Consider the following 256370-nt stretch of genomic DNA (forward strand, 5'->3'; position numbering starts at 1 on the left):
CCATGATGGTATTTTACGGGATTTTTCCCCGGTCCCATTATTCAATTTGATAAAAAAAAATAAAGGTAATTTCTAATATTGCATTATTCGCATTCAAAACTGTCAGTGTGGTTGGCCCATTAAGTAATTAACTTTTCCTGGCTGTCAGTGGAATCACACAAGTTTTTTTCAGCGTAACTCCGATTAGGTGACCAACTGAAGATCACCATTTGCATTCTATTCTTATAAGTATTTTTTTATGGAGGGAAGTAACAATGGGTTATTTTCTACATCGCCATTTGTTTGCAAAGGTCAATTCCGTCCCGAGTGTGAAGCACAAGTAGGGATTGCAAAATTAGTGCCTACTTTCACTGCGGCCATTTATGGCTTGTTGTCTGACATCGTCCATCGAAATCTGTAAATAGTTTGGTAGTTTTTTTGTCGAAATTAAAATATCTTTGAGAAGTATATCAAATGAACAGCTTAATAATACTTCCAGCTAAATTTTGGCGCTAAAATGTATTTGTGATACTAATTTATTTTTAGAAAATGGAAGACGACGACGGGACAGTGGCACGCACGACCATCTCGCGCCAGCCTCCATGTAGTGGCCTCGTCTCCATAAATACTGTGTGTACATCTTGTACTCTTCCTTCCTTTCTGCTGCCGACATCGTCATCCTAACAACATATATTTCAGTACTCATGGAGTGAGCTGTACACCCCCGAGCGAGCCTTACACTCCCAAAACAAAACTCTAAAAGTCATAAAACTCGAAGACAAGAAACATTTATTTACATACAATACATGTAGTACCAAATACTAATTATTTCAAATACTGAAATTTCAAAAGAAGAACGAATGGCTAAAATCAGCCGAACCATCCCCATTTCGGCACCGGTCTTTTTCAAAAAGAATTTACTTTGGACTACTTGCCATAATACAAAGATGGGCTCGAGGGCTCTAAATTTTATATTATTTATTTAGCTAGAAACTGGTTTGTCCTCAAAAAGTTACCTGGCGAGGCTCGGGTGCCCGAATTTCAAAAGATGAACGAATGCCAAAAATCAACCTAACGATCCCTACTTTGAAACCGGTTTTTTCAAAGGGAATTTACTTTGGAGCACTTGCCATAGTAGCAAGATCGGCTAGTGGGCTCTAGATTGTAATATACAACCTTTAGCTGGAAACTGGGTTAGAGTCAAAATTGTTCCCTGGCGAGGCGCGGCAACCCAAATTTCAAATGGTGAACGAATGCCTAAAAACCACGGAACCGTCCCCACTGTGGGACCGGTTTTCTTAAAAAAAAAGAAGAATCGTTTTTGACTATTGGACACTGGCTGAGTTTACATGGATGCGATCGTAGCGAATCGAATCGAGATTAACCGCCTATGATTGGGTAGACGAGGAAGGGAAAGGAGGATCGCGGGCCCGTGACTGGTCACATCTCGATTCGATGCGCCATGGTCGCATCCATGGAAACGTAGCCATAGTGCCAGGGTGAGCTCAAGGGCTCAACATTTTATATTCTGTCCTTAGCTAGGAAGTGGGTTGTCCTGATAATGTTCCCTGGAGAGGCGCGTGTGCCAAAATTTCGAAAGATGAACGAATGCCTAAACGAGTCGAACCATCCCCACTTTAAATCCAGTTTTCTAAAAAGAAAAATTCGCTTTGGACTGTTTGTCACAGTCCCACGCTGGGCTGGAGTACTCTAAAGTTGATATTCCGCCCTTACTTGGGAATTTAGTTGTCCTCAAAAAGTTCCCTGGCAAAGAGAAACTGCTGAAATTAAAAAAAAAAAAAAGAAATGAACGAATCCGTAAAAACGGCCATACATCCCCACTCTGAGACGATGAGTTCTGATAATTTGGCATAATGGAGGCGGAACATAAGATTATTACTGTCGTTTTTGTATCGCCATCCTTGAGACTTTTGCACGACTGGTAAAGTTAGCGCATTTTGCAATTATTTCTTAATTTTAGGGTTTTATTGGTTTTCTTTGACGCGAATTGAACAATGTGTTTATTTTTCCTAACTAAAATTGTTCAAAAAATGTTAATTTGTGGCGATTTGCCCCTTATAATTGTATCCCTGGTCGTATAACTTAACGGATTAAAAAAAGACATTGCGATAGGCTCAAAATAAGCACCTTATACACATGATATTAATCTTATGAATTATATATATTATCGAAGTACATTCGGAAGGGGTGTAAATGCCGCATAAGCAATGGTTTTTAATCTTCGTTTCAGCTTAAATCCAGACGCATCCGACGCTACGGGCTAATGGGTCCCATCAAGCAGCGTCAAAAGCACGTCACGGGGCCTTTCCGTTTTAAGCTATTCTCACAGATGATAGAGCACGTCCAGAAACATGACGAATGCCATGATGGTGCTCCTTCGTGGTTGTCTGATTGGTGCCATCAGCTCGAGGCGTCGGCTGCGTCCGAACTAAATGGTGTAACAAACTATAGGCGATATTTCCACGTGCGAGGCGGGCACGGCCGTGTATAGAGAGAGTTTGGTCCATGGGAGGCGCGGGAAGAGCCAGGGCGTGCACCAGACTCGGAAAGAGGGCTTGGCATGCTCTCTTGACCAACCAGAAGCCGAAAAGAAACCCCTAGCGGTGGTAGCGAGAAACAGTTCTGAGCCGGTCGATCATCGAAGGTCTATGTTCGTATATGGTTTTAATAAGTGCGTAAGAGTGAAGTGTAGTAACTCTTTGTGGTTGAAAATAGGGTGCACGTGTTGTTTTCATCATGATCATGCAGAAAGATGTAAGAAACGAATGCGCCGCTCAACACTGTTTTGCTCAGACAGAGTTTGACCGCTCGGACGGCGGATTCCCGGCCCTCGGCCCTTGGCGAAAAGATTATGTCGATCGGAACGATCGACATAATCCTTTCGCCAAGCGCCGAGTCGCACTCTTCCACCGTCATTTTGGATGAGCGTGATTGAAACATCACGTGTACCATATTTTCACTCACCAAGAGTTACTCCGATGCATTTATTAGGTTTGTTTCTCGCAAACACCGCCAGGACATTATTTCCGGCTTCTGGTTGGCCGCATTCGAATTTCTGAAGACGCCCTGGAACACGCCCAGCCCGCTATCGGCCAATGGCGTCTCCTGATTTGTCTCCTATACTTCCCAACGAATGGCCAAACTCTCTACATATACGGCTCTGGTGGGGGGGGAGATGTGTCTATTTGCTCGTTTCCGCGCAAGTTGAAATGTGGTGGCGCCAGTGGGCAAATAGCCCTTAACCACTTCTGGTTTAGAACCAGATGGCGGGTTTCGCAGTATTTGTGACATCAAATTACAAGCTATTTCTTGAAAAGGGCTACTTATAACCCTGTCTGACATAATTAACTCACATAATAAAAAATGAGGAGTAAAATATTAAGAAATATACCTGAACAGGACGTGTGTCGTGCCTACCCAATAGATAGCGGGCCACTAAGTTTGTTGCAAAAAAAAATGGACAAATACGCACCTACTAAGGCGGAAGAATGATTAATAACAGTTGAGCAAATAGAAAAAGTACGTTCAAACTGATCGCCTTCTTATTTTCTGGGTTATTTTAACTGTTATCTTATAGGGCATGATTGAGCCAATGGCGCCCGCTATAAATACGCTACGAGCGAGTTTCTGAATAATATGGTCGAACGCAGTGACTAGAAGATGTTGTACTTTGCGTGTTAAGTGGACGAGGTGTACAGTACGCGCATTTTCAAGGCGCAAGCAACGCCCCAACCGATCCTAAACAAAAAAGACCCAATGACTTGCACTTTTGACGCCGCTTGACTGGCCTCATTAGTTTGTAGCTTCGGCTGCGTATGAACTTAAGCTTAAGCTGAGACGAAATATGGAATCTAGAAGATTCGAGCACACTCTTACCCCAAGTGTAAAAAATATGGAGGCCTACAAGACCTTGCCGAATCAGATTCGAACTATATGTCACTCCCGAACATTCTAGGTCGAATATTCGATATACCGAGTGCAGTAGATAAGGTGCCGAGGGTAGCCTTACAGACTAACTTTCTCTGGCAGTCTCGTTCCTGCCAGCTGTCCCAGCTAAATTCCCTAGATAAGAGCTTCCTACAAGTAGCGACATTCCTTGTAGCGCCGACTGCGTGGCGGTGCAAGTTATAGGAAGCGAATGGCGGCGTACAGCAGAGGTTTAAACTGAATGCTGTCATTTTGTTCCAGCTGATTGTGTTTTGTCATTTCTATTGGTTGTTGTTACTTGTAAATGATGTAGGAAGGGGCGTTAGTCTCAGAGACGCCGCGAAATTCGCCGCCGCTGTTGCGACGCTCATTCTTAACTTGTTTCTAGCAATAGTTTCTAGCAATCCCCGTAGTGCCGTGAGACTTGTACATAACGCGTTACTTGTATCTGATTACTTTTCTTTAGTAATGAACTTAACACTTATTTACTTTTTAAGAGAGAGAGAAGCGCCCATGTTCGTTATTTTTGGTGAAGTAACGAGAAATATTTTTGGTTAGTACAGGAGGGAAACATGCACAGCATAGGTTATCCGATTTGGTTTTCATCCCAGCTCGTGGCTGTGACTTCCACGGCAAAAAAAGCGTCCGATAAACAAGAAAAAATATACGCAATGAATTACACACAGTTTTTGGTGAACAGATTCATTCATCTCTATTTTGGTGAATGGTCCTTCCCCTCCTTCCCGATACACCTTTACCAAACAAACACAACGGGTTCGTCTGAGTAACCCCTTGGAACGTTCACTTTTATTATTTTGGTATCTACTAGTAATAAGCTAGTAATATGGAATTCTAATAGATTTGATCACGTCATATTTTTGCACTCCTTGAGATTCCAGAGCACGATACTCCTTGCCCTTTGAGATGCATCAAAAAGCGAAATCAATATATTCATAACAGTGAATTTTATTACGAATCGGGGTTTAACACGGAAGTAGCTATCGAAATTGCATATTTCGGTTGACTAAGTAAAAAAAAAAAGAATGAATTAGCCGCCACATGCCGCTAGAGTTTGCTCAACTTTCAAATATGTCTTTTTCACGTTTATAAAACGAACCGTAGACGGTGCACCTGGTGCATTCGTATTTTTTTTTTGCACTTGAAAACCTTCCGGTTACATATTTGTTTTTGTTTTTTAAAGAAGAATTAAACACTCAAAAAACTTAAGTATACGAAAATATTTTCAATTAGCTTGGCAACTCCCTCTTCAGAGGCCTCACGCTGTCGAAAAAGGCAAAATGTATTTTTTTAATGTTATAATTAAACTACAATCTAGGTACGTATTAAGTTCTGATTCTACTGTTTTAATAGACCATGTGAATGTTTTATATATTTAAATCAATGAACATACGTTTGCAATGTTAGTGTCTGATTCCAAACCATTGCGGTTACGAGCCTCTTACTTGAAATAGCCGACAAGAAAGATCACACTCCAAAACTAATCTGAAATAAAAGTGCCGAAAGTACAACCGTGTAACGCTGAAATTATTTCAGTCATTCTGCTCATGAGTAGAAATATGCTGTTTTTTTAAAACCAATAATTTGGAAATATATTTTACATATAAGGCAAATTTTATTTCGCTCTTTACGTTTAAGCAACTAGTACCATTTAGTCCGTCTCAATACTCCTAGTTTCGAGCTGGAGACATGACAGGCACTGGAAATGTTGGCGTGTCGTCGTCTCCGGTTGAATCACTGTCGTTCTAGAAGAATCAAAAGTGTAGCACGTATCACGGCACAGTTAACGTTTTACTCAGGACCATAAAGCGCGAAACACATGTACGACGAAACCGTCCGATCCGACGTCCGACCGCGCAATACGACGGTCGGAGGCGAGGGTTTTCAACGCTCTCCGATGCTACGAAAACCCTCTCCCCCCCAAGGTCATTCCGGCAGTCCGCACGTCGGATCGGAAGGTTTCGTCGTACATGTGTCTCCCGCTTAAGAACTGTTGCCGGTATATAGAATTCCGAACTATACTGTATTTACGGTTGCCTCTGTATCTTCGGGCCTTATATTCATTTGTCGCATTTAAAACTTTTTTTGGGATGCACGGTTTAGTAAGAAATCCTTGCCAATGCGACGAAACGTCACCGGAATTGTAATTCTCCAGTGATGCTAAAGCATGTTTAAAGTTTCAAGCATATGTGATGGAAAAACACATTATATAACTGCGGACTCAATATAGTTGTGTGCGCCTTCGTGCAATTTTGTTAATTGTTACTCTTTCACATCTTAACCAAAATTACATTGGCAATAAAAAATACACGTTATTTTAAATATATTCCTCCACACGTAAATGTTCTTAGAGTTTTATCTTCAATCTTAGAGATGAGCATAATAAATTCGCATAATTAAAACCAGCCGTTTCAGTAATCGTTTCGCTAAAATATTTCAGACGACTTCGGGACTAATTCACAGCAGGGAACTGTCTGCGAAAAACTGATACACGAAAATAAATATATATTGCACACTTGGATAGCGCAGACGATTGAGCAACTTCTTTCATTCTTAAAAGTGCGAACAGTACAACGACAAAGACAGAATAAAAGAATACGAAAAACAAAGGCGCTGGATCTTATCTACTTGCTTTATAAGATACAACCATATATTCCTTCCCAATAATCAAGAACTAATTAATGTGACACCCATAATCAGAACCAGCTTAGTTATTGTACAGGGACTAGGAAATGTACGGCCACCATGGTGAGCTCTATTTGTAAAATTTTAACATCTGTCACTGAGCTCTGAACAACAAAATGCCATAAAACTTCCGTAAAACTACGTTCGCGTATCCACTTTTAGGTAAGTATGATTTGAATTAAAATTTTGCAAGGCGTGCCAAATGTGTTAGTCCTTACGGTCGCACCCTGCTATAATGACGACGCAACTGAGCTAAAACAATAATACTTTCAAAATGTCATGAAATTTTTAAGACAAGCCCTTTGAATCTTTTATGAAAACACTGAGCGGCGATCACAATGCTTGTATTCCTGACCAACGTTTTTTACTCTCAGCACCGTGATGTGGGCGAAGCATCATGCAGAAAGGAGTGATCCAATTCTTCGCACTAATTTATAAGAACCTTCGTACTCAAACCAAATCTGGCCAAAAACAGAGGGTACCAACGTGGAAAGTTTTCTTACACGGGATAAACTGGCATAGCCTGACTGTTGAGGTTTGTTCTTGACAAGGTGCCGGTCAATTCAATTTGCAAATAAGCATCACCCTTGCTGATTAATGGTTTTTGTTTATATTGTCACGGGTGGTGACCAAAAAAACGGGAAATAAACAGGAAGAAATAAACGTTTAATGTGGCGAACTTGTGCCAAAAATAAAAGGGTACAAAGATAATAACACAGCGTCGCGGGCGTCAAAGTCGGTGTAGCAGTGCAGTCGAACGCTGGGGCGAAACTGACTCCGCTCGCCTTGGGGAATTCCTTATGTACCCTCGCGGGTTTCTGGATCGTTCGGCGTATATGGTTCGGCGCGTAAAACATTATGACCTCGAACAAGCCCAACATGGTTCTCAAATTTACCAGAACATTACTTTACAGAGTCAACAAAAATGCGCCTCCCCGGCGAGGAATCGCACCCTGGCTTTCAGCGTGGAAAGCACGCGCGATAACCGTTAGACCACGAGCGCGCTGCCTTCTTGGTCAGCTGCGCTCGCGGCAATATTAAAAATATAATGTTTCATGCTCTTCTCGGCATTGAAGCTACTTTAGTGGGCAGTTTCTGACGGGCTGTGTGCGTAATCGTCATAGTTACGCCACGTGTCCCTGTGTATGCTTTGTGTTTGTCGAACCCCCAAACACGTAAACATTATGTTCATTACATAAAAAAGGCAATTACAGGTCTTTATACGGTTGAGGAGTTATATATGTGTCAGGAACACATAGTTGTTTCAGGCTCTCCAAAACCATTTTGAGCCTACCAAGGATAAAATCGCCGAAAAAGATTTGCAGAGAATCTTTCAGATAATTTGTGTGCATTTACTTGTGATGTATAACTTTAAGCGGATCGGCCCCTCATTTATACTGTAAAACCTTCTGTCGTAATAAATATATTTTAAAGCTGTAGTACTCACTGAAACCTGGTTTTCTAAAGAAGACACGCCAGTGTACTTGAAGGGGTATAATTGCGAACATCTGAGCAGAGAAAAAAAGGATAAGCGAGTGCAAAAATATTTATAGGTCATCTCCCTTATTTTTATACATCTGTGTCTTCTCGGCATTAAAGCTACTTTAGTGGGCACTTTCTGACGGGCTGTGTGCACAATCGTCATAGGTACGCCACATATCCCTGTGTATACTTTGTGTTTGTCGAATCCCCAAACACGTAAACATCATGTTCATCGCATAAGAAAGTCAATTACAGATTTTTATATGTTTGAGAAGTCATATATGTGTCAGGAACACATAGTTGATTCAGGCTCTCCAAATCCATTTTGAGCCTACCAGGGATAAAACGCCGAAAAAGATTTGCAGAGAATATTTCTGGTAATTTATGTGCATTTACTTATGTTGTCAACTTTAAGCGGAGTGGCCCCTCATTTATACTGTAAAACATTCTGTTAGTAATGAAAGATATTTTAAAGCCGTAGTAGTGGCTGAGACCTGGTTTTCTAAAGAAGACACGCCACTGTACTTAAAGCGGGATAAGTGCGAGCATCTGAGCAGAGAAAAAAAAAGGATAAACAAGTGCAAAAATATTTATAAGTCATCTACCTTATTTTTATACATCTTGTGTTTACATGTATAGATGAAAACTGTCCTTCGCCTTTTCTATAATTTTATTCAATGACTTGTAATCGTAATGATTGCAATCAGGTTGAATGTCTTCTTTAAAGTAGATTTGCGTTCGCCCGAATAACTTAGGGACCTTGTTTCGTTTGTCATATTTTCAACCTCCACCCGGTTAGCATTGCTCAGAGCGTTTGCCTGCTTTTCCTTTCACGCAAAACATTTTTCAACCCGAGGACCACACAAACTTCCAGCCAGCTGTTGCATACAATAAGACGTTGATCGCGCTTTTCATACAAAAAAGGAAGTGCTCCAGTTAACATTTTGTAGATATTTAGATTTTGAGAAGTGGGGAAATTAAACTACGTACACAAAATGTGAAAGTTGCAAAACAGCCTTACTCCACTATTAAGAGAGTAATATGCGAAACGTTCGCTTGCTTTAAGCTTAGGTGGAGTTCATGTTCCACTTCACCTACACTTAACACCTCTATGTTATAAGCGCTTAAGGGAGAGGTGCAACAATTTTTTTAAACTTCGGTAGATACCGCACGGAATTAAACCTTGGCGTGCATAAACTACGAAACACGTGTTATATGTTCTTATCTCGCAATCGTGCTCGCACACAAAATACCGCGTAACGTGTGCCACAGTAATATCACAGAGTAAAATAATGTACAGAGTGGTCACTCCCATAGGCCCCAGCGGCTCAATTAACTGTCAGCGCAAATAACGGCTGTTGTAAAGTTGGTCTCGGCTTCCTGTTTAGACCCCTTCCGTTCAATACATGGCTAGAGACATAGATGGCTGCCATCTGAATGGGAGGATAACTAATATCATTGATTCCATTCGTATTAGGCGGTTGCTTGTGCCACCAAGTCTGCCGTAACTTACTAGAACTTCGAATATAGGTGAAAATTGGTTGCTTAAATGCACGCGTATATTCTAAATACCAGAGCAGATGCAATAGAAATTAAAACTGCTTCACTCATCATAAAAGCGAAGAGACAAGCGAACAAAAGAATTTGGTAATGCACGAATACTTATTGTGACCACAAAGACAACCATAACACGAATAACTGTACTGCAGAAGCCCGTGGAACTTGGTACTCCATTTCACCATAAGTGCGAGCGAAGGAGGTGCTACCAGAGCGAGCTACATGCTTCAAACGAACGTGTAATGCACACACGCTCGTGAAGTAAAAGAGTCGTTCAAGACAGCACGTTCGTGTTTGTAGTGTAAACTGGCTTGAACTTATGGAAAACAGAAAGGAGCTTTTCGGCGACGCTGCTGACGCTCAAGAGATGCTTCAAACACTCTCCACGTGGTAGTGCTTTAGCCGTCTCACCTTCGCCCCAAAGAAATAACGTCGAGAAATCCACACGATGCCACCAACAGCACGCAATATAAAAAAAAAATAAATAAAAGGATGTATCATTACACTCCTTGTTCCATATGAGACACCCAAACATTTCAGTCTGACGTACGGCGCACAGAGGTCGAACGGACGGTGCAAACTTTAACGAGCGGCTCCATTGCCGAGTGATGAAACGTATTAAAATTGTTAATGTGCGTGTTACTGACTTAAAACAAAGTAATCAGGGTTTTCCTGGCCCTACTGCAAAACCTCAATTTATTTTTTTTGTTTAGACCTTGATACGTACTTTAGCTGCTTAATTAGGTATATCTAGTTGGGGCCGTCTGTTCGACGCCAGTGCGCCATACATCGAGCTAAAGCTTTGGGGTGCATTATCTGGGACAAAAGGGTGTAAGACGACGCCCTTTTTTATAGTGCGCCGCATCCGCCTCCTCCTCCCTTCCCCCCCCCCCCCTTCCCAACTCGGCTGCTGTTATGGCGGCTGCCAAGTCATGCGTCTTGTTGAAGCCCCAGTCGCTGTCGTAATATATTTTTTAAAACGCTCAAAGGTAGTAATAGTTTTAGAAACATGTAAATTAAAGCAGATCAGTTTCTTAAGGATACAAATATAACGAATATATTAATAATTATTTACAACTGCGCCAGCTAGCGGGTGTTGTGAATTCTAACAGCTGGGTCGCGATAGGGCTTTAGTGGTCACTCTTTACGTATCACCATATTTCTCTATGGTGAGAGCAGCTTGGTGTTTGCTAATTCGCTGTCCTCATGGGACCATTGTCGCTTCTGAGCCGCCTCCTCAGCAGGATTCTGAGGTTTTTCACGCAATTGTCGCTCCCGCTCTCGGTTCCGTAACCATGCGTCACCCATATTTCGTTTACGACAAGCCTCCTCAGCGCGCTGTAACTAAGGTTTGCCTTTTTCGGACCCGGTACGGACTTTCCGATGCCACACGCTGTGTAAGTTTGTCTGATCGAATGGTCGTGTTCATGCGCCGGCACAACAAGGTGCTCACTACACCATCAACTCCAACACGCATCTCTCACGTGACATCATTCTATAGAATGATGTCACGTGAGAGCACGGTGCACCGTCCTTCCTTATAGGGAAGGGCGGGGCGCCGTGTCATGCTGGTGCTCGGGGGCCGCCGCTGACCGATCACTGCTCGGGCTCGCGGCACGACATGCTCGCCCACTGTGCAATGAAGCCCCGCATGTGCGCTCAAAGCATGGAAACGGCGCAAGAAAGCGACAAGCAAAGGGCATCCACATCACGAACGGGTAAAGCCTATGCAAAGGCTTCAAGCAACATAAACATTGTTAAGATAGTACCCTCCCTCGCCGAAACGAAAGGCCTTTCTGAAAATCAGTAAAGGTAGGGCCGCAACCATTCTCTGCAACTCGTTTCCATCTTTCTCAAAGGAGTGCTCTGGCGTTTTCTTCATAGTCCAAGTACATTGAAAGTCAAAGGTACAGCCAGGAAGCTGAAATTACAACTGAGCGCTGACAGTTGCAACTGTACCTTGCTAGGATGAGTGAAAGAGATTGAAAGTACTTTGCTTCACACGAAGGACTCGTCCCGGGTATTGGCTGATTTAGTCCTTTCACCGCTAAGCTGACAGGGCCGTAGTAGCTATTCCGAGCAAATCAATAGCCTGGAATTCATCGCTTGACTCCGTCCTGGGCGTGAGTTTGCGTAGAGAACGTTGTCACGTGGAGCAAGACCAACAATTGACAGCCTCAACGAGTGCGTAAATTCCACCGCCCCGTCAGATTAGTGGTAGCTAAGTACAGCATGTCTTTTTTTAGGCCTTAACGCGTGTTTCTTGAAAAAACCGTCAAAGCTACACAAATGCGGTCTTGGCATGTTAGGTATACGAACAGGGGGACAGCAGATAGGCGGTTAATGGTCACAATAAGTTGGTTCATTAACTAAACTTTGTTAATAACTTTTGAAGTGGCGAAGTTAAACATGCGATTTCAATTACAAACTTTCTGAGTGTCATCAAAAACTACTAAATCGGTAAATATTAGAAAAATCTGAAGCACATCGGAAGCGTAATGACGCACCTGATTAACCACTCGTGCAACAAGTGAAAGCTGCAGGAACGAAAATACCCCCACATGGTTCTTTTGTCTCCTATCATTTGCCTTTTCGGACCACCAGCTTTCCACGTGTTGCAGAATTGGTGACTTTAGCAAACGACGGTGCTTTTCACGCGCTCCCGATCTTTTTAAGGTTGATTTATTCAGTGGTTTGGAATTACACTAAGCAAGTTTATAAAATGTTTACTTTCACTTATTAAAAGGTTCATTTTTCAATTTCGGTTAGTTATTTGACTGATAGTGCCAGTTAGCCCCTATACAATGTCCCCCTGTCCGTATAACTCAACTGCACCAACCGATTAGTGCAGCTTTAAGGCACTTCTCATAACAATTCTCTAAAGCCTGAAAAAACTACCCACTATAATGACGCAAAAGGTTCGATGTACACCTAAGCACTTCTTATGAGTCTTAAATGCGAAAGCGTGAATACCGTTCTTGCGCGCGTCCTCGTGAAGTGGCCGCGCTGCGCTGACATCGGCCGCCCCGACGCTCTCCAGAGCGGCGGCACGGCCGATTCCTTTTTTCGCGCGCTGGCGGTCTGCTCGATCGCGCCAGCCGGTTCCTTCTATCGGCGTGGTGGCGGCGCAAGCACGCAGAGCCATCCAGTGGCCCTCCTCGAAACTGACGCGCAGCGGCCAATGGGAGCCTCGTTCCTTGGAATTATGGCGCCCGCCAGCCAATGGGACCGAAGCCGAAATCCATCAGATTTCGGCTTCACTGGGCTCCATTGGGAGCGAGGAAACTAGATGCCGTTTGGCAAGGCTTTTCGCGTGGCTTCAAAGCTGGGAGTTGTCAGATCGCGGCTTCACTTGAGAAGGAAGTTTAGGTGCCATCTGGCGTGGCTTCAAATCTAATGACGTAGGCTCGCTCCATGGGGCAGTTAACGCTTTCGCATTAAAAAGAGAAGAGTCTCAAATGTGCTACTTTTTTCTGCTGACGGTGCCAGTGCGTTTGATACAATTTAGCTCGATTGAGAAATACTGGGCTCAATGGACACTTACTCGGAAAGGATCATCTTGGGCAGATTGAAGAAACTACCTGTCAGTGTCACAATGGATGGGAAAATGTGTATGTTTCGCAAGCTCGTTCCAGACACACGGGAAACGGTGATGTTGAACCCGCGGGGTACTCTTCGAAGTGCCTTTAAGTTAGTTTTGATTCTAGTAACGTATTTGGCCGGGTAAGTAATTTTAAGTCTGTAAGAGGAGGTGCAAAATTCATCAGTATAGCGATGTGAACGTCCATACACCAGTTTTCGAAGTACAGACGACGTCTCCTTTTAGCACTCCGATGTCAAAGCATCAAGACTAGGGGTCGCATGCTCCATTGGCGCAGTTTTCATAAGGAGTTAGTAGAAAGATCAACCACTATAGCACGCACTGAGGCTCCGTGAGGTCGTTTTAATGAGTAACAAGAGGTTTTGCGAATCTGTGTAGTGCCGCCAGACTGGTACAGAACGCGTTACAAGTGACCCGTCAGTTGCATCTAGTTACTTTTTCGATAAAATACTAACAACGTAGTTACTTTTTTAAGAAAAAGAAAGAATAACGTGTTTTACAACTTTCTGGTGGAGTAACGGGCAACGGTATTTAGTTACCTCTGTAGAGGAACAAGTACAGCACAGTTTGTAGGAATTAATTTTGATCCCTGCTTGTTTCCGCTTCCTTCACGGAAAAATAAAAACACCAGCTAAACAGTAAAAAGGTTCACAAAGAATTACAGCATAGTCAAAGTTATCGGTAACATATCAACTCCTCTCTATTTTAGTGAATGATTCCCTTCATGACAAATAAGCCTCTAACAGACAAATACAACGGGATTCGTTCGATTAACCTATTGGTAGGTACCTTTTCATTCTTTGATTATCTGTATAAAAGTAGTGGCTAGCAATATGGAACTCTTAAAGATCTGACCACCTCATCTCAATAAACTCTGCATTTTCAAACGTCCTGAAGAACGCGAAATCAATATACAAGGAAGAAGCTATCTAAATTATATTTTTGACGCAGAACTACGTCTTTCTCCGCGCTGGGAAAGGGGTGCAAAGTTACGAGTCGAAATCCTGAAAACTTGGTCAGAAAGGTGACGTCAAAAACTTGATTTCAGTCAAGTGACGCCAATCAATGTCACGTGTCCTAACGGCACGTGATATGTACGCCGATTCAGTTTCCCCGCCAAATTTGGCGAGGAAATTGATGTAACGTGACCTTACGTCACGCGTATAATACACAAATTTAGCGAGAAGCTAAATTGAGCGGGAAACTTTATGTCATGTGACGTAGATACCGCTTGTGTTTCCCCAATATATTAGACTGGAAAATTAATGTAACATGACCCCACGTTACGTGACTTAAGCACCAATTCGTTTGCCCCACTAAATTTGACAAAAAATTTACGTCATGTGACCTCACGTCACTGATTGACCTATACATCAATTCAGTTAACCGCTAAATTCGGTGGACAAATTGATGTCATCTGAGCTGACGTTACGTAATATATGCACCAATTCAATTTCCCCGCTATATTTGGCACGAGAATTGATGTCACGTCAACTATAATAATCTTTATTTTCCCACGCTAAATTAGCGGATAACGTGACATCAATTTCTTCCACCAAATGTATTGGGGAAACTCAATTAGTGTATAGTTTACGTGACGTGAGGTCACATGACATTAAATTTTTCGTCAAATTTAGCGGGGAAAACGAATTGGTGTATAGATCACGGGGCGCCCGGTAACGTGACATTGACATTAATTTTTCCAGCCAAATTTAACGGGAAAACATAACTGGTGTCCAAGTCACGTGACATCAAATTTCCCGCTTACTTTAGTGGGGAAATTGAATCGGTTTGTAGCTTCCGTGACGTCAGGTCACCGACTTCGCTGATACTCGAGCCACCGGCATCCAAGTCTTGCGCACCCGCTATCGTTATGCGGCACGTGTCTATTGCACGAGCCCGTGAAAGTTTCTCCAGCTGCCACAAAAAACACACCTGGGACCAGTAGACAAAGCAAGGCCTCTCATATAACACTGTCCCTCTTATTTTTTGTGCCACCCACACGTACTTCTAAGGAAATTTATGCAGCATAGTAGACTTATGCACAGACCAATGTTTTAGCTAACTGAATGCAAGCAAATAAATTAAAAATAACGGGCAGATGTCGCTTGAGTTTACCCAACTTTCAATTACCTTCTTCCTCTTTTTAAAACAAAGTGTAGAATTACATCTGATTAATATGTGGTTGTTTGCACTTGGAAAACGTCGTTTTTCGCCGTTGCTTAAAACAAAACATTCAGGCGGTTATTTTTTGGCAGTGTGCAAATATGCTTTGAAGGAGTCTGATATCTCAGTCTCCTAAAGCCTTATGCTTCGAAAAACGCTAAACGGAATTATTGTTTTTCAATTAGAATGGAGAAACAATGGTCCAAGTACGTATCTCTTTCTGGTATTTCTATTATAAAGGTCAATGAAATTTTTTTTAAATAATTAATTCGCTGAGTTTATGTTTACAACATATATTATAACTAACGCAAAGCGAATGCAGTAAGAGCCCTGTATTTTCTTTTTAAATAGGCGACAAAATATGTTATAGAAATGCGAAACTTAATTAACGAACTTCAACTTAGCCAAACGCCGCTCTTATTTGAAACTATAATAGGTCGCACATGCGTGAAGTTATTAGTTCATCAATTTGAGGCTGAACGTACTAAAAGTAGAATAATCTAACTTTGAAGTTTTTCTTAGTCGCACTGCTCAAACGTAGGAAGTTTGTTATTTTATTAAAGCCAATGAGGTGCAAAGATATGTTACACAGTAGGTCAATTTTATTTCGAACTTGATGTATACGTCACTAGTAATATTTAGCCCGTCTCAATACATCTTTTTTCAAGCTTGGGGTATGACAGGCGTTGTGATAGGAAGTGTGTCTCGGATCCGGTTTAATCACTGCCGCCCTAAAAAAAAAGCGAGAACTTGTATTAGACACCGTTAACGTTAATCTTAACCACTATGTAGCACGAACACATTTCAACCATCTTTCATTCCCAAAACGTCTTTGGATTAGAACCGCCTTCCCACCTCCATCGGCATAATCCAGGCGGATTATTTATTTTAAACTGCTGTTTCTAATTTCTATTGTTCATTACTAATATGTGCTTTGTCTTTAAGTTATTTAATGTATAATTTTTTTTGTTGAATACAGCCCACTCGCCTCTGTAATGCCGTTGGCCCTGAGGGTATTGAAATAAACAAAATAAATAAATAAATAAATAGGACCATGCAAATCGTGGCACCTGAATAAAATGCGCAACAACTTTTTTTTCTGTGGCTTTTTTGTGTTTTGGTTTAGTTTTTACTTCCAGCATTTAAACTCCTCCTTTGCGGTGCAATTTTTATTAAGAAATCCCTGCGAAAATGAAATTATACGCGACCAAATTTCTAAATTCGTCAATGATGCTAGAGCTTGTTGGCAGCTTCAAGCATAGGTGTTGAAAAAGCAAATTTAATAGCTACAGACTGATTATAATTGTGTGTGCATTCATACGCTTTTGGTAATTGCTGCCATTTTGCAATTGCATGTAAACGTTCCTTTGCAAAAAAAAGTACACATTGTAAGAAATAGGATTTTACAGACGTTATTGGTCTTATTGTTTTACATCGGAAACTAAAAAAATACCATAATTACTTCGCATAATTGTAACCACCCGTTTTAGTATTCGTATCGCTTAAAATATTTAAAATGATTGAGGTACTAATTCGCAGCATGGAACTGTCGGCGAAAAACACAAATACATAAAAATAAATGTCTATGACAGGCTTAGATAACGTAGACGATTGTCTACGTTATCTAATTGTTAATTTTTTTCTCACATCTTTTCTTTTTTTTTGCTGTTCTGCCGCTGCTGATGTCGTGATGTCGTGTGGGCTTGGAACCAGTCAAGCTGTGCTAACAGCTTTTTTTCCAAGCCGCCCTCCAACCTGTACTTTGTTGGAAAAATAAACTCCTATTATTAATATTATTATTGGTCTAGCTGGTTTATTCTTAAGAATGTAAACAACGCAACCGTAAGAACTGAGTAAAAGAAGCGCTGAAAGTTATTTACATGACTGATAGTGTACAGCCATGAATACCCTTTCTAGTAATCAAGACTTAACTAAATTTACACCTACAACTAGAACCAGCTTAGTTATATTAAATAATGAGAAGGACGAATAATATAAAATATGAAGATATGTTTCCCGCATTGTCTTATTATTTTGCTCTGGCTTTTGTTGCAGCTCAATATTTGATTAGAGGATTGCTTAGTTTCGGTATGACGACTCTCAGTATTGACACGTACCTTCGCAGGTCCTACGAATGACAAAATATAATTTTCAAGGTTAAAATTATATTTTGACATTTTACAGCCTGTTTGGTAAATATATTCGGGAACGCCTAGCAATCCTGCAGCGCACGTTTCTATAAACTATGCTGTTAGATTAGAGCCTATTAAAATGACTGTACTAGAGCAGGTAAGGAGGTGTTTTAAACTAATCTGTCAGAAATTACGTGCTCAAGAAATCGCTAACATATATGAACGACAGGCGAATCCTTTATAATTGAAACATGCCAGATCAGGCGAATATTCATGAAATTAATTAGAGAATCTTAATTCATTCCATTGCCACTCAATACTTGTCATTTGTAACCTAACATCCCCGGAGTTGAGTAGCATATACCTCAAAGGAGTCGTATTTATTTCAGCTATCCATTTATTATACTCAATCTTTGGAGGCTCATTTTTTGTTAGCGTAAACACATTTTCTTTTGTATTTTCATAACAAGACATGTTTTCAGCAAAACAACTAGATGTTCAACACACTTCGAAATTTAAATATAATCGTTTTGTGACATTTCAAAAACCATGTTCAAGGAACCTGAAATTAAACGTTTGCCAGCTGTTGGAATAAAAGACACAAATATTAGATTCAAATAGGAGTGTTATGTTCACCAATATGAACGACATAGTGGGTTTTATTATTGTAGCCTACGTTAAGACGAGTCCAAGACGCAATGATAGATGTCGTTAGGGTGTAAAATATGTGACTCCTGGATAAGGCCATAAAGGCAATGGAAGGCAGGAACAGTTAATTGCTATGTATGTTTAGTCCTTATATAAAACAGTTTATTCTTAGGAGTACCATAACTCATTATTTCTACTATGAATATAAAACTTGAAAATTATATGAACATAAGACTAAAGCAGGACATGGTCCCTTTTTACTCGCACATCGATCTTCACACTCCTTTTCGGAGTAAAACCTATTCAATCAAGGGCATATGTGTTTGTTATCCAAGACGCACTTATTCTGGCACAGATTAAACCGATTATATACCACAACTGTTTCTTTGCAATGGCGCAACTCAGGATCTGGGGCGCATATTTTGTCGACCGGATTTTAAGAATAAATAATAGTTATATTACGAATGAATCTCACTTTCATAAACATAAATCACAGGTCCACCTCGAAACAATTGAACTCTTCAGTCATTGCTGACAATGTGGCTAAGAGAGTTGCGTTGACTACCGCTAGTTTCATTGCAAAATTCCATGTTAGTGTAAAACAATAAAAATTGACACCGGATTTAATGTATCAAAAATTTTCTCAATGAGCTTATAACCTTCTCTGTTGCTGTAGCTAAAAAAGGTATTTGCTGCTTTCAATTGCATAACCTTGCCAACAATTTGTCACACGAAGATATATGTAAAGGTTTGGTAAATGAACCCTGCAGCTGAGATTTGAGAGGTCATCGCATCCTTATATTACGGATTTTGCAGTTTTGTGCTGTGCTCTCAACACCTTTCATTATCATATACATACCATAAGGGGAAGGTTGAAGCGGAAGATCTACCAGATAGTCAAATACGACCAGTCGGAAGGTGAAAGGAGTGTTGGTTTTCTCTAGGCTCTATCAAGCGGCTCTTAGTACAGTCCATGAATGGCCTTGCTCGTTTTAGCATTGACTACCAAGTTCTGTCAGTTCCTCACTCCATTAGTTTATGGTGAATGCACAGGACCACCATTTTAGAGCTATCGTTTGTAGCATCGCGTTGTGGCTTGAAACAAAGCTTCATAGTAGAAAAACCCAGAGACAAAGAGCTAAAAATGACAAGAACCGCACCGCCTCAAAACTAGCGCGACGATCATTTTATTTGACAGTCTTCCTTCTTCTTTTTACATATCACGAACGCGACCCTCGGTCATCGGCAGGCACCACATTTAAAGGTCTCAACCAAAAGACACATGCATGACTGCAGTCCTAAGCGTTCCGTGATTACAACACTAGACCCGCAAAAGCGGCGGTGTCTCATCGTCCAAAACAAACCTTAGCTCCCAAACAACGGTTTGGTACAATTTCGTAATAAACAAAAATAAAGAAAAAATTAAAAGAATTAATTCTGCTAGACATAGAAAATAGACTAGAGAGACAAGAACTTTCGTGTTTCCTCATCCAAAGTCAAAGAGGTCCTGCTAATACAAATTCCGGCGCTTATAATCCTAAGTGTTTCCTTAATAACTCTCTTAAAAGCAACTTCTTCTTTACTAACAACAGTAGTCCCAGCCCAGTCTGGGTAGCAATTATTGCACTCACTGAGATGGTTTACTATTTCAGAATTGGCCGCACAGAAGTTAACCGCTCGACGATGAGACACCACCGCTTTTGCGGGTCTAGTGTTGTAGTAATCACCGAACGCTTAGAACTGCAATCGTGCACGTGTCTTTTGGTTGAGACCTTTAAGCGTGGTGCTTGCCGATGACCAAGGGTTGTGCTCGTGATTTGTAAAAAAATACGAAGGAAGACTGTCAATTGAAATCATTGTTGTGCTGGTTCTGAGACGGTGTTGTTCTTGACCTTTTTAGCTCCTTGTCTCTAGGTTTTTCTACTATGATTCGTCAACAGCTCGATTACGTCTTGACTCTAATTTCTTTAAAACAAAGCTTCGATGTTTGTGTACTCTGATAACGTTCAATGGTTATAAGTGCAAATATCAATAGCTATTTTTGAATCCAAATCGAGCAAGTTTCGCATAAAAACAACCGGTCCAATAAAACATAAACCACTTTGGCTACGAAGTTTTTAATATATCGAATTTGTAATAGAGCACAAGTAAGCATTTATCCTAACTACTTTACCGTCCCTTTAAACTTCATGAAAATTGAAAGCTGATTAGTTGGTGCCAGTAATCAGGCCATTAATGTGTAAGACATACTTATTTCTTTTCGGTTTTTTAATGCACTAAATACGTCACCTAGATTTGCTACACATTCCGTTTTGTATAAAACTATGAGCTTTTTTCGGTTCCCTTGTAAAAAATAAATTCGTTCCTTTATTTCGCCTATACGAGATCCGATTAGTACAACGTTACGTGCCACCGCGCTTGACTTCAGACAGCATACAAAATGTTATATTAGTTCGAAGCTCATTGACCTCCTTTAATATGATTATCCACTCGTAACATTGTTACTAGAGCAACTACATGCAGTCATGTATATGACTTACTTTCGCATGTGTTGTAGCACTCGCTTTGGTTGTAGAATCCGATGCCGTGATAATCGCAACCAAAATAGGTCTTGCACTTTTTTTCCTTTCGGTCGAAAAAATAGCGATTTCCATATTGGCTACACATGCCGAGGTCCTGTATGGGCAGCTTGCATTTGTTCTTTACAAATCCTTGTTGAATGCAACGCAACAAAACAAAGGTATGTATTAACAATAAATTAGGCATTGACAAATCAGAATATCATAGCAGAGATCGCTCAATTGCAATTGAATCTGCAAACGCCGCAAGGGCGTTCTTCATGGGTAGCTTAATGAACAAGCTCTGCGTTAAAATTCTCAGATTTAAGGTTTAGAAGAATAACTTAGGTCTCTTTCATTGTCTTTTCGTGGTTTCTAAAGACGAACTAGTCAAGATATCCAGATAAAATAACAGTTCTAATCTAATGGGATGTTCCTTAGCCACCAAAACACGACTTTTTTTGCAGTGCTCGAAATCTAACGATTTTCAACATCGCCTTAGTATTTGTTTTTCGTTGGTATTGGAACAACTACCCCACCTCACCAGTGCGGTTTATTTATCCGCATAATTCAACTGAGATCACCTTGTAAGCTTGCGATTAACGAGGTATGTGCCATTTCTTTCTACAAGTATGATTCCTTTATTAAAGTAAACATTTCGGCGCTCCCTCTTTCCTAAAAAACATATTTCAGTATATCTACAATTATCAGTCGATAGGAAGGGCACTAATCTGCGTAGAAAAGAAAATTAGTTCCCTGATCTTAGGGGCTAAATAAATTCGTGGATTCAGGTCAGAAGTCTTGCATGAAAAGAACCTGTCTTGGTTATATTCATGGAAGTGCCAGTCGTTTCTTTTACCGCCATTAACAAATGTATTTAAGAAAGCTAAATAATAAAGCTATAGAACTACGCCGCAGACACTTCAGCCTTTAGTAAAATTGTGAAAGACAGAATTATTTCAGGTAAGCAGTTCATAATAACAGTGATTAAGTACTTATCTAAATACCACCATACAAGATTCAGTTGACCTGCACCATTTTCATCGCACGCTTCATGGCAAACTTTAAAATTATTTGTCTTTTTCTCTCACTCCTAGATTTTTTAATTCAGTAGGGAAGTGATGTTTTTAACGCTAACATTAATTAATTCCGCGCTATCTAAAAAAGTTGAGCCATTTCTATCGTACTATAAGAGGGGAAATACAATGTTTAAGGGCACAAAATTAAACATAAAATTTGTAAAGAAATTAACCTCCTTCTAGGTATTACAGCTTATACAATATTATCGTTATTTCGATGCGATAATCTAACAAAAATATATTGATTATTCGATGAAGCGCACGTCAGCACGTGGGAGAAGGTCACACAATATATAAATAATGTATTTTGCGAGAGCAGCAGTTACCGTAAACGGGAACGTCTTTTATATAACTGTTGTAGCAGGATGTACCCGAAACGTTTGATTTAAAAAAGGTGCGTGTATATACTTAAAAAGAATTGATCCTGACTGATTCGTACTTTTCCAAATTTTTTTTCTTTCAAAATGCAGCGTTTATTTTTTGCAAAATGAAAGCCGATATTAGGCTAAGATTTATCCTAATTATACCCCTAGAAAGTTTTCATTTATCCAAATAGATGCTACTTTAAAGATTCGTTTCAAGTGCTGCGTACCAGCTCGGATTGCTCTAGTGATGTGCTTTCACATGCATATATTGGCATAAATTATACACTACCAGAACGGTTCATGACTATTTAAAATGAATAACACACGTTGACTTCAAATATATTAGAAGTAACGCGCAAATAAATAGGGCACGGGGCCTATCTTACTTCCACAGCGTCCGTAGCAGGCATTGAGGGTTAGGAATGCGTTCTTTCCTCCTTCGCATTTTAGTGATTTATCAAGATAGCAACTTTGGGTAGTTCGATTGAATCGATAATAGCTGGTGTCTTTGTGCGTGCATCCATGTTCACTGGGTAGCTGTGCGCAAGGACCGTAGTCGGGATCTGTTAAACAAAACGGTTATGCGATTTGTAAAGTTTGCAATTCAACCGATCACTTTAAAATCAATTTTTGACGACAAAAACAAAACAAAAAAACACTTGAGGTTACACAGGATTCGTGACAGTGTGCACTTCTAAAAATTTTAATAATTTTCAAATTTAAGTATTCATTAGTAATGTTCAATTATGTGTTCTGAGCAACGTAGTGGCAAGCAAAGGTGGAACGTTGGAATATTCGAAGTCCATACCATACACCTTCGGCCTCAAAGAGGCTGTGCAATGAAATTGCGCCAATTTTATTGTCTAAATGTTAGCAACACTCCGGCCGCACCACAGAGAAACCAATGTTTTGCTCCAAAAAACATCAAAACATTAAATAACACGAATAAACCTAATGTCGCTTCGTCATACTAATGCGGGTCCAGTCCTAACTTGGCTGAACTGGATTTCCCTTCTCTCCCGCGCATATTTGACTCCCGCGGGGAACGAGGAGTGGGCATCCCGAACGGCCCAGTGTTAACGCGTTGACGGCACCATGCGGCGAAGCTCACAACCACGCCAGCTTCCCAGTAGCTTTCCCCGTGAAGTAAAATATGACGTCACAAACACCCTGAGGGGCACCGTATCTCCCGAAACGCATTGCTATCTCCAATGGCTGCTCTCAGAGCCGATTCCAGCAAGGGCTCTTAGAGCCCTTGCTGGAATCGGCCGTTTGGAACGAAGAGCCCTTAGCGAAAACATATTTGGGGGGTCACGTGATCTCGCGGTTACGCCGACGGTTACGCCGACGGCGACGCCGACGCCGACGCCGATGCCGCTCAAGCCGGAAACGGGCCCCTAAGAGCTGCGCTCTAAAATATAATGTACGCGAGCTACAAGTGTAGTTACACGCGTTTCTCGTGCTGGCGTTTGCCGTAGCAATTGTTCTAAAGCAAAAAGTCTCTAACAAATGTTGCCTTGCACGCGCGTTTGTCAAAGGCTTATTATGATTATTTACTTCGAATCTTTTATAAGAGGGAGGCCAGCACGCGCGGATTGTAGAATTACACTTCCAGCGTTCTCCCTGATGCTTGGGTTATTTAAAAAAAGGTCTATTGGGACACTGTCTGCTTTTGTGTGCTATCGATACCCAGCCGATTGAGTCAAGGCAATCCGCTTTCCAAAGACGTTGCCATGCCGACAATTATCGCGTTCATCTAGGCTTAGGACTGACCAGAATCGAAAGACTATCTTAACAATGCGGCGAGGTCATTGTTCATGCTTTGCGATTTAAGTGAGTTAAGGCAAAGCGAAAGCCTCCTGCACCATTTGTTGCTGACTAACGCGCCCGATATTGCAGCTACAATGACATATTAGTTCCAAAGCGAGCGGCACTCACTCGCCGGGGCACCGCCATGTTTCCCCGCATCCCTACCGAGCCAGTCACGTGATTTCAAAATCCCTCTCCTAGGTCCTGCGGCTAACTTTAGCCGCGGTTAGCGCTTCGAGCAAACGGGCCCAGGTTCCTGTTCTACATGGCACGCGACAAGGCAGTGGTGGGATCGCTCAACGCAAAGCCGAAGCTCACCAAGATCTTCTCAACAACGATATCTGCACTTAAAAAAGAAGGGAGTAATGCATCCTCCTTTAAAGGAGGAACCTGGCTGCCCCATATACTAGTAAATCAAGGCAGGAAATCTCTTCCTACAAAACGGGGAGACAGTTTGTTTCCCTAAGAATGGAGGAAGGTTGCCACGTATTTTTGCCTAAGGAGGAAAAGGTGATCCCCTGCAAAGGGAGAAAAGTTGCCACCTTTTTTCGCCCAATGGAGGAAACTTTCTCCCCTCGCGTAATTAAAATAGCTTCCACCAGATAGCGATCAAAACGGCAAAACAATGTCGGAGGAGCACCAATTTCTTTTTTAGTTCCCCCGACTGCTGAACGCTACGTGGGAGATGCACACGCCCTTCAAGTACCCACCGCCCTCACGCACTCACGGTCATCACAGCCCTCACGATTTTCACGGTCCTCACTCACCCTCAAACTCATGAATTTTCTTGGTCCTGAAACAAACTCACTCTCACCTCACCTGTGAAGATGAGGGTGAGTGAGGGCCCTTATGAGTGAGGTTTGCCGAGGTATGCCCCAAATAACTGTCTGCGTGCAACCCAACGCGTAGACACCACGCAACTCACCGCGTGCAACGCAACACTACGCAAGCTACCGCACGCACTAAATCACAAGCCAGCAGCCGACGCGGGTCATTCAGCATTACTTAATATTCACTTCGTGCCACCTTTCTCGCTTAGCACTGCTAAAGTGTGTGTGTGTGTGTGGGGGGGGGGGGGGGGGGGGAGGGGCTTTGTGGGGGCTTGTTGATTTGCACGACGCCGCACACGATTAGGACTCCCGCACTTACGAAATTTGACCGCCCACGCACGAGAGATACCCGGGAGTAGAGTAATTATATACGCTCTGCTTGCACCCTACACAATCCCAGAGCCCCAGCTGCGCTGCAAAATAAACATCGGAGCTCCCCACGAGAGGGCCCTACTGAAGAGCGAGGCAGAAGAAAGGACCTGCTCTAAGGCGTCTTCAGAGACGAATCATTCGCCTCGAAGCGACTCACCAAAATCCTTATTCTGTTAGAGTTCTGCACAATTTTAAAGCGCACGTGCAAGAGCGTTGGCGAAGCGTTTGGGTACAAACCGTTGGCACCAAAACGAGTTATTAAATTCGTGAATTAACGAAAATGCGGGCGGTGTGTGTTCCTATAGGGCGGTTTAAATTTAAATTGAACACACGTGTACGGGTTGGTATTTTTATGTGCCCTAAAAATAATATTATATATTATAGACCCATTGCCGTAATAACCAAATTCACTTTTTAATGTTTTTTTAATTATTTTTCTACAGACATTTTTTTTTAAGTGGATCATTGTGAAATGCTACGTTTAGACTGTTTGATTTTTGTACTCGTTTGTGTCGGTTGAAAACACTCGCCATAATTTTTCTTGTACATTTATGGCGCGTAGCCTAATTTTACTTTAAAGTAAATTGCCTTGGCATATTTCATGACAAAATAAAACAAAATTCCAAATATTGCATTCTTGTGCTTTTGTGTCATAACTGGATTGTTGTACCTTAGGGATCATTATACATCTTGCTTATTAAATACTATACGCTTGTAGGCTTATATATATACTATCGACCGCTTCATCTTTAGTTTCGTTTATTTTCATGAAATAAGTTTTATCTATTTATATATCTTATCTCAAATTAAAGTTAGCCTCGATTTGAGCCAGCGTTATTAAAGAAATGTCACTTTTAATTACCTTCTTGGGTTTATATATTATTGTCAATAATGTTAACTTTCTGTGCGCCTAATCAAAGTTCATCCTTTTCTAATTTCTGTGTGACTCCGACGGGCAGGCGAGCTGGTGATAATTAATCTAACATAACGTCTGAGACTGTGGTTCAGACAAATTAAAGAACCTTTAAATAGAAGAAAAAGACAGCAGGAGTAGAATGGCTCGATTTCTTAACGCATCTAAAATGAATCCAAACGTCCTTCTTTCAGACGTTGATTTATTGGCATGTTTTTATTCGACTTGAAAGCTGCCTAATGTTCTTCGAACCACAGTCTCGAGTCTTCAACCGCAATGTGTTTTACTTCTTTCTTTTTGCGTGTGTGCGTGTGTGTGTGTGGGGCGGGGGGGGGGGGGGGGGGGGGAAGGTGTAATTGAGTGGAGCTGTATATTTTTCTTTACCTCAGTTAGTACATAATATTTCTTTATCTTTCACCTCGTCTATATACCTATGCTGTTAAAAACCATTGGAAAAAATCTGCAACCGCCAGGCTTTTTTGTTGGAGCTATCATTCCAGTCCTCTCGGTTTTTACAAAGTTATTTTGTCCTGTTTTATCAATGGCCGTCATTCACAAATTTCATTAAGACTCCTCACGATGGTCGACATAAAATAAAAATGTATTGAAACTAATGTCGTATACCCAAGTGCTCAAGAGAACTCAGGAAGGCCATCCTCGATGTCATGGGGGATCACATAAGAAGATCTGGTACTCATCACCTCATCTAGTCGGCTCAATAACCTACCCCAACCCCTGTAGTTCCAAACTTACAGCCCTAACTTACTCCGTCGCCCCTTCCCCTCCCAAACACGTCCGAATTTTCGGGCCAAAAACCTCCAGAAAGCCGACATGTGAAACTACTCGCCGATTCGGGTGCATGCATGTGTGTTTAAGTACTTCCAGACAAAATACAACAAAAGGGAAAGCACAGAAAGTTATCATGATTGAAAAAAATATATATAAGAAAGAAAGAAGATATTTGCTTGTTAATAACGCGGGCTCAAATATGGCTAAATGTGCATTTTGATGAAGATGAAATTTTATATACTTTATATTGCGAAAATAAATTAAACTGCTACCAGTCATAACACATCTTTAGGCATGTAGACATATGCTCTTTAATTAGCAAAATACTATTTTAATTCTCACATACATGGCCGCAAATATGTTAAGAAAAAACGTAAAAGCGCGATATTTTCCGTTTTTAATTTCTGGCCTAACATACGCCAAAGCAGTTTAAATTAGAGCAAAAATATGCGCTGCGTTATAGATTTAAGAGAATAATTTCTGCGATTGTTTTCAATTTTACCTATTATTAGCCACCTTCAGAACCGGGTTCAAAAGTCAAGCAGCCTAAACGCTGTATTTCACCCTGCTCCACCTAGTGTTTATGACGGCAAAGCATTTTTCTAAAAGATATTAAGTTTTTTTTTATCGAGAGAACTGGGCTATAATATATATATATATATATATATATATTTAGGCAAATCAAAATACCCAACACAAGCCGCGTGTTCCTTTCCAAATAAAACCACCCTATCACGTTCACGTTCATAACTTAAGGTGCAATGTTTAAAGTGTTTGTTTGTTTAAACCATTTCAAATGTTACAGTTCTGTACAAGCAGATGACCGCGTGGACTACAATACCAGGTCAAAATGATAAGATGACTAAGATGAATTTGAGGATATCAAGCGTGGGGGGAGCGATTTTACTATTGCTATACTAATATTGCAGTACATAGCGCTTTCTCTCCATGTAAAATTACAAAAATTAAGTTGTCGCCAGAGTTCAGGCCATTTCTCGGCACAGAGACGAATAAAAAAACAAATAAAACAAATAAAAAACAAAAAACAAATAAATAAAGAACAAATAAAAAAAACACTAACTCGGAACATTTGCGCTCGTTCATATTTTAAGTACACTCTTTGTGTCGCACCTTGGTAGTAGGGAAATTTAACCGCAGTTTGCCACCAATAACACATCCCGAGTAAATTATAATGAATTTACTACAGTGGTTAAGTAATGCAGCACTTAATCTTCTAATCGATCCTAATGTCGAACACTGTTAGATTGAACATTGAGACAACAATTAGACCATGACAAACAATTAAAGCATTGAACAGCATAAGCTAGTTATGAAATGTATAGCTCTAGTCGTGATTGTGTGCTCAGTCACGTACTGCCTAAATACGCACATTTCAATATTATTTTGTCTCACACAACTGAGAGCTTTCAAAATGGTTTAAAAGCATTTGAATAAATTGAAATGCCAAAATTAGAGTGCCTACTTAAACGAACATAAACACTCGCCCTGATAGAAAACGAACATGTGGATTTCCTACAACTATAATGGCATTGAACACCCAAAAGTGACACGCTGATAATAATTAGCATTCCCCTTTTTTTTATTTTGTTCTTCTATTTTTCAAATGAGGAGGTCGTATTTCGAAGCTTTTTTATCCCAAATTGTTCGAAATTTGACGGTAAATTTTGCCATTAATTCAATTAAAATATCTATAAGTAAGTAATATCTGGATGTAAACCTGTGCTATGTTAAAAAACGCACATGTATTAATAATATTTCTTCATCTTGATTTGGTGTCGACGATACCGTAAAATCACCGAACTCTTCAAGGTAGTCGCAGGAAAGCTCGATTTGATCCCATCCTGTTCCATCACTCTACTCTTCGGCAGAGCAGGGTGAAGCGATAAAGAGTAATAAAGAAGCTTAAACTATGGTGCCTGGAACGCGTCTCCGACTGGTGTGTTTAGCGCGCCCAAAAAAGTGGTCCCTCGATTTTTGCCTGATGACGTCATACAAGTGTCATGCTGTTGCCGGTCACAATCCTGGCGGCGTCCCAACAGTAGTGGTGTATATGGCAGACGCCTGTTCTGCTGTAGGTCGCTCTCCACTGTGACAGTCCACGGAAGATAGAGCAGCCGGAAGCTGGGACGCCTGGGACGCCGTGACGACAGCGACACTCGTGTTCGCTTGTGCTTTTCGCCAGCATTTCTACGCCCAACCGCCTGGATCGCGACAGGCAACAGCATGACACTCCGGTTTCTTTTCTGTGACGTCATTTTGTGCCACTTGGGCACAACTATTAATGTATGGGCGGGATAGGACGCTAAACACACCAGTCAGAGACGCGATCCAGGCACCATACTTAAACTGACCCCCCCCCCCCCCCCCCCCCCCCCTCCTTCCGCCTTTTTTGAAATCATGGTGCATGTCTTTCACCGCTACAAAAACACAGCCTTCCTTTATCTAGGAGAAGGAAGTATGCCCCAAACGGCCAACTGGAACTGCGGCTTTTGTCGTAAACCAGAAGTACAATGGCGTGTTGGTCTAGGTGAACCTTGACGAGATAACTTATACGACCCTCTTCGTCAGTATTGCGAAATATTAAAGGAAGATGGGACGGCATTTTCTAAAGCCATTGGAGTTTTTTTTTTTTTTTTTTTTTTCTTGTATCGGGACATTAAAGTGTGGAGTTCATCGAATAAATTTGAGTCGTCGAACATTTTAGCCGTCAGCGTTTTTCGGAGTTCTTTGGATATATCCGAAAATACAAAACCCCAGGTATAATGAACTAATCAAAGTTGAATTTGTAAAGCCATAACAATTGCCGTACTTCAGTTGTGAACTCAATTTATGCCTGTGGAGCAGGTTAATTATGATAAAAGTGTCGAGAGCGATACAGCGATAATTTCAGATTTAACTTATATCTTAATTATTCGCATCTCCGCTAGTCTATACTTGTATTAATCTGGTGTTAAACAAACGATCACTTTTATCCATCCTACTTTTTATTAGTATAAAAAACTCACGTATGCTTTTGGAAATAAAAAAAAAAAGCTCATTACCTCTGCATATATCTAAACAATCGCCTTCCCTCTCAAACACATTTGAATCTTCGGTTCTTTCCGTTTCCCAGTATAACTTGACACATCTCCCTCGATGTGAATTGTAAGTCCACTTGTGATTTTTCGCTTTGACAGCGGTTTCCTTTGGGGTTTCAAAGCAAAAACTTGGAACGTGACCTGTGGGTAAACATTAAACAAAAAATTGCTTTTCGTTTTCCTGTTTACGTATCCATTCGTACATATCATCTGCTTTCATCTGTTGATAATATACACATGAAAAATATGCCTCATAAAGTTAACCATTTTCAATTTCAAGACCTCCAGGTAATAGCTGCTTTAGCCTACGAGGTTCTTTTATTTATTTACTTATATATTAATTTATTGAGTTATTTTACCCCACGCGGGAAAGAAGTGTTAGGCCTCACGCTTATTTCTGGAGCACTTCCTCTGAGATTTCAATTATTTTTCCTAGCCCTCAAAACAAACCGTCAGGAATGACCTTATACTACCTAAATATCTAAAACAATTAAGATTGAGAAAGCCTAACCCAAGCTCCAAATCGGGCTCTAAAATTAGGGCCCACAACGAAGCCCCTCGTGGAGCTCATAGGGGCCTAAGGGCCTCCCTCATGGGACACACAGTGGGCCCACGTGGGCAGCCATTGAGGTATCGCCGTGAATCTTATTTCGTTTGCAGTCGTTTCGTAATTTCCCCGGACAATGTAGGATCTATTATCGACTGCTCGTTTGCCTAGGTAGCACAGATTCATACTGAGGTTCTACGGCGATAAACAGGTGTTTTCAGCGTAAAACGGCAGTATTGGTCTGCCATAAATGCCTCGTTCCCCTATTATGTGGGGTATTGCAGTGCATCAAAAACAGGGCAGGCCTCGCTTTGTCTGTTTGTCTATAAAAAAGTTATCATATTTTTTTTAGTTTTATGAATATGCGTTATTTGATAGATTGACAAAAGGTCTTCAGCAAGAACTTAAAAAATTGGGCATTTCCAGTTTACGAGAACGAACAGAAAGCTTAAAATAAATAACCCTTTTTGGGGATGTAATGAGGATAATCTGCCAGTTGAGCTGAATAGAGACACCGGGTTATGACACCCGATGAACGTGTTTTTAAATTCTTTTATAATTGAATTTTTAAATTATTTTATAATTATAATTCCTTTTTCGTGCCCTAAATTATAATTATGAATGATATGGAATGAAATTAAAACCATGTCGTAGTAAACTTTTCAGGATGTGCAATAAATATGCTCAATAGTTCCGGAAAATGAAATTTCTAGAATTACACAAGGATTTCAAATTGGGCATTCCCAATCTTTTCCCGCTTGGAGCCCATGCGTATGCTAACCTTGCCCCCAAAGCGCCGACGGGGGGCTCACGTAATACTTCGTAGGGCAGCTCGAGCTAGACACGTCTAGGCTCTGCTCCCGTATGTTCCACATCTTCGCTAAATCTCTTAGGGCGTCGACGATGGATCCAAAGAGGTATTGCCTGGGCAATCAAAGTTTGGCACGCCCACATGTTTCCCGGTGGAGCCCTCGTCTGTGGTAACTCTGCACCCGTATAGCCGAGTGAGACCCAAGTGGGCATTGAACGGGCAGCCCGCGTTGGGCACATCCACGCGCTGCCCCGCGAAGCCCTCCTCTGTGCAATTCGAGCCCAGCGGGACATTGCGTGGGCAGGCCAAGGGAAAACATGCTCACGCATAGCCGAAGCGTGGCCCACGGGGGTACTGCATCGGCAGCCAAGGTGGAAGTGCCCTCACCTTTCCCACATCTACGATAACTTTACCTTCGCATAACCGAAATAGTACCTGCAGGAGAATTGCGTGGGCAGTACCAATTTGGCATGCCCACGTTGCAACAAAAAGGGACCCACGGGGATATTGTAGGGGCTGCCATTGCTCAATTTGCCCACGTGGGCCCCGCTTCATGTGCTACCTGGAAATGTCCACCTTTAAGAGACGCGAACGAGGACGGTCTTGAGTTCGGTACTCTAAGCGTAATCAAAATTTGTTTCGGGACAGTTAAAAGGAAAATAAAGCCAAAATAATATAAGATACAATATAATGTGCTAAGAAAAAAACACACACACAAAAAAACCGAAGTTAAATTTTAGCACTTGGCGACGATTGCTAACGCAAGTACTCATGTTGATCTCGAACGGTTATTTACCCGAAAAATTACGATGAACGTTTTCCCAGAAGTTGAAAACCACATGTGATATCTTTATTAAACAAACATGACAAAATTGGACGAAATCTTTCTTAAATATATTTGTACCGGTGTATTCTGGTGCCATTATCATGAACCCGTATTCAAAGCCGTGCTTACCCGCTCCAAGAAAACTCGTGTCACAGAAATTCACTTTCGCACGTTAACCTTCCTCGCGCAAACATTTTAACATATAAAAGACATTTTAAGGCTTTACGGATTTGTTCCAAAAGGGCCGTGAAAGCTACACTAATGCGGTTTAAGCATGCAAGTTAAAGAGCGAGGGGAACATATTATAGTGGGTTAATCGTCATAATAACTGGATTAAAAAATGTTAATTAATATCTTAATAATAGATGATAAATTTATGGTTCTAATCAAAAGCTTTCTGGGCGCCATTGGACGCCACCAGATAAGTAAAGTTTAGGAAGCCTTGAGGCGCGTCGAAAGTGTGGTGGTGCACTGAAGTTACCACTCATGCAGCAAGCAAAAGGCGTTCTTTGACGCGCCAAGAACTCTTTTAGCTAAAAAAAAAAAAAAACAGTTTCGCCTCAAGCAATATCGTTAATGGCCCATTAGATCGGCAACAGTGCGACGAAGAACTCTTTCGCATGAAAAGCTGTACAAGCCGAAAAGTCAATGGGTTCTTCGGTTTGTCCATATTTTGCACCCTAAAAAGTCCTTTAAGCGCTCCCTTAAATGTTTCTTTGTGAAAAACCCATCAGAGGGAAATTTAAGCTTCTTTTGTGATGCGAAAGAGTCCTTCATTGCCCAGTTGCCGTTACATTACACGAGGGGGCAATAGTGCTTGAGCCGAAACAGCTCTTCACGAACTGGTAAAGTTCTTGATGCGTCAAAAACTGTTTCAAAGGCAGATTTTCGGGAGCGTACACAAGAATATGCAGTAAAAAATTCAACAGCGTGTTTACTTAAGAAATGTGTATATAGATGGGAACATTACATTCGGCCACACATAGACGACGGATGTAGCAAAAAATTGAAGTGCGCGCGATAAAGCATTTTTAGATTATTTCCGTTAAATCGGAACTTCCCGTGAAATTGTGCATTGGAACAGTAAGAAAAGCAGTATGTCAACAATCAGAAAATATCGTAAAAAAATTATTGTGAGTTCACTTTTTGAGAACGGTATTACTTCAGTCCCTAATCCTCTAACTTGTAAAAATGGTCAAGCAAGATGCAATAATCACTACTTACTCCTGCACGTTTTGCTGCATTCTGATAAAGACAAAAATCTGTTGGCTTTTCGGTTTTCGGTGCGTCTGCCACCAAACTCATAGTACTGACAGAAGTCAATGCTGTGATTGTAAAACCAACCGGCAATAATTGCACGGCCATTCTCTACTGGGGGTTTCATCTTACAAATATCCGTCTTAGTCTCAGTCGTTCCAGATTCGGAATCACCTGTAATAAAGCACAGCTTCTCATTAATTCACTGGATACAAAATTAAATTCACTGTGGCAAGTTTGAATTTCTACGTTTTATGCATTAAATATGCGTTTCCAGCTTTAACTGAAATCCACTAAAGATAGTTTTCAATGGCAAGCTCGTAACCGCCTTTGATTTTTTATTACAAGCGTAAGCGTAGTCTTGCGAGAAGTAAGAGGAGGTTACAAAGGGCGTCGAAAGTTGAATAATAAGAATAATAGTCTTGATCTTATGTGTCCACAAACAGCGCAGGGCCTTTTGTGTGGTACACAGCAAATGCCCACAAGACAAATAGTATGAGCACTAAGAAAACATAGCTATCCCAAAAAAGCACTCACAAAACAAACATAGAATACATAGCGACATCTGACAAGCAAGATAAGGTAAAAGAAGAAGCGGCACGAAAATACAAATAGAGCTCCCCAAAAGAGATAAAAAAAAAGAAAACGCTCAAAATTGCAAATTACTGGGATCGTGCAAATAAATTCTCTAGATGACGCCGCAAAGTTGACTTGTCACTGAAAATTTCTATAAGCGAACAATCCAACTTATTAAAATTATGCTGCATTTGTATCAGGGGAGACGCGTGAAAAAACGTGGATGGATAGTAATAGTTGCGATTACGGCTCAAACGTGGTGGGGCGTGAAAACATACAGCGCTTAACAAGACAGGACAACCTACAAGCCCACTGACAAGTATGTATAAAAACAAGATATCCCGACAACGCGCCTGTCAAACAGAGTACATAAACCAAGTCTCTTGAGCAGCCGATCGTTGTTATAATAAAACTTACGCCAAAAAAAAAAAACGATCAAAAACGATCGAAAACGATGTGAATAAAACGCTTCTGTTCACATTCGATAGAGCAGGAAGCTGTATCTTTTATACAATTCCAAACTATATATGAAAACTCGAGTTTGGGCGAATTCGACAACAAAATAAACGAACGGTACATGGATACGAAGCATGCATCAATATTATTATTACATTAGTAGGAACCATACATTAATACATGCATTAAAGCATAGGAACATTAGTACATGCATTAATGCATACGAACAATACATTAATACAATTAATAGATGAATAGGAACGATACATGCATAGCAATGAATAATGCATACATGCATAATTGCCGAATGGACTAGGGCAGTAGCCGCTTGGAATTTTCCATGAATTGTACTAATTATCCACTTAATACATTCGTGCAATTTGAACAATTTGGAAATCGAACTCACCAAGTACTGCCCCAATTAATATAAAGATGAGCATTATATTCATGTTAACACCTATTAAAGATTAGAAAACAATCAAATTACGACACTTATTAAGCTGCTGCTACTATCGTCCAGACTAGCTTGTTTATATATGCTTTATCTAAAATATGTATGTTATACAAAGGTGCATATTAAAAAAAAAATAATATTATAGGCTTTAATATCTAACTCTTCCGGCATAGCGTGCGCATGAACTGAAGTTGTGCGTCCTTCTTCCGTGTTGCTGCAGGCTTGCGGTGACGTAGTTTCAGTGTCCATCTGTGCTGCAGTATGAGATCAGCGACCTGCATATTATACAGCGTTTGCAAGCAAAACCTCTTGCCCAAATTAGTTCTAGAAGAGAAAAATGCCGCCGTGAAAAATATTGCTTTTGCAGCTTAGTCAGCAGTCCATGCAGCGTACCAGAGAAATGCCTAAGTTGGCATTGGTTAACTTGGCACATGCTAGGGGCCTAACTTGGGACTAATACGGATTTGCTCCCAGTCGTTAGTTTGCGTCAGAGCACTTTTCTTTGGCGTTTTTGTTGCTTGTTTATGTTTCGCCACATAATTGCTAAAGTGCCAGGCTTTCGCCACACAGGCCACGTATTTACCGAACAACGAGCAGGGAATTTTAAATCTTGCACTTCTTCGGCAGTTTAGGCCTAATCTTGCCACAAAAAATACCAACAACTGGAAGTGAAGCCCAACGATGGCACTTGTTTGGCATTTTAGGCAAAAAGGTACCAGATGACAGCCAAACTGCCATCAATCAAGTCTGACTTTGGCACCTGTGGATGATTGGACGTTGGATGGATGTTAATGGATATATACCCTTTGTAACGCGAGGCAAGATGGACCACCTAGCTCAAGTCAAAAAGACAACCGTGTGATTCTTCCCGCCCTTTTAAAGCCAAGTTCATCCCCCTGACTATCACCAGCGATTGTGGGATATCACCAGGATAAGCTTTGAGGGATCAGATAAAAAACCCCCCCCCCCCCCCCTCCGCCTCTTCCTCTTCCCCCCGGTGAGGATGTCGCCAGTTTTCCTCGGGTCGGACCTTGTCGAAGTCACCCCAGCGCCGGACCCACTGGGGCACAGGGTTTAGATTTTGGGCCGGAGCCACGCCGGGAGGGAGTCCCAATTTTCCTCTCTCCCGCCTGTCCCCAGCTAGTTGTGCGTCATTCAATTTTCCTATACAATTTCCACCGATCTTCTAATCAGCTCTTTGTGATTGTAATCCATTATAAGCAGCCCTTCCATCATAGCCAGCAAACCCCATGGCCCAGGCCAAATTTGTTACCCCTTCAGGGAGGACAGGGCGAAGCCCCGTGCTCTTCAAAACCGAGTGCTCTAATGTCTTGCTCTCATTATGGCAGGTAGCATTTAATGTGTCTGACTCCTGAAATTTTGCCGTATATGTCCTCGTCCTCAAAACTCCCGCTTTATACTCAAACAGTAAAGAACTTCCCAGTGAATCGTCAACCACATTTTCCTTTCTTATTTCCGGTTTTTGTGTACGGTACATTGTTAGAGCTGATTTTTCCGGCATTCCTACCTCCCACATTTTTCTTTCTGCTCTTCAATTCCCTTTCTGCTCTGCCCAATCACTAGAGTGCAGACTTGTTCCCTATCTCAAATACTCTACTCACAATATTGGATTTCAAACACTTTTTGAAGTATCTTGGGATCGTGCAAATATCTTTGATCGAGAGTATTTGATACTCTATTTAATTACATTTCTAAGTACCTTGTACTCATTATTTCAAATACAGTTTTACATTCCGCCATTTTCCGAGTTTTTCTGCATGAAGTGGCGTGGGAAAGGCACGAGCAAACGTGAACATCCCTTTCGAGCAACCAAATCCTGTTCCTAGCTCCGATTAACTACGGTGACTTTGATTGAGCTCGTGAAAAAAAAAATTCGTTGTTTTGCCGATTGTGACTCACATTTCAGCCCAAAGTTTGTACAATTAAGGTTTTCCGCTTACGCCTCCAAAGGTGCCTTTTGTTTCCTAAAGTTTCCCCTGAAAAATCCTTAAACAAGAGGAGTGGTTTTACGGAGGTAAATATTGCTACACTGAGGCGCAACGCAGACCGGGAAGCGACCTACGACAGCAATGCAGACTTGATTGTCAAGAAAATAACAAATAGAAAAAAAAAAGAGAAGTGGGCATACAAAAAGAAGGCTTTTAGTTTAGCTCGTTTTATATTTATTTCCGCTATGGCAAAACTTCGAGGTTTTCTTTTGTTTATTTTCCTTTTGTCGTCAGTTCGTCACGTATTGCTCCCGCGACCACTGTGTGCAAGCGAAGATTGATAAGCAGATAATACGACAGGAAACGAACTAAAAGCTAGATGACCTCTCAAAATCCCAACAAAGCGCCCCCCAACGTTGACTGCCTTTCTGAACGGAGCCTACTTGAAGAAGGGTGCGACCACTGCTGTGTCTATTATGTGGGTTCTCTTTGTTATCCATTCACTCATATCCCTATCCCAAGTTCGTTTATATGAAATCTCCATAATGGGAATATAGATTGGAGCTAACGATGCACGTCTAAGGTGCGCCGCAGGACGTGACATTCAGTGATGTCACTATTGGGCAGGAGATCGAACTATAGGAAGCGCTCTGACCCGTTTGTTTCTAAAGTTCCTCTGTAAATAAGGTACATCTATACAGTATAGAGGTACCTTATTTGCTCCCCCACAACTCGGTGTTGTCTCATATAAGGGCTGTGCGCATGCCCACAGGCCTTATGGCCATGTCCTTGATTTCCTCTACAATAGAGCGCGGGGCACAGTGTAATGTAAAAAATGCTAACAATCGACGAAGTGACGTTAGGTGCTGGATCTGTCCCGAAAGCAGTCGTCAGAGAATGCGAGCTTGACCCACTTCGGCTTTTGTGCAAGGCTGGGCACCGTGCATGCTGCATTTTTTCATGCAGGCCGGAGTTGTAACAAAAGAGCCCCTCCTCCCCCTCACTGGAGAACCCGAACTTCAGCCGAACGCTGACGCCGCGTTCGGTTATGTCGGCCGAGCGCTGAGTCGTTGTATTTGTTGTCCCAATCTGTGTAGTTCTAAAGTTCACTGCTGGGGGCGTCACGGTCTGTCCTCCACCCCAATAGCTAAAGCGACCTTTTTATTTCTGTCCCAAAAATGTTTTGTAACGTGTTTTAGTGATTTTGCCACGCGCGTTGCCGAGCGAGCGCGCGGCCGAATGGTTAAAGCGCTTGGCTCCCGCGCGGAGCCTCCGGGTTTGATTCCAGGGAGCGGACTCCTCTTTTGCTAATTCTTTCAACTTGACATTTTCGTAAGTTTGAGAACCTTGTCTTGTGATCGAGTAGCGAATGTTCTACGCGCCGAACGTTCTACGCCGTATGTTCCAGAAACCTACGCGGGTACAAAAAAAAATGCTCCGCGTTGCGGTCCGGAGTCAGTCTCATCCCAGCGCTCGATTCTGCTGTTTCGCCGACATCGACACCTGCGACGCTAGCCTTTCTCTATTTTGTTTTGGGCACAAGTTCGCCCCATGAAACGTTTAGCTTCTTCAGTTATTCACCGCCTCATCAATTTTCATTCGTGACAATATCCTGCTCCTTATAGTTGGACTAAATAAAATAGCCCTACGAACTTTTTTTTTGCCGTTTTGTGTTGTGACGTGTTAATACACCATTCTGGCAAACCAGATTTGTGCAGCTGTATAATTGTCGTTTTCACTGACGTCAATACAAATCACCCAATGTGTAAGTATCTTCAAAGCAACTGAATTACATTTCTAAGTATTTGTACTCTACTCAATATACTTTTCAGTGAAAGTGACTTGAGCAGTATTTTAAATACTTTATGAAGCAGGTGTTTAGTAACTTAACTTAAATACTTTTATCGAGTATTTTTTCCATCACTGCTAGAGTGTAGGTATTTTATTCATTTATTTATTTATTTATTTACAAATACCCTCAGGGCCCCGAGGGGCATTACAGAGGGGAGTGGTGGTTTAGTGCGAGGCCAAAATTTGTGTTATCTGTGGTGGTGATGATGTGATCGGGAAGGCCATTCCAGTCCACAATAGTTCTGGGTAAGCGTGCACGCTGATGTGCTGTAGATTTGGTTTTCGGTAGGGAAATTTTGCATGCGTGGTCCAGTCTTGAAGAAACATAATTGGTTGGGTTAAGGAGGGACTGATTCAGAGAGGGAGAGTAATACACTTTATGCAGGAGGGAAAGCCTGGACATTTTGCGGTGCAGAGAAAGGTCAGGGAGGGTTAATAGAGATCTCATTTTAGTGAGACTGGAAAAAAGAGAGTGATCGGAAAAAATGAAATGCGCTGCGCGGTTTTGGAAAGCTTCTATTGCATTGGTGAGAGATGAAAGGTGGGGATGCCAGACAGATGAGGCGTATTCTAGTTTAGGGCGAAAAAAAGTAATACAGAGAAGTATTCTGAGGTTAGAAGGACCCGACTTGAGATTACGCCGAATATAACCAAGAAAGCGATTAGCTGAGTATATGATCTTATCAACATGAATATTCCAGAATAAATTATTAGTTAAATAAACACCAAGATATTTACGTTCGGTCGTGGCCTGGAGGACGGTGCCATTTAGTGTTAATGTTGTTACGTGGGGGAGGACGAGCGCGTGAGACATACATGCATGCATTTATTAAATATTTAGGGACATTTGCGAAGTACGGCACCAGTCGGCAATTTTGTTACTGTCGCCCTGGAGTAGCAGGTTGTTGTCGGAAGATTTTATTTGTCTACATATAACGCAGTCATCCGCAAAAAGGCGAATTGAAGAAGAAAGCTGAAGTAGTTGGTCACTAATATAGGTTGGAAAGAGTAAAGGGCCAAGTACAGAGCCCTGCGGGACGCCGGTGGAGACTGGAGCTAAGAAGGAGGAGGAGTCGTTAGCGAAAACAAATTGCGAACGATAGCTAAGAAAAGATTTGATCCATGTTAGAACGAGACGATCTAATTTTAAGGAAGAGAGTTTGAACAAAAGGCGATTGCGAGGGACCTTGTCGAAAGCCTTGGCGAAATCAAGGAAGACAGCATTAGTAGGAAATCCGGAGCCGAGATTTCGAAAAAGGTCATTAGTAAGAAACAGCAGTTGGGTCTCACATGAAAGTTGTTTGCGGAAGCCGTGCTTTGCGTGGTTGAAGTAAATGCAAGAATCCAGGAAACCGATAAGATGCTTGTAGATGACGTGCTCGAGACTTTTGCAGGAAATGCAGGTAGTTGAGTGGAGACGTTTTACTTCCAGATTTGTGCACTGGAATGACCTTGGCGAATTTTCAATCGGAAGGTACCACACGAGTCCCCAGAGACTGCTGAAAATTTTGAATAAGGAAAAGCGCTGCTGATATTTTGGTGTTGGTTAGAAGTTTGGTGTTGATATCATCTATACCGCATGAAGAAGACATTTTAAGGAATTATATAATGCTTACTATACTGTCAAAGTCTATATAAATATGATCCATGGGGAAAACATTTGTTGTTGGAACGAGGGGATCTGAGCGATGGGTGCAGATACAGTGAAAGCGTCGGAAAATACCGTGTTAAGAATATTGGCACAATCACTATTCAATATTTCATCACCAGAACTACTGACAAGGTTAATGTCTAGAGACGGTTTACCATTAAAAATGCTCCAAAACTGACGAGGGTTGTTTGGTAACATAGAAGGTTGGGTGTAGTGCAAGAATGTGTGCTTACGCTCACACAACAAACACTTGTATTGAGACGAGCAAGTGGCATGCTTAAGCCAGGCCTCTGGTGTATTTAGCTGTTTAGCATTCCTAAACAGTCTTTTTGTTTTCTTGAAAGTCGGCGACGAAAATTAGTAAACCATGGCTTAGATGCATTAGATCGGACATTTGTACATGGCACATAACGTTCGACAAGCTCGAGTAATTTGGCCTTATATAAGTTCCAATTTTCATTGGCATTTTAGTTATCAAAGTTGTCGTTAAAAGAGACGAAGCAATCCGAGAGCTGGCGATTAAATGTCGTAGTTGCCCCTGTGATACAAACGATTTTTTGAGGAAAAAACACCGATTTCTGTGGCTTAATATCAATAAAACAGTGTAGCGCTTTGTGGTCACTAATGCCATCAACAGGAGACAATGACTTAACTACTTGTGGATCAGCAGTAAGCACTAAATCAAGCACATTTGAGCTGTTGTCGGTGACTCATGTAGGAAAAGACACTAGTTGGGAGAGATTAAAGGAAAGGCACAAGTCAATAAAATCTCGGCTTACACTTGTTTCGCCAGAGCTAATTGGCGTCAGCACGTTCCAGTCAGTACCCGGAAGGCTAAAATCACCAAAAAGTATTACTATGTGCTGCCAAAAAAAGACAAATAATCACGAAGGCAATCACAAAAGTCACGTGAAGCATTGGGTGAAGAGTGGAAAACATCGAGCAAAGTAGAGCCGTAGCAACATTTTATGGAAACCCAAACTATTTCGAGGACACCTGGATCGACACTATATTACATGGAATAGTTCTGTTAACAGCGATAAGTACGCCTCCTCCTCGACGATTCGCTCTGTCACACCGGTAGATGTTGAAGTTAGGATGATCCGGTAATATTTCATTATCATCAATGTCAGGATTGAGCCACGTTTCTGACAGCAAGATAACATCAGCATCACGTGCACTTATCAGTGAAGACAAATCATCACGATTAGGTAATATGCTACGTGCGTTTGTGTAAAGAACACTTATGACACTGTGCGATTTAGCCGTTTTAGTAGGAACACTTTCCACGTTCCCCTAGCTCATGAGCTCGGTTACGCTGTCTGACTGGGCATCGTATATGAAAGTCTTAGGGCCAATGTGAAGTTTGTTTAATCGAAGTTTAAAAGGCAAAATTGACGTTTGGCAGAAGTGACGAGGTTATGGCGCGCAGCACGTGTATTATCGCAGAAGTTTTCCGATAGTGAAAACAAGCTACCCTTCAGCCGAAAACTGCTCTGTAGTGTTTGGCTTTTGGTTTTAAATGAAGCAAAACAACTTATGATTGGTCGGTTTGTCTTTCTTGAAAGTTGCCAATTCTATGAGCACGTTCAATATCAGAACTCGCTAAAAATATGCCAAACTTTTCTTCTGTGAATTCAAAAACTTTTTGTTCCGACGATGACCATGACCCACCGCGCGTGTCGGAGTACCTTGAAAAAGCAAGTTGCAACGACAGGAACGGTTTTCTAGATAGTCACTCCGAGTGAGAAGCGAGGCTGTTACTGTTGCCTGATTGGCAAGAGCAGCTCGAATGCTACACACTTCGGCTTTAGTTTCGGAAAGTGACTGAAGCTTGTTCTCAATTTCGGCAATCTTAGTGTTGATGGTTGATAAGGAGTTTTCCAACTGGGTTTGTTGATTAAGAAAATATATGACTTGATTGACATCTGACCCTCCCCAAGTCTCTTGGAATTGTCCTCTATTTTCACTAGTACGGCCCACATTTTATCCAACTGAGACTCCTGGACAGTGTCCGGGACAGTCTTGGGGCCAGGGTTAGACTCAACATCACCCGAATGTATAAAGAAAGACAAAATAACTCTGGCGCACTCTCACGCCACGTAATAAAGCACCCTCGGGCACGGGAGCACTACAAGGTACAGGTTGTTAAACCTCTTAGAATGTAAAAAATAGCGTTTACAAACCTGAAACAAGGAAAACATCTTGGTATCAGCCGTGACGGTCGTGACCAAGCTCCCGTGCCCACTGACGCGCCGGCGGTAAGCGCCGGGGTTTTGCACGCAGGAAGAAGGGGGGCGTAACTGCGTAGACCGTTGACGTCATATCTGTTCAAGGACCCGTGAGTGTGCGGAACTGCTGATAGCTTACCCATGTCGGTGGTGGTAGAAACGGCCCCTGTAGATTACTCGCAGACGTCGAAATGACAGTGTAGCAATCTGTGGTGTTGTAAACTGCTGTGGACGGCGATTGGAAGCCGAGAAAGATGCACACAAGAGGGAGCTGTAACAAGGAAAACATCGTGGTATCAGCCGTGACGGTCGTGACTAAGCTCCCGTGCCCACCAAATGCAAGCATTCGGGTTCGGTTTGTCGAAATTGTGTTTAAACTTTTCATGTATAAATACTTGAATACCTTCCGTGCCCACCATGTATCATCCATTTCGGTCAACCTTTGTTTAAATTTAAGCTTACTAATTGCCACCCTGCTCTCAAAAGACGACCAACCTATGTCCCCTGTATTCCCTCATTTGATGTATTTCCATGCTCGCCCAGTGCCAATCTGCCTACGCTTATTTGTCGAATTTGTAATCCCGATTGAAACTTGGATTCCAAGAATGGCCGGAAAACAATCCTGCTACTAGACTCCTTTCCGTATACCTTTGACCACTTCATATATATTATAGTTTCAGAGTGTATTTACTTTATAATAGATTTTTTTAATTTTGTAATTATATTCTTTTCGTGTTCCTCTAGATATTTCGTTTCCTTATTCAACCCGACTCCCCGATATTTATCTTTTTCTACATGGCGAGTACAAAGTCTTGTATCCTCAGGGGTTCCCGCTTTTCGTCGTTGAACACAATTACTCCCGACTTGTCACTACTAAAACACATGCCCAATGTCTCCCCTTCCTTTCCCCATATTCCAGCTAGTTCCTGTAACATATCTACGTCATTTGACATTGGTAATATGTCGTTTGCATACCTCAGTCCTGGTGTCGTATGTGCTACCCCATTCTCCCTCCTTCCATATAACTCACATCAAAACCAAAGGTGTTCTCTGATTTATTTTTTTATATCACTGAGATATATGATGAAGCGCAGAGTTGACAGTGGACATACCTGTCTGAGCCCTCTTTTTATTATTCCGGGTTGTGTAGTTTCTGCTTCACACGCATGGTGTAAATACCTTAATGTCTGTGTACACCTGCTGAAGAAACCTAACCGAATTTGCATCTAGTTGACCCAAGACGTGTTCCTGGCTCACCTTATCGTACCCTTCCTTGACGTCCAAAAAAGGCAACCATAAAGAAGTATGGTTTTTGATTGCTATTTTTGAACATGTGTAGCAAAGAATACGTTATTTTCCAGTTTTCTATCTCTTCGGAATCCATTTTGGAGCTCACCGAGTACTGGCATATATTTTGCGCATTCCTCTATTCTCCGCTTTACTATCTGAATAGCTAATCTGCATATATCTGAAGTTATCATTATTGGACAATATGCCTAATGTTTTCTTCATGTCCTCTTGCCTTTATATATTAATCTAATTTTCCTCAGTTTCCGATCCTTGGGCACCTTCCTCAGTTTCCGATCCTTGGGCACAATTTGATTAACCACATGCCCGAACTTCAAATTGCTTGTTTTTCTCTGTGTCTTGATTTTAAGTATCCCAGGCAAGGACTCAAGCCCGGAGTAGACAAGGGTCCCGACGTTACCTTTAATGGCGCCTTAAATCCCGTATCCTGGCCCAAAGACCATCCACCATTCCCATGCTCCTGAAAGCGCGAAAGTCCGCTCACGCCATATCCCGGCCACTGGCCGGTACATTACACTTCCCACCCACTAAGTTGCGATTTCTAATCTTCCCGGTGTCTTCGCACGCGGTTGCTGGTGCGTTGGGGTGGTTCAACACGCGCGGGCTCCGACCTCGGAGGTGTGTGCGATGTCTGGCTTCGGAGGTACGGATGACGGCTCGTCGGGCTCCAGGATCAAGTCCCACACTGGAGCGGGTGTACTGCTCTTTCCGTACTGCGAGGTGCAATTCCTTGGACGAATATAATCCATCTGCCGTCCTTCCTGCCCCTCCTTGGCGTCGATCATCCATGACCGGGGACCTAGACGGCGTGTAATGACGCCAGCGGTCGAAGTCCTTCCGCTTGGGAACTTCCTGATCCACACGGCCTGACCAACCGAAAAGTCATGCGTGTGTCAAAACCGAGGTTGTCAACGTTGTTGGAGGATCATAACCATGCCCCTGAAGAAGTCTCTGTAGCGGTGATAGGAACTCTCGACCAAGTAGCATTCACGCTGGAGTTTTGCCCGTCGCAGTGTGTACCGTTGTGTGCTGCTTGTATAAAAACCGTGCCAGCGTACATTTCACCGCGTCTTTTTCTCCCTTCGCCAGAGCCTCCTTTAATTTGTGTACCATTCATTCAGGTTGACCGTTCGCTGCAGGGTGACAAGGGGCGCTTGTTATGGCTGTGATGGCCATTGGAGAGATAAAAAAAAAATTTTGTTTATTTCTTGCGGTATAAAAGCGGTTCCATTATCCGACATTACCTTACGTGGTATACCGAACGTGGCAAAAACGCTCCGTAAATCACGAATAACAGTTGATGACATCATTTCTCGCACTGCACGAACTCTAACCATTTACAGTATGTATCTACCACGACACGACAGAGTTGTTTATCTACAGGCCCTGCAAAATCTGAATGGATGGTATCCCATGATGCTGTAGGTCTCTCCGAGGTGGGACTGGTGGCTTTTGGTGGTGCTTTCTGCTGTAGTTGGCACTTCTCACATTGAGCTACGCAGAATTCGATCTTTCTGTTTATACCGGGACACCACACTTAGCTTTGGGCGTAGGCGTTCATGGCTACGATACCTCGGTGTCCTGCATGTAGAAGTCTCATAGCCTCGGGTCTCATTGACGCTGGGATTACCACGCGCACCCCCCAGGTCAAACAACCACGATGGATTGATAATTTAGCTGCCTTGAGCTTGTATGCGTTGAACCGATCGCCCACCAGTCTCTTTACCTTGCCATTCTTGACTGCTCTAAGGACCTCAGCCAGAGTGTAATCATTTGCTGCGTCGTATTCCAGTTCTTTTGCAGTCATGGGAGGCTTCTTCAGTGCGTCCAACATCAAGACACCGTCGGGGGGATCCCCTGCGTCCTGCGTTTCTGACAATGGCAGTCGGCTCAGAGCATCGGCGATTTGATTGCGCTTTCCCGCTCTGTATATAAGGTCATAATCATAGGCCGCGAGCTTGATACACCAGTGTGTCATGCATGGCGGAAGCACATTCGGTACTGGGGATTTCGGGCCCTTGATGCCCAACAATGGTTGGTGACCCGTCGCTATTTTCACGTGACGTCCCGCGACATAGCGATGACAGCGGTCTAGGCGAATATGATAACCAGCCCTTCACGGCCCAATTGCGAGAAGTTCTTTTCAGCCTTGCCGAGCGTTCTTAATGCGAGCACGATCTGAGCGTCATTTTGTATGCATCTAGCTGTGCTAACACTGCGCCGACGCCGCAGAAGGATGCGTCACATGACACGATCAAGGTTTTGTTCTCGTCTTAGTGCGCGAGGACCGTAGGTTGTGCGATGGCCTTTTTCAGCTGAGGAAAGGCTCGCCGATAATTTTATTTTCATTCCCAAGGTATGTCTTTCTCTAGCAGCGCGAAAATATCTTTTGCAATTGTTGCCCGATTTGCCAAAAATCGGTCGTAAAATGCTAGAAGTCCGAGAAACGACTGTAGTGTTGCTCGACAGGTCGGCTTTGGCATCTCGTGGATAGCTTTGAGTTTTTCCTCAGTCGGGTATATCCCGGCAGCATCAATGGTGTGTCCGAAGCAGACTTGGGAAATGATTCGTTACAACAAGTAATCCGTTACTTTTTAAGTAATTTTGTAATTGCCATGTTACGTTTTTTGCGGAAGTAATTTTAATGTAATTTCGCTGCAAAATATAGGTAACGAATTACTTCAATTACTCGTTACTTTCTAAAAATGTGAGCATAATACAGTAACCGGAGCAATACGAGGAGAACGTGCAACAGCATAAAGAATAAACGAAAAGAAAACAGGATTTCGTATGTGAACTTTTGAAAAAGGAAGTGGCTTGATAAAGCTCTAGGTGCAACGCACCCACACATTCATCTTTCTCATCGAAGTAAAAGAGATGGCTCGAGGCAGTACACGCATGCGCCTCGAAAAGCTCGTGAAAAGAATGCTCTGAAGCCGCCATCACAGGCAGACACGTCGTTTGTTGTCTCTTTCTATGTCTCCACTTTAAATAACACGGTAGGACCTCGCGTCCCCCACATATTTGGTGACCCGGTTGAGGACGATGGACAACGGCGAACCCCAAGGAGCAGCAGCTGGATCCCCGGCTTCCATCTCGTCGGTTGCAATCCGACTTTCGCCGCACTCGGACAGAACACGAGGGTTAGATTCCTGCAGGCTGAGTCCCAATTTCATCTCAGTGGTCTGACGAGTCAGAAAAGCAAGTACCATTATGTCGTCTCCGCGCTGTTGCTGGCAGCAGCCGACGAAGTATATACGACATCCTTGCGCAACCCTTGGCCACAGCTTCATACGACCAGCTGAAAGCGGCTCTTCTGCGGAGAACCGAGGCATCAGATCGCTCCCGCCTCCATAAACTTATTTCGGCGGATCAACTCGGCGGCGTTCCCAGTGCTGGAAAAGAAGCCAAGTGGGTTCGTTGTACAGATCAGTGGACGACGAGACACCATCGCTATCGAGCGTCTAAAGCCAACCCACCTGGAGCACGCACCTGTGAACCTCATCACATCTAAGACGCGCGAGGAAAGTCCGAAGTCTTGGAAGAGGTCTGATCAAGTTCACTTGACAAACTCATAACAACAGCAAGCCATTAGCGGCGAGAAGTTATAGTGGCGCCCTCCTACGGTTCCCCCTTGTGACGTCATTACCTTGCAAACAACAAGTTCGATGGTGTTTGTAAATAGCATGGTGGAAGCTTGAAATCATTGCGCTCTCAAAGGAACACTTCCAACACCGTCAAAATTAAAGTTCTTTCATTCCTCTTATTTCCGTCGATGATATACCCTTTCCGACGTCATAAGTCAGCGTTCGGCCAATCGTGGAAGGCCGACCACAGCGACGCTTTCGGTCGCGCTCGTCGCCAATTGAAGGGGAAGGGGGGGGGGGGGGGGGCATATCTGTTGGGTGTAACGCACCAACACAACCATCATTCTCATCAAAATAAAAGAGATGGCTCGAGGCAGTACACCCGCGCGCCTCGGAAAGCTCGTGAAGAGAATGCTTTGAAGCTGCCATCAAAGGCAGACACGTCGTTTCTTGTCTCTTTCTATGTCCTCACTTTAAACATCGTGGTAGGGCCGCGCGGCCCCCACAAAGTGTCTGTTCTTCTTGTTTCTTCACTTTTTAAGAATATTTTTTTTTTCATTTTTGTTGCAAAAATAAATTTCATTTATTGAAAGAATAACTTTAGCTTATATGGCGATACACTTAATTAAGTCTACATAAACAATTCTGACAGTTCTTGCCAACACTTCTTATCACAAGCTGGTTCACCCATTATGTCACCACTGCGCCACCAGCTGCATGTTCTAAAGACAGTGTGGCATCACCAGACGTTGAACTGTTTTCGACTCATTTAATGAAAATATGATGCACGTATATTGTATGGCTACTATTTTCTTTTTTATAAATAGCTCAAACCACAAAATGTTTATTTTAATAACATAAAGATGCACACGCAATATGTCTCGTTTAAGGCTCAGCCACATGCACGAGATTTAGCAACGGACGAGACAAGCAACGGCGACAAGCGAGGAAAGTCAGTGACGAGGTGAGGTGAGGTGAGGCAGACTTTATTGGGTCCAAAACTGTCAGATCCCCGCTTCCAGCTAATCTTTTTTAGGGAAAGATTCTGACGAAGCAATCCCCTCGGTCGACAAATACGCGATGTTCCCGGCGGCGTCCGAGGCCAAATAGACTAGAATCTTCTGGGCCTCGAGGTCAGGATCCCGCAGGAAGGATTCCCAGGCGTCTGGCTTCCTGCCTTGCATGATGAAGTCTTTATTCTTTGAATGAAAAAGCATCTCCGATCACCCCCAGAGTATACGGCGGATTGTGGCGATCTCGCCACAGTTCCTGCAAGACGGGTCGTAGGTATTTGGATACCACGAGTGTAACTGCGCCAGGTTGAGGAAGCTAGGTCTCCGTCTCGACTTGACGGATGATGGTGGATTTTGCCTTGCTGAGAAGGCTGTGAACCTCTGGTTAGGCTCGGCGTTTTGCTCGTTAGTGGTCCAGTACCACTTTAAAGGTGTAGAGGTTGTCGTGGCTCCACGAGGCGAAGGTCGAGTGCACAGTTGGTGTGCTAGCCTGGTATGTAAGAGCGCGGGCTGCACTGTGAACACTCTCGTGGCCATGGAGTGGCGCATGGGCTGGAGACCACAGGATGCGGATTGGGTGGTCGGTCAGGCGATGAACAGTGGCGATCTTGAGGGCTTTGTCAGAGATGTGGCCACGCATGTACTGGCGGATAGCCATCTGGGAGTCACTGACGATGATTTTCGTGGTGCTGAGGGTGAGGGCCAAGGCGATGGCTGCTTCCTTTGCCTCTGCACTGTTGCGGGTATGCATGCTTCCTGCCGTGAGGATTTGGCCGGAGCGATTCGTAACTGCAAGGGTCATTCAACTCCTGTCAGCTAAGGTTGCGTCGACATAGGTTACCTCGGGGTCGTCGTAGCCTTGCTGTAGAGTGTTCTCCAGAGCCTTGACTCTGGCCATGCGTCTGCCTTCGTCGTGCACTGGATGCGTGTGACGAGGTAGAGGCGCCATCTAGCTGCTCGCGTAGCTCCTTTGGAAGCCAGCCTTGCGTACAGTGCCCTGTTGGGTGGTAGCTGATGCCCAAATATGTGAAGATTGTTATCCCCGCTGTGGTGAGATATAGACTTTCTTAGTGGGCTATCCTCTCTGCCTCAATGATCTCCGAGAACGTGTTGAGAAGTCCAAGCTTCTCGAGTCGCTTGGTCTTTGTTGAAGGAGGTAGATGAAGCGCTTTCTTGTATACGCAGCGGATGATGCGATCGATCGCATCCTTCTCCGTGAGTGTCAAGTCCAGGAAGGGTGCGATGTAGACAATCCTGCTAATCACGAAAGCTTTGATAAGGCGGATGACGTTCGGCTCTTTCATCCTGTACGGTTTTCCGGCGATTCCTCCTATAAGTCTTCGAACTTGCAGTGCGTGGTTACGAAGGACTCCGATGCTGTATGTGTTCTTGCCGTTTTCTTGCAACCGCAGACCGAGCATTTGAAGTCGCTGGACCCGAGGGACGTCTTTGCCTCTGACCTGCAGTATGATGATTGAGTCAGTTTTCACCGTGGTTGCGGCCATGAGTAGCAACCTTGACTTTTCTTGAGAGCAGGCTAGTCCGCGCTCCTTTGCATAGGCTTCCATGACGCGTATCGCTTCTTGCAGCGAGGCTTGGATGGCGCCATCGCTTCCTCCTGCCATCCACAGAGTGACATCGTCTGCGGAGATGCTGTGGTGAAGGTTGGGGATACCTTGTAGTTTCGTCGGTAAATCCTTCATGGCGATATTGGTTCATCGACTCCGTTATTTTGACGCAGTGCGGAATAAAATCACTGTAGAAAGCAATCATCCCGAGATATCTTTGTAGGCTCTTTGCGTCGTGGGGTGGTGGGTATTATGTTATTGCACGCAACTAATCCTTGTTCGGGCGCAGCGTGCCGGTGTCAACAACAAATCCAAGAAGGTTATTTACAAACGACGCCATCTGAACTTTACGTGAATGAATCGTAAGGCCGTCCTGACGCATTCGTTCGAGTATAATGCGAAGGTGCACGAGACGCTCATCAAATGTTCATGAAAACACAACTGCGTCATGCGTGTACGCCATCGCAAACTCGTACTTCGCGTCGCCGAGGACAGCATACATTACGCGCTAAAAGCTAGCAGACGCGTTAGATAAAACAAAGGGAAGGCGATTGAATTTAAACAACCCCATGTGGCAAATGAATGCCGTCTTCAGCACGTCCGCAGGAAGATCTTCAATTTTAAGGAATCCACGGCTGCAGGCGAGGGTTGTGAAAATAGTGGCGGTTTCAAGGGGATACATCACTGATGAAATACCTGGGAATGGGTAACTGTCCCTGATTGAAACTGCGTTTAGGCGCCTGTAATCAGCACATCATCTGGCTTTGCCACCTTTTTTGGAGCAAGAGCCACCGGCGAATCTCATGCCTTGCCCCATCAGCCAATCCTGCTAATAAAAGTTGCATGTTTTTCAGTTTGAGCAGAAAATTTGAAATTTTTGGGTTAGTTTTTTTGTATGTATGTCAATTAAAGATACCTACTTCACGCTAGCCCTTAGTTATGTCCATTTAGTAAATCATTATCATGATTAACCTATACCTTTCCTTTCAACTCACCAAAAACACTGTCCTTCATTATTTCCACCGAACTACAAGAGATCGGCGAAACATTAATGATTAAGAACCACTAGCATAGCGCATTTCTTTCAGAAAAAACGAAGAAATATGGAATTGGGATATTACTAATTTGGCCATCGTATGAAACTCAGCAAAACTACCAAAGGAAGGCAAGGAGCCAGAGACGTTGTGAGAGTTCGCAAATAAGAAAAAGCTCTTTTTGGTTTTATTTTGAAATGCCTGAATTTGTCTCGGTAAAATATTTTTGCACTGCGTACGTTTAGACAGCGGGATGTTCCATATCGATGCGAATGAAACACTTGGCCATTGTAGTGCCACTGCTTACCTGGTAACTATAACGTTCATCAGGAAGTGTTGATACATGGCCACACACGAGTACGACGCTCTTTTTGAGTGAAATGAGAAAGGGGCGGGGACTACACGCAGGATTCTTGAGTTCTGCAGCCTGAGCTTTCGCTTCACGTGCGTGCACCGAGATGCAGTGCCTAACATTCTCACCCCACGCGGTGCCGGGTGAATCGTAGACCAATGTGTCAGCCATCGACTCGCGCTTGTGTCGGCAAGTGACTCGCGCTAGATAACAGTGACCCCGCCCGCGAATATTTGTGTTCGAACTTGTCGCGTCGTACTTCTTATAGGGAGACTATAAAACTAGAACGGTGTTCCAAGCACATCATATGTTTTGATCATTGCCAACCCAGGCACTTGATTGTAATGAACGCTATCAACACATGCTTTTGAAAGCACCTGAAGGTTTCACCTGGTCCTCTGCGACATTTCCTGCTACAGCTAGGGCGTCGAGCTAGAAAAATGTCCACCTGCATTAGCACTTAATTTTCACCAAAAAATGATTTTAAAGCACTAAATGTTAGTCAATATTAAACATAAATTTACCGCGCAACGCTCACTCAGCTCTACGACGCCAGTGAACACATGATGGAGTCATCCTGCTGCCGGTGACAACAACCGGGCAGCCCTTATACATTACTTTCTGCTATTATCATGAAGGTCACACGTTACCGGCTTTTGTCAAAATGGACTCGGTAATGTTTAGAGTTGCACGAAATGAAGTTTATTGTTTTCCCGATGTTATGCTACATGATATGCATGTTTGCAAGTTCAATATTACTTTAACTTAATAAGCTTATGATAGAAATTACTATAGAGGTGAAGGTTCATATATAAGACGCTGTATTTAAAAAAAACGGTTTATTAGTCATGATTATTCCGAAACTGTGTCACAGATTTATTTCAAAATCGTTCTAAATTTAGAAATAGAAAGTGTAAATTCTTGGGAAATTATAGTGACATTTCATTCGGACATCTTAGAGATCCTCTTCTTTCGTCGAAGGCTCAGTAGTCGCGTGCACAGCTAGAAAATAGAGCAAACAAATTTAATTGATAGAAGTGTAATAGATATAGGCGAGCTTGTGAAAATTCATCATGTTGATAGCCCGATACTTGAGAACAAAACAAAATGGTCACACACACACACACACACACACACACGTACACACACCCACACACACACGCGCGCACACACGCACACGCGAACGCACGCACACAAACACACACACACACACACACGCAGGCACGCACGCACGCACGCACGCAGCTCGTAGCTTGTTTTCTTTCATTTTCTTAAGCTGTCCACCTGCATCATTTAACCTGTCTTTTTCTAATTTTTGTGTATTATTTTAAAAATAACTATCACGTGCTTACACATCGATAAATCGATTAGTAAAATTAAAGGTTAGTTCGCCTTTGGGGGCAGTCTAATATAGAACCAAATTTAAAGTGGCATCTAAAGCACTTTATCTCTTCACGAAGGTAAATGTAAAATAAGGCTGACCAAAATTATACTTTACTGCTCTCGCCTCTGATGGTTTCTTACATATTTCGTACAGAGCATGCAGGGTGCGCCAAGTAACGTGCACTAAGAATAAAAGAAACGGACCTCTCTATTCAAATGAAACCCACCGTACGTTGTTAGCGATTCCTTTGTAAAACCGCCAGTATTTTTATTGAACTTAATTCGTTATTTATTTATTAAGACTAGTCTGGTAGACTTATAAACATTGATTTAAGGGTCGAGGTGTCAATAGACCCTGTGAGCACGCTGGTGGCCACCCAGCCCAGTTGCCCGACTGCGGGGCACAGGTGGCGAAGTTTTCCCGCGTGGCGGCGACTTCACGCCGGCCACGCGCACATCGCGTGCGCCGCCTTGATAAGGCAGATCAGAGGCGGCGCACAGAAAGTCACTGCCTGGACTCAAGCGCCGTAGGTAACCATGTTAATCGTCTTGTCCATGTCCAATTAAATGTAGTTTCTTGCTGTTGAAACCGTTGGCTCCGTGTTATTCCTCCGGGTCGAGTATGCAGCAAGGCAAACAGACCACAGCCCTTTGCGAAAATCCCAAAAGGCCGCGTGCTTCGCGCGACGAATGGTGGGGCGGCGCATGCGCGCAGGCGTAGGCTACCAAGGCAAGAACGTTCGAGCATCCGAGTCGGATGAGCGCGCGGAAATGGGGGAGAAAGTGTCACATTGGCTAGCTTGCGAGGCTGCCCCTTTTTCATCCCTTTACTTTGCACCGGCCCCGTCGTCTGCTACACCAACGCTTCGTCGAACCTAGTCGAACCCTGCCACGGCTCCGGTGAAAAGCAACTGGATTCGCTGACAGTGCACGATGTGAGGGTCTGTCAAGTTCTGTCCAATGGCACAGCGCAGAAAAGAGTCGACCCGAGTACCACAGGTAGCACAGATACGGTACGCCGGCAACGACGCCGACGTTCCGGCGGTTGGACAGAATGACGGATGACTCCGACGGCTGCTGCGGCTGCTGCGGCCGCGGCGGCATATTTATACATTTCAAATCTATCTCAATATATTTATAACGCCTCAATAACCATGATCACATGTTTTTCCAGCACTTTTTATCTACAGGGGTGTTTGAAATTTCAACCACGGGCTCCAGAAGATGTGTACCATAATAGGCTGTTACCTTGTGTAGAAAAGTTTGTAATTTTTTTTTTTTTGGTGGGGGGGGGGGGGGGGTTGTGCTTAGCTCGGAGGTGTGTCGGTGAGCCTTTGGGGGAGAGGAAGCGTGTTACAAACTATTGTCGACAGTGGGAATTACCTTCACTAATCAATTCAGGTTATGCAAAATGTGTTTCAATTATAACCAGTAACAACGTTGCGTAACATTTATACTGCAGCACGGAACTCATATTTATAATTGTAAATATGCGTAGTGTCGTCTCTATGGTTAATGCTCTTGTCTAACTTCATAATTTTTTGTAATTGTTGCAGATGAATGTTTGGAACCCAGTAGTGTACGCCTAAGTGTTGGAGCTTGCTTTAGCCGTCTTCAATATTGAGTCGTACTCATTTTGTTTTCCTTTTGTTTCTCCTCGTTAAAGGTAAGTTATTTTCAAGGCTTCCTATGAGAGTGTACATTTTACTTATATCAAGACCTTTATCAGGACTAACCTCTATCAAATATCGCTATTTTAGGCTTACTTATTTTTTGCTATGCAGTGTTGATTGATAACTCGTATATACAATGGCTGGTTTAAACGGCGCCTTTGAGGCAGTCGGGGGCAATACTGTGACTGCATAAATCATAACCTGTAAAACGAGCCCGAGAAATTGGCGCCTGCACATAGGAAGCTCGAAATTTCACCGAATGTTCGCTGAGGAACCTTTCTTCCTGAAAAAATTAATGCCTACAAACTTGCATAGTCAACTGCGAACGAGTTCGTAGACGACCGAGTTAGCGATGAATGCCGCCCGTGGCGCCATCTGCCGAAAGTCGAAGCGAGCAGATGACGCAATATCTCAGGTAGTACAGTTCTTTTAGGCCAAAATTTAGTTTTTGTCTGGAAATTTAGGACTTTAAAAATCCCGAAGAAGCAAAAATACATCAACGCTTGTCGTTATTTAGCCACTGTTTCTGTATGTTGGCCCATCTGTCATACAGGAACCAACGTTTGGCTTCGCCGCTGGTAGTTTTGCTGCCATCTGGCATATTTGGGCCTAAATCAGCAAAGACGTGCGAGAGATATGCTTCGCTTTTGGTTGTTCTGTTCTCATGTGAAAACCTGGAACCCAAATTGCTAAAGGTGAAAGGTTTAGGCTTCAATGCTGATCCTTGGGGGTCCTACGTGGCAACATTGGCTTAAGTCCAATACCTTGGTAATTGTGTGGCGAGCCAGAGAAATGCCATAGAACCCCAAGAGGAAGAACTCTGGCATTAACTAACTTCCTAGAGCAAAACCGTATTATGCCCAAGTTAGGTCGTTAGGTTAGCAGTTCTTCTGGCGAGCTACCTGGGCTGTTGTCTGCTCGCAACGCCTATTGAGAGATGGCGCTGCGAGATAAATTCAAAAGTCGGTCATCTGCGAGCACGTCAGTCGTTGTTTTTTGTCTAGCTACTTGGTCCCATATTTACAGGGAGAGAATCACGCCCCGAAAATTCAGCAGGTAGCACTGATCACCTCAAAGCAAATTCGGTGAACATTTTAATTTTCTATCTCCAAACGCCAATCTTTTGCGCAATCGTTTTTTTTTTTTTTTTTTTTTTTTTTTTTGCAGCGTACAATGCGCTGTAGCCAACCTTTATGTTGCCGCCTGCATGTCGCATTTCGCAGCGTACGCGGGCAGTATCAGGGACGGGATTATTCTTGTTCCTTAAATGCGTTACTATTCAGCCGGTCATCCTCACCTGGTTGCTCATGAGCTAAATTCGTTCTCAGAAAAAAAACGTACGTTACAATAAGAAATAGGAGATCGCATGTTTGGAGTTACATCGGTGATCACCGTGAAATATCGCGATGTAGGACTTTAATAATGAATATTTCACCAAGAAGAGGGTTAGCAGTCTTATATATTATTTAGAAGATATTTCCACTCTCTTGTGGTTTGTAGAGACTATGTTGCTTAGCATTAAATCGGAGAAATTTTTGTTTAGGTTAATTATGTTTATTTAGATACACATTTTCAAAAGCGTTATCATAACTGAAGCATGATGCCTTTCACTAACTGTAGTTCCCATGAATACTATATTGAAGTAACAATAATCGGAATAAAGTGTTTCACTTACGCTTGCAATGTCCCTCGCATTCCTCTTTAGTAGCGAATAAGTTCGTAGTGCCGGTGCCTTTCCAGTACGTTGTTTGTTTAGTTAATTCGCACTCATTTTTATCTATATCATAGTACCACCTCGTTTTTCCAAACAACATTCCAAGTCTTCCCTTATCTGGATCCATGAGACATCGGCTACCTGTGTCTCCTGCAAACAAATATAAACATGGCTGTGAATTGCTGCTGCAGCACGGGATCACAACCGGCTGCATTTGGTTAACTGTTTATTAGTTTCTCACTGATGCTGATTGATATATACATCACTTAATTGCGACTTCAATACAAACTGATATTATTGTATTTTACGTGCACATTTCAGAGAGTAATAATTTTTTTACATACAAATGTTTTACGTTAAAGCTAACAAATATTTTTAGGGTGGGTGAAAATTACGCGAGAGCGCGCAGTTTATATTTATTAGATTTGAGGAATATTATACTATAAAATATTCGTCAGGATAATTTAACTAATTAATTCAACTTTTTAGATGCGGAGCATCTCTTGCTCGGGTCTATGTCCCGCGGCGTCGTAGTCCGCACTCACATTACGCATGCGCAACTCTCCTTCTTCCCTCTCTCCAACACCTGCGCGTTACTCTCTCCGCTCTCTCTCTCTACCAGCTGCGTGCACTTCGTGTGCGTTCGCTTCTACTCACACCGCGCGCGCATGCGCAACTCTCCTCCTCTACTCTCCTCTCCTTCAGGTGTGAATATAAGCAGCGGTAGCGCGCTGCGCGCGTTCAAGGGGAGGAAGTGGCCGAGTGGGCTAACCCGTCTCAGCTCGGAGCGTGGAGCGAAAGCTTGGGCTGGGAACCTCCTGGGTTCGATCCCCGCCGCCCCGCCCGTTTCGATCTGGACAAGTTTCGTACCGGCACGCGTTCGTGTGATGACTACTGCGTGATGCACGTTAAGAATCCCAGGTTAACGGTTGTACTGCACAGGCTAAATTTCTCATCTACAGCTAAGAGACCGATTACCCGTTGAGACGCATCTCCATCAAGGCTGTATAAACATAAAGAGCAAACCAATTTCTGCGCGCGTTCAGTTCACCGCTGTTGACTCCACTTCACTCCGTTCTTCCGATGAAGTGTGATGGAAGCAACAGTAACGATCCGCGATGCTCCACATCACCCCATGGCTCCGCATCACCCCATGGTTCCCCTCGGGAAGATGCATGTAATATTTTAATTAACGTTTGAATTTTGGCATTGTAATTGAGATATTCACGGCCATTATCGTTGGAGGACAGATTAATTTAAATAATTTGCGAGAGCGAATAAACTTTAAATATTAAACGATTAATTTTTATGTTTCTTGACCGATTTAAAAATTGCGCGCATAAACAGCGCCGCAAGCATATCGAAAATGAAGCTTAAAAGAGTGACATAGATATTTTTGCAGTCATGTCGTCACTAGTGTTGTTGGCGCATCCACTAAGGACACTCTGTGAAGATAGTGTCCACGTTTTTAAAACGACCAAGTAACTTTTCCAGTCAACATTTTTGGCAGGGCTTGTGGCACTCCTTTTGAGATGAGTTTTCAAGTCGGCCGAAAAAACGCCAAAAATTGATCGGTTGTTATAGGAACCAAGAGAATGCTACAATTTTGCAAATTCCTTAAATCGGTCTGGTCTCTTATAGTAATTTCCGTCCATACTCCTTCCCAACTGACCCCTAAAACCAATAATTAAAAGAGTTAATAACTAACTTACCATACAGATTATTCCTTATCTAATGCTGGCCGAGTCTGATAATTGGATGGTGACAAAATCATCCTAACAATTTTTTTTATAAATATCTTTCCGAATCATAATCAGACGCCTTTTATAAAAAATGTATCTATACTAAACTATCTTTATGCCGATGAGTAATACAATTTTTTATCTAAGTTTCCAACAAACAATATTTGAAATGCATATCAGTCGAACCACAATATATTGAGGAATGAGCACAAAAGAGCGCTAAGTATTTTATGTTAAAAAACATCGAAACATGTAATATTGTCCGGTGCGATTCCATCGCTTCGTTTAACTTCAATTATCACCATTTCAGGTTCTGAGGTCTTACACTGCTGCAGTTGTCAAGAAGAAAACAGTCAATGAACCATACGTTCATAGTGTAGGGACGGGACGCACGGACAAGCGAGTCTAATCTCGGCACTGGAAAAAGAGAAAAAGACGCGCGTGCTAGCTATACGCTCACGCGCTCACGCGCTCACGAAGAGCAGTTCCTGACGAGACACCACAGATATAGAACGTTGTTTTGGAACGTCAGTCTCTTGCCTGTTTCTTTCACCATATATGGTGACCCGGACGTGATCGCCAACTAGAACGGGTGAAATGCAACAAGGAGAGCCTTCGGACCCGCTGCCAGCCACTGTTGCTGCAGCCGTAGTCCACCTTCCACCGTACTGGGACCGCAATCCGCGAGTTTGGTTCCTGCGAGCGGAATCACAATTCCACCTCGCAGGGGTCACCGCACAAGGTCGGAAGTACCACCCCGTCGTCTCGGCTCTTTCACCAGATGCCGCCGACAAAGTCTACGACGTTCTGGCAAATCTCTCTCCAGCAACACCGTATGACCAACTGAAGAATGCTCTGCTCCAGCGCACCGAGGTTTCGGAACGCTCCCGCGTGGAGCAGCTTCTCTCGGCGGAAGAGCTCGGTGACCGGCGGCCAAGCCAGTTGCTGCGACGCATGACCCAGCTTCTTGGAGAGCGCGCTAACAATCTGGACAACGTATTCCTCCGCGAGCTGTTCTTACAAAGGCTACCTTCCAATGTTCAGATGGGTTTGGCGACAGCAACAGTGTTTGACCTCACCGGACTTGCCGCCTACGCCGTGATGGAGGTGACCACTCCTCGGTCGCCGGTGTTACCGTGGCTCCACAGCAACCAACAGCCCGGGACTCTGGATCGGCCGCCAACAGCCAGCCTCCCCAGGCCAGCATCGAGCAGCTCTGCCAACGTTTGGAGGAGATCCTCGCCGCAGCTACACAAGGCCGCACCCCCCACCCTCGTGAGTCACATCGCAGACGTTCGACGTCTCGTCGGGCACGCGGCGAATCGACGTCTCGTTGGACACGTGGCGAAAACACGCGATCGCCGAGCCCTTCCGGAATCTGCTACTACCACCGCCGCTTCGGTGCCAACGTCCAGCATTGCCTCCGCCCCTGTTCATGGCAGGGAAACAGGCCGGCCGACCTCTAGAGGCGACGAGTGGTCAGGGCCTCGACGAAAGTCGCCTTTTCTATGTGTCACTGAGCCACCAAGAACCGGTACCTCGTCGACACCGGAGCCGAGATTAGCGCAGTTCCAGCAACGCGTGCCGACCGTTCCTTGACACCCATCTATTTTCTGCGCGCAGTGAACAACAGCGCCGTCCCAGTCTACCGAGAATGGTCGATCACCCTTAACCTCGGCCTCCGGCGGGTTTTCCGGTGGATCTTCCTGGTGGTCGATGTCAGTCCAGGAATTATCGGCGCGGAATTTCTCAACCACTACAAGCTCCTCGTGGATGTTAGAAGCAGGCGACTGATAGATTCCACCACGCGACTTTCTATCCATGGTATCGCAACGGACGACAATGCAGTGTACACCTGTGCCTGCACGATCCCGGAAGAAGCGTTCAAGACCTCGCTGAGTAAGTTTCCGAGCCTTACTCAGTCACCTGATTGGACAGAACCCATCCCGCACGACGTACAACACCACATCGTGACGACAAGACCACCTGTTTACTGTCGTCCCCGCCGTCTAGCCCCAGGGAAACTCCGCGATGCTCGCCAAGAGTTTGAGCACATGTTATACCTTGGCATCATCCGAACCTCGTATAAAAGCTGGGCGTCTCCATTACACATGGTGTCGAAAAAAATGGAGACTGGCGGCCGTGTGGCGATTATCATGCCCTAAATAAGAACACTGTACCGGACAGGTACCCTCTACATGACATCCAGGATTTCACGGTGAACCTACAAGGCGCGAAGATCTTCTCAAAGACTGATCTGACGCGGGCCTACCACCACATTCCCGTGGCCGAAAAAGACTTCCTGAAAACAGCGATCACTACACCGCTTAGACTTTTTGCATTTCTCCGCATGCCCTTTGGCCTCTGGAATGCGGCTCAGTCATTCCAACGGTTCATCGACGCTGTCACACGAGGGTTACCTTTTGTCTCTGCGTACTTAGACGATTTGCTCATATCCAGCAAGTCACCGGAAGAGCACACGACCCACTTAGACCTCCTCTTCGAACGACTGCGCAGCCAGGGCATCGTGATCAACGCCGCGAAAAGTGTGTTCGGAATTCCGGGATTGTAATTTCTTGGTCATCAGCTTGACTCTTCGGGCATCCGTCCGTTGCCATCAAAGGTACAAGCCATCAAAGATTTCCCGAGGCCGACTTCGACCACCAAACTTCGCCAGTTTCTCGGTTTGGTAAATTTTTACCGGCGTTTCTTTCCGAGCTGCGCCAAACTGCTCGAACATCTTGAGGTTCTCCTAACGAAACAAGAGTGACGTCATCCCATCCTTGGAACGAAGATACGCACTTTCGGCGAGGTAAAGAACTCACTTGCAGAAGCAACAATGCTAGTACATCCTAAGCATGATGCCCCAACATCGCTGATGACTGACGCATCTTCCACACCCGTAGGAGCGGTGTTACAACAAAAAGTCGACGGAGAGTGACGGCCGATTGGTTTCTTTTCTAAGAAGCTCAAGCTAGCCCAAACGCGCTACAGCGTTTTGGGACGTGAGCTATTGGCTGCCTACTTGGCTGTACGACACTTTCGACATTTCGTCGAGGGACGGCCAGTTACCATTTGGACTGACCAGAAGCCCCTAACTTACGCCATCAGCAATTCCGGGTCTCATTACACACCACGTGAGATTCGCCAGCTAGCCATCTTGGCCGAATTCACAACGGACATTCGGCACGTTAAATGACTTAACAACGCCCCGCTGATGTCCTCAGCCGGATCGACGCCGTGAACACCCCAGCCTGTTCTGTTGTAGACTTGGAGTTGCTGCCCGTCTACAGACCACTGACGAAGAATTGCATGCCCTGCGCAGTTCATCCACGTCACTGCAACTGTGGGATGTATGCTTTCCAGAAGGCACCACCGTGGTCTGCGACCTGTCAACGGGAACGCCTAGGCCTTTTGTACCACGTGAACTGCGACGACAGCATTTCGAAGCGATTCACTGCTTGTCGCACCCGGCTGTACGAGCATCCCAGAAGCTCCTGTGCGACCGCTACGTTTGGCCCCCGATAAAATCCGACGTTCGTCAAAGGGTGCGTTCCTGCATCGCATGCCAGTGCGCGAAAGTGCAGCGGCATCCGGTACCACCAACTCGACATTTTGAATCGGCACTCTTTGCCGAGCTCACTCGATTGCTCGGAACAAACCGCTTGAGAACGACTGCACGCCTACTACCCACAGTCAAACGGGATGGTAGAACGATTTCATCGACATTTGATACCGGCCCTTGAAGCTCAGCGTGGTCCCTCGGATTAGGTTCGTCATCTCCCCATTGCGCTTCTTGGAATACGGACAGCCTTGAAGACGGGCATCGGATGCTCCACCGCCGAACTTGTGTACGGCACTGCACTTCGCTTGCCATCAGAATTTTTTTTTAAATGGAACTGCCTCAACAACAATGGCAGTTGGACTATGTAGAAGAACTGAAGAAATTTTTATCAATTTGCGACCGGCGCCTACACGGCAAAAAACTTCAGTCTCCCTACGTAACCCAGGACCTCCAAGAGGCCACTGATGCTTTTGTACGACAGTCGCAAAAGAAGCCACTGCGCCCACATTACATCGGACCTTTTCCAGTGGTCCAAAAGCGAAGCGACACGTTTGTCCTGCGTATCAACGGCAAGAACGTCATCGTTGCATTGGAAAGACTAAAGTCGGCACATATTGAGCAAGCGCATGTGCAGGAAATAGCGCTACCTGACATCGACCAAACAACAGAGAAAAGAAAAAATCGTAAGGGTGCAGGCGAGCTGGCGAATATTAACCATGTTGAATTAACCTGAGACTGGGGTAGAGAAGAAACATCAAAACGTAGAAGGGACAGAAAATAGACAGAACGACGTCTCAAGCTCAGCTAACTCATTTATTTAGTCCACCAACTGGAGAGTGCAGCCAACATAACATGGTCGCGTCTTGCGCACGCGCTCGCGCCCCCTGCCCGAGAGCAACAAGTCTATATGTCACCTAGTTCACGAACTTCTCAACTGGGAACGTCATGTGTTTAGAGCTAATAGAATATTGATATAAGAACATAATCTATAATTTTATTGCGGGTAACAACCATGACTTGCTAATTTCCTATACCACCGTTGGGCGATATTTGCCGGCTAAAATAGGTTTAAATTATATATTCATATTTATAGATTTTATTAGTTTTAATGAACTGCACTACAATATCTCTAGCTTTAGGATTCTGAACGTCAAACTACGCTGTAACAACGAAGCTTTGCGATTTCGCCAGGGCAGAGAGCTCTTATTTTTGTTTCAAGAAGCACGCGATGCAGTATGTCAGGCAGTCGTGGGCGACTCAATTGAAAGGGTGTTTAGAGCGGTGGAGGACATCTTGACTTAGAAACGTGGCAAGGTGTACGCCAAGACTTTTGAGAGCCAGCTGTTGCTTAAGGTTACAGAGGTGGGACTGGTGGAAACAATAAACACTTTCTTAACCCTATTGTTTCGTGTGTTACGCTAGGATAATAAAGTTGAAAGTAACGCCGCGAATGTAACGGATTACTTTTAATGGTAACCGTCACTTACTTTCACGAAAGGCCGATTGTAGCTGCACCTCGTCACAAATTAGCCTTGTGTAATTGTAAATGCATTTTTTTTTTTACTTTTTATGAACCTGTACAAGTCTGAACTGAGGTGCCATTTGTCGGAAGAGCCCTGCGGGGAATTCGTTCAGCGTCCGGCAGATAGCAACTTGGCATCTTGTTACCCGTGTTTAAAAGCCAGGTTAGCGCCGGCATCTCTATTCCAGGATTTGATATCGAGTTTACACACCACGCGTTAAGACAGTCGCCAAACTAACCAATGAAGACCGCCAAGAGCGTGGACGTCAGATGTTTCACGTGTAGCACAATTGTCCAGCAATTTGCGATGCATTTTTTTTAATTCACATATTGTAAATGACAAGAAATAAATTCCAGCCCCGTTTTGCATGTTTTAAATGTTTATATAACTGAATATTTTCACAAATATAAAAAAATGCTATCACAGTTATTGATATTTCAATGAACAGAATAGTGGGTCAATCATGTAACATTGCTTTGGTTCAGTTACCACCTAGTTAACAAGGAAGATGCGGTCGTCGTTCCGGTAGTGTATAGAGAGAGGCTTCAAAAGTATGTACTACAATGAATAAACCTCTCAGTTCTATGACAAAATGCAAATTGGGACCTGGAAAAATGTCTGAGTGAATCTATCCTTTATTTCATTTCGTTTTTGTTTTTTTACGAACATTTTGTATATTTGAAATAAAGGTAGCTTCAAATATTAAATCAAAAACACGAGAAAGCAGAGGCGTGCTTTCTGAAACACCCGCAAAAATGTTCGAGTAAGATCTAGACTATGCACAGGTATAAGATTAGTGCCGTTTTCGGTGGGCCTTTTTGGATACATGATATATAGTTTAGTATAATAATTAAGGTTTTAAATTAGCATTGAATCTTTGGTCATTAATACTTAGTTTCTCATAATGGACATCTTTATTTAGTTTCGTATAAGTAAATTTTCATTCAGTTTGGCATAATTTATCTTTATTTAGTTCCGCATAACTAACGTTTTACTTCCTAAAAATAGACGTAGGATTACAATTAGATATAATTTTAGACATTCCCTCGAGACCAGAAAAAAGACGAAGGGCAACAGAACACACAGAGTTTATGTGCTGTATTGTCCTTCGCCTTTTTTCCCGTCCCGGGGGTTTATCTAAGATTACGTTAACTCTTCACCAGCTCGTTTGCGTCCTAACTTTTTGTTCTACAATTAGACAATTTCAGGAGTTCATTCAAAACCATTAAACCATTCAATTAAATAATGTGGGGCGCATGCTTCATTCCCTGCGTTTCGAATATGCATCCAACTTCGATGAGCCCCTGCGGTATGTGCGTTTTAAAGCATGGAAAGCTTTTTATTTGACATTTAATTCTTTGAACAATGCAATTTCTGTTCAAGCTACGAGATGTTACTTACGAAAGATAGCATAGTGCCTCCTTATTCCTCCATTCCATTCGCCGTATAATTGATTTAACCCATCACTAAGTCGTGCTTACCCATGCCCCGCCCTTCTCCTCTGTCTCCCCCCTCAAACCAGGCCATGTGACACTCTGCAAATGCGCCAATCAGTGCGCCAAAATTGGCTATTTGATTTACTTCATACGCTCTTCTGATTACGCGTATCGGTAATTTTCTTTTTTTTATCTGGTGGAACAAAAATACATTTTGTACATATTTTTGTTTCCCCCCAGGTAAACCTAGTCTTGAAAACTTTTCCCCATATTTAGACTTAATCGGCTTACTCGCGTCCTTGTTTTCGTTCGTTATATTTTCACCGAGCCAAAGCCACCAAACAAGGCTCAAAACCACCAAGAAAAGAAAACGACAAGTAAGCAAAATGGGCATTCACATCTTACCCGAACATGTCACCCAACATGCTTTCGCTGTTTTGAAGTTAAAAATATCGTCTTCACATCCTTCACTTTCTTTGCACTGTTGACTGGTTGCATTGTACCAGTACCTTTTTTCTTTGATGCCGCAATATTTCGACGTAAGTGGAGGCATGTTGCACTTTTTCTCTATATATCCTTTAAAAACACGACAATAAAGACACGCATTAATCCATAAATAAAACGAGAGAGGTGATAGCTTAAATTTTGATACAGACATGGGCTTTAGACGAGAGGTTTACAAGACAGTCGAGCAATATCTCATAAAAATTAAATTGCTCATAAAATTAATTTTAAAAAAAAGTATCTTAGATCGAAAGTGTTTCAACGTGTGCAGGCATGGATTGTCAGAACTCTCTTCGGATTTAACTATGATCATTTGGAAAATTTTGCGAACTGCTTGTAGTCAGAAAACTAGAAGTGCCGCCAGCGTTGGTTTGTAAGCATTTTATATCAGGTAATAGCTTTTCTCTTAATTGATCTTTACGAAAACAGAACCAAACTCTTGTTTTTGCAAGGGGTTAAATTAGCCCTCTCTTTTTTTATTTTCCTGTTGAACAAAATTTACATATTCATTTCTTCATTACAATGCTCGGAAAATTAAACTGTCCGTCAGTGCCCGCAATACACATCGTGGCAATCACTACCAACAGGATATTCAAAGAGCTGCATGGATCACTCTCTAAACTTTACGTGAGTCTTTCCCTCAGTAAGCTCGTCGATCCAGTCATTGTTGTCTACGAGGCAGATAAAAAGAAATACAGATTTCACCGAACGCTGCAAACTGGGCTGTCGCATTCTTGCACCACAAATCCATTTTGATGTGAAAACATTTTCTAGCCTCGTCATTTGCGGCGAACCCTCCGTAGAATGCAGTGACTAAAGCAACGAGTTTATTTAGGGCATGTAGACTCACTTGCGTTTTGAGGAGATGAGTCATTATAATAACATTATGATCAAAATCTTTACAATTAAATGTTTTAATCTAAATGGCGTTTTTCCGCAGCTTCTAGACTGGGTGTTGCCCTACTTCTGAAGTTAAACTTTGTGATCACATACAAAAGCCTACTTTAATGGCGAGACTGCCCAAAGTGTGTCGTAGAAGGGTATGCAATTGGGATTATTTGGTGATCCATATTTCCGACGGTAAAAGCGCGAAAAACAACGGACAATAGGGTTTTTTGGTTTTTTTTTGAAGACCAGTGGCTCCGCTGCAATTCCAGAGGTGTTAAATTTTTTTCTTGTTTTACTTTTTCCTCTGATAAGTTCGCTCTTTGCAAATTTTGTAGGAAAAATGCACCACCTGTGGGCAACACTGCACAAATTTGTAGCGCGATAGGTTAAAAAACCGAATTTTGCGGTCGATTTAAAGAGCCTGACCGCTGTTCGAGACACCCAGTAGAACAATAATATATCAGGCACAATTTATATACAATGTGTTTGGTCCGTTTTTATAGACATTAATGCACTAATCAAAAACGGTTGTACTGAAAAGAAATTTTTATATTTATTCGAAGATAGGACGATTTCTTTAAGAACAATGCCTGCGTGTTCATTTCTCTGCATCGCCCAAGAGCCAATTATTGCGATTCACTGAAGAGGTCTATCCAATGAAGATTCACCAATTTCGCCAGAACGCAGAAATTAAATATCTGTGCATCGCATTCTTTATTCCAAACATTAGCTCTGCTTTGTGATTTGCCAGCTCCTTTCGCATTTCTTAATGTTTGGTGTCTTTGCGTTCTGCGGGAGGGTAGACACGCACGTCTGTTCATAAAGAAAGCTGTACCTATTTTTTAATACATATAGTACATGAATGCAATATGATATACAAATTAAAAACGACCCTAAACACAGTACTTTTCTTCTCAAAATTAACATTGTATTCCGCTTAATTTGAGTGTTATGGCAAAAAGAAAGCAACGAAATGTTTTGCTTACTTCCGCAACGTTCATAACACTTATCCAAACTGCCAAAGGGACCGCATTTGCCACCCACGGCTTTCTCACATGTTTGAGTATCGCCGTTATAAAAATAACTCGCTTCTTGCTCTTGGCTGATGCAATTCGAAACAGCTGATGGCGCACACTTCCCGAGCTCTGCGTCTTGAAGAGAAACACATGACGGCCTGTTAACATTATTCGTGGCGAGAGAAGTTTGACAGAGGTTCAAAATTAATTTCAAAATAGCCTGGCATTATATTCACTTCTGAATTACGCTCATAGTAAACCCGAAACAGAGAAGTATCAAAATAATCTCTGTCTCGGGTTCACTATGGATATCATTCACCAGCTTGCCTGTGTTTTGTTTTCTTATCTCATGAGTCATTAATTATATCAAATTTTCCAATCTTTCATTCTAATGAACCAAATGGGTTGAAAAACACTCTAAACTTTGAAACGAATCAGGTCACTCTTAGTTAGGTACATTCATAATTATTTTCTTACTTTAGAGGTGTGTTTTAAGGATTTGCACTTTTATAGTTATGCTTAAACTACCTATGGCAAGAATACCTTCCCTTAATACTGAGGGATTTTTGTGTTCAACAAAAAGTGTTTCAGATGGGTAACTTAAAATAGATAAATTGAAATATTTGTTAATTCTAAGAAAATGACCTAAGATAGTCTGACGGCTAACCCACAATCATTTATCATAATTATAAGGTATTATTTGTTTATTAATAATTTAAATATTTTTAATATAATTTGTATTAATGTAATTTGTCATTTAATAAAAACACTTTTGGGGCTACATGCAACAGTGGTAAGATTTCAAAAGCGCAGCACTGAAAATATATTCATTTTTTTTTCTGTCTACTGGTCAAACAATTTCTTTTAATTAAAGTCGACGGGGATGAATACCTATAGTATTACATTAGCAAAAAGAATCTGGAGCAATTATTATCTGTACCTAAAGGGAGATAGATATAAGAAATCGTACATGTCAACTTGTACCATTATTGTGTGTAAATCTTTCATTTCTCCGCATCTTTTACACATCTAGCTTGATAGTCATCACACCACCCTGGTGCTATCGTTTCCAGCACAACTTTAACGCTTTACCTTTTTATATCAACCCCCCTTCAATAATTTCTTGTATAAGTGGAAAAAATGCCCTATATAAGCGATGATAATGCAATTATTGCAAAGGTGCAAGCCAGCTGGAAAGGAATTACGATATGATCTCTTTAGAAGGGGAACAAGGGGGACAAAGGACAAGCACAAAGCTCGAAACAAGGCTAGGTGACTGGTGCGCGACCGAAAAAATCCGCCTGGTCCTGGTATCGAACCATGGACCTCACCATTCCCATGAGCGCTCTACGAACTGAGCTAACCAGGAGTAAGATGTCACTAAAGCTAACGGGTTTTATCAGCTGCCATCAGTTTTATCAGTGTCCACCAACAAAAGCATTTTAAGGTTATGATGATAGTGCAGGTAATGGAAAGCTGCAAGCGAGCTGAACAAGCATGACGATATTATATCTCTGGAGAAGGGAACAGAGTTCAATTCTTAACAGCGGTAATTCTTTCTATATTTCTTTAGCTATTCCAGAACCTTCCTGTCCTATCGCACTATTAGTAATCTGTTCTCGTAGCATCCTATGTAGAGGGGCATCTTTTGCACAAGAACCGGCCGTTGAAACTGAGAGAGAGAGAAAGAGCGTAGAGCGAATTTGAGTGACTGTATACGCCTGACGTAGAGTTCTTTTGAGCGCTCTTAACGTTCACGGGCACTCACACAACACATTCCCCCTTTTTTTTTTTTTTGTATCCCTTAACCAAGAACCTGTCTAAGGGCTGGATTTCATGCCAAAAGGGCCGCGCTCCAGCGCAATGAAAAACCGTTACACGCAGACAAATTCAACATGGAGCACAGATGTTCTATAGCAGGCAATTCACCGGCTAAGAAACATTATAAAAGGCTAATTTAGTAAAACTGAAAAACCCTTTATTTTAGCACCCCTGATTTTTCGCGAAAAGGACAGCGGGGTCATATTCGAGACATCTAGGTTTCGCGAATTCTAAAGTCTGGAATTCGCTGTTCTAGGTAATAGAAGTATTCGCAACACCTAAAGTTTGTGAATTTCTCAAGCCGCGAAATTCGCGAAACTTAGCGGCTCGCGAACACTAAAGATTTTACAGTAGTGATCATTCGTACTATTGAAAAGAATATTTAATCGATGTTATAGAATAAGCCCAGCGTATTGTAGCGGCTTCATGAGGTGCTCTCGAACGAAAGCGCAAGCAGCTGGATGAACTATGACTCACGGGAGTTCGGGGTATCAAAAAAACGTCGCCGCCCGCAGCTGGCTTCAATGTGAAGAAGCGCAGCTCTCCACGCGATCCCGCAACGTCATGGGGCAGATCATTACACACCAACGAATAGCGTATGACGTCGCGACTTAGCGCAACAGCCAACTGGGAGATTAGCGGGTACGATATACCTCCTCCACTCGCGATTCATTCCGTTACCAGATGGGGGCTCCTCGCAATCGAAGAGCACCGTGGATTCAAGGCACTGCGAGCATCCTCGGAAGAAGCAGAATCCAAACGCGTTACTAGGGGGATACAGCCTATGTTGCTCAGTTGTATTAGTTAGAGCGCCTTGAGCGCTATATCTCGCCCGTCTGAAAGAACGGATGTGCATTGCGCTGTTCACGCGCTCGCGGCGCGCCGAGGAAGTCAGCTTCCGCCGACCCACCATAATACCGGAATTTACAAGACAGCAGAGACGGCTGTCTCCGGTGTCTTGCTGCTTTGCACGACGGTAGCACCACTTCCTATTCAAAGAGAAAAAAAACCTTTTACGCGCGGGTCCAGCCGTTCCAGCTATGCAAAAGCTTTAGCAGCCATGGCCACTACATTTACACGGAGAAAGGTGTACTCCATAGTAAATAATTTCTAGAACCAGAGGAAACTCCTCTTTTAGCATACCGCTCACACCCCTCACACACTTAAATTCTGAATAAATTTATACCTGTCTTGGTCCTTATAATTAACGCTGTGAACTCAGGGGTGTGTCGAGTGTGCAACGCATCCAAAGACACAATGTGAAATGAAGACTTTGGTTTGAGGTGGTCGGTTCATGATGATTTAAAAGGTTAGAAGCATTAAGACTCTTATGATTTGGGCACGTGTGTAGAATTGGGTCATATATAGTTTTTGATTTGGAGTGAAGGTATGAGTTGCGACTTTTTCCGCGCATGTGAGCTGGTTTGACTGACTGGTATAAAATAGCAGTTGCATGTTAGCGTCAGTCTGTGTCGTGTGCATTTTTGTCTTCGTCCTTGCCACGTTCTGCGCTTTTAGCCTTTTAAATCACCGAATGCTCCCCGTGACCCGGCATAACTTACCAATAGCGAATACATAATGCAATATTGGCAGATCTTTTGTCCCGGGCTCAACAAAATAATCAAGACAAGCTTTTTTTTTACACTTTAGTGCAAACCATTGTGCATAAAATTCAGCCCTAAAAAACAGTCTACGTTAAAGTTATTTAAAACATTTTGGCCAATTAGCCCAATTGTCGCAACAATTATCCCCGCCCCTCCCCCTTCCCGTGACTATCGACCGAGCCGAATAAATGCACGAAGGAAGTGTTCACGTTACGGGCACCGTTTTCGTTTTTTTTATTTGTAAAAGTATGTAGTGGTTAAGAACAATCACCTTTTATATGTACATCATCTGCGGTAGTTGCGGAATAAATTACGAAGTGACATTTTCGCTTGGCATTCGTTAATGTTCCAGGCTGTCGTCCCTAGTTATTTTTTATGATGTCGAATAATGTACCTAATACCGTTCAGAAAAATACAGGAAACTAAAACAAAAATACATGGGGCTGGTGAGAGACACAGAAGTGGTGCCGTCCCTTGGCGAGAAGTGGTCAATTCGGTGCCGAGAATTAAACTGATATCAGTCATGTGTACCACTCTTTTCTCCCCTAAGCTATCGTCAAAACATAGTTACCGATTAAAATTGAGAAACATTTGTTTATGGCACTTCTCTATTAATTAATCTGTTCAAGAAAGTTCATATACAAAACGATAAATTTGTTAGGATATGGACACTCTGTAATTGAATGCCTATTTCAGGCTATTAATAATGTTTTCTAGACAATTGACTATTTATCTTTGAGGTCATCTTCGAGCCGTTAATATTAACTCAAATTTAACTAACTATGTTATTCGTGTTCTTATGGGTGATATTGGCTTCAGGTGGCGCATATTGCTTTTTAAGACCTATTCGTGACCAGATCCGTTTGACTAGGCTATAAATAACTATTAGCAACTATTATTCACACTTCTAAGGGATTGGTATTTCAGGCTTGGAGTTAACTTCAAGTTGATATTATTGGCTTTTGGGATATATTTTTGGTCACATTGGCTTGATATGGCTATACATGACTTTCAGTGGCGATTATTAACATTTTATGCAATTGGTGTGTATATAGATTTGATTGACTTCAACTGACGATTACTGACTACAGCCATCTATCTATTATTGCCTTAGTTGGCTTGAATTGACTATTATGGCCTCCAAGCATTCATTCCTGACCTGCTTGGCTTGTGACCAAAGGAATGCTATTCTGCTACTTATAACTTATGCATGAAAATGGCTTCAAGTAGCTAATGTTGGCAGTTGGCGTTTCTTCGCAACAAAATCACTTTAAATCGCTTCAGAATGAAGATTTTAGTGACTCTTATTGAGATGGTATTCATGACGTTTTGAATATGAATGGATCCAAGTGCCTACTATTGGCTGTGTGCAGTTCTTGGCCCAATGGGCTTGTAATGGCTATAAATTGCTATTAGCCACTATTATTGGCAACTGGAATGTGTATGGATGTGATTGTCTTCAACTGGCTACTATTGTCTATACGCATCTATTCTTGATTGGTTGGCTTGGATTGGCTATTATTAACTATTAGTATCTATTCCTGACCTGGTTGGCTTGCAGTAGCGACAAATGGTTATGCCTAGTATTGATAATTATTAGCTATTTCTGTGTCTACAAACATGAGTCGTATCATCTGGCTATTTTGGCTATTGGCATCTATATTTTACCAGATTGGCTTTCAATGGCTATGAATGGCTATTCGTGAATACACGTAATCGCAAGTAATAAGCTTGTGCATCGCGAAAAAATACGCGGACAAGCAGGTATACACGACGTTTTAGGCGGGCGCCCTTCTTCAAGTGAATATAGTTTACAATTATGGGCTGTTGCGGTGGATGAAAATGACTTTAAATGCTATTATTGGCTATAAGCATAAAGTTTTATTAGATTGGCTTGAAATGGCTATACACTGAAATAAGCAACTTTTATTGACAATTTATCAAATTGGAGCGTGTATAATTTGAATGACTTCAACTGTATATTAATGTCTATATGTATCTTTTCTTGATCTCGTTGGCTTAGGTTGGCAATTTTTGGCTTAAGCATTTGTTCCTGACCTGGTTGAGCTGAATTGGCTTTAAGTGGCTATATGTGACTAGTATTTATAATTTGTAGCTGTTTCTGGGTCTACAAACTGGAATGGCTCACGTGGCTATTTTTGGCTGTTCGAATATATTTCTGTGTATAAACTGGAACTGCTCCATGTGGCTTTTTTTGGCTATTAGCATCTATTTCTTTGCCAGATCGGCTTCAAATGGCTACGGATAGCTAGTCGTGAATATAGTTGACGATTCTGTAATAGTTCGGTGTTTATGAATGAAAATGACTTCAGATGGTTCTATTGGCTACAAGCACATATGTGAATTGGATTGGCTTTATATGGCTGCAAGTGGCTACTAGGAACTATAAATGATAATTATGAGCTCTTTCAATGTTTACTAACTGGAGAGAGTGAAAGCGATGATTATTATATTTTTTTTTGGAAAAAGCGACTGTTGCTTGTGCGCTCAGTGTGCAGATGTGAGCTCGGTGCAGACGCCCATCCCAGCAGCTGGGATGGGCGTCTGTCACCGAGCTCCTCGGTGTTGAGGAGTTGTTGAAGTCTGCTGCGCTCCGACTCGGTCTTGGGGTCAAGGATGGGGGCCTTCAGTTGGTCGAAGGGGTTGACCGGATCCGGAGCGGCGAGAATGTCGGCTAGCTCCACGGCGACGTCAGCTGGTAACGAGGGCACGGTGTGCAGGTATCGCGTCTCCTGACTGGTGATGTGCCGGAGACGGAACTGGGCCTCGACTTGCATGAGCCCTACGATCGGATGTTTCGGCCAAAATGGAGGTAGCCGAAAATTCTGGACCGCTGCCAAGGTTGACTGGAGGGCGTCACCGTCAGGAGCGTTGGACGCGCCAAATTGAGCCATGAAGCACCAGACCTTGAAGGAGCGAGTTCGATTCCGGGTCACCAAATATGTTGGAAGCTGAGACGAAACGAACCAGCTCGGACAGCGTTTGGATTCGACCTGCTTTAATTGCTCGCGCTGCAGAGGCAGCTGAACCTCGTCGTCGTCGTTCATGGCGTAGGCTGGCCTTGAGTGTCGCTACACACCCAGATAGAAGATAATTTCTATTCAACTTGTGGGCCCCCTGGCAGCTCTTCAGCCCAGTTGCCCGACTGCGAGGCAAAGGTGCCGAACTATTCCTGCGTGGCGGCGATGTCACGCCCGCCACGCGCACATCGCGTGCGCCGCCTCGATAAGGCGCATCAGAGGCCACGCACAGGAAGTCGCTGCCTGGACTCAGGCGCCGTGGGTAACAATGTTAATCGTCTCCTCCATGTCCAATTAAATGTAGTTTCTTGTGGTTGAAACCATTGGCTCCGTGTTATTCCCCAGGGTCGGGTATGTGGCAAAGCAAACCGACCACAAACGTACTAATGCCACTAGTAGCCATTTGAAACTAATGGTCAGAAATAGATTCCAATAACCACCTGAAGTTACTTCACCTCAAACTGAAATCGCTCAGTTTTGAATACCCCATTATTAATAGCCATTTGTAGACCATATCTAGAAAATATATATAAAACTGGAGGTTGATAGCCAATAATAGCCAGTTGAAGCCATACTCAAACACCAACACCAAAATAGAAAATTGTTAATTATCTCAGTAATAGCCATTGGCAACCATTTAATCCCTACTGAAAAAAGTATATGAATCTATATAAGAACTGATATGAAATATCCAAAAACTGATATGCGACATATGAAACTGATACGAAATATCCGAAAACTGATATGCGATATAAGAACTGATATGAAATACCCAAAAACTGACACGCTATATATGAAACTGATATCAAATACTTAAAAAACTGATATGCGGTATAAGAACTGATATGAAAAACCCCAAAACTGATATGCGACATATTGAATTGAATTGAATTGAATTGGTTTTATTCAGACACAAGGTCTCCGATGACAAGGCAAAAGGCAGATGGGTTCTGCCTGACTTGGCCCTATCACCAGTTTACATTGCTCAGCGTATAGTACGACACGTTGTAATATAAACACAGAAACCACGGGGAAACAGAACGGCCCACAAATAAAGATCAAAACAACATAACTTATACAGTAGTCATGTCATAACAATTTTCGGGGACATAGGACGCACTAGAATAAATGAAGCTCAACCATTGGATGCAAACACTTTTTAAAAACATTTATTCAATGGGACATGATAGAAGGTACCGTTTTATATTTCTTTTAAAGGTATGCTTTGATCCGCATTCATGAATCATTTCTCTTACGGCCGGATGTTTATTTAAGAAATCAGGAATTAAGTACGCTAATTGAGTATGTCCGTAATTCGTCCTTGACCAAGGTATTCGATAAGAGTCAAACCGAAGATTGTATTGTATATTTCTAGGAAGGAATGCGTCAAAAAAAGTGGACTGGTCACGATTGAACTCATTAAAAATGTGGATTGAAAGTTTAAGCTGGAATAACTGACTAATATTAAGGAAGCTATGTTTTAGAAAAAAACGGCGTTGTGTGGTCGGTGCGCTGAAGATTTTCAATACAACGTACTGCTTTTTTTTGCAAAACAAACAGCCTATCAATATTTGTCTTAGTCGTTGAACCCCAGACTAGTAGACAGTAATGAAGGTGGGAATGAACTAGTGAATAATACAACTGACGTCTTAACCAGCGTGGGACAAGTGTTCTTATTTTGTATAAAATGCCAATAGATCTAGAGATGCTTGCATGAATTTTATTTACATGTGGAGTCCAGCTTAAATTTTCTTCGAAGAGAATTCCCAAAAATTTGTAGATAGTGACACGCTCTATCGGAGAGTCTTGGAATTTTAAAATAATTTCGCAGTCATCCGGTTTACTTTATTTGTTCAACTGATGCTAGTGGTATGCGTAATGTATCTAAATGGTGGCGTGAGTGAATAAATATATTTTGTAGCACATGAATTGGGCGGTACCTAGCGCCACCTAGCCTAGTGTAACTGGTATGCGGCATATAAAACTGATATGAAATAATAAGTTCTGTTATGAAAAAGGTGTCCAATAAACATATCAGAAAAAACTCATATAATTTTTTTCAGTAGGAATGTCGATTGTTAATTATCTCAACAATAGCCATCGGCCGCCATTTAATGACAATCTGATCAAAAAAGGTGGTAATAGCTAACGAATCTACTTGAAGCCGTTCATACGTCTAAGCCAACAAAAAATCACATAATTATAAATAATATTCACTTATAGCACTTCATAGCCATTTGAAGTCGTTTTTATCAAAACTTGGTCCTTAATGCCATATACGGTCACTTGGAATCAATGAGATCGAATAAGACATATCTCGGTAGAAATAAAACAAATAAGCCAACAAGCTCAAAAAGGTAACTAATTATTTAGATTATACGAAATTGCTATGCAAATCCTGGCAGGTCTATATTGCACACAATGAAGTTTGGCAGCAAAATACCAAGATGAGCTTAGGATCCCTAATACTGCCTGTGATCTATCCGACAAAGAAATATTTTATAGATTATCAATTTCTCTACTGAGTCAAACCCACTAGCTGCATTTCCGGGGAAAATATTTAGTTGTGCACTTCCTGACGCCAGAATCGCTTTCTGCTTCCGTCTCCTATTTTACTCCAGTGTTTTCTGTTTTAGTCTCCAAAGTAATTCAATGTATGATGTCATCCAAGTCTTCCGTGTAAACACTGCCCTTTAAGGTTTCTTTATGGGAGGTAATTTCAGAATAATTTATTATTTGTAGCGCATCGTTCCTTTTTGTTAAAATACTATTAGGCAACTGATCCAACATCTAAATATTGTCATATAAAAATTATTTTAAAACTGACAATATTTAAATTAGGCGATACCTAGTACAATGTTAGAATGCTTTCATACATACCTCTACATGTTTTTTTACACGTCTCTTCTCCCCTGAACACATTGTTTGCAGGGTCATCATTTGGAGAGGATATGCCTTCGCATAACCCACGTGTTGAATTATATGTAAACATTGGGGAACTCATTCTCTTATCTGTGGCTTCAGGTGATGTAAAGCAGGAGAGGGGCACCCTACCTTTGATATGAAAAGATATATATAAATATTAGTTGCATGATTCAGATTATTCTTTTTTGCACAAACAACTTTTTAGAAGCAAAAAATGGCCACACTGCGTTTACGTGTGAAGTATCCGTGATGCATGCTCTTCTTAAATAACTTCCGGCAGCTCAGCCGCACAAACACGGGTTTTCGTCGTCTTTCTTGTTAAAAGACGCCTGTAGTCATTGTCAGTGAAGTGTAATTAAAACATCGCCACCGTTTAGCATTTTCTTCGTAAAAGAGGGAAAGGCAAAACTCAGTCAAGACTACTCCGCGTTAGGTTACGACTGATTCGGCTTAAGCGAAACTGGCTCTTTTTAAAACCTCCTCACAAATACAATTGAAATTATGCGCACTTTTAAACAGAAACATGGAAAAAATAAAAATAAAAGAATTCTTCAGTGTCTGTTGAAATTAAGTAGAAGCAACATAAATACCATCACTTACTTCTGCATGCTTGTCTGCATTCTTGAAGTGTTTGAAACTTGTTTTTTTCCTTATTCCATTCACCATCTCCAAAGATAACCTGACGACACTCATCCCTAGTCTGGTCGTAGAAAAATCCAAACACACTCATTCTTCCTAAGGAACTAGCTGGAGGGCCCTTACATCTAGCCTCTTCTTCCATCGCCGGAGAATCATTTCCGCTGTCATCACAGGTATTGTGACACTTGCAGACTCCTAGAAGCAAAATATCGGTTTTCAAGAAGAGAAGTTAAATGGGAACTAGACCACTTTCTGCGATGATCGCTTTATGATATAAGTCATTTTATGGGCTCTAATCATTCTGAAAACATTACGTCCAGCGTGGCCGATTTCTCTATTAATATTCGTTTATCGTAAAATTGGAAGGTTAGGACCACAGTGTGCAAGCGCACCCTACTTGTCTTTGTCGGATAAGAAATGGCATTTTCTTGGATGAGAGGGAGGAGCCAGTGACAATGCTGTAAATGGCACGTGACCTGTAGACGAATTGTAGCCATTTAGTTTTTGTGCTTTCTTTCTTGATGACGACACCGACTATTAAAATGGGAGGGACCATTTTCTAAGTTCCTTCTGTAAGCTTAATATTTTTTTTTTTCATAATCAGCTCATTTTTTGTCATCGAAGATCCCATTGTATGCGACTCGTCAACCAGTGCTCGACAAAAAGAACAGTGCGGCTCCTGTGAAGCTTGTTTCTACCCAAAGTAGCAATACCTTCTCTGTTCCGCTGACTGCGACAGAAAATTTCACTGCAGATGCTTCAACATTGGCCTCGAGGAATACAATATTTTCATGACGCCTGGGACCACCACTTTCAAAGGCACGGGTTGCACTCGGCGCCATAGTAAGTTACCGAAGTCCAGGTTGACATATCAGATGCGCCAAATAACAACATGACGAACGCTTTCACGGGCGAGCCAGCGGCTCACAGGATGGCTTTCACGTCCTCACTGGTTTGCTCCGCGTGATCGACAGCATGGCAAAGAAACTGGTCATCTTGACCGTCGAGTTTAAATGCCTTAGAGCAGAATATCAACACCTTCCCTCCGAGGAGCATCAACTACGCAAGAACCTAGTGGATCGTCTGCCAGTCCCGTCTTCATCGCGTCTACTTTATGCTGCCACAGCAGCCCGGACACCCCGCGCGTCTTCAGCGGCAAGCAAGACTTTGTTTGCACCACCCGCCCTTGAGCACCCGAACAACTGGCCTCCTCTTTAACGTTCGAACTTAACGACTCTCGCAGAACCTGCCCATCCTCCACCATCAACTGGATTTTGTAGTGGGAATGAAGCGCATCCCGCGAGCTTGACGAATGGCGGCTGCACCGATATCATGCGACGTGCACAGCCGTCTATTGACACTGCTAAATCCGACTCTGTGAACGCTATTGCTAGACCCGAGCGCCGAATGTCACTTTTTTTTATCTCGACTGCGACCGAACACGTCGGTTGACAATGTCCAGACGATTGTCGATCCGGTCCTAAACGGAAAGTCAATTGCCTGCTCCAAAATGGTAACTCGATTTCCTCTTATTCTTCCTTTCATTTCTCATGTGACCAGGCCCTGTATGACGCCATTAACTAACCGGAAGTTTGGCCGTAGGGCAGTATTTCCCACCTGTTCTTTGGCCACCTTAACCATGCTCGCACTTATTACCTCAAAACGACATCAGATTAAATGATGGAAGTGCGTAGCATATTTTATCAAGATGTTCGAGGACTGCGCTCAAAGGCTGGCTATTGTATATTCAATCTTATTGCTACCAAATTTGATGTTATATCTTTACCGGAAACATGGCTCTGCCATGGCATTCCGAATTCTAATTGTACACCTAAATACTATGTCTACCGCCGCGAAAGGGACTATATTAGCACGGGCAACAGGTGGTGGCGTAGTAATTGCACATCACACTTCGCTTGAGTTGCATCAAAGGTTCGACCAAGAATCGTATTCAGAATGGTTACGGGTAAAATTATTTAAAAATTGAAGAAAGAATAAAATTGTGAGACAAAGACGACGCAACCACATCTTTAAGCTAGCACCAGACAAATAGAAATTCCAGAAGCAAGCAACCGATTAAATGCGGGAATGTCAAGGAAAGGGAAAGTAACTTGGAGAAAAAGGAGGGAAGACACAAGATAAAATGCAAACTCATGTCGACAGAGCCCATCTGTGATTTAAGAAATTCACTTTCCGGCTTTGTCAGAAACGATGAGGGATTAGAAACGTTGTTTTTGCGCTGTTCATGGTGAGTGACTCAAATATCTCCCGGCTGTACCTGCTGTTATGTGCCTTCAAGATTCTTATCTCTTCAAAACAAGACCTGCAGTTCGTGCAGGAACGGGTGTGCATGACTATGGCAGTCGCGAAATAAACAGTTCCATCCTAATGATGTCGAGAGCGGTCTAAACCACCGCCTCCACATTTTCTGGAAGTTTGCGCAACAGCACACCCGTAACAATTTACACATTAAATTTCACTGCGAGATTGTTCTGATTGAAACACTAAGTGTATCTCTTTCGCGCCAAAGATGGAAGATTGGTTTGCAGACTATTTTAGCTGATGCTACACTGTTGGTCAGCCTATTGACATAGAAGTAAACTGCCAGGATGTTTTATCGTGTTCTAGAGTACAGACGGATGAAGTTTAGGAAGCTACAACAAGCTTTAAACTGAAGTCCTCTACTGGGTATATTGTATTCCGAGCTGTGTAGCCAAAGGTTATTGTGACTTGTCTGCACCAATTTTGGAACACATTTTAAACATATCATTTCACTCCGGTGTGTTCCCATCATAATGGAAGAAAGTGGTCGTCGTGCCATTATTGAAGGGGGGATGATTCATTGGTTGTCAGTAATCACCAGCCTGTTTCTTTACTGTACAGCACTTTTAAAGGGTTTAAGAAAGTTATCTATACCAGTGTAACGTATTACTTTTATACAAAATTAATGACTTCGTAGCACGGGTTTATTACGGGACGGTCAGTTGAAACCAATTTGCGCCTCTCCTTACACTTCGTTGCACCAATTGGTACAAACAGGAGACAGGTACAGGCAATTTATTTCGATATGTCTAAAGCGTTTGACAAAGATGATCCCGAGTTAATGCTTCACAAATTATCGTTATATGATGGTTGTTTTGAGCTGCTTCCCTGTTTTCAAAGTTTTTTATAACATTGTACGAATCATGTTCGAATTTCTAGTGTACATTTTAAACTGTTTTATTCAACTTCGGGTGTCCCCCAAGTATCTATCCTTGGGCCTTTTTTGTTGCTAATATTCGCTAATGATATAGCACCATCTGTCAAAACACATGAAATTATACGGTTTGCGGAGGATATTAAGAGTTTTATGCGCGATGATGCAATGCTCTTGATTGTAATGATCTTCAGCACGACGTGAATAACATGCTGCAGTGGTTTTTGGCAAATAATTTGCTCCTAAATCCCAAAAACTTTTAAGGTTCTCCTTTGAAGCAGACGGCATGCTGTTATGCAATTCACTTATCTTCGGGAGGAACTCCAATCGAGCGCATGACTGTAATAGAAGATCTCGGTGTGTGCCTTGATAGCACGTTGTCATTTAATATTTACGCATTCTTTATTGTTGGCCGTGCAATGAAACGTCTTGGTATTATATATCATATAACTTAAATGTTCAGACACCCTCATTTTATGATTTTTTTGTTTAGTGCTTTAGTTTGTTCACGGCTTGAATTTGCCCAGTGCTTTGGAGTTCTCTAACACGTGCACAGTCGCTATCCATTGAATCGGTGTAAAACATGATACCCATTGTGCATGAAAAACACTTTCAACTTTGCTTTTATTATGATTTTCAATTTATTTTAATTGTGTCTTACTTAGGTCTTTGTCAAATAGAAGATTCGGCCGTGATTTATTTTTTTTTTACAGGGTGGTAAATGGCTGGATTTATGCGAAACTCCTGTGATTTCCTGATTTTTATCATCCCTTTCGCGTTGCCAGAAATGTTTGTCCCTTTACGTTCAATTCATGTCTAAACTCTCACCACTGTCCCGCATGCAAATTTAATTTAATGGGATCGCATCCTCTAGCTTCGACATCATCAGGAATCCCCAAGTTTGTCGCAAGGACTTGGAGAATCTGATTGAAAGTTGAAACTGGTGTATAACATTTGATATGAAGTGTGCCATTATCTTTTAGCCGTGTTAATTTGTACATTTCATGCTGTGCGTATGTTGTTTCTTATATTTATTGTCTTTGTGCGCCAATATGAAGACCTTTGCGGTTGTTCTTGGGGTTCATAAAGTAAACGGTATTATATAATATAATGTGTTATTATTCTACCCTTACTTGTTTTGTTGGAGTCGGTTGTATTTACGCCAGATGACAACACGAAAAAAGCTTCAGTTGTACGTAGCGCCCTTTTGACGTCCCTTTCTTGTCCTCGTCTTTTGCGCTGAATTTGTGTGTCGTGGATTGCTTGTTAGCCCAGTTATCAACCCTAGTCAATTCTATTGAACTCTGACGTTCAAAAGTCAAAAGTCAAATTTGGGGGTTTTACGTGCCAAAACCAACGACGGGCATCTGGCGCACCCCAGCGGAGGACTGAGGATTAATTTAGACCACCTGGGGATCTTTTGACGTGCAACCGAAAGCTCGATTACACGGCGCCTTACTCCCAATAACCCTCCGTCAGATTGCGGGCAGATCGGCCGGGATTCGAACCGGCCACATGGGGGACCTGTAGGCCGGCGCTCTCGCCTCGGAGCCACCGAGGCGGCCAACTCTTTGACGTTACAAGCTTGTGCGTGATTGGCGAATATGCCATGGATCTGCCTGACCGGTTTGATGTACTGAAGTGTTCAAACGGAGGTTAGCGAGGCTTAGAAAAGATTCGAATTTACCGTTTATGGCAGATTAATAAGTTAATATTATTCGTTGGGAATAAATTTTGGACACATCGGTTACTGAATGCTTATGAAATACGGGTAAAAATAGAGAAATAAAAAAGCAGCTAGCGCTCTAAAAGCTTTTCCTTGTAACACTCAGACTATTGTTTGGATTCGCTAAACAAGTTGATCCCCGCACTAGATGCGAATAACACTAAAATTTGGGGGTTTTGCGTGCCAAACCTACGACGGGCATCTGGCACGCCCCAGCGGAGGACTGAGGATTAATTTCGACCACAGGGGGATCTTTTGACGTGCAACCGAAAGCTCGGTTACACGGCGCCTCCTCCGCAATAAGCCTCCGTCATATTGCGGGCACCTCGGTCGGGATTCGAACCCGCCACCTGGGAATCCGTAGGTCGGCGCTCTCGCCTCGGAGCCACCGGGGCGGCGCGTATAACACATAGGGCGGGATAAAAAAGTGATTTGTACATTTTTATATTTAAACTTGTTCATCAAATGTTAATATATTTAATAATTACGCCTGCTATTTGTAAAGCTTGCTACACACATGTGAATATTCTCACGCCAAGACGTGCTATAAGAAAAAAATACAGCAAAATATTTTAAATGATCAATAGCTGGATAATATTAAGACCATATTATAAGGACACCGATAAGTTGAGATCTTCAATGTCATTGATATATTACAGCCTGGCTTTGGCTGTCCTTTATATGAAAAAAGTTGTTTATGACACCATTTTTTTTTACTTTTGAAAGGACAGTATTGGACTAGTATGATAATTCAATACTAACCAAGCGCTGCGGCGACGAAGATCCACAAAATGTTTTTCTGCATTTTGAGCTTCTCCAGGCGTAACTGTAGTTATTTTACTGCGACTGCGTTGTATTTATATCATTTCACCGTTTCTTTGACCTTATATAAAATGAATATAAAAGTAAAAAGAAAGTTAACAATGATATGATTTAAAAAAAAAACAATAGCCAAAGACAAACGTCAGTTACTTGACGTATAATGTACAAACTTCGACATTAAGTATTTTTGACGCAAGAATAAGCTGAAAGTGAAAACGTGCGTCAACAAAAATTTGATATTAGCAGAAAAGCACGTTGTAAGAGAGATTGCTTTATACCCAATAGACCATTTGCACCACCGCCGCCGCGAAAGAAAATCTAATTCATTAGCCGACAAAAGAACTGGCGGGGAGCTGACACACTCTTCCCCACGTGCGCCTCTGCCTCTATAATGTCCCTGGTCAAGGCATTGGCACTTCTTCCAATGACAGTACTTTTTTTTTTTTAATTCCGCATCAAAGCCACAGTCGCGACAATGAATACCCAAGTGGCCTGATACTACCCTGCTTACATTGTAACACTGCTCTCTTGACCTACCATTGAGGCATCTGCCCGTCTGACCTACGTACTGTTTACCACAGGATAGTGGAATGGAGTAAACAACTTTCTCTGTACAAGGAACAAGCCGATTTTGATGCTCCTTTGTGCACTCCAGAGGCCTCCCGGTAGACCGCGGAACACCGACTTCACATAACAGAAAAAAAATTTCATTTGAAGTTTTGCCTCCCCTGAGGCAGGCATATTCAGTAGTTACAAAGCAAATGCAAGGTTCAACCTCAAGTCAAAGCTATTTATCAGGAATGTCCGTATAAGCTTCGTGGAGAGGGCAACGGTTTTTGTTACACACGGAGGTGTCCCTGAGGACAAACCACGATTCTAGTGGTTTGTCCGCTACTATAGCGCCGGTGACAGGCAAAAATGGCGTGCAGAACTCGCAAGAATTCGTTCAGTTGGTCTGCGCCCAAACCCTCCTTCCGAATGGAGGCATGTTTTCTTTCGATGTAGTTTCCCTTTTCATTAATGTTCCTAACGATGTTGCCATTCATGTCGCACGGGAGCGTTTACTTGATGATCAAAGCGTGGTAGCGCGTCACTTCACGTTGACGATATTATTTTGCTTTTGCGTTTTTGCTTGAACCAATAATTTTTCGCCTTTTGTGGAGAGACGTATCATACGGTGAACGGGTGTCCGATGAGACGCCCGGTATCTGTCAGTATTATCAGTCTTTTTATGGAGCATATTGAGGAGAAAGTGCTGAAAAAAGTTGCGTTCCCGGTCAAAGTTTACCGCCGATATGGTGATGACACTTTCGTCATTCTAGATAAAAGCCATGCTAACGATTTTCACCCAGAGTTAAACAGTGTTCGCCCCGCGATACAGTTTTTTTTTTTGCGACGCTGAACAGCAGGGCAAGTTGGCCTTCCTAGAGCTATGTGTAATGAGGACAGGTGAACCGAACCATAGGATTGAAACGAGTGTGTACCGCAAACCATGTGAAACAGATAATATTTTAGATTTTTTCTCCCATCACCCAGTGAAACACAAGAAATCAGTAGTGCGATCGTTTCTGCGCCTATCAAATACTGTGCCATCTAACGAGCTCCATGGCGTAAATGAGTTGATTAATTTACAAGAAGATTTGAAAAAACGTCACCACACAAAGCGCTTTGTTGACGAGGTCAACAACCAAATGAAAGAAAATGTGCAACCGTGCGAAAGGGAAAAAGATAAGAATGTAGTCTGCATCTCCTATGTCAAAAGAGTTTCGAAACTCTCAGTCGCGCTTTGGGGCCCCTTGGCATTCTAACTGCTTACAAGTCATACAGAACTCTTAGAAATTCCGTTTCCAAACCAAAAGACCCGACCCCGGCGAACGTCCAGAGAGGCGTTATCTATAAGATCCCCTGCAGTGACTGCCCAGCCTGTTACATTGGTGAAACCGCACGAAGCAGAGAGGTCACACTCAAAGAACACAAGCGTGACGTCACGTACGCATCCCACGGGACACGACTAAAGACTCAACTTGTGGACAATGCGTGGACAATATGGGGCATTCTTTTGACTTTGCGGCCGCGACAACCTTGGCGAGGAAGGACAGATGGGGGACCGGAAACTCCTAGAGTCCTGGTTTGTCCACAGGGACGCAATCGTCGCCGCGGTTTTTGTTACACACGGATGATCCGTTTGGAACAAAAACCGCGGCCCTCTTTACGAAACGTATACGGACGTTCCTGATAAAAAGCGCTGACTTGAGGTTGAACCTTGTATTCGCTTTGTAACTACTGAAGATACCTCCCGCATTGGAGACAAAACGTCTAATGAAATTGTTTTTTCTGTTGTGTGAAGTCGATGCTCTCATTTTAATTACCATCTGTGCGGCGGCATTTCCATGCGCTGCAAAAATCGCATTTGGAAGGGCATCGCATCTCCACCTGGAAAGCAGCTTGGAGCTTATGAATGACCACGAAATGGCGTCCATGCAGAAATGTTTTCATCACATCGAAAAGGGGATAACAACTGGGGACCATATCAGGCCGTCCATCTGCGCACGTGCGCAGGAGCGCATGTTTCCCATGACTCTTCGGTCGGCCGTTGTCGCGAGCATCTTGCGCCCGTGACCCGCTTGACCACAACGTGACATTTGCGACCCACGTTTCCCAATAAACACTGTTGGATATTCGGATAATCGTCTTTCGAATATCGTTTCCCAACCCCCTCGCGGTAAACGCTCTTGCCGGTAAGCGTGGGCCGCCAGGCAAAACGGTTTTGCCTGTGCATCGGGTTCCCTTTGATCACCGGTGCCGTACGTAATGGTAGGTAAACCCTGCGTAACCCCTTTTATATACTTATATATCCCCACAATATTTATACTAGTTTCCAGGAATTAGCCATTGACCTCTGTGCTAGCACACATTGGTGATGATGATGATGATAATAATAATATTAATACTAACAATATGAATCATAATAATAATAATGAAAATATTAGTAATAATAATAATAAATAATAATGTATTGACCCATCAAAATAGAGGTGTCACCGCGTCTGTCAAAGCCTACAATGGCTTGTGGGACGGGGACCCCGGAAGTCATTGAAACGGAGTAACAACCTGCAGCCTGTGACAGGTCGAGAACGAAGTGGAGGCTTCTCCCAACTTTTTCCACTTCAGTGGAGCGAACGGTGGAGAGGAGGTCGCCTCCTCTCCAGTGTTCTCTCTACTAAAGTGGAAAGAGGTGGGGGGAGCTTCCGCTTTGTTCTTGACCTGTCACCGAGTATAGAAGCTTCGGGGAACATGCTCACATTACCATACGCATACACTCCTACCCACCTACTTATACACACACACCCACGTACACAGATTCCAAACTATAAATTTAAAATCATTCATAATTATATTTTATAAATATATATTATAGAACACACTCAAACACCGAAAGGAAATTACCCCGAGTCCGGCATAACTCAGCGGAGCCATTTTTAAACTTCCGTCTTGGAATCAAGAGAAAAAACTGAGTCCGGAAGACAACTGAAAATATCTGGCCCATAATAAGCTCGCGTTGTCCTCCCGCACCTAGTGAAATAACGCGGCGTTTTGAAACGCTCGGCCTGCCTGAGGGAGCGGGATTGTTTTTTTGGAAGCTTAAAGTTATCAGTCCAAAAATATCGAAGTGTCGCTGTTTGCTAGAACAATGGATAGAAATCGGACATTTCCAGGTCACGGAAAATATTTGCACTATCAGAAAACATAGACTTGAGAGCAACACTTTTCAAAATAGATTTCAAAACACTATACACTTTTGAGTGCCGCTGCCCGAACGAACTATGTGCGAACACGGTCACACAGCACCTCAAAAGGCTATATGCTACGGCGTGAACAAGCATCTTTTCAGCATGAAAGGGCAAAAAATTTTAATGCTATAATATAAGCAAGCTACATTTCGCAACAGAAGGCATAGCTGTTTCATGACAAGCCGGATCGGAAAATGATGCCCCTGTATTTAGTATTGTCAACCCACTCAAATGAAATCATTCATCTATTAATCATATTACTAATAATAATATTAATAATAACAATAATAATAATAAAAATAATAATACTATACGTGATTTTAAGACGTTCACCAGTGCGGCGCATTCTTTCGTTCATCCAAAATTGCCTATACATATTAGAGGGATATGGTCAGTTACAGCCTGCATTCTGAACGACGAACGTTTTATGATATCACGATTTAAAATGCTATTTTTCTTAGAGTTATTTTGCAACGATTAATAATATCAAACCTCATTAGTACCAAGTATTATTTAACTAATATTTGTTTTCACTTTTGACTGTCTATAAGTGCATGCACATGTGCCCTTGTACGTTTAAGAGTAAACTTTATTTAGAAAATGTACTACAAGGCGGCGACCAGATTCAACGAGCCACGCTCACTCTGCGCGTGAACTCAAGGAGATAAACATTGGTTCATTGAATAAACGAAGAGGCTAATTGTAATAAATAATGCAGGGGAGGTGTGGCGATTGCACGACAGAGATACATCTTGTGACAGAAGCCAATATAGCGCAGTATAATCTGTACGCAGGCAGCCAAGTCACGTTGTGTTTGAGTGCTAGAAGGCCGAGAAGGTATTACCAAAACTTGGCGTACTGAGCATTTCATTGCACTCTGTAAGGGTGTTCATCCGTACGAGAAAAGAAGAATTACTGGAGCGCTAGAAAGATGATGCAAACAATAAGTAATATGTGAACTGCTGATAAAGTATTGACTTCCTTGTATTTATAGCTTAACATCCTGTGTCCACTGTCTGACAAACACAAAAAAAAAATAAGAAGTTAGTTTCCCATTACTTTGTTAAAGGGGTCTGTTGATTACGCCATAAACAATGAATAGGTGCGCCGAAAAAACGTAATTGCATAACTGCTCTTTATTTACAAACAAAAATTAGACCTAATGAAACATACAGCCTTTGTCTCAAATTACAGAAAAGACTGCCGCTTTCACTTTTTACTTTCATGAGCACGTAGCGAAAGTGTAATAGTGTAACCAGGCTCAGCGAATTATCTAGAGTAGAATTGCGCTTGCAGTACTTTAATTGACGCTCTTAAGTTCCTCTGTAGTTTATAAAAGACACCTTCTGATTTATTCAAACTCGCATATCTCCGAATCAGTGTGTTTATCTGTGTGTACATGTGTCCGTGCGATACTACACCCCCAACTTTCTTCCTTCTTTTCTTTCTGCTTTCCCCTTTTATGATTTTTCCTTTTGCTCTTTCTATTTATCTGTTTTCTTTTTTTGATGTCACCATCATTGGCGTTACACTCTGAAAAAAGCCCGTGCGTCCGCTTTCCCGCACAACACTCGGAGAACCAATCACCGCGACTTACGGAGGCAGCTCAGCGAATGACAATGCCGAAACGTATGTTTAGACCAAAAAACGCAGTCTGAGTTGTGACATTAAGCAATGCAAGCGTGACATTTTGCATTGCTTAATGTCACAACTCAGACCGCGTTTTTAAGTCTAAACATATGTCTCGGCATCGTCATTCGCTGAGCCGCCTCCGTAAGTTGCGGTGATTGGTTCTCCAAGTGTTTTGCGGGAAAGTGGACGCACAAACTTTTTTTAGAGTGTACGCGGCTGGCGAGTATTCCAAAATGCGCCTTTAGCGCATTAGGAGGCAAAAAGGGGCACGCCGATTAAAAGACAACGTGGAGAACGCTCAGGGAACGCATGGTTACGAAGCAGCCAAAAGCGCGCTCTGTCATTGGTTGAACTCGGGGAAGACAAAAACACGTAGCCCATTTTGGAAAGGTAAACAAACACAAGAGGTGCGCAAGAAGCTGGCAAACTTCCACGCCGCATTCGGCTCTACAAACAATGCCCTCTGCATTTTTTTTTTCTCAAATACATTCTTCTTTTATATACAAAAAGAGGTCGCTTTTTTCACAAACAGACATGGTACGGATACTCCTCCAGCTTCTTTGAAACAAAACTCGAGATCACTCTTACTAACACTAGTATAAAATAAAAAGTGTGGAAAGAGTTATGTGCCGAATTCATGCCCGCACCAACGGAAGGTCGCGTTAGGCGGTGTTATGTTGGCCAAGACCCTTTTCTCGTACCGTACGGCACCTTCAAGAAACGGCTACAGCCCAGCGGAACTCCTCATCGGAAAACGTCTCCGGTCAAAGTAACCTACAGCAAGCAAGATGTTGACTTCCAGTGACACCCGACCTAAGACCAGCTGAAGAGCTTCAAAAAACAAGGTCCGGAACAACACCAAAGGGCGTATAATGGCCGCCACGGTCTTCGTGCCTTGGCATACATCGTGGTTGGTACAGAAGTCTAGGTTGTAGACCTCAAAAAAAAAAAGACAGCAGCCAGCACATGAGCCGAGGCTCTACATCGTCAATACCGCTGCTGACACCGTTCGGAGAAACAGGACTCATCTCGTTCCGTACGCCGATAAAATCCCGGCGACTGACTCGCCATCACATCACATCACTCCGAATAATTCGTACAGAGCCAAGCGCGCACGTGCTGCGTGTGTACATTGGTTTCAGGCCTTCTACTTGGTGCTTGGGTACTTTGGAAAAATGTCGGCACTGTGTGTACGAAGCACATAAGTACACCTGCCACTCGAGGTTGCCGGATTATAACTTGGACGGTATTCGAAAGTTACTCGACCTCCCCCCAGAGAACGTTATATGTACTTCGGCGTTCGAAAATCTACTCGGGTTCCGCGTTGCTCTCCCTGTGTTATTACGCGATATTGCCTTTGAGAGTAACACGCATTTACTCCAACAAGATCTGGAATACGGTCAAATTAACCCAATCAAGAGCTGCTTTGTGAATGGACGCTAACAAGATCGTAGTGTTAGATTGTTTTTGTTACTTTTTCAAGTCCAGCACGGGGAAAATATTTAACACCTTTTTAACATCATTCTCTGGTTGGGAAAAGTGTTCAATCAGTAAGGAGCCGAGTATTACGTCACTGTTGGGATGTGACTCGTATTAAATCAGCGAGGACACAAGTTCGACCGATTGAAGACGCAGCACTCGTCTAAAGGTCTTCGTCACGAGAGTGTGCAACCGGAAAATGCCCACTGCCCACCATATAACATATTTTATGTGAACAATTGTAAATACAAGGATTTAGAGGTTATACACTTGTAGATGGAGAGCGCGCGTCTTTCCCACTTGAGCTGTGAGTTGAGGGGAGGTGATCGCCGTATCGTATGACGCACGCGTGTAGAATACAAGATATATGTTTAAATTGTTGCATATTTATTTAGCATCATTGTCCATATATGAACTTTCAAGAATTCAAATAAAATACGTATAAAAGTCAAAGGAATGACGCACATATCACCGAGAAAACAAAATGTCAACTAACACGTCATAAAATAGCAGATGTGTGCCTTCGAAACAATGCCCTTTACACTGACGCTTCTCAGTGCGAATCTATATTGAAATATTATATAAGATTTGAAATTAATATTATAATATACATCCGCTCCTCCTCTTGTTTTCCGAGCGCCGCAGCCTGGAGGTATTTTTGTTGAATTAGCGCAGGCAAAATATAACTGCTGACAGATTTTCATATATTCATGACTAAAATGTACTGCATTGGGTCAGTCATTGCCGCCACAGTTGCTCAAGTCGTTTCTCATTTCTCGTTACCAACCCGACACTCCAATTTTTATGGAATGTTTTATTCACCCCAAAAATCCAAACTAATTTGAAGTAGAGACCCCACTTTGTAATCTTACTTTTTTTAGTTACGTTCCGGTATTAAGGAGAAATATTTAAACACTAATATGAAGCTAGGATCTCCCATTGGTGTTAGTGTTACCGACGTCGCAGTTTATACCGCCTCCTAGGTGGAGACGAGGAGGCTTCCGGAACGGGACTGTTGTCAGTGCTGTTCTGGTCCTGCGAGAAATCTTCGTCTTCTACTTGGAAAAATCGTTTAAGGTCGGTGACATGAACAGGTTCGGTTTCTTCACCAGGCTCAAAGCGAACTAGTTTGTGAGGGAATAGTGAGCACTTTTCATGGATGCGAAACGAACCTTTCCACCGGTTTGCGAGGGAGGCGACGAAGCCTCGAGTTGCGTCACTCCGTAGGTGAGTACGCCGGTGTATAAACCCCCCCCCCCCCCCCTCGAACTGCAGGTCACGTCGCCCCTGGTTGTACTGTTCCGACTTCTGCACTCGGGTGACATCAAAATTTTCTCGGGTCTCTAGAAGGTTGCAGAGAAGCGCTTTCGTAGGTCTTCTGCGAACTTCACGTAGGGGCGAAGCCTTCCCTGTAGAAAGGAGTCTGTTAAAAAGCGGAAACGCGAGCTCCTTGCCGAAATTCGATTAGGCAGGAGTGAAACCCGTTGACCGGTTAGCGGTTGTCCGGGTTGCGAATGCCAGCCCGGGCAGTTTCGCGTTTCACTCCTTGTGGCACTTTGGTGTGTGTCACAAACATCATCTTCAGGTTCCGATCTACCCTAAACAGGATTTTTGCTTGTGGGTGGTATGGGAAGTACTTTTGGGCTTAATTCCCAGTACCTCGGGTACGTCTACGGACACCTTACTCGTTAGGTAAAAGCCATTATCACTTACAAGCAGTGCTGGAAAGCCGCATTTAGCGAAAGTTTCAAGCAGGCATTCCTAGACTTTTTGCGAATCTAGCTTTCGCAAAGGAAATAACTCACTTAAAACTTGTTGTTGGTCAAGTTGGTTCATGATGCAGTCTACAGGTTCTTTGCGCGACACAAGGAACAATCACAAGCGAGTAGACACGGACAAGCGCAATCCGCTTGTCGGTGTCTACTCGCTTGTGATTGTCCCTTGTGTCGCGCAAAAAAACTCTAGAACTAACTCACGATGGCTCCACGTTGGGCGCTATTATGGTTGGTTTGCCTTGCTGCATACCCCACCCGGAGAATTAACAAGGAGCCAACATTCTGAACAACAAAAAACTGCATTTAATTGGACACGGATGAGAGGATGAAGAATACTAGCATAAAACGTTTGAGACCAGCCAGCGACTGCCCGCGCGCCGACGCTGATTCGCCTTATCTAGGCGGCACACGCCATGTGCGCGTGGCCGGCTTGACTCCGCCTCCACGCGGGAAAGTTCGTCACCTGTGCCCCGTAGTCGGGCAAATAAGCTGGGGAGCCGCCAAGGTGCCCTAACCTCTAAAGACTTATAAAATTAAAAGCGCTAACAAAGACAAGGGCAAAAAGGAAGGCGAAAGGACGATCGCTAACTCTAAACTTAACATTTTTTTTTAAAACAGCTAAAGCAAACAACCTCCGATAAAAAATACACTGAATCACTCAGTGACGTCACTCATCACCACGCGTCAATAAAATCACTTTCTTTTTTATGCAGCAAAACTGACGGCTGGCAGACGCTGCCTTCAGTGCCCTCTTTCTTTACAGAATGCGCTTCAAGCACTCCTCTTGCATCTTTTTCACTGGCCCTCCCCACGGTCGTGGTATTTTGAAAGTTATCTGGCGCAGAGAGTCTCTACAATGAAGAGGCAGGTGCCCTCCAGTTGTTAGTCATGAACCAACTCGCCCGCTTCGCTACTTTAGCTCTTAAGACTGCTTGCGTCGAGCTGTTGCTATGGCGACGCTCGCGACGAGCCAACGGGAAGGCTCTGGGCTGCAAGACGCAACGCAGCGAAACTCAGTCGATGCAACTATGTGAACGAGCGTTTAGACTTGGAACGGGATCCAATTACAAATTCCAGCGGTTTGAAAGCAACGTGTTCCACTTTTAAGATTCTAAGATTAGAACGTGTCGTTACCTTTACGTTACGTTAGCATATGTTGATGAAATATTGCGCTGGATAATCTGTAAGTAAAATAAAGTGAGCGAGGGAAAATATTCACATCGAACTACGTGACGTGTTGCCACGATCACATTCCTACGAGTTTTTTTTTTTTTTTCGACGCTGCAGAACTTGGGATTTTGGGTTCAATCCCCGCCCCTGCCCGTTTCGATCTCGATGAGCATCGTACCGCCGTGTGGTCGTGTATCACGACTGAGTGGTGCACGTTAAAGACCCCAGATAAGCGGTTGTACCGCACTGGCTAAATTGCTCATCTACAGCTGAGACACCAGACGCCCACTGAGGCAGACTAACTTCCGGCTGTATAAATGTAGACACAACAATTTGTTTTGTTTTTTCTACTACCTGTGTAAAACTTCCCCATCCTTTGAAATGGGAAGTTGAGATCGCCGATACCATAAATGCCTATATGCCTACTAAACCGGGGTAAAATTACAGATAACAGATATATATACTAAAGAAAAGAGCCATTCTACTTCACGCGAAGATGGATGGCCAGAGAAGCTGTTATCTTTGCGAAGTCTAGGACGATGCCTAGAGGATGACGTCTAGGACAAGCTCAAGGACGACTTCTAGGACGACCTCAAACACGACCTCGAGGGCGACGGCTAGAACGACCTCAAGGACGACGTCTAGGACTACGCCTAGAGAAATTCAGCCTTTCCACTGGTGAAAACCAGAATAGAAAGGCCGAAAAGATGCCGCCATACATAAGTGACGGCGGCAACCAGACAACAGGCAAGCCGGTTGTCTGTTTCCCGCCGTTGCTTATAAATGCCAGTAGCTGTCCGGAAGTTTGTGTCGACATTTATTTGACCGCGGACACGATACTGAGAAAACTAGCCCTTAACAGCTCCGCTGTAAAAAGAAAAGAACGTCGTTCCTCCTGCTATTCCCTCTAAAACGTAACGAGTCACGTTCCAGTTCCACCGATGCAAGGTAGGCCGGCTGCGTTTATCACTCCCTCTTAAAGTAACGCGCTTCAGGAACGTCGTCTCTTGGAACGCCGTTCCGTACAGCACATTATGAAAATAAAAAGCGCTAAAGACAAGGACAAGCACAACGAAAATAAAAAGCGAAAAAGGCAAGGAAGACTACACAGGAGGCTTGTCCTTTGTAGCCTTCTTCTTATTATTGTCTTGCGCGCTTTTATTTTCGTTATGTTTAACCAGCTAGGCCAATAGATTATTTTGCTACCGTGCAGCACAGGTTAAGTGTTATGCTTTCGCAAAGTCAGGAATTTATTTTTTAATCACTTACGATATATTTTAATTTCGCTAGGACGTAGTAAATGATTTCTAAGATGACGGAGTTGTTAACCGCCAATATAGCGGTCTAAGGTGTTCATTGAAAACAAACGTTTTCTACGTTCAGGTTTATGTATATAATGAACATGAGCACCGAATATTGAAGACGGCGTCTGAGGAAAAATATCTTCCGACCGTTGATGAGCCTTCAATAAGAATCGTGCCGACGAAGTGGTACAAGCAATTAATATCCAGCTAGTGGCCATCTATTCGCTGTAAGTGTTCGTTTACATATATTACATACTCGAGCACGTTTCAACGCAATGAAGTTCAGTTATTCCAAGCTGTTGTTATGTCGGTGTAATTTAGAACTGCGAAACGTATTAGAAATACCGGATTTATTCCTAATTTTCTCAGCACCGTAAACCTTAAAAAAAAAAAAAGACTCGCAAAACCTTTTAGTAACACCTGGACTCATCCCAACTCTTACGTCGCTTCTAAAACGTATCAAATATTTACTTTGGCTTTTGCCATTGGATCAGGCATATGCAGAAGTTGAGTTTGTCTTGCGGTTGCAGCTGTTAGGTGAGCGGTGGTGATCGCCATTTTACACTTCAGACATGTAAAAATACAAGACAGGTTTACTAACTCGTTCTATATTTATTTTTTGTCACTGTTAATTTTTGTATTTTCAAAAATTATACAAAAAGGTTAGATAAAACCGCACAACGGATGACACACGAACCCACAAGAAGACAGATAACGACAAGGACAGAAAGCTATACCGGTGACTGTATAGCGCTACTTTCTCGCCCCGGACGCCAACGCATCGGGGCTGGCAGCCGTCTGCTTCGAATGGACCAACTCTCTGGAGCCGCTGCCTTCATCGGCGCGAGCAACCCCATCATCAACCGCAAGGACTTTGCTATTCTGAACTTACATCGAACAGCCCGTCGAAGGTCACCTTGGCTTGCTGCCCTACTCGCCTGAACCGCCACCGAAACTCCAAGACTCGCGAGACGGTTCAGAAGAGCACGTCGTCCTCATCATGCTTGTCCACCTCATCAACACCAACCCGCCAGGGCTTTCCCGGCCCCAACGCGCGGTGAAGCCTCCGAACACAACCCTGGAGAGCTTGCAAAGACACTTCTCCGGGTTCAGCCAGTGTATCAGAAGGCACCCGTCTCCGCATTTTGTGAGTAGTGAGACCAGTTGGACAGAAAACCGGTGAAGCGAGCAGCCCAATGAAAATGAAAACACATGGGCTCTCATCACCAGCAACATCATGCCGTCACCCTCGCCCCTAAACTCCATTTCATCATCGGCAGCACCTCTCTGTCAGCTTTACACTATCTCATGACATCATGACATATTTGTTTTTCTCCTTTTTTCTCTCCCCCACCCTCTCATGTTTTCCTCTCCTTTTCCCTTTTATGAGGCGCTGTGAACCTTCTAGGTATGTTTCACAGCAACCTTATTCCAATAAGTGTTGGAGCGGGACGTGCTGGAGCGAGAGAACTGCTTCGTGAAGTCAACCGCTGGATCCAGTGTTTATGCACACAGAATGCGAGTAGCATAAACAAGCTGCGGGGGGGACATTTGTTTATCTGGTACGTGTAGCACAAAAAATATGCAGCCTATATTCCTACTATTTTTTATAAAAACATATAAAACATTTGAAACATTATGCTTACTGTCTTAGTATTGTTGTCAAATACTGAGTCTGCTAAAAAAAATTTATGCATAGATGAAGGTTGTATTAAATGTGGGTTTTCGTTTAGAACATACATTTTTCTCTGCCAGTGATGAGGAGAAAGACGTTAAGCTTCGCTGATGAGGATTTTCGGCCGAAGTGTGTAAAAACATAACAAAATCACGCACCATTTCAAACTGCTGCTATGTCTGGAAATATATTAGCCTACTTATTCGTAAAAGTTTGTTCATGATATTAGACTGCAGGGCTTTGAGGCATTTACAACAATAAAAGAACGAAAAAGTGAAACCCTATGTTATTTTTCGTAAAGTGATTACACGACAGTTTTAAGCAACCAGCGACTGAAATAATACGGAAGTTTACACTTGTCATTTTGTTCATTGTATGCATAATTACATGCGAAGAAACATTTTCACGTATTCAATAATGGCCCCTCCTATTAAATATCTCATAAATAGGGTTCGGTGTATTCGGAGTTTATGTGTTTTCTTGAATTTGGGGGGGGGGGGGGGGGGGGGGTTTCCGGTGTTTAATATTTCCTACAGATTCGGTTGTTTGGTGTAAATTGGTTGATATAAACCAATTTATACAAAAAACATCCAATCAGTGGGAAAGATTAAAACCCGGAAAAAAATACCCCCAATTCGAAAAAAAACACTTTAACTCCGAAAACACGGAACCCTAGCCCTTAAAGGGGCAGTGCAATGGTATTAAGGTGGAACTTATAAAACTGCATGTACCTCCACTGGCATCACTGCATCATTGACAATATATTTATGAATACACATTTTTATATAGACGTTAATTGTTGTTTTAATCTCTTTTTAAAATACAGCGTGAATGATGTTAAAACAAACCATTTTCTCTTATGGCGGAGTTGACATGAACTGTGTAAGATTGTTTAGCTTTAAGAAACACAACTTTTAACCTGCAGTTACTTTTTGGACGTTACAATACGTCTATGTTCCTAAATATTTCAATGTGCTTTATTTTATCTAATAAAAGCAAGTGTTCGGTGTGGTAATAATATGAAACATTGCCAATGACTCGCACGGTATTTTTCTCTAAAATATGGAAGTTACCCATGTTAGTTTCTGTTGTGTTACTTCAAACAAATTCAAAATAATACGGATGAGAATATGTCGATCAGTAATAAAATAAAAGCTTAACACAATGTTGTAACAACTATATAAATTTTGTTAGTAACTCCACTGTTTCGGACAACTTGTGCAAAGATTAATCGCCATGCTTAGTCCAGAACATATTATTTGCAAACAAGGCCCTAAAGCTTTAGTAGAAGTACACATTTTATTTCTGCGTTATTTAAATTAAAAAAGCATGTAATTATAACTAGACTACTTTGAATGTTTTATACAATAGTTTTAGTTTTTAGGGAGTTTAACTTCACGCAACTATTTTTGGTGCATTTATTGATTTTTGCATGGAAACTGTTACTTTTTGTTGAATTGAATGAATATCTTGGTCAGAAAAAAAAAAAGATACAAGTGTCAACTTCATATACAAGTAATTTTATATTCGGACCATGATTAACGGTTACAGTGCTGTTTAAAATAATAATAAAAGTAGCGGGGCTACTACACTACCTTAGGCAACAGAATTTGTTATATGTAATATATCCGATTTAAAGCTAGAGGTAAACACAAATCGGGTTCGATGTTGTATTATTTTAGCAAGTTTAATGCATTTCCCCGTATACCTAGTGTAAATTTGCTGGGAAAACGCCGTGGTTTTGTATAAAGAGCTCTCAAGAAGCCCTAAAATGATTCAGTGCGACTAAGCCCAGCATGAGGAAGCAAGGTCCGTGCAGGGTTCCCATATTGGCCGACTGCTTTCGAAAACTTCATCATAGATCGCATTTTAGAGTCGGCAGATTTTGCTGGATTGTTTTATGTGTTCTCATATATCTTGTATGATTCATATGTGTTTATTGGACACAGAAATTTCTCATACAAATGAGAATTTTCAATACGGAACACCATCGTTCGGGCGCTTCTCGGCGCGGCGTGACGTGGCCCAGTGGCCGACGAACTTCGGTCTGCGACGGCGCGCGTTGCATTCGTCGACGTTGGAGTATAAACAACCCTTTGATTGGGACTAATCGACATTTTTGCGAGTCTCTCGATTACTTCCAGTTATTATACAACCAAATAAATATATTGATCTATTATGAGCTCAGGTCAAATTATCATTGCTCTTTTGATTACTTTGAGCTTTGTTTTTTGACACACTAGACTCATTCGGCCTAACTCGCATTCCAATGACTCTTTTGATTACTTTGAGCTTTGTTTTTTGACGCACTAGAATTATTCGGCCTAACTCGCATTCCAATGACTCTTTTGATTACTTTGAGCTAATAGTCACTTATCATACACCAATTGCCTGAATATCAAGTCAAACGTACTTGAGAATCATCACTATGTAGGGCGGATTAAAGTTATCTGGGTCAAAAGTAACTCCAAGTAATCAAAAAAGTAATGATTACGCCAATTTAGCTCATCATACTTCATTTGGTTGGACATTATTCCAAAGTAATCAAGACTCGTCATAATGCCAATAAGGCCAAATTAAAGTTAATTGGGTCAAAACTAACTCGAAGTGGTCAAAAGAGTAATAATAATGTGAATTGAGCTCATAATAGATTAACTGGTTGCATAATAACCGCAGGTAATCAAGATAGACACCACAATGTAAATTAGGAAGACAGTCTATTGAGTAAATAGTAACGCGAAGTAACCAAACTACTAATCATAGCATCAATTAAGTTCATAACAAATCAATTGGTTTAATATTAGCTCAAGTTGATCAAATCATGAAGATGTCAATTAGGGCGATTTAGAGCCAATGGGGTCAACAGTTACTCGATGTAACCAAAGGAATAATCATAATGGGACTCGAGCTCATAATAATCAGTTAGTCTATTATTTGCTCGATGTCAAGAGTAATCATGATACCAATTAGGCTGAATCAAACTCGATCCGGTCAATAGTAAGTCGAAGTAATTAAAAGCTTGATCATAATGGCAACTGAGCTGAAAATAAATTACTTGGTTGCAGACTTGTACCGTACGCATTACAAGTAATCAAATTACTTGTAATCAATTACTTTTTGGAGTAATTTTGTAATCAGTTGATTACTTTTATTAGGCAGTAATCACGAGAGTAATCTGATTACTTTTTGGAGTAATAAAATTACTTGTAACCGTTACAATTTGTCCACGGGACACCCCCCCCCCCCCCCCCCCGGCACACGCCTTTTTTTTATGAAATGACAAAAATAAAATTTGCTCTTTTTTTTCTAACGGAAAAAAGAAAGATTTTTGCGGAGCTGTAGGAAACGAGGTCAATCTCTTTCTATGTACAGTTTCTGTGGAATGTCCGTTTTTTTGTTTTGTTTTTTTTTTTCGAGCTGGCACTGGGAGTGGGAAGCCCCAGGAAAGCTACAGTGCGTGACAAAGGCCATTCAGGGCGACGTCTGAGGAAGCAGAATGTAGCTTTGTGAGTCCCTCGTTCAAACTAGCCCTCTCATGCAGACACACACAGAAATAAAAAAAAAATCCTGCTAAGGGTACCTACTCGCAGCCCGTAGGAGAACCAGAACCGAAGAATGACTAAAGCGGGTGCAAAGTGTAACAAAGGCAGTTGAAATATTTCCCCAATTCCCCTACGTGGTCTTTGTGACAAGCAATGTTTCGAGCTGAGAAGTGGTCAAGGCGATCTCTTCCGCTAATGGATACTACACATGATCCGTTTCAAATCCTGGAGCTGCTGCTCTTTTGAATAACATGCCAGCTCATCCACATGTGAATAATAAAATGACCGATGCAAACTTTGAGCGACAACCCTTGCTCAAGCTTAACAAGATCTAGAACCCCCTCCGCTCCCCCCCCCCCCCCCCCCACACACACACACACACTGGCGAACGCCCAAATCATTAAACGTCTTCAAACGAATTCTATGCTTGTGTCCGCATTGTGAAGGTGCAACGACCACGAAGACCGGGCCAATTTTTCTTCTTCAATACTTGTGCAAATGTGAAATATAGGTTGGAAATAGTTCATTGTTATGAGCGCTAAAGATGTGTCTTCACACAATAAAGTAATCGGAAAAGTAACGATTACTTATTTAAGTAATGTCCAATTACTTTTGCCGTCGAGTAATCAAGTAATCTAATCGAATACCTTTTAGCCAAAAGTAATAGTAATTGTAATCGATTACTTTTTTTAGTAACGTGTACAAGACTGCTTGGTTGTATAAAAGCTGAAAGTAATAATAAACGAGGGTTATGTCAAGTCGGCCAAAGTAAAGTTAAATGGGTCACTAGTCGCTCAAAGTAATCAATATATGTCAATATGTCAATAATGCTGATAAACCCAGTTGTGGGACTAAAATATCAGAGAAAGATAAAAAGTAGCCACTAAGTTAATTTAGTTTTAAAGTCAATTGGGTAAATAGTAATGCGGATTGATCAAACGAGTAACCCAAAGCTTAGCATATGAAGTCGCCTTTGTATATATATTAATTAAAAGTTATCGACTGACTCAGTTAAACGTGAGCGCGTTGGTGAAGTTTAATAAAACAGAAAGAATAAACATAGGAACGTAAAGAACAGCACCTCTTCTGACTTTCAACACAAATAGCTTTTGCGTTGAAAGTCGAAAGAGGTGCTGTTCTGTCCGTCCCTGGGTTTATTATTTCTGTTTTATTTATTGACAGAGTAACTAAACTTTTGCTTCCATAAAATTGTTCGTGGCAATACTACCTATAAAACCAGAATGTCAAAGGAGTTTCTAGGAAGTTATATTTTTGTCAACAATTATGCGGAGAAATCAAGAGATTAATAAAAATGTTTGTTGAACCTTTATTTTCTAAACTGTAAAATTAATAGGCCCAAGTATTTAAGTCAGTTGTGTGAATGATAGCGAGAAGTAATAAAAAGAATGATCACCAATTTCAATTGTACTTACATTATGTGAACTGTTTCAAAAATAAGTCGACGTAATGCGAAAGAGTAAACACAACGTCAATTCAGCTCAAATAAGTCCAGAGCGGCACTAACGACTCAAGTTTACCAAAATAGTAATCAACATATCAATCGCGAGAACACTAACTCCATGTGATCGAAATAGAGATCAAAATATCAGTATTCCAGAACAAAACTGAATTGTATAATCATTTACTCTAATTTATCGAAAGTGTAAGCGAAAGAAGCCACTCAACCAAAAACGTGCATGTATATATAGTAGATTAAATTGACTGACCCCGTGATTAAATTCTTAATAGGGTTAAATTGAATGTCGCTTGAATTAAACTGAATGACACTCGGATTAAATTGACCATAATTTGGAGAAAACCTGTAGCAACTTTGGCCACACCACTGGGAGGTGTTCATGTTTTGACCGCAAGTGTCATTCATCCTTGTTTTCCTTTTCTATATGGTTTTTGAAATCCAGCTTGTAATGTTTGCTGTTTGTTGTTGTTCTTTTTCAGCACACCGGTTAATTATGGTAAATACGGGGCGTGAACGAGATTAAATAAAAAGGGCATATCTTGTCACAAGAAGGAGCGCACAAACATACGGCCATTGCTCAACTCTCAAACTCCCCCCCCCCCCTAAACCCCCCCCTCCCCACCCCCCAAAAGAAGAAAAAAAACACCATAAGTTAAGATTAGTATTTGACTGTGTAACCTTTTTCTCTGAAGGAGCTATGACGCGTATTTCTTGAGGCTGAAGTCGCGAATACGGCCAACAAGCTGCGCTTTCTCTCCCCGAAAATAAATTGTCATTAAAGGTTACAGAAGAAAGGTCTCAGAACATGGCTTGCGCCTGCTGGAAATTTGCTCGATTTTGATTGAAAGCGGTACATATAACAAGCTTTCACCCCGAAACAGCTATGGCGCGTATTTCTTGACGCCGACGTCGCAAATACGGCAAATAAGCTGCGCATTTTCTCCCCTGAAAAGAATGCGCAACCGACACAATTCGTCAGTAGCTGATCCGTTATTTCATTTTATTTTTGTTTCTAGAAAGGTACCCAGGGTAACAGGAAACAAAAGCAGTAACTCACCTTTACCTAGACCGTCTTACATCACCAGACAGCGTCAAGTCGGGTACAATAACAGGCACGAACACAAAAGAGTATCCTCTGGATACGCGATCCATTACCGCTCCCAGGAATCATCTCGCAAATGAACTTTGAAAATACTCGCTCCTAAAACTTGGCTCTTTATCATGATCAGCTTCGTGAAGCTTATGCTTCGGAGCGTGTCTCATACTCCAAACAGCGGCTTATCTACAGGAGCAATTAATAATGTCAGTACGATTGTCCGTATCACGGCCATATACTCTTAGTCGGGTACTCATTAGTAGAGGGTACGTTTTTGCAAATTTGTACGTTTGATTATAAGAATTACAATGTAACCGCCAACGCTGTACCCTCTACGCAGTGGTCACGTGGAAGCTCCTACATAAACATTACAGTAGCGTCGGATGTACACGTGTATATACTTTTTTTTTTATTCTTCAAGGTTTAAAAATGTAGGTGAGCGTTGCGTCGGGGCTTCTTTTTTACAGTTGTTTTTAGAAAAGGCAGTAATTGCTACGTGGGTGCCGTCTTCACCGTAGTTTCGTGTGCTCGGCACACATTATATGAGCGGATAAACGTCACATTATGTTCACTAATTAACCTAAATTTTATAGTTCACCTTTCAATGAATGACTTACTTGATCATAACGGGAGTAATGTTTGCTGCCGAACCCAATTGAGGCCATTCGTGACCAGACAACGATCTTTGAAATATTCATGGTTAAAATGTAGCCTTCGCTCGATTCAAGACCGCAAGCCGATTATAATCCTTCGGTAAGTGACGTAGTGCCGCTTTCTTTATGGAGAGATAACGAAGTAATGTTATGATTACTTGAAGTATTCATGTCCAAATGCCGAGCTCTGATTGGAAGGATTAGTGGGTAGACCCAAAGGCTAGCTGCCCGTTTATCCAACCACTGCCTTTCTTCAATTAGAGTGAACAAGAACGTCGTTTGCTCCTCGCGTACGGTTTGGCGTTCGAGCGCCGGATGCCAGCATCGGGCGTTCGGTCTTCAGACGCCATGACGTGTACGAAGAGGGTGTACGTATTTTTCATTCCATGCAGTTAAGCAGACGACATTTTGCGTTGCATAAAACCATATCGACGCTATTACATATAACTATATATAGTCACTTATTGATGGCTTGCTGCTGATTATCTACTTACTGCTGGCTGCTAACTGTTCTAGTTGGCGTCATTTAAAAAAAAAACACAATTACACGAGGTTTTAATTAGGTGCCCATTTCAGCGACATTTGAAATTCTCTAGTTCACATAGTCACCATTCGGCAGGAATCCAGTTTAACAATTTATTCGCTCTCATTAAATCTGCGATTCCTGGTGTCCCAGTAATGTCGCGAATATTCCTGCTGACGTCTTCGCTGGTTTAAAAAAAGTATGTATTTCATCTTGATAGCTTAAATCGCATGATTCTCTTCGTGTTTTGCTGGAAAAAATTTGCCAAAACTTGAAATTAGTTTATGTAAATTGCATCTGATAGCTATTTATGTACATACACAAAAGAACTTTCTAGGAATATAGCACTTATTTGTTGCTTTCCTACAGTGTTGTCGAACATCGCAAACCTAACGAACTATTTTTTGTAACTTTGACTACTTTCTACAGAGGTGCCTTGAGTTTAAGCTGAAAAAATTGGGTATTATTGAAGGCGTTACTAAGTAAGTTACTCTTAAATCAGCTTTTTTTTAATACAGATACTACAGGCGGAAGCTTTTCCCAATCGGGAGATAAATGCATGAGACATGCAAATATTCAATCCACAATAGGCAAGCAGCGGCCCTGGCAAATTATGCAATCCCAGAACAAAATTTTAGATAGCTTAGTCCTTGAGTTGTACGCGGCGCATTAGTTTGTTGCTCTTCTAGCTTGCTCTCATATACGACGTTGACAAAATCCTAAAAATCACTGACACGGATTTTATCATTCGGCAACCTATAATAAGACACCGATTTCCTTTCAAATCAAATAAACAATCATTTCGGCGCATATCCGTCGCCATTTAAGCATTGATTTTAGCCACCTGTCCGCTCCTCTGGCTCTCATTTCACGAGACCCGAGTATTCATGTGGGGACCTCTAATGTTTAAAAGGGACCAAATCACCGATAGATAGCCTTTATCATCCCAGTTGTATAACGCATAAAATGCAGTATATAAGTAGCGATAGTTTAAATTTGTTTTAGAACACTAAACTTTGTCCCCGCTAAACTTAGCCGCAAAATTGGCGTCACGGTGCCAAGGCGTCCAATCACGTGATACCAAGAAGTCACATGACTTCAGTTTCCACGATAAAATTATTGAAAAAGTTGGAGTCACGTGATCAATGGCCCCATCAAGTAGTCATGCAACGTTACAACACGCTGCTACATAACCTGACGTCAGATCGCGTGAAATCAATTTCCCCGCTCTTTTTAGCCGGAAATGTAACGTCAATGTGTCAAGTCGTGGTGTCAAGTAAGCTAATGTCACCTGACCCCGTCACTTGACGTGACGTCACGGCGTCACATATTACATGACGTCACATAATGCCAGGTAACGTGACATTTCCCCCGATGAGTTTAGCTGAAAAATTGACGCTCCAATCTCATAGCAAGGTCTCACTTGATTTGACGTGACGCCACGTGCTAACATGACATAGCGTAACATAACTACAAAAACACACACCCGGTATTGTTTTTCAGCTTGAACGTTCTAAGATTGTTTTTTTTTAGCATATCCTAATAGTCATTATCGGGTCACCATCGCATTAGATATGGGTGCACACCGCTTTCTTCGGACATCCAGATCACCGAGAGACGCAGAAACAAAACGGCAAGATAGATAAAGGAAGTCTTCAAAATAAAAGCAAGAGGCACACGCCAGTGTGTCAGCGAGCTATCATCGCCATTTCTTGATAAAGAATTTGTATTTTCGCAGAAAGAGTGGGGGCAGGGTAAACGACGTGTTGTTTTCACAAACCCTATTTAAGTTATTGCTTTTCAAGTTAAACTTTCAGTCGCGAGTTACACCTCATGTTGCTTTTTCCTCACTTTTGTCCCTTGTTTTTAAGCGTTCAATTGGAGATGCACAACCAACCAGCCCAACTTACTATTTTGCTCCTAATACTAGTTTTGGCGTTTCACAATTTATGTTAAACATATTACCGAAATAATTTTACTGAATAAAATGCATTTTAAGTGTAACCATAGTTTTGTATCCCAGCTTTATATATATATATATATATATATATAGTGAAGATAATAAAATGAGAAAGTGAGACCTGTCTTTTTGAACGTTCACGAATGATGCAAATGTCTATAAACTTTTACTAACAAAAATTGCGTTTTTCCACAGTTAAAACTGAATATTTTCCTAAATACATATTTCAACAGTTAGCCCCACGTGGTAAAAGGCACATTTTCTTTGAACAGAGTGAAATGAAGACAAAACTCACGTTTGCAATGTTTTTCGCAGTCCTCGGAAGTCAAAAATAGGTTCCTGTCACCAGGAATTGTCTTCCGAGCCTTTTTCGCCTCTTTACATTCGTTGACCTGGATATCATAATAATATCGGGCATACCATCCAACATTTACAAATTTTCCAGTGTCCGGGTGAAGGAAACATCGGTTCAGGGGACCTGTAAAAAATGAAATGCATTGCTTGCATTGAACTTTATTTATAGTGTTCAATGGAACCCATAAAGCGGTTAACATAAGAAGGGGTTCTTAATATAAAGGTACCCTATTGAAAATTCCATCAAGATACGTAATTTGGGACACTGACTGCCAGTCAACAGCCTTGGTGGAACGTGATGTACCATCAGACGTCATCTGATGGTCCATCTGATGACGTCTGACTGCCACTGCCAAGGGAATTTCATCAGCAAGGGCAGCCTTTATATAAGAGTAAAGCTATACGCACTAATAAATATCGCCAAATGCCTCGATAAAACAAAATGTTTGAGAAAAAAAAAAAGGAGGACCACCGCGGTCGAACCCGCGACCACTTAACCCCTACGCTATGCCATCGCTTTGGAGACTCGATTTGACCATTCGTTGTATACAAGATGCTTCGGCTGCAAATGCAATTAAGCCTTCAGCATGTTATGCAAAGCACTCGTACATCACTCGCCGTACTTCAGTTCTACTCACCTGCCATGTAGAGTACTTTCGCGCCGTAGAACGATCCTTTTGTTCGCACGTCTCCGGCCCAGTAGACCTGGTACACCTTGTCGTCTTCAACTACACCTCTAAAGTCCCTTACATCGTCAGAACTCACAACAGGCTGGGTCTTGTCGAGTAGAAATTCTACTAAAACATTAGATATTGTAGAGTCCGGGCAGGATCGACAGTTTGGAGCAAGCGGGCAAACAAAACGAGTAGAGAGCGATAGTTCATGAAAGCTCGGCGAAGCCTTTATGGGCGAAGCGAAGTTAGCGACTGGCGTGTACGGCGGGCTTCTGATCAAGGTTGTCGGTCGGCTGCGTGCCATATCTCTAACATCAGCGGTTTTATGGGCTCACGTCCCGAAATCATTTTCTTGTGCATAGATTATTTTTCGTATTCATAGATTTGACGAAATAGTGGTATCCGAAAGAACTTTACGTCCTTTGACCGTACGTCTGTCTGCACGTCAAAGCTTTTTGACGTACAGTCAGAGCCAATCGATGTACAATCAGAATCGCCATCAAGATATCTTGATGGCATTTCGCGGCGGCCGACTGCCACCAGGAAACCATCAGAAAACCGACAAGTGGAGTCTGACTGGAGTTTGACTGTCGGTCAGAGTAAGTTGTTGGCCAATCAGACATGCTTGACGTACAGTCAGGCACAGTCAGCGGTCCACTAGAAAACATTGACTGCCAAAAAGGGTTACATTGATGGATTTTTCCTTCGGGTATCAGTAAAATGTAATAGAAAAAAAATTTTGAGTATATTTTTGATCTTTGCAGATTTTGTGATTACTATATTTGTCACCAGCTCAACTATTTATTCCTGCTTCTCTGCAATGCGAGGATAATATCCCTCAGTTACGCCAGAATAATTATATTTTCTTGTATCGTATTCTTTATTTCAGACAAAAACGTCCAACGGGTTAGGGCAAAAGAGGGCAATATTGTCTTCTGTCGGGGCCTTATTTAGGACCTGGTTACACCATCAGCAAAAAAAATAAATAAAACCAAACAACACCAAATGATTACTCAGGGGTATCAACGCGATCCTCGATCCATCCTAAATAATACGCGTAGACCAGCAAGTAGAAGTACCAAGTGCAGATCTATAATAGCAGTCCGAAAACCCATACAGGCCTTAAAGTATTACGTCTCGAACTCTCTGTAGACAAGTTCGCATCTTCAACACGGGAGAGAGCCACCTCACCGAGGGAGAGCACGAGTATCGCGCAAGCGGCTTGGGACCGTTGGCCAATGAGAGACACACACGGCAAGCAACGGGACCTGCCATGTCAAGGCAAGCTCGTCGAACTCGAATCCAGTACTCGGTCTTCTTAGTTGTATTAACAAGACAATAAACAGTTCATAACATGGTCTCAGAAGCGGAACACGAAAACGCTCGCAAGTGGAGTCAAGACCGATGTGAGTCGCACGGCGCAAGAGTGAAGGCAAGAGAAGACCGGCAGCGCAGAAAATGGCGGAAGGAAGTGGCACCGCTACTACGCAGCAGTCGGGCGGGGGTCCGAACGTCCAACTTCCCATGCCGGGAGGGATCTTCGCAAGTTTGCTGCCTCCGCCGAAGCCACTCGACATGTCCGGAGACCTGGAGACATCCTGGAGAACATGGTGGGAAGAATTTAACTTGTTCTCAACCGTCACTGCTCTGAAGTCGCAAGACGCCGAAGTACAGGCCGCGACGTTCTTAGTCGTCGTAGGGGAAGACGCCAGGCGCGTCTACAAAACGTTCACGTTCGAAAACCCAGGTGACGAACTGCGCGTTGAGAAGATAGCGGAGCTTTTTGAAAAGCATTGCAAGCCTGCTATCAACGTGAGCTATAGGGACTTTGTATTCGGCACACGGAACCAGAATGACGGCGAACGATTCAATGACTGGCTTACCGAGCTGCGCACGCTGGTGAAGCAGCGCGATTTTGGCGAGCTACACGACCGCATGTTGAGAAGTCGAATCATTCTTGGATTGACCAACAAGCGACTGCAACAACGCCTCATCAACGACGATCCGACTTTAGAACAAGTGATTTAATAAGTGCCGCACGGAGGAACGTGGAGCCCTGCAGTTCAAAGATATCCAAGCTGGAGCATCGCCTGCCGTTGTACATGGACTCAAGTCCGAGACATGCTCTCAATGTGGATACTCTACGCACACAAGCGGAACATGTCCTGCTAAAGGTACGAAGTGTAAAAACTGTGGTCGGAGGGGACATTTCGCTCGAGTGTGTCGCGCGAAGAACGACCCACCGAAAAATAGAGCATCACCACGGAAGAATGTTCGCAATGTTGAACGATGCAAATCTCCCAGTTCCAGCTCCGAAGAAGAGAAGTTGGTTTGTGGTCTATCCAACAGTGTTGGTGATGAACAGTTCTGGAGTGCAGAAGTCAGAGTTGCAGGAAAGGCAGTTGACTGCAGGGTGGATACAGGAGCAAACTGTTCTGTTATGTCTGCAACTCAACTGCGACGAGTCACGAAACAGAAACCGCAAGCAGTCACTACGAAAATAGGTTCGTTCTTTGGCCATGTCAGCAAAGCGGAAGGCCGCATTTTGCTGTCAGTCGCCCATGGCCACCAGAGTACCGACGTACAGTTCTACATCGTGAAACGGGAAGTACCCACAACGATAAGCGGTACCATTGCGGAACGACTGAACCTGATCAAGCGAGTGTCGTCAGCGGAAAAGCACTGCAACCAGACAGTAAAATAATACGAGGACGTCTTCCATGGACTTGGTGAAATCAAGGGTGTCAAGTATCACATGAAGCTCAAGCCAGATGCTCAGGGTGTTACGCAACAGCCACGTACAGTCCCAGTAGCCATCCGTGACCAGCTGAAAAGACACCTAGATGACCTCGTGCAACAGAAGGTGATTACTCAAGTGACAGAACCAACAGAGTGGGTCTGGCAGATTGTTGGAGTGGACTTGTTTCAGCACTCGGGACACCACTACATTATGTTGGTGGACTATTACTCCTTTTTCTATGAAGTGCCCCAGCTTCAAAGGTCCACTGCCAAGACGATAATCAAATGTTTCCTGGCAATGTTTGCCGTGCATGGACTACCTGTCAGGTTGGTTACCGACAATGGACCACCATTCAACAGCGCTGACTTCAAAGAGTGCTTGCAGCACCGAGGAATTTCACATGTGACATGCAGCCCGTATTATCTTCAGTCAAACGGGATGGCAGAGAGAGCGGTGCAGGAGTCGAAAAAACTCGTGACCAAGTGCAGCTACGGAACGCCAGACTACTACGATGGCCTACTCGAATGGCGAAACACTCCCAGGGATGGAGTTCTAGGATCACCATTTGAAAGGCTCATGAACAGACACACCAGGACGGAAATCCCTACACATCCATCTCTACTGCAAGGGACGAGCACAGACCCAAGCAAGGTAAAACAGCGGCTGAGAGACAAACAACGAACTCAGCAATGGTACTACAACAAAGGCGGCAAACCTCTACCTGAATTACACGCGGGAGAAGACGTCTACCTTCAAGATCAAGAACGAGGAACCTGGAAACCGGCTGTCATACTCGCTAGAGCCCCGCAGCCAAGGTCGTACATTGTTCAAGACGACGAGGGCATGCAGCGCAGAAGGAACAGCATCGCTTTTCGCAGGAGCCAGAGAGCGAAACAAAAACCATCCCGCTAGCGGGACACAAATTTTATTTATGACTGAAAAAGGGAGATGTAGACAAGTTCGCATCTTCAACACGGGAGGGAGCCACCTCACCGAGGGAGAGCATGAGTATCGCGCAAGCGGCTTGGGAGCGTTGGCCAATGAGAGACACACACGGCAAGCAACGGGACCTGCCATATTGGCTCTCTCCTTTCCCCCCCCCCCCCCCCAACCTCTATCACAACGCTTCTCTCTCTCTCTCTCGAGGCAAGCTCGTCGAACTCGAACCCAGTACTCGGTCTTGGTTGTATTAACGAGACAATAAACAGTTCATAGCACTCTCGTTCAGAAGCACTATGGTCAAGAGTCCTACAGCGCCCATGAGAATGACGTCGTAGAACCGTGAATAAAAAATACGTTCACATATGGCTTCAGACGAAATAAAGTAAAAATCGTTTGTTTGCTTTTTCAACAAAAAAACTACGCGTAAGCATTGCAAGAAAGAGTCATGTTTGCAGAGAAAGTGCGCCACAATTATTACAACTTGTAAATAATGACATTAATTACGGTGCCTGGAACGCGTCTCCGACTGGTGTGTTTACCGGGTCCAAAAAAGTGGTCCCTCGATTTCCGCCTGATGACGTCATAGAAGTGTCATGCTATCGCTGGTCACGAACCTGGCGGCGTCTCAATAGCTGTGATGTATGTGGCAGACGCCTGTTCTGCTGCAGGTCGCTCTCCAATGCGGCAGTCCACGGAAGCAAAAGCAGCCGGAAGTTGGAACGCCTGGAACGCCGTGACGACAGCGACACTCGCGTTCACCCGTGTTTTTAGTCAGAATTTCTACAAGCAACCGCCAGGATCGCGACATGCAACAGCATTACACTCCGGCTTCTGTGACGTCATTTGTTGCCACGTTGGGACCACTTTTGATGTATGGGCGGGATAGGACGCTAAACACACCAGTCGGAGACGCGCTCCAGGCACTATAATATTAAACGGATGTGTCTTACTAGCGCAGAGTCTCCAACATTCTTTCGCTGTCCCAAAACTGTTTCCGCCATCGTCGCAGCCTAGAAATTCCTCGCATTTGTCGCTGAGTTTGTTGTACCCGTACCTTGTACTAGGTTCTTCGCAGACCCCTATGTTTTGAATTGGAAGCTTGCATTTTTGGTCCACGAGAACTATAAATAAAAACGGGACACAAAAGTTCTTTGAGGAACCCCGCAGAATACTCGATATTAACAAGTTAGACCACCAAAAACGGACCATTATATTAATGTGTCAATAATGTACTAAGATATCCAGGCTATTTTTCGGCGAGCCACTCGGAACCTTACGCCTCAGACAGAGTTGCTTCTTCTCTCAAACGTTGTCAGTCACTCCTAATAGCAAAGTGCGAGCGTAGCGTGATGAAATAAGCAATAACTACGGTTATCTTATTTTTATGTTGTGGTACTTTTAACTGGCATGAGCAAGGCAGAGGCTTCAAAGTAATATTATGCCGTATTACTTCTGATGTTCCGAGGAATATATTACTGCTTCCCCTAATTTTGAAGAAGAGTAAGCTGTCATGTTGCGCCATATACCAACGCCATCTACATAGCAAGGCCTTACCGCTGGGTTGTCTACGTCACGTAAAGAAGGCCAACGCAGGTCAGAGATTGGACACGAGGGCTCCGTCAACACTAAGCTGGAACTCGGGTTGTATCAGTGAGAATGCGAGCCCCAGCCGAACTAATGACTCAGCACTCGTGTCCTGTCTCTGCTCCGTGTTGACATAATACAGGTGGCGAAAAAATGAAGAAGTATGGCATTGCTATCAGGAGCTGTTTGCCATTCCCAGCCTCCAACAAAAAAACGATGCCGAAAAAAAAAAAAAAAATAGACCGAACGTATATGCGTGTGCGCGCCACCCGCCCTTTAACGCGAGCACTTGTTATATAATTATCGTGCCAGGTGGGCTCGGGATCTACAGCTGCCGTAGCCGTATGTGACACGTGTTAGGCAGGCCTTTCGAAGCTTTTTCCACCCGGAAATTTCAGCTTCCCGCGCCACAACAGCCGATTTTCTCGACTGTATCGTGTAACATCTTTCTTTTTTTCAAAATCGAAAAAAAACTGTTGGGGTGTTTTTATGGCAGAATATGAGTTCAAAAGTGTCATGTGCCGCAAAACAGAAACTAAAACTTTAAAGCGAACAATGGAATTTAAATTAGTCATTCTTTAATTATTATGTCACATTATGCCCCGAAGTCCACCAGGGACGAGGATGTCGTCTTACAGCCCTCTGGCGTAACCGTGACCATTCAATAGAGAGTTTTAGGAAACCGTTTTCGAGCATCCAAAACGGTACGGCGAGGCCTTCGGCACGAACTGCATATGCACGAGTCTTATGCGGGAGCACATGCGCAGTGCCGCATCGGATGTACAAAAACGGTTGCCTAAATGTCTTTCATATTTAATCCGATAAGAGTAAGCACTGTGTTAAGTGTTTCATCTAGATCAGTACCTTAAAAATGAAATACGTTAACAAATCCCTGTAATGCAGAATTAGCGCGCAGCTCTTAAGGAGGAGGGGAGGGTACGGAAAGGAGGATATGCCCCTCCTACTCCTCTTCGCTCCCCCACTCCTTTGCCTCCTTCCCTCCTCCTCCTCCTCCCCCTTCTTCCCCCTCCCTTCCTGCACCCTCGTGACGTCACTCGTGAGGGCCTCGTGAAGGTCGTGTGACCTTCGTCGTGACCTTCACGAGTGACCTTCATGACGTCACTCCTGACCCTCGTGACGACACACGTGACATCACGTGTGATTTTATCCTGAGAAACGTCCCATAATGTAACGCGCGGTTACGCCGACGGCGACGGCGACGGTGATGGCGACGCCGATGGCGACGCCGCTCAAGCCGGAAACAGGCCCTAAGAGCTGCGCCCTAGAACATGTTGCAAAACAAGATATTACCTAGATGAGAAGAAAAAAACTAAACGCTATAATCACTAAGAATCGAATGCCCGAGTCCCACTAGAGTGACAAACAGAAACAAATGACGGCGACAAGCCTCAAACCAGACACTTGCACGATTTGACCGGCTTTGTGGAATCAAGGAGGCTCTGCTCAAACACGGGCATCCTGCACGCGAGGGTATCTTTGGCAGGCTTGTAATCACTCGTGCTTACTTCACGAGCAACGAACGACTAAACGCCAGCCAAGCGGACCATTGCGAGCATGCTGCATGTTTTTGGGGCTTCTCACTGTCGTATGTATCTATTTGTCGCTCTAGTGGGACTCGGGCATAATAAACGCCCAACAGGGCCAGTCCCGATAATCTAATTTCAACTTCGCAGCCAAACAGATTGCGGGATTAGTCGACAAGAACGCCGGAGAACCAACCACGAAGCAAGGGGGTATGAACGTGGAAAGCCACGCCTTGATGTTCTTAAGCTGCCGGTTACTATACGTCACTGACACCCGAAGAAACTCAGAGTACGGGTAATTATGTTAACTCTCCTTACTTCGTGATTAGCTCTTTGGGGTTCTTATCGACTAAGTGCGCAATTTTGATTGGCTGCGGAGCGATAATGAGATGCTCGGAACTCGCCACGTCCCACGTTTCATCAGCTGTCAGTGACTAAATAAGGCAGGAGAGATGCAAGTCTCACATAATTAGGCAAATACGGGCACAAGAAGAGCGTTATCGCACGACACCTGTGATTCTCTTTACGCGTCGCAGTTTCTTGTGCGTTATGTTACTCCGAATCGAAGTCAGTTAATCGTTATATTGGATCCGCCAGTTCTTGCAAGGCTAATTTAGTAAACCATTATCTGGAATGAGCCGAAGTCGCCTAGTTAGCTTACGTGCGTTATAGTTCGACCAAAGCGGTATATATGTAGGACCGGTCTTTGAAATTTAAGTCCGGACGGGCAGGTGTAAGGAATAGAAATTATTAAAAAAAAATTTAAGAAAAACTTCTCTAGCAAAAAATGTTATATGTGTAAGAAATATCTTAGTTCAGCAAACGCATGTGATCAAATAGGATCATATAAGAACATATAAGAGCCATAAAGAGTATGTAAGAAGTTCTAAGGAACTGATAAGAAGTTTATTTATAACATCGTATATAATCCTATATTGTTCTTATCAGGTTCTTATATCCTGTTATATGATCTTATTTAATGATAAGCGATTATTCGATCACAACATCTCTCATAGAGATAAGATTTTGTACTAGGGTAACCGAGGTATAGCGTCCATCAATACTTATAGAGTAATCAAAAGTCTGCTACGTTAGGACAGCACATTTCAGGGGATCTGAGGCGTCGCGAGAACTTTGTAGAATTTTTTTTTTGTTAATTGAATAAAAGTTTTGAGACAACATTTGACCTTGGGGGTGCTTGGCATAAATAGGTGATGCAAGATAACGATGTAAAAGTATAAGCAAAAAAAAATAAATGAAGCTACTTTTCCAGATGTGCAGTTTTAGGAGTCTATTTTGCGATTCACCATATCTACTATTGATTGTAAATAAAAGTGCGAAGTTTTCAGTAAATTAACAAAACTCTAACTTACCTCCACAGCGTTTGTAGCAATCCTCGGAAGATTCAAATCCCCTGCAGTACTCACCACTACTTTTCTCGCAGGTTTGTGTCCGGGAATTGTACTCATAAAATGGAGCATCACATTTTTTCGCAGTTGGATTGAGACACAAGCGGAAATCCTCGGCTGAAGATAAATTACGTTGAATTGTCAATATCTGCGCCAATTCAGAGATTTTCTTTTATTGTATGTCATTTAGCGATAATAAATGGAAAGTCGTATTCCAAACTTGGTATTCAAAAGAGTTGCTTGTTTGTTGAGCGAATTCATAACGGCCCAGCTATTGTCTATTATTTAGCTTGCTTTTCACGTTGAAGTACAATGAACAAGTTCACAAATATGATTTTTCATCTGCCAAGGTGTTGATAAAACAACTGAGAATTACATGCAAATCCATAGTCACAGTAACGAAGCTTGTTTATTGAGGAGCGCAGCCTTTAGGTAAAGATAGTATTTAATTTGGTTATATAATTAGCGTCTTAAGCAGCGACAAATAATATAATGTTCGAAATAGAAACTAGCAAAAAATATTAAAAAAAAACTTTCAGCCTTTCTACTTTGGTGAAGAAAGAAGACCTGCGAAGCGGTTTTATGGTGGGAATGAAGTAATGGCCGGCCGCAAGTCGGCAAGCCAGGGTGGAAAGGCTCGAAATTTTGCCGCCATCTAGGAGCGACGGCGGTAACCAGATAGCCGGCAAGCCGGTTGTCTGCTTGCCGCCGTCGCTCATAGATGGCGGTAGCTGTCCGAAGTTCTGTGTCATCAGGTCATTTGAGGACGGACGCGATCCTGGGGAAACTAACCCTTAACAGGCAGTTAAGTGGATGGCTAAATTGCTCATGTACAGCTGAAAGACAAGTCGCCCCTTGAGGCAGCCTAACTTCAGACTGTATAAACATGCACACAACACATTTGTTAGAAAGTCTAAAACACCGTTCGCTTTCCTTGTTGGACACCCCATGAAGTCAGGCTCGTATATGGGGAGAGTTTGGCCAGTGGGTGTGGCGACGAAGGCGCCGGAGCTGAGAAAAGTGAAGGAAAGGGAGGAGAGGGCGCCGAAAGAGCGGGAGACAAAGAAGGGAGCAAAGACGAGACGACTCCCATTTTGACGCAACGCTGTCAGCGCCGAGCACTGTTGAGGCTATGCGTCGTCTGCTACGGGCTTATTTCTTTTTCGCCTGAACGGAAGTTTGCGTTCAAAAGTGGAGAAACTTCATTCGTTAGCTTATTAAGCCACCAAGAATTAACACTATATCATTTTCTTGCCATAGTCTGCGAAATACAAGGAAAGAATCGAAATTTGGATGTCGATCCCATGCATTCCGCCGGGCGAATGAATCGAAAATGGCGGCCTCCCCCGCTCAGCTGGGAGCAGCCGAGAGTTCACGCGCATGCGCTCACGCCTCTCGATCTGCGGCGCGGGCTGTTTGGCTCACTTGGGAGGGGGTCGTTACGGCGGCGAGATCATAGACTGGCCAAACTCTCCCCATATACGCCTCTGTGTGAAGCTAACCAGTGGGGTTACTTTTACGAGGAATAAGAGTGATGCCTTAAAGAAAACTGAAATGAAAAATTAATTTGTTTTTAAAAATCCCTAGGCGGAATCCCTATTTATAAAAAAAAATTACCACGAAAAAGATTTTGTTTAAGCTTATTTACGCCGCTAGACGCAATTTGGTAGCAGAAGGTGGAAGTCGCAGCCCTCTAGGAACGACCCCGTGCTTACATCGTGCTTACATATCTCATTGGCCGGAGAGAACGACCCCGAGCTTACATCGTGCTTACATATCTCATTGGCTGGAGAGATGATTGACGTGTCAAAGGTTGTTTGTAAAATTGTATCTCCTGCCGTAATAGTATTTTAATCCACTTTTCTCATATTTGAAAAAAAGAATTCATTTAGGCAGAGTCATTATTGTTTCCAAAATTATTCCGAGATTGCTTCTTTTGCTTTGGTTTGAAACTATAAGAAACATGACTTCCGGCGTCTTGGGAGTCCTCAACGAGCGTAGCTTCTTGAACTCGTCTGTATTTATGAGTACGGCTCGTTTTGAGTTTACAAAGGTGTTTAAAACAAGATATCAACCGACATAGTTTGCAGTAAACAACTGTCGCAACTACGCGCCTTGAGAAGCGCTGTGCGTGTACTTGTTTTCGTAGCGGCACTGACCTAAGCCTAGCCGTCCCACGTGAACCATTTGGCTTGATGTGGCATGATTTCTTTGTTTGCGCGTGTTGATCCCAAATAAAGATGACGGTTCCCGTAAAAGAAGCAACATATTTTCTGCGTTGTGGATTTTGCAACCGTCGTGATCGCAACCATGCTTTCAATACGGTGAAGATACCTACACAGGTAAGAATTTTCGAGCCTTTTGACTAGAAGCAATCAGGCGTTCGACTAGCATCAAGTTTGTCCAGGTATATTCTCGCCATTTCGCTTCAAAATGCAAGCAACTCTCAAGTTTTTCAGTGCACCTGGTGGGACAAAGCGAACATTTTTATGTTGGTTTTTAATTTGGCATCATGACGCTCACCCACCTTTCTCGCAAATGCCATGCGAAAAAAAAAATATATATATATATGTATATTTAGCTTTTACGGTTGCTTTTGACCGCACATTGACAGACGCTGAAGGATTTGTGTATTGGAGCGTTGATTCTGCATGATGAGACGCCAGAAAAGCTCTTTCATGGTCGCGTCTTGTGAGCGTTGCAGACGTTTTAGACGGGGTCATGGCCTACTCCATACTCACAAGGCCTGGCAGATCACCACGAGGAGCGGACTCCGAAATAGACCTATTGCTATATTACCCAAGCATCAAGGAAAATACAGGGATTGGTGTTCCACGCGTCACACGTGCACGCCTTCCCCATACAAAAAAAAAAAAAAATTGAAGTAAATAACCAAAAGAAAGCATTGAAGATTGCGCGTTCAAGATGCCATTTGTTTTAGGCAATTGCTTTAGAAAAGTTACGACTGCTGACGCCAGCACGTGCGGCGAGTGGATCACCAATCCTTGCATTCTCCTTGATGCTTGGGTAATATAGCCATAGGCATATTGAAAAGGAAGAGCGGCAGACAACGGATGAAAGGAGAGCCACGTGATGGGCGCCCCGCTGCGGCGAGACGCCGAAACACACTTCCCCCGAGCGATGGGGTGTCCGCTCGTGCTCCTCGCGTTCCTCGCGCTACCGCTTCTTTTCTCGTCGGGTTTGAAAACCATGCTTAGGGTCCTCGCCGCTGCAACAGCTGTGCGCTGACGTCAAAGTTCCCTTAGGGTGCCTACATGTCTTTTTGTCTCAGCGTGAAGACATCCATTGTTGCCCTGAATGTGCCAGCGCGTGACGCTCTGGCGCACTCGGTGCGTGACTTGGGCGGTAAAATGGCGTCTATGCATTTATTTATTTATTTATTTATTTATTTATTTACCCTCAGGGTACAGAGTACATTTTAGAGGGGAGTGAGCAAACAATAAAATAAACGTAATTAATCAACCAAGGGTGCTGTTAATAAGTGATTGCTTAAAGAGTGAAATATCATTAATATCTGCAATAGAAGCGGGAAGGTGGTTCCAGTCAGTCGATGTGCGAGGTATGAACGAGGTGCTGAATTTGAAGGTGTTAAAATTAGGTATGCCTACCTTGTGAATATGGTCGAGACGGGATGAACGGTAAGAGGGCTCGAGCATTAGTTTCAAACGGAGAGATGGGATGTGATGATAAATTTTGTGAAACAGGCATAAACGAGCTCTTTTGCGCCGAGACGACAAGCTGGGAAGTGACAAAGTTAATTTCATTGATGTTACACTGGCTGTACGATGATAGTTAGATAAGATGAAACGAACGGCTCGGTTTTGTGTAGCTTCTAATCTGCTGATAAGACCTTGGTGACCAGGGTCCCATATGGATGACGCATATTCTAATTTAGGACGGACTAAGGACTTGTATAAGGTTAGTTTAAGAGAAGAAGGGGCTTGAAAAAAGTTTCGTTTTATGTAACCCAACGTGCGGTTAGCATTTCTTACAACATATTCGACGTGTGTATTCCAGGTAAGGTCAGAGGTTACATGGACTCCAAGGTATTTATAACATGTGACAGACTCAAGGGATTTATTGTTAATGCTATAAGTAGGACATAAACTGTTAGAGCGGGATACTCTCATTGACTTACATTTATTAGTGTTAAGTTCCATTTGCCAAGAGTTGCACCAGAGAGCTATGACGTCAAGATCAGATTGCAAATGAATTACATCAGAATGGTCAGTTATATTGCGGAAAAGGACACAGTCGTCAGCGAACAAGCAGATCGGCGAGGAAATATTAGTTACAAGATCATTAATATAAATTAGAAACAACAGGGGACCAATTACAGAACCTTGCGGTACACCGGAATCGACAGGCACCAAATGAGAATTATTATTATTTACGTTGACGAACTGGACCCGATGAGATAGAAAGGCGATAATCCAATCAAGCACATAAGGATCAATGTTTAGAGTGCGAAGCTTATGGATTAGTACCTTATGGGATACTTTATCGAAGGCTTTTGAAAAATCTAAGAAAACACAGTCAGTGCTAGAGCCGTTATCAAGGAAGGAGTGGAGCTCATGAGTGAAAGACAATAATTGAGTATCGCATGAAAATGGTCTTCTGAAGCCATGTTGAGCGGACGAGAAGAAACTATTTGATTCAAGGAAAGACACTAAATGGGAGCAGATGATATGTTCGAGGACTTTACAAGGAACACTCGTTAGAGAGATGGGACGGTAGTTGAATGGGTCATGGCTGTCACCTGATTTATGAAACGGTACCACCTTCCCTGTCTTCCAATCATCAGGTATGGACCCTGACTCAAGTGATTGGGAGAATAGCTTAGAAAGAATGATGGCCGAATACATTTTAGTGCTTTTTAGAAATTTAGAGTTAATACCGTCAACACCTGCGGCTGATGGACACTTCAACACATCTATTACCTTAGATACTCCTATGACATCAATGAAGATAGGGTCCATTGGTAAAAAATTCCGAGAAGTTAGAGGAGGCACATAAGTGTTACTAAGAGCTGAGAATGATCTAACAAAGACATCATTCAACACAGAAGCACACTGGGCAGGTTCCACAATTATCCCATCAGAAGAAGTAAGAGATATATTTTTGGTTACGCTATTGCTGACAGTATTCCAAAATCGTTTAGGGTTATTAAGAAGCATGGATGGAAGCGTATGGTTAAAGAAAATTTGTTTTGCATTTTTTACTGTTTTGGCATACTCGTCAGCAATATCGTGATAGGCCTGCCAACGCAATTCAGATGAAACGTGTTTAGCGGCACGGAACAATCTTCTCTTTTTGTGGGACAGTCTTTTCAGCTTTCTATTGTACCAGGGTGCGTCAGCATGGTGGCGAATATTAACAGATGGAATATAGTTTACAGTCAAAGAATCTACAATAGTTTTAAACAGACTCCAATTCGTCTCGAGAGAGCGATTCTGAAACCCTTCTAAATATTGCCGCGCCCAGGGCTGAGAAAGCAACGCTCGGTCACGGACCTCCAGAAAGTTCTCGTTTATTCATGTACCGCATGTAACTTCTATCATTTATTCCTGCTTTTGTTTTCTAGAAAGTGCGTGTTCCTTCTCGCCCGATCACGCGACGCTCGAGCCGCTTTCGCCGAATCTTCGAGATAGCGACGCACTCTAGATAAGAGGCCGCCCGCGACCTTGTCGAGTCAGTCTCGCCCCAGCGCTCGATTCTGCTGACACGCCGACTTCGACGCCCGCGACGCTCTGCTTTCTTCTGTTTCCTTCTTTATTTTTGGCACAAGTTCGCCACATTAAACGTTTATTTATTTCTGTTTATTTCTTGTTTATTGGTCACGACTCACCACCCGTGACATTCTGGTGGAGGTGCGGGGTACCGCATGTCCGTGCAGCGCAGCCCTCCGAGTTCCCGCAGTACAAGTCCAAACCCCAGCTCCGGAGGACCCGACGAAGACCAGATCGAGACCTGGTCAAGTCGCCGCATCCGAGGTCTACCCCCGGAACACGGACTTCTGCCACCCACGACCAAGCCGAAGACGACGATGGCCAACCAGGCGCAGACCCCGGCCGCTTCTGCCGTTGTGTACCTGCCGATCGCACCCAGGACTCCAACGCCTTTCCACGGAGACGTCCACGAGGACGTTGAAGACTGGCTGCAACACTACGAACGTGTAGCCCGCCACAACGGATGGACGACTGAACAATACCTCCACAATCTCTACTTCGCGCTTGAAGGAACTGCGAGGCATTGGTTTGAAAACCACGAAGCGTCCTTCACTACGTGGGAGTCCTGCGCCGCGGAGTTGAAGCGAACGTTCCTCAACCACCACCGTCGGCAGCGAGCGGAGGACCTTCTCCAAACAAGGGTGCAGGGCCCCAACGAAAGCGTGACCAGCTTCGTAGAGGATGTCATGCGCCTATGTGCCCGAGCCGATCCGGAGGCAGCCGATGAGAAGAAGCTCCGCGTCCTCATGCGTGGCGTGAAGGCTGAAATTTTTGGGGGCCTTGTCCGCCATCCCCCGACAACCGTCGACGGTTTTGTGGCTGAAGCCACTAACATCGAGCGAGCGCTGTCGGCCCGAGCAAGCCATTACCATCGACTCGCCGGCGTGCCTGCTCCTCGAACCGCCGCATCTTGCCGACTAGACCTGAACGCCACCGGTGTCGACGGCCTTCGGGAAATCGTCCGCGACATCGTCCGGGAGGAGCTCCGGAAGCTGCTGCCTGCTGCCAACCAGCCGGCTGAGCTGTCGATCGCCGAAGTGGTGCGCGAAGAAGTCCAGCGGGCAATTCAACCGGAGGCTCCTGCCTGCGTAGCACCACCCGAAGAGCCCGCCCTGACCTACGCCGCAGTGGCCCGACGGCCACCGCCTCCTCGCCGCACTTATGTCACGCCGCCCCGACGTCAGTCTCCTGCGCCGCAGCACGACCGACGCCACGACGACCAGGTCCAGTACGCCTGCCCGGAGCCTCGCGCACCCCGCAAGACTGACCTGTGGCGAACGCCCGACCGACGCCCTCTGTGCTTCCATTGCGGGGAAGCGGACCACACCTACCGCCGATGCCCATACCGACGACTCGGGCTACGCGGGTTCCACCCGAACGACCCGCGCCCCCGTCATGGTGAACGCCCTATCGAGATCGACGAGTACCTGCGACGACCTCAGTCCCCCGAGCCTGCGACCCCCCGAGAGTTCCGGTCGCCGTCACCGCGACGTCCAGCTTCGCCGATGCACCGACCGCGACGTGAAAGCCTGTCCCCCTCGCTCCTCTCCGGGGAAACTAGGCGCGGCAACCCCTGGAGGTGGAGTTGCCGAAGACGACCGACGCCAAGATCCTCCACGAACGTCGGGGGGCCCCCACTCGAACGCCACCAGAGACCAAAACGACGCCGCTGCAGTGGTGTCCAATACCCTAAACGTCGTCATCGACGGCCACGACGCATCCGCACTCGTGGACACCGGAGCAGACTACTCAGTCTTGAGTGGGAGGCTCTCCCGCCGCCTTCGAAAAGTCATGACGCCGTGGGATGGACCACGAATAAGAACCGCCGGAGGACACCTCATTACACCAGTCGGGAGATGCACCGCTCGCGTCGAGATTCACGGCGAAACATGCCCTGTGAAGTTCGTCGTTCTGCAAGACTGTTCGAGGGACGTCATTCTCGGAATGGACTTCCTGTGTGAATACGGCGCCATCATCGACCTTGCGGAGAACAAGCTGACGCTTCGGAAGCCTGCCCCATCGGTGGAAAATACCAAACCGACGTTAGCTGCAGTGCGAGTCCTCGCCACCCACGTAAACCTGCCACCGCTGTCGAGTGTATTTGTGCCCGTCGGGACCGAAGGAGCCACCTGCGGTGTAGCACTGCTGGAAGGAAGCGTCCAACTTCTCCTCGGACGAGGGATTGGCATTGCAAGAGCCGTAACCGAGCTCCAGGACGGGCGTACAGTAGCCCTTGTCACCAATTTCCGGCAAGAGTCGCAGCACCTTACAAAGGGTACAACTGTGGGCTACGTCGAGGAAATCGAAGACTCAGCCGCGATCGCCGTGATCTCAGAAGACGCCTCTCCGACGCAGGACAAGACAATCACGTCCTCAGAGCTCGACATCGACCCATCCCTCCCAGCCCCACAACGACGACAACTTCGTGACCTTCTCGCCGAGTTCAGTGAGTGCTTCTCCACGTCGTCGAAAGTGCGCCAAACGACGGTTGCGAAACATCGGATAATTACTGATGACGACGCACTCCCTGTGCATCGGCCGCCGTACAGGGTCTCCGTGAAAGAAAGGGAAGCCATCCAGCAGCAGGTACAAGAAATGCTTGACGACGACATTATCCAGCCCTCAAGCAGTCCGTGGGCTTCACCGGTAGTCCTGGTGAAAAAGAAAGACGGGACTCTTCGGTTCTGCGTGGACTATCGCCGACTGAACGCCGTAACAAAAAAGGACGTCTACCCACTGCCACGCATCGACGACACCCTGGACCGACTACGCCACGCCCGATACTTTTCGTCGATGGACTTGAAGAGCGGGTACTGGCAGATTGAGGTCGACGAACGAGATCGTGAGAAGACGGCCTTCGTCACGCCGGACGGACTGTATGAGTTTAAAGTAATGCCATTCGGGCTGTGCACAGCGCCGGCAACCTTCCAGCGCGTTATGGACACCGTCCTTGCCGGCTTGAAATGGCAAAGCTGTCTCGTCTACCTCGACGATGTTGCGGTCTTCGCAAGCGAATTCGACGAGCACCTGAGACGACTGCGAGCCGTTCTACAGGCCTTCAAAGCTGCTGGGCTGACCCTCAAGCATTCCAAGTGTCGGTTCGCCTATGGTGAGCTCAAATTCTTGGGCCACGTCGTGAGTGCTCAGGGTGTAAGCCCTGATCCCGCCAAGACGTCCGCTGTCACCGAGTTCCCGAAGCCATCGGACAAGAAGACCGTTCGAAGATTCCTTGGGCTGTGCGCCTATTACAGACGTTTCGTTCGTGATTTTGCGCAAATTTCTGCACCGCTGACGCATCTGACGAAAGACGACGTGCAGTTCCAGTGGGGAGAGGAGCAAGAGCAAGCGTTCGACGAACTCAAGCGAAGGCTCCAGTCGCCCCCTATCCTCGGACATTTTGACCAGTCGGCGGAGACTGAAATCCACACGGACGCCAGCAATACCGGTCTCGGTGCGGTACTCGTTCAGCGACAAGAAGGGGCAGAGAGAGTAATCGCTTACGCAAGCCGGGCGCTGTCTAAGGCAGAACAAAATTATTCAACGACCGACAAAGAATGTCTTGCTGTCGTCTGGGCGATAACCAAGTTCCGCCCGTACTTGTACGGGATCCCGTTTCGCGTGGTCACAGACCACCACGCCCTCTGCTGGCTCGCAAACCTCAAGGATCCGTCCGGACGCCTCGCCCGCTGGAGCCTTCGACTGCAGGAATTCGACGTAACCATTGTGCATAAGTCCGGCCGCAAGCATAATGACGCTGACTGTTTGTCTAGGGCTCCAGTCGAACCTCCAATCTCTGGCGCGGACGACGATGACGACGCCCGTTTTCTAGGCGCAGTTGACGCTACCGACATGAGGGCACTGCAACGCGACGACGCGGAACTTAGCTCCGTGATCGACAGCCTCGAAGGTCGAGGAGGCTCTGTCCCACGGGTCTTTTCTCGGGACCTACCGAGCTTTGTCCTGCGGCGAGGCGTGCTCTTCAGAAAGAATTTCGGAACCAGCGAAACCCCCTGGCTACTGGTTGTCCCCGCCAGCCTCCGAGAAGAACTTTTTCAAGCGTGCCACGACGACCCAACGGCCGGACATCTCGGCTATAGCAGGACCCTTGCCCGGATTCGTGACAAGTACTACTGGCCAAAGCTTCCGAAGACCGTCCATCTCTACACACGATCGTGCCATGAGTGCCAGCGACGCAAGAAACCACCGTCAAAGCCAGCAGGTCTCCTTCAGCCGATTACCCCGCCAACCAAGCCCTTCCAGCAAATTGGAATGGATTTGCTGGGTCCTTTTCCACCGTCGACGATGGGGAACCGCTGAATAATCGTCGCCACCGATTATCTTACTCGTTACGCCGAGACGAAAGCCCTTCCTTCGGGGACTGCTGTCGAAGTCGCCAAGTTCTTCATCGAGTCCATCGTCCTCCGCCATGGCGCCCCCGAAGTACTGATCACAGACCGAGGGTCATCGTTTATGGCACAGTTGACCCAAGAGATCCTGCGTTTAAGCCACACGGAACACCGTCGAACAACGGCATACCATCCGCAGACCAACGGGTTGACGGAGCGGCTCAACAAAACAATCGCTGACATGGTCTCTATGTACGTCGACGTGGAGCACAAGACCTGGGACGAAGTGCTGCCCTACGTCACGTTCGCCTACAACACAGCAGTGCAAGAGACCACAGGAGTGACGCCCTTCCAGCTGGTGTATGGCCGGGCGGTGACGACTATGCTAGACTCTATGCTGCCGCACGAGTCAGTCAACGACGGGAGCGATGACGCCCAGGTTGTTGCTCAACGGGCAGAAGAGGTCCGCCAGCTAGTCAGACTACGAATTCAAGACCAGCAACATGTCGACGCTCGCCGGTATAATCTTCGTCGCCGCGACGTCCACTTCCAGCCCGGAGACAGAGTTTGGGTGTGGACGCCGATTCGTCGTCGCGGTCTCAGCGAAAAACTCCTGAAGCGCTACTTTGGGCCCTACAAGATCATCCGACGCCTCGGCGATCTGAACTACGAAGTTCTACCCGACGGAACGCGCCCATCTGCAAGACGTCAGCCGCGACCCGAGGTGGTGCATGTCGTCCGGCTGAAGCCGTATTACGAACGATAGGACTCTCCACTCTCGTCGACGAGCGAACTGTGGACTGTGAACTCCGGCTAGCAATTCTGCTGTCCTTTTGTTTTTTGTTTTCCGTTTTTGTGCTGCATCGGGACGATGCACTTTTAAAGGGGGGGATAATGCCGCGCCCAGGGCTGAGAAAGCAACGCTCGGTCACGGACCTCCAGAAAGTTCTCGTTTATTCATGTACCGCATGTAACTTCTATCATTTATTCCTGCTTTTGTTTTCTAGAAAGTGCGTGTTCATTCTCGCCCGATCACGCGACGCTCGAGCCGCTTTCGCCGAATCTTCGAGATAGCGACGCACTCTAGATAAGAGGCCGCCCGCGACCTTGTCGAGTCAGTCTCGCCCCAGCGCTCGATTCTGCTGACACGCCGACTTCGACGCCCGCGACGCTCTGCTTTCTTCTGTTTCCTTCTTTATTTTTGGCACAAGTTCGCCACATTAAACGTTTATTTATTTCTGTTTATTTCTTGTTTATTGGTCACGACTCACCACCCGTGACAATATTCATAAAAAAATTTACACAGCTTTAGGTTAATTGTAGTGAAATCTGCCGCCTTGTAATCTCGAATAGATTTGAATATTGGTAGTGATGGCCCTTTAGGTATGTTAAGAATAAAGTGAAGTACGTGATGGTCACTGATACAAGGCATGCATGATATTGAAGAAACAACGACTGGGTGAGTGGCAAGGATCAGATCTAAAACGGATGACGATGTTGCTGTAACTCTGGTAGGAGCTTTGACAAGTTGAACCAAGTTATAATCAGAACATAATGTAACAAACTCATTAGCATCAGTGCTAAAGGGGTATAAAGAAATGCCGTCATCAGACCATTTAATATTTGGATAATTAAAATCACCCATTAGGATTATGGGTGAACCTGGGAAACGCACATTAATCTGATTGAGACAGTCATGTAATACATTAGAAAATTCAGAGTATTTGGTTGGAGGGCGGTAACAAACACCAAGAATCCACTTCTTGTAATTAATGGAGACACATACCCAAATTATCTCTAGAGAACAGGCTACCGGTATAAGGGCGGAAGAGAGAGTATTAGTTATTGCCAGCAAAACGCCACCACCTGAGGTACCACATCTATCAGCTCTAAAAATATTATAGCCTTTTTGGCTCAGGAAAAGCTCATCGTCACCAATTTTAGCTGAAAGCCAAGTTTCGGTTAACGCCACAATATCAGCATCACAGGAGTCAATAACCAAGCAAAGTCAAAGCCAAAGCTTAGTCAAAGCTTCGCACTCCAGCTGAGTGACCCCGGATAGCGCGCACTTCAAAATGCATAAGAAAACGATTGGGCTCGGAAAAATGGCTGAGATGTCACCACTCAAGCAAAAGCGCACGTGCGCATGAAGGCACACCAAGTTCCCCGAGAAAAGCTCTGTGCTACCAGATAACCGAGTGGACTGTGATTTCGATAGGCGCAGCCTGCGTAGGCGCAGTTTGAAACACTGCTGGCGGCTAAATCCTCGTATTTCCCGGTGTATTTTGTGTTTCATGTTGTATGTATTTTACTGAGGGTATTGAGAAAGCATCGTAGCACATTTGAAAAAAAGAAAAAAAAGAAAAAAAAGCAACTGGAAAATAATTTTGTTGGGTACGCGCAGGACAAATTAGACTGGAATGTTATTTTTATTTATTTTGTTTTACGGTAAGTTTTGATGGCGCTGCCCGTTTAGCCGCGAGTCAAACAACAAAGCGCTTAGCTCTCGAAAATAATTTACAACAGAAGATAGCCGAAAGACATGCATTTTCGGGCTCACAGATAACGTGTTCACCGACGGACAGGAGAGGGACATACAATTTAGCAAGTCTTAAGATTCGAACAATATATTGTACGTACCACACGATGCAGCGTTATCTAAAAATATTTTATTTGAGAAAGATCTCAAATAACACAGTCAGGATCGACGACAGTCACATCTTGCCGATCGGGCGGAATCCAAGATGACTTCGTTTTGGAACACGTTTTGAGGAGAGCTTCCTTTTTACACCACGCCAAGGCAAAGGAACGAACTCGACTGACCCGTTTCCCATCCCAACCCGAAAAACTATTTTTTGGAGATGACTGAGAAGGACTTTACGCGGATTACCTCTGCGAGATGGGAGAGCAGTTTGTTAATAGGGAGTTGTAGTAGATCGTTTTTCTCCTCCCCTGCGGTATCCCCGAAGAAAACGCCGCAGCTGCGCATGCGCGCCGCCAGCCTTGTCTGCATAGTTCAAGGTCTCGTGACGGATTACGGAGCGCTATCCGGATGCTTAGCGAGCTGCGGGAACGGTCTACTACAATTCCCTATTGTTCCCCAAATCGCGTCCAGGACCGCTCGACGTCCTTCCCCTTCTTCGTTTCCCGTGAATATCAAGCAGAAAAGCTTGAATACCAGGCACTTGCCAGCTCAAGTTTCTCACAGTGGAAGATAACACAGAAAGGGTACACAGCATGCCTCAAAAAACGAAGTGGAAAGTTTCAAGTTGGGCCAGAAAACGTCAAATACGAAACCGCCATACATAGGTAGAGAATCGCGCTGAGCGCGTTTTCACAGTCCAAGAGAGTGAAATTAAAATTTCTAGCTGATAGAGGGCGCAATAGTCGCACGTGCCACATCAGCATGAGCAACATGGCGACAGCCTAAGAGCTTTTTTTCTTGAAAGGTGTATAGAGGAGGCAATGACGGGGCGGAATAACAGACTGATGAAGGGTAAACCCGACGCCGACGTGCAGCGTTCATGTTCGCGTCTAAGGGGCACTGCAGCCGACGATAGACTGTGCTGGAATAGCAGACGTTGCACGAGGCTGCCCAGCGTCTGTCTGCTCGCACGACTACCAGGCCGTGTCAGACACCAGACTAGGCGCACCGGATGGCGTGGAAGGGAGACAAAAGGATTGTTAACTTGTTCGGCCGAGTAGCCAAGCCAATCCAATGCGGAGCGCAAATTCGTCCCCTTCTTTTGCAGGGATTGGGGTGACATCAGAATGCCGACGTCCGATTGGCTCGACTGGAAGGACAGTGGGTAGACGCCGAGGCAGCTTGCTTTGAGGTCTACCCACTATCCCTCGAAAAGGAGCCAATCAGAGCTCGGCGTTCTGACGTCACCGGAACCCCTATGAGAGAAGCAGACAAGCTTGCGCTCCGCATAGTTATGAGCGGAGCCACTGATCTGTGGGCTGCGCTTTGAGCGGGCCGTGACCTCCACCTAGATTGCTACCAACAGCAAAAATATCGCACGAAAAAGCAATTCACGGAAAACGTTTTAACATATATGCCTGTCCCATCTAAGCGGTTAAGGAAAAACTTTTTTTTTTCATTTCAGTGTATTTTTAAGGAATGCACTCTTCCACTAAAGCCATTTCTTTTTATATCTTTTTAAGTAAGCACTTGGAAACTTCCAAATATGCTTGTAAACTATGCAAGGTCTAGAAACCTAAAAATAACACTATTGGAGTTGTACAGTAAAAAGGTAGAACTGTGCAAGATAAGCATATATTTCGGTGAACCAAAGACATAAACAACATAACATCCTAGAAAATACAAATATTTCTGTTGACGACAAGCATCTCTAATAAAGGTCAAAGTTATTATGCGAGAACCTTAGAGAAAATTACTACGAAGTACGTACAGCCCCTTCTCTCCCTCGGTTGAAACTTTCCAACGACAACGAAAGATTTCCTCTCTACTACATTGTCCTTCTGCTCTAGGCAATTCTGCGTTCTCGTGTAGTAGTTCATTATAAGTAAGAATATACGTTTTTGGATAAATCTCCAAACAATCCGAAAACCACTCGCCGGTAAAAATATTGCCGATTGAGATTTATTCCAAAAAACTTCGAATTTAGGGCCAGTCAGTTCTAAAAATTTGACCTTTTCCGGAAATCGTAAAACAGCACTTAAAGGTGCACTAAAGACGTTTCTGAGATCGTCTGTTCTCGGTGATAACTTATATTACGGGCTCCAAGCATCCTAGAAATCTAAAAAGAATGCTTGTCCGGCGTCTTTTTAAATACGAAAAATGTGATAGAAATTCTTGCCACGCCCCTTTCTGGGCGGAAACATCTAGAGCGCAGATTCCAGCGGAGGTGCCGCCGGTGGCATGAATTTTTATCACATTTTTAGTAAGGAAATAGACGTCGCACAAGCATATTTTTTTTATTTCTGGGATGCTAAGATCCCGTAGAATGAGTTATCACCAAGAACAGAGGACCTGGGAAACGTCTTTAGTGCACCTTTAAGTGTTTTTTTACCACATTTATGTTACAAAAAATGTATTTTAATTCTTTATAAAAAAAATGGGGGGGGGGGGGGGGGGGAGGGGGCACAGTTGAACATGTCTCACCTAACCTTACGCTCCACTTAAAGTCTTTTTTCCTGACATGTGTCTTTCCCAAACGTTCATTTACATCTCTCTGGCCTCCTTTCATTAAGAACTGGACTTGTCATTTGCATAAATGAGAGTCAACAAATGCCTAAGGTTTGTAGTTGGCAGCAGCAATATTATTGTTAGCAAGTTTTAGCATGTCCAAGTTACCACAGTTAATGAAAAGGGCGATCCAGACCACTTGGTACCGGAATTTCAATTGGCATATACATCTCAAGAGAGCTTGCTTTGTGAGAGATATGTAAATATAACTAATTGTATGCTTGTTTTTTAAAATTAATTTATCACTCAAAAGGCATATTTCTCGTCATTGCCAATAAAAAAGGGCCATTATTAAGCTCGAGAACTGCATTTCTGTGCCTATACCATGACAGAAAACATCCGAAAAAAAAAAAAAAACTCAACATCTTTAGTGTCATAACGCGAAAGCTCCGAAAAACACCGAATTTTCAGTAAAAATAAACTCGGAAAAACGCCCTCCAGTTTTGCTAAAAATTAAACTGCGAAAACGCAGAACCCTAATTATAAGGTATTATGAGAGTCGTGCTTTCTGGCCTCCAGAATGCTGCCCCCAATCCAGGTGTAAAAGACGGCCCGCTGGCGACCACCGATGTCGATTAAGTGATCCCGCTAACAGGTACTGAGAGCAGCAAGTCACACAATTCCTCATCGCCGATGACAAGCGTTGGAAAACATTCTCGTAATCATAGACACGGCAACCCAGCCGTGATGATGTCGCCTAATGTACCACTACTCATGCAGGTTTGCACTTGGTGCCTACTCATCGCTTCGGGCCAAACGTCGTCTTCATCGCCTATCGGATATCGCGCTGACATCGCTCATCTGCAGTTGCTACACGTGGCCAACATCTACAGCGCACCCTTCACGGGCACGATGACGTCAGAAGAACTTCAAGAAGCAGCGCCACCACTGCCTATAAAGGAAACGCAAGCGGCTGCGGGCGTCAGTGGACACGGCAACCCAGCCGTGATGATGTCGCCTAATGTACCACTACTCATGCAGGTTGGTGATAGAAAACATGTTTTTCACAGCGATTACCTCTGTTTGATTGTGTTGCCGTGTCCACACACAATTGCAGCTTGTGTACGCGATTGTTTCTCTGTAGCAGGCCTGTTGCTCATACTAGCTGGAGATGTGGAGGAAAACCCTGGGCCTATTACGCAAGAAATGTTTAATGATATGATTCGGACACAAAAGGAGATCCTTGCTAAAATTACTGAGGTACAAGTAAAACAGACTTCTTCGGAAGAAAGTATGCTACAAATGCAAAACAGGCTACTTGCGATAGAAAAAAAACTTGAGAGCGTAGGTGAAACTGAGAACAGGCTTGCTAAACTTGAAAACTCTGTTAGTGGCTACGATGTCGAAATAAATACTCTTGTAAAACAAATTGATGACTTAGAAAATCGTTCACGACGAAATAACGTTATCGTAAGGGGAATTAAGGAAGAGTCTTCTGAAAACGAGGATGTACTAATGAGGAAAATCAACAATGAGGTGTTTGACGCTATACTAGGTCAAAAACTGAACTCTATCCAACGTATACATCGACTTGGAAAAAAGATGACTGGTAGAGATCGCCCTGTAATACTTACAGTTGGGGATTTTAAAGAGAAAATGGCTATCATGAAAAACTGTGTCAAACTTAAAGGTACCCAAATTAGCATCAATGAAGACTATTCCAAGAGGGTTGTTGAGCTTCGAAAGAACCTGTGGAATTCAACCGCAGAGGAGAGGAAAAACGGTGCCAAAGTCAATCTAGTCTTTGATAAGCTGTGGCTTAACAATGTTCTGTACGCCTGGAATGAAGTCAGCAATGAGAGATACAAGTGTCGCGTTCCACCGGAAGCAAATAACGAGTGACTAAAACAAAATGATTCAGCATGTTTTAAAATATTAAACATAAACGCCAGAAGTATTGCAAACAAGGTTGACGCGTTCGAAAGCATAATGCTAGAGCACGATCCTGAAGTGGCCGTAATTACCGAGACATGGCTTCATGAAAATATCTTAAACTCCGAAGTTACTCCACCGAATTATTCAATAATAAGAAACGATAGAGAGGGAAGGGGAGGCGGAGTTGCTATTATGATTAAAAATAACATCAAATTTGAAGTCCTTGAGGAAGTACGGGATGTAGAAGCATTATGGATCAAGACAAAATTGAATAACCGTACAGTTTATATTGGTGGCGTGTACAGAGCCCCGAATTCGCCAGTTGAAATGCTGTTAAAACTAAGGGGCTACATGGATTCCAATTTACGTTACGGAGACAACATTTTGTTACTGGGAGATCTTAATTTACCTGGGATTGACTGGTCATCATATTCTCATGGAACGGCGGAAGTAGCTAGTTGCGATCAATTATTAGAACTTGTATTTTGCTATAACTTATCCCAGGTGGTAACAGATTACACTAGAGTATGTTCAACAACGTCAACAATTTTAGATCTAGTTTTTGTTTCCGAGAGTTTAAAACCATATTTTTCGAAATGTGAAACCGAAGAAGGCCTATCCGATCATAGGATGGTACTCGTCTCATTGAATGTTACCCCAGAAAAATCGCACAGTCATTCAAGAAAGATGTTTTTGGATTTTAGAAGTGCTTATGATGTAAGCGTACTTGATTGCCTTGAACAATCGTTTGATGATTTTATGTTTCTTTACCAATCAGATGCTAGCCCAGACACGTTATGGGACTATTTTTCAAGCATGACGTTACGGTGTATTGAGCGATTTATACCAAAGCTCCCTAAAAAAATCGCGAACAAAAATCCTTGGATTACAAGGGAAATAATCCACGCAAAACGACAACTGAAGCGGAGACGAGCGAGTTCACATGGTACAGGTGTAGAAAAAAAAACTTTCATTCAGCGATTGAGTCGGGAGCTGAGGCGTCTAGTTAGAGAGTCTAAAGAAAGGTTTTATAGTATAACACTTAAAAAATTCCTTAGCGAGGCACCTGAGAAGTTCTGGCGGTACGTCAACCCTTCGGCTAAGTTCCAGCAGCGTGCCTCTGACCCAAAAAAATGAAAAGCAGAGCGTTGAAAATTTTAGCACTTTTTTTTCATCCGTTTTCACCAACGATGATGGAAATTTGCCAAGCTTTAGTGATTCTTCCAACAATCCTCCCATCAATAACTTAGATATAAGTGAGCAAGGAGTTTTTAACCTTCTACTTAACATCGACTCAAAAAAGAGCCCAGGTCCAGACGAAATTCCGATTGAATTTTTAAAAAGGTATGCTGAGTGGGTTTCTAAATACCTTACTATCATCTTTAGATTGTCTATGAGTAGCGGTTCTTTTCCCAGCGCTTGGAAAATAGCAAAAATTATTCCCATCCACAAGAGCGGTAGTGTTAATGACGTCTGTAACTTTCGCCCCATTTCCCTTACTAGTACATGCTCAAAGCTCCTTGAACATATCATATCTAAACATCTACTGGCTTACCTTGAAAAATATGACATATTATTTAAATCGCAGCATGGTTTCCGCAGAGGTCTTTCCACGACTACCCAGCTCATAGAAACTGTTCATGATCTCTCTCAAAGGATAAACTGTCGTGGTCAAACTGATGTAATATTCCTAGATTTCGCAAAGGCGTTCGACAAAGTATCTCACCCCAAATTGCTATTGAAAATCAGTGCTGTTTTTAAGAATCCAGCCATCACGAAGTGGTTTTCCTCTTATCTTTCATCACGGAAACAGTACGTTAAAGTTGGGGGTAGCAAATCCACTATGTCCCCAGTTGTTTCAGGCGTACCCCAGGGCAGTGTCTTGGGTCCTCTTTTATTTTTGATTTACATTAACGATCTGCGCAATGACATCTCGGTTCCAATCAGACTATTCGCCGACGACTGTGTGATTTACAATAAAATTGAAACATCGGCTGATCAAGTCGAATTAAACTGTAACTTAGAAAAAATTAAAAAGTGGTGTCAAAATTGGCAAATGGTGCTAAATCCTGAAAAATCTGTCTTCATGTCTATTACGAGAAAAATAAATGTTTTGGCTTATAATTATTGCATTGCGGGTGCTGAGTTGGAGAGAGTTAAAGAACATAAATACTTAGGCTTAATATTTACTCCTGATCTAAAATGGAACACTCACATTGATAACGTATGCATCAAAGCTAATAAAGCACTGTGGTGCCTTCGACGAAACCTCGCTATTGCAACTCCTGAAATAAAAAGTCTAGCTTATAAGACATTGGTAAGACCCGTCATCGAGTATTCTAAAATTGTATGGGACCCATATACCGTCACAAATTGCAATAAGCTGGAGAAAATCCAGCGACTCGCATCCAGGTTTATTTTTAATAAATACAGCCACGTTCATTCCCCCACAAAACTATGTGAACTTGCCAATCTTCCTACATTTGAATCAAGAACGAAGTATGAAAGGTTAAAGTTTCTTTTTCAGATTATTCATAATTGCGTAAAAATAAGGAAATCCGAGTACTTTGAAATTTCCTCCACCGAATCCTCAAGACATCGTCATAGCATGTACATTCCTAATCCATCTGTTAAAAACGATTGCTTTAAGTACAGTTTTTTTCCGAGGGCTATTAAAGATTGGAATATATTACCTGATTCTGCTGTGTCATCTATGTCGCTAAATGAATTTCTGGACCGTGTCAGTGATATTATTGTATGTGCTACAAACTAAAACCACTACAGCTTGTGTAAAGAAATGTTTCACAACTACGAAGTGATATTCGTTTCGTAAACTGCCGAAATGACGAAGCCTCTCAATATGTCTATAACCTTTGTGTATGCTTGCGTGTAAGCGTACATGTTTGTTTGTTATTGTCCTTTTTTTTTCTCCACCCCTGTAATAGCCCTGTGCAAGGGCTGACAGTATCAATAAATGAATGAATGAATGAATGAAGGTGCGCGTACTAACCTATCCTGTGGCAGCCGCAAGGCAAACTCCTACCGACCGTCGACGAAAGGCGTTGCTAGAACTTGTCTTGGCCATAACGCTTTACTATAGTATCACGAAAAGCACCAGCAAAAGACCATAATATGAGCTATGGTTTTAGCAAAGGAACTTTATGGTGTGAGACTTGAGACGAGTCGATTTAACGGGCTCAGAGTTGGGAAAAAGTTAGCGGTTCCGGGAAAACTCGCATCTTCCTCCTCTACATATCATAACATCACTGGTCGCACAACAATGATGTTAATTAAATCAAATATATATAAATATACTTAAGCCTATTTTTCAGTTTTACATTGCAAAAAGTACTTACCTAGACATTCTGACTCGCAACGCTCAAAGTTGTTGAATACATTTTCATCTTTATCTTTTTGAATGTCCGCACACGTCATTTTACAACTTCCAAACATTGGATTATAAGTCGTCGTTGAACAATTTCCATTGCCGGTGCTCGTCGGTGAGCTCTTGTAGCATTTTCTTGGAACATTAGCTTCGGCGGCGAGAGAAATTAGATTTTTAAAATCAAAGTGCAACACAAAGCACCTTTCTGTACATTAATACGTGAGTGAAACTAAAAATAATTTTGACTTTGATGCTCATTCTATTATAAATTTTTCTCCCGAGACGTTGCAATTCCAATATATATAACAAATTTTAAGGGCATATACACATTACCTTTGCGTACAATTTAACTAATAAAACCTACAATGGTGCACCCTTACGCAAATCATATCAATAGCCTCATCTTTACGAGATCCGCATGCATTATCTTAAGCACATCAAGTGGAAAAAAGATACATACCACCACGTTACGAACCAAAAAGGCAAACCCGAAATGCGAGACACTCGTTATTTTGCTTACCTCTGCACGCTGCGTTGCACTCAGCTTCGGACATAAATTTGTTCTCGTTTCCACTAAATATGTTATCCCCGAAATAGAACACGTAACACTTGTCCAGTTTCTTATAGTATGCCCATCCTTTTACGTAGGCCCTACCTCGCCCACTTTCTGGCTCGCTAGAACAGACACTTTGGTTGTCGTCTTCCTCGCTGTACTCATCGTAGGTGATGTCAGCCACGCCAGCCGGCTCACAGCACCGAAACCCTAGAAACAAGAAAAAAAAAGGTCTTGGATCACGCTGTGGGGAAGATTACTTTCCATCAATGAATCTTATCAAATCAATTTAGTGTTCATTCAACAATTATGATATCTACAACTTCGGCGAATGCACGAGCAATTGTATAGCAAGCAGAGCAGCGTGTTGTTCTATACTCCGTTTTACACCAAGTCCTAGCGCCGCCGACGCTACAATTCAAAGCAGCCGATCTAACAACACCAAAAGTGTATCGTCACCGGTACTTGTCGTTTTTGTTCATTGGCCATCACCGGCTAACCAATCACGCAGCTTGGGGGTGTCGTGTTCCTGCGCTTGTTTTTCTTTTGGTGTGAAACGAAGTATAGAAGGATCACTCTGGAAAAAAAAAATCACTATTTTTGCTAAACTACATCGTGCACATAATTTGCTTGTTTTTAATCACATTCCTTAAAGGACACTAAAGAGGATTTCGCGATCGTCTGTTCTTGGTCATAAATGATTGTACGGGCACTAACAAACCTAAAAATTAATCATGGGACGCCGATTTTTTTCTTTTTATGAAAGACGTCATGAAAGGTGGGGCCACACCCCTTTCTTAACGGATGTTTCCTCTCAGGAAAGGCGGGGCACACCCCGCGGCAGTAGGGGGATCGGTGGTTAAGTGGGCTTAGCGCACACCTGCCCGGAGCACTTGGAGCGAAAGATCGCGCTGCGGAACCCAGGGATCCTGGGCTCAATCCCCACCTCTGCCCGTTTCGATCTAGTCAATATATTGGCTATATTAAAAACTACTCAAAAGAAATGCTCTCAGTAGAGAATTCCTGCCTCGGCGTCTACACAAAGTGCTGGAAGTGCAGACATATAAATAAATGAGAGCACATTACGTGCCTTTCAGTCACTGTGCCGAGTGATCTTAATTATGTGTTCTGCTTCTCTCTGAAGCAACTGTCACAATTGTATGGTAACCGAAAAGTATCCAGAAGCTTAAGCAACCTGCGCGCTTCACATTCAATGTCAGAAATTACAACAATACGACAGAAACAAGCGAAAAATTGCTTCCGTACAAACTTGGTACCGCATTATGAGCAAAATATAATTCAGTATGTTGCACCTGTTTTCAGACGCGGACAAGAGCTGCTTGAAGACACCAAAGAGACAGAATCGCACCTCTAGTGAAGCGCCTTCGTTGTCGGCCCAAAACATGTTTACATTTACCTTTCCTCACCCTTTCTATGCTCCAGATATCGTCATATGAGCCCTTTTTATTCGTTTTCTGAATACTAAAAGCAAATATCAAAGGCTGAACATTGGGCGCCGCTGAAGAGGTTAAAAGCTGATCCAGGAATTTTCGTTCCCATGCAACAGGCTTAGGGTGCGTCCATGTCATCCTGTTTAAGCTGATGAAATTTCTGTAGTATTCTATGCCGACAGCACGCGCACACAGGGAACATACAAAGAAATCGCCGTAAACAAAATGCCACCGTACAAGCACGTAGACCGGGGGAGGCCCATGGGGCCCGCCCCCCCGCCCCCCCCCCCCCCCGAAATCTTCCATTTTGCTGGGACCTTCTCTCTCCCCTTCCCCTCATGCATCATTTTGTCATGGGCAGGCTCCCTCCCCCCTCCCCCCCCCCCCCGAAAAAAAATCCTGGCTACGTGCCTGCCACCGTAGCACAGTGAATGCCAGAAGCGCACGCTGGGAGGCGCTCTTTCACGTACTCCGGAACAAAAAAAGATACGGGTTTGGAGCAAAATGATTACATGTGTTCATCCTAAGCAAAGCGTAAATAAAAGCACCCTAGATCACCGTGCCCTAAACCGACTGCGTTACAACTCCTTGCGTTCCACAATGATGCATGACACGGACCACGTTTACCGTAGCAACCATCTTGTTGCAAACAGTAACAAATGGTCGAAACGCTGTCACATTGAAAAGCAGCACTTTGGAATCGAAGAGCAGTATGGTAAAAAACGCGAAAAAACGAAAACGTATAATTTTTTTTTTCTTTTTTTCAAATAACGACGTAAATTTTGGGAGCGCTGCAGCAGATACCGAGGGTATGGCTAAAGACATTTCCGGCAAACATATCACTTTGAAGGGCAAGTCCGGAAACGACTTGTAACAACGTCGCAAGGAAAGTTTTAAGATATCCTATTTTCCTGAGGTTTTTCATTATACTTCGCAAATATCATTCAGCTTACTCACCAAACGCTGCAACCACAAGAAAAAACAGAGCACCGGGCTGCATGATGATCGAAACTCTTCAAAATGTCTTAAACCTTCTGGGTTCGTGATGTGAACACACGGTGCTGTCCTTTAGAATGTATAGAAGTGACGTGGACATCTTAACAATACCTTTTCCAGTCAATCAAAATTTAGACGAATACCACAACAACAAAAACATCTGTTGAATGTCATACCGTCCTCAAAAATATAGAAAACGAACAAAAGGATTAGAAGTGTGACTGAAAGTAGAAATATTGGAAGTAATCATTGATATAAAAATATAGGTTAAAAATTGGAACAGAAAACTAAAAAAAAAAAAAGACCATCCACCTTCATGCTGTGAAGGTGATAGGTCAGCGAAGCTGTGGTATCACCTGCAACGATTTACCAAGTAAATGCACTGTAACTGTTTTTATATAGGAAGGACTTTAATAATAATAAATAAAATATACACCAACCAAATCCTCGTTTAAAGGCGGAACCCTGCGTTTCAAGACCTGCTCGGTCTCTTCGTCCGGTTCCCCTGGCTGTCGCCACGGCCAAGAGCGCCGTCGAGAAAGACCAATCCCTGAGCGAAAGGATAAAACTTCCCGCTCATTCACACTGGAAGCGGATCCGCGTTCGCAAAGCGGTTGTGAACGCGGTTGTGTAAAGATCCAGTACAATTGCACGCGCACTTGATGTCATCGAGTGCGCGTGCAATTGTACTGGATTTTTATACAACAGCGTTCGCAACCGCTTTGCGAACGCGGATCCGCTTCCAGTGTGAATGAGCGGTTAGCGTGGAGGAATTCTGCCGCCACCTTGAGTTCTGCCTAAGCAGCACCTACTTTAGTTTCAAGGGAGAATTCTTCAAACAGTCCAATAGAACCGCAATGGATGCCTCCATTTCCGTCACAACTGCGAACCTATGTATGGAAGCCATTGAGGAAAAGGCGCTACAGTCATTTCACACGGCCCCGAAGTATTCTTGAGGTATGTAGACGATTGCTTTTGCATCCTAAAAACGTCGGAAGTGGACACGTTCCTTACCCACCTCAACTCCATTGAAACGTGTATACAATTCACCGTGGAGCATGAAGAGGACAATACCTTACCTTTCCTCGATGTGCTCGTCAGAAAACAAAATGAAGAGCTCCAGTTTTCTGTCTACAGAAACCCGACACATACTGGACGTTATCTCCATTTCCATTCCAATAACCCAGCCTGTCACACTGCATCAGTGGTCAGAACACTCTTATCCAGGTCAAAATATATCTGCTCATCCGAAGCTGACCGTAAAAAAGAGGAACACACCATTTTCGCCGACCTACAACATAATGGTTACAGAAGCAGCTTCATCCACCGCATTGCTCCTCATCGAGCCCGAGATCGCCGACACCTGCAACCCCCAGCAGGTACACAGACCCGTCCTACCTCACGCATCAGCGTTCCCTACATAAAAGGTACAAGCGAGGCGCCGGCACGTGTACTGGCCAAAGAAGGGATCAAGGTGGCCCACAAGCCGATGTCTACGCTCGGAAGACTCATGCCCCTTCCAAAGGATCACCAACCTAAGGAAAAAGCACAAGGCGTTATTTATGATATTCCCTGAGCGGACTGCCCGGTCGTATACATTGGGGAAACAAATAACTTCCAGGAGAGAATCCGCCAGCATACGAATGACGTTCGAAAGTTCGACCATGAACGAAGCGCTGTAGCTGAGCACCGCGACGTCAAGGACCACAGAATTGACTTTGCCAACAGCAGCATCCTGGCCGTTGAGACCAATCCCAGACATAGACCTTTTATTGAATCCTGGCACATACAAACGAAGCCAGAAAACATAAATAGATCCTTCAGCACTCTGCCGACCGCCTACGTGAACGGACTTCGCCACCTCACTGATGCAAAACAATATACACTACCTTAGAAGAAAACAGAATACTGCTCCTCAACGGCCATAGCGGCAGTCAACCTCTAAAGAAGAGACCGAGCAGGTCTCGAAACGTAGGGTTCCGCCTTTAAACGAGGATTTGGTTGGTGCATATTATATTTATTATTATTGTTGCTCCCCAACCAGAGAGAGTTCTCTCGAATGTTCACTTTCATGACGGACTTCGTACGCTGCGTTGCCGCGGCAGCTTATGCAACCGCAATCTTTACCGCGAAACGCATGCGGGCAGCACCGAAACTGATGGCGGGGCTACTCCCACAACAAGGAACGCGGAATTTAACATCGGCGGACCCGAGAACGGTGAATCGACACATGCAGGGATTTCTTCTGAAATCCTTCGTCTGCTCGTTTTTTTCGTCTTGGCTTGAATTTTTCACGGCTGAGGCTGAAGTGCTACGTGCAGACAACAGTGCACTACGAATGGAAGTTTCCCAACTTAGCCAAGCAGTTGTGAACAAGACCATGGCGGGGGCTCCCAAAAACTCCTCATCCGGCGCTTTGGAGTCAACGGCGCCGTCCTATATTTCTGTTGCTCTGGGTGCCCGACACAAGTCTCCGACTCAACGACAACGTCGTGCTGTGCCCGTAAATACCACGGCTCGTGGAATATCGTAGTCAACTTCCTTCGACCTCGAAGGTATCGGGGTGCACGTCCTGGTCCGGATGGTGCTCACCCGTAGATGGTGTTCGCCGGATGACAGACCCCGGGAAGCTAATTAAAAAAAAAGTTGCTCGATTTTGCTAAGCACGTTGTGACGTTGGTTGGCTTTACAGTGGCCAGTGTGGCCGCGTTTATTATAAAATAAAACAACACGAACTCAACATTGTGTTAAAATCCCAAAACTAAACCCCATACTTTTGTCCCCAGTCTCCTCAAAATCGAATTGAAGCCAATCCCCGAGAATCCTCTCGGCAGTTCTTTTGTAGACTCGTAGGGGCCTTCTTTCCCCTCAGGGACCGACCAATCCCTCCAAATTCAGCCGCTCCCACGTTGTACACTGTTACCCAATGGTCGGTGAGCTGTCAGCCTGGCGCTCCGACCGCCGAAACCAAATTCCTTCTGTAGTCATTCCCTGCATTTTTCCCAGTCTGCCTGGCGCCAACAGCTAAATTATCACACCGGGTAAAAAAGCGAAAATTTGATACTAAGCGGCGAAACCCTTTATACACAGGCACGCACGGTTAAAAGCCACAAACAGCTCCAAGCGCGGGTTCTCCCCGTACCACCTCCCGAAACCCGAGACGTTTCTTAACGACCGCGGGGGAAGCTCTCCCACCTCGAACCGCGATGCCCCCCCAAATGCTCCCTCCAAAACGCCGACAACAACATACAAAGCTAAAAAAAAATGCCGACGTAACTCTGAAAAGATAAATTTTCTAACAAAAACACCTTAATTAATAAGCAGGATTTCTACATACCTAACCATCGTCATCATCTGTATATCTAGGCAATGGGGGCGCCGTGGACGCTGATGGATTCAAGACTGTCACAGGGAAGAAGGACGCAGGCTTTTCAATGGAAAGAACGCCGGGAGCAAGCTGTGCTCTGTGCCACGGCAACCCAGGCGCCGAGGGTACTTCGTCTCCCGGCTAGATCTACAAACAGCGGAAGCTGACATTACGGAATCCCTGGCAAGTGTTTTGATAGGCAAGTCAGTGGCGTGCACCAAGCTTGTAACAAAACACGATAGCTATGCCTCCTTTCACGCGGCTGTCGAGAACGACGAACTTGATCATATCAATGAACTTGACATGGCCAACCAGATGCCTTTTTTGCCCTTTTGTTCGCATTCTTAGAGTCACGTTGGCCACAGTGGTCAATGTAAACGATTAACCTTTTAACCTTCTACTTTGGAATGCAAAGCTCTACTCCCAGAGCGTTCGCAGCCTTAGAACGAAGTCCTCCGATTTTATGTCGGAAATTGTAGGCAGTTCATACACCATTCTTTGCCTCACTGAAACTGGGCTAAAGGACAGTATCACTAGCTCCCAATATGTTCCTTCGTCATATACAGTATTTTGGAAAGGCCGTGATTATGGCATTACGGGACAGAGATATGGAGGAGGTATTTTAACCGCCGTGGACGCGTCACTGTGTACATGTAGAAGATATGACCTGGAAACTTAACGGAATGTTCATGGGTTAAGGTTACGTCCTGTGACGGGATTAATTATCGAATAGGGAACTATTACTTCCCACCGCACTCTGACTCAGAGGTTCTCGCTCGTCATTTTAAATATCTAGAACAGCTTGATATGACAAAAGTTCCGTGCTCAGATATCTGGGGATTTTAATCTACCAGAAATTGACTGGCTAACAGGTATGACTCGTTGGCAGGCGAGGTCACCAGCCTGAAAGTATCAAGCCTGCTTTGGTTTTATTTATTGTAATGGATTTGAACAACGCAATATTATCCAAAATTCAGCGGGGAATATACTTGACCTTGTTTTAGTTTCCTCGCCAGTTGTTTGTACCTTGCCGATTGTGGACCCCTTAACACGGGTTGATCCTTTCCATCCACCATGTGTTGTGTCTATTCTCTTTCCGCTGCGTCAACGAGGCTCTTGCAGCCAGGAATAGTTTCTGTACAGAAAGAGAGATTACCTCAATATGGTACAAGCACTTGGAGTGTTATGACTGGAAACCAATCTTGAATGATAATTACGCGGATTTGACTGCAGAGACTCTTACAACAGTAGTTTCAAGCGCCCTAGGTAAATACGTGCCTAAGCGTATTTTTCGGGCAAACAAGTTCCCGTCATGGCTTGCAAGGGAGCTCAGGCATTGCTTACGACGTTAAGCTTCATTATTATCGTCTTTTTGAAAAATTTGGACTGCATAGGTGGTATGCCAAATTTTGTTAGTGTCGTGCCTTGGCAAAACGGGTTTTTAAACAAGACGAAAGTAGGCATATGGCTGTACTTGAGACGGTGAGACTGATATGCACACGAAGTCAAAAAGCTTTTGGAAGTACGTACCATCAAAAAAGAAGCGAAATCATAATGTGGTCCCAATAAGAGATGATTCTGGTTACAAATGTGATCCAAGTAAAATTACCAACAAGTTTGCAGTGCATTTTAAATCCTGTTTTACGTCTGCGGCCGTCACTGACGGCAGCACGACGTGCCAAGGTACATTAGATTTTCTTTCCGTTACCCCGTTTAACAAACTTCAAATTAAGGAAAGCATTTTTAAAATGAAACTTAAGCTGCCTTGTGGTACAGATGGCTATCGCAGTTTTATTGTGAAAGGGTGTGCGGAGCTGTCTCCTGTCTTATTACACATATTTAATTTATCACATCGCTCAGGAATATTTCTGTCTATCTGGAAAAGCGCCGTAGTTGTTCCGATACATAATCAGGCGATCCTAGTATTGTAAACAACTACCTTCCCGTTTCATTGTGCAATTTTTCCAAGGTTTTTGAGGTGGTATTGCACAAACGTCTGAACGGTAAATTTAGCCTGAAAATAAACCCCGAAAAACACGAATTTTTAAAGGGCAAGACGGCTCAATCTTGTCTGTGCTCTTTTTTTAGATTATACTGCTTTTCATTTGTTCATGCCCACGCACAAGTCGATGCAATATATTTTGATATGACGAAGGCAATCAATAAGGTTGATCTCAATACTCTTCTTACTAAACTAAATGGTTACGGTTTGTGTCCGATATACAGCCTTGGTTGAAAAGTTATCTCTCATGTCGTGGACATTATGTAAGTCTATCAGAGCTCATGTCTGCTAAATTTTTGTCGCCTTCCGGAAATCCCCAAGGAAGCAACCTTGGTCCAATTTTATTCTGGATTTTTGTGAACGACATCTCTCATAGCGTGAAAAACCAGGAAGTATTGCTATTTACCGACGACATCAAATTGTTTCGCTGTGTTTGTTCGTACTCGGAGTGCAAACTTCTTCAGGATGACGCTTTGGAAATATCAAGGTAGTGTTCGATGAACCATATTTTGTTTAATGAGCAAAAGACAAAAATAATGCCCCTGACTAGAAAGCGAGATTCACTTGTGTTCCCTTACACAATTGACAGCAATGTCACCTCCCGAGTGTCCGTCATTCAAGATCTTGGAATTTGTGTTGATTCATCTCTAAATTTTAATAATCATGCTTCAGTTATATGTAATGCCTCTCTTAGGAACCTTGGGGCGATATCTCGTTTTAGGAGGCACTTTTCTTCGCTTGATTGTCTTGCGCGTTTATTTTGTTGCTTAGTGCGTACAAATATGGAGTTTGCTTCAATTGTTTGGAATTGTATCAACCACACTGCGTCATGCTCCATTGAGCGTGTTCAAAGACGCTTTATAGTGGTAATCTATGACAGGCATTTCGGGCGCGAGTGTTACTACGAAAAACTAGAGTTGTGCACCTTTCTTGATTGAAGGCATTTACATGATTTTATGTTTTTACATAAGGTTGTGAACGGAAGTATTGATTCACCACTTTTGTTAAGTAGTGCTTGTTTCTATGTTTCCTTACAATCCAGTCACTTTCAGTGCCCGTTCAACCCCCTGACTTTATATGATACGTCTCCTTATCAAAAATGCAACTGGAATTTAACTGGCGGGACCAATCTGCTATAGACATTTTTAATGACGCAAAAAAATTTTCGGCGTAAATTGGAGTCGATAATTTGCATATAATTTTGGATCTATGTGTCTGTTTGTGGATACAACAAAATAAATAATATTATTATTATTATTATTATTATTATTATTGTTACATTATTATTATTATTATTACAATCAAAGCCATTTGTTGGCTTTGATTGTCCCCGCACTCTTGTATGCTTTCATGAATGTGTCCTGAATACAAGTTTATAGTTTATAGTTTATAGTTATTATTATTATTATTATTGTTATTATTAATTCGCGGCGTGGCACCATATGCCACGCCGCGAATTAGTACTCATTTTGGGACATGCATTCGGAACTATTATGTCCCAAACACCTTTAACAAACTCCCACCTGCGCTGAGTGACATTACTTCTCGTGGAAACTTAAAAAGAAAACTGAAGACTATGTGCTCGCCCATAGGAAAATAGCGTCAACCTTCAAGACTTTTTGTAATGAGTTTGTACTGTGCAATTCGTCTTTAACGATATTTACTTTGTCGCGTCTCTGAATCTCTGTAACTTCTTTGTTCTGTGTTTTTTGGTTTTATTTGTGTGTGTGTGTGTGTGTGTGTGGTTTTTTTTTTCATTGTTATGCGTGCTTTTGTTGATATTTTGTTGGGATCAGTCCTACAAGTCTTTAGGACTTTGACGGTCCCGAAATGATACTCTGAAGACGTTTAAGCACCTGCAATAAATTTATTATTATTATTATTAGAGGGGCTAGTACATCACTCCCCATTTCGTACTCTGCCGCTGCCGTGGCAGCTAAACGCAGGCGGGGAGCGCTACGTACTTTGCACTGCTCGCGTGCGTCTTATCCTCTATCACGTGGTTTTAACCCTTGTTTTGTGGCTTTCTTGTTGAAACAAGTGTCAAAACTACATACTAGATGATAAGGCGCGTGCGAAGGATGATAAGGCGCGCACGATGTTTTTTGTTTTTTTACTATTCTGCCGACTACTGTTTTGTCGAGAGATACGAAAGAAGCCGACCAACGAGTCGTATATAGCTTCACTGTAAAAGCGAAGATATACGTTTAGCAACAGAAGGAAAGGAGGGGGAGAGAGCGGGGGAACGTAAAGAATAGTGCCTAGAGGCAAAGCTAGCTGCCTTTATGAAGACGAACGCCGAACGCCGCACGCTGGCGTTCGGTATTCAAACGCGTTCCGAGAGTGAGTAGAAGGAGACAAAGGCTGCTAGCTTTGCGTCTGCGCGGTAATCATTCGAACCCGAGCTCGGTGTTCAGACGTTTCCGCGCGCTGTCATCTCCTATTTTTTTTTTTTGTTGCTACCGATATAAAAAAGAAGAAAAAATTTAGAGCCGTGAATACAAACAACGGGAAAAATCCCCGACACTGGCAGTAAAATTTACATCCTTCTAACGCAACTACAAAGATGTTAATACACCTTGGAAGCTTATCAATAATAATTCCTTTTCTTACCAAGTCGCGTTTAACACTGCCGCTTCCACTGCGAAGGTTGTGTCTTATGGACACGGGTCGTAGGGTTTGATTTTAGAAAATGTTTGCTGGAAGCATGTCACGATAGAACATCGGATTGCTTATTCATACAACGCCTGCAGCATTCTCCGCCACATGAAATATAAAAACCAGTACCGAAGGGGCTTCTCTCAATATTTGGTATATTTGTGTATCAAGTTTGAACAAACAGTAAAACAGGGGCTTTGCATTTTTCAAACTGATATCTGCAGAACACATACGCGGAGTTCTACATCTTAAAAGAAAAAGATATAAAATTAAATTCAACATAAATTTTGTACGAGCATTTTATCTGCTAGCTTTAAAAGTCATCAAGTTGGATATGTCAAAAGATCTTGTTACTACAGAATAAAAGTGCGTTCGTTATCCTGACTTTGCTGAGTTTAAAAGAAAACTGTAGCCTCTGGCGCCCACGAAGCTGTGAATTGTAACCCCACGTGCTTTTCACCTAAAAAAAATGATTCCAACAAAAGCTACTTTTCTATAACAAAAAATACACGTCGTCTATACCATCGGCTACTTCAACGCTCGTACTTGCATTCGCAATAAAGATAGAGATCTCAGCGCGAAAAAGTTAACTTTAACTTACTATAGTATGGGTGAAATGCATCGAATAAAAGGAGAAGTCTAGAGGGGGAAAATGCGCAAACTACGTTGGCAACAGCCTCGACTGTTTTTAAGCTAGAAAAAAAATTAACGCTCATGTAGAAAAATTGTATAAACGTTTGCTACTTCCTTCCAAAAAAAATATTGTTAACCTATTTTTAGAAATCTCCGCAGCTCCGAGAAAAAGCAGTAACTTCCTTCAAGAGTGGAACAAAAATTAAAACTGCAGAAGTAACACTTGCGGCACGTAGCTTGTACCATATGTAGATCACGCGTTCATAACGTTCACAGCTTTCAACGAAACATGGGAGAATGTATTTTCGGCGGCGCAACAAGAAGCAATGTCCGCGCACCGTCTCACAGCATCACTCAGTGTCAGTAACCGGCCTTGAGGGTACAAGACTTCCTTCGTGTCAGTCTGTCACCGTGAATACTCCCGTTGACAGAGCCGCTGATCTCGGGAACGACGCCGCAACTACTCCCCTAATGCAGCTTCTACCAGGCATCAAACGGAATGAAAAATGCCGAGTCACTGAGCTGCGGCTGTATGCGAGGTGATATTCGGAAAAAGAGAGCTACGGGCAAATAATCTCAACGCTTTCCAGGACCGAAGCCGAAATCCATCAGATTTCCGCTACATTCCGCTTCTCTCGGAGCTGGGAGACTAGGTGCCGTTTGGCTAGGCTTCGCGCGTGGCTTCAAAGCTAGGCGCTCGGATTCACATGGAGAAAGGAGTTTAGGTGCCGTTTGGTGCAGCTTGAAAGCTGACGACGTCGGCTTGCTTCATGGGACAGTTATTGCTTTCGAATTAAAAATATCAATCACGTGTTAAACAATCAACGAAAACGTCTCAGACACCGTTTCCGTGTTAGTAATTGCAAGAACCCCTCTCTAATGAGATAAACCAATAGATGTGTTGGCCCTCCATCTGCTTGGTTCTGCTGTGTTGTTATCATGTGGCGTGACTGCCATTAGGTGGCTCCAGTTTGCCACACTGCTGCCTTGGCGTGTGTGTTGTAGGCACGTTTTTTTCTTTTTAACCCAGGAATTTTAAAGGGACATTGACGGGTCAAAATCATATTTATTTATCTTTATTATCAAAAGAAAATTGAAAACGATGCCAGAAGATTACCTTCAAAATTCGAAGTTTGGAGATTCACGGTTTCTGAAGTAGAAAAACATGTCTATGAGAAAACAGCTTGAACACTAACTACTTACTCACAGACAGGACAGGACATACACAAAGCTGACCATCAACTATTTAATACTTCTTCCTCCACCTCCTCTTCTTCTTCTTAGTCCCTTCGAGCATTCACATTGCGAGATACGACGCCTTAATTAGAATTTTTAAAAGAACAAAGCATAATAAGGAGTAGATATAAAAATACAAATAAATCATAGGCGAAGAGAAAAATATACTACATGAACAATTGAAAAAAATATCTGCAAGTTCCCAAGCAAACCCCGTACATTTCCACTTCGAGTCACTGACACCATTACACCGTGGATATTGTTATGAAAACTTCTTCCCATGACAGTCCTCACTAGTCACTGGCCCAAAGCCGCAACACACCGTAGATATTGTTTTTCTATGCTGTGCAGCGTGATGGACGGACTTCTGACACATTCCTCTCCATTCTCTTCGATGGCTAGTGCCTCAAGCATCTCTCGCGTGTGTGGATTTTGGTTTTTTGCAAGAACGCTCACGCTGGTAAAGGCTGGGTTACACTCACATGTGCTACAGTGGGCTGACAGGTGGCCTGCTGATGTGCACTTCACTAGCGCGGCATGTTTTCTTGTTCTATCGTTGATACACCGGCCCGTTTGACCGATGTAACACTTACCGGAAGATAAAGGAATGCTGTAAACAACCCCTGTTCCACACTGGGCATATCGTGTCGTGTGAGCAATGTTGCATGCCTTGTTCTGTTTTTTTCCGTTCCTTACTCGGTGGCATATAGAGCACGCCTTCTTTGGGCGAAAGCATATACCACTTCAATGTTTTGTCGTACTGCTATATATATTTTTTTTAATTTGTGAGTGATCCCATAAATGTATGGACCGACCACTATTTAGTTTTTTGAGTTTTGTCTGCCTCAGTTTCGTCTTTGTTTCTTGATGACATGATAAACTCATGTCATTAAGACAAGGTGGACGAATCCAAAACCGCCGCATCATTTCCATAGCTTCGACGCTGCAAATAACCTATGTGTCATGGCTTTCTTTGCGATGTAAAATTGTTGAGTCAATCAGCGGTCTTCGATATGAACCACTGGCCACCCGTCCCCTCATCAGTAATCCGAGACGCGGGCACCGATACGTGCATCGAAGCGAAATAGCGCACAATTTCTAAGTGGAGCGTGATTGGAACGGGCGGTCCGTAGCTTTTGCCTTTAATAGTTTTAATAGCCTTTAATAGCCTTTTAATAGCCTTTTTTTAATAGTTTCACACACGCCTACCAGGAGATCAGGATATTCGGATTTTTTTAGACGAGGCACTTGTTTATCAAAACTTGCCTCGATCTGATGTTTGCATGATTTGTTTATTACATACATAAGTGCCGTGGTGGAAACACTGCGTTTAGCGGTCTTTGAGTGTTCCGAATCATAAAGAAGAAACCCCTTGCACGAACGGGGTTCGTACCTCCAGCATACGTGACCGTTTCTGAACTCCAGAGCCAAGTCGAGGAACTTGATTGACTTTCCTTCCGGCGGCTCATGCGTAAAAACCAGTTCCGGACAACTATTTTGAAGTATTTCCAAGGTCTTGTCGAAACAAGCAGTTCTGCCGTCTCCAACATACGTGGTGCACAATACCAAAAAAAATATCAACATACTTGAAGATTGCCTTGGTATTTTTGTCAATCAATTTTTCTGCGTGATCCTGCCACATTCTGCCAAAAACACATCCCACAGACAGAAAACAAAAATCCACACGCGCGACAGATGCTCTAGCCATCGAAGAGAGTGGAGAGAAATGTGTCAGAAGTCCGTCCATCACGCTGCACAGCAAAGAAAAACTATATCTACGGTGTGTTGCGGCTTTGGGCCAGCGACTCGTGAGGGCAGTCATGGGAAGAAGTTCTCAAAACAATATCTACGGTATAGACTCTGCAGCAGCTGTGCATGGACGCCGCCATAACTGACCATCAGTTTTTGTTTCCTCTTATTTCGTTTATTTCACTTCATCATTACCATAGCAGGCAAGGTTATTGAAATATTAGATTCAACTCAGTTCTTTTCTAAAGCATCGGCCTTTCTAGAGGATCGTCAACTACCGTTTGAGTTGCTCGGCATCTCGGTAAGACGAGAGAAGGTCAGCAATGGCGGCTGTAATTTGGCGCATGTGTAAAGCGTCTATACTGAAGACAGTGACTCGAACTGGACATGTATGGGATTTGCTTGGGCACTTGCAGATTTTTTCAATTTTCGTTCATGTATTATTTTTTTTTTGCCTATGATTTATTTATATTTTTATATGTACTCCTCTTGTGCTTTGTTCTTTTTTAAACAATTCTAATAAGTGTATCGTATCTCGCAATCGTAGAATGCTCGAATTGACTAAGAAAAAAAGGAGGTGGAGGAAGAAGTAATAAATAGTTGATAGTCAGCTTTGTGTATGTCCTGTCCTGTCTGTGTGCAAGTGTTTCGTGTTCAAGCTGTTTCCTCATAGCCATGTACCAACTAGCTCAACTCAAACCGGTAAAAAACACTTTCGAAAAGTCGAGTTTGAAGTTCCCCCGAGATCCGCGCCATTGCAGTGAGGTCAAAGATTGAGTCGTCCTGTAATTTTAGCTTCTCTCACGCCTCCAAACATCCCCAACCGGAAGTGTGGTGTTGGCCCCTGTCCCGCGATCAGCTGCTCTTCTACGTGCGTGCTGCCTATCACTATGAGCAGACGACGCTTCATTTTCGAGGTTGGAGTTCGTTTAGGGCCCTTTCAGCGATCTCCAATTTGTTGAAACGGTGTGTGATCGAATAGAACGCGCAGTAGACTTTTGTAGGCGACCTGAGGGGCCACATCGCGTGGTTCTGCGTGAAAGGCTGCCCCGGCAGATTCAGAACCGAAACTAAGGTACGCAGACACCAAACCCAGTTGTTTTCACAGTTTGTCGATTTCCTCTTCGAAGTTTCGGAGGTCGTCGGGCACCGAAAAGAGAACTTCGTACGATTTCCAGACTCTCCGATCATCCTCACTGCTACATGTGCGGAGCACTGCCAAGTTTTCCCCGTGAGCATAAAATGCCAGGGGCGACATCATTTCAGGACTCTCATCTTCGGTATATCAAAAAGTAGCGCCGCAGTGCGTTCACAATCGCGTTAAATTTTTTTTTTACGAATTCCGACATTAATAATTATCGAAATATCACTTATAAAGTTTGTAAATTTCATAATTGATTACATCACAAATTTGAAAAAAAGGAAGGAGATGAAAAGAGGGAGGGAAAAACGTCAAATTTAAAAAAAAGGCGCGTACGCACGAGGGAGTTGATAAAGATTTTTTTCGTGTTGTTGAATTTTTTTTTTTCGCGTATCTTTGACTACAACTTGCATCGTTTTAGACAATACGACCATTGGGGTGTCAGTGCCCATTTTAAACCGTCTGGGGCATTTTTTTTTCACCCGAGAATTCCCAATAGCTTTGTTTCAATACATTAATGAATTGAATTGAACATGTTCAGAAAATTTCTACATCACTGAATAAATACATTTGGGATCGAACACGGTACACACTAAAACGTCTCTAAATGTACACATACACTGATCTTAAGAATGTTTCTTTCGCAAAAACAAATGAACGTTTACCAGACTTAGGTTTTTTGTTATGAACAAACAAATCACTTGATATCGACGTTATCATTATTCCTAACATCAGAAAAAATATAAGTTAAACGTTCGCTACCTGTCTTCTCCACGAGTTCCTTCACATATACAGAATCAGCTATTATGAATGAAAACCACGGTTATTTCAGGAGACACGCATACTGGTTTCACATGCTGACATTTTTGCCACATTTCTAAATGCACCATAATAAATACATCACGTGCTTCTTATTGCGAGTGTTCCTTCACTATCGCTGAGCAAATCTGAGCTGTCGTATGTAATTAACATTTGAACCCTCGTGCTGTCCTGAAGTCCTCTACAAACTCAATGTTCTTCAGTGCTTCCTTTCAATCCTGTGCTTGCTCTAGCGTCCTCATACCTGTCCGGAACGCCGACGATTAAGATAGTCAAGCCGTGTTCACAAGCTAACAGGAACATAATGTCGACACGCAATTAGGTAGAAATGATAAGCGTAAATTTCTTGATGAGATATGTGTTTCGTTAAAAAAACAATACGAATTTCAGGAAAACAAATCCACAGAAAGGGCTCAGGTAAGTTTAAAAGAAAAATGATCAAACAATTTCAAATCAAATAATTTATTGTTGGGTTATGTATGCTTTTTTTTAAAAAAAAGCTCTTCAACTCCATAAAAGACAATCCTTTGAGTGGTCAGTCTGACCGCGCTTCGCGCGAGTGGCTTTGCCGCGGCAGTTCTGGGATTCGTGACCAAATGTTTGGCAGTTAAAACACCGGCGAGGCGAACTCTAGCCATAGAAAGCGGCGACGAAGTACATAGTGTGAGCGACTCAGACCGACCAGTCCTGGATCGGCGGTTTTCGGGCGGAAAGAAAACGAATTGCGAGTCGCAAATTATGTTCTGGGCAATTAAGCTCTCATATGTCAAGTATCAACAAAACAAAAAACCTTGGCGAGCATAAATACTTTGTCAGTGTCCCTTAAGGCCCTTCAGAAGAAACTTCATTTAAAAATTGGCATATCACCTTTGTATCTCCCATTAATCGGGATGCACTGCTTCGCCGATACTTCAAAGAAGTTCGACCTGAAGGTCATTATCGGGTACACGGACAGTGGACCAAGACAGTTCGTGGCATGCGCTTCCCTGGGAGCGCAATGTCGTCCTGTTTTTAAGGTCTCAGCCACGGGGACGCCGCCACCGTCTTTGAGCACGTATTTGTTTGATGGCCAGACTGACTGCGCTTCGTACAAGTGGCTTTGCCACGGTAGTTGTAGAATCCATGACCACACTTTTGGCAGTTAATGCACCTGCGAGGATTTGGCACATAAGGGCAAACTCTACAATGAAGGTACCCAACCTTCACAGCTTCAGGCAGCATGTGATTTGTTTTCCGTTCTTGGCCGTCAAGGCGCAATGAGGTCATTATCCTAAACTCTCTCCCTGCTTGAGGAGTGAAGGCGGTTATAGTCAGAAATAACCACCTAGGTTCTGTTGATGGTGCGGTCAGGTGTAACTGTGACTCTGTGGTCAGATATGGAACTAAAAACAAGGAGTGCAGCATCCCGCTGGGTTGATTCGATTTTGACAAGTAGGTCGCCAGAAGATATTTTCGTGGCATTGAATTTCTTATCGACAGTGCATTCGAGTATCTTTGCTACAAGAAAAGGAGAACGCTTAGAGAGTTGTTTTTCACTTCCCGAAGGGAGGACCACAAATTTAGGAACCTAGCAGGGGTAGATGGTGGCTTTTCTGTTGTTGGAACTTAGGCGCGGACCCTTTTCGGGAGCCGATCAATGAAGCTTTTAGTGCGAGAATTAATGATAGATAAGAGGAAGCTTCAGTGCCCCCGTCACACCACTCACTACTGAGCCCAACAAGGCGGTAAGTACTCAACCATAACAAAAATCGGTTTGCTAACAGCAGTTCTACCGCCGCACAATGACAAGTCTGGTTGCAGGGACAGGACCTATTTCCACCCTAGGTTGGCTCTTGACGACTAAGGAGGTGAAAAAGAAAGATAGTATAGTAGAAAAAAGACGCGGAGGAAAAAGTGAAGAAGGAAGAAGAGGGTAGAAGAGGCGACTGACTGAATCATCCTGGCCGGCCTTATCAGAACAAGGGGACTATGAGAAGCAGGGACCAAAGTGGTGTATTGCCTCACCCACGGGGCCCCGAAGGGTCTAAACCTACACCAGGCTTGGCTCAACTACCAGGGCGCCCTTTTCCCCACATATGGGTATGACACGCACAGCCGAACGTGGATGAATGAACCCACATAGCTCGGGGTCTATGGTGACGCCACTTGTTAAAACACCTACTCTCGCAGGTTCACCCTGCGGTGAACCCTCGTGTGCAATAAAGTAGTAAAAATAAGCATCGGGCGACACCTTACATAGTAAGGCAAGAAACGCGGTAAAGCGCAACGAGAAACACAAATACAACGGATTCGCCGAAACACGGAGGGAAGAGTGTAGCGGCGATTTGAATCCAGCTCATGGCTGCCGCATCACGTAATTCCAAAATACCAGCGCGCCCATGCGAAGAAGGGTGAATAAGATTATAGACCAACTCTGCTCTCTTACTTAACCCCACGGCGGTGGCACATCAGGTGCCCCGCGTACAACCAAACTAAAAACGAAATGAGGTGCTAACAACTTAGAAATTATAACTATTTAAGGAGTTCGTATTATAACTACGGTGAAATGCGTGTAAAAGGCCAGGGATATCAGTCACACTGCTTTGGCAAAACTTTTCATTGTCAGAGGAGAAAAGAAACAAGATTTGGCGAACCAACTTTCCGATGACAGCATTCATACAACAAAGTTTAATTTTTAACGTTTCTTAGTTACCAACTCAACAAACTCCTAATACGCGCAAGGAAAGTATACTTGTTCTTGAGCTACTTTTGTATCAGGTTCTCAAGGAAGCTGCGAACTTCTCTTTTCTGAAAGTTAAAATGAAACTTTATTCAAGAAGCAGCAGCAGAAGAACAAATAGACCAGACTGTTGCCCATTACTCGGGGAGCAGAAAAACTGACATTCCGACCCTAACACATAGATCAGGGCTTACGCTGTTTATATGGGAAGGGTTCAGTTAGAAAAAAAAAGTGCAGCAGTGGCAACTTAAATTCAACAAGGCAGCCCAGCATGGGCAGGCGGTCGTCGCCATGACTGCCGGAGCGCCTTGCTGGGCATTGCAGGGCCGCTAGGTCGTTGGGATCGTGATTACGAGAATTAGTGCACACAGCAACCGTCGCAGCGCCGTATAGTTTGGTGCACCTCATTGCTTTCTTTTGCTGATTCAGTTCAGAGCGCGCGAGGAGAGCATGCAGAAAAATGACCGCTGGCTGTCGCAGCAAAGTGACCGAGCGATGTTGTTGGTCATGTCAATCCTAAAAAGTGCACAAGAAACCTCTGAAGCTGAAGTAGAATTCATTCGCAAACTACACAACATTTACTATTATATTCTTTCGCAAACATGAAATTCGCCAACGCGTAAGGTTGTTTCGTGAATATTTTGTTTAATAACATTTTACGCATAATTATAATAATTGTGTAGGCTGTACCTGCTGATTTGAACAAGACTCGGTGTTTGTACCATAAATAATACCTTTCACTCGCATGCAACAGTTATGTTTATATTAAGGCAGTCAAGCGAGCAGTTTACAAGAGGTGTCTTTTAAATGAAACATTTATCTTATTCTTTTTTTTTTTGTAAAGAAACAGGGAATTCAAAACTGGAGGCATCATATTTTAGAGGAAAAAGAACGCGTTAATTAGCCTCCAGCCGCAACTAAACCCTATAGAGATGACTCATAATACAGTGACAGATGCAGAAATTTCTGGCCCACATTAGACAATACTCAAAATACTCTAGTATACTACCTACTTGCATTGAATATTACGTTCAAGATTGATACGCAAAATCAATCATGCGAGTTTATTAGAGCAATTTTTATTGACATTTGCGCGTGATTTTGCAGATGTGTGAACTTGCTGATTTCACCGTGAACTGCCCAATTCTTCTTTAATTAGAACAGCTCATTTTTAACCTCAAGTTCGTCAATTTCCAAGCTTCTCTTGATATTTCGCTGAAAAAGAAAAGAAAACAGTAAACCCCAAAACAGCATAATATACTTTTAACTCGTGATACGAGCCAAGGGTATAAAGTTCCAAAAAAACACGGACCGAGACAAGAAGAAAACAGCGAAAGAGGGCGCATCTCAACTGAAGTTTATTCGAAAAAGTACACACTAATATTATTGCCAACGGGAACGCACAGTCATCAATCAATCCTGGCCAAGCTCATGTTTTAAATACTCATACTCATTTGTAGATGGAACCAAGGACGTTTCGCTTACGCACTTGTTTCCCCTAGCCCTATTTTCAAAAGCCTCGTGTAATTCGCGTGTCACCTTGTTTTCGTATTTTGCCAAAATATGTGTGCTGTTGAATGAGAGGTGTAAGAGCATCTGCTACAATTAACGGCGAGATGCCATGACGGTGTCTTCCTAGTGGACGCTGCGTGCTCGCGAGCCCGATCATTAACATTAACACATCTGCCCATATGAAATGTATAACTCCAGTTGAGCAACTTGGCGCCTACTAAGATGACCATGCTTCAGTGAGGTTCTGATGAAATGCAACCAAGACAACAAAACTTCCATTATCCAGGAATCATGCTATTCTCACCCGAAAGCTATTGCCCAGCACCTCCTAACTGAATCTCACGTCGTCTAACTGTCAAAGTTATAAGCGTATTTTCAGACATATATCCGCCTGCAGTAACTCCTCATTAAAAACCCAGTGATGCACTGGAATAGTCTACCTGACCACATAACCTCACTCTCTGACCCTACTCCATTTTGAGCTTTTATGTTAGAAGTCTTGAGTGTTCCTTAGTTCCGACTGGTGATGTTCTGGCCTAAATAGTGTTTATATTTTGTGTAATACATGCGTTTTCGTCACTGGTGGTGCTCTGAACTAAAAAGTCATATAATGTATAACTCCAGTTGTGTTCGTAGTAAAATTGTTTATGGCTGCAAGAACGCGAGGTTGTTTTTGTGTGTGTGTTTTTACAAGTGTGTGTACTGTACCCTGACTAAATCTTCACCTGCGTAATGTCTAGAATTTACCCGGCAAATTATTTTGAATAAATAAATAAATAAATCTTTACGTCTTTTAAAAGCTGCGTATCTAAATACACCGGCGATATATAAAGGGCTATTTGACCTCTATAGCAATTATTTAATAATCAGTTGAGAGCTCATTTGCAAAATTGTCAATCGCAGCTTGTAGAGTTTCTTTACAAGGCTCTTTTTATATATAAAGATAAACATATAATTTGGTGATATATTATCTAATATTATGCAGGTTTATTTTTTTTTATGTTTCAGATTCCATCCTTCAGCAAGATAAGTCTCGCCATCTCAAAATATAAAATGTTACCATTAAACCTAAAATTTACGTACATTGATATAATCGGAGTTGCTCTTTTATTTTGGGCTATATTTTAAGACGAGCGTACATTCTAAATATGCAAACGTTCATAATATATATTCTTGTGCCGTACATAATTATGCCCAAAATAATTTATTTTATAATCTTAAAATTTCCAAACGTGTATTGCATTGGCAACTCTGGACACAAATGAAAACGCAAAGATCATGAATCTTAAACATTTTTCCGACAGAGGGCTTACATGAAGACGCTTTCAATGCATAGAAATATTATATGTTGTAATAACGTAAATATATTAATAATTTGCTCAATAACACTTTACGCATAATTCCAATAGAAAGCTATGCGCCAAGAAAGTGAGGGAAAGGAGGAGACGAGAGGGCCCGGGGATGCCAGAACGCTGAGCTCTGATTGGACTGATTAGTGGGTAGACCTAAAGCTAGCAGCCTTTGTGTTCACTGTACTTGTCGAACGCTTTCGAATGCGAGAGCCAAACGCCTGCGTTCGCGCAGTAACGCGTTTGTGAGTGCAGCGGAGACAAAGGCTGCTATAGCTTTAGCTCTACCCACTAATCGTTCGAATCAGAGATCGGCTTTCTCACGTCACCGCGCGCTCTCGTATCCCCCTCTCCCTCACTCTCTCGGAGATTGGGCATCATAAAAACCTTGTTTACACATCACTATCAATATATTCTTTGTGATATTTATTCCTGCATTGTAAGAAATCGCGACATTTGAATGATGGCTACGGCATTCATTTAATGTTATACGCATTTGCATTTTATATAAAAAAAAAAAACTAAATGACAATATTGAGATTAAACCAACAAAGTGTCATCTTACGAAATGACAAGCAAATACATTCAGTGGGAGTGTGTTTGTTCTTAAAAGAGCCTATGAGTTGGGTGTTCAAATGTTAAGGTAAATTTAACTTAGTGAGGTCACACACATTTGGTTTCTAATCGAAATATTATTTTTAATATAAAACATTTACATAAGGTGTTTTTTTTGCATTATACAGCGTGTCATGACGTCAGGGTTTTCCTTTTGCTTTCAAACAAATTTTGCTTCAGGTGTTTGTAAAGCCCTAAATTTAATAAGACAAACAAGGAAGAGATGCTATGGTGAGGGTGCAGGCTATAGCTGATGTAAATTGAGCATAGTTATAAACCCGAGGATGGGGATACGGACAAGGGAGAAACACAGAACAACGGGGCGTTTGTGCTATGTGAAGTTAATATTGATCTCTTTTTCCACCAAGCTATATCTTGGCCTAGTGGCTCAAAAGAATTGTAACGATACGTATTTTCAGTTACTCAATCGAGCCGCCCCGTTCCCTGTATACCGCCTTCCTCTTCTTTCTTTTTCGTCTTACTCTTCTCGTAGCACTCTCCCTCTCCCCTTAAAAAAAGAGACAAAGTTGCTAATCTCTTTCGACACTAGAGTCTCGGGTTTACAACTGTGCGCAAAAGAACTAACGTTTTACTTTTAGGACAGCAAGAGCAGTTAATTATACACATCAAACAAACGTCTTGTAATAGGGTCTGGAGAAAACATCTGAGTGCATTTAAGCCACTATGCTTTCTAACTGAAGTTAAGATCATTAGCTGCAAATAAAAACAAAACTGGAAAAGGCTATTCTGGGTAAGCCCTAGAAAAAGGCTCCTTATCAGTCAGATAATGCGTTTACTTAATTAACAATACCTTGGTGTCGAAATGTTGCAACATGGATCATAACGCTAAGTAGTAAAAGAACCGTACACATTTCGAACAAATAATTATTGTAAAAGTGATAAAAGTCAAGCCAAGTGCCACAAAATATCACTTACGTTTGCAGATTTGTTCGCACTGCACAGCAGTCTCAAACAGATTCGTGTTGCCAGGCACCCTACTTCTGGCTTTTTTCGCTGAGCTACATACGTTTTTATTAATGTCAAAATAATACCGCGTGTAGAATCCAATTTTTGGAAAACGCCCAGTGTCTGGTTTCATACTGCAACGATGGGTTGCTGCGACAAGCAGAAAAAAAGGGAGGTTAAGCAGAAGTGTAACGCATACGTTCATGTTCAATGCACCAAATGACATCAATCCTGCACTTGCGTAATCGAAACCTTGTTCATTACGCTGGTTCAGACTTGGCGATCGTTTTCAGCGTTTTGTCATCGAAACACCGGCCACCTTTTTTCCCCCGTTCACAGACAACAATGTTTAAGGTGTTAATACTACTTGTTTGTCATCATCATAATTAAATTTGTAATTTTCTTGCATGCTTTAGAAACAAAACTATGCATTACTAAAGAGATTGATACGCTTAAATAACTTATAAAACACCAGCTGAATCCTCTCGAATCACTTAGTCGCGAAAACAATCTTAAGCTCTCTATTTAAAACAACAGTTAAACACTGTATTCAAGTAATATAATCCCCATCACAGGGGTAACGTGAAAAAAAACGCGCCCCTGATTGGCCTCCATTGCTTCCAACATTCCCGCGTTGTGGAAATTGCTCGCCCGTTTCAAGTCGGACCAGATCTCAAAAATTCATCTGCAACGGGACAATCTAGGAAACAACTCGCCAGCAACCCCGAAATTGCGGTGAAAAATGCACTGTCTGAAGTGATCCAACCACATAAAAGAAAGCAGTAACCCAATGTTCACTTTATTTTAATTAAAATTGATGTCACTTTAGAGATAATTACAGCAACACATGAAATAGAGATTAGCGCGAATCAGGGGTTAGCGAAATTATGGATTATATTCCGGGTGTTTCAGCGAAGTTTACGAAATTAGAGAACATCGGGTGGTCGAGAAAAAAGTTGACTCCTTGCGATAGCAAACTGCCAGCCACTGCAAACGTCAGGGATTAAAAGAACATGTAAATGAGGTAAACAAATAGCTAAGATTAACAAACTAACTTTACTTTAGTAAGAGCGAACTTATGGTTTTAATCACATTCTTGCCCAGCATTATAAAAAAAATCAACTCATTTTAGAAAAATATTGCGCAGGTACAGCATTATAGAGCGTTCCAAAAAACGTTATGTTTGGACCCGTTTCTACACTTCGGTTTCCTATCGGAGCGCACGTTGGATCGCAGATCAGAGAGCATCCACCACATCGCCTACCTCGTACGATGGAAAATATAGGGCAGGAGTATCGCGTGCCTTGGCTGAGGAAAGGATGCAAGACATATGGAGGGGTGGACACTGTGCGCGTCACACCTGCTCTAAAAGGTCTTCTCCTCGCTTTGGATGCAAAAGCCGCCACCAGATGGCTCCTCGATATGCGGCTCATAGCAGACTGTCGCGGGTCCGGTTTCTCATGTCTCTCTACGGGAGACATGCTTCTTTTTGAAGTCGTTTTCTGGGTGCAAGGTGCACCAGTGATATAGAACTTTACACTCGCGCTAAGCGTGTTTCTTAGACACTGCTTCGTCATTGAGCCTAGTTTCGTGCCTCAAGAGCGGCAATAACAGTTTTATGAACCCATTGGGGCGGAGAGAGATATCTGGCGCGGTGCTCAAGCCAGGGCTTTGAAGGTAAGAGCATCCACACCGAGCTGAAAGGGCGCGCGCCCGGGTGCAATGGAAGCGATGCTGTGGTTTTTTTTTTTTTTTTTTTTCTCCTCAGCTACGGCGTGTGGACAACGGAGGCGCTGTCGGCTGAGGCTACTCGGGCGCGTGCCAATGGGACATTATCTGGTCGATCGCGTCAGAGCGTTTGCTGTGCTGGGCCCTCATCTATATTGCAAGCAACCAGAAATACCAAATGGGAAAATAGTCCAAAAGCCCAGGAGATGTCACAATAGACCGATCTCACCAGCCAGGTTTGTTACGCCGCCGCTGCCGGCATGCATCGTGAGAGCTGTATAATTTCTGCTCGCGCGAGGACCGCGCTGCAAGTCGGCACGGGCAGAGCACGAGACGACACAACCTGTCTTGTCCGCTGCCGACTGCCTTGTGTTGACTGCAGCTAGGGCTGTGTCACGCATACGTGGAATGCTTAGTGAGATCGGTCTATTGAAATAAGGACACCAACTTAACATAACACAAAAAACAATTTCATTAAACGTTTCGCCTCCCATGCGGGAGACATCTTCGATCAGTACAGCAATGTAAGGTTCTAATTTTTTTTAAAGATTCAAAACTTCAGAAGTTGTATTTAGACGAAAAAATATCATAACGTGAATATACGCTCATTTATATAACCGGGTGTTTATAAACAATATGTCTTTATAACAGCTGTTTTGATTTCAAAAATATGATAGTTCTAGCAATCGATCGGCTAAGCGTTGTCACCGGCAGCAACCACTTTGTCCAGTAGCGCGATTGCTGTGGCACGAGTTCAAAATAAAGATAACACTGTCTCCTGACCTCGGAGCGGGTGACATAATTTTTACCCATTTATTGTCGTTAAACTTCCGGCCTAATTTTCACATAAAATGTGGAGTATAATAAAACATAAATGAAGAGTTGCACAAAAATACAATTCAGTGTTCATTAATCAGTATATTAATGACAGTCAATTTCACTATTACACGGAACACGTTTAATATTTGCGACGTTGTTCCCTACAGTCTACTCGCTTTGAAGAGTCGTCATACTTTTTTCGCCGTTAAAGGGAACTCCGTTTCATTTTTGATATTAGAAAACTATGCAGCCCTCTTTAGTATCATATGGGAAGACCCCATGTCAGATATTAGGATCTAATTTCGTCTATATATTTAATAAACTGGCCAGCAAACTTTCAAATGAGCCAAGTCGGGGAAAGTTTGCCAACTCTAGCATGCGACGTGAAGCGCAATCGTCGGCGCAGTCAGTGAGACGGCTTTGAAGCGGCCAACGTTGAGCCACTACGTCAGCGGCAAGTTACGTCATTCTCACGTTTTGTTTGTTTTTACTTCTCAAAGCGAAATTGAACGATAACTTCATGAGTTTCTCCTCCTCAACCGCGTCCACGTGATCACCGTAACGCGGATGCGCTAGTTTGCGCTGCCCTGCGCGCTTATCGGTCTGTTTCTCCGCTCCCCCTCCCCTCTTTCCTCTTCTCCCCTTCCCTCTCTTCCCCGGGCCATCATCGTCCACGCCATGCGAAGCGACCTGCCCGCGTCGCGTGTCCTGTCCCTCGCCCCCACGAACGCCACAAGACCACGTGGTTCGACGTGACGTGGCCATGACTCTGACGACCCGAGACCAATGTTGCCTGACGCAACCAAAGTTTCGGTTTCGGTATCAGCTGATGTTTAAATTAAGATTACACAAACAATATTCCACATTTCGCGAATCCGAAGACGTAGAGCTGTTTAGTAGTGCTTTGGGAAATGGAATCACGTGTAAGCCTAAATTTTTCGGAATTGAGCGGAGTTGCCCTTTAAAGGGAAGCTTCGACAAATGTTTTGAGCTCCCTAATCCAAATGCACCATCTGAATGCCGGTAGTTTCCTGATTCCAAAATGCTATCTCGTTCCCCTAAATTCACTGTAGCATTTTTTAAGTCACAATTTTTTGTTACCAACACCGAAACTTCGTTCTCCAAAGTTTTTTCCCAGTTTTTTTCGCCATCAAAACGTGGCGTTACTGCGGTAAGCAAGGCGCCCGAACCGTAATCAGATACGCTCGCGCCCATCCAGCGAGCAAACAGGGGCGTCCGTGCTATGAGAGGTTAATATTAATCTCTTTTGGCACCAAGCTATATCTTGGCCTAGTTGCTCAAAAGCATTGTAACGATAAGTATTTTCACTTAATCAGTTGAGCCGTCCCGTTCCCTGTATACCGCCTTCCTCTTCTTCCTTTTTCGTCTTACTCTTCCCGTAGCACTCTCCCTTTCCCCTTAAAAAAAAAAAGAAAAAAGTTGCTAATTTTTTTTGACACTAGAGTCCATGTAGTCTATCGTAGTTCGTCTGCGAAAGATGCCCACATTCTTACTTCTGACCTCCTTTACGATACCTTCCCCGACAGTGTCGCGCAGCACTCATTCTGATTAACGTTTAATAAGCCTGTTGTTTTTTTACTGTCGGGTGCGTTCAAAGTATAAGCGGGTGGATTACGTATTATGATTGATCAAATGTTTGAACTTATTCAGCTGTAAGTTAGCCCCGTTCGCGCTGTTGGCGTCTTTTCTCCATCGATATATTTTCCGTTATTTTTTTATACCTGTCTACAGTAAAACAAACTATCCCAATATAAGGTTTAAAAATAAGTCTATATGTAGCTTCAAGAGAAAGCGAAAGATAAAATAAGTATTGAGACCTCAGTATGTGCCCCGATACCGCAATGCCGTTATTCTAAATACCTATAAACTGTCCTAAGCATCAGCGATGTTACTATAAAATTCCCATGGGTTCCTCACAACCACATTTCAACTGTGTTTATAAAAGTATTCCGTATTGGCTGTTGCATTGGAGATGCAACAATTTTGGTAAGAATTTTATTACTTACGCGCACAGTTCTTCCAGCACTGTTCAGCTTCCTGGAAACTGTTTCCACCATCAGCACAGCCAAGACGTTCCTCGCATTGCTGCGTTTTTTCATTGTATCCGTATGTTTTTTGGGGTTCCTCACATGTAAGTATATGTTGTATTGGCAGCCTGCATTTGTTCTCTACCAGAGCTATAAATACAATATAAATGCATAAATTCAGCTATATCTCAAAAATACGATTAAATTACAAACTATCATAACCAACAAAAAACAAACACAGTGTCAGACGCTTATACATATATTTGTGATAACAAAGAGCAAATACTCCAACCAAAGCCGTGCAAAAGTATTCCTGAGTTTTAGAACCTGCATTTGTTTCTTTTTCAGGGATGAGTGAATCACACGGGGGGAGCATATATATATATATATATATATATATATATATATATATATATATATACGTTCACAACATGAGGTGCATTTACGTTTCGGCTTTTTCGAAAGTTTCTGAAACCGCTGCCCACATTGAATTTTAATGCTCTCAATATGACGGTTTTTGCATAAACTGGATATTCGCCCGCCGATTCGCAAGTGCGAACCAGGCCTAAGACCTGCGTTTTAAAACAAACACAGAGCGAAGACGGTATCTACGCTGCAAACATAGTAACCCTTCTACTCCCTTTCTCTTTTTTTTTTCTTTTTTTATGTTGCGTTAAAATTAAGTCATCCTGTATATGAAGCAAGAACTTAACGTTGCGTAAAAACACATTCTTGAAAGTTTTATTTTAAGAGCGTCAAAAAATTACTGGCTAAAAACACATTTTCTTCTCAAATGCTTAGCACCGCACATATTTTACATGCTTTAACAACCCAGAGCATTTGATTCGCCGTTCTTTATAAAAAAAATATAAACTTACGTCCGCAGCGCTTGAAGCAGTCTTCGACAGATCGAAATCCGCCGCAAGACCCATCAGTTTTTTCTTTGCAAGTTTGATCCTTAGGATCGTATCCATAACTCGGGCTGCCAATATATTCGCAGTCATCTTCATTGGGGTTAAGGCACAAGCGTAGATCCGTATCTAAAGAATAAAATATTTAATCTGGTTTTATACAGGTACTTTATCACTGATCTTTCTTATGTTAGAGGTATATTCCTGAAGCATCAAAAAAGCATGACGTGCGAAATAAAATATTCGGACAGCAGATGCTGCACAGGTTCAGCCGTAAAATGCTTCGCATGCCCTCTGTCGTTTTGCAATTTGTTGATTTAGTGTTTTTTGATGACGCTGAGCAATTTTTTTTTGGCCACATGACGTTGCCTGGATCAAAAAATTTAAAAAAATAACAAACGTTTTCTATGAGCCAACGTCAACCTAAGAATAATAATCGTCAAACTAGAATTTTAGAATCTGGGCACCTGTATACTTTATTTCATTGAAAAAACGTTTCGATAAGAAGGACGACATTGTTGTTTCTTTTTTGCTGAGACATTTGTTTACTGAAATAAATGATACAAGCTCCTACAGTTTCAAATTTTGGTTAGATAAACATTACTCTGCGAAAAAGGTCGGCTCATAAATAAAAACTTTTTTTTTTGTATCGATTGATTCGGGTGAAAAGAACTGTGTTTGTGCGCATGTCATAGGGGCGGCGCCAAATATTATATGTTGAACCGTATTCTTGAAGTAATTTTTTTTTTTTTTTAATGTGTGATTGTTTGTTTTTCCCGGTTGCTTGATTGTTGTCTCCCTGACTGCTTGTTTTCTGTTTTTATTGTATGTTTCCTGGGGGGTTGGCCAGCAGACGCTCTCGCGTACGGGCTATCGCCTATCTGCTTCGCCTCGCACGCCCCCCAGGACACAGTTCGCTTTTTGTGCTAATAAAGATTATTATTATTATTATTATTACACATCAAAATAATTACTTGTCCTAGCTCTCATGGAGTCAGCTTGTGCCCGAAATGTTGCACTTAAGTGAAAATCTATACGACAGTTACACATTTTGCAGTGTTTTATCGCCAATGAAAACTCTACAGTGCACCTTCGCACTTCCGCCTCTCTCCGGTTGATTTGCATCGCTCTTGTTTTAAAGTAAGGTTGGTAAACTAACTGCAACATTGATGGCCGCATAGTCAGTCTGCAGTCGACAACTTGTTTTGGGACCGGTCCTTCGTGTGACAGTACGTAAGATCAGTCGTTTCATCCTGAGGCCAAACTTGCCATTAGTTTCTGGATGGAACGTCGGCTTCGACCCGGAGGCTCCAATCAAAATAAATTTATGTCCTTGTTACCAGCTTCAAGAAACCTTGTGGTACGTTTGTATTTCCACCCAAAGCAAGTAGCGAACAAATTGATATTATGTTGGGCTGACGTCCAACGAATGATGACCTCCGTGAGATTCGGACATTTCTTACCCCAAGCTCACTTCAACATGAGACAATCATTTGCTTTTCACTTGGTTTAAAAAAAATTATCTCTTCTACAAAGTATGTTTCCACATCACATGAGCGCAAGCTTTATACCTTTGCAAACAGTTCGTTTTACGCATATGTCAAAGCACAACAGAAGGCAAAGAAAGAGTGCTGGAAGTGGAACTTCTCTTGAAGATCTTGTGTTTCAATAGACGGTTTATATTTCATGCTAATTCTTAAATAACACGACTGCAACGCTCCGTTAAGACAACTTACATATTGCGATTTACTCTAAAATCTATCTTAGATGTTTTTTATCTAACTGTCGCCTTTTCCTCCGCGTCGCCATCATCCATATCTCGTTCATTGATTCCTTTCACTTCTTGTATACCACATCGGTTTTGCACAAATCTTTTTATTACCTGTATTTTCGTAAGATGCGGTTTATATACGTCCAATGCAGAAATATGAGTGCAAATATTTTTCCAGAATAGAGATTACTGTAGAATATTGATTTATATCAGCAATAAAAATATATCGATCCTAACACCTGCCGAATATTGCGAAATTAAAAGTTCGTCTTAAACGAAACCATACTTCTGCTCTTTTTGCGCTGTTATTGTCGAAAACGTAACGACAGCTGCTGCCCCGCAGCTCTAAAAAGAGCGAGGCGGTGCATAGCTATAGCATACATCTGTTCATCATAATCTCAACCCTACGACAATGAGAAATAAAATAAAGGACGAGACACTACAACGATATTTCATTTCTCTTTGTCTTAGGGTTCAGATTATTAAGTGACCTAACCAGCTCGCCTGCATACTTTAGCTCCTCGCAATATATATGTTTCTGTTTTAACCATGGAACGGAAAAATAAAAAAAAAAATATTCGGGAGACCAAAATAGTTTTGCACGTGTCGTAAGTTTTGAGAGTTAGCTGATTTAGTAGCTTTCTGTAAGGCTCTTCAAGCTTTGAATTTACGCTATACATTCATTTTCAATAACTAAAAATTTAGTGGCGCAAATAATTGGAATTTCATTCTCCAACAATCTATGTGTTTGGATAGTTTCTTCCATTGGCACCGACAAGAACGACATCAATGCTTTTTTTCTTCGGTAGGAAGACCTCACGAAAACATACTGCACAGCTGTCAACTACGCAGATTCATAACAAAATTACATAATTTTGCGACAAAACCAAGTACCACACAAAACAGTTTAAATAAATGCAAAATATCGCTCATGGCTTACCTCGACACTCCTTTGTGCAGGAGGCATCACTTCTAAACACGTTTTTTGTTTGATCTTCGTCGGGCGCACGAATCGGCAAACATTTTCCGGTGGTTCGATCATAAGTCACAACTGGAAAGTCTAATGATCCCTCGCTCGATGGTGGTTTTGCGTAGCACTTGGCAGGAACATTTGCTTTGGTATTAAACAATCACATTAAAACACTTATAGGGCTCAGTGTGTTATTTTAGGCAAATAGTAATATTGTTAAAGAAATGAATAAAGAATCGTAAACGAGAGAAACGAATTTAATTATTTACCTTTATACTATCGTTGGGTTTTATAAAGTGTCACGACATGTCTTAAGCCTTTTCTTTTTTTATTTACACGCTATATTTTCTTAACAATAGACTACTTGTACAACTGTCAATATGAATTATCACTTATTATTGAAGGGAAATATAACAAAATATAATGCTTATTTTAAATATGCTTTAGAATACTGTTTTCAACAATGCCGACAATCTGATTCTACTCTAATGTGGATATTAAACTTTACGAGAAATTTCAAATTATATTATCCGCCCCTGATATATGCATACAGACTAGATTATGAAAGTAAATATAAGAGACAAGATCAGTTAGCTCTTTTTACTTACGTCTGCATCGTTTGTTGCAAGAAGATTCATCCAGGAATATATTTTCGTTGCTGTAGTCATCTCTTTTCACATGATCAAATACGTAGCACTTGTCGAGTTCCGAGTTGTAACTCCATCCTTTTACAACATTCCGGCCTTGACCGAAATCGGGCGTGTCGAGACAGAGATTTTCATCCTGAGAGTTCTGGCCGCTACAAATACCTACACAAAGTAGTTGGTGCTCAGGTGAATTTCCGCAAAAAAATATATATATTTCTACACAAGTGTTTTGCGAACTGTGCTTATTCAAAATTGAGGTAATATTCAACGTAGATAAAATCCCAGCAAATGACAGCCTTTTTTTAGGAGTTCCGATTTTGATTCATAGTTGTATTTCTACTGGCGTCACTGCATGGCATTTCTATCTGACAGAGAAACGAAAAGGGACAAAGGCAATATCTTCGGATACAAGTTAAGAACGCTCCAAATCAACACCACCACGTACCAGCTACAGCATCCAATCGCTCCGCGGATCAAACAGTAAAAACAATAACCATGACAACGGTTTTTTTGTATGTTTTTTTTTTAGTGATTGCGTTTTTGATTAATACACAAGAGCCTCGGTAGCAAGTTGGCGGCAATCAGGGTGTGCGAGGAGCTTGCGGCTCGTTCTTAACAATTATTTGATCCTAGTGTCATGACACAGAGCGCAACAATGAGAATCTCCATCTAAATTATGCAAACTGAAACTGAAGCATGCATTATTAAAAATGGGCTAAAATACGGTTCGAGGATAAAGGCTACTGCACACCTCCTCTTTCGGGATGGGCTCTCAGCTGTATAACCAGGTGAGGAGGGGAACGGGGGGGGGGGGGGGGGGGGGGTTGGTTGAGCAGATTACGTCAGAAGGCTGTATGAGCGCGTTTGACAATTTTCGATCACATTCGACCAGTTGGTTTTCATAAAAACATAGCCAACTCGGACGTCCTATATTTTAATGCATGGAATAGTTACATGTGCGCACCGTGTGCTAGAATGAGCGATGACGGCGACGCCTCCACCGCGTTATATTTTTTTACCACGTCCACGTCACAGCCACTATAATAGTGTTTCCTGATATTTGCCATTATACCAAAATCCCGGCTTACAGGAATGAAAAACGAAACCAATATTTCAAATAACGTGGTAGTCAATTTCTAGTGTCAACGTGTATTCGATGTTGCGTTTGATAATAGTGAATCAATACGCAGTACATTCAACAAAAGCAAAAACGTTAATTGAAAGCCGTAGTCATATTAAATACAAGTACGTATATAAAAATAAAACAACCGCAAGCTAAAAGCAATCAGAATATAATATTAAAGTTTTATGCGGCACTTAAGCAGTTTTCTTTTCCTTCTTTCTTGATGTAGTCTCTTTCGCACAAGATTTTTCTTCCAATTTAGCTAGCAATTTAACAATATATTTTACTAGCATCGTTAGAACTATCACAAAATTTTCATTTTTATGATTTATTATAGAGTGATAGACTTTATTTCCTTAGTAGTTGTTTCATGTCAAACGTTTAAACGGCCAGACTTAACTTTTCACAGAGTCCAATGTTTCAACATACCCCGATGAAAATTGCAACAACGTTTTCTAATGTCACTGAGACTATTACAAACAAATCGTCATTTATATAGCCCCTTTTCTAAAGAAGTCTTGAAATCTTGCACCTGTATTAAACATTTGATGCTCCGCTATTTGTAAAAGTAGTTTCTCCATGTGCCGCACTAGATCGCAGGGAAACAAGGACCCCACGGTAAAAACAATGTTGGCCTGACTCCTTTCAGGACAGGGTGACAAATCACTGATAAAACATTTTCGGTAAAACTAAAGCATAAAACACCTTTCAAAAGAACAAGCTCGCAGTCCTAGTTCTAGCGTCTGCAAAATAAAAAAAGAAGTGGCAAAGGAAGTAAAACTGTAACTTATATAAATCATTATCTAAAAGAAATAAGATTAATTAAATACTAACCTAAGGCCGTGACTATGAGGGTCCAAATAATTTCCTTGTGCATCATGAGCTCCTTCTGGCTGAATTTACCGTGTTAACTTTGAAAAACCTTCCTGCGGCAATGTGTTCTTTTATATCACGGTGCCAGCCTTTTGCTTCTTAGTAAATAAAAAATACTGCAAAGAAAACCAAAATAAAGATTTAGAAGCTGCATAAGCATCATAAATACCAGCGAAAACGCACGCACCTTTGTGTTTAAAATTTTCCATAAAAAAATTACGTAGTTTAAGGAAAACAATCCTAAATGTATAAACACAAATATAAAAAAAAAAACTTTTACAATATGATAGGCGTTCATACGATGACCTTAGAAAACAAACAATGTTTCACGCGGAAGTTCCTACGAACATTTCAAAATCAAAATGCGATTGTTCGCTTATGTTCCAAAACGTACTCGACTCCTACGCGCTGAATATCGCTTACTCAATGACGCGCTTCCTTGGTGACGTCAGAACTCGCGTTTTTGAAGCAGGTTGCGAACTCCAGGACATTTAGACAGGCTGTCGTAAGGTAGAATGAGAAAACTTCCTCGCTTCCGTGGCCATAGAGGCATCGAACGGTTGCTTCATCGAACAACTTATTATTGTGAATAAAATTGTTTCTGCACGCGCGTTTGCAGCGACCTTTTGTGCAGGCCAAAGTTACTTAGTGGCGCTGGTCCCAGTACACAAGAGCGGGGGGATGCTAACTTGCACGCAACTTCACTATACAGGTTTCTTGTTCTGGTTTTCTGTCGATAATCGTTTTTAAAATGCTGTGAAAGTTATACTAATCCGGTTTGCGCAGGTTAGTTATACGGTCAAGGGTACATAAAGGGAACCAGTTGTCACAATTAGCCGGATAATTAACTAAAATTTGTAATATAACTTCTTAATATTAAAACAGAAACATTGGGTTATAATTAAAAACTTGCAGAGCGTCATCTGTAACCACCAAATTAGTAAATTTCAGAAATATTTCTAGCGTGTGCGAAGCGCGCGTTGGTGCGCTGAAGTTGCCAACTCGTGTAACAAGCGCAGAAGCGGCGGTGCAAAGATGAAGGTTAGAACATCACCGCGTGCTTATCATCCGTGTTTTCGCACCACCAGCAAGTGGTGACTTTAGCGCAACACCGCGTTTCACACTCGCTTCATATATTTCTAAAGTTTACAGATTTTGTGGCTTTCGAACAGATTTCTTGGCATTTAACAGATTTCAGTTCATTTCTGGAACAGCTATCAGTTGGGTGATTTCATTTGAGATCGAACACGAGCGTCGGGGTGGTTATTCGGATCTGTCCCCCAAGATATCTATAGTATGGTCCCATCTCGGCAATATACAAAACCGTTTTTTTTTTTTAAATTTTGTTTAAATATTGAGTCTAGCAAGGCGACTAACTACAAATCGGCGGCTTGATTTTTTGTAGCCAGTTCTGTCGCTTGTCATAAATAGGTGAAAAAGATAACGCTTACAATAATTTCTTATATATATATATATATATATATATATATATATGTATATATATATATAGTGGGCATGGTAGCATAAGAGCCAAGTGGCCGAAGGCGTATATATAACGAAGTGAAAAACTCACGGTGAAAAACAACAAACAGCGGAAGTTTAATCAACAGTTTCGCCGAGAGACTCGGCTTCGAGTTTTTCACTTCATAATATATATATATATATAATACACCGTCCATTTTGCTTGTTTAAATAAAGCTACTCTGGCACTATTTATACAGAAAGCTGAAAATGCCAAACATTGTACTTTGACGTTGAGGTGACAAATTTGGAGCCTTCTTTCTTAGGATTCGTTGCAGATGGCGCTTTCTAAATACTATACGCGTAGTCCTTTGCATCCGCTAGCGACTGAGATCACTTTAGTTTGATTTATCATTACGAAATCGTTTATAATAATTTTACCATTTTATCAAAAGTGAAAATTAGATATATTTTAGGTTCACATTACTAAACAAAGAGGGCTGTCTTTTTTGACTTTAGATGTTTATTATTATTTTTTACTATAGTTCATTGTAAGTGCTGTTTCTTGGACGAGACGTCTTTTGGTCTTATCGCTTACTAGGGTTAACAAAACAGCTGTTGCATGGACCTCGACATCGTCAGTAGCTGAAGCACTGCTCCCGGAATTTATGAGAGACAGCGCATCCGCCAGTACCACCTCCTTACCGGGGAGGAACTGTAAGGCAAATTCGTAACACAATAGATGCAAAAAAAGTCTCTTGGAGTCAAGGTGGCATTTCACCAATAGATTTTTTTTTTTTTTTTGCAACGGCTAGTAGTGATTTACGGTCTGTTCCGATTGTGATAAATGCACAAAATCCTGAAATTTTTCTCAACCGAACAAAATGCATATATTTTTCTTTGCGATTTGTGTCTACCTGCCCTCACTGTCTCTCAGCACACGTGACGCGTAGCCTAGTGGACGCCATTATTTTCCGTGCTGTTGAAACAGAGCAGCTTATAGATCACCTTTTGATGCATTCGTTGACCGTTTAATTAGCTTTGAGGGGTCAAAAATGGTTAGAACTCGACCTTCATTTAACATTCACTGAAGTGCATACTATTCACGCGTGTGAACATTGCCCAATTTGAATATTGAGTCTTCCCTTATCAAGTCTCTAAGCGTGGTTGTCAGTTGAAAAATAAGGAATGAACTTGCCGAACTCGTTTACGCCTCACAAAAGGCGTTGGACTTCATTTTTGCTTGTAGGCAGTGGCAGCTCGTGAAGGCACTTCACTACCTTAGGGTCTGGCTTGATTCCGTTCCAGCTTATCTTGTCCCATAGCTACTATATCTCATCTACACTAAACTTGCATTTCTCAGCGTTTAGTGTCCTTCCACCTAACTGGGCTGCCCATAATGCTGCTCTTGGTCGCGAATCATGTTCTTCGCGTGAAGATCCCCATATCATAACATCGTCAATGTAAACTCTGACGCCTGCAATATCATCAAATATTTGGCTCATGGTGTGCTGAAAAACTTCGAAGGCGAAGGGATGCTGAATGGATGCCTCGGTTGGCGATAGTGGCCAAAGTTTGTTGCGAACCTGCATATCTGGGGTGCATATTTGTCGAGTAAGATTTGATGAAACCCGTTGTTGTCATCTAGCTTACTGAAATATTTTGCGTCAGCTAGCTCTGGTTTAACGTCTTCCCCCCGCGGCGACTGCAAATGATCCCTTTTCAAGGCGGCATTTACGTGTCGAGGGTCCATACAAACTCAAATCTTCCCCCTTTTTCTTTTTTTTTTTCTAACCTCAACTAAAGGGCTTGAATAATCGGTCGGCTGCTGAACATTCGCGATGATGCCACTTGCAATTATGTTGTCCAGCCCTACTTTCAAGGGCTCCCGCGAGCATGAGGGACACGTCGGGCAGGTATGACTACCGGTTGCGCATTTTCGTTGAGCAACATCCCGTCCTCAATCTTGGTTTTTCCAATCCCCTTGAACAAACTCGGGAGTTCAAACGATTGTTGCTCCAGGTCTCTCTTGTTTGTTTTATAGTCAACTCTGTTGACCAAGTCAAATTTCTCGCAGGCCTCAAGACCAAGAAGAGCTTGCTTCCTTTTCTTCATAACAAAAAAAAAAGAAAACAAAAAAACATTTAGTCGTCTCTTTTGTCAGTGTATTTGAACGTAGGGACAAATTTTCCGATCTGTTCCAGCGTCGCTCCGCCCTAAGGCCACAGGGTTATAGAATTCGGTTTGGGCGTCGTTGACATTTTTGTAGATTGATAGGGACAGCAAATTTGCTTGTGCTCCCGAGTCGATCTTTAGGCGGACTTTATGACTGTCCATCTTCGCGGTGACCATCTTGTATCGCTTGTCTTTTGCTTTTTCTCCGTTCACTGATAGAATGTCAAAATCGTCTGCGTCACTGCATGAACCCGCTGTGTGGTCGGCGACGTAGTCAACTGACTTCGTCAAGCTATGGCACACTTTAGTGATTTGGTCCTTTTTTCCTCACTTCTTGCAATCCTTATCAAATGCTAGTTACGATAGGGGCTCATGAACATAGCTGCAATACTTGCATTCTTCTCTTACCTTGTGTTTCTTTCTACAAGCTGCGGGGTCAATGCTTTGTTCCACATGCTCGAGGGACTTGTTTTCGCGCTCCGAGATTTCTGCGGATTTTCTGAAGTCTACGGCCTTATTCGAGTTAGGATTTTTCCCGCAAAAATCTTGCCGCAGTTCCTTTTTTTTTTCCGAAATTAAAAGGTTTGTACGCGCAGCATAGAATAAGACAAGACCCCGAAGCTGCAAGTCGTGGCCTTGAGCTGCATGTCACGTAAGAAAAGCTCCAATCCTTCCCCGGGCTCCCGCACTCTGGTCCGAAAGACTATTGCTCGTAGGGCTCGTTGACCCTCGGGAGGCAGTAAGTAGTCTTCCAAAGCTGCACTAGTACATCGTAATCTTGTTTTTCTTCGGCTGTCAACTGGAACGTATTGAGCACGTCAATCGCTTCATTACCGACTACATGAAGGAAACTCGCAGCCTTCCGCTTTTTTGTTCTTGGTTCTTTAGTCGCTGTGTCTCTGAAGTGCACCTCAATTCGTTGCTTAAAACATTGAAAGTTTACGGCCGCATGTTGTGATCACCGAAGTCCTTCTGGTGGTTTCAGCTCAGCCCTTTTAAATTTCGCGTTTCGCTCAGCTTGTGGGCAAAGGATTGTCGAGCCACTTCTAACACCATGTATTAGTCCGTGCTTAGCACTAAGGAAAGACAGACATGATCGTTGACAAGGCGGACAAAGCTTGAACTGGTTGCGTTGGTCGATGTTACATTTATTGGTCTCTAGCTGCACGGTGAATAGGCACCTGCATACGATGATGTTGCTAGACCAATGGACCTTTTCCGAGAAGCTCTCTGCGCATGCGCGAGCGCCCGATGCCAAGCGGCGGTAGTCGGCACGAAAAATCGAGAAAATTCGGAAGAAAGCTGTGTATCAGCGAGTCGAACACGTAATTGCAGCATATATATAATTGTGTTACACAAAAAAAGATAGTGGACGGTAAATAAAAACACAACGTTTGGGTGGATGCCACGGATACCCCTATTTAAAGTCGTGTTGGGCACGCGTCGCAGCTCAGAGAGCGAAGAAACCGGTAGCGTAGCTCCCGTTATAGATTGGGAGCGCAGTTAGGTCCTTCCTCGATTTTTAGTTCATGCAGCCACCACCTGATGCTGTCGGCATGGGGAAAAGGCCCATTACCGATACAGCACGCACCTGTATTTAATCTTAATTGATCTCTATGATCGTTACCACAGTAGCATCTTATGTTCATTAAAAAAAAAAACGTCCAGAGTTGTAGCTTCTCATGAAAGTCCCCAATAAACATAAGCACCGCACGTAAAAGACGGCTGCCGAAGAACAAGGCGCAATACAAAATGAAGAGAATAGCGAGACCGTTCATCGTGCTAAAACACTCCTGCGTTGACTCTATCTCCTGCGAAGATGAAAAGTCAACTACAGGAAGTGCTTAACACAAACCCCCGGAAACCCAGGTTTCTTAAACAGAGACTACGATTGGCACCAATCGGATGTAGTCAATGAGAGCTTAAAAAATGCCGGTTGTCGCATACTATGACACGCTTCGGGATTGGTTATTCCAAATAAGTTTCACGGGTATTCGCTGCTTTGAACGCTAAAGCATATGTGCCACCGAGGCCGTGTTCCAAAATTTACTCGATCTTACTCCAGGGTAAGGGTTTTGTACCTTGGCGTTCCAAAACCTACCCTCGTCCAGCGTTTTTCAATCTGTGTTGTCACGTGACACGACCCGCCGGAGTAACTCGGATCCATTTGAGTAAGATTTGGAACACAGCCCGAATGAGTGAAGGACGTATTCTTTATGTGGGAAAGACGCTACAGCTTTCGGGTTGCATTTTCGGGGCTCTCCTAAAGGAAACAGTCTGTCAAAGCATATGTAAGCCACGCAAAACAGAAATGTAACTTCGCGCTGTTCTTTTTTTTTTTTTTTGGGGGGGGGGGGGGGGCAATGTACAAAAGATTTAGAACATAACTACGTTTCAATTTTACTGTTCTTATCAATCAATTCATTTTGTGTTTGATATCCCCATTTCTCATTAATGTCTTGCTGATAACCGTTTTGTCGAATATCCGAGCTGGCTAATTCCGTTAAAATCGTTTCTGGATGAAGAAGCACAAGGCAATTTGAACCCCGTCCGTACGCTACTGCGATTTTATTTATCTCCGGCAGAAATCGATTGTGCACCCATGTAGATCTGACGTTATTACTTAAATTAATAAAAGTGGAGTTACAAAAAAGTCAGACCTTTCGCGCGTAAAAAAAAAGAAAAAAAAGTGAAGAGCTTGGTTGCGCATATAAAGGTGATTTTAGTCACGTCATATATCGTGCACAAATTCCCATTGTTAGCGCCAGGAGCACTAACCTCTTCTGCGCCTTCTACTCTAAAGGCCGGCACCCCCGTTGAACCGTCCTGCAACTCCTTCCATTTTATTAAAGTCCCCTTTCTTTTTATGTTTAAGGCCACCCTACACCATCGTGTTCTTCATTCCTTCTTTCCACTTTTATGTCTTTTTTTATCTTTTTTTCTTTTTTTGACATTCAGATCATTGCGTATTTTGCTGTTCCTTGTTTGGTTTTGTTTTTAGTCTCTTTCCTTCGCTTCGGCGCCTACTACTGCCGGTTCGTCCAGTACACTACGCCCGGACATTTTGAGGGACGTCTGCAACGTTATTGTCGTTTCCTTGTTGATTTCTTACACTGTCGTCTGCGATAACCTTTTATTTTCGCCTTCGATTGAGCTTAATGTTCGAAATTTTCATATGGGCTTTTTGATATTTATTAAATATATTAAAAAGTGTAAGCTCGTTATACATTTTTATTCGAATTTCATTTGTGTACTCGAGCACGTCGGGTCATAGTTTGTTGATAAACCGGCCGCCTTGAGGCATACACCAGCGCATACTTAGAGATGGCAAGCATGCCATGTGCTGCCTACCACTGCAAAAGCAAGCTTTTGTGATGTGGTGGAAAATCGCTCTTCCGCTTCCCGAAGAAGGAACAACCGTGAGAAATTAAGTTACTGCAGCAGTCAAATGAAACTGGAAGAGCTATCCAAGACTCGTTTCACAATCGACACATGCGCCTCAACAGACGATCATGGCAACTCCATGGAGATCGCGGAGATCTTAACGAACGATAGACCAGATGCATAACTGAACACCCTGTCCTATGAAGTCTGGTGGGGAGTCAATCTAATTTATCATCATGCTAGCCAACTCCAAATGGAATCAGGAACATGGAACACCTCGAAAGACATTCTGTTGAAGAACCAGAAATATTCCCATGCGGAAAAGACACCATCTTTCGACTTAGCTCGTCACGTAGCAGGTAGCATCAGCCGCGCCTTGAACACACAATTCACTGATATATTTCACCAAGCAAGAGTTTAGCTGCACACGCATTTGAGGCCGCGGATCGACACTCGAAACAAAGGCACGGTGTGCAAGGATTGCCTGGACACGTACGTCAACAAGTACTTGAATGTATTTTTGAAATGCTTCGTCAAGCGAGCAAGCGAAAAACCTGTTAAAGTCAATGGGAAAAGATATGCGAAAGCGAAAAAGGTCACACACTGCTAGAAAGTAGCGGATTGCAGCGTGCGACGCTTTTTTGCAGGGCAGTGCGAGCAAGACTACGTTATTCCTTTCCTCTGTTTTATTTTTAGTTGCCGCCAACGCCGCGAGAGCAAAAATAACAAACGGGAACACGCAACCCAGAAAAGTGAACATTTTTTAAAAATTTTTTTATTAGTTTCATCGTGTTGCTTCCGCTTTATTTGTTATGAAATCAACACCAACGGCGACCATTACCCGAGCTGCAGCTGCTTTACATTCCTTTGTTTTCGAAAAGCGCCACAACGACCGTCCTCGTTGAAGGAGTACTTGGCTGGATGATTTAAATCTGTGTCGTCTGCTAACTTCTTTGCGTTATTCGCCATTTTTTCGCCACAGTTCCCAATTTCTTTTTAATTTCGTCTGGGATGGGGACCCCATCTTTCCTGCAAAGTTCAGAAAGTGTTTGCGCCATCCTTTTTCTCGTTATTTTTTTGTTTTTATCATGCTGCAGCGGCTAAAGAGTTGCTCTGGTAATCTTAGCGTGTTGTCTGCGCACGTTTTGATGATCACCTATTCAGGTAAGAAATTGTGACAACGCAGTTTGTAACGAATGAACAATAACCTCTTACGACATAGTTCGAATAACTAAACGCCTTTTTTCCGCTTCCCAGATGCGCTTGAAACGCGTGTGATCCCCTGAGAGGCATTTGAGACCGCTAAATAAACTGCTCTATCTTTGTTTCTGCGCGCGTTGATGTTTGATTGTCGTTGCAGTTGCGATCAGTGAATTCCGATTTGCGCGCGGACTGACCGTAATGAATTGTTTCTGCTGCTGGGGCGACGAATTAGGGTTCACAAAGCTCGAGGGTGTAGACGTTGAGTACGCTAGAGGCGCCACTATCGCGTTCGCCGCCGTACCTATGTGTTTTCGGAAAGTTTCCTGCATTGGCGAAGCTGTATTGTATTTGGGTATTATGCGTTCTTGTCAATTTTATTGTATGCAGTGATATAACAATTTGATTGGGAGTAGCCCGATATAAAAGTGATCACTGCGACGGGGCTGCGTGGTTCATGGTTGCCGTACAGTGACCGTCAGACCCGCTGTGAGACGCACTCTTGTCTTAGTAGCGGAGGCGGACAGTGAGTCGGACATCGGTGGTGCTTTTAGTACCGGCTGGCTATTCCTGGGCCGTTCCATTGGCTGTGCAGATTGGTGGTTTCCTTTATTTCCCATTAATTTCCAATTGGCATTTCCAAGAAATTTCCACTTGATCTAAGGATCCAGTTCATTTTACTTTAAATTGGCTTTAAGTCTGCGGTGCGAAAGCGGCAGCCGACCAGAGACACATTTTTCTTATTTCTATAGGTCTCAACATATCAAATGATCTTCATTGTAGTAGGCTGGATCGCGGATCGGGAGCTCGTCGGTGGCACCCACTGATCCCCATCCACTATAGAGGTCTGGACGACACATAGCTGCTCTCCGAGCCTGGCGTAGGTGAAGCCACTGAAAGTTCGATGCTTGTCCCGATAGTCGGGCATGTGCTGGGCTTCCTAGCGCACTCAGTCAGTCTTTTGGTCCATGTTGTTTTGTGTCTTTTATTTGGTTTTAATACTCCCATTCCAAATTAAATTCTGAGAATAAGGAATTTGAACCTGAAAGATACGCGCACTTGATGAACTAGAATCTAAAAAATTTCACATAGAACGGCTTCCTTGGAAACTTCTCGGATCAGCATGCGCTGTTACTACGGAACAGGCCGGCTCTTTTGGGATGACAAGAAAAAATCCAGCGCCCCGAACGCTGTTTGATCTAGCACACAGAAGAGTTGAAAAGCCTGCCAAGCACTTACTTCCGGGACAAGCCGCTTACTTCCGGTGGCATCGTACCTGTATGCTCAATGCGCCATTCAGCCCCTATAGTGAAGATCAGTGGTGGCACCACCAGAGGCCATTGTTTGACACCTAGCAATACATGCTAATCTATGGGTGAAACACGCACAATTAGGAACATCGAAGCTTGTACGCGGTGCTTTAATGCGAGGATTTTATCGTGCGCAGAAATGATTATATCTGGAGCTTGAAGATCGAATTGACACTCGGCAGGTGCTGTAATGCCCATTAGAAAAATTAAATGTTCCGGAGCACCACCGACTGTGCCGGCGTCGCTTGCTTCAGTTTCTAAATAAAGGACATTTTCAACCAATTGTGACGATCGCGAGTTCCGAGAAGGCCGGTGTTTCGTGAAGCCGGGGTGTGACATTGACGTGTTCCGAGAATGACTGCCTCGCGGAGCCGGGGTGTGGCAGAACAGGAAACAGCGCGCCTGCAACCTTGGAGGGACCACCCGGGCTTTCCCGCATTCCGCGCTCGTCGGGAACGAAGGGGGACCGAGGGAAAGGAGAGGGAGAGAGAGAAGGGGACTCGACGGCCGTCGGTGGGGATTTCGGCGGGGGCGGCAGTTGGACGGGCGCGTCGATTGACTTTGGATGCGTGGCGAGCAGCCAGCAGAAATAAGACAAAGAAGGAATGCCATGCTGAGTCCTGAGGCGGAAACAAGATTTTGACGAACGCCTTCCACGCAACTGCCACGACTCATCGCCAGCCAGCCCGGACTCTACACGGGAGCCCCGGTCTGCCTGCCCCTGCGGTGTCCTGAACGCCTCAGCAAGCACGTCGTCAACGCAAGAGCCCCGGTCTGCCAGTCGCCCACAAGCCCGTCGTCAACGCAAGAGTCCGGACTCTACACGGGAGCCCCGGTCTGCCTGTCGTCGACAAGCACGTCGTCAACGCAAGAGCCCGGACTCTACACGGGAGCCCCGGTCTGCCTGTCGTCAGCGAGCACGTCGTCAACAAAGCGTGAGCCTCTGTGTCACCGACCCTCCCTCCAATTTCTTACAATTAAACTTGTTTTATCTGTTCGCCGGTCTCCTCACTCGCTCTCGCCCAAAAGGAACCCCGGGACCAGGGTTGGGGTACCAACCGTCACATTGGTGGCAGCGGTGGGATACCTTAGCTTTTGGGTTATCGGACGGGATCCTGAAAACTTTGAAGGGCACCCCCTTCCGGGTGGAGAGTGAGTGCGGAGGCCTCTAATTTTGGCGATCATGGCGACGGACCAGGCAGGAGCCGTTTCGGGCCCTAGTATTATGGCTTTAAGCAGTATGGTGCCGGTTTTCACTGGAGACGGCAAAGGCGTAACCGTACATGACTTTGTAGATATGGTGGAGCAGGTAGCAGTAATGGGGTCATGGAAAGAGGTGCACAAGCTTGGGGTCGCCAGATGTAGGGTAGCGGGAGTAGCTTACGATTTCGTATGGCGCGACGAACGCGCGAAAGACTCCAAGTCGTTCACTGACCTAAGGGCTGCGCTCCTCAAGCGCTTTGACACTGAGCTGCCCGGTGTAAGGTTGCAGCGCTTTCTGGCCGCCCGTCAAAAAGACGACGAGGACGTTCAGACGTACGCCACGCGTCTTCAATCGTTGGGGACGGACACGTTGCGTGCTGATCGTGGCGGGGTGGCAGTTCCTGGGACGGACGATCGAGCCAAAATTGCCAGGGAGCTGATGAGAGAGCAGCTTTGCTCGCAGTTTGTGCAGGGGTTAAAAGACCCAATTCGTCGTTTCGTGTTGTCTCGTCGGCCAGAGCGGTTTGAGGAGGCAGTCGAGGTGGCTACGCAGGAGGAGGCCAACGAGAGCCTGACTTCCAGGATTCAACCGGTGCGCATGGTGGGACAGCCCAGCGAAATCGACGAGTTGAGGGAGAGACTAGCTCGACTCGAAACACTGTTTCTGCAGAGAGAGGAACGGCCTCGCGGGGGATCCGGAAATCGAGGACGCCGCGCTCCTAGGTGCTACTCGTGCGGCGAGCCTGGTCACTTTGCTCGACAGTGTGATAGACAGACGGCACCACGGTCCATAGAGGGTAGTCGAGACACGGTTCCAAAAAACTTGTAAGCCCCCCTACCGCCCCGTTTGTAAAGAGGGACGAGGGGGACCGGAAAGAAAAAGAGGCCTGCGCGGGCTCGGTCGCAGGGGAAAAGGTACAAAGGGAAACGCATGCTGACCCTCAGAGAAAGAATGAACGGAGATGCGACACGGGTCCGTCTGAGATAATTGTTGTACGGTGTTCAGAGGAGTCGAGCCCCGTTGTTGAGTGTGAAGTGAATGGCTGCATTCTTAGAATGTTGGTGGACACGGGATCGCGGGTTACGTTGCTAAAAGAGGTAGCCTTAGGAAAAATGAAAGACAAAAAGCTGAAGCCGTGCGCGGAACAAAAGAACAAAAGGTTTCACGGCATCACCGGAGATGAGATTAAAGTAAAGGGTTGTTTCTGGCTGAAGATGAGCTTGGGGAACTGCCGCTTTGAGCATCCGTGTTTTGTAATCTCTGATGATTCAGCACTCGCTCTTGATGGAATCTTGGGACAGGACGTTCTCTCTGGGCAGGGAATAGATGTTCTGGTGACTCGGAGGGCACTAACGGTGGCGGGTCAAGAGGTCCCTATTGTGAACTGGCAATCTGCGGGGATCAAGAGCGGCGTGCAGGAGAAATTGCGCGCGGGGATCCCAGTTCATCTGGCATCGCCGTGCACCATTCCCCCTTTGTCCGAGGTTCTCTGCTGGGCGAGGACGGCTGAAGAAATTCCTAAGGAGGAGCTGGGAGTGCTTGAATCGGCTGACCTTCTGACTCACGGAGTCAAAACTAGGGAGGCTCTTGTGATGGTGAATGACAGATCGAGAGTACCGATAGCCCTGCTTAACCTAAGTCGAGAAGAGCTGATAGTCCCCAAAAACAAAACAGTGGCTTATTTTTATGGAGCCTCTGTTAGTAAGTCCGAGCAGGTCATGAGTGTGGGTGCTGCGAGTCCCCCGTCAGAGCCGACAGACGAAGAGTTGGAGACTAAGTTCAACCTCACGGGGGTAGCTGGGGAGGACAGAGCTCGCCTTATCGGCGTAATTCGCCAGCACCTGCCGGCATTTGCATGGGGTCCACTGGACCTGGGCCGCTGTGACGTGATTAAACACCGCATTGATACCTTGGATTCGGCACCCGTGTTTCAGCGTGCATACAGGATCCCATACTCCCAGAGGCGCGAGATGGATAATCAGGTGAAGGAGCTAGTGGAGAAGGGCATTGTGGGGCCGTCGAAGTCGCCTTGGGGGGCTCCGGCCCTGCTGGTTGAAAAGTCAGATGGATCGTTTCGGCTCGTGGTGGACTATCGGAAGTTGAATGCCGTCACGCGAGTGGATCCATACCCAATTCCTGACATCCAGGAGACCCTGGCCCAGCTTGGCAGCGCTGGGTACTTCAGTGTCGTGGACTTGGCCTCTGGGTTTTGGCAGATTGAGATGGATTCCACAGACAAAGCTAAGACGGCATTTAACACTCCATCAGGCCACTACGAGTGGAACCGGATGCCAATGGGTCTCGTCAACAGTCCAGCGGTGTGGCAGAGGACTGCCGATGTTATTCTCGAGGGGCTGGTGGGACAGTTCTGCCATGTTTACATGGACGATATTGTCATCTACAGTCGCGATTTCGACTCGCACTTGCGGGACATCGAGTGCGTCCTGCGAAGGTTTCAGGCGGCTGGGCTGAAGTTGAGGCCCTCGAAGTGCCAGTTTTTGAGGCAGGAGGTTAAATATCTCGGACATATCGTATCCGCGGAGGGGGTTCGGCCGGACCCAGAGAAAGAGGAAGCCGTACGAGATTTCCCGAGGCCGACTAAGGTGAGGGACGTGAGAGAGTTTTTGGGACTCGTTGGCTATTATCGGAGATTTATCGATAACTTTTCCAAGATCGCCAAGCCCCTGACCATGCTCACATCCAAGTCGGCTACCTTCGAGTGGGGTGATGATCAGCAGGAGGCTTTTCGGGAACTAAGAGACAAACTCCTTGCAGCACCAGTGCTTTGTTATCCAGATTTCGAGAAACCCTTTGTTTTGGCGACGGATGCTTCGCAATATGCACTTGGGGCTGTACTCTCACAGAGAAAGAATGGAGTTGAAAGACCCGTGGCCTACGCCAGTCGACAGCTGAACCGAGCCGAGCAAAACTACAGTGCAACAGAGCGGGAGTGTTTGGCACTGGTTTGGGCTGTGCGCCATTTTCGGTGCTATTTGTACGGCCGCCGCTTCCAAATAGTAACTGATTGCAGGCCTCTGCGGTGGCTAATGAATGTGAGAGATCCCGGCTCTCGCCTAGCTCGGTGGAACCTGCAGTTGCAGGAATATGACTTCGAGATCGAACACAAGTCAGGAAAGGGAAACACCAATGCGGACGCCCTCAGTCGATCGAGGGAGGCCTTTACGACAATAGGCGCCGTTGAGAGTTTTGTGCCGGTCATCGAGAGCGCTCGTATTAAGGAAGAGCAGGAAAAAGATCCGGGCCTCGCAAAAATTTTGAATAGGGTGGCAGACGGCACCGCCGACGAACGAGCCTATTTTAAGAACAGCGTAGGTGTCCTTTGTAAACGCCGACTAGGAAACAGTGAGGGTAGGGCACATGAGAGGGTTGTTATCCCACGAAATTTGGTTGACGCGGTGCTGCGGGCCTATCACGATGCCCCATTCTCGGGACACTTTGGAGTCAGAAAGACGCTTGCAAAAATTAGTGCAAAGTATATTTGGACGGGAATGCGGAGGGACGTCAAAAGACACTGCGATTCCTGCAAGTCATGTCAGCTGCGGAAGACGGGACAGAGGAAGCGAGCGCCTATGGAGAGGTTCAACGAAGTCAGGGAGCCATTCGAGAGAACCGCACTTGACATAGTGGGACCTCTTCCGACTACTACAGAGGGAAACAAATATGTTCTCGTCTTTGTTGATCATTTTACGAAGTACGCAGAGGCTCTGCCCTTGAAGGATCAGAAGGCAGAAACGGTAGCTAGAGCCTTCGTGGAAAAGATAGTCCTGCGGCACGGTACTCCCCAGCAGCTTCTCACGGATCAGGGGACGAATTTTGTTTCGCGGCTAATGAAGGAGACGTGCCGAATCCTGAACATAAGAAAGCTAACAACAACTGCGTATCATCCTGAATCGAACGGGGCCGTAGAGCGACTCAACAAAACGCTAAAGGGGCTGCTGTCCCACCTCGTTAGCAAGGACCAGAGGGACTGGGATCTTTGGATTCCGTACGTGTTATTTTCATATAACACTGCGGAACACGAGAGCACCAACGAGACCCCCTTTTTTTTGTGCCACGGCCGCGACCCACGACTACCCCACGAGATCCTCGACGCGCCGAGAGTGCCAAACTACGGTAGTCTAAACGACTTCAAATCTGAGTTGGCGTTACGGCTACAGGCGGCTCACGATCTCGCTGGCGAGGCGTTGCGTTGCTCACAGGAGAGACGGAAGACCCTATATGATCGCGGATCACGAAATCCAGACTTTCGAGAGGGGGATCGCGTCTACCTGGACGTGCGCTATCCAGGGAGGGGCCTATCGCAAAAGTTGGGACCTAAGTGGAGGGGCCCGTACCAGGTGGTTAAGCTCGCTACGCCGGTCACAATAAGGGTTAAAGAGCTGGCTACTGGAGCCGAGAGTACAGTGCATGTAAACCGGCTAAAGCTTGCTAATGACGACGCTCGTCCGGCCTCCTCTGGCGCCCCTTTGGCTGACAGTTTTCCCGCCCCTTCCTTCACTGCCTTGGACGACAGTCTGCCTCGGTCGACGACAGGTGGCACAGACACAATTAGAGGGGAATCGGGGTTAGATATACCTCCCGAAACTTGGGAGATGCTCGAACAAGCTCTGGCTCCACCGATGCTAGAGGTCCCGGGTGCTGCTTCGGGACCAGAGATCCAGACTGCATGTGTCCGTCCTCCTTCGAGCGGAGAGATCGTGATTGAAAAAGAGATCTGAGAGATGTGCTACCCTTCCGGTGGCGACCCCGTGGCTGTGCACCTTTGAGGGAGAAAGTTATTGGCTTGTCTTTTTGTGTATGCACCTGCCTGGTTTTATAAATTCTTGAGCGTTCACATTGATGTAAACTCTTGAATTGGAGGAGGGTTGGAGTGGTTAGGGTGGACTCTTGAAATGGATGCTTAGTATTGTTTTGAACGCAGTTCAAAAAAAAAAAAAAAGTAGAGGCGAGTGTGACGATCGCGAGTTCCGAGAAGGCCGGTGTTTCGTGAAGCCGGGGTGTGACATTGACGTGTTCCGAGAATGACTGCCTCGCGGAGCCGGGGTGTGGCAGAACAGGAAACAGCGCGCCTGCAACCTTGGAGGGACCACCCGGGCTTTCCCGCATTCCGCGCTCGTCGGGAACGAAGGGGGACCGAGGGAAAGGAGAGGGAGAGAGAGAAGGGGACTCGACGGCCGTCGGTGGGGATTTCGGCGGGGGCGGCAGTTGGACGGGCGCGTCGATTGACTTTGGATGCGTGGCGAGCAGCCAGCAGAAATAAGACAAAGAAGGAATGCCATGCTGAGTCCTGAGGCGGAAACAAGATTTTGACGAACGCCTTCCACGCAACTGCCACGACTCATCGCCAGCCAGCCCGGACTCTACACGGGAGCCCCGGTCTGCCTGCCCCTGCGGTGTCCTGAACGCCTCAGCAAGCACGTCGTCAACGCAAGAGCCCCGGTCTGCCAGTCGCCCACAAGCCCGTCGTCAACGCAAGAGTCCGGACTCTACACGGGAGCCCCGGTCTGCCTGTCGTCGACAAGCACGTCGTCAACGCAAGAGCCCGGACTCTACACGGGAGCCCCGGTCTGCCTGTCGTCAGCGAGCACGTCGTCAACAAAGCGTGAGCCTCTGTGTCACCGACCCTCCCTCCAATTTCTTACAATTAAACTTGTTTTATCTGTTCGCCGGTCTCCTCACTCGCTCTCGCCCAAAAGGAACCCCGGGACCAGGGTTGGGGTACCAACCGTCACACAATCAACCACACGCTCCGAGTTTTAGTTCCTCAGACAGGCCCTCACAGCAGTTGAAAGCAAAAGCTCGCTCCAGAAGTACTCTGCACAAGCGCTTGAAACGATATCCCAAGTGAACACCAGGAAAGACCTTCTAACTTATCGTCTGCTAAGTTCCCATGACTTCGAGGCTTTACCGAAAAAAAAAGAGCAAAATACGTTCCTCGTTACTTGGAAATAGGAGGAACACGTTACCGACTTACGTTACCCCAAATATAAGTAACGCATTACCGTAACTCTTAAAAAGTAGCGCACGTTACTTTTGCGTTACCTTTTTTTTTCTTTTTTTTTAATGATGAATAAGCACGTTTCACTCTTTGATATTACAGGTATGCGTAAGCGCCACATTTAAAAAAAAAATATTATGACCAACCAGAAACTGAGTAAAATGACATTTTAATTTTTTACAATTCCACCTGAATACTCACGAAAAATATTTAAAGATATCGCAAAAACAATTATAAGGTTCAGCACATAGGAAAACGAAAAAGAATGGAGTGTAAGTTTGTTACGTTTTGTGAAAAATATGTAACGTGAAACGTAACTACCGTTACACGTTACTTTAAAAATCTAACGTAAGTTCATTTTTGAAAATGTAGTGAGTACGTTACTACGTAACCGCAAAAAATTAACACGTTACCGGTAACGCCGCGGTAACACGTTACCGCCAACGCTGTTTAGAGAACAACAACGAATCCTCTTTGACTCCTAGCCACCCTTGTCTCATTGAACTTCATCGCAGTTTACGCCAGAAAACGTCGCACCCCTCGACCCTCAACAACAAAAGATTTATTTTAAGAAAAGATCCGTATTCTAATGCTCTTGATATTCACGCCCAGAACACAAGCTGTCATTCCGAAAAAAAAATACACGATACAGTTTCATCATCTCTAGAACGGCCTATAAGGTAAGAAATGGCAGTTTACCCCGTTTCTCCCATAGAGACCCATGCATTAGCTGATGTCATCCGATGTCTGTCTGCGGTGCCGTTGGACCACAGCAAGACAAGCCTCTAACCGTGATCCGGCCTATACTACGGTAGAGATACGTGAAGTCGCCACGACCTGCGTTCTTTACGCTGTGACGCTAACTATAGTGTGCGGACATTCTCTCGGTACCGCCTGAAACTCAAACTTAAGCACACTATCCATAAAAGAATCTTTTTACATAAAACACACAAATATGTCGTTGAGTTGTATTACCTTTTTCAACATTGTGATCTATTACTGAGTCGTCTGAATAGCCGCAACATTGGTACAACGCGAGGTTGGTTTAAATCTGGGTTTTTGTTTAGAACCTGCATACAAAACTATAAAAGGGTGTCGCAGTTTCGTATGTATGTTCTTAGTTAATGTAAGAACCGCATGTGAAGAACGGACGTCGAAGAACAAACGTGTAATAATATCTTAAAACCGTTAACTGGATCTCACTCATAATCGCGGTCACCAAACGTTACAAAAGATATAGAAGGCACTATCGCGGGAATCCCAATTCAATGGAACTTTAAAGCTAAGACATTCCGGCAAGTTTGAACGGAGAACTGAGATATGTGTAGGTGCATTTCAGATCAGATAGTTACCTTATAAAGAGGCACACGCTTCAAATGCCAAAAGCATCGCTTCTTCCTCCCACAACCAAATCTTGCAAGAACTACTTCGCACGGCGTATGACCATTACGCAAAACATCCTTCTTTCTTGTGGTGAAAACGCGTATAGTTTGGGGGAGGGGAGGTTTGACTACAAAGTATTGTATTTGCCCATAAAGTAGAAACTCCACAATGACTTACGCTATGTTTTTATTAATTCATATCACATGTCACTATAGTCCATTCAATGAGTACACAACACGACGGTGTTAGCAACCTCATCCGATCTTAGGTTTTTACTGTTTTTCTAAAAGCGAAAGGCAGTCAGCGAAAACTGTTTTGTCGTGAAAACCGCTCAATTTGGTCATAAGAAATAAAATAATGGATGCCCACCAATTCTCATTTGAAATAAAATACAAAAAAACAAAAAAAACACCGCGTTAAAAAAAAAAATTAAAAAAAAAACTTCGTCTTATTTCCGCTATCGCCGTATTCAGACTGGCACTTGACGCGTGTTCGGAAAGCGATTGCGAACGGGATTGCTTCACGCGCGTTTGATGTTTGATGATGAAAACCAGCGGATCGGCTTTGCGGTTGCGATTCAAACGCCAGTCTCAATAAATCTAGGCCAACATACCTGCAACAGCACAGCACTCGCTTTAAGAGGACTGGACTTCAATGATTCCTCTACAAAGCTCAGATAACGCTACGGTCATTACGCTCAGTGTCGGCTTGCGATGAACTGCAACGTACGCCGAGAGCCAACTCAGTAATTCCCGCTCTGTAAACGTATCACATAACTCCGAGGCATGCGCATCGGAGTTATGTGAAAATAAATTCGTATTGAGGTCACGTGCTGTCAATTTTCCGGCTAAATTTATCAGGGAAACTGTGACGTTGTGTGGCGTCACAGGCCACGGTTTCAACGAGATGCGGCTTCCCGAAATTCGGAGCAATTAGCCAAAAAACAATACACGTAGAAACAAACACCGCGCGCGTTGCATTATAGGGCTCCCACCGTACCCTCCTCGTCTTCCTTAGACTACCATCAAACAACGAAAAAATCATTCTTATAGACATATATATATACTTCTTTCTTTCTCAAATGTATTACCAGGTATATCAAAATATGAAGATACCTCAAAAGCTGTGCTCTAATTGCGCATTACACACACGCGTAAACGTCTGAAATATTTGTCTTCCTTCTAACAGCTTTCTCTCGACGGCAGTGAGAAATTCTTGCGTAGAAGTAGAGGTAGTCTTACCGATGCTCGTCAAAAGTCGCATAGACAAACACTAGAAACGAAATCCTGACAATGCAACATTAAGTTGCAACTGAGTACCATTGGGGAGCATAAGACATTTGCAATGGTACAGGCTGGCACTCCTGATTCTCCGGCATCAAACCCCCATTTCCTGTCCCTTCTACGCTTTGATGCTTCTTCTCTACCCCAGTCTCAGGTTATTTCAACATGGTTAATATTCACCAGCTCGCCTGCACCCTTACGATTTTTTCCCCAAAAGAAATTTGACAAACTAAAATAAAACTACACAATAGATGACCTGTATATTTTTAGAACATATATTTCGCTGTTAATCTAGTACGAAAACGGTGCGGCAACTAAAATCAACAGAATATTCTTCTGTATTAAAGCTTTCTTCAGGGCCCAATGTTTTTGTTTTGCTGTAAATGCATTGCATATATAAGAATTGTTTTTCGAAATGAGTCAAATTTGTGTTACGCGAGATTGAGATAGACAGGAATGATTGCTTATCGGACTAGCTTTGAGCCCTGCACCACGGCCACTTTCCAAGTTTTTTTGTGTTTTTTTTTTCTTGCATATTGTGACCGATTTCTGATTAATACCTTTTGAAGACGATAGACTTCCAAATATACTCAAAATATCAGTTTCGGTTTCTGAATTTGTCTAATTTCAAACGAAACAAAAAAAAAAAAAACTGGGCCTATATCATTTCTCCTTTTCTTTGACCTTACATAAAGGAGATCTGAACTTAAAAGAGAAACTTAGCAATGCTGTGAATCTGCCAAGAAACAAGAGCCTGCGTCAAACGCGAGTTACCTTCCGCATGTTGAATGAACTTTGAAATGGCGTATTGTTTTACGCAAAAATAGCCTGAAGTGCAAAAACAAAAACAAAATATTTTGATAATATAAAAAAAAAACAGTAGGGAGGGTGATAGCCTCAGAGATCCAACGGCATTTCCGTGCTGCTTTGTTCTTGTAACAAAATTATATTTCCTGCAAATTGTTTCTAAAACTATAGAGAGGAGCAGCCATGCTTTAACTTTACATTATTGTTTTAATAAATGGTAGACAATGCCTGAAAACAAAAACCGGAAATGCCTTCAACGGCAGGACATCGACCGCGAAGCAAGGTGCGTGAAGAAATCAGCCATATCGTGCATGTTTTAATCCGTCAGCAATGGCTTTTTTTTTTTTTTAGAGCGCAATTTTAATGGTGCAGTCACACTGGAAGCGGAACCGCGTTCGTTAAATGGTTGCGGATTCGGTTCGCGAGCGACCCCGTTCAGACACACCCAGAGGCGGTTGGCGGTTGGCGAGAGGCGGTTGGCAGTTTCTTGGCGATCACGCCTGATCGTTTGAGACTCGCGTTTGGCAACCCTGTTTTACAAATCAAATTCCACCTTACTTTCTCGATCCCAAGCCAAACTTTCGCTATTTTGGCTCTCTAAAGATTTTTCTTCGGGATGTTCACACGCATCTCGAGTTCAGGGAGCGAAAAAAAAGACATGGATCAGCAAAACCCGGCTGCGATTCCCTCGACTTCGACCACAAGCAAAACCCGGCTAGGCGGGCCTTTCTTACTCAAAAGAGGATGCCCCCGGCCCTTTCTTTGAAGTGGATCCTTCCCGCATGAATAGCAGAACTTGTTTTCGGGATAGAGGGCCAGGTTTGCCCCCTCGTTTTTCGCTCTTATCTTTTTCGGAGTTGTGAGCGGCACTGGTGGACCGTGGTGCGGGGGAATGTGTTCGGTGCTAGCCGGTCTCCTCACTCGCACGTCGATCGAGTCTACTGTTTGTTTGATATTGATTTCAAATAAACGCTGTATGCATTACCTCTGCGTCGTCTGGTACGTACACTTTATTCCTTGAGTTTGTTTCTTTTATTTCTTTTGGTAGTAGTAAACGTTACAGGTCGAGCTAGCGCAGGTACCCTGCCCGCTCCGCGGCAGCGTGTTTGGCTACGCAACAGGCTCCCGACGTCTCTCGGCCTTCTTGGTGGCCATGCACGGTGTCGTAATCATTCAACAGTTGACGCGACTGTCTTAGTGGGTACAAAAGCTGACATGCTGACATTTTGGTCGATCAGGGGCGGGTTCTGACGTCATACTGGTAAAGGCTAACAAGGCAGCGAGCTTTGGGCTATGGCACCCGGAATAATAAAGAAACTTTTACCCGAACCAAATCACCGGTGCGGAGCCCTTAAGATTACGAGTCAATTTTTTTCGCGGCGGATTCAAGTGACGGACGTGAACATCACGTTTCTCCGTTGATTTGTCTGCTGTAACGCTAGGACTACAGCGCATTGGGTGTCTGACCAGTGACATATGCCATCAATTGCTCTAAAAGCCACCGACGTCACGTCAGCGTCGCGTTGCGATTGGTTGCCGTTTAGCGGTTTGCGAAAGCGGTTGGGGCAAATCGGTCACACAGTGGTTGGCAAAAACGCCCTCCAACCGCTCGATCCCAGCTACTTTGCGGTTGAGAAAGCGCGGATCCACTTCGTGTTTGCGTATCCGCTTCCAGTGTGAACGCGCCAGTAGGCGCCCGTTTCCGGCTTGAGCGGCGCCGCCGTCGACGTAACCGCGTGTTGCATCATGGAAAATCCCCCATAATGGCGGCACATGTGACGTCGCGAGGGTTTTTAGGGTCACGAGTGACATCGCGAAGGTCACCCGTGAAGGTCGCGACGAAGGTCACGACCTTCACAGTGAAGGTCCCGACAGTAAAGGTTCTTTGCTTCGTTGTTCTGTCGGCGATGAATGTTTCATAGCTGCCGGGCATCGCTCGTTGAAAAGCTTCCGGACGTCCAGCAATTCCGCTCGCACCTGCGACTTCACTGGCAGACCACCAAACCGCTCAGACGTCCGTAAAGATGAAAATATATTTAATAGAAAATTCAGGACTATCAATCAAGCAAGGTTTCAGAAATAGTACGGTGCCAGATATCGGCGCACTTGCTGCCGGAGTGCGGGTCAGGAGGGAGTTGCTGAGAAGTCCGTCTCTCTCCACTCCCAGTTCCAGACTAACTCATTCCGCGGGAAAAGGCCAAAGCAAACCCCTCAAATCGAAGCCAGCGAAACAAACCTAAGCAAGCTTCTACAAGCGAAGCAAGCGACACCAAAATCAAAGCAAAGTTCTAAAAGCGAAGCAAGCGACAACAGAACCAGAGCAAGTGGGAAATGAGTTTTCCAAGCATACGTTAACAAGGTCCAGTTTCTTTGCACGTGCGGTCCGATGAGCCGCGGAGTGGTCGCTCTGGTGAGGCGAAGCTAGCCCCGCGCCCCGGTCATAATTCACACAGACGGTCTCCAGGTTCCAGATGCCCCCCCCCCCCCTAGTTAGCGAGCGGATGACACCGGACAAAAGGCGCATCTTCGAGGAAAGCCTGTTGGTCCCAGGCAATTTCGTTCTTTGGCATTCCGCCGCTTAATATAACATGTGTGGGGGGGCCGCGAGGCCCTGCCACGTTATTTAAAGTGAGGACATAGAACGAGACAAGCGAACGACGTGTCTGCCTGTGATGGCGGCTTCAGAGCCTTCTCTTGCACGCGCTCTCCGAGGCGCGTGCGCGTGCTGCGCCTCGAGCCATCTCTTTTATTTTCATGAGAAGAATGGATCTGTGGGTGCGTTGCACCCTACAGATATGTAGGGTGCTTAGCGAGGAGCCCCAACGAGCGATTAAAGAAAACGAAAAGAACAACGACAACACCCAATTAGGGCGCTAGCTCTGGCCATGAGTTTGTCCAATGAACTTGAGCAGACTTCCTGCGAGACTTCGGACTTTCCTTGCGCGTCTCACATGTGATGAGGTTCACGGGTGCGTGCTCGAGATGGGCTGGCTTTAGACGCTCGAGAGCGATGGTGTCTCGTCGTCCATTGATCTGTACAACGAAGCCACTTGGCTTCTTTTCCAGAACCGGGAACGGTCCCATATAGTGTGGTTGGAGCGGTTTCCGTCTGGCTGTTTGGCGCACGAACACATGCGTTGCACTGTACAAGTCCTGAGAGACGTAAGGAGTCTTGGCAGATACCGCGCGCGTAGGAACTGGTCGTAGGTCTGCAAAAACCTCCTTCAGCTTTGTGGCGTAGTCTTCTGGCCTCGTGTTTGGAGACGGGTCGACCTCGAAAAAATCCGATGGTAATCGGAGGGTCGTCCCATATACGAGTTCAGAGGTTGCACAGCCGAGGTCCTGCTTCAACGCCGTTCGAACTCCGAGTAAGACGAGTGGAAGCTGTTGTACCCATTCCTTGGAGTTCGCGTGGGCCATGAGCGCGGACTTAAGGTGTCGGTGGAAACGTTCCACCAGGCCGTTAGACTGCGGATGGTATGCAGTTGTCCGAGATCTCGTCATGCCTAGGATTCGGGACAACTCGGTGAACAAGTTGGATTCGAATTGACGCCCTCTGTCGGTGACGATTTCAGATGGGCATCCGAAGCGCGCCACCCAGGACGAGACGAATGCCTCGGCGACGGTGGCTGCAGTCATGTCGGGCAATGGTGTAGCTTCTGGCCACCTTGTGAAGCGGTCGATACAGGTCAGGATGTATCGTTGCCCTTGAGATGTCGGAAGGGGCCCGACCAGGTCGATGTGGACCTTATCGAAACGGGCATCTGGTGGCAGGAAGCTCGTGGATGAAGGCACGGAATGACGGTGAACCTTGGCTCGTTGACATGCCAAGCAGGTCCGTACCCAGTCACGCACGTCGGACTTCAGCCGAGGCCAAACGTAGCGATTGGCCACTAGCTTCTGTGTTGCCTTCACGCCGGGATGCGACAACGAATGAATGGCATCAAAGAGCGGCCTTCGTAGCGCCATCGGAACGAATGGGCGATGCGTTCCTGTGGACGTGTCGCAGACGATGGTGATGCCTCCTGGGAACTCAACATCCTCTAGCTGGAGAGAGTTGTTTGATGTGCGGAGCTGCTGTAGCTCCTCGTCGGATGCCTGATGACGAGCCAGCAACGTGATGTCGAGTTGCGGAGCAGGCGAAGGTACGGCGTCAATTCGGCTCAGTACATCAGCGGGGACGTTTGATTTCCCTTTGATATGCCGGATGTCCGTCGTAAACTCCGACAAGAAGGCCAGCTGGCGGATCTCTCGTGGGGTATAGACAGAGCTTGAGTTGCGGATGGCGTAGGTGAGTGGTTTATGGTCCGTCCAGATGACGAAGGGGCGACCTTCGACAAAGTGTCGAAAGTGCCGGACGGCCAAGTACGCTGCGAGCAGTTCTCTTCCAAAGACGCTGTAGCGGGTCTGGGCGGGCTTGAACTTATTGGAAAAGAAAGCTAGGGGCTGCCATTCACCGTCCACCTGTTGTTGTAGGACCGCCCCAACAGCCGTAGCTGAAGCATCTGTCATGATCGAGGTTCTGGCATCGTGTTGTGGATGTCGCAGAAGTACAGCGTCTGCAAGTACAGTCTTTACTTCGCAGAAGGCTTGCTCCGCGTCTTCACTCCAAGGCAGGTTGGTAGTGGCACGTGCAGTCTTGGCTAGTAGAAAATCAAGTGGCTGGAGTAGCCTCGCGCAGTTCGGAATGAACCGGCGGTAAAAATTTACCAGGCCGAGGAACTGGCGAAGCTTTGTGATCGAGCTAGGTCTTGGAAAGTCCCTGATCACTTGCACTTTCGACGGCAAAGGTCTGATGCCGTGTCGGTCCAGTCGATGTCCCAGAAACTCGAGTTCTGATCTCCCAAACTCACTTTTTGCGGCGTTGATGATGATGCCGTGGTCTGAGAGTCTTTGGAAAAGAAGACGGAGGTGGTTGGTGTGCTCCTCCTTTGTCGAGCTAGCGACCAACAAGTCGTCAACGTAGGCAAATACGAAGGGAAGCCCGCGCGTGACAGCGTCGATGAATCTCTGGAATGTTTGAGCCGCATTACTGAGGCCAAAGGGCATGCGGAGAAACTCGAACAGACCAAACGGAGTTGTAATAGCTGTTTTTGGGATGTCTTCGTCAGCGACGGAAATCTGGTGGTACGCGCGGGTAAGGTCAACCTTCGAAAAAATGGTCGCGCCTTGGAGGTTGAAAGTAAAGTCCTGAATGTTTGGGAGGGGCCGCGAGGCCCTGCCACGTTATTTAAAGTGAGGACATAGAACGAGACAAGCGAACGACGTGTCTGCCTGTGATGGCGGCTTCAGAGCCTTCTCTTGCACGCGCTCTCCGAGGCGCGTGCGCGTGCTGCGCCTCGAGCCATCTCTTTTATTTTCATGAGAAGAATGGATCTGTGGGTGCGTTGCACCCTACAGATGGAACAATCTTAAACGAAAATAAATGGGGTTTTGCCTCACAACCTTACACCGACATTTACGAAGCCTTCAGCAGTGACGTCACGAGGGAGGAGGATGGGAGGGGGAGGGACTGAGGGGGAGTAGAGGAAAGGAGGAGGAGGAGGGGGAAGAGGGAGACGAGGGGCATACCCTCCTCTCCGTATTCTCCCCTCCTCCTCAAGAGCTGCGCTCTAATTCGGCATTAAAGAGAATTCTAAACGCCTTTCTTTTTTTCTTACTCGTTCAGTCTATACTCCGTTTACCTTTAAGTTCGACCGGAGCCGACGCTAAGACACAATGGAGCCAATCAGGCACTGTCAAAAATGCATTGTCACGGATTCCTGTTTTTTGTCCGTTTCCTAACGCCGACTGAACTAATTACACAAATAAAAAAAGCGCGGGCTAACTGTGTTTTCATGCACAGTGATTGGTTTAGCAGCGGCTAAACTAATCACTGTGCGTGATTGGTTCAGCCGATGATGTCACATGCAGATTGGCTATGAGCACCTCGGAGATGCACTTTTAGCACTTCCTGATTGGCTCTATCAAATCGTATCGTCTGCAGCCGAAGAACGGTGTATTGCACTATATGAAAAGCCATGAATATTTATTTAAGGTATCTCACTTAAAACAAACGAAATTCTGACCAAAGCATATACGGGTGTCGAAAACGCAAATCCAAGCGAAACAATGAATGGAATCCGGAAATAATAGCATCACTTTGACATATATATATATATATATATATATATATATATATATATATATATATATGTATTGGGAGACCACTTAGTTACTGATGACTTGCGAAACACAGGGCGTGTCTGATTATGTTCACGTGTCCTACTTGGTAATTTGTTCTTCGGCGCGTGTGCCTTTTCTTTAGCACTCGGGTTATTTGGCGAAAAATCAGGACTCAGAAATACTGAAATACTAAGTAGGGAAGTGCCGGCGACTTGACATTGTCATTGCATCACTTGTGCCTTTCTCCAAATCAACTCGATCCTACTTCAGAGCGAAGGTTTCGTGCCTTGGCATCCGAAAACCTACTTGGGTCCCCTGTCGCTCGACACGTGTTATCATGTAATGTTACTTTCAAGTGTAACTCGGATCTAATCTGTAGCAGACAGCCTACTATCAGCATCAAGGCCTCCATCAAGCCATCAGCACGGGCTCGCGTGTCTTGTGGCTCGAGTGTTCCGAACTACAGGTTTTCCCGCTCATCTTAATTCAAGCAAAGGCCAATTTAATCCAAGTGCCACCCAATTGAATCCTAGCGCCACACAATTTAATCCTTGTGCTGCTCAATTTAATTCCGGGGTCAGTCAATTTAATCCAAAATGATATATATGCACTTATTGTCTACAGTGGTCGTGTTTTGCTTAAACATTTGGTAACTTAGAATAATTGTTTATACAATTAGATTTTGGGGGGACGAGCGATAATTTCATCACTATTGTGATTACTTGGAGTTACTAGTAACACTATGGATAAGGCTTAATTGATATGTTGATTACTCTTTTTGTAACCTCGAGTTATTGCGGCGCACTCGAATTTATTTTACCTGAATGGACGTTTTGTTTGATCTCTCTTATTACTCCCCTTATCATTGATACAATTCAGACGATTCAAGTACAACTGCAATTTATGATTAATCTCTTTATTACTTCGCACTAATGCTGATACACTGATTTTATTTCAAGTTTACTTGACGCAGGCTTCCAATTCTAATAATTTCGACCTAATAATAACAGAAGTTACATGATAAAAGTTCAACAAGCGTTCTTTATTACTCTGTCGATCACTTTGACGAATTATTGACAAAAATATAGCTTGGTAGAAGCTCATTTGATTTCTGCTTACTTCTTGGTTATACAGCGATATTGACGCGAATAAATTTAGAGTAGCAAACATTTTTATTACTCAGTCGATTACTTTGATTTCTTTTGACAAATGCGATGTCATACAAGTTCAGCTAAGAGTTTGATTACTCCATTCATTACTCCCTTTCTTAATCACACAACTGACATTAAATTAACCCAATCAACTTAGTGGTTAATTTCTTTTTTGCCCGACATGTTAGTCACGAAACCGAGTTTATATCAGTGTTATTGTCATGGTGATGACTTTGAGTAACATAGGGACCCATTTGACTTTTAATTGGTCGAATTAACATATTCCTCACCCTTTGTTACTTTGAGTTGTTTATCCAAACGATATTTATTCTCAGCTCAGTTTTCTTCGGCTTAGGGACGACATTTAGGACGACCTCAAAAACGACGTCTAGAACGACCTCATGGGCGACGGTTAGGGCGACCTCAAGGGCGACTTCTAGGACGACCTCGAAAATAATGTCTAGGAAACCTCAAGGACGACTTCTAAGAAGACCTCTAGGACGACCTTAAGGATGACTTTTAGGACGACCTCAAGGACAACAACGCGGACAACATCAAAAACGACCTCAAAGACTACCTCAAGGACGACTTCTAGGACGACACCTAGAAAAATTCAGCTTTTCCACTCTGATGAAAACCAGAGAAGAAAGGCTGGAAAGGTGGCCGCCATTTATGAACGAGGCCGGTACACCGTTTGTCTGGTTGACGCCGTCGCCCATAAATGGCGGTAGCTGTCCAGAGTTTTGTGTCAACATTTCTTTGCGGGGGACACAATTCTGGGGAAATTAGCCCTTAACAGCTCCGCTGTAATAAACGTTTAATGGGGCAAACTTTAATGGGGCGAATATCGGCGTCCGGTCGTATATCACTACTGCGTGGTGCACGTCAAAGAACCCAGGTTAGCGGTGTACTGCACTGGCTAAATTGCTCATCTACAGCTGAGACACCAGACGCCCACTGAGGCAGACTAACTTCCGGCTGTATAACCATACACAAAACAATTTGTGGGCGAACTTGAGCCCGAATTAAAGGGAAATAACAGCACGTCACCCTTGCAAAAATGAACCATGAGTTTCAATTGAGCTTCTAATGTGTTTTTATAGAGTCAAATGAAACTCATAAGAAACTCATCGTTAAATGAGGTTTATCATTAGCAACTCCATATCTATTCTTTTGAATTTACTCATTAAAAATTCAAGTGAGGTTTATCGTTACCCAATCAATATCAATTCTTTTGAGTTTACTCATTACAAATTCAATTGAGGTTTATCGCTACCCAATCAATAGCAATTCTTTTGAGTTTACTCATTACACATTGAAATGAATCTCATAAAAAAGAAAAATCTACTCCCTCCTGCATTGCGCCCGAAACAAATAGCGTGTCGGTGCTAATTCTGATATACAGATTTATTTCCTGTGTTTAAAATAACAACTGTATTCACCCTCTTTTACTCCTAAAGTCTTATTCACACGATGCATCTTTTCAACGCGCCACAGTTTAGCGAAACCAAGATTTCGCGAAATCGGCCTGTTCACACGTGGAGTTTAACGCGCGAGACCTGTGACGTATTGACTCACGAGAATTTCGCCAAATCTTGTCATCTGCACCGGGAATATCAAGCGTTTCGCATCAAAATGATATGAAGTACGCACAGTGTGAAGAGACAGCCTGGTTTATTAATGCCACTCAATGAATTTCGTCAGATTCGGCTCACTGGGTTAACTAGTCCTGCCAAACCCGGGAAAAACCGCGATATGATCTCGAAGCATTTCGGACATTTTTGCACCGCTAATAAAGAACGTTAACCCCAGTCATCATGCTTATATACGCTGCTTGCACCTGCCGCGCCTGTTGACCAATCTGCACCGCGCCCCCAATCCGTACTGGAGGCGCCGTTCACACACCTACACCCGAATAGGACCAAGACTCGTCGCCCGTACGCACCGCTTCTCCGCTTGTCGCTCGCCATGTTTGTTTGTTTTCTTTCGGCTTCGGCTCGGATACGGAATCGGCCGAAAATCAGACTCTTGCAAAAGCTCGCTCCTCCTCGAAGGTCAGACGTCGTAGCGAAGTCGAGCGGCCATTGGCAGCGTCCGCGTTTCTCCTTCGGGTGCTTGACGGGCGTCGGTTAGGTTTCAGCGAAAAATTGCCCCAGAAGCGAGAAACACGCGCAACTTTTTCGGTCGCGTTCAGACGGGGAATCTGTTTCCCGAAACCTAGTTTCGCGACTTAAGATTCGCCAACAAGATATTTACAGCGCCCCTCTATCGCGGTTCGGTCTGTTTCGGTTTCAGTATTGTAACTTTTACTGGTTTCGGTTTCGTATTTTAGGGATCGCGTCTTCGACGCGCCATCGGAGGCGACACCAGTTCTTTGTTTTCTTCTTTTTCCGGCATGGTTTCGCCAGTTTTGCGACCGTTGCAACTTGCGTTTGTGGTGCGTTGGGCCGTTAGACATGGAAATGTGCTAATTTAATCAAGTTTATCTATCTGTGAAGTTTCCTCTTGTGATGATTATGTTCAAGAAGAGCGCGGAAGACCAACAACGCGACAAAACGAGCAACTCAACGCAGTTGGTAAGCATACTTCTTTGTTTGCATTGTAAGTGTTGAACGAGAAGTGAACATTAGAACGTTTCAGAATAATCTCGTGGCTGCTGTGCATGCGCAGACCCAAAACAAGCTTCGGACTCGAGCTTTGGGGCCCGTTATTTCTCGATAATAGCGTGGGTACCGCAAAAGGCGGCGCCCACGACATCCCCGTTGATCTCGTCTTGACGCCGTCGCCCGCTCGGGAACTGCGTGAGTCGCACTCGGCGACCGCGGTCGGTATGGTCGAAGCGTATTCAAAACGCCACGGATCGCTGGATTCACAGCTCAAAGCTATCGAGGCGCGTGTACTTACGGTCGCGGCAGACATGTAAGCATGCCTGGGTAGTGGATCCGGTGGCAATCAGTTCGTCCAACGACGTTTCATGGACAAATTGTTTCGTCGACACTGCGATGTTTCATCGACAGATCGTTTCGTGGAAACGAGCACCCGCTCGTTTCATCGACAGATGTTGCGACGTTTCGTCGACAGCTCGCTCTCCCAGTTCCTGGCTCCGCTAGCTGCACCTCCTCGCGACCTCTGCGCCTGCGCGGCGCGAGGCCTTGTGTTGGATGGATGGATGGATTAAAGATGGCCGACTGGGCCAAGTATGGCGAACCAGTGCGCAGCCATCTTGCCTCACCGACTTAAACTATCGCAATTTTTTTTTTTTTTTTGGGGGGGGGGGGGGGGGGGTGCACCGATTGCACTGATTTCGGAACTTAAAATTTGTATGGTTTCGCTCGTGTCTTTGCCCGAACCTTTGGGGAAGCGTTGTCAAAGCCGGGAAGTTTTGTTCTCGACCACTGGCCTTTCTGCAGTTAGATTCTTAAAACATTCAACATTATGCGCTGCTCTTGAGGGCTACGCTTTTGGTAGCATACGTGATCGAGGTGTCTGCACGTCATCGAATGCAACCCTTCGCGGGCTGGCCGCCGGCACTCCGGCTGTTTTGAAAAAGTGGCAGGATCGTTTCCAGAGCAAGTGTTTCTTTCCGCGCGTCGCGTTTTTTTGTAGAATCCTCAAGAGCCACCTGAACATAGCATAGATAGTCCACACGTCAAAACACTGAAGCTCTCAAAAAAAATTGAATGAAAAAACGAGGCCTGTGTGCGGTGCACACAGCCTTTCTACCGTTGAAAATTGCATAAAATCGTTTTTTAAGCTAATTGGCATCTGGTCTTAGCCGCAAGCAATAAACTTTGAAAGAAACTGAGCATTCGGCTACGCGTAGTTTACTTTACGTTGATAAAACACGGTTGTTTTCTCCTCAAAACACCGGGTATTCAACGTACTGTACTTAACAGACCGCATACGATTTTTAGACTTTAGTATATTTAGGTTCTGGATATTAAATAACACTATAGTTCTGCATATGTTATGTCTGTACTAAAATTTGGCATGCACATAAACCAATATGTGACCAAAGCACATGAGATTTGGAAGCCGCTCCTTTATGCAAAGAGCTGGGTCACGAACTTGCCCCAGGTATCTGTCTGCTGGCATCGATAAAAGAACAATCGAATGTTGCGTGTGAAGACCAGTCGGCTGCTGCCGACAGATCTCATCTAGTGGTACCACCGCCTCCAAGGCCTTGGATGTGGCGGCTGCTCGAGAGAAGCTATATAATGCATTAAGTTGCACATTTGATATCAACTATGGTTTACTTTGTGCAATAAGACTAAACTTGGTGTAATGTTTTATTTTTATGTTACCAATTCTCGTGTTTTTCTGTTTCTGCATTGCAATGTAGCTTTTTTTTAGGTTTACTCGCGGGCAGCGTGCTCGCGGTAGTGCGAGTGTTATTGGCTTTCGTGCTTTTGTTATTTTATTTTATCTGACATTGTTTACAGCCCCCTTATGTAATGTCCTTTTTAAACGGCCCTTAAGGATAAATGACGATGAAACGAGTGCGACTAAACAGTTTTTTCGCGTAAAAGTTGCAGTAGCCAGTAAAACACTGCATCACTTTTCCTTTTGAATAATCGAGGCTAATGAGCATGCTTAATTTCAAGTGAAATATTAGGGTTGTAATGTTTCAATAAAATACTGCAAGCTGTATTTTGTTTCAAAATAACCAATATGAAGAAAAAAATCCGTGTTTAAGCCCTTTTCCGCAACCCACCATTGGATCGAAGTTTCGTTTTGCGCCTACGCATATTTTTCTCCACCACTTTTCTTCTTCCAGTAACTTTCGATTCCATAAACGGGCATCGGAACTTGCAAATATCCGAATAGGCCGCGGGCGAAGTCCTGCGCGCTCTTGCTTATTCCATGTGACACGGATGAGAGCGAGAGGATAGCGCAGTTGCTCACCTTGGAGAGCAACTGCGCTAGGCATCGTCTTTGTCATCTGTTACAACAACTTGTACGTTAAAGGGGCACTGACACATCAAAATCATATTTTTTTTTATTATCCGAAACATTTGAAAACGATGGCGGGACATTACCCTCAAAATTTGAGATTTGGGAATTCAGTATTCGTGAAGTAAAAAAACAATTTCCAAATGCCGAATTTGAAGTTCCCGCGCGATCGGCGCCGGTGCCTTGACGTCAAAAATTGAGGAGACCTGAGAGTCCACTTCCTGTCACCACTCCCTGCTGTTGCCATGGCGACCCAAAGCGAGGAGGAAAGGAGCGAGCGCAAGCGAACGCCGGCGGACCGGTTTTGAGCGGTGTCGCCTGTTTTCCGTTGGAGGATACAAATCCAGGAGACGGCACCACAACGAACTCCCGATTTTTGGTATTTCAAAAAGAAAGGCCGTAGTGCGTTCGCAATTGCGTTAAAAAACATGTTTTAGGATTGCCGTAATTAAATGTTATAGAGATGTCGCCTACAAAGCTTCTAAATTTCCTGATTTTTGACGTCACCGATCAAAAGAAGCGAGGAGGCGAGAGGCGGGAAAATCAAACGCCAAAAATAAAAAGGCGCGCGCGCGCGCGGGAAGATTTTTTTTCGCGATGCGGTTTTTTTTTTTGCGTGTCTATGACTACAACTTGCATCGTTTTAGACAATAAAAATAAATACGACCTTTGGGGTGTCAGTGCCAGTTTTCGGCATTCCTTTCGGCACAGCAAAAAAAAAAAAAAAGTTTGTCGACGAAACGTTTTACGGTGGTGCTGTCGACGAAACGATTGTCGACGAAACGTCACAGTGTCGATGAAACGTGTGTCCTTGAAAAGTTGTCCACGAAACGGAATTCCACGAAACGAGTTTCGACGAAATGATAGGGACCCTAGTGGATCGTCTGGGCTTCGTAAATACAACAGAGCAGCTTGGCAGTGACAAAAACAAAACATGCGGCATTGAGTTTAACACAACTATAAAAAGGTTACTCTGGACAAAAAGATTGTTTAATAGTCAAGATAAAACGTTCTAACTTCCCAATAAAAGCTGTCGTCGTGACATCTTAGAGACGTTTTAAGCGCGAGATGCTTGCGTTTTGGGGGGGTCCCCGGCAGGGAAACGCTATTCTAAAACTCTTCGCCGGAACCCTCGCTATTTTGCCGTCCGTAACGCGCGGTAAAGTAGCGCCCGATATTCTAAAACTCCCTATTTTTTCGGCACACGTGTTCTCGTTAAGCTAGAATGTTCTTTTTTTTTTTTTATTATTATTAACAGGGTGAAACAAGGAGACGCCAGGCTCTTTAAATCGACCGGGAAATTCGGTTTCTTAACCTATCGCGCTACGGCTTTGTGGAGCGTTGCCCACAGATGGTCCATTTTTTTTTTTAATTTGCGAAGAGCGAACTTACTTGAGGAAAAAGTAAAGAAAGAAAAAGGCTTAGCCCCTATGGAAACGCAGCGACGCCACCGGTCTGCAAACAACACGGCGCCGTTTCGCACGGGAGACAAGAGATGGCGCAAGCGGTCGCGACGCCAACTGCCGCCAACGAAGGAGCAGACGACGCTGAGGGCCGGCGTATTTAATGTCACATTCAATTGGGGCGCACCACACCGCACCGCACTGCACCGACGGACGCGTCGCGTTCACATGGCCGTGTCGGTGCGGCTGCACAACGTTCATTTGGGACTTGGTGCGGCGCACGACACCGGCGCGTTGCTGCACCAGCTGCACCGTCGAAAGGAGACCGTGCAACTTCGCGCACTGCGGACTGGCGCGGCCTTGAGCTACCGCGCTCCGCCTCCTTCGGCCCCTTCTTTCCCTCGCTTCGTCTTCCTCGTTTCGGTAAGCATGGGGGCTCGGGAGACTCTCGCTAGATGGCGCGCGCCGCCGCCCCACTCGCGGCGGATTTTGTTCAGTGGTCCACCCGTTTATGTTTTGTCCTTGAAGGCTTGAAGTGACCGCGCCAAACGCGTTGCACGGCGGAATGCTTCGTGTTCACTTGGTAGTTCGTCATACGCTGCACCCGCGCGGTGGCGCGGCCTTGGGGGCAGCACTTTCTCGGTGCTGCGTGCACCCCAATTGAATGTGACATTATGTCACATTCAATTGCAGACAAGGAACTGCAGTTCCTTGCTGTTACCGCGCCTGTCTTTTTTGTTTCTGCAACTGTCGCCGCCTGCGGAACGCGCGTCGCTTTTGAGTCGAAAAGATCGTCTGCTAGAAAGGCCTGCTCTCGGCGCCGTTTGCTCGTTCGTTGGCGGCGTTCGTCGCGCCATCTCTCGTCTCCCGTGCGGAACGGCGCCGTGTTGTCTGCGGTCCGGTGGCGTCGCTGCGTTTCCATAGGAGCTAAGCCTTTTTCTTTCTTTACTTTTTCCTCAGGTAAGTTCGCTCTTCGCCAATTTTACAAAAAAAAAAAAAATGCACCAACTGTGGGCAATGCTTCACAAAGTCGTAGCGCGATAGGTTAAGAAACCAAATTTTCCGGTCGATTTAAAGAGCCTGGCGTCTCCTAGTTTCACCCTGTAGTTGGGTTTGCTTTATCTGTCCTAATGTTTGGATCTATGCGTAGCATAATGAAAAGTTGACACTCATTATGCATGGTCCGAGAAAGTGTAGCGTATGTCAACAGAGCACGTATTGAATTCCTAATGCTGCTTTCAGTCCGTTGCTTTACAAAATGTCTTATTGGTCTACCAGTGTACTGATGTCGTTCAACTATTATTTAATGGACCTTTTCCGAGAAGCGTTCTGCGCACGCGCGAGCGCCCGATGCCAAGCGGCGGAAGTCGGAACGAAAAATCGAGGAAATTCGGAATGAGCCTGTGGATAAGCGAGTAGAACAGGTAATTGCAGCATACATATAATTGCGTTACACAAAAAAAGAAAGTGGACGGAAGGAAAAACACAACGATTGGGTGGACGCCACGGATGCCCATCTTCAAACTCGCGTTGGGCACGCGCCGCAGCTCGGAGAGCGAAGAAACTGGTAGCGTAGCTCCCATTATCGATTGGTAGCGCAGGTAGGTCACTTCCTCGATTTTTAGTTCGTGCAGTCACCGCCTGGTGCCGTCGGTATGTGGAAAAGGTCCATTGCATTGATCATACTTCATTACATTCACAAGTTAGACTTCCTTGGAATTCGGTTCATGCAGAGCCAATATTCCTTTGCAGTCAAAATGGTTGAAGAGGATAGCCATCATTTGTTTTGAAATTATGGAAGTGGACTGGATTGTACTGTTAGGACAAACTTCAGTCCCCTGACTTTCTAGAATTGAACTGGGTTTACATTTGTCGGTTAGAGCTTTTGATAAAGCAGTTGTTCCTTTTCGCCTCTTTTTTTTTTCTCTCTCTCTCTTTCATTTTGCAATTGTGATGTGATCAAGCCGAGGGCCGCAGTTATTCCCAAATGAAGCAGCAGCAGTGTGTTCCCAGCTTGCGTCACTTCGATTCATTTCAAGGCATGCCACGAAATGAACGCCCCTGTTCATACACCGTTGGAACTGGGACTGACCTCAAAACGCAGTTCGACACTGTGTTTAAGCGGTATGAAACGTGTGTTGAATGACCTATGCGGTTGTCACAGGTTCGTGGTTGGTGAACCCGAAACGCTCCAAGTCCCACTTCCTTCTTCTTGTCTTCCTCTTCCCATTGGTTTGAAGCTCGGCCGGCATTATACTTTGTTTCATACTTAGCGTGCAACGCTGTCAAAGCTACTGGCGCGAGTGCGTGGCTTCATCTACGGTTTTGCTTGCGCGAGAAGGCGTGCAAATGATCAACAAGATCAAGCCCCACGCTCGCGCCAGTAGCCTTGATAGCGTTGCACCCTAAGTATGAAAGGGAGTATAGTCTCATCAGAGCTCATGCCTTTGGCGCTCAGGTAAACATGTGCGAGAATTGCAATTGACCCCCCCCCCCCCCCCCCCCTCTCCCCCCAAACCACCCTTAACCAGAACAAAATGACAAACAAGATAAAATTTGTGACAGCGGTGTTCGAGAGAAACTGCTGACCTTTAATTACCCTGCCTGAAACTTTTCTTATGAGGTGGCACGGCAAAACCTTAATTGAAACGCGGTAGCCAATAGTTTTCGTAAACGCCTTAGCGACTCGTTACAAAATATCAAATGCTTTTAACACAGACTCGAAACGGTGTCAATAGACTTTCAGATTATATTCATATGAAATATATTAGAAACTTTATGCGGTAGCACGTCGAAACTTCAATTGGAACGCGGTGGCCAATAGTTTTCGTAAACTCCTTACGGATTCGTTACTAAACTCATTTGCATTTCTATTGAGACTCGAAAAGATACGATGAGTAGACTCCATAAAGTTTCAGATCAAATTCATTAAAAAGTTTTGTAAGGGCAGAGGCGCCGAATGTCGCCGATACTAAAGCCTCTTTATACGGAAAAGTAGCGCCATCCTTTGAAGAATGCCACCTGCTATCTTGGCCCAATCCAGGCGGCACTACGGTCGATGCGAGAGTGTAAAAAAGCAAAATATCAAGATAAAAGTGTGCGCGTCAGAGGAGGAGGAAGAAAGAATGCCTATGCTGTCGGAGTGCAGTGCATGCTATGTGCTCATGCCGCCAATCAAATAACGCCGACTGTGCAACGTCGCGGCTTTCATAGTCTTTCTTTGAGCCCATCCTTCGAGGCTGGTAGACCGTGACAGGGCGCTTTTAGCCTGTGTGTATGTATTTGCGCGTGTCTTTCAGCGTTTTACTGCGCCCTGACTCAAGTATAGGAAGGCCGCCTGCTAGCCTTGGCCCGATCCAGGCGGCACTACAGTCGATGCGCGGGTGTAAAAAAAGTAAATTATAAAGATAAAAGGTGTGAGCTTCAGAGGAGAAGGGAGAAGATGGCGCTATTTTTTTTTTTTTTTTTTTTTATTCAGGGGCGTTAGCCGAGACAACAGGGTAGAGCGCAAGCGATAACTGACTGTATAACGGCACCCGGGGCCCCCTTTATAGCACTCTCCTTTCTAGAACATTCTGTACTCGGACATTCCACGACCTTCTCGAATTTTTTAGAAGCATCGTCTTAGGAGTAAATAAAAACAGAGGTCCCCGGACTCGAACCCGGAACCTCTGCGTGGCAGTTGGGCGTGGTACCCAGAGGGCTACCGCTAAGCACGCGACAATATTCACAACGTTTCCCACGCGCTAGAAAAGATCGGGAACCGAGAAAATCTTAATTTAGTCTTTTCGGCCTCCAACAAGCTGTTCAGTTTAAGCAAAAGTGTTAATATCAATAATATGCAGCAAGTACGCTGCACAAAAAACAAAACACCGCAAAATGGTTGTCTCGTGCACAGACAATGCAGTTTCTTTTATTCCTCTTTTTTGTGGCAAGCAATATACAGGGAAAGTGGGCGTTGCTTGTATGAACGGTTAAGAGAATATTACTATAATGAAAAAACAGTGATATCCGGACATTTAGGTTTGTACTGTTGCGATTGCGGTTGTGAGGCTGACTTTACACACTATCAAAAAAAAAAGGTGCAGACGGGTGCATCAGCGCACATGCGCCCTTTTCCTGAAAGATGCACACTCCGTTACCCAGCCAGTGTACTTGTACACCGACAATGAGCATCCTCCTCTCCCTTAAAGACCTCTAGTGTCACATTCAATTGGGGCGCACCACACCGCACCGCACTGCACCGACGGACGCGTCACGTTCAGATGGTCGTGTCGGCGCGGCTGCACTACGTTCATTTGGGACTTGGTGCGGCGCACGACACCGGCGCGTTGCTGCACCAGCTGCACCGTCGAAAGGAGACCGTGCAGCTTCGCGCACTGCGGGCCGGCGCGGCCTTGAGCTACCGCTCTCCGCCTCCTTCGGCCCCTTCTTTCCCTCGCTTCGTCTTCCTCGTCTCGGTAAACATGGCGACTCGGGAGACCCTCGCTAGATGGCGCGCGCCGCCGCCCCACTCGCGGCGGATTTTGTTCAACGGTCCACCTGTTTAAGTTTTGCCCTTGAAGTGACCGCGCCAAGCGCGCTGCACGGCGGAATGCTTCGTGTTCACTTGGTAGTGCGTCACACGCTGCACCTGCGCGGTGGCACGGCCTTGGGGGCAGCATTTTCTCGGTGCTGCGTGCGCCCCAATTGAATGTGACATAGGAGTATCAGTGCACCAACCCCAGGATTCTCGGACAGGCGAGCGCCGCCACTACTTACGCCATCTATCGGCCGCCGTTGCGCCGGCGCCCGTAACTCAATGGACCAAAGCGATCTTCTTTTATACAAAGAAAACTAATCACTCAATCGCTTTGCACTTTATTGTCACGTTTTAATACGCTGCCCTCAACCTCCACGAGAAATATTGTGGTCCTGGGTTTATATTAAGTCTGGCCAAAATGCAACCAAACTTTTACTCATTGGTTCCTATGGCGAACCGCAGAAAAATCATACGTCTTTTCAACATTCAATGCTAACCCTAATAGAACCACACCATCAATTTAGTTGCATTTTGCTATATATATAGCCAATGTCTCTAGCTCCATGGAAACATTTTTTTATTTTCAAATTACTTAAATTTAAAGTGGTTCCCCAGGACTTTAAATACCAAAAAGAATCCGCAGTTGGTGAGGAGACTCGAGGATTCAGTGACGTTGTTGCGTTCCTAAATACATTTTTTAGCAACATATGTAATGTATAACAAAACGGCAACTACACTGAATATTTTCTTAATTGATAAACACGGAACCTGAATGCAGGTTTTTTCTGTTTTTTGTTCTCATCGCGTAATTAGCTCAAATACATTATACTTAAAGCGCTGAATAATTAAGGAGTCGAAACGTTTTTTGATCCGAACTATATTTTACATAGTGTCCAAATTTCATTTCACCAGCTATTCCACTTCCTCCCCCCCCCCCCCAAGAATGGTATTAAAAATAAAAATGCCAAAATGAGTGGGCGTGGTCCAGACATTTTGGCCAACGCGACATGAAGAGTACCATTTATGGCGACATTTAGCACGCTATTACTGCTAATTAATCAATCTTATGTAGGTTTGCTGCGCGTGCGCCCAAGAGCTTTTGAAACGGCCCAGTATCTCTTAAGTCATCACAACCTCAGACGTCAAAATCAGGCAAAAAAGGGGCGTGTCCCAGAAATTTGGCATACGCGCCGCCAATTGTACCATCAATGGCGACACTCAGCACTCTATAAGCCATAATAATGCATCTCCTCTAGTTCTGCGACGCATATGCCCGAGGGCTTTTGAAGCGGCCCAGAATTTATTTAGTTATCACTCTCCAAAGCTTGCCTCAACCGTCAAAAGGGGGCGTTTCCCACAAATTCGGGCATTCGCGCGTCAATTGTACCATCAATGGCGACACTCAGCAGTCTGTAAATCATTATAAGGAATCTCCTCTAGGTCTATGACACGTATGCCCGAGTGCTTTTGAAGCGGCCCAGAATTTATTTAGTTATCGCTCTTCAAATGTTGCCTCAGACGCCAAAATCAGCCAAAAAGGGGGCGTTTCCCACAAATTCGGGCATACGCGCCGTCAATTGTACCATCAATGGCGACACTCAGCAGTCTGTAATTCATTATAAGGAATCTCCTCTAGGTCTATGACACGTATGCCCGAGTGCTTTTGAAGCGGCCGAGAATTTATTTAGTTATCGCTCTCCAAATGTTGCCTCAGACGCCAAAATCAGCCAAAAAGGGGGCGTTTCCCACAAATTCGGGCATACGCGCCGTCAATTGTACCATCAATGGCGACTCTCAGCAGTCTGTAATTCATTATAAGGAATCTCCTCTAGGTCTATGACACGTATGCCCGAGTGCTTTTGAAGCGGCCCAGAATTTATTTAGTTATCGCTCTCCAAATGTTGCCTCAGACGCCAAAATCAGCCAAAAAGGGGGCGTTTCCCACAAATTCGGGCATGCGCGCCGTCAATTGTACAATCAATGGCGTCTCTCAGCAGTCTGTAATTCATTATAAGGAATCCCCTCCAGGTCTATGGCACGTATGCCCGAGTGCTTTTGAAGCGGCCCAGAATTTATTTAGTTATCGCTCTCCAAATGTTGCCTCAGACGCCAAAATTAGCCAAAAAGGGGGCGTTTCCCACAAATTCGGGCATACGCGCCGTCAATTGTACCATCAATGGGGACACTCAGCAGTCTGTAATTCATTATAAGGAATCTCCTATAGGTCTATGACACGTATGCCCGAGTGCTTTTGAAGCGGCCCAGTATTTATTTAGTTATCGCTCTCCAAATGTTGCCTCAGACGCCAAAATCAGCCAAAAAGGGGGCGTTTCCCACAAATTCGGGCATACGCGCCGTCAATTGTACCATCAATGGCCACACTCAGCAGTCTGTAATTCATTATAAGGAATCTCCTATAGGTCTATGACACGTATGCCCGAGTGCTTTTGAAGCGGCCCAGAATTTATTTAGTTCTCGCTCTCCAAAGATTCCCTCAGACGCCAAAATCAGCCAAAAAGGGGGCGTTTTCCACAAATTCGGGCATACGCGCCGTCAATTGTACCATCAATGGCGACACTCAGCAGTCTGTAATTCATTATAAGGAATCTCTTCCAGGTCTATGACACGTATGCCCGAGTGCTTTTGAAGTGGCCCAGAGTTTTTTTAGTTATCACTCTTCAAATGTTGCCTCAGACGCCAAAATCAGTCAAAAAGGGGGCGTTTCCCACAAATTCGGGCATACGCGCCGTCAATTGTACCATCAATGGCGACACTCAGCAGTCTGTAATTCATTATAAGGAATCTCCTCTAGGTCTATGACACGTATGCCCGAGTGCTTTTGAAGCGGCCCAGAATTTATTTAGTTATCGCTCTCCAAATGTTGCCTCAGACGCCAAAATCAGCCAAAAAGGGGGCGTTTCTCACAAATTCGGGCATACGCGCCGTCAATTGTACCATCAATGGCGATGCTCAGCAGTCTGTAATTCATTATAAGGAATCTCCTCTAGGTCTATGACACGTATGCCCGAGTGCTTTTGAAGCGGCCCAGAATTTATTTAGTTATCGCTCTCCAAATGTTGCCTCAGACGCCAAAATCAGCCAAAAAGGGGGCGTTTCCCACAAATTCGGGCATACGCGCCGTCAATTGTACCATCAATGGCGACACTCAGCAGTCTGTAATTCATTATAAGGAATCTCCTATAGGTCTATGACACGTATGCCCGAGTGCTTTTGAAGCGGCCGAGTATTTATTTACTTATCGCTCTCCAAATGTTGCCTCAGACGCCAAAATCAGCCAAAAAGGGGGCGTTTCCCACAAATTCGGGCATACGCGCCGTCAATTGTACCATCAATGGCGACACTCAGCAGTCTGTAATTCATGATAAGGAATCTCCTCTAGGTCTATGACACGTATGCCCGAGTGCTTTTGAAGCGGCCCAGAATTTATTTAGTTATCGCTCTCCAAATGTTGCCTCAGACGCCAAAATCAGCCAAAAAGGGGGCGTTTGCCACAAATTCGGGCATACGCGCCGTCAACTGTACCATCAATGGCGACACTCAGCAGTCTATAATTCATTATAAGGAATCTCCTATAGGTCTATGACACGTATGCCCGAGTGCTTTTGAAGCGGCCCGGTATTTATTTAGTTATCGCTCTCCAAATGTTGCCTCAGACGCCAAAATCAGCCAAAAAGGGGGCATTTCCCACAAATTCGGGCATACGCGCCGTCAATTGTACCATCAATGGCGACACTCAGCAGTCTGAAGTCATGATAAGGAATCTCCTATAGGTCTATGACACGTATGCCCCAGTCCTTTTGAAGCGGCCCAGTATTTATTTAGTTATCGCTCTCCAAATGTTGCCTCAGACGCCAAAATCAGCCAAAAAGGGGGCGTTTCCCACAAATTCGGGCATACGTGCCGTCAATTGTACCATCAATGGCGACACTCAGCAGTCCGTAATTCATTATAAGGAATCTCCTATAGGTCTATGACACGTATGCCCGAGTGCTTTTGAAGCGGCCCAGTATTTATTTAGTTATCGCTCTCCAAATGTTGCCTCAGACGCCAAAATCAGCCAAAAAGGGGGCGTTACCCACAAATTCGGGCATACGCGCCGTCAATTGTACCATCAATGGCCACACTCAGCAGTCTGTAATTCATTATAAGGAATCTCCTATAGGTCTATGACACGTATGCCCCAGTGCTTTTGAAGCGGCCCAGAATTTATTTAGTTATCGCTCTCCAAAGGTTCCCTCAGACGCCAAAATCAGCCAAGAAGGGGGCGTTTCCCACAAATTCGGGCATACGCGCCGTCAATTGTACCATCAATGGCGATGCTCAGCAGTCTGTAATTCATTATAAGGAATCTCTTCCAGGTCTATGACACGTATGCCCGAGTGCTTTTGAAGTGGCCCAGAGTTTTTTTAGTTATCACTCTCCAAATGTTGCCTCAGACGCCAAAATCAGTCAAAAAGGGGGCGTTTCCCACAAATTCGGGCATACGCGCCGTCAATTGTACCATCAATGGCGACACTCAGCAGTCTGTAATTCATTATAAGGAATCTCCTCTAGGTCTATGACACGTATGCCCGAGTGCTTTTGAAGCGGCCCAGAATTTATTTAGTTATCGCTCTCCAAATGTTGCCTCAGACGCCAAAATCAGCCAAAAAGGGGGCGTTTCTCACAAATTCGGGCATACGCGCCGTCAATTGTACCATCAATGGCGATGCTCAGCAGTCTGTAATTCATTATAAGGAATCTCCTCTAGGTCTATGACACGTATGCCCGAGTGCTTTTGAAGCGGCCCAGAATTTATTTAGTTATCGCTCTCCAAATGTTGCCTCAGACGCCAAAATCAACCAAAAAGGGGGCGTTTCCCACAAATTCGGGCATACGCGCCGTCAATTGTACCATCAATGGCGAAACTCAGCAGTCTGTAATTCATTATAAGGAATCTTCTCTAGGTCTATGACACGTATGCCCGAGTGCTTTTGAAGCAGCCCAGAATTTATTTAGTTATCGCTCTCCAAAGGTTGCCTCAGACGCCAAAATGAGCCAAAAAGGGGGCGTTTCCCACAAATTCGGGCATACGCGCCGTCAATTGTACCATCAATGACGACACTCCGCAGTCTGTAATTCATGATAAGGAATCTCCTCTAGGTCTATGACACGTATGCCCGAGTGCTTTTGAAGCGGCCCAGAATTTATTTAGTTATCGCTCTCCAAATGTTGCCTCAGACGCCAAAATCAGCCAAAAAGGGGGCGTTTCCCACAAATTCGGGCATACGCGCCGTCAATTGTACCATCAATGGCGATGCTCAGCAGTCTGTAATTCATTATAAGGAATCTCTTCCAGGTCTATGACACATATGCCCGAGTGCTTTTGAAGCGGCCCAGAGTTTATTTAGTTATCGCTCTCCAAATGTTGCCTCAGACGCCAAAATCAGCCAAAAAGGGGGAGTTTCCCACAAATTCGGGCATACGCGCCGTCAATTGTACCATCAATGGCGATGCTCAGCAGTCTGTAATTCATTATAAGGTATCTCCTCTAGGTCTATGACACGTATGCCCGAGTGCTTCTGAAGCGGCCCAGAATTTATTTAGTTATCGCTCTCCAAATGTTGCCTCAGACGCCAAAATCAGCCAAAAAGGGGGCGTTTCCCACAAATTCGGGCATACGCGCCGTCAATTGTACCATCAATGGCGACACTCAGCAGTCTATAATTAATTATAAGGAATCTCCTCTAGGTCTATGACACGTATGCCCGAGTGCTTCTGAAGCGGCCCAGAATTTATTTAGTTATCGCTCTCCAAATGTTGCCTCAGACGCCAAAATCAGCCAAAAAGGGGGAGTTTCCCACAAATTCGGGCATACGCGCCGTCAATTGTACCATCAATGGCGACACTCAGCAGTCTGTAATTCATTATAAGGAATCTCCTCTAGGTCTATGACACGTATGCCCGAGTGCTTTTGAAGCGGCCCAGAATTTATTTAGTTATCGTTCTCCAAAGGTTGCCTCAGACGCCAAAATCAGCCAAAAAGAGGGCGTTTCCCACAAATTCGGGCATACGCGCCGTCAATTGTACCATCAATGGCGACACTCAGCAGTCTGTAATTCATTATAAGGAATCTCCTCTAGGTCTATGACATGTATGCCCGAGTGCTTTTGAAGCGGTCCAGAATTTATTTAGTTATCGCTCTCCAAATGTTGCCTCAGACGCCAAAATCAGCCAAAAAGGGGGCGTTTCCCACAAATTCGGGCATACGCGCCGTCAGTTGTACCATCAATGGCGATGCTCAGCAGTCTGTAATTCATTATAAGGAATCTCCTCTAGGTCTATGACACGTATGCCCGAGTGCTTTTGAAGCGGCCCAGAATTTATTTAGTTATCGCTCTCCAAATGTTGCCTCAGACGCCAAAATCAGCCAAAAAGAGGGCGTTTCCCACAAATTCGGGCATACGCGCCGTCAATTGTACCATCAATGGCGACACTCAGCAGTCTGTAATTCATTATAAGGAATATCCTCTAGGTCTATGACACGTATGCCCGAGTGCTTTTGAAGCGGCCCAGAATTTATTTAGTTATCGTTCTCCAAAGGTTGCCTCAGACGCCAAAATCAGCCAAAAAGAGGGCGTTTCCCACAAATTCGGGCATACGCGCCGTCAATTGTACCATCAATGGCGACACTCAGCAGTCTGTAATTCATTATAAGGAATCTCCTCTAGGTCTATGACATGTATGCCCGAGTGCTTTTGAAGCGGTCCAGAATTTATTTAGTTATCGCTCTCCAAATGTTGCCTCAGACGCCAAAATCAGCCAAAAAGGGGGCGTTTCCCACAAATTCGGGCATACGCGCCGTCAATTGTACCATCAATGGCGATGCTCAGCAGTCTGTAATTCATTATAAGGAATCTCCTCTAGGTCTATGACACGTATGCCCGAGTGCTTTTGAAGCGGCCCAGAATTTATTTAGTTATCGCTCTCCAAATGTTGCCTCAGACGCCAAAATCAGCCAAAAAGGGGGGCGTTTCCCACAAATTCGGGCATACGCGCCGTCAAATGTACCATCAATGGCGATGCTCAGCAGTCTGTAATTCATTATAAGGAATCTCCTCTAGGTCTATGACACGTATGCCCGAGTGCTTTTGAAGCGGCCCAGAATTTATTTAGTTATCGCTCTCCAAACGTACGCGACGCCATATCCCATGTTACAGTAGCCATGTCCTCCGGATTTCGACAACAGCGCCACTCGCGGCAGTCTGCACTTCTGGCTTCACACGGCCGATGGGACGCCGCCGACACTTTTTGCACTGCCCCTATATTCTAGTTCAGTGTAACTAGTAGGGATGCCGCGAACCGCCCCAGGTTCGATTTCGAAAGGTTTCGATATTTGCGAAGCGAACTGAAGTTCGATTTCGAAAAATTTCGATATTTTCGTATTGACCGAGGTTCGAATTCGAAAAATTCGCAACTTTCGATCACAGTGAAGTTTCGAATTCGAAAAGTTCGAAACTTTCACGGTTTCTAAAATTTCGGAATCGAATATTTCGCATATTTTTGACTTCAGGTTCGATAAATTCGAAGATTTCGAAATTCTTTGGAAATAAAATTCGAAAACTTCGAACGCTTCAAATTTTTATAGACATGAAGTTCGAATAAATCGAAGATTTCGTATTTCTTTCTGCATAAAGTTCGAAGGTTTCGATTTTCTTTTAACGCTAAATTCGAAAAAAAACAACAAAAAAACTTCGAAGATTTTGCATTCCTTTCTAGTCCAAGTTTTCAAAGTTCGAAGTCCGGTTTTCAAATTCCTCCACAGTTTGTTTCAAATAACGTTTTCACGACTCACTGGTTTCCACAAAATCAAGTTTAGAAAAGTTAGGGTGTGATATCTAGATTCTGCGAAGTTGGTCAGGCAATTAAATGAGGCGACGAGTGTCCCGGATGTGCTGGAATATTTGCCAGTGCAGAGTGACGTGTGACCATAGATCAGTAATTGGGACCGCCAGCCCGGGGGGGGGGGGGGGGGGGGGGGGGGGGTCTTTAACCGGCATCACGCAGCAGTGATCACACGAACACACTGTTTTACGAGACTCATCCAGTTGGAAACGGCCAGGGGCGAGCAGGAGGTTGAGGCTCAGAAAAACCTTGAAGCGACCTGGCAAACCACCTCGCCACCCACTGCACGCTGCTAATAATCCGATCGAACGCCGCCCGAGTGACGCTGGCATATAGTAAGTTAAGTTTGTAATTGTCCTGGGGGTTTATTTTCTGAGACGGAGGAATCGCCTCGCAAAAGCCGACACAACTCGAGATTGAGGAGCGTTCTACCATACAAGTGGCGTCGGAAGAGGAAAAACGGGGGAAAGAGGGTAGCGGGGGGGGGGGGGGGGGGGTCTTCAGTTCCCTTCCCCCCCTTCCAAATATTTCGGACTGTTAAAGGAAACAATACGGGAAAGAGGGCGAGGTCGAGCTTATTTTAATTTGAAAGTATTTATGCATATATATCGCTACTGTCGCTCTTCACTGCATAAAAGATTGCGTAGATGGTCATTGTTAGAAACTCGTTGTCAGAAGGTACTACTCGTCACATGCTTAGTGGTTCGGAAGTTCAAAGCTATGTCTTTTCGACCTATATACTTGTGCCAATAGTAAAAAAAAAAAAATAAAGAAATAAATGCAAGGATAAAAATCTGGAAAAAAAAAAAAACTATCAAGAATTTGCCGGAAGTGTTGTATTCTTGCATAGCATATTCAGAGGTTCAGAACTTCGAAACAAGTTTCTTTTACCAAAATGTGTACAGGCTAAAAGAAACACGTCCCATGAACGTGAAGCGAAAAAAAAAAAAAAGTTTTCTTTTAATGACGTGCTGAACTTGAACACTATTAGAAATCTTCTCAAATAAGTTAATCTATTCCTTAACGTGAAAAAACAATAAATACATTATTTTGTATTCTGCAGATGGCAATGATATGTACTGTATGTGGTGTTAACTTAAATGCGATACCTCAAACAACTTAGACAAAAATAGATATCAAGTTTAGGGCATAATTGCATGTAGATACATGTTTGGACATTTCTTCGAAACTCACGTTGAATAACAATAATCACATCTTAAGACGTCACTTACCTAGGCTATACATAGATCATTCTTAAAAAAAGTATAACATCTCTACCATAAATAGCTTCGGCTACAGCGCGCTTCAAATCTGGCACAAACGATAATCGTCAAAAACCCGTCGTCCTTCCTCGCTTTTTCGGGAATTTATTTCTTTAAAACTAAGCATGCCAGAACATTGAAACGAACGGCATTGTCTTTCGTAAGGAACGCAGCACCGCGTGTAAAAGTTAGAGAAAAAAATATTACGAATGTACCTCACTACTTGAATTCAAATGAAGCCGTCCGCCGGTCATTCGAAGTTCGACGAACGTCGAACTTTTACCCTAAAAGTTCGAAGTTCGTCGAACTTCTGACTTTTCAGGATTCGAAAGTTCGAAGCTTTTCGAATTCTCTTGATAAATAAGTTCGAAAGTTCGAAATTCATCGAATTTTTTGGTCAGTCAAGTTCGGAAGTTCGACAAGCATTGAACTTTGAGGCGCAATAAGTTCGAGAGTTCGTAAAAGATCGAATTTTTTAGCGTAATAAGTTCGACGGTTCGAAAAACGTCGAACTTCTTAGCTTAACAAGTTCGAAAATTCGACTTCTGTCGAATTTTACGATGTAAACAATTCGAAAAATCGAAATCTTTCGAACCTTTCGAACCGCTTGATGCGATCATCGAAACTTCGATTCGAAAAAAGTTCGCGGCATCCCTAGTAACTAGAGCGCCGACGTTAGACGCGCGACTCGAGAGCGCTGCGATAGGAGCGCGCTTGCCATTAGAGTGCACGTCAGAAGAGCGCATGACCAGTAGAGCGCATGTCACGAGATTGATTACCTTGTCCGAAAAAGAATTGCTTTATTGTACGCAAACACTTTAAAGCACACAGAACCACTTGACGATCGGCTGGGTGCAGGAGCCGAGATTGAATGTTATGTCGAATGGTGAAGTTGTGTACATTAGGAAGTGACTTCATACTCAACCATAACCACATTTTCTGAGTTCCAAGTTTGCGAAGCGCTGCTCAACAACACAAGGTGCACCTCACTAGACTGTTTTTCTCTACCACACAAACTTATGGTGTAGTGGAAAGTCATCACTGGGGCCACTAACTTTAGCGCGTCGGTGTCGCATTGGCCCTGACAGCATTCACAAACACGTTATGAAAGTGCGTCACACACCGCTAACAAATAAATGCGCCCCGCAAACTCAATAATGAGCGGCCGCATCATCGACGTCTGTCCTGAGCCGGCTCTGCATGCCATTCGTGCCTTCTTTTTCTGGACAGCATCTCCGTCGCAGTGCACGTTGCGATCGCCGGAGTACGGTAGAAGCTGGCCGTGTAGTTTCCGCTTCTTTTTTGTTGCGCGAGCGCTTGCTGCAGCCCAACGCACCACCGTCTTCCATAGCTCTGTTGCAAATCGCGGTCGTCTCAACCACCAGCATGGTCGACACCGGCGTGCGACGTCCTTTTGTGGCGTAGGTGCAGCCCATGTATAGTACAATGATTTGTTTTAGGCTTCATCTAGCAGTCTGAAGAGTCTAGGACATTTCGGTGCTCGAAATATTCGGTGTGCGGAGTTTTTGTTGCATGGTCGTGGAACACAAAGCGACGCAAAGAGTCGCTTTTGTCCTTATTTTACGATTATTGTTTGCCCGAACTTCATAAAAAAATGTCATCTTCTCTTTCTGCTCGAGTTTTTAGCAGACACCACCGCCCCACGGGCGTTAGAGCATGTGTCTTCTCGCCTCCGACCACAATGTATAAACTTGCACCCCCGTGTAGCGTCTTTTGGGAAGCCGGGATCAGGGACTGCAATGATGCTCGACGATTCCTCAGAAGCGTTGCTAGCAACGCCGATTAGGTCACAGAGCAGTGAGCACACGCGTTTTGTAAATAAAAGGGGTCCACATTACCCTTTGTGCATGATTATATTTCTTTTGAAGGCAGCTGGCCTCAGACTCTTATTTTATTACGTATACGACGACTCACCTGTGATACGTGGGCGTTATAGTATTTGGGAGGGCTAGAAACTGGCATTCTTTCCAGAATATATTATTATCAAGCCACACCTGTGAATAACTTCATATGCGTATGCTTATGCACGTTACATACCTATCATCCAGACATATTTATGACAAATCTTAATAAAGATGTCCTAGACGTATATTCTAACCTTTAGAATATTAAAGCATGCTATTGCCAGAAATGACGGGCCGTTTACACCGAAATATCCGTGTACCTTACGTCTTTTATGAACATGTCCTCATTGGATCACACAGGCAAAATAATTGCTTAATTACAGGTATCGTATATTTTCATTAGGGGGAAAAACATAGTCAAATAAGACATCTTGATAATTACATCCATTATATTTTATGCGCCACTGCCGCCACAATATTTGAACATTCAAATGTCCGCAATGCCTGCTGGAAAGCTCAGCTATTTGAACTTCCAAACGTCTATTAACACAAAAATCTTCATGCATCAATAAGTCCTTACACCGGAAAGTCCGTGCTCCGAAATGTCGGCACCGAAACGACCTACACCGAAACGTCCTACACTGAATTGTTCGGATCCCCAGTCTGAAGAATCCAACAACCTTGCGAATAAAAACAGAGCCATTTGACTCTCCTTGTATTTTTCTAAATTTGTAAAACGCCAAGTATCCGGGTTCATCAGAGATTTAAGCCATAAGTGCAGCGACTGGCGGCTTCATAATAATATATAAAAACAAAACTTATGCAAACTTTCACAAGAGCGGTCGTTGAAACAGGGCGCTCTCGCACTACCCCATGCCTCCCGCGCTTGGAAATATTTATTTAAAAAAAAGAAAAAAGAAGCAATACTGGAACGGGGTGTGTGTGATTCATGCTGAAAGCGAGGACCGGGGGGGGGGGGGGGGGGGTGCACTTATCATTCTTCTTTGTTCAGTATACCAGGAACTCTGTGATAACGTTATTGCCCCGTTCAAGGTTTTCGAAACGCACAATGGTGGTCGCTTTAGAGCCTGCTTGGGGAATTCCTTCGGGTCGATGAGGTGGGGCTTGATGGAAGTAGGACATCCGGACGCTACAAGCTGTTCCAGCCGATGCACTGCTGTGAGGGTTTCATTAGCAAAGCGCACATGAAGGCTCCCTAAGTTTCATATGACTTCTCGCTTTTTCGCGCGCATCGCTGCACCAAATCCGAATGCCACGTGTCACTTTTCCCAGCACTGAGTCACCTCCGATGTCTCATGGTATCGAGGCGCTCGAGGCGGAGGGGGGAGGGGGGGGGGGGAGAGGAGGCTCCACTACGTTCTTTCTTGTGTCTGGGTTCAATGTTTCAAGCCCAAGTCTGTAAATAACGGGGAGGCTTGGGAGAAAGCTTCGAAAACCAGACAGCTTCTTGTGGAAATCGTGATTGATTTGAGCCTGAGCTACGAACTACGTGCATAATGAAATGTCCGAAAATATTTGTACCCTTTTTTTATCCCTTTCATCGCCTCATCTAAAACTTTCTGGTTTTCTCGTGCGTAAACGACATCTTTAAAACAATTGTGAGCTTGGATGTTCCCTACTTTAGACAAGCTTAGTAGCACAAGTGTGACACAAATAGGCGGCGCACACCAAGTCACTGAGCCAGAAACTTTCTGGTTGTCGCGGGGTAGTCAGCACTGCATAGTGTACACGTGCTTGTCCTCATGCGACTACCATTATATTGCCGGAGAAAAGCAGTTCTTTTCTTGGTCCTGACATTTAATTGAAAATATGGAATAGAATATAGTTATCCTTCGATGCAAAAGGAACTTTTTCCGAAAACGAGAAACGATCTCCAAATACTATTTTAAAGCATTCAATTAAACGGCTTTGATGAAATGGCGTTTGATTCAATAACGTTCGATGAAATGGCTTCGATGAGACGGCCTTCGATGAAGTGTCCGGACCCAATCACCATCATTAATTTGAAATACGAGTTCATCTTTCTTACTTTGCTCAGTCCACGGATAAAACCACCTCATCTGGTTGGTTGATAATATCCATGACCTATCTTGATTAGAAATGCCATCAGTGACGTTTTTGCGGTGGCCCGTGACCTGCTTCTTTGTTTCTGTTTATTATTAGTAATTATTTGTTACAGATGTACAGACTATTTCGGCAGTGTATTTACCTTCCGCTCTATAACGACTTCGGGCCACGAGAGCGCATTCGATAAACAAGTACACAAAAGTAGTAATTCTGGTCGCGTTGTCAACTCTATCCCTTGCTTAATCATGTATACAATGTGTAGGAAGAAACGCGTTGACAGCAATATAAGGGGAGAAGCTTGGAGAATTGTTAAGCGGGCGTTGGTTTTTAAAAGCCGGGGATCTTGAAGATGTGTGACAGAACGCGGGGGTTTGCGGCAGGGGTATGGAAACGGGGCTTTCGGATTTGGATTATTTCTTAAACTGATCATGGAATGGGGCAGAATCGTAAATGTCGGCGAGGAGCACTTTATTCTGTCAGGAAGACCCGGCTTGCTTTTGTAAGTAAACGACCGCTGAAACAGATAACAGACATGCACTGGATTCTCCAGTAGCTTCGAAAAGCCACGTTACGTTCTCCACTCAAACCGTTACATTGGACTTTAAAAATACGTGGAACAGAAAAAAACTATCAGATAGAAAAGCTACACGGACTGAGTGTATCTCCGTTTCACCATAACTTGATAAACGGCGAAAGCTACGATCCCAGTTAGCCAATCAGAGCAAAGGAGCGACGCACGAGACAGCTCTCCGTGGGAGGATCGTGTTTCAATGGTACATCGTCAAGTGCTTTGCTCCGATGCCCCGATTGGCTCACGAGGGTTGTAGCTTTATATCCTGTCTTCAAAGGACTGGCTCTCACAACGCTTGAACGAGCACTTAACGCCTCGCCTTGTCCTGTGCGGAAGGTACTCCGTGATAATGGTTTTGTCCGGTTCGACATTCTCACAATATACAATGACGCTTTTGTGAGCTGCTTGGAGATGTCTTCGGGGTGATCCGGGAAGTCAGACATACTGCTTTGGTACAAGATTATGTTCTGTATACCCAGGGATGGACCACACCGGACGCTGCAAGTCGTTCCAGCCAATGCAGCGCTGCGAGCGCTTCATTTGGTCTCGTGCTCCGAGTGTTTCCAAACTCAGTACATGTCACGTGTCACACACTCGGGACTGATTTAGCTCCGATGACTCGTAGCGTCCGCTGCGGTCCATTTTAAGGTAGAACGGATCGTAACAGACTACGCTGATTTCTGTTTGCGAATAATGGATCGCTTAGAGTGGTTCATTGGTAAATCCTGCTTGAGTTCAGCCTGAGCTCGCAAACTCTGGACACAATAAAACTATGTGGCGTAGAAATAAAAGCCACTGAAAATGTCAGTACCGTTTTTCTTTTCGTACTTGCAACTTTTGTTATTGCTTGGGACCGAGTTCGGCCCTGGGAGCTGTTTGCCGCACTGTAAATTTGTCCAGTTATTAGTTAGTGCAATGATTTTCATGTAGGTGATAGGCCCTCTTGTGAAGAGCATATTAGAAATAGTTCAATGCTATATCTTGAAGACATTGCCAGATAACAACTCACAAATATTGGGTAAAAATTTCAAAGTGGCCTAGTTTGTGTATTTCGAAGCGCTGCATTTTGCATGGAGACAAAATAATGCAACATGTTAATGGAACACCACGCGATATAGTGTAAAATATTTTCCTCGAGATAAAAAGAAATACGAAGTTTTCTTTTAATTGCACGCTGAAGTTGGGGAACTTTTCACATTGAAGCACGTTTGAAGCGTTGTAAATATTTTCAGTTATAAACTCGAGTAAAAAAATATTTTTAGATGATTTACCGTTCCGGAAAGAATATACAAAAAAAATTAAACGCTTTATCTAGAAAATATTACGAGATATGCACTCGCAAACATCAGATACAAATATCAAAGTTACAGGCACGCACACACGCACGAAGGTACACAATAACCTGAAAACCGAACGCAGAGGCTGATGTACGAGTAGTGATCAAACTGTTTCTGCGGTTGACATCATAGGACGTCACGTTCATGTGGGAGCTGTAAAGGTTAGGTGATCAAAAATGCACAATCATGACAATCAGAGCACATATCTCCAACATTTTTTACCCTCAACCACCTTCTCTCCCCCTCCCCCTTTTTTCTCGCTCAAAAAAAAAGAAAAGAAAAAGAAGGGAGATCATTTAATGGTGCGACTTTTGCCGACGGTGCACGCGCGCAAAAGTACATGTCAATCGCAAAAGTGTTATTTACGAGATAAAGTACACATGAGAGTGATTGTCGCTTTAGATGTCATTATAATTGGTTTTAGTAGTGCACCCATACAGTAGCCTAACCACATAGTTTTAACCCAACTACGTGAAAACGATCAGTTCTTTCGATGACCCGTTCAAGACTGGCAGTTGTTGAAATATTTTAGCAAAGCGAAAACCGGGTATCGGCGCAAATGATAATCTCTACGCAAACCCGAGCCCCTGAAACTTCAACAGTGCCTCCGGTATATGTGTGCGTGTGTTCACCTTGATTAGAGAAGTCATTCCAGATATAGTCACGGCAGTCCGGAAAGTCGAAGTGCTTCCGTCGCATTCAAATTAATGCTCGGAGCCTTTATTCTTGGCTGTAAGTATATAGGTTAGCTAGCACCTCACGCGTGATCCTAAGAACAAACGATTCCGTCAAAGCATTTTATGCTGCACAGGTTACGCCACCTCAGCTTATCGGATATCAGTGATACATTCCAATAGACTTGAGTAGCTCTTGCTGTGTTGCAACTTACAAGCACAAGTAGAGAATTAAAGGAAAAAAATATTATCTTCTTTTTTATTAAAAACGAGCTTGCGAGAGCACGGTTATGGTCTCATCTCATATGTTGCGCTGTAGTACAGCATGGCGACACCACTGATTCAGATACTTTGGAGTTATTAGCGCATCGTAAAACCTCGTTGGTCATCGGCGGCTTCCTGAACAAGCTCGCGGCATGACAGTAATATATTATAATGCGCCTATATTGCACTGTTTGCAACAGCAGACTGATATTTCATTATCGACAAGCAAACTCTACCTGCAAAAATTAAATGTAATACGAAGAGAATGCCCAGAGTTTTAGTAATCAGTAATTTGTAATGTGATATAATTAAATTTTAGTGATTTTTAAGAAAGGAATCGGTAATGTAAAACAGTTAGTTTTGGAAAGTGCTTTTGCCATCTCTCGCCTAGAAATCTCAAGAGGGCGACTGTACTAAAGTGATTAACCATTCCGAGAAGAGATATTGATTTGAGAAAAATTAACGAAATATTGTAATTACAGTTCCAAAATTTGACGGGTGAACTTGTACTTTAAACTTTTACTTACGGAAGGGTGAGTTCTAGTCACCGGTGTGGCCACGTGCAATATGACGTCTAAACGCGGCACTGGTCACTAGTAGGATCTCAAAACGCAATATAAAAATGCAAGGAACCGGAAAAAAAAAAGGCTGTTTCGTATTATGGATTTTTGCAGATCTCAATATTTGGAGTTTCGGTCAAATTTCAGAAAAAAACAACGGTTTGACAGCCCCCAGCACTGTTTATTTCAACGTGTGTCCCATTTAGGCAACACCAGGTGGGTTGGGGTAAAAGCACCGGACATGTTAGAGTATGCACGCTGGCATGAGTTCCCGTCCCGTAAACACTTTTTGTAAGGCTCGCCGCTTCCTCTTCAAGTACCCAGGGTCACAATACACTCTGTAGCAGGGTTGGGCAGTATCGCGATACAAATGTATCGCGATAGTATTTCAGAAATACTTTTCGTATCTGTATTTCTGTATCGCGATACATTTTTTTCACCAGTATCTGTATTCCTGTATCGAAATACATTTGTGTTTGATGGATTGAGGGCCCGTACCGTGAGGACAGGGTGTAGCGAGCCAGGATGCGACCGCCACGTTTCAGAACACAACAGAGGAATGAATTTAATCAAGCGACAACAAGTAGGTACAGCGAGAGGGGGCGCCACAGGAATGCGGCACACTATTTACAAAGTCAATAGGTGGCGACCTCTACATCTCCCCCCTTTATGAAATATGAAAGATGGAGGAGGCCCACTACATAAAATTTCACAAATTTAAACGGGTCGGCCGAACAACACGTCGGCCACTACGAGTTCGCACAACACCGTCGCTGTCGGTTGGGGCCGGGACCGGCTCAGTGGCAGGAGGCGGCCCTGTTGGGCTTGCAGGTCGTGGTTGTTCAGGAACCAAGACGTGTTGCGCTGATTCGGGCTGATCTTGTAGTTGTGCCTCTCCACCGAAAGGCTCGAGATGGCGGCGGTTTCGCTGAAGAACACCACCCTGTTCTGTTTCCACGATATAACTTCGTGGTCGTTGAGCAGGACTCAACACTGTAGCGCGCACTTGATCAGGTCTCACCCAGACTTGCTCTCCGGTTCGAAGTGACGGCAGGTCCCTGGCCGCGTGACGCCGGTTGTAGTCTGCAGCCTGTTGTCTTTTGTAGACTAAATCATTGCTGGCAACCTTGTCTTTCACTGGCCAGTTTGGACGGAGCTGCTCGTCGCGCTTAGGAACACGGGTCTTCAGCTGCCTCCCCATCAAAAGCTGGGCTGGGCTGAAACCGTTCACTCCCGGGGTGTCTCGGTAGCTGAGGAGGGCGAGATGGGGGTCATCTGCCTTCCGAAAGAGGTCTTTCACCGTCCGGATCATTCTCTCAGCTTCTCCATTAGACTGGGCGAATTGAGGGCTGCTGGTCATGTGGTCAAACCCGTAAGATTTAGCGAAAGATGTGAACTCTCTCGAAGAAAATGGTGGACCATTGTCAGACCTTACGCGCTGAGGAATTCCATGGCGAGCGAAGATGCTCTTGATCACGTCGATGACAACCTGAGCTGTCGTGCTTCTTAGCGTTACAACCTCCGGGAATCGGGAGTAATAGTCCACCACCAGGATGAAGGTTTGTCCGTTGAGGTGGAATAGGTCCATGCAGAGCATTTCCCACGGACGACCGGGGAGAGGGGTGGAGACCAGCGGCTCCGACAAGTTCACACGAGTGGAGGCGCACTGCTCACAATTGGTAACCATGGAAGTGATCTCCGCAGTTATGCCTGGCCACCATACCGATTCTCGAGCCCGGGCTTCGCTACGGTTAATTCCCTGATGTCCCTCGTGCAGCAGCGTCAACACTTGCAGCCTCAGTGAAAAAGGGATGACTAAGCAGGCACCCTTAAGAAGAACACCGTTGCAAACAGATAGTTCATCCATCACGGCAGCATACTTTCCGAGATGCAGCGGTAACTTTGACTTCTGCGGCCACCCGCGCTGGCAAAAGGAGATCAGTGCACTGCACTCGCCATCAGAGCCTTGTGCTTTCTTCACATCCTCCAAGCTGACAGGCAGCACTTCGGAGGTGCTGTCAACTACCTCTGTGGCAAAAAGTTCCACAGTGTCCAAAGGACACGGCGCCTTTGGAGGAATCCGCGACAAGGTGTCTGCTGTAGCCAGCAGCTTTCCAGGCACATAGAGCATCTGGAACTGATAGCGCATAGTCTTGAGCCTAAGTCTCTGTACCCGCGGAGGTAGCATGTCAAGCTCCATCTTTCCAAACAGCGAAACAAGGGGCTGGTGGTCCGTCTCCACTTCGAAGTTTATACCACGAACGAACTCGTCGAACCGCTGGATGGCCCACGCCGTCGCCAATGCCTCCTTTTCCGTTTGACTGTATCGTTGCTCGGTGTCTGTTATTGACCGCGAAGCGAAGGCGACCGGTCGACGTTCTCCCGACGGCTGAGTCTGCAGCAAGACGGCACCGAGTCCAAAAGAGCTTGCATCTGCAGAAACCGTCGTGGCATACGCCGGGTGGTACTTGGCCATGCAACGGTCTGAAGTGAGCAGCTCCTTGATCTTTGCGAACGCTGCTTCTTGTTCATGCTGCCAAGTCCAGCTCGTAGTTTTGTTCAAGAGGACTCGAATTGGGGCAGTGACGTCAGAGATGTGAGGCAGGAATCTTGCTAGGTGGTTTACCATCCCAAGGAGGCGCCTGACGCCAGCGATGTCACTCGGTGGATCCATGGTCCGGATGGCTTCCACTTTGCTGGGATCCGGCCTGATGCCTTCTGCCGAAACAATAACTCCCAGGAAGGAGACCTCGGAGACTCCAAACCGGCACTTGTCTTTGTTCAACGTGATGCCAGCTCCTGCTAGCCGCGACAACACCTGCTTGAGCCGAGCGTCGTGTTCCTCCTGGTTACGTCCAAAAACGAGAATATCGTCGATCATATTGGCGACGCCTTCTTGACATTCAAGGATTCTGGCCATTTGTTTTTGAAAGTACTCCGGCGCCGAGGTGATGCCGAAGGGGAGTCTACAGAAACAATAACGGCCGAAAGGAGTGATGAAGGTCGTGAGCTCCTGCGAGCCGGCTGCCAGCCTGACCTGATGGAAGCTTGCTGTGGCGTCCAACTTCGAGAAGATGGCCGCGTCGCCCAGGAGACCAAGGACCTGCTCGACTGTCGGCAGGATGTGGCGCTCTCTTAGTACCACTTCGTTGAGCCGTGTCAGGTCGACGCAGAGTCGATACGCTCCGGTAGGCTTCGGGACGACGACGAGTCCGGAGCACCATGGGGTTGGTTTGTCGACGCGACGAATCACTCCGTCGCTCTCCAACTTATCTAACTCGTGCCTGACGACCTCTCGCAGCGGGATGGGAATCCGACGAGGTGCGCTGAGTGAAAATGGCACGGCGTCTGGCTTCAGGCGAATGGTGTACTCGTCCTTGAGTGTGCCCAGTCCGCGAAACAATTCGGCATGTAGTGTTGTCTCGGGAGCATCCACAGCACCTAGGAATTGTACAACCTTGAGAGCCTCAATCGCCGGAAGACCCAGAAGAGGTACGGAAAGGGAGTCGATCACATAGAGCCGCTGAGAGCTTGTCCTCCCTTGCCACTGCAGTCGTGCCAGATACGACCCCAAAACACGCAGCGGTTGACCTCCGGGTCCTGTCAGCAGGCTTTCCACCTTGTCAAGCTTGGCCGGCACGTTGGGAAAGTCACTCGGTACGGCAGACACTTCCGCTCCAGAGTCCACCTTGAATTCCGCGGTGTAGTTATTCACGGTGACGTCCACGTACCTAGATTTAGCGGATGTTCCCATAGCGTGCAGCTGGATAGAGCCGAGCTTGCCTTGCTTGACTTTCTTTGCACGGCACACCTCAGCGAAGTGTCCCTTCTTTCTGCAGTAGTTGCAGAGCGAGTCCCGTGCTGGGCAGTCTGAACGCGCGTGAGGCGCGCGACCGCAAAACGAACAGGCCGATGACTCACGGGGATGCTCTGCTCTGGCTTGGGCTCCGCTTGCACGAGCTGCTTTGGCGTCGGAGCGCCGACGGGATGGAACTTTATCTTTTTTCGTAGCGTCGACTTGGACTGCACGGGAACTCTCGTTGCTTGGCCGCGCAGACGCTTTCTCTTTATCGGCGTCTTCGGACTGACGTGCCTGGGTCCAGGCTTCAGTGAGAGTTAACTTAGCGTTCCGACACAGCTGCTCCGAGAGACGCGTGTCACGCAGGCCGACGACAAACCTGTCACGAACTAGACGCTCTTCTATCGCCGCTGACGGGTAGTTGCAGCGCTTCACGAGCTTACACAGCTCCGCGTAATAGGCATCCACGCTTTCGTCAGGTTGCTGGATGCGTTTGTGGAAACGCGAAGACTCGTAGAGCTCGTTGGCTGGATGCACGAAGTGCGCCGTAAAGCGAGCAACCACTGCGGTGTACGAGGCGAGGGACGCCGCGTCGAGCGAGAACGTGTTGAGCAGCGGACGAGCTTCTGGACCTATACAGTAGAGTAGGGAGCGTACCTGGACGTCTTGAGGCGCTTGTCCAAGCCCAGACACGGTGACATAGTCGTCGTAGCGGTCTCGCCACGTCGGCCAAGTCCCGACGTTCGAAAAGTCGAACGCGTCCGGCTGCCGCAGATTGACGCCGACCCACTGCGGGCTGGATTCCTTGGACATGATTGTAGTGTCCTGAAGGCTAGCGTCTTCTGACAGTTTCTTTGTATCTTCTGAATATTCATATATACTATATGAATATATACTCTGAATATACTGAAACATTCAGAAGAAACATTCTTCTGAATGTTTCTTTGTATCGCGATACAATCAGGATGAAATGTATTTCGTTACATTTCTTGAAAAATACTCCCCCCCCCCCCCCCCCCCCGATCCGAAAAAAAAAAAAAGTTCGAACTCATTTTTTTTTTTTTTTTTACTTCTGAGGGCACCAGTGTCAAAGAGATGCTGAGGCATTGCTACTATGCTGGCCAAGGTTCCTTTTGATTCTGCAAACTCTTTTTCTATGCGTCCTCTTCTCTCTTCCGAGAAGTGTTGCGTAGTCGGGGACTCGAACCAGGTGGCGTGCCAGAAGCGGAGTAAGAGGATCTTCTGCCACAGGTCCTTAGGTAGGGATTTTTTGAGTCATTGTTTGCTGGCATCCAATGCCCGCTGCTAACCGTCTCTCTCGCCTTAGCGTACAGAGAACACCCAGCCGGCAAAGCTGAGTCACATTCCGTTGCAGCACGAGCCTGGCGGTGGTTGACTTGAAATAGTAGGAAGACTCACGCTGTGAAGTTCAACACATATTCGAATGCATCTGCGGCTGCGCCCGCAACATTGCACGGTTCAAGGGTACGTCATCAGCCGACGTGAACGTGACCCGCTGCTCTGGTGATCCGAAACCCAGAAGGAGGCCAGAAGTGGCCTCGCTGTGCCATCCCAGACTACGTACTCCCGCGACTCGTCTCGAGACCGCTGTTTCTCGGACAGCTCGCACCTGTGCCGGCAATATCAGCTCGCAATCCACGAGGTCTCTGTTTGGATAATGCTAGGCAAAATTTGAGGATTGCGATCCGTGCGTCGGTGGCGGAGGGTCGGTGGTAAGGACCTTCAGAACAGGGATGCTACCGTATCGCTTTTTCAACCGTAATAGAGGATAAGAGATGTATTCCAAGATGCTTCAGGTGGTCCACTATTCTCAACAATTCCAAATGACACTGCATGCACGATATTCAACTAGGTAACCTACAACGAAAGTACGTATTCTCCTTTCATACAGCAGCGTGGTAAAGTTTCACGTTCAAGGCCACACCTACAGATAAAGAATACTAGTTCATTCCACCGTGACATCATGTGATCAATGTTGACAGGATTCCCTCGTCAGAAAGACAGGATGTCATGGAAAGGACCGCGGTCAACCCTTGATGGAACGTTTTTTGGGGCCAATTGAAGACTTTTTGTCGTCCGAAACCACTACCTTCAAGGCAAAGTGCCAAGCCTACAGGAAAGTAATTTCGGGATCGAAAACATCCACTTCAAACTTCAAGCTTCATCTTAGTTGGCGTCTCAAAAAATTTGGAAAATGTATTGCAGTATCCGTATTTCTGTATTTGTATTTCTGTCCTCCCTAAAATGTATTCCTGTATTTGTATTTCCAAATACTTTTTGCCTCTTTTTAAAATGTATTTCCGATACGTATCGCGATACATTTTTACAGATGTATCTTAGTATCAGTATTTTAGCTACTATTTTAATGTATTCCAGTATTTGTATTTCCAAATACATTTTTGAGTATTTCTGCCCAACCCTGCTCTGTAGTACCGTATTTTCCGGACTATACAAGTTTAAAAGTTGAAAATTCACCCGATGCAGAATATCTACAGGTGCGGACAATACAATGATTTAATTTTTCTAGATCCTTCACTATGACAATCGTGAAGGATTTTATGAGTAACGGACTATACTAATGTTGATTTACGTACGATAAAGCTTCATCGTGACCTAATACAGTAGGCGTTTGTCAAGATCTGCTGAGTATGATACTTTTTACGTTCGGACTAGGTGCTAAGTGCGGGCTTTGCACTGGGTGCCGATTGTGTACCGGGTGCGGACTATCTAAGAAAACACTTTTATTTTTGACGCAAAATATTTCCCTGCGGACTATGCACCGGGTGGGGGCTATAGTTCGGAAAATGCGGTAGTTCCTTCGAACTCTAGGGTTTTTGGTAGGGCTGGGCAAATGATCGATTAACCTACCGATTAATCGATTAATGCTTTAATCGCGATTAATTTTTTTAACTGGTTAATCGGTAAAATTTAGACGAACCAAAAAAAACTCAAAATTAAACACTGCCATAACGCAGACGTGGACGCATACGCCTGTACGAAGGGTGACCTTTAGGTCAAATTTTAGAACAAGGTAAACTGTACAGGGGCGATATTTTTATAGCATCCGATTAAGTACAGAGGTTACGCATGTCTCCGGCCATTTCAACGTAGTTCGAGTGTCTGTTTAGCGCAGTAGAGATTATTGTGAACAAGGAAAGGAAGCCGCTCTTTCTAGAGAATATCAACGAACATCTTTGCCTCACGCGGCAAAAGTAATATTTAGCGAAAGGTCTCTGATACTCTTCTTAACGACATGTCGAGATTAATTCATAATCTAAGTTGTACATTGCACCGTTTATCACAGATTCAGCAAAAAAAAAGACTTTTTTAGTATTTTGCAATGAAATAAACGAGACCGATTAATCGATTAATTAATCGATTAAAGGGTGGCGATTAATCGGGTTAAAACTTTTAATCGACGCCCAGCCCTAGTTTTTGGACGATGGCTCTTGGCCTATGCCCATCCTCACATGGCCTTGGGTCACTTTACATGGACGGCAGAAGCAGTCAAATGCTCGGACTAGCCAAGCATGGTTATCGCAAAACAAAACAAAAATTCAGAGACAAACCCGAGAGGCTAGGCTCTGAAATGCTGCAGAAAGGAGAGTTCGGTTTCGGGCGCTTCTCTGGTATCGCCGGAGGAAAGGGGTCGCTGTGCCTCCCGCCGCAAATCGCCCATTATGCGCTTAGCTTGGCTTATCTGGCCCCGAGATGCAGCAACAAAAGGAGTCTCCCCGCCGTCAAGTTAACTATGGGAGAGGAGGAAATGGGAAGTGTGGCGAGGGGAACTTTTTTTCTGGTTGAAAAATATTCTGCAGGTTGGTCTTTGAGCGCCGCGTGGTGGGAAGTTTTGAAACTAGCCCGAATGTCTCGGAATCTTGGCCTTGCGCCACGCTAGCCACGCGCCCCGATCAGCTTATGCTTGGATTCCCCCTTGGGGGTCACTTTTTGGGGGTTACGTCCCAATCCGGCTGATGCCTCAATTCGGCTATTGCCTCAATTCGGCTAGAAGTTTCAATTCGGCTGGACGTTCCAGTTCGGCTACATCCTCAATTCGGCTGGACGCTTCAGTTTGGCTAAATCTTCAGTTCGGCTACAAGTTTCAATTCGGCTGCATGCTTCAGTTCGGCTAGATCCTTGTTTCAATTCGGCTGGACGTTCCAAGTTGATCAAGCTAGACATCCAAGCATAAGGTGCCCCCAATTTTTTTAGAGAGACGTTAACTATATCTGCATCTTGCCTTAACATTGCAACGTGCAAGCTCAGATCAATAAGTTCAAGCAGCTACGAAGGCTTTGGGCAAAGAAACATTTGTGTTTGTGTTGTTTGTTCTGTGGAGCTGCTGTGCAAACACCAGGTCTCTGCTTCAAAGAAATTTATTCACTTGCCCAAAGAATGGATTACAGCAGTCCAAAGATTGCTTCTTCCAGTGCTGGCCACTGTTCACGTGAAAGGCACAGGACGCCTTGGCAGCTCCTACGTCGAACTGAGTTGAAGAAAAAAAGAAGATACCTGCATCAGTTATGAGACAAAACAATATGGTAGGGGTTCAATCCAGTGATTTACATCTTCAGGAGGCTAAGGAGAATGTAACAGTATACCTGTAATTTTTTTTCAAGGTCACAAATTTGCCTCAAAATTGGCTAAACACACCAGTAGCTTTGACTGACCTCGTAACCAAAACCTTACGTCCGCAAAAAATTGTTTGGCGACATTTAATTTTCAAATTCGGTCCTCATCATATTTTCAAAGTGAAAGTTTCTACTGGCAGTATTAAAAATATGGAGGCTCGGGCAAGCTGGTGTTGCATACTCCTCTACAGCGCGAAAAATTCGCAACCAAGCACAGGCACACACAAAAGGAAAAGACACTCATGAAGCTCTGACTTGCAACTCAGACTTGTATTATTTCTTCTCTGCCTGCGCCTGTCTTTTTAAACAATAAGATTTTTTTTTTGTTATTTTTGGTTTTATCTGGATGCAAGATTATCTAATTCTTTTTTGTAATAAATCTGGACAAGGTTTAGTGACAGTTTTCTTCTAACCTCGAAATCTTTTCAGCTTCAATAACTTCCCTAATTAGTTGGTTATTATTTTTACTCATTACGGGGCAATGTTTTTAGTTCTGCTTGACATCTGCAATCTTGGCAATGTATGCCTTAGTGTCCAGAAGTGATTCTGTTTATGTTGTAGTCGTGTTCCCCTTGTTTATGTGACATCAGTATTTGTGACGTCGGGGTGGGGAGGGGTTGGGTTTTGGCAGTAGAACTTGTTTCCAACTGATTAGAAGAATTTCGATGGCAACAAATAAAGCTTGCGGAACCCCAACAATAGCTCAGCAGCACGAAAGAAATATGTTCCATTCTGCTCTCTGATGTGGTTGTGCTAGCCATGCTCCAAACAAACAAGAGTTTCGAACAAACCATTTGGGCTTCGTAACGTGAAGAGGGGTACAGTTTCTATCATGAAGGAAGCCATTAGCCCGCAGATTTTGTGGGACGAGCGAAGGCGGCGGAACTTTCTAGATTTCACACTTCACCCCGCACAGCCATGCAGCATGGCACGTTCCCGTGGCACCTACGGCTGTGAGTAGCAGGTATGTCAGGGAGCCTTTAAAAAGGTGGGTAAAACAAAGTTTTTCAGTGACCGAATCGAGGAGACTGATAGCTTAATGTACTGACACCTGGATAAGTAACCCTGTTGTTGTTTACGGGTTTCATGGCGCAAGAGCTCCGACGGCCATACTGCGCCAAACTAGGTAGGATAAGTAACCCTGGTTTGCAAGTTTTGTCGTGGGAGAGTTGGTATTAACTGGGGTGTACTGCGAGTTGTAGAGGATCTAGAGTCACACCGCCATATTCAGCTCAAGAAACCTCGTCTAGGCACAGGCAACTCCTTCCGCAATCATTGAGACTATAAATTAATTAATACACTTGTGTCTGGTTATTTTTTCTGTTTCTTTTGACTTTCTGAGAATCGAGAAACTCAGCAAGAAAATTTAATATCTAAATTATTCTGAAAAACTGAGAATTTAATCAAAACAAGCTCTGAGAAACATCAAATTTTCCACAAAGGTAAACTCCAGAAAGCACCCTCCAATGCCGCAAAGGATTACATTCTTTTCCCGTCTTTCTTCTCCGACGTTGTTTCTCTGCTTTTATCAGTCTCGGGTTCTCTAGATTATGATCGACAAAGGATTAATTCTGGAAACACGGAATGCCGCTTATAGTGATGCTGCTATATGTCACGCTAGGGGTAGCCAGGCAGGCTCTGGTGCAGCTTGGTTATGACCTTCCTCGCAAAGGGAAGTTTTGGCATTGCATACGAGGCGATACTTGCCCAAGTCTAGAGGTTACCTTGGCAAGGTTATGGAAGCACCCATGCTCACAATTACGGTAACTGCCCAGGTCACCTTGGAAGGTCTCAGCACACGGCAGGCACCACCGTCTGTCGTAGGTATGATGTGCTGCAATGTCTGATGACACAAACTGCAGCAAAACAAAACATATTTTCCTGTGAAACAGTATCCATAGCTGCAATCTCCGTACCAGCACACTGCATGAGTAGCTAATTTCATTGTGCACTTCTTTCTACATTAGAAGCACAGTTTAGCCTGAAGGCGTCGGCATATATCGGTTCCACGTATAAAGTCACTCATACGGATTTACGTCAAACAAACATATTTCGCCAAGTCTGTGGCTGTGGCAGAAAATACTAAGAAAGGCGAGATAAATCTATGATTGCATGCATGAAATGGTCAGAAATGGGAGGAAAAAGCCCCGAGACAGTTTCCTCCCATTTCTCCTCCTGTGAACAGCAAGGTCGAGGGAGCACACCAGTGGTGCAATCGGTGGTTTGTACGCGGTGCTCGAACGCGATTAATTTACGATGTTTGGATACCATCATTTCAGCCATGTTGCGATTACATCGATACCTTAAGAACTGTCGAACGCTGACTGAAAAAAAATTGTACCGGCTCATTCACAACTTTCTTAGCTTTGGTTGCTCCCATTACGGAATAAAGGGTTTGTTCACCAAATAAACAACGCACTCCCGAGCTTCACCCAGTTTGTCACTGAAGGCTTTGTTCGTGTTCGAAGCTAGATCTTCGCTCAAAAAGCACTTCGAAATTACAAACAAATCTACAACGACTCTCAGCAACCCTCGTCTCATTGAACCGCAGCGCAGTTTTCGCCAAAAGGAGCCGCAAGTAACGACTCTTGAGAACAAAATAATTATCTATAAAAGCAATGCATGGTTCCGGCATTTGAGCACAAGGTATTTGACGTCTTTCGGAGAACGCTACAAAAGCTTAGTATTGCAACAAGAGCTTAAACGTAAAAAAATTTCAGTTTTCTTTGTATCTGCCTGAACTGGGCGGAGCCACCCGAACGACCCGACGTATGCAAGATCCAAAGCATGTGTCGCAAACTGCTGTGTGCAGCATGCCGGAGCAGCCATCTTTCCGACTGTTTGCACGCTGGCTCACATTGTTTCGATGCACATGTGTCTTGCGTTTAACGTTTCGATGGCAGCCTTTCAATTTTAAGAACAAAGCGTCAAGTGCTAGCCTGGCTGTCACTAACACTGTTCACACACACAGTTGCTCAATGCAAAGTGTGAACAAGTACGCCCATGACATCCTGGAAAGGACAGCCTGGCGCCTAGGCAGTACGGCCACGCAGGCCCAATCAAAGCTCGCAGGATGCTGTACATAGACTGCGCGACACTGTTAAGCACTAGACACAACAAAGAAATAAATGCACCTTGATCCTATGAGAAAACTCTGATGACACAGAGTATAGTAAGACTTGCGAAGCTTGTAACTGGGTTCATGAGCTTTTAATCACTCCCGCGACACACACCTGCACACAATGTGTCATCCGAATTTACCCATTGGATCAAGGTACATTAAATTTTTTTCCGCTGCCAAATGGAAGGGAAGGTGCGACAACATTATCCTTTTGTCTTACCCTAGCACGAACTAGCTGGTAATGGTACAATTACAAGCGAGTTGCTTTCACTGCTGTCCCTCCTGCTCGAGCTCTCGTACAACCAAACCGCAATTAAACGCAAGGCGCTTGCCCGCACTTGTAGCCACTCCGGCTAGTCCATGCTAAGACGCGACAAAGCATGGCAGGAAGCCTGCCACTACAGCACGTCGGCCGCCGGGCATGACTGGCGAGTGCAAGCGCCACGCGAGTCACATGAATGTTCTGCAATAGCTGCGTGACTTAAAAGAACCCAGATGAAACGCCGTTCGTTGTGCCATTCAGTGGTGCAGGGGTAGAACATCGGGCTCCTAATCAAAAGGCTGTGGGCTCGATCCCCCTATAGGGGAGACATATCATTGATCTTCTTTCATTAAGTGAACCCTATCTTTGCTTTTATTCTCTGTTCTTCTCATTCGACGTGCTTCCGTGACCGAATGGGTAATCCATGTTGATCTACAACAACTGGATCGGTCGTTGCATGCTCTCAACCCTAGATATATAACACAGAGCTGCAAACAAAATCACAAAATTTTCAAGAGCCGCAGAGGGAGGGAGGAGGGGGGGGGGGGGGGGGGCCGCGGCAGGTTTTTTGTTTAGAGCAATAAACGAAACTCAAACTAATTTTGGTCTATCTTATATGAGTGAAAAGCAGTCCAATTGTGCGTAAGGCAGCAGTAGCACATTTAAAACGCGTTTCATTTATCTTTTTGGGAAAGTGCTCCGGGAGAGAGGGGGGGGTGGGGGAGAGAGAGGAGGGATAAGGGAGGGAGCGGCGAGCCGCACTTTAACACGCGGAGAGCCGCAGCTTGGCCACCCCTCTACTAGGGCATCGCCATGCAGGTTCTCAAGGAGCTTGGGAACGGCCTTTCCCTCTAAATTAATTCCTGGCATTGTAAACTAGGCGATACCTGCTGTAGTCTATGGGTTACCTTTGCAGGGAGATGGAGGCATCGATGATCACACGTACGGCAATTGCCCATGTTGCACATCATCAAGGAAGGTCTTCATGAAGCAGGCAACTTGTCCTGTCGATGGAGACCCAAACATATCCTGCATATGTGGGTAAAGTGCCTAAAATTTAATTTAATTACAACTACAACTACTTCTCTCCAAAAGCATCATGACATCAAAGCTTGCCGCTTTCCATAGATGGACTCGCTAGCACAGCCTGGCCTTTTTCGGTCGGCCAGGGTGTCGAGAGTGTTTTGTAGCGACCCGCCACACGCCCTCAAAGTTGAACTTGTGTGTTACTCAAATTTCGGAAGAGAAGCCTACTACCAAGTATGATAGAATTGTAGCAGGGGATCATGATGTTAGCTCCGTAGGTTAAGGAACTGTTTTTTGCAGATAGTATAACGTGTTGAAATCGCTTACCTACTAATTTCAACGGCAATTCATCTTGGAAGTGCCCGCGCAAAGCTGGTGTCGCGATGTGTGGTGATATCAAACGCAGAGAGTGCCTGAAGAATTTTGAGGTTGCTCAAACGATTTGTGGATTTGTTTGGACGCACTTTATGACAAACAAATCAGCGGCAAGCGGCTCATAGTCAGATCTTCTAAATTGCTGATTGCGACACTTCCCTGATGACTTGCTAAGTGCTTGGATATGGTCAAAAAACTTCGAGTGAAACCTATTCCTTCAGACTACGGATACGGAAGGCTCCGCTTCTCAGGGCGCGATGACCCAGGTCCCCTCTACAGCCCATCGAGACTTTGGACGGCGCTCGAATGCGTGCTCAGAGTGCAGTCCAGTGTTACTTTACTGCCATCGGACGGCACTCAGATACAACCTGGATTAAAACAGTTCGCTTTTATTGTTATTGCGGTCACTGTGTAGGTCACTCACTGAGGTGAAGAGGAGGTGAGACGGGGTCCAGTCACCGCCGCGATCAACGACCGAAATCCAACGGTTCTGCAACTTGCTGACCCTTGTAAAACCAGGAGAACTGCCCACAAATTCACTTTATTGCGAATTGTATTATGCTGTGGGACTGAACGGTGAAATGTAATGCCTGCGGAAGAATAATCTCAACGGTCCTTGTAGTCGCGCACACTGCAAAGCCCCATCCTGGCCCCTCCGACGCGCGATGCCACATACTTTCGATTCCTAGAGTTCGCCTGTTCATCGCAGTTCGCCCAGTCTGCCGCTCACGGCAGCGCTCGCTATATCCCTTCCGTTCTGATAAAACCCACTAGACAGAACGAGTGAACGGCTGTGGTTTCGGAAAACGTAGTGTCTAGAAAACTGTCCGACGGCACTCTTGCAGAGCGTTCAAATGCCATCCGATGGTACTCCACTCGCGCGTTCAAGTGGCGTCCGAAAGTCTCGTATAAAACGAGTTCTCAAAACGACTTTTACAAAGGGGAGTGTGGCGTATTGGTAAGATGTGTCACATAAGCACGTGATCCCGGGTTCGATCCCCACTGCGGGCTTACTTTATTGTTTTTGTTTTCTCGAACATTTTATTTTGCCGACGCATTTGGCGATATGTACATTTATTTTTTTTACTATTAACACAGGAAAAAAACGAATGTTGTCGCCGAAATTTCGCTGAACGAAATAGCATGGTACTTGGTTTCGGAGGTGCATTGGGGAAAGCGGGGCTTGGTTTGGACGCCGCGAAGCGGCGTGTACGACAGGGCCAAATGGGTCAATACCTTTGTAATTAGCAGCCGCATACTGTCGCCGCGAAGCGGCGTGAACGCAGGGGGGGGGGGTGTGTGTTAACGAGCTCCCCAGTGATACACGCGCCGTCCGACTCCCGGACGGCACTTGTGGGCGCGATTGGAGTGCCGTCGTGCGGCACTGTAGACACAGCCTTCGGAAAGTGCTTTGTGGCCCCTTCCCGAACTTGCGCTACCATGCTTTCGTGGACACTCACCCTTGATGAACGAACTGTGAAGTGGGACCGGTCAGTGATTCGGTATTACTTTCGCTGCAATCGGAGGCGTTGATTTGAACCGCTCGTGCCGTCGGGCGGCACTTTAGACACAGCCTTCGGAAAGTGCTTTGTGGCCCCTTCCCGAACTTGTGCTACCATGCTTTCGTGGATAGTCACCCTTGATGAACGAACTGTGAAGTGGGACCGGTCAGTGATGCGGTATTACTTTCGCTGCAATCGGAGGCGTTGATTTGAACCGCTCGTTCTCGAAATAGGAGCCTTGTCTTGAACAAAACCATCCAATAACTCAAAGGCCGCAACCACGACGCACACAACTCTCTACCTGCCCCACATGCGTTGCGCCATCTTGGGTCCCAGTGTTGCCAGGTGAGAAAAACAAAAATAAGTGGATACTGGATAGAACTCAATCGAACTCCCTAAAATCAGTTAATAAAATTATACACTTTTTTTACTCCGAGACTAATCTTTTAGCAAATATCATAAGCTATAAAACAGCAGTTTAGATAAAACTGTATTCCCAAATTGAGCTATAATTAGTATTATTTTTATTGCGTCACTCTGCTGCAATGTCCGACAGAAATGTTTTAACGTCCAAAAGTCGGTTTGATTGTATCAACTATTCCGATGACTTGACTCAACGCTGCAATACAAAAACCCAAACTCCTCTGCGTGAAAACGGAACTACGTGGATGCGAGTTGCAAAACCTCTTCGTGGTCTGGAAACACTGTACGGGCGGCCGTCTTGAGTTTCGGTTTCTCCGCATTTCCTTCTAGGGCATGGACGCTCCGCCACTGAGTGCGATTCGGAAATTTTATTGTTTTCTGACTTCCGACCGATCACCCAACGTGGCCGAAGAGCTAGGCCGTCATGCGCTTCATCTCTGAGGACACTCTTTTTTCGATGCGAACACCGATGATATCGTACTGTTTAGCGGTAAACTGTCTACCGTGTTACAAGCGACTCAATTTTTTTTTTTTTGTTATTGACAAAAGTGTTTTATTATTATTATTATTTTTTTTAGAAAGCTCTGTGCCCTGGGAAATATTTTTCAGACGTTGCAAGAGCTAAATTGGTTTCAGATAGGAAAAATTGGGTTGTGTGTGTGTTTATACAGCCTAGAACTTGGTCTGCCTCACAGGGACGACGAGTCTCCCAGCTGTAGATGAGCAATTTAGCCAGTGCAGTACAATCGCTAGCCTGGGGTCTTGAACGTGCACCACGCAGTAGTGATACACGACCGCACGTCGGTACGATGCTCATCCAAAAGATAGCACTTACCTCAAGCACAGTTGACGGATGTTTCGCTATTATTGAAGATTTGTTCAACCTTGGCAGGATAACTGCATTGACTTTCTCAAGACTAAACAACTTTTTTTTCCACCTCGGCTGCGAAAAAAAAAAAAAAGAAACGATGTAAAAAAATGAGTGTGAAATGAGGTTGGCACCACCCGTGTTGCTCCACTCGACGTCCGCCACGTAAGTTTTCGCCGCCGCGGCCGTCGAATTTTTAGCCACTGCGATAGCAAAATCCCTTCTCCATGAATGGTGAGCAAACAGACTCTGTGTCTGTTATGTTTTCTATTCAAGAATATTTCAACAACAAACTTCTGTTTTGTTTTAGATGTGTTTCACAAACCTCGTTTACCGACGCCAGACAAAGTGTATGGAAATCGCTGCAAAGCAACGAGGTTGTTTTTTGGCTTTCCAAAACATTAAAGCAAGACCTCTGTGGTGTAGAATATTTAAACTCTCGGTATTTTCCGCACACATTGAGCTACTTGCACATCAAGAAAAACGACTCTACAACGCGCATAAAAAAAAATTCATAGAGAGGTTCGGTACAACTTCGTGAAAATATTAGAGCCCAGTTCAACAGTTGTAAATGGCTTCACGCCGCGCGATAACGTGCGCATGTTTCTTCGCGTTGTCATTGATTGTTTTCCTAAATTTTTCTCAAGATTTGTGAAACAAAATATCAATATTAAAAAAAGCTGGAAAAAACGCCCGTTCCTGCTTACATAAAATTGAAAGAATAAAACACAAAGGACAAGCACAGGACAACCACTTTCTTTCGTGAAAGAAAGTGGTTGTCCTGTGCTTGTCCTCTGTGTTTCATTCTTTCAATTTTATGTATTCATGTTCAACCCGCTCGCCTTCACCAGTCCTGCTTACGTCGAGAAGTTTGGGTTGGGAGTCGCTATCAGGTGGATCCTTTTCGCATCCCAAAACAAGATTGAATCGATGTTCTTTTTTTTTCCCCTTTTTGAATGTATTTTTTCACAGATAACGCAGGGCTATCTGGCTACGTTAGCACTGAATCAACATTAGAAACAGGGACATAGGTACTTCGCATGAAGCGCAGCAACAGGAGCAACCTAAATGCGGTATACGAGACACGGCCGGACATGCCGGGGTGACTCGCGGTTCTAACATGAAAGCTACATCGGTGCTGTATGTGGGAACAAAAACATCAGCGCTTGATTAGCGCGTGTAGCCGCCGCAGTGAGGTAAAGCCCCTCAACTTGGGAAAAGTGGCGTCATTAATTGTTTTGGAAATGCTCGAGACACGTGCCGCGCGTTACTTCTGGGAAGAGCATAACGTCTGAAATATTGATCATTGCTGCGCTGTGCAGCCATGATCTTCCCAAGTGCGGCACGTGCCTCGTGGATCTACGCACGTTGCGCTACTTTTGAAACGTGAAGGGGCTGTACCGCCGAATTCAGAAACCTCACTCAAACCACACTCAAACTGAAGGGCCCCTCCGCTTCCTCGAGGAAGGCGCGAGGGCCGGCGCTGGCCAATCGCGAGGACGGATCCGCCGTCGCGATTGGCCAGCGCCGGCCCTCGAGGAAGTGGAGGGGCCCTTCAGTTTGAGTGTAGTTTGAGTGAGGTTTCTGAATTCGGCGGTTAGAGTGAGGATCGCTGAAGCGCCCCTTACGTGCTTCTCGCCGGGAATACATTCGTGTTATCTTAGTGCTGACAAAGCCCCAAGAGTATGTGTGATCTCTATGGCCCCAAGGCTACGAGCGCGAGCTCCTAGTGTGACAGCGGCACGGCTAAACGAGCGCTCTAGCTGCAGGACCAACTGTAAAAATTATTGACACCAAGTATAGAATTCGAACGGGGGCTGATGGCGCGTGCTCCATTTTTGTTTTCTTGGTTTAAATATTTTTATTCATTAGCGCGCGTGGATAGACGCTGTAGTATGGTGCCTGGAGCGCGTCTTCGACTGGTGTGTTTAGCGTCCTATCCCGCCCATACATCAAAAGTGGTCCCGATGTGGCAACAAATGACGCGAGTGTCATGCTGTTGCCTGTCGCGATCCTGGCGGTTGGCCGTAGAAATGCTGGCAAAAAGCACGAGCGAACGCGAGTGTCGCTGTCGTCACGGCGTCCCGGTAGGCGTCCCAACTTCCGGCTGCACTAGCTTCCGTGAACTGTCACAGTGGAAAGCGACCTGCAGCAGAACAGGCATCTGCTACATACACCATAACTGTTGAGACGCCACCAGGGTCGCGACCGGCGACAGCATGACACTTCTATGACGTCATCAGGCGGAAATCGAGGGACCACTTTTTTGGCCGCGGTAAACACACCAGTCGGAGACGCGTTCCAGGCACCATAGCTGTAGTGCCGCTTTATATTGGCACGCTCACGCCCTCGCCAGACAACACGGCCGCCGCTCCGCCATCACTCCCTCTGACCAGACAAAGGAGCCCCGCAAAAGATGGGACGTTTGCAGTATTGATCTCTATGAAAATATACCTAATACTAAATTACCCAAGCATCAAGAAGAATGCAGGGATTGGTGTTCCAGGCGCCGCACGCCTATGCCTTCCCCGTGTAAAAGATTCGAAGTAAATAAGCAAAATAAAGCGTTGACGAACGCGCGTGTAAGATGCAATTTGTTTTAGACATCTGCTTTGGAAAGTTACTAATGTGAGGCCAGCACGTGCAGCGCGTGGAACACCAATCCCTGCATTCTCCTTGATGCTTGGGTAATTTGGCGATAGGTCTATTGTTGATCGCGCATACCCGCTTGGTCGCTGAAGTGCTAGTGAAGTCACCGGGCGGCCATCTTGCAAATAAACAAATTGCGGTTTTGCTAGCGTTACAAAGGCAGCCGTCAGCGTGCTGGAGAAACGTTTTCTACTCGTTCGTCGTCATTCGCAAAAGAGGTTTTCCAAGACCCTGTGTAAGCGTTGAGACTTACTGTTGAGAACACGTGGAAAATTTTACGAAGGTGCAGGGCCGCACGAAAAAGGCACAATTCGTCGAGAGCAAGTTTCACCGGTCTCGCGACGTAATCAAAATTTCCTTGTCACGCCGAAGTGCTACGTCTCTGTGCCTTCGTACGCTTGCATACCGATCAAGATTCGACGTCATGTGGATGTGTTTTACTAGTACAATGTGCGTGAAGGTGTGTGTGCCTCTACAGCAGCGTTTTACTTGACTCTGCCGACTGTATTTGTAACTTGCGGCACTCGCAGTCCAGAAACGAGCTACATCCAGCATTAAGTGGCGGCGGAAGGAGGGCGGAGGGGGGGGGGGGGGGGGGGGGGGGGAGTACGTTTTTTTTACGGGTTACAGAATACCAAGGAACATTAGCTCATCACTGATCAGTGGTCTGACCCGTGGGTCTGACTCATGATCAACAACTGCACGTGATATCAAATTTGAGCGCGGCTCGATTAATTATGATTGGTGAACGGATCCGCTTCAAAGATTTTCAATCTCGCTGTCTTGTACTTTTGCCTTTTGCCTGCTCAGCAGCGTTGCTCTATTAGTTCTGCTATGTCATCGATTAGAGATCAGTGCTGCAATCTTTTGCGGGGCGCCTTTGTCCGGCTAGAGGGAGCGCGAACCACCCCTCTATTAGGGTGCCTCAATGTGCGTTTGTCATAGGGCGAAGACACTCATTGTTGTATTGAAAACTGCCTGCGCATGCCGAATGACCTTAAAGGGGCGATGCAACGATTTTTGTATTTGCGCAAATACCGCTTAAAACGGATCCCTAACGCTAATGACCCGTGAAATACCCGTTCGTCTTTCACCACACGCAATCGAAGTCGTAGAAAAAAAAAAATAAAGAAAAGCGAGCACCGTTCACCCCCTCAACTCGCAACCATAACACGCGGCCACGTGATCTGGAGCCTATTATATGCCGCCAATGTTGATCATAGCCGTGCGCTGGGGTTGGCAAGGCACAGGACACGCGCTGAGTTCCAGACATTGTTATGGTTAGGCTGTTGTCGTCATTGCAGCGATTGAACGCAGGATATTACCCAAATTCTTCTCGAGCTATATAATGCTTTTCGAGCTCGAGCTTCTCGAGCCCAAATCAAGTGCCCACGCAATGCTCGGGTCCAATCTATGAGCCGCATTCAAATATCGTCACTGGGCGGGACTGCCACCGCCCAGCTACGTCATCAGGTTTTGCGAAGGAGAGAATGAATGAAAACGCTCGGTTTTTTCCTCGAAATTACAGCGCTACAAAGGTGTTTTTGGTCAGTGGCGTTGCGTGCGAGTATCCTTGAGTCCCACTTGTGCCAGTGAGCTCGTGTAAAGTGAAAAACATTCCAATTGAATATCGTTGCATCGCCCCTTTAAAACTGCGCCAAAGCGCCGGGCAGGGATAAGCGCTCGCTGCGAACGAGATCGAAGCGCACGCATTCTGGGCATAGAAATGGCCGAGATGCCGCCACCCTTAGACAGACGTGGCGAAACTGTATGAAGGCACCCTACCCTCTATCCTGGGAAAAGTGGTGCCATTCAATGTTGTGGAAATGCTCGAGACACGTGCCACGCGCCCCTTCTGTGAAGAACATGTCTAAAATCTAGCTCAGTGCTGCGCTGTGCCGCCATGATCTTCCCAAGGGCTGCACGTTGCACGTGCCGCGTGTATCGACGCATCTTGCGCTACTTTTTTTTAACATGAAGGGTCTTTAGTAATGATAAAAGCCCCTTCATATTTTAGAAGTAGCGCATAGCGCGTCGATGCACGAGGCAAGTGCAACGTGCAGGTCTTGGGAAGATCATGGCGGCACAGCGCAGCACTGAGAGAGATTTCAGACGCCATGTTCTTCCCAGAAGGGGCGCGTGTCACGTGTCTCGAGCATTTCAACAGCAATGAATGCCACCACTTTTCCCAGGATAGAGGGACTTTAGTAATGATGGCGGAGCGGCGATGGAACTTAAAGCGGCGCCATGTCGTCTGGCGAGGACGCGAGCGTGCCTACATAAAGCGACAGAACAGCCTCTATACACGCGCGCTACTGGATAAAAATATTTCAACTAAGAAAACCAAAATGGAGCACGCGCCATCAGCCTCCGTCACCTTAGCCTGGACCATTAAAACAACCTCGTTGCTTTGCAGCGATTTCCATACACTTTGTCTGGCGTCGGTAAACGAGGTTTGTAAAACACATCTAAAACAAAACAGAAGTTTGTTGTTGAAATATTCTTGAATAGAAAACATAACAGACACAGACTACGTGTCTGTTTGCTCACCATTCATGGAGAAGGGATTTTGCTATCGCAGTGGCTAAAAATTCGACGGCCACGGCGGCGAAAACTTACGTGGCGGACGTCGAGTGGAGCAACACGGGTGGTGCCAACCTCATTTCACACTCATTTTTTTACATCGTTTTTTTTTTTTTTTTCGCAGCCGAGGTGAAAAAAAAGTTGTTTAGTCTTGAGAAAGTCAATGCAGTTATCCTGCCAGGGTTGAACAAATCTTCAATAATAGCGAAACATCCGTCAACTGTGCTTGAGGTAAGTGCTATCTTTTGGATGAGCATCGTACCGACGTGCGGTCGTGTATCACTACTGCGTGGTGCACGTTCAAGACCCCAGGCTAGCGATTGTACTGCACTGGCTAAATTGCTCATCTACAGCTGGGAGACTCGTCGTCCCTGTGAGGCAGACCAAGTTCTAGGCTGTATAAACACACACACAACCCAATTTTTACTATCTGAAACCAATTTAGCTCTTGCAACGTCTGAAAAATATTTCCCAGGGCACAGTTTCCATTGAAACACAGAGCTTTCTAAAAAAAAAAAAATAATAAAACACTTTTGTCAAAAAAAAAAAAATTGAGTCTCATGTAACACGGTAGACAGTCTACCGCTAAACAGTACGATTTCATCGGTGTTCGCATCGAAAAAAGAGTGTCCTCAGAGATGAAGCGCATGACGGCCTAGCTCTTCAGCCACGTTGGGTGATCGGTCGGAAGTCAGAAAACAATAAAATTTCCGAATCGCACTCAGTGGCGGAGCGTCCATGCCCTAGAAGGAAATGCGGAGAAACCGAAACCCAAGACGGCCGCCCGTGCAGTGTTTCCAGACCACGAAGAGGTTTTGCAACTCGCATCCACGTAGTTCCGTTTTCACGCAGAGGAGTTTGGGTTTTTGTATTGCAGCGTTGAATCAAGTCATCGGAATAGTTGATACAATCAAACCGACTTTTGGACGTTAAAACCGTTCTGTCGGACATTGCAGCAGAGTGACGCAATAAAAATAATACTAATTATAGCTCAATTTGGGAATACAGTTTTATCTAAACTGCTGTTTTATAGCTTATGATATTTGCTAAAAGATTAGTCTCGGAGTAAAAAAAGTGTATAATTTTATTAACTGATTTTAGGGAGTTCGATTGAGTTCTATCTAGTATCCACTGATTTTTGTTTTCCTCACCTGGCAACACTGGGACCCAAGATGGCGCAACGCATGTGGGGCAGGTAGAGAGGTGTGTGCGACGTGGTTGCGGCCTTTGAGTTATTGGATGGTTTTGTTCAAGACAAGGCTCCTATTTCGAGAACGAGCGGTTCAAATCATCGCCTCCGATTGCAGCGAAAGTAATACCGCATCACTGACCGGTCCCACTTCACAGTTCGTTCATCAAGGGTGAGTATCCACGAAAGCATGGTAGCACAAGTTCGGGAAGGGGCCACAAAGCACTTTCCGAAGGCTGTGTCTACAGTGCCGCCCGACGGCACGAGCGGTTCAAATCAACGCCTCCGATTGCAGCGAAAGTAATACCGAATCACTGACCGGTCCCACTTCACAGTTCGTTCATCAAGGGTGAGTATCCACGAAAGCATGGTAGCGCAAGTTCGGGAAGGGGCCACAAAGCACTTTCCGAATGCTGTGTCTACAGTGCCGCCCAACGGCACTCCGATCGCGCCTGCAAGTGCCGTCCGGGAGTCGGACGGCGCGTGTATCACTGGGGAGCTCGTTAACACACACCCCCGCCTGCGTTCACGCCGCTTCGCGGCGACAGTATGCGGCTGCTAATTACAAAGCTATTGACCCATTTGGCCCTGTCCTACACGCCGCTTCGCGGCGTCCAAACCAAGCCCCGCTTTCCCCGATGCACCTTCGGAAACGAAGTACCATGCTATTTCGTTCAGCGAAATTTCGGCGACAACATTACTTTTTTTCCTGTGTTAATGGTAAAAAAATAAATGTACATATCGCCAAATGCGTCGGCAAAATAAAATGTTCGAGAAAACAAAAACAATAAAGTAAGCCCGCAGTGGGGATCGAACCCGGGATCACGTGCTTATGTGACACATCTTACCAATACGCCACACTCCCCTTTGTAAAAGTCGTTTTGAGAACTCGTTTTATACGAGACTTTCGGACGCGAACGCGCGAGTGGAGTACCGTCGGATGGCATTTGAACGCTCTGCAAAAGTGCCGTCGGACAGTTTTCTAGACACTACGTTTTCCGAAACCACACCCGTTCACTCGTTCTGTCTAGTGGGTTTTATCAGAACGGAAGGGATATAGCGAGCGCTGCCGTGAGCGGCAGACTGGGCGAACTGCGATGAACAGGCGAACTCTAGGAATCGAAAGAATGTGGCATCGCGCGTCGGAGGGGCCAGGATGGGGCTTTGCAGTGTGCGCGACTACAAGGACCGTTGAGATTATTTTTCCGCAGGCATTACATTTCACCGTTCAGTCCCACAGCATAATACAATTCGCAGTAAAGTGAATTTGTGGGCAGTTCTCCTGGTTTTACAAGGGTCAGCAAGTTGCGGAACCGTTGGATTTCGGTCGTTGATCGCGGCGGTGACTGGACCCCGTCTCACCTCCTCTTCACCTCAGTGAGTGACCTACACAGTGACCGCAATAACAATAAAAGTGAACTGTTTTAATCCAGGTTGTATCTGAGTGCCGTCCGATGGCTGTAAAGTAACACTGGACTGCACTCTGAGCACGCATTTGAGCGCCGTCCAAAGTCTCGATGGGCTGTAGAGGAGACCTGGGTCATCGCGCCCTGAGAAGCGGAGCCTTCCGTATCCGTAGTCTGAAGGAATAGGTTTCACTCGAAGTTTTTTGACCATATCCAAGCACTTAGCAAGTCATCAGGGAAGTGTCGCAATCAGCAATTTAGAAGATCTGACTATGAGCCGCTTGCCGCTGATTTGTTTGTCATAAAGTGCGTCCAAACAAATCCACAAATCGTTTGAGCAACCTCAAAATTCTTCAGGCACTCTCTGCGTTTGATATCACCACACATCGCGACACCAGCTTTGCGCGGGCACTTCCAAGATGAATTGCCGTTGAAATTAGTAGGTAAGCGATTTCAACACGTTATACTATCTGCAAAAAACAGTTCCTTAACCGAAGCAAAGTACCGAAGAAAGGAAGCAGACGACAGATGTCATCGGTCAGCCGCAGTCTCCATTTGAGAATTGGGACGAGTAGCGGCGCAGAGCCCAGCAGTGCCAGCCAGTCCTTCCCTACGAACAAGCGTCAACCACAAGGGATGACGGGTAGTCATGATGGGCGATGAAGTAGACGGCAAAGGGGCTGGCGATAATGGACGTTGGGTTGCGGGGGCTACGGAGCTAACATCATGATCCCCTGCTACAATTCTATCATACTTGGTAGTAGGCTTCTCTTCCGAAATTTGAGTAACACAGAAGTTCAACTTTGAGGGCGTGTGGCGGGTCGCTACAAAACACTCTCGACACCCTGGCCGACCAAAAAAGGCCAGGCTGTGCTAGCGAGTCCATCTATGGAAAGCGGCAGGCTTTGATGTCATGATGCTTTTGGAGAGAAGTAGTTGTAGTTGTAATTAAATTAAATTTTAGGCACTTTACCCACATATGCAGGATATGTTTGGGTCTCCATCGACAGGACAAGTTGCCTGCTTCATGAAGACCTTCCTTGATGATGTGCGACATGGGCGATTGCCGTACGTGTGATCATCGATGCCTCCATCTCCCTGCAAAGGTAACCCATAGACTACAGCAGGTATCGCCTAGTTTACAATGCCAGGAATTAATTTAGAGGGAAAGGCCGTTCCCAAGCTCCTTGAGAACCTGCATGGCGATGCCCTAGTAGAGGGGTGGCCAAGCTGCGGCTCTCCGCGTGTTAAAGTGCGGCTCGCCGCTCCCTCCCTTATCCCTCCTCTCTCTCCCCCACCCCCCTCTCTCCCGGAGCACTTCCCCAAAAAGAGAAATGAAATTCGTTTTAAAAGTGCTACTGCTGCCTTACGCACAATTGGACTGCTTTTCACTCATATAAGATAGACCGAAATTAGTTTGAGTTTCGTTTATTGCTCTAAACAAAAAACCTGCCGCGGCCCCCCCCCCCCCCCCCCCCTCCTCCCTCCCTCTGCGGCTCTTGAAAATTTTGTGATTTTGTTTGCAGCTCTGTGTTATATATCTAGGGTTGAGAGCACGCAACGACCGATCCAGTTGTTGTAGATCAACATGGATTACCCAGTCGGTCACGGAAGCACGTCGAATGAGAAGAACAGAGAATAAAAGCAAAGATAGGGTTCACTTAATGAAAGCAGATCAATGATATGTCTCCCCTATAGGGGGATCGAGCCCACAGCCTTTTGATTAGGAGCCCGATGTTCTACCCCTGCACCACTGAATGGCACAACGAACGGCGTTTCATCTGGGTTCTTTTAAGTCACGCAGCTATTGCAGAACATTCATGTGACTCGCGTGGCGCTTGCACTCGCCAGTCATGCCCGGCGGCCGACGTGCTGTAGTGGCAGGCTTCCTGCCATGCTTTGTCGCATCTTAGCATGGACTAGCCGGAGTGGCTACAAGTGCGGGCAAGCGCCTTGCGTTTAATTGTGGTTTGGTTGTACGAGAGCTTGAGCAGGAGGGACAGCAGTGAAAGCAACTCGCTTGTAATTGTACCATTACCAGCTAGTTCATGCTAGGGTAAGACAAAAGGATAATGTTGTCGCACCTTCCCTTCAATTTGGCAGCGGAAAAAAATTTAATGTACCTTGATCCAATGGGTAAATTCGGATGACACATTGTGTGCAGGTGTGTGTCGCGGGTGTGATTAAAAGCTCATGAACCCAGTTACAAGCTTCGCAAGTCTTACTATACTCTGTGTCATCAGAGTTTTCTCGTAGGATCAAGGTGCATTTATTTCTTTGTTGTGTCTAGTGCTTAACAGTGTCGCGCAGTCTATGTACAGCATCCTGCGAGCTTTGATTGGGCCTGCGTGGCTGTACTGCCTAGGCGCCAGGCTGTCCTTTCCAGCATGTCATGGGCTTACTTGTTTGCACTTCGCATTGAGCAACTGTGTGCTCAATGCTAACACTGTCGCATTGAGCAACAGTGTTACTGACAGCCAGGCTAGCACTTGACGCTTTGTTCTTAAAATTGAAAGGCTGCCATCGAAACGTTAAACGCAAGACACAGGTCATCGAAACGATGTGAGCCAGCTTGCAAACAGTCGGAAAGATGGCTGCTCCGGCGTGCTGCACACAGCAGTTTGCGACACATGTTTTGGATGTTGCATACGTCGAATCGTTCGGGTGGCTCTGCCCAGTTCAGGCAGATACGAGGAAAACTGAAATTTTTTTACGTTTAAGTTCTTCTTGGAATACTAAGCTTTTGTATCGTTCTCCGAAAGACGTCAAATACCTTGTGCTCAAATGCCGGAACCATGCATTGCTTTTATAGATAATTAGTTTGTTCTCAAGAGTCGTTACTTGCGGCTCCTTTGGGCGAAAACTGCGCTGCGGTTCAATGAGACGAGGGTTGCTGTGTAATTTCGAAGTGCTTTTTGAGCAAAGATCTAGCTTCAAACACGAACAAAGCCTTCAGTGACAAACTGGGTGAAGCTCGGGAGTGCGTTGTTTATTTGGTGAACAAACCCTTTATTCCGTATTGGGAGCAACCAAAGCTAAGAAAGTCGTGAATGAGCCGGTAAAATTTTTTTTCAATCAGCGTTTGACAGTTCTTAAGGTATCGATGTAATCGCAACATGGCTGAAATGATGGTATCCAAACATCGTAAATTAATCGCGTTCGAGCACCGCGTACAAACCACCGATTGCACCACTGGTGTGCTCCCTCGACCTTGCTGTTCACAGGAGGAGAAATGGGAGTAAAGTGTCTCGGGGCTTTTTCCTCCCATTTCTGACCATTTCAAGCATGCAATCATAGATTTATCTCGCCTTTCTTAGTATTTTCTGCCACAGCCACAGACGTGGCGAAATATGTTTGTTTGACGTAAATCTGTATGAGTGACTTTATACGTGGAACCGAAATATGCTGACGCCTTCAGGCTAAACTGTGCTTCTAATGTAGAAAGAAGTGCACAATGAGATTAGCTAGTCATGCAGTGTGCTGGTACGGAGATTGCAGCTATGGATACTGTTTCACAGGAAAATATGTTTTGTTTTGCTGCAGTTTGTGTCATCAGACATTGCAGCACATCATACCTACGACAGACGGTGGTGCCTGCCGTGTGCTGAGACCTTCCAAGGTGACCTGGGCAGTTACCGTACTTGTGAGCATGGGTGCTTCCATAACCTTGCCAAGGTAACCTCTAGACTTGGGCAAGTATCGCCTCGTATGCAATGCCAAAACTTCCCTTTGCGAGGAAGGTCATAACCAAGCTGCACCAGAGCCTGCCTGGCTACCCCTAGCGTGACATATAGCAGCATCACTATAAGCGGCATTCCGTGTTTCCAGAATTAATCCTTTGTCGATCATAATCTAGAAAACCCGAGACTGATAAAAGCAGGGAAACAATGTCGGAGAAGAAAGACAGGGGAAAAGAATGTAATCCTTTGCGGCATTGGAGGGTGTTTTCTGGAGTTTACCTTTGTGGAAAATTTGATGTTTCTCAGAGCTTGTTTTGATTAAATTCTCAGTTTTTCAGAATAATTTAGATATTAAATTTGCTTGCTGAGTTTCTCGATTCTCAAAAAGTCAAATGAAACAGAAAAAATAACCAGACAAAAGTGTATTAATTAATTTATAGTCTCAATGATTGCGGAAGGAGTTGCCTGTGCCTAGACGAGGTTTCTTGAGCTGAATATGGCGGTGTGACTCTAGATCCTCTACAACTCGCAGTACACCGCAGTTAATACCAACTCTCCCACGACAAAACTTGCATACCGGGGTTACTTATCCTACTAAGTTTGGCGCAGTATGGCCGTCGGAGCTCTTGCGCCATAAAACCCGTAAACAACAACAACAGGGTTACTTATCCTAGTGTCGGTACATTAAGCTATCAGTCTCCTCGATTCGGTCACTGAAAAACTTTGTTTTAACCACCTTTTTAAAGGCTCCCTGACATACTTGCTACTCGCAGCTGTAGGTGCCACGGGAACGTGCCGCGCTGCATGGTTGTGCGGGGTGAAGTTTGAAATCTAGAAAGTTCCGCCGCCTTCGCTCGTCCCACAAAATCTGCGGGCTAATGGCTTCCTTCATGATAGAAACTGTACCCCTCTTCACGTTACGAAGCCCAAATGGTTTGTTCGAAACTCTTGTTTGGAGCATGGCTAGCACAACGACATCAGAGAACAGAATGAAACATATTTCTTTCGTGCTGCTGAGCTATTGTTGGGGTTCCGCAGGCTGTATTTATTGCCATCGAAATTCTTCTAATCAGTTGGAAACAAGTTCTACTGCCAAAACCCAACCCCTCCCCACCCCGACGTCACAAATACTGATGTCACATAGACAAGGGGAACACGACTACAACATAAACAGAATCACTTCTGGACACTAAGGCATACATTACCAAGATTGCAGATGTCAAGCAGAACTAAAAACATTGCCCCGTAATAAGTAAAAATAATAACCAACTAATTAGGGAAGTTATTGAAGCTGAAAAGATTTCGAGGTTAGAAGAAAACTGTCACTAAACCTTGTCCAGATTTATTACAAAAAAGAATTAGATTATCTTGCATCCAGATAAAACCAAAAATAACAAAAAAAAAATCTTATTGTTTAAAAAGACAGGCGCAGGCAGAGAAGAAATAATACAAGACTGAGTTGCAAGTCAGAGCTTCATGAATGTCTTTTCCTTTTGTGTGTGCTTGTGCTTGGTTGCGAATTTTTCGCGCTGTAGAGGAGTATGCAACACCAGCTTGCCCGAGCCTCCATATTTTTAATACTGCCAGTAGAAACTTTCACTTTGAAAATATGATGAGGACCGAATTTAAAAATTCAATGTCGCCAAACAATTTTTTGCGGACGTAAGGTTTTGGTTACGAGGTCAGTCATAGCTACTGGTGTGTTTAGCCAATTTTGAGGCAAATTTGTGACCTTGAAAAAAAATTACAGGTATACTGTTACATTCTCCTTAGCCTCCTGAAGATGTAAATCACTGGATTGAGCCCCTACCATATTGTTTTGTCTCATAACTGATGCAGGTATCTTCTTTTTTTCTTCAACTCAGTTCGACGTAGGAGCTGCCAAGGAGTCCTGTCCCTTTCACGTGAGCAGTGGCCAGCACTGGAAGAAGCAATCTTTGGTCTGCTGTAATCCATTCTTTGGGCAAGTGAATAAATTTCTTTGAAGCAGAGACCTGGTGTTTGCACAGCAGCTTCACAGAACAAACAACACAAACACAAATGTTTCTGTGCCCAAAGCCTTCGTAGCTGCTTAAACTTATTGATCTGAGCTTGCACGTTGCAATGTTAAGGCAAGATGGAGATATAGTTAACGTCTCTCTAAAAAAATTGGGGGCACCTTATGCTTGGATGCCTAGCTTGATCAACTTGGAACGTCCAGCCGAATTGAAGCAAGGATCTAGCCGAACTGAAGCATGCAGCCGAATTGAAACTTGTAGCCGAACTGAAGATTTAGCCAAACTGAAGCGTCCAGCCGAATTGAAACTTCTAGCCGAATTGAGGATGTAGCCGAACTGGAACGTCCAGCCGAATTGAAACTTCTAGCCGAATTGAGGCAATAGCCGAATTGAGGCGTCAGCCGGATTGGGACGACACCCTTTTTGGGTTGGGCAGTTTTTTTAGGAAGTATGGAGCTATTTTGGTCACTCGGTATTGACAGTAGAGTGGACGCTATGTTTGTTTTAGGCCAATCGGGTCTCCGGGTACGATCACGTGAGTACAGTCTTCAAGCTAGAGATAAGGCAGAGCACGGCACCTGCCTGATGGCCAAGGCCACGAATAACATACACTGCACTATTAACTTCGGGTCTACTTTCAAAAGGATATAAGTGACAAATCGCCTCGTTGTGTTCGTTGTTGGGTTGCCCCTGAAGATAAGCCTTTGCGAGGGAGCCCCCCTTTTGGCCTTGACGGAGCTGCTATTTTCCTACCCCACTCTTTTTCTTTCTCTCCCTAAGCTGAAAGCGTGGAAGAAGGTCCGCAGTCGCCGGACCAATGAACCGGGGGCTGTTTTATCCCTCGACTCCTCTGTCTGGGCGCGGGTAACGGCAGGAGCGTGATCATGTGGTAAAGGTTTCGCGGATGACGTAGTAGCTTTTTCCGATCTCGGAATGTCTGCTTTCCGGCCTAGTTTCTTGTGTGCTGTGCTGCGACCAGCGGCTGCCGTAGATTTTGTCCGCGACAATGTATTGGAGTGTGCCAAGATTTCCAGTGTTTGAAAACTCTTACACGTATATCGGCAACAAGCAATTTCTTCAAAAAAGCCCGAGGAATTCATGTGATGCATTTAGTGTTCGGTTCGGCTAATTACTGCTTCTGCCACATTGAGTTGAATCTTCACAGACCCCTTTCTTTCCGTTTTTATGTTTGTGTAGTTCTGAAGTGCCCTTGTCGACATATATTTCGGATTACATATTTCAAGTTCGGTATTTTCATCGTAAGTGCACTGCAACCTACTCCTTTGCAGCAATTGACCGTTCCGTTCCGGATTACCTCTAGAATTAGCCAGTGTCTATTTTCTAACAGCCGAGAGAATAATTTCCCAGAAATTCTACCGGCAGTCGCCTGCCATTAGCTGTCTACAATCATGTGACAACTGCAGGTAGAATACTGGCTTTCTTATTCTCCCGGTGTGTTGTGAAAACACGTTTTAGTTGATACACGTTTTGTAGACACGTTTCATCGGCACTCGTTACGCGAAATGCAGGCTGTAGGGGCATTTTGTCGTGCGTGTATTTCTGAGGCGCGTGCTCACCGACCCAGCCCACCAGAGCTGAGTTTGAGACGTCGTCCTGTCCCTTTCTGTTTTTTCGACTTTTATGTTCTTTTGTACCCTAGTCTCAGATATATTCAACATGGTTAACATCCACCAGCTCGCCTGCACCCTTACTATTTTATCCAGCCCACCCGTTCACGCCGCTTCGTGGCGACAGTCTCCGGCGGCTCATTACAAAAATGTAAACCTACCTGTCCCACCCGTACACGTCACTTCGCGGGTACACTCTGGGGCGGCTCATTACAAGAAAAAAAAAAAAGAGAATACAATATAGGAAAGCTAATCTTAGCTGTCGATGAGACGTCGTTCGACGAATGAATGGCGACTGTGGAATTTCGTGGAAATACTTCTGCCGGCTGCTGGGAGAATAGACACTACCTAAGACTCACCCCCGGTTCTTGTTTGCTTAGTAATCTTCTCAGTTGTGTAACAGCTTCTTCGTGCCACTTCACATAACACGGATTGCTTGCAAGTTTTACCTGTTTACGGAATTGGCTGCCTAATAAACTTCTATGAGATTTGAAAACAATCCCTTGTGTCCGTTTACCTGCCTTTTTGCAATCACCGGGGTGCATGCATTTTTTAAGGGTTTCCTTGATGCCTTAAATAGGTTTATGAAGTTAGCAATTGAAACGGGAGCATAAAGTGGTGTGACCATGCACCTTTGAATCGGGTGCATTTATGCTCTTTTCGAACTCAGTGTGAGGCGGGTGTATGAAGCGGTGCAATGGTACACCTTCGAATGGGGTGCATCTGTGTACCCTTTCATTTCATTGGGTGTAGAAAGAGGTGTAGTCGTACACCATTGAATGGGGTGCACCTGTTTTCTCTTCGAGTGACATTTCTCTAGAAAAAGGTGTACAGTCGGCCGCAAAATTTTGCGGGACATGGGAGCGCCAGCCAAACTGCATTGCCGCGCCGTCTCGTGGCCCGCTGCCTGGTGTCAAGACCCGCGCATTGCGCATGCGCGGTCTTTCATACTAGCAGGCTTGTCCTGTTCCCTGGCTTCCGTCCGACGCGCTCCCGAT

General features: G+C 44.4%; 5 protein-coding genes and 1 pseudogene across 5 annotated transcripts; 2 read left to right on the plus strand and 4 right to left on the minus strand.

Annotated features, from left to right (window-relative positions):
• Window positions 1-18523: 18523 nt before the first annotated feature.
• On the minus strand, window positions 18524-34951 carry LOC115328136 (papilin-like). The gene is made up of 6 exons (XM_029989284.2): window positions 34909-34951; window positions 33438-33644; window positions 29994-30170; window positions 22605-22781; window positions 20759-20927; window positions 18524-18647 (listed from the first exon to the last, which is right to left on the minus strand). Exons 1-6 carry the CDS (start codon window positions 34949-34951, stop codon window positions 18524-18526), a joined length of 897 nt encoding a protein of 298 aa, XP_029845144.2.
• A 17504-nt stretch (window positions 34952-52455) lies between these two features.
• On the minus strand, window positions 52456-82701 carry LOC115328147 (actinia tenebrosa protease inhibitors-like). The gene is made up of 7 exons (XM_040216578.1): window positions 82659-82701; window positions 76936-77169; window positions 76291-76464; window positions 66915-67079; window positions 64942-65112; window positions 56232-56420; window positions 52456-52502 (listed from the first exon to the last, which is right to left on the minus strand). The coding sequence occupies exons 1-7, from the start codon at window positions 82699-82701 to the stop codon at window positions 52456-52458; spliced, it is 1023 nt and encodes a 340-aa protein (XP_040072512.1).
• Window positions 82702-103056: 20355 nt separating this feature from the next.
• Window positions 103057-136568, minus strand: LOC115328148 (actinia tenebrosa protease inhibitors-like). Its single transcript, XM_040216579.1, has 7 exons — window positions 136430-136568; window positions 135131-135373; window positions 134582-134758; window positions 114007-114159; window positions 110456-110626; window positions 105091-105273; window positions 103057-103085 (listed from the first exon to the last, which is right to left on the minus strand). The coding sequence occupies exons 1-7, from the start codon at window positions 136566-136568 to the stop codon at window positions 103057-103059; spliced, it is 1095 nt and encodes a 364-aa protein (XP_040072513.1).
• On the plus strand, window positions 130038-131358 carry LOC115308226. The gene has a single exon (XM_029966060.4). The coding sequence runs from the start codon at window positions 130038-130040 to the stop codon at window positions 131190-131192; it is 1155 nt and encodes a 384-aa protein (XP_029821920.2). The 3' UTR covers window positions 131193-131358.
• Window positions 136569-137425: 857 nt separating the features above from the next.
• Window positions 137426-141530, plus strand: LOC115328149 (annotated as a pseudogene).
• Window positions 141531-158450: 16920 nt separating this feature from the next.
• LOC8053712 (carboxypeptidase inhibitor SmCI-like) lies at window positions 158451-169365 on the minus strand. Its single transcript, XM_040216560.1, has 7 exons — window positions 169228-169365; window positions 167232-167432; window positions 166594-166767; window positions 163850-164011; window positions 162957-163121; window positions 162430-162436; window positions 158451-158526 (listed from the first exon to the last, which is right to left on the minus strand). Exons 1-7 carry the CDS (start codon window positions 169271-169273, stop codon window positions 158451-158453), a joined length of 831 nt encoding a protein of 276 aa, XP_040072494.1. The 5' UTR covers window positions 169274-169365.
• Between the last annotated feature and the right edge of the window lie 87005 nt (window positions 169366-256370).

This window comes from Ixodes scapularis, unplaced genomic scaffold (genome assembly GCF_016920785.2).
Source record: "Ixodes scapularis isolate PalLabHiFi unplaced genomic scaffold, ASM1692078v2 PGA_scaffold11__112_contigs__length_91849675, whole genome shotgun sequence".
Taxonomy (NCBI): Eukaryota; Metazoa; Arthropoda; class Arachnida; order Ixodida; family Ixodidae; genus Ixodes; species Ixodes scapularis.

Bases quoted from the DNA above. Each gene is read 5' to 3' on its own strand.
- LOC115328136 (XM_029989284.2), bottom strand. From the start codon at position 34,951: ATGAATATAATGCTCATCTTTATATTAATTGGGGCAGTACTTG. The intron at 30,171-33,437 runs GTAAGTAGTGAT...GTTTACCCACAG, and splicing joins ATGCAGCAAAACGTGCAGGA to GTCACGTTCCAAGTTTTTGC. The intron at 22,782-29,993 runs GTAATGAGCTTT...TTTGTTTAACAG, and splicing joins TTGTTTAGATATATGCAGAG to ATCCCGACTACGGTCCTTGC.
- LOC115328147 (XM_040216578.1), bottom strand. From the start codon at position 82,701: ATGCAGAAAAACATTTTGTGGATCTTCGTCGCCGCAGCGCTTG. The intron at 65,113-66,914 runs GTAAGCAAAACA...GTGTTTTTAAAG, and splicing joins GTGTTATGAACGTTGCGGAA to GATATATAGAGAAAAAGTGC. The intron at 56,421-64,941 runs GTAAGATGTGAA...ATTTGTTTGCAG, and splicing joins ATGTTGGGTGACATGTTCGG to GAGACACAGGTAGCCGATGT.
- LOC115308226 (XM_029966060.4), top strand. From the start codon at position 130,038: ATGATGTCGCCTAATGTACCACTACTCATGCAGGTTTGCACTTGGTGC.
- LOC115328148 (XM_040216579.1), bottom strand. From the start codon at position 136,568: ATGTTTTGGGCCGACAACGAAGGCGCTTCACTAGAGGTGCGATTCTGT. The intron at 134,759-135,130 runs GTAAGCAAAATA...TCGCCGCCGAAG, and splicing joins GTGCAACGCAGCGTGCAGAG to CTAATGTTCCAAGAAAATGC. The intron at 110,627-114,006 runs GTAAGTTAGAGT...TTTTATTTATAG, and splicing joins TTGCTACAAACGCTGTGGAG to TTCTCGTGGACCAAAAATGC.
- LOC8053712 (XM_040216560.1), bottom strand. From the start codon at position 169,273: ATGATGCACAAGGAAATTATTTGGACCCTCATAGTCACGGCCTTAG. The intron at 167,433-169,227 runs GTTAGTATTTAA...TACTTTGTGTAG, and splicing joins CCTCATAGTCACGGCCTTAG to GTATTTGTAGCGGCCAGAAC. The intron at 166,768-167,231 runs GTAAGTAAAAAG...TTAATACCAAAG, and splicing joins TTGCAACAAACGATGCAGAC to CAAATGTTCCTGCCAAGTGC.